The sequence below is a fragment of the Schistocerca serialis genome, chromosome 2 (genome assembly GCF_023864345.2).
Source record: "Schistocerca serialis cubense isolate TAMUIC-IGC-003099 chromosome 2, iqSchSeri2.2, whole genome shotgun sequence".
Lineage (NCBI taxonomy): Eukaryota > Metazoa > Arthropoda > Insecta > Orthoptera > Acrididae > Schistocerca > Schistocerca serialis.
The window spans coordinates 760,502,420-760,790,777 of NC_064639.1; the positions used below are offsets into that span (position 1 = coordinate 760,502,420).

Sequence of the window (288,358 nt, forward strand, 5' to 3'; positions counted from 1 at the left end):
CACCAAACTTAGCTCTAAGTGACTTCTTCCTGTTCTCTAGTTTGAAATTTGGCTCGCCGGGAAGAAATTTTCATCAAATGAGGAAGTAAAGCTGCAGTCAATGAGTGTTTTACAGAGTTCTACACAACTTATTTTTCTGGTGGGATGAAAGAGCTGGAGGACTGCTGGATCAAACGTACACCCCTCAAAGGAGACTATGTCGAGAAGTAAGGTGAGTTTGTTTACGAAACAAACACTTTTTTCGTGCTTTTTCACCAGACTTACCAAACCAGGCTCGTATCGCACTCCATATAACATCGTAAATATGTTACTAGTATTCTGCTTGATTTCTGCTCACATCCATATTATTGGGCAGATTAAATGATTCCATATAGCTTTTGTTTCATGTGAAAAAGAAGCTGGTTTTGTCTCATGTTGTTGTGTGAATCTAGGTGTATTTGTTACAGCTTATGTGTCCATGTCTGAACTGCTCAATTTAAATGCATTGCAAATACAAAGCTTTTATTCTACTCTTTTACATTATTTTTCCACACTTCCTCTCGTTTAAAGGAGAACTCAATGTTAGCAGCTTTTTATGGGACTCCTATTTAGCTTTATTACATGTTGTCACAATGTGCGTATGTAGTTCTGCTTTGAATGGTGTTACTTTTTTTCCAGTGAGTGCAATGCAGCTCACTTGATTTGCAGAGTATGGATGTGAATGTAGATGAGTATGCTTTGTAGTCTTGTTGACTAGAGCATTCTTCCTTGCAAATGTTAAGAATGTAACAGTACGATACTAGTAATAGTGGCAGACTGTTACACAAATGTGTTAACATGTTATTAATAGGTATAACAAACAATATGTTCCAGTGGAAATGACTGTACTAGAATTATCCTGTCCCTCCGTTATATGCTAGAAAGTACGAAAAATGGATGCAAACAAAAGTAACGCAGAATATGAACATTAGGCAGTACTTACAATGCATTTAAACTGAGCACTTCACACATGGTCTTCAGTCCTGAGACTGGTGTGATGCAGCTCTCCATGCTACTCTATCCTGTCCAAGCTTCTTCATCTCCCAGTACCTACTGCAACCTACATCCTTCTGAATATGCTTAGTGTATTCTTCTATTGGTCCACCCCCCCCCCCTTGCGATTTTTACCCTCCACGCTGCCCACCAATACTAAATTGTTGATCCCTTGATGCCTCAGAACATGTACTACAAACTGATCCCTTCTTCTAGTCACGTTGTGCCACAAACTCCTGTTCTCCCCAATTCTATTCGATACTTCCTCATTAGTTATGTGGTCTATCCATCTAATCTTCAGCATTCTTCTGTAGCACCACATTTCGAAAACTTCTATTCTCTTTTTGTCCAAACTATTTATCGTCCATGTTTCACTTCCAGACATGGCTACACTCCATACAAATACTTTCAGAAACGACTTCCTTACACTTAAATCTATACTCGATGTTAACAAATTTCTCTTCTTCTTTCCTTGCCATTGCCAGTCTACATTTTATATCCTCTCTACTTCGACCATCATCACTTATTTTGCTCCCCAAATAGCAAAACTCCTTTGCTACTTTAAGTGTCTCATTTCCTAATCTAAGTCCCTCAGCATCACCTGACTTAATTCAACTACATTCCATTATCCTTGTTTTGCTTTTGTTGATATTCATCTTATATCCTTCTTTCGAGACACTGTCCATTCCGTTCAACTGCTCTTCCAAGTCCTTTGCTGTCTCTGACAGAATTACAATGTCATCGGCGAACCTCAAAGTTTTTATTTCTTCTCCATGGATTTTAATACCTACTCCGAATTTTTCTTTTGTGTGCTTGCTCAATATACAGATTGAATAACATTGGGGATAAGCTACAACCCTGTCTCACTCCCTTCACAACTGCTTCCCTTTCATGTCCCTCGACTCTTATATCTGTCATCTGGTTTCTGTACAAATTGTAAATAGCCTTTCGCTCCCTTTATTTTACCCCTGCCACCTTCAGAATTTGAGAGAGTATTCCAGTCAACACTGTCAAAAGCTTCCTCTAAGTCTACAAATGCTAGAAACGTAGGTTTGCCTTTCCTTAATCTATTTTCTTAAGGTAAGTCCTAGGGTCAGTATTGCCTCACGTGTTCCAATATTTCTACAGAACCCAAACTGATCGTCCCCAGGTCGGCTTCTACCAGTTTTTCCATTCGTTTGTAAAGAATTCGCATTAGTATTTTGCAGGCGTGACTTATTAAACTGATAGTTCGGTAATTTTCTCATCTGTCAACCCCTGCTTTCTTTGGGATTGGAATTATTATATTCTTCTTGAAGTCTGAGGGTATTTCGCCTGTCTCGTGCATCTTGCTCACCAGGTGGTAGAGTTTTGTCAGGAATGGCTCTCCCAAGGTTGTCAGTAGTTCCAATGGTATGTTGTCTACTCCTGGGGCCTTGTTTCGACGCAGGTCTTTCAGTGCTCTGTCAAACTCTTCACACAGTATCGTATCTCCCATTTCATCTCCATCTACATCCTCTTCCATTTCCATAATATTGTGCTCAAGTACATCGCCCTTGTATACACCCTCTATACACTCGTTCCAGCCGCGCGGGATTAGCCGAGCGGTCTAGGGCGCTGCAGTCGTGGACTGTGCAGCTGATCCCGGCGGAGGTTCGAGTCCTCCCTCGGGTATGGGTGTGTCCTTAGGATAATTTAGGTTAAGTAGTGTGTAAGCTTAGGGACTGATGACCTTAGCAGTTAAGTCCCATAAGATTTCACACACACACACACACACACACACACACACACACACACACACACACACTCCTTCCACCTTTCTGCTTTGCCTTCTTTGCTTAGACCTGGGTTTCCATCTGAGCTCTTGATATTCATACAAGTGGTTCTCTTTTCTCCAAATGTCTCTTTAATTTCCTTGTAGGCAGTATCTATCTTACCCCTAGTGATATACGCCTCTACATCCTTACATTTGTCCTCTAGCAATCCCTGTTTAGCCATTTTGCACTTCCTGTCTATCTCATTTGTGAGACGTTTGTATTCCTTTTTGCCTGCTTCATTTACTGCATTTTTTATATTTTTTCCTTTCATCAATTTAAGTCAATATTTCTTTTGTTACCCAAGGATTGCTACTAGCCCTCGTCTTTTTACATACTTGATCCTCTGCTGCCTTCACTACTTCATCCCTCAAAGACACCCATTCTTTTTCTACTGTATCTCTTTCCCCCATTCCTGTCAATAGTTCCCTTATGCTCTCCCTGAAACTCTCGACAACCTCTGGTTCTGTCAGTTTATCCAGGTCCCATCACCTTAAATTCCCACCTTTTTGCAGTTTCTTCAGTTTTAATTTACAGTTCATAACCAATAGATTGTGGTCAGAGTCCACATCTGCCCCTGGAAATGTCTCACAATTTAAAACCTGGTTCCTAAATCTATGTCTTATTATGTAACCTATCTGATACCTTCTAGTATCTCCAGGCTTCTTCCATGTATACAACCTTCTTTCACAGTTCTTGAACCAAGTGTTAGCTATGATTAAGTTATGCTCTTTGCAAGATTCTACCACGCGGCTTCCTCTTTCATTTCTTATCCACAATCCATATATGGATTCGATAGCGATAACAACTACTATGTGACAAACCAGCTTTTGTTTTGTATAAAATTAAAACAAATACGGAGTTATTTACCCCTCCCATTACTTTATTACAGATGCAAACACAAGTTAAGCAGAATATGAAAAACATATGAACACTGCAAATCAATATGTACAAGAAATTCTTAATCAGGAGCAGAATATGATGAAACAGTTTCTGTGTCATGTCATGTCAGATGGTTTTTAGGTTTCGCCAAGCGTTACAGTACAGTTAACAATGGGGTGACAAAAATCGAATAGCGACATGCACTTACACACTTATGAGCAAAACATAATGACCACCTGCTTAGCAGCTTAATTGTCCGTCCTTGGAACTAAATACATCAAAATTTCGTGTATCAGGGATCCGACAGTTTGTTGATCGGTTTGTGGAGGTATGTGATATTAGATGTCAATGCACATGTCATGTAATTCTTGTAAATAACGGGCCGCTGATTTCCATAGCGGTGATGGTGCTCCATAGCAATTCAGAGGGGTTCCACAGAATTAACATCAGGCGAATTTGGTCGCCAAGACATAAACGCGAGTTCACTATAAAGCTGCTTTCACACTGGCGATTTCGTAGCGGCGATTCAGTCGTGCGATTCAGTCGCTGCAGTGCGCGACTATCGAATGATGAACCTTGCGACTGAACCGCCAACCGCGCGGCAGCAGCTCTGTGACAGTAGCAGTCTGTGTGCTTGTGCCAGCCAGTTCCGAAATGGATTCTGACGAGGAAGTGTTGCTTTTGCTCTGTTATTGAAACGGAAATACAGACACCCCCGACATCAAAGAAAGTACTGGATTCATCCTCTATTGAATACTCGAGAGAAACACGGACTTCTTTCACAATTTATTACGAATTAAGAGAAAACCCTGCAAAATTCATGAACTGTTTCGGAATGTCTGTGACATCTTTTGATGAATTATGTGCTACACTGAGGCCAAATCTCACAAAGCAAAATATGCAAATGAGGAACAGTATTTCACCAGGGGAAAGACTAATGAATACTTTAAGGTAAATAAAATGCTTATTTTACATATAACTTTATTTTTAAAGTAGGTTTAACAGTAATTTGCTCCAACGTGTAATATTAAAATACAGTGAGCCAAAACGGTGATATTTCGCTACCCAGAGAATAAATCAGTGACCACTGATAAATCAGATGATGCAGGTGGAAGTGTGGCATCACGATTTGATGTACATGGGCTTGGATTAGATGCAGGTACAGTTATGGGTGAATTTGAGCATACAAGCATTGGTATTTGTGAACTGAAAATGATAGTTGTCTAGTGAACTGTAAGACCTGTTGTACTTCCTCAAAACTGACGTTATTTCAAATTATCGTCCATTTTCAAATGTTGTTCCACAGATTTCAGATCATCTAATAATGATAGTAGAAAATGTTTGCAGGGTCATCTGCTTCAGCCATTGATGCGTTTTTTTTTTTTCTTGATGTTTGCTGCAAGAACCTGAAATAATTTCTCCTCGTCTGTCATCTTTTGTCTCTTACAGGAATTGTAGGCAACTCTATCCTGAACATCAGAATTATTTGCCTCATCAGTATGTGCATCAGCTTCTTCCAACTCTGGTGGTTTAGTGGCAGTTACAGGTGATAGGAAATTAAGCATATCGAAATACACATATTTTTTGTGGATTTCTGCAGGAGAACCACTTTTGAGACTTTTCTCTTGTTGAATTCTCTTGTGTAACAGTGACGAATGCTCTTCCACTTCTTCTGTAACTGTGTTGCTGCAAAAAAACAAAACTCTCTTATTTCAGGTACCTTGCTACAGGCTGTACATTTACAGAGCTACATTATTCCTTCAATTGTGCCATTTCAACTATATCAAAAATCGTGCGAGACACTTGTCAGGAGATGTGGGATAATCTACAAGGCATATGCATTCAACCTGCATCAGATGAAGGTTGGATTAATCTACCAGAAAAATTTTAAGTGTATGCTGATTTTCCGAACTCTCTTGGTGCAATTGATGGAAGGCATGTAAGAATTGTTAAACCTGAACATAGTGGCTCTTTATACAATAACTACAAACACTTTCTCTCAATAGTGTTACTAGCAGTTTGTGACGCTGATTATTACTTTAAATTCATAGACGTAGTTTCATATGGCAAAAGTGGAGACTCACAAATTAACAAAACAGTGAGCTTACAAAAGAATGAAAGACAGTAATTTAAATTTGCCAGAGCCTCGACTTTTGACTGATTTGGGTGAGCCTCTTCCATTCTGCTTTGTTGGAGATAAGGCATTTGCACTTGAAGAAAAATACAACGTCCCTACCGTGGAAAAAATTTGACAGAAAAAAGAAAGGTTTACAATTACGGGTTATCGAGAGCGCGGCGTTACATGAGTGCACTTTTGGAATCCTATCCAACAAATGGCGAATTTTTCATCGCTCTTTAAATGTGAGTGAGGACTTCTGTGCAGTAATAATTAAGGCATGTTGCGTTCTGCACAACTTCGTTCACAAAAGAGATGGGTTCAAACTGAATGAAACTTTAGAAATAATTGGGACGGACGATGTACAGAGCACCACGCCTGTAAGAAGCCGCGAGTGTACGAGACAAATTTGCTGATTATGTTGTTAGCAGTGAAGGTGCTCGTACTTGGCAAATGAGCAAGATATAAAATGTATTCTGATTTTCATAAAAAACAGTCTAGAGCGCAAACTTTTGAATTTATTAGGAACTAGTTTCAATCCATAGGTGGATCATATTCATACAATACCACAATTGGCTTGGAGCAGAGCAGGTGCTATGGATGCCTCCAGGTGCTGTTACTGCTTATGAAAATTGAAACAAAGTTTGCACTCTAGACTGTTTCTTATAAAAATTGTAAGAGAAAAAGAGCACTGTTTACCCAAAATGTTCCCAAAAATATAAGATGTATTCTAATGAGAAATAAACAGAATAATACATACCACTTTCGTTTTTCTCCGGTACTGTTTTATTTTCGAAGTCAGGAACAAATTTCTTACACATCTCCTCCCAAGCATCACTTTTTTCGATGTTATTACTGTAATCCTTGTTTCTTGAATCCCAAATTACAGGGCGAGTTTCTACTTGTGTAGTAAAAATAGCACAATAGCACGCTAGTCAACAATCACACTGGCGAGGCGAGGCGTCAGCTGTTTACCCCCTACGCAGCGGCGCTGCCAGACCGCCGCGTGAGAAAGGGCCAAACGCGGCTGAATAGCCGCGACCAGTAGCGGGGACCGGCGGGTGCACAGAGGGTGCGCGGCCAAATCACCAGTGTGAAAGGCCTTATGGGAACTGCGTGTGAAATGACGGACGCGACTCCTCCTAGCGGGTAAGTCGCGCGACCAAATCGCCAGTGTGGAAGGGGCCTAATGCTCCCCAAACTACTGTATCATGGTCCTGGCTCCAAGACATGAACAATTATATTGCTGAAAGATGAGATAATCATTTGGGAAGACATTAAGTATGAAAGGACACAGGTGTTTCGCAGCTGCCAGCGTGTCTTCAGTTATTACCACAGGTCCCATAGAAGCCCAGGAGAATGTCTCCCATAGCATAATACTGCTCCCATCAGCGTATATAGCGCACTGAACGTTTCGACCCGCCATTCGCCTCGATGATGGCATTTGTGGAGACGACCATCAATATAGTGTAGCAAAAACGTGATTTACCCAAAAATCCGACATGTTTCCATTGACTGACGGTCGGATCCCAATAGTCCCATGCCCACTGAAATTGTAGTTGACGATGTCGTTGGATCAACATGTGAACATGTAAGGATGGTCCGCTGTGGAGCTCCACGTTTAACAATGTACAATGAACACTGTGCTCTGAAACACTTGTGTACATACCAGCATTGTGCTCTTTCAGTAGAGACATCTGTCCTACTTTACAGAGCAGACAATCCTTCGAATTCCTTGTTCTGTGGAGAGATGTGAATGCCCAGTCATTTAGCATGTAGTGGTAGTTTCACTGTCCTTCTACCCCTTCCCATAAATGCTCACAACAGTAGCATGTGAACATTCACATTCGATGCTTTCGAGATACCAGGCTCTACATAATAATAATAACCTGCTTTTTTCAAAGTCGCTTATCCCAATGGAATCCCCATTTGCAGCACGTGTCTTCGCTAGGATGATCCCCCTTCCGTGTCTGCTCTGCTTACACATTTTTGTGACCACATCACGTGCCCACATTGACACCAGGTGGCACCCAACATTGCGGTGGGCAGTGGTTATAATGTTTGGACCTATCAGTGTACAGATGCCGCTAGTATCGATACACAGTGTACAAAAGGGCATCACATCGGTGCAGCTATCATTTATACTCATTCATGTGATTTGTACTGATTCATGTGAAAAGGTTTTTCAACGAGATTATGGCCGCACGTCAGGAATTAACAGACTTTGATCACAGAATGGTAGTTGGAGCTAGATGAATGGGACATTCCATTTCGGAAATCGCTCAGTAATTCAATATTCCAAGAATCACAGTGTCAAGAGTGTGCTGAGAATAGCAAATTTCAGGCACTACCTCCCACCATGGACAATGCAGTGGCCGATGGACTTCACTTAATGATGGAGAGCAATGGAGTTTGCATAGAGTTGTCAGTGCCACCCCAGAAGCAAGCAATACCGCGTGAAATAACCGCAAAAATCAATGTGGGATGTACAATGAAATTATCTGTTAAGACAGTGTTGTAAAATTTGGGGTTAGTGGGCTATGGAAGCAGATGACCAAAGCGAATGCTCTGCTAACAGCACGACATCGTGTGCAGAACCTCTCCTGGGCTCGAAACTATATCAGTTGGACCCAAGACGACTGGAAAACTGTGGTCTGGACAGATGAGTCTCGATTTTAATTCGTAACATCTGATGCTAGGTTTCGAGTGTGGTGTCAGAACCCAGGTTGTCAACAAGGCACTGTTAGGCTGGTGGTGGCTACATAGTGGTGTGGGCTATTATTACATGGAATGGGTTGGGTCCGCTGGTCCAGCTGAACCTATCATCGACTGGAAAAAGTGATATTCACCTGCTGGGAGACTATTTGCAGCCATTCATGGACCTCATGTCCTGAAACAACGATGGAATTTTTATGGATGACAACACGCCATGTCAGAACATTCTGGGCAAGTTGAGCGCATTATTTGGCTACCCAGATCGTCTGACATCAATTCCATTGAACATTTATGGGATATAATAGAAAGGTCAGTTTATGCACAAAATCCTACACCAGCAATATTTTCACAATTATAGACAGTTATAGAGGCAGCGTGGCTTAATATTTCTGGAGTGGACTTCCAACGACTTGTTGAGTCCACGCCACATCGAGCTGCTGCACTGCTCTGGGCTAAAGGAGGTTCAACACGATATTAGGAGATATTTCATGACTGGTGTCACCTCAGTGTATTTCCACTTGATAATAGCCACACAGACGAAATTGCAGTATTTTGTTTTACAAATAAATAATTTTACAGTTAAAAGACGACCACGACATTAATTACAAAACTTTACATGATTGTGAACCTGAGCTAGTAGAAGTTGGCCTGTTCTTGATTGGGATTTCTGGAATATATAGATTTGTAAGATCACAAAAACGTTCCCAAGTGCACTCTTTACAACCAGACTACGAGGCCTCCCATAAAGTATAAATTATGAATATTAGCATATTATACTCGTATTTTACAGGGTAAGAGTACAAATTTTCGCCTCTTTTTTTCCCCCTGTATTGGAAGTTCACTGCCAGGCTACTACGAACGCTACTGTCATTATATTTCCATAATGTAACAATGGTCTTGCACTTATAATTTGCTATTCTGTGACTTGACTGGCAATACTGTAAGCAGTATCATTCGTGTCACTGAAGCCAGCACTTTGCTTTAGCCGCTATATTGCGTTATTAAGGGACGTATAAACAACCGTTTGTGTAAAACGCTATAAGAAATAGGAGTGTGTTCCGATTGCCAGATTTTCTCATTTAAAGCATACTTCTTAAAAGCTGTGCCCTTGAAGCAACGATATGACAACATTCCATTAAAAATTTTCGTCTGTATTTACATATTTGCACCCACTGTCTTTAAGTATTCTTCGCATTGAAGTAGCACTGCGTTTAAAATTTGTATTTTCACGCATTTTCAACGTAATTTTTTTAACAGTAGGAAATTCGCCTGTCTTTTACATATTTAGAACAACTCACCTTCGAACATCTTTGTTAAAATCGCCTAAATTCGTGACATGTTTCTCAAGGCTATGATGTTTCCCTGGCGATCTGATAACTGGGCTTCCCTGGTCTGGACAGGTAAATTACGTCCCCTGGCAATACGCTGAACAGTTCTCAAGCTGACGCCACTCGTTTCTGCTGTGCCTTCCTGATACACCATGTGATCAAAAATATCCGGACACCCCCAAAAAGGTGCATTGTGCTACCACCGACTCCCAGGTACTCCATATCAGCGACCTCAGTAGTTATTAGACATCGTGAGAGAGCAGAATGGGGCGCTCCGAGGAACTCATGGACTTCGAATGTGGTCAGGTGACTGGGTGTCACTTCTGTCATACGCCTGTACACGAGTTTTCCACACTCATAAACGTCCCTAAGGCCACTGTTTCCGATGTGATAGTGAATCGGAAACGTGAAGGGACGCGTACAGCACAAAAGCGTACAGGCCGACCTCGTCTGTTGACTTGACAGAGACAGCTGACAATTGAAGAGGGTCATAATGTACAATAGGCAGACATCTATGCAGACCATCACACAGGAATTCCAAATTGCATCAGGAATCACTGCAAGTACTACGACAGTTAGGCGGGAGGTGAGAAAACTTGGATTTTATGGTTGAATGGCTGCTCATAAGACACACATCACTCCGGTAAATGCCAAATGAAGTCTCGCTTGGTGTAAGGAGCGTAAACATTGGACAATTGAACAACGGGAAAACGTTGTGCGGAGTGACGAATCGCGGTACACAATGTGGCGATCCGATGGCAGGGTGTGGGTATGGCGAATGCTCGATGAACATCATCTGCCTGCATGTGTACTGCCAACAGTAAAATTCGGAGGCGGCGGTGTTATGGTGTGGTCGTGTTTTTCATGGAGGGGGCTTGCACCCTTTGTTGTTTTGCGTGGCACTATCACAGCACAGGCCTACATTGATGTTTCAAGCACCTTCTTGCTTCCCACTGTTGAAGAGCGATTCGGGGATGACGATTGCATCTTTCAACACGATCGAGCACCTGTTCATAATGCACAGCCTGTGGCGGAGTTGTTACATGACAAAAACATCCCTGTAATGGACTGGCCTGCACAGAGTCTTGACCTAAATCCCATAGAACACCCTTGGGATATTTTGGAATGCCGACTACATGCCAGACCTCACCGACCAACACCGATACCTCTACTCAGTGCAGCACTCCGTGAAGAATGGGCTGCCATTGTCAAGAAACCTTCCAGCACCTGATTGAACGTATGCCTGCGAGAGTGGAACATGTCATCAAGGCTAAGGGTGCGCCAACACCATACTGAATAGCATTACCGATGGAGGGTGCCACTAACTTGTAAGTCATCTTGAGCAAGGTGTCCGGATACCTCTGATCACACAGTGTAGGTCCACCATTTTCTACTTCGTGCTTGAAGAAGGCGTGTATGCTGTAAATTATGTGTCTCACTTGTTTATGGAGAATTTGTCGCTTACTATCACCATCAGCCATGACAAACCGCAACAAGCTGAATAAAAATTCATCGAATAACTGCCACAACCACATTTCAACACTCGCACTGGCCAACACGTTCGCAGCTGAGCGCTGAGAAAACTACTGAACATTCTTTGGCCGTCGGAGGATGATGTCATGTCAGATGCGCAGAACGAGCCTAAACTCGACTGCATCGTCCATGGTTCCAACTAGTACCACGGAAATTAATTCGTGATGTCTTAATATATGTCCTACCATTCTGCCCCTTCTTCTTGTCAGTGTTTTCCAAACATTTCTTTCCTTGCCAATTCTCTGGAGAACCTTCTCATTCCTTATCTTATCAGTCCACGAAATTTTCATGAATGTTCTGTAGCTTCTGTTCTGTTGTGCTCCAGTTTTCCACATTCCACGTTTCACTACGATACAGTGGTGTGTTTCAAACATTGATTCTCAGAAATTTCTTTTTGAAATTAAGGCGTATTTTTTATATTAGTAGACTTCTCTTCGCCAGAAATGCCCATTCTGCCAGTGCTAGTCTGCTTTTTAAGTGCTCCTAGCTCTGTCCCTCATGATTATTTTCTTTTCCATTCTTCTGTATATTTTTCTTGTCACCAACTTGGCAGCTTGAGATGTTAAGCTAATTGTGCGATAATTCTCAAACTTGATGGCTCTTTCAATCTTCGAAATTACATAGGTGATGTTTTTCTAGAAATCTAATGCTATATCACCAGTCTCATACATTCTACACACCAAAATGGACAGTCGTCTTGTTGCCACTTCCTACAATGATTTTAGAAATTCAGATGGAATGTTATCTGTCCCATCTGCTTTATTTGATCTTGAGTCATCCAAAGCTCTTTTAAATTCTGATTTTAATACTGGATCCCCTATCGCTTCCCTCTCATCTCTCGTTTCTTCTTCTGCACATCATCTGCAAGACCACCTCCTCATAGAGGCCTTTTCTGTTCTGTTATTATTGTGTATTACCTTGTAATTATTACAATATTTCAGATTTTCAGAAAGGGAAGATCTAAGGGATGCTGGGTAAAAGCGCTTTGCACAGAGAACTGGTCACCTACAGATCCTCCCGATGTTTTTTTGCAGGACTTTCATGAAGAAGACATGGACCTAACCAGTCAGTCGAGGAGGCTCTTGGAAGTAGCTGTTCCTTCTGTGTTCCCATGTTCCCATTGTATCCATCCTATTTTCTGAAAACGGTCACCTCAAGGAAGTCTCATGTTTGTGAAGGTGTGTTAGAACGGTTCATTGTCAAGTTGTGTTGAGTCTGATATAGTGGATCCATCACTACACAAAATGGAAGTGGTGGAAGTTGAGAGGAAAAAACAGAGTTAATGAGTGCAAGGAAAAAATAAAAGTGCTACAATAGAAGGTCAGGTGAAATGAAAAGAGAATACATATGGACAATGAAATTATTGATGTACTTCTCGAAAATAATGTCTTTAACAAAAACAGCACTGATAGTGATAGACTGCTTATTCACTATGAATTAATATACAGTAATGAGTTACTGTACATTTATGACTTTATTTATTAATCTGTTATTAGTTTTCATGAGCTTTGGTACACTAACTACAGCAGAATTTGTGGAAGTGGGATGTGACATTTGATGTTAATAATTCTGTTTACATGGGTACTTTAATGGAAATTTAAGTGTGATGTAAATGTGCTTACACATTAATTGGTGTTCTCATAATGTAATTTTACATGTGTATTAAATACAATTTTAACTAAACCACAGAAATTATTCTGACCATCTGATATAGCTCACAAGGTCAACAATTAAAATGTCATTTACGTTTGGTTTGTAGTAGTAGTAGTTCATTTTTATATTAATGACTATGAAAGCTTAAAAATGCAAGTATAAGAAACTTGTGTTATATTTTATTATTCATTATGTTCTAATACATACAGTAATGAGTCACATTAATAACGCAATAATGGTGTTGTCGACCCACTTTCGCCAAAATATGAAATTTAACTAAATATTCTAACCGAATTTCATGAAAGCAAATGGCTGAAAAAAACACCAAAATCATAAATTTGAACTGGATACAGTTGTTGTACAATAAAAACTTTTGTGCACATCACTTCAGATCATATTGAAAAAATCAATAAAAACAACAAAAATACAGTGAAATAGACATGAACAAAACAAATTGTCATTATCTTTGAGTGATGTGGAACTACTCGGATGAACTGAAACACCTTGACCAAATAATTTTTGCTATGGAATGAAAATTTGTTGTTACTAACTGTAGATATACATTACTAGTTTTGCACACCTTTTGCTGAAGTTCAACACTACCATCTTACCTCACCAAACATCAAGAAGTTGGTACTCCTACGATTTTCTGAAGTGAAATGATATTGCAAGCGTAATGAGGTTCTGAACAAGGTCAGCAGTTGAGCTAATATTTGATTACTAGCTGAGCTTAACATATAATTTGTAGAATTTTGTAACAAGAATAACATTACGTCACCCACATTTAAAGCAGACTGTAGTTTTCGTAACAACACTCAAATGAATACACTTATCAATGACAAATAGCATACATTACTTTCAAGAGGACTTTTATAATGAGCATACTCTTTGAAGAAAAGTCGAAGTTGATCGAAATTGGGAAAGTATTAATACATACAGTAAAACCACTAAAGTTGTGTGCTTATGATGATAAAGAGGTGACACCAACACTTTTAGCATAATCAACAAAATCATTAATTTAACTAAATATTTAAAGTATAATATCTGTTTTCAGAAAAATTATAATTTTAACCATACATCATGAAAGAAAATGATTGAAAAATTAGTAAATTCATAAATTTGACTAAATAGTTTTTTTATAGAATAAAAAATTTCATACACATCACTTTATATTATGGTGAAAAATCGCTAAAAATAACAACCAATTTCAAAAATTTCTGTTCACCATCTGGCCTTATAGCCTTTGTCAAAAACTCCTTTCACTTTACTGATTCGAACTTCATCTCCTATTATATATTTTGATTTGTTATTGTATGCAGTGAAAACTGCTTCATAGTTTTCTTCATTAACTTCTGTTGGTTTAATTTTCATTGTTGAATGTCTTGTATTATTCTAATTTTCAACCAGTCTTACAACTAATGTGACCCATTTACAAATTTTTTCACATTATTTCTTTTGGTCTTCTCTACAATCTTTCAATGACTAAAGTCTTTAATTCTATAAAAGTTGAGTAATGATTAATGTGACTTTTTCATAAGTTCTTGAAAATCTTTATTATAGAATTATTTTCTTGGAGTCTTCTGCATTAAATTTTTTTCAAAAACTTCTCAACTATTTTTACCAGTTTCCTCTTTAGCTGGAGTAGCCCAACCAAGTTTTGAAAAAAAATATATTAATAAATATTTACATCGTTTGTTAATTTTGAAATTATTTTTTATTTTCCTGAATTCATTTTTAGGGGACCCAGAAAGTTGTGTATGTCCAGTGTTAAGTGTAAGGAACGTTTTCTTATGATCTACTAACACCAGAATGATGAAACTTTTACAGTAGAATGTTACATATACTTAACATCATGTAACAAAGGGATTTTAGTTTGGTGATATTTTGTGGGAAAACACTGTTTATTTTGTTTCTGAAAATAATTGACACATCTTTTGGCATAGTATCTTTGAAATAACATCAGCTATCAATTATGAATGCCAAAAAGCTATGACAGAAGGAGTATATTGGCACTGTTTACATCTCCTGTCAATTTTAAGTCTTGTCTCTAATAGTTTAGGAGAAAATGTTCGTTATATACTAAAAAGTGAATTTGTGGGAAAGGAGTTCAAAGTTTTATTAACATTTTAGTGGATTCCAACACCATAAGAAGGGTTCTCACTGTTACTAGAAATTTCCCCTTCTAGCCTTATTTTTCACATCTTTTGTTCTTTGTTTCGCTTGCCTCTCACACTGCTTATCTTTCCTTTCAGCATCCCATTTCTTCTCATTGTCTATCAATGTCATTGAAATCATCATTTACTTTCTGGGAATCACTTCCAACTTCTGAAACTCACTGCACTATAATGTTACATTTGTTGTACATACAAAATGCATCATATGCTCTAAAATGAAGAGTACGAATTTCCACATACACATTTCTTGGGATTCTGCTCCTAATTACATTATTCACACTCATTTTGATTTTATGTTTGTCCATCGATACATTTCTTCAGACGTTCAGCTGCAGAATTAGTTTCATAGCCTTCATGACAGCTTTTGGTAGCCTGTGATGATGCTTGTATACATGTTAAGGTCCCTGATATTTGTTGTGCTTGCACCAGGAATTGGGTTCCAGTAGGTACAGTCCATGTAGTGGTTCCTCGTCAGCCTTTTCCATTGCATCAACACTATGAGTATTTTGTCTTGTCATCAGTCAAAAATCTATTTGAAATCAGTTGATTACCTCATCTATCAATCTCAGCTCCACTCAAAAGTTTTCTATCACTGAGTACTTGGCTCACCATTGTGGTCATCAGTCAACACTATCTTGCTTCCATACGTTTCTGTATGTGACCTCTGCACTCCTGTTTAGTAATGGTGACATTATTTTCGTAAGGTTTCAGCTCAGATACAGCAGCAAAAAACTTGGAATAACCATCACACACGAACTATAGGTATCTTACATTGTACCATTGAAGAGAGTGATTGAAAATGACTTTCACATTGGCAACTTCCATGGCCTTGCTGGACAAGCTGTAATTTCTTTGACAGTTTTCTGCATGCTTATCCTTCAGTCTTTTATGACACATACTGTGCTTAAACTTAATTACAACATCTATAACCTTTGTAATATCACCTCTTGTTGCCATTATTACCCCATTATGTGAAGTGTACATGTGCTTCTGCCACTTACCATTTAGTGTGACAGTCAGGTGTGCAGGATTCTGAACATCTGAAATTTAGTCATTTACCGCCATAGCCTCCTCCACTGTATCTTTCATGGATTCTTGTCCAATAGCAGCTTCAACACAAGATCCAGCAATCAAGTTATATTTTGAGAATTTCGTTGTTGGTTCATTATACCAGAAAACACCTGGCCAGCAGATATGTCCTTACTGATTGGGCTTAGAGCATACACACATTTCATATTTACACCATAGTACCTGTTTTTCCCATTATCAGTTTCACCTTGGCCTATTTCGACATATTCTGAACACAATGAAGCATTGTGATGACAGTTAGTACAATGGAGTCAGATTTCTGCTGCAAGCTCTATGTGTCACTTGACGTTTATTGACATACTCAATTTGCAACATTTCTTATACAATACTGAACCCTCTGGCACCACTGAGAGCAATGAAATGTTATTTATTTCATTCACATTATCCTCCACAAAAAACTGCATTTTTTTGTTGATCCATGCAACTTCTTACTTGTGCTAGAACAGGAGCCGATTTCACTTCACGAACAACCTCACTATTTTCAGAATCATTTCCCAAGGTAGGAGAAATTGTCACAGTTCCACTAGTGTACCTCCCATGAGGCTTCTTTTTCTTGTAAACTTTGTTGTTAAATCGAGACACGTTTGGTAAGTTCCAGTTGCACAACAGAAATGAAATACAAAGTATGAACTAACCACCAACTGCTCAAGGGTAATCAACAGTATCCAAGGAATACAATACACAGATAAACAATTGCCTATCAGATAGTGTTGACAACTCAAGAAATAAGACCAGGAATTTTGAATAATAATATTTTCAATGAACACTTACTGGTAAATTACAAATATATTTAAATATACCAACCATTCTTAATCCAAAAATTTTATCTTTGTTAATCATTATTGAACATGATATTTTTATACTTGGAGTTGAGCTACAGGAAAGATTAGTACGTTATTTTAAAGACAAAATGGTGTAGTTTTTTCACATTGATCTGAAAATCCAAAATTTCATCATTTTTAGGTTCCAGGTACCCTTTACTAGATCTGCTTGCCATGAATCATCTATACCAAAAGAAATAAGACTTCTTCATTTAAACTTCTTTTCGTTGGTTTGTGTAATTCATCAATACGTTCTTCACAAATATTTACAAACTTTTTAGAAATTTACTTTTTTCAGTTTTACGCACTGTAAAAATTCCTTTAATCCTCTGTCTTCCAATTTTTGCTTTTCTTGTGTGAAGATGATGAATTTCAGTAAATTTTTTAAACTTCAGATATCAAATGTGATTATCCATTTATATAGACACAATTCCCTTTCATCCACTTATTGTTGTTGTTCTTCGAGGATGACGAGTATCAGTAAATTGTTTACGTTTCATTTCTCTAGCATTGTTTTTTTGTTAACAGTTTCATTAATCTACCTGTTTCTCCATATTCTCTTAATCCAAAAATTAATTTATCTGCATCACAATTTACTGGTAAATTGTCTTGTTTTTGTGGTCTTCAGTCCTGAGACTGGTTTGATGCAGCTCTCCATGCTACTTTATCCTGTCCTTCTGAACCTGTTTGGTGTATTCATCTCTTGAACTCCCTCTACGATTTTTACCCTCCACACTGCCCTCCAATACTAAATTGGTGATCCCTTGATGCCTCAGAACATGTCCTACCAATCGATCCCTTCTTCTAGTCAAGTTGTGCCACAAACTCCTGTTCTCCCCAATCCTATTCAATACCTCCTCATTAGTTATGTGATCTATCCATCTAATCTTCAGCATTCTTCTGTAGCACCACATTTCAAAAGCTTCTATTCTCTTCTTGTCTAAACTATTTATCGTCCATGTTTCACTTCCAAACACTCCATACAAATACTTTCAGAAACGAATTCCTGACACTTAAATCTATACTCGATGTTAACAAATTTCTCTTCTTCAGAAACGATTTCCTTGCCATTGCCAGTCTAAATTTTATATTCTCTCTACTTCGACCATCATCACTTATTTTGCTCCCCAAATAGCAAAACTCCTTTACTACTTTAACTCCCTCATTTCCTAATCTAATACCCTCTGCATCACCCGACTTAATTCGACTACATTCCATTATCCTTGTTTTGCATTTGTTATATCCTCCTTTCAAGACACTGTCCATTCCGTTCAACTGCTCTTCCAAGTCCTTTGCTGTCTCTGACAGAATTACAATGTCATTGGCGAACCTCAAAGTTTTTATTTCCTCTCCATGGATCTTAATACCTACTCCGAATTTTTCTTTTGTTTCCTTCATTGCTTGCTCAATATATAGATTGAATAACATTGGGGATAGGCTACAACCCTGTCTCACTCCCCTCCCAACCACTGCTTCCCTTTCATGGCCCTCAACTCTTATAACTGCCATTTGGTTTCTATACAAATTGTAAATAGCCTTTCGCTCCCTGTATTTTACCCCTGCCACCTTCAGAATTTGAAAGAGAGTATTCCAGTCAACATAGTCAAAAGCTTTCTCTATGTCTACAAATGCTAGGAACGTAGGTTTGCCTCTCCTTAATCTATCTTCTAAGATAATCCATAGGGTCAGTATTGCCTAACGTGTCCCAATATTTCTACAGAATCCAAACTGATCTCTGACGATTACCGTATTTAAACATACCAACCATTCTTAATCCAAAAAACATTTACTTCATTATTCTAAATATTTTTCAAAATTCTTTCTCTTGAATTTTTGTAATATCTCTTATTTTTTATATTCTTTTTCTTCATATTTATCTAAAATATCCCCTATTCCTAATTCCCTACTATCAGTTGATGGAATATCTTTAAATTCTTCTAAATATCTATGATAGTTACAAGGAACTATTTGTTTTTCAAATTCTGTATTTTCTTCAAAAGCTTTCAGTACGTCATCGCCTAAACCTCCAATTCCTTGTTTTACTTTTTATGTTGCTTCAATTACAGGCTGATCTTTTTTTATATTTTTCACGTTCTGTTCTTGGTCATTTCTTCCAATTTTTAAAGTCTTCTTTTAATTCTTCCCTTATCTTTCTGTTTCGTTTAGCTTTTTCATCAGCTTCTAGGATATGTTTTGCAAACATTTAATAAGGATAAAAAGATTAATATTTTGCTTTTTAACATTTATGTTTTATGTTTTTATATTTTTGATTTAAATTTTTGTATTGTTAAAAATCTTTAATCTTATTTCTGTATTCTTCTTCAGCAATTTTTTCTCATATCTATTGTAAAAAATACAAATTTGTCACCACAGCAGTATTTACTAGACATTTTTAAAGAGTCGTCAAATATTAAATTTCCCTCAACAAAATCGTTATAAATGCTTTTTAAATTTGTATCATCTTGTCTAAAAACATATTACAAAATAAGATTATCTCTAAATAATTGTGTTGATATTTTTGAACACGTCTGGGTCAAATAAATGGAATCTATTTCTTTGTGTCTCCTTCTAGAAAATCTTCCTTAACAGTGTCTTGATATTCAAGGATAAAAGTGTGAAATAAACAACTGAGTTTTCTTTACATTCGTCTAATGATATAATTTATTCATTAATTTCAGTAAAAGGAATGATACTTTCAAGAACAAAATCAATAAATGAAAAACTATATTTTCTACACATTCATCTAAAAGTTTAATTTTTCAACAATGTAGTAAAAGACAGATTGTTACTTCCTATAAAGAAGACATGTCAAGTTGTAGGCAGACACAATTAAAACACACTTGCATAAAGCTTTTGGCCACAGCCTTCATCAGTAGAAGTGAGACACATACCATTCATACAAACAAGCAACCACACCTCATGTATAAATGACCGCCAATCCCAGCATCTTGGGCCAGAACACCAGCTGAGATACTTGAGTTGGCGATCAAGTGCAGTTGGCGATCAAGTGCAGTTGGCGATCAAGTGCAGTTGGCGATCAAGTGTGCATAAGGTGTGCTTTCTTGTGTGTAGAGTGGTTTGTGTTTCTCTTCTGCTGATGAAGGTTGTGGGCAAAAGCTTTATGTAAGTGTCTTTTAATTGTGCCTGTCTGCAACTTGATGTGTCTTCCTTCATAGTAAGCAGAAATACTTTACATTGTTGATATCCCTACCTGGAGTTCTCATTGCTTTGTATAATTTGTTCATTATTTTCAGTAAAAGTAACAACATTTTTTAACATTTGTATATGTGGTCTTAATTTAACCATCCTGGGACTAAAATATAACTATTTATCATTAATGATGCTTTTCGATAACTACTTGGTGCAATTATACGTAATAGAATAGGACATGGTAAAAGTTTACAACATATACTTTTTGATTTCTCTTACAGAATTTTTAATTTTGGAGCTCAACCTTTCATTTAATTAATAAAAATTGTTATCATTTTCTACAGAAAAGACTAACTTATGATGCTCAACACAGAATATCATCGGAGAATTTTTAATTTTTTACATTTTTTTAAATCATCATATTTTCTGGAATCATTCAACTTCATGAACACAAAACGAGTCTTTCACAAACGGTAGATTTTATATATTATATCTCCTATCTCTTCAAGTGTATAAATTTGCTTAGATTTTTTGTTGATGTCTCTCCTAAATATATTAGCATAAAATGGAAATATTTCTTCTGATTGTTTAATTGTGTCATTTTTAAAAGCTTGATCATTATTTTCTATATTTTCTATTTTTGAATAAGTTTATTGTTTACAAAACTTTCTTTGGACTCTTCTGTGATTGATGATGTGTTGAACTATAAAATTAATTAAGTCATATTTTCTTAATTATAAGACTCTCTCAAATTCTGAAGTTCAACCACAGTGAAGTTGTTCATTTACTCTTTCATTTATATGATAAAAATATTATTAGGTTTTTGTAAAAATGAAAACTAAGTTTTGGTTTGTATCTTATTAAAAACGTCTGTATAAATTCGCCCATTTCTTAAAAAGCTCAACAATGTCAACACTTCTAATTCTTTAAAAAAATTAATGAGTTAGAATTAATTTTTTTATACAAGCTTTCAGGCTGTGAATATTTGAATACTAGGTTTGAAGAGAAAATTTCTATCGAGCTCAATGACGAGTTTATAACTACATTACCAAACGGATATAATAAATCAATTCATGGGTATAATATTAATGATTTGGAGGAAGGAAATACTAAACTAAAATATAAAGGAATGGAAAAATAATGATAATGAGTCTCAATTTGATGATCTGGAATTTACTCAATAAATTCCTTCAAAACTTGACACTAAGTTTTTTCTTAAAAAATTTATGCTCAAAAATTAGTAAAATTGCTCCAGATAACAATTTTTTGCATCTTTTTCCCTTTATGTCTATTATTTTTACGGATTTTCCCCCCATTTTGATACTCAGTTAAAATTTATGATTATTCTGATTACATACATTTTTTGTCCTCAGAGTCTTTTGCAATGGCATACATGAATAAAACGTTCACGGTTTTCCACTCACGTCAATTCGAATAAAATCCTCGAGTTTTCAATGCCCATCTTCGCCATCGTTGTCAGGAGTTCACTGACTGCTGGGTCTGCTACGGTTCCTCGCTTATATAGACATGATGACGTCTTCAGTAGCCAAATGTGGAGCGAACGCTTAAGTCGACCAGGACAGCTAGTGGGGCTATTTGCTTTGGCAGCACCGGTGACGTCAGACGGAACCAGGGGCAGGCGCCATGTTTGGAACTGCCTCTCCAATGTCATGCATCAGGATTTTATTCGAATTGACACAGCTGGAAAACCGAGAAAGTTTTTTATTTCTTAGGTCAAATCTAGTTTCCTTTATTATTGTTATTTTTCCGATTTTTCACCATAATATGGACTGAGTTTACTGATTTTTCAGACACTTTCTTTTATGTTATTTGGTTAAAATTAATGATTTTTCTGTAGACAAATATTTTATTTTATGCATTTAGTTAAGTTTCATGATTTTGTTGATTTTGGTAAAAGAGGGATAGCAACACCTTTATCATCATAAGCACTTCGACTTTTATTCAGACAGAATGCTCATTACAAAAGTGCTCCTGTGAGTAGTACATCATATTCGTCATTGATAAGCGTATTCATTGGCATGTTATGAAATCTGCAGTCTGCTGTAAATGTGGGTGATAATGTATGTGTTAAACTCAACCAGTACTGAAATATTAGCTCAAGCGCAGAAGTCGTTTAGAACATCATTATGTTTACAGCATTCTTTCGTTTCAGAAGAACGCAGGAGTAGCATACACAAAATTCTTTGTTTGATGCAGTGTTAGGCTTCAGTAACAGGTGTGCCATTGCTAATATAGCAATGTATGTTTATGATTAATAACAAAAAAATTTCATTCCTCAGTAAAAATGATTTGATGGAATGTTCAAGGTGTTCCAGTTCACACCAACTTACTGTACCACACCTAATATACACCGCTGCAACTCTCTCTATTACAAGAGTTGAGTAAACGTTGAATCCTGCACTGGTCCCCCGCTCCTCCACTCTTCTCGCAGCTGCTGTGGGAAATGAAGTGAAACCGATGTGACAGTCGGTAAAACATTCGCCATATTGGTTTATTTTATTTTACATCGTAACTTGCAATACGCATTTGCAAGGTAATGGTGTATTGAAGATTAATCACAAACACGTCACCCTTAGTACTAATTTATGTTATCAAATGTCAGTTAAAGACGCATTGACAATAAAAGCTTTCAGGACGTACTACCATCAGTAATAATGCTGATTAGCCAAGTGCTCCCTGTGGACTTATGGATAAAGACGTCATGTTACAGTGCCAAAGAACCAGGTTCATGTTCAGCTGTATGCTAACATATTTTTCATCTTTGCATTTCGTAACAAATTCTTGGAAGCTAAAATAGTGATTTCCGTATTTACACTGGCGTATTAAGAAAATGTACAGTTTTAGTGATACATCACTGTAAAGATTTCTCCAAAATGCGTCGTTTTTAGTATGGTTTGTTCTGATAAAGTATTGGGAAATCTGTGTAAATGTTAAATGTGTGGATATAGTACACTGAACACTGAATTGTAGTTAGAGCTTAGCATTGACACTTCTTGCTGGGTTCTCGTTACAACTGAGGAAGAAATTTAAAAACAAAACACTACTTAATGGAAATCAACATAACCTGAAGACAGAATAGCATTAACGCTCTGGTTATTATCAGCCAGAGATATTTACAATAGTGATTGTCCTGCATTTCAGTAGCTGCTATACATGAAGTAGTTCCTGAGGTCTGCAGTGACATAATCGAAGCAGTTCAAGGATTTTATTAAAGTAAATTATTTGACAATAAGATAATGTCAGCAAAATATAATCGATGAAATGTGAAATAGACATATGACTGTCACATAGGTTACTTGAAGAAATCTGCTGTATAGTTTGTTAAAGGCCAGATAGCATGATCCTGGATAAACCATTTCTAATTATCATCAAAAATCTCTAACATAACAGTGATCATCAGTCTTGAAATTACAGATAGCATGAACATAAAAAAACAAGAATGATCATGTCTTTTGTAGATTTTTAATGTTAGTCAGTGTAATAGATACAAATTCGCGGTTGTTTACTTTCACAGGAATTTACTATGTTTTTCCTTTTTAATAAAAGCTTGTGCTTATTTACTCCATTTCTGCCTGGTGCAAGTATCTGTAATGAAATTTATCATCTTACTTACATCCCCAATTGGACCAAATTGCTATGAGTGAAATATTAAACTATTGTGTCTACAATTTCTGAGAGACAACTCACCTATGGGCCAATGTGGCGTGAGTGTCATGCTCAGCTTACTTTAAATGCAGTGCTGGGCGCGTAAACGTCATTTTGACGCCACTTCTGGGTCTTCAGAGCTGCACAGGTCATAAGCTCATGTCGAAAATTGTTACAATTTGACAGCTGGAGCAGCTCTAGCACTCCAAGCAATGAGAAAGCAGGCAGTAACATGTGTCATAAGGTTGATGTTTGCTTCTCATCCCTTTTCTACGTGATTTAATATTTTTTTTTCTTTTTGCCTCTAAGTGTTTATCTAATATCAGAAGATATGGACGATTCTGAAAGAAGCGAAAACAGGGCTAAAGTTCCTGAGTCCAGTGACCAGCTACGACGTATTCTTGAAGAAATGCATGTGACTTTGGACAGAATTGCTGCTTACATCTTTGATACCAAAGGAATATAAACACAGATTCACACATAAGAAGAACAGAGATTTACATCCAGGTTCAAAAAGGATCAAGGCCTCATTTGTCTTTTAGTACTGTGTTTTAGTCATTGGTATCTTTTGTCCCAAGTATGATGTTCATCTTAATATCATTCTATGTGATACAAACGACTGCCAAATAAGGTTAGAAATATGTTGAAAACATTATATGTTGATTACACTTCAGTTCATTTCAAAGCAAAACCTCATGGTAAAGTTCAATAGTCTGATATTATATACCCCTCAGGGCCCTTAGGAAACCTAGAAAACAGATATGCTATCTTCTTCTTGTTGCTGCAATTTACTGCACAGTAGACGCTCCTGTTTGTAAAAACAAGTCTACAAACCAATATAAACAATTAACATTTGCTTTCGCTTTCACAATATCCTGTCGAATGCGACACTTGACGTACTGGTATTGCAGTGGGTAACAAAACTGTGACGACTGTTATGTTAAAGTGTGTCCACCTTGATTGGAGTTAATGATTCCATATTTGTTTTGTTTCATGGAAGATACAAGCCGGTTTCATAGCAGGGTGTTCTGTGTGGACTCATATGTATTTGCTACTGCTCAGAAATCTGTTTGTGAGCTGCTCGACTTAAAGCAGTTATAATATATTGTTCATATTGTACTTTTTTGCTTCTGGTTATCGTACTTTCTCCCATTTCATGTAGAACTCCATGTAAACAGTTTTTGGCAGAATTGTTATTCAACTTTATTTCATCTTGTCACATTTTATTACATCTTGTCATGGAACGAGTATGTAGTTCTGCTTTGAATGGTGTTGTTCCTTACCACAAGATTCAAAGAATTTTTATCTCTTTCTGTGGCAATATTTAATAATGTAGAATACCAATTCTGTCAAAAATTGCTAACATGGAGTTCTCCATTAAATGCGAGAATGTAAGCAAAACAGAAATGAACAAAAATAACTAATGAACTAACGATATACATACAACACATTTAAATTAAGCAATCACGCACGAATTCGTGAGCAGGATCAGATACATGAGAGTCCACAGAACACCATTCTAGAAAGCCAATTTGTGCTTTATATGGAAGAAACTCAAATATGGACTCCCTTACTCCTCCTAAAATTTCAGGTGCGAGCATAAATCAAGCAGAAAATGAGCATCATATGTACAATGCAATTCAAAGAGTGCAATACACGCAAGAGATCGGAATCACGAATACAATGCGATATAACCAGCTTCTCCTTGCTACAAAACGAAAGCAAATATGCAAGACTTTAAATCACTTATTAAGGAAACGAGGTAAGGTCCTGATAAACCTCTAGCGCTCCATATGGCTAGGCAGTGACGTAAGGTCGTGGTACTGGAAGACCCTGTATGAGTTTCAGCCCTGCGCTGTGCTACTACTGCCTGCAACACGAAGCACAGGCCAAAGCCCATCCATTGTGTGGCCTGAGATACAGTTTTACTTGTTCTCAGAACTCGCTGGTGCTATTGCGTACTAGGCTCATGTGCACATATCAGTGTTCTGAAGTGTCATGTGAACAATAACCATACATGGTCCATTTGTAACTGTCACAGGTGGAGTAGTAAACAAAAGTATTACTAACCTCTGATATACAGTTCACAGTGGTCTGGAGAATATCTATGTAAATGTATTGTGAGAGCAGTGTACACAACAGGTGTACTGCTTTCACGGTTAGAATCCAAATGTTGGCGATTATAGTACTCTCCGCAATGGGGAAAGGCTTGTGTCATACTCGGTTTGCTGTGAAGTGTCATCAAAATGGCATGTCACTTGATGCGACCACAGAACTCGACAGCAGTCAACCTGGTAAGGCGGGAGTGACATTACATTCTCCCGTGTGTGAGTGGACCTCGGAAATTTCGAAATCTTCAGAAACAAATAGTTAAATATTTGTGACAAGCAAGAATATGAATGGAGGATGCTGAACAATAACGTTGAAAGTGCCATCACTAGTTGAAATTGAGTAAATAGTGAAAGTGCGTTGTATGTGCCGCTCTCCACTTCCTATCATGTTCAGAACTCTCAGTTTGTCCAATGCTAGCGCTCCAGGGGTAAAAAATTAAACATGCCATAACGTTGGATGTGGCAAGCTTAGCTGCATAGACCTCTGGTTCTCATTATGATAATACAATGGTAACAATGGCAGCTCATGCGCAGCAGCATGCAGCAAACACTAGTAGAAAAGACATAGAAATGAATCTTCGTGGAAGAAAAGTGTCCAGAAAAGGAAGACAAACACTGGATAGTCATATTTACGTAAGGAAACTGTACAAATTAACCAGAAATCTTAACCAGTAGAGGTACATTATGTTCTTAATCTACTATGACCGGCATGTTATCTTGTTGGCATTACTGTGCAGTGTTTCTTCCGTTCTTTTGTATGCAATGATTAACTATTGCTACAGATAGTGTTTTAGTATTTTCAGCTTTTAAAACATATAATTTATTTATTCTGTGGTTGATAATATTATTGTTGGTATGGTCCAATGATAATACAGAACTTGTGTTTGCATGTTTTAGATGACTTACAAGTGTCAGATTTCAATCAAAACTCTTTGACTGGAACACAGAATTATATCGTTTCGAAAGTTGTATGACCTGCAGACCTACAATGATCAGCAGGCATACATAAGAGGTCTCATTAATGCTACTTTAATAAGAAGGAGATGACATAGTAATATATAGCAGACAGCTGAAGACAGAGAATATTTCGGAATATGTTACCAACATCTGTTACTTATGAAGTACAAGTATGTCTTAACACTTTTTGTCAACCCTACAGTGTCATCAAGAGAAGAGTACGAACCCTACAGCAAAAAATCATCTCAGGGACTACGGATGTGTATGACAAACGAGGTGGCAGCTGACCAAAAAGAACTGCACAATGAAAGGAAGAAATTAAGGAGTATAACTCTTCCATCCCATCTCAAGAAGTCCATTATTTGGGACACAACAATCCCAATAAAATGTACCTTTCACCTCACCTAAATGTCAAATAATTGAATCATTCATTCAAAGGGAAGTATGAAACTAAATGCAATGAGACTACCCCCCCCCCTTTCATGAGGTTGTCAACTGGAAATCCAATTTTTCTTTTACCCAACCATTGTCAGGTAAATGCTTTGTTTGTGACGCCAAACACATTTACTTACAAGCCAGCAACGATCCAGTGTTTAGAAATGTCATAGAAAAATCATTAGTACTTTGTCAGCGCCAGGCAGAAGCTGCTCAACACTGCATTTCGAGTGATAATACTAATACAAAATGTCCTACTTCAGACAGCAGCACACTTTCATTTGATTTGTAGCAACAGATATTTATACCCACTCCAACACAGTCATAAATGTATTATAGCAAACAGATAGCATGTATGAACTTGGGAATTCATTTATAAGATAAAAACAGCGGTTATATTAACCTATGGAATGAAACTGAAAAAAGTCGTGGTTCTAATGAACCTTAACACTAACAAAAATAACCTTGTATTACGGTGTGACAACTGTAGTGATCAAAATAACATCCAGATTCGTTTTGGCAATGCTTCTAACTGTAGTTGCAAAAGGAAGATTAAATAAAATTTCTGATTTATTGTGAAGCCTGTATGTCATACAAAAGAGATTTTGGTTTGACTGAGAAAATTGAAATACTATCTAATCCTCTGCCACCAAGATACCTAATGGAAATTATAGGCAGAGGACATATCAAAAAACCATTTGGTAGCATCTATAAAACGAGTTATTTGATTAGAAAAGTATTTCTAAGCTCTTCCTCATCACCAAACGTATACATGTAAGTGATGTTATAATGATAAATATATCCAAACAGATATTTGGTACAGTAGATGTGAAAAGAGGGTACTCTGAAGTGAAGTCCTTGGACATCGATCAGCATGTCGCAGACAGACAAAACCATGAACAACTTTAAAAATCTTAGTTTTGAATTTAAGAAAACACCAATTCCATTGTCACAGGAGAAGAGGAAGGACATCAGAGCCATGCTTCCATGCTTAGAAGGGACTGCTAAATCTTTTTTTTTTTTTTTTTAAGAACTGTTTTCTAACCATTAACCTACAATCACTCTGAATTGGTGCTTTGCTTGCATCATATGCTTATACCTTTACAGTAATGTCGTGAACAAATCAGTGTAATTACCTCTAAAATACAGTATTTCTTTTCAGTAATCAAGTTAATCACGATTTAATGTGTTATGTTATATTTACTGACCTCAGTCTCATTTGCAATTTGATTTGGACTTAACAATGTTCGGACATGAATAATAAAAGAAACTTACAACATTTTGGTAAAAATGGAAATTACTATTGCTTTTAATTTTGGCGTTATATTAGAAAACAGTCGTTTCGAGCTTTTAATCTAACAATGATGTTCAGATTAAACATGAAAATACTTTAATACATTTCTTTGTCTTCCAGTTTTTCAATCTAAAGTTTTTTTTCTTTCTCCTGAAAAAATTACATCATGCCACTTTCAACATGCATCCTTTATTAAGTCGCTACTGTTAGTTTCACTCACAGCAATTTAAGCTGTGCTCTTGTGTTTCTGCATACCCTCAGAAATAGTGACATGTTCATAAATAAAAAGCCAAATAGCTGTGATGAACAAGAATACAATTGTCATTGATGCTCGTTTCACTTTCAACAGTTTAATCTTTCGTTTTTTATTCAGGCTGAAGTCACAAAATCGAATGAACTCACTCCAGAGAGACAGACAGACAGATATATATATATATATATATATATATATATATATATATATATATATATAATCTTGTATGTAACTGAAATCAAATATTTCAGAACATATAGATGTATAAAAAAGTATTAGCAGGACTCAAACCGACTTCTTCCAATTCTGTAACTCTAACCACTACACCGAGGAAACACAAACATCTTTGAACAAGAGTGTTGTTCATATAACTGTCTCCTGCAGGCTTTTACTGCTGATGTGTTATTAACTGAAATTGTATTATTACAAATATTCCAAGAATGACATGTTTGTAATACTGTGTGTTCACAGTAAGCTGAGTGTGACACTGGCTTCTGCCTCTGCCATGACTTCACATATATCTGCAGAGTATAGATGTGGATGATAAGAATCAATGTTCTGGCATGTTTATTGATGGTTTATAGAAATATATTGGAGCCACACATATTTGTGGAATATAAGGAGCAAGGAAAACAGTGATCGGAAGAAGAAGGAATCTGGCTATATTTCTTTACCAGAGAAGCAGGGAGAAATTATTTTCAAAACAAATAGTGACACATTAACTTTAAAACAGTTTCTTGTGGGGCTGTTCATTGCAAAGTAACGAAATTTATTCAATCTGAGGTACTTTACTTCCTGTTTAAATCAGACCAATGTGTTTGGTATATAATTTCTCTTGGTGAAACTTCAGATCTGTACAACTTGTTGCTAGTAATTGTAATGTCGCACTCAACCTCTCATGAGATGGGCTTTCTGTCATTGTAGAGGTATCAGTTGTATTATTAAATGTCCATTTACAGATAATTTCGCCATGTAATTCATAACATAAATTAATGTGGGGAAACTGTTGTCACTTAAGGATCTTTGAACAGTTAGACTGTTCTTTGCACTTTGGTTTGATTGTTTCTTGTTGTTTAGCTAGATTAGTTGCCACAGAAGAACTGCTTCCATTACAAATTTGGATTTCTAAATTGAATATAAAATATCCATTGTGAGAGCATAGCTGAAAATGAAGAGTTGGAATCCCTGATCTCTCTGTTTTCAGTGTGCTAGAAACTTTACTTTTCGATTCGAATATCTCTTTGTTAAAATTGCTCTTTCATGATGTTGAAGTTGCTTCATCACCACAACAACAACCGATAGCTATAATCACCATATAAACGTTGGCAGGTCTATTTCTCCCCCCATTGACAGACACCACTTCCATAGATGGACCACTCTACAACCAGCAAACAATGAGAAAGAGGAAATTGCTCAGAACCACTGCTGTGACAACAAAAGGTGCTCTCTGCATGATACTACCGCCTAGCTGGTCTAAAACACGGGTAACGACTAGCCACTGGATGTTCACTGGACCTTCCTTGCCAAAATTCTTCTGTTCTAACCATGATACCAGCAACTGCTATGCCAACTGCGTCATCAATCAGCCAGAGCCATTACTAGCAGCAATCACATCATTTCGAGCAGCAGCAAGCAACAACACCAGCTACAGCACCCACAACGTTACATGCAGGTAAACTTTACCTTCCCCAGTAATCCCACGACCTCTCCTCCACATTCCACCTAAACCTATTACAAAAACTAATCTAAGGTCCAGTATAAATTAGCATAAGGATGAAAGTAATCACAGTAAGCTTACCATTTCAGACTCTGATGACATGCAGTCTGAAATCTCATGTGACCCTCAAAATTCCATGCCATCCTTTTCCTTCTTATTAAGCAGTTGCGAACCCTGATACCTAAATTCCTGGTCACCAGGCAGTCACATCCAACATTGCCAATCCAGCAACTCATCCCCTGGAGAGAAATTCTACTGTTGTTGTGGTCTTCAGTCCTGAGACTGGTTTGATGCAGCTCTCCATGCTACTCTATCCTGTGCAAGCTTCTTCATCTCCCAGTACCTACTGCAACCTGCATCCTGAATCTGCTTAGTGTATTCATCTCTTGGTCTCCCTCTACGATTTGTACCCTCCACGCTTCCTTCCAGTACTAAATTGGTGATCCCTTGATGGCTCAGAATGTGTCCCACGAACCGATCCCTTCTTCTAGTCAAATTGTGCCAAAAATTCCTCTTCTCTCCAGTTCTGTTCATTACTTCCTCGTTAATTACATGGTCTACCCGTCTAATCTTCAGCATTCTTCTGCAGCACCACATTTCGAAAGCTTCTAGTATCTTCTTGCCTAAACTGTTTATTATCCATGTTTCACATTCCATACAATCATCCCATACAAATACTTTCAGAAAAGGGTTCCTGACATTTAAATCTATACTTGATGTTAACAAATTTCTCTTCGTTAGAAACGTTTTCCTTGCCATAGCCAGTCTACATTTTATATCTTCTCTACTTCAAAGATCATCAGTGATTTTGCTCCCCAAAAAGCAAATCTCATTTACTACTTTACGTGTCTCATTTCCTGATCTAATACCCTCATAATCACCTAATATGCACTCCATTACCTTTGTTTTGCTTTTGTTGATGTTCATTTTATATCCTCCTTTCAAGACACTGTCCATTCTGGTCAGCTGCTCTTCTAAGTCCTTTGCTGTCTCTGACAAAATTACAAAGTCATCAGCAAACCTCAAAGTCTTTATTTTTTCTCCATGGATTTTAATTCCTACTCCAAATTTTTGTTTTGTTTCCATCATAAAAAACTACCACCCCACTGTCCCTCTCATCTCTACTCAGACCTAACGCCACTTTCTGGGCAAATGCAGCTATAACACCACTCATAAACCTTCCAAAACAACCACAGCCTCCATGCCAAACTCTGACATTCACAGCACTGATTGAAGGGGTTGATGTAAACTACACTGACGAAGAAACTGTAAGTATATTGAAATCGCTACGAGAAGTCAATACATGCATTCGAAATGTTAGTGGACGTGTTTCCAGAGTCTTTCGATATCATAGAAAAGCTTATTACAAATAGTGCTTTGATTTACAACAGGAAGCAGTGCGTAGTAAGGCTCATTTAGATTCTAGAACACTGTCAGAAGCACACCAATGTTACAATACATATCACTACAGTAATGTGAGTGGGTGGTTCGATCTTCACATGTTTGAATCATGATTCACGAAAATTTGGTTACCCTTAGCCAAGAAACTGCAAGGACCCAAGATTATAATCGAGGATAACTTATCCACTCAGCTCTTGGTAAGTGTCCTCAAGCTATGTGAGGAATATGACATTAGATTTATCTTCCTGCCTCCAAATGTGAACCATTTTTGTCAGTCTCTTGGAGTGGCAGTCTTTCTCCCCTTAACGCCATCTTGGCAATGCATGTTAGATGAGTGGAAGAATTCCAGCAGAGGAGTGAGGCAGAAGTCAGTATTTCCTAAACTGTTGAAAAAACGTTGATGAAAACAGGTATGAATTCTGCGCCAAAATAGTACCAGTACTTAAAAAAAGACTGGTATTGCACCTTTCTGTCCTAAAGAAGTGATGCGTTATACTGCACAAAATTAAAATGAAGTTAGCAGTGACAAATGCTCCTGGACTGCATACTTTGGAGAACATCTCCAGCAAGCCTGAGTTGGTGATCCAAATACAAACACACCTGTCACTGTGCAAAATGCCTGACTGTATCTCCCAGGAAAGGCATTGTGGCTACAGATATGGTCACTGGTGTCACGAGGATAGTGAGGAAAGTGCAGAGCCACGAAAAGATGAGAATATGCTTGAAACAATAACTTGGGCTCCGAACTGCTACAATCATGTCACTTCTCCCTCAAAGATACCACATCAGTCAAAACAAGAAAGTAACAGCAGTTATTGAATGGAGCTATTGTTCTTGTCGCATTACCAGAAAAGAAAAGAATTCGACATTTCATTGGACAGATAATAAGGAAGACAAGTTCAGAACTCTATGAAGTTAATTTATGGGAAAAAGGAACACTGGAGCCACAACAATTTTATATTCCCTGATGTTGCAGACACATTCGACATAGGAGAGGAGCAAATCGTTACAGAGATGGAGCCAATATCTTGCAAACGAGGGAATTTTATTTTCTCTGACATTGATGTTAGCACTACGAAGTGTGCTGATTGTAATGAAACAAGTGTTTATATCTGACTATCGAGTTGTGTGTTGTAATTTTTTATTTTTTTCTTATTGATTTACTTAAATGAGTAGGCCTGTTTTTATTATTTTGTAACTACAGTAGTTATTAAAGTAAAACAAATCACAACTGTGTTTCCTCTCCTCCCCTATGGTGGTGCCTGGTTCTGTGTTGAGAATTTCTTTGCTCCAAAGAGTTTCCTTTAATTTCCATGCTTTTACTCTAGGAAGTTTTTGTTGTTGCTATCAGTCATCTTTTAGATGTTAAAGGAAGAAGATCACTATTCCTAAAAGTGTTATGTTCTTGCTATAAAATTATAGCTCATAACAACAGGTTATGGGCTCATGTTCGAACGCTTCAGGTTCTGTGAATTATGGTATTCGTTCGCAAGAATGTTTTTCATTTCCTAGGATATTCGTGAGACTGCAAAATTTTTGGAATGGAGGACACAGCGCTTCAGTTGAGTGATGATATTAGTCGTACAAACATTCGCAAACTGTCAAGAGAAAATCAGTGAGAAAAATGGAAATAACAGATACAACTTTGTTTAATGGAACTTTCTCTTTATTCGATTCTAGATGGTACACGTTAGTGTCCATCATTGCCGGCCGAAGTGGCCGTGCGGTTAAAGGCGCTGCAGTCTGGAACCGCACGACCGCTACGGTCGCAGGTTCGAATCATGCCTCGGGCATGGATGTTTGTGATGTACTTAGGTTAGTTCTAGGGGACTAATGACCTCAGAAGTTGAGTCCCATAGTGCTCAGAACCATTTGAACCAATTTTGTCCATCATTATCGGAAGGAGAAGAACCATACGACGCATATCAGCGCTGCCAACGGGACAATGCTCGGGCAGCTCTTATCATTGGAACGGCTTTTGATGAGGAATCCGCTATTCATGTAAGAAAGAAGTCTGACGCAAAAGAAATTTGGGATACCCTTACGTCAGAATATGAACAATCTTCGCTGCAGCGACTATATACGTTTTTCGGTTCTGTCTAGGAATCGTCAAAAGATGACGTCACGTCTATAAAAAAAACACACGACGCTACTTGCGAACATTTTACATGACTTGTGCAGTGTTAATCCAAATGCAACTTTGCCGCTTTCGCTGCTCCACCATCATATTTTCAAAACATTAGGACCCGAATATCAGTTGGAGTGGTCGACGTAGTATCGTATTCCTGAACCTGAGCAGGCGACACAGCTTCTTATTGAGAATTTGCATTCGATTGACAATGCGCTAGCTACACAGGCAATCAAAATCGAATCGAATTGAAATCAAAATCGAATGACCAACATCAAAAAGAGAAGAACTTTGCAACAGAGGTGAGTAAGTCAAAGAAGAAAGAAAGTCGTACGTGTCTGTATTGCAAGAGAGCTGGACATATTATCGCAAACTGCCGAAAGCGCATGGCCGCAAAAGAAACAAAAGCGACAGCTAACAACAATAATAATTCGATTTTCAGTTTAAAAGTGAGCAACAAACCAAATACATTCTAGCCACTAGCTTGTTGTCTCATGGTAATTTTGATAGTGAGGATTTTTGGATTTCGGACTCTGGCATAAAACATCATATTTCACCAAGTAAGCGGCATTTCACTACATTTGAAAAGTTTTCGATTCCGCAATGTGTACAGACAGCTGGAAAAGAAGTTATTTTTGCACATGGGACTGGGAGTATTCATATTGAAATATTCATTAACAAAAGGTGGACACCTGCTTTGCTTGAAAATGTCTGGTATGTACCTGATAGCAGATACCAGCTTTACTCTGTCCATCAAGCTACACAACGTGGATACCTACATCTACATCTACATTTATACTCCGCAAGCCACCAAACGGTGTGTGGCGGAGGGCACTTTACGTGCCACTGTCATTACCTCCCTTTCCTGTTCCAGTCGCGTATGGTTCGCGGGAAGAACGACTGCCGGAAAGCCTCCGTGCGCGCTCGAATCTCTCTAATTTTACATTCGTGATCTCCTCGAGAGGTGTAAGTAGGAGGAAGCAACATATTCGATTCCTCGTCCAGAAACGCACCCTCTCGAAACCTGGACAGCAAGCTACACCGCGATGCAAAGCGCTTCTCTTGCAGAGTCTGCCACTTGAGTTTGCTAAACATCTCTGTAACGCTATCACGCTTACCAAATGACCCTGTGACGAAATGCGCCGCTCTTCTTTGGATCTTCTCTGTCTCCTCTGTCAACCCGACCTAGTATGGATCCCACCCTGATGAGGAATACTCAAGTATAGGTCGAACGAGTGTTTTGTAAGCCATCTCCTTTGTTGATGGACTACGTTTTCTAAGGACTCTCCCAATCAATCTCAACCTGGCACCCACCTTACCAACAATTAATTTCATATGATCATTCCATTTCAAATCGTTCCTTACGTATCCTTACGTATACTCCCAGATATTTTACAGAAGTAACTGCTACCAGTGTTTGTTCTGCTATCATATAATCATACAATAAAGGATCCTTCTTTCTATGTATTCGCAATACATTACATTTGTCTATGTTAAGGGTCAGTTGCCGCTCCCTGCACCAAGTGCCTATCCACTGCAGATTTTCCTGCATTCCGATGCAATTTCCTAATGCTGCAACTTCTCTGTATACTACCTCATCATCCGCGAAACGCCGCATGGAACTTCCGACACCATCTACTAGGTTATTTATATATATTGTGAAATGCAATGGTCCCATAACACTCCCATGTGGCATGCCAGAGGTTACTTTAACGTCTGTAGATGTATCTCCATTGAGAACATCATGCTATGTTCTGTTTGCTAAAAACTCTTCAATCCAGCCACACAGCAGGTCTGATATTCCGTAGACTCTTACTTTGTTTATCAGGTGACAGTACGGAACTGTATCGAACGCCTTCCGGAAGTCAAGGAAAATGAAATCTACCTGGGAGCCTGTATCTAATATTTTCTGGGTCTCATGAACAAATAAAGCAAGTTTGGTCTCACACGATCACTGTTTCCGCAATCCATGTTGATTCCTACAGAGTAGGTTCTGGGTTTCCAGAAATGACATGATACGTGAGCAAAAAACGTGTTCTAAAATTCTAGAACAGATCGATGTCAGAGGTATAGGCCTATAGTTTTGCGCATCTACTCGACGACCCTTCCTGAAAACTGGAACTACCTGTGCTCTTTTCCAATCATTTGGAACCTTCTGTTCCTCTAGAGACTTGCAGTACACGGCTGTTAGAAGGGGGGCAAGTTCTTTCGCGTACTCTATGTAGAATCGAATTGGCATCCCGTCAGGTCCAGTGGACTTTCCTCTGTTGAGTGATTCCAGCTGCTTTTCTATTCCTTGGACACTTATTTCGATGTCAGCCAGTTTTTCGTTCGTGCGAGGATTTCGAGAAGGAACTGCAGTGCGGTCTTCCTCTGTGAAACAGCTTTGGAAAAAGGTGTTTAGTATTTCAGCTTTACGCGTGTCATCCTCTGTTTCAATGCCATTATCACGCCAGAGTGTCTGTATATGCTGTTTCGATCCACTTACTGATTTAACGTAAAACCAGAACTTCCTTATAATGACAAAGGTGTCATCATTCGGCGACATAGTGAAACAGTCGCAACAGGAGGACTAGATGGTTCAGTATGCATTATGGACATGCGAGTTTGTCCTCCGGATTTACAAGTAATGATTAACTTAGCAACTTCAGAAGAACAACTACAATATTGGCATGAGCGACTCGGTCATCAAGATAAACGTCATGTACGAGATATGCTCTCTCGTTTCGGTATATCAGTTAAGTGCCCTGATACTACATCGTTTTGTGATGGATGTGTTCTTGGCAAATTCCAATGTCAACCATTTAGGCATCGCAGAGGTCATCCACAAATTGGTGAGTTGCTCAACGCAGACGTTAATGGACCCATGTCTGTTGACTCTACAAATCGTTTTCATTACTGCGTGATTTTCAAAGATGATTATTCTCATTTCGTACAGATAGATCTCATGCGAAATAAATCTGAAGTGGCTAACAATTTGAAAACATTTTTGAAGCAATGTGATGCTGTTGGTCATAAGGTAAAAGTATTTCGGTCTGACGATGGACGAGAGTTTAATTGTAACATCGTAGCTGCTGTGCTACGAGACCATGGTATTGAGTTTCGCCTTACGTGTCCAGACACTCCTGAGCAAAATGGTGTTGCTGAACAAGCTAATCAACATATAGCTAAATTAGCTAGCTCAGTGTTAACGCCTAGCAAGCTACCTAAATCATTTTGGGCTCATTCATGTGGCACAGCAGTTTTTCTACTCAAGTGTACTGGGGAGTCATGTGTTGAAGGTACAACGCCTTTCGAATTGTGGACTGGCAAAGTGTTTAACAGTTTTAACTATCTACGAATTTTGTATCAAAATGCTATGTTGATTCGCCAAAGAAATTTCGTTCGGTTTCATTTAAAGGAAATGATACCTGGGACTTGGTCGAACTGCCTAAAGTAAACTTTTTATCGATAATCGATGGATGTTGTTGTTGTGTTCTTCAGTCCTGATACTGGTTTGATGCAGCTCTCCATGCTACTCTATCATGTGCAAGCTTCTTCATCTCCCAGTACCTACTGCAACCTACATCCTTCTGAATATGCTTAGTGTATTCTTCTATTGGTCCCCCCCCCCCCCCCTACGATTTTTACCCTCCACACTGCCCTCCAATACTAAATTGGTGATCCCTTGATGCCTCAGAACATGTACTACAAACCGATCCCTTCTTCTAGTCAAGTTGTGCCACAAACTCCTGTTCTCCCCCATTCTATTCGATACTTCCTCATTAGTTATGTGATCTACTCATCTAATCTTCAGCATTCTTCTGTAGCACCACATTTCAAAAGCTTCTATTCTCTTCTTGTCCAAACTATTTGTCGTCCATGTTTCACTTCCAGACATGGCTACACTCCATACAAATACTTTCAGAAACGACTTCCTTACACTTATATCTACACTCGATGTTAACAAATTTCTCTTCTTCTTTCCTTGCCATTGCCAGTCTACATTTTATATCCTCTCTACTTCGACCATCATCACTTATTTTGCTCCCCAAATAGCAAAACTCCTTTACTACTTTAAGTGTCTCATTTCCTAATCTAATTCCCTCAGCATCACCCGACTTAATTCAACTGCATTCCATTATCCTTGTTTTGCTTTTGTTGATATTCATCTTATACCCTTCTTGCAAGACACTGTCCATTCCGTTCAACTGCTCTTCCAAGTCCTTTGCTGTCTCTGACAGAATTACAATGTCATCGGCGAACCTCAAAGTTTTTATTTCTTCTGGATTTTAATACCTACTCCGAATTTTTCTTTTGTGTCCTTTACTGCTTGCTCAATATACAGATTGAATAACATTGGGGATAAGCTACAACCCTGTCTCATTCCCTTCACAACCACTGCTTCCCTTTCATGTCCCTCGACTTTTATAACTGCCCTCTGGCTTCTGTACAAATTGTAAATAGCCTTTCGCTCCCTGTATTTTACCCCTCCCACCTTCAGAATTTGAAAGAGAGTATCCCACTCAACATTGTCAAAAGCTTTCTCTAAGTCTACAAATGCTATAATGGTAGGTTTGCCTTTCCTTAATCTTTCTTCTAAGATAAGTCGTAGGGTCAGTATTGCCTCACGTTTTCAAATATTTCTACGGAATACAAACTCATCTTCCCCAAGGTCGGCTTCTACCAGTTTTTTCATTCGTCTGCAAAGAATTCCTGTTAGTTTTTTGCAGCTGTGACTTATTAAACTGATAGTTTGGTAATTTTCACACCTGTCAACACCCGCTTTCTTTGGGATTGGAATTATTATATTCTTCTTGAAGTCTGAGGGAATTTCGCCTGTTTCATACATCTTGCTCACCAGACGGTAGAGTTTTGTCAGGACTGGCTCTCCCAAGGCTGTCAGTAGTTCTAATGGAATGTTGCCTACTCCCGGGGCCTTGTTTCGACTTAGGTCTTCTAGTGCTCTGTCAAACTCTTCATACAGTATCATATCTCCCATTTCATTTGCATCTACACCCTCTTCCATTTCCATAATATTGTCCTCAAGAACATCGCCCCTGTATAGACCCTCTATATACTCCTTCCACCTTTCTGCTTTCCCTTCTTTGCTTAGAAATGGGTTTCCATCTGAGCTCTTGATATTCATGCAAGTGGTTCTCTTTCCTCCAAAGGTCTCTTTAATTTTCCTGTAGGCAGTATCTTTCTTACCCCATGTGAGATAAGCCTCTACATCCTTACATTTGTCCTCTAGCCATCCCTGCTTAGCCATTTGGCGCTTCCTCTCGATCTCATTTTTGAGACGTTTTTATTCCTTTTTGCCTGCTTCACTTACTGCATTTTTGTATTTTCTCCTTTCATCAATTACATTGAGTATCCCTTCTGTTACCCAAGGATTTCTAATAGTCTTCGTCTTTTTACCTACTTGATCATCTGCTGCCTTCACTATTTCATTCCTCAAAGCTACTCATTCTTCTTCTACTGTATTTCTTCCCCGCATTCCTGTCAATTGTTCCCTTGTGCTCTCCCTGAAACTCTGTACAACAATCGCTGAGTACTTCCTATTAAATATAAACCTGATGAATCGATTGATCGATACCGTGCTCTCTTGGTTGTGTGCGATATGTTTCAACGTGCCAGACTTGATTATGATGAAACGTTTAGTCCACTTGCTCGTTGTGACGCTATTCGTGCCATTATAGCGATTGCAGCACAGGAAAATTTGAAACTTGATCAATTCGACGTTAGAACTGCATTTTTATATGGTGACTTGGATACAGGAATATACATGGTTCAACCACAAGTTTTCGATGATGAGTAGGGGCGTGTTGTGCGCCTCGAGAGATCATTGTATGGACTTAAGCAATCACCTCATTGCTGGAATAATAAGTTTCATTCATTCATGACAAAAAATGGCTTTATTAGTTTGACAGCAGATCCTCGAATTTACATTCGACAAAGCAAAACAGAAAAACTGCTGATTGCTATTTATGTCGATAATGGCCTTATCGCAGGAACAACTGAAAGTGCTGTGAATTCGTTTTCAATATGTTCAAGTATGAATTCAAAATAACAGTGGGATCATTAGACTCATTTTCAGGTATGCCAATAGAGCAACGCGAGTCTGGCTTGTTTATTTCACAGCGAGCATAGGCAGAGAAGATTTTACATCGTTTTAACATAGTTAATTCAAAACCATTAAAAACTCCAAGTGATTATGAACAATTAGACATTGAATATGGCAATACCCTTGACAACAACATTCCTTGTTGTTCGGCTGTGGGATTATTAATGTACCTGGCATGATTGTTCGGCTGTGCGATCATTAATGTACCTGGCATACTCTACTCGTCCAGATTTTGCTTATGCTGTTTCAAAAGTTGCTCGATCTATGATTAAACCCACTTCTACTGATTGGAACGCCGTAAAACTTATTTTCAGATATCTTCATGGTACTTCAGACTTAGGTCTCTTCTGTATTTCATCTGGCGGTAAACTTTGCGCCTGTGCTGATGCTGACTTTGCTCGAACACTAAAACAAGACGATCAACAAATGGTTTTGTTTCAATTATTGGTGATACGGATGTATAGTGGACATCTCAACTGCAGAAATCAATTGCACTATCCACCACTGAAGCGGAGTTCGTTGCTACAAGTGAAGGAGCCAAGGAGTTAGTATGGCTCATGCTGTTGGAGATCAGTGGAAAAAGAAACACGCCCATATTGTTCATTGACAATGCAAGTGCCATTAAATTATTGAAAAACGCAGAGTTCCACCAACGCTCTAAGCACATCAAAGTACAGTATTATTTTGTGCAGGAACTCTGTCAAAATGGGGATAACGATGTAGATACGTATTTTCTGAAAATCAACTTGGTAACATGTCTATAAAGCCTTTAAAATCAAACAAATTTAAAGCAATGTGTACCAAGATAGGACTTCGTAACTAATGGGTTTGTACTTCGAATTTTTTATTTAAGAGCTGTTCAGTGCACCACAGTTTGATTTGGGGGGGGGGGGAGTGTTAAAGTAAATAAATCAGAACTGTGTTTCCTAGGTTCTGTGTTGTGAATTTCTTTGCTCCTAAGAGTTTCTTTTATTTTCCACCCTTTTACTCTAGGAAGTTTTTGTTGTTGCTATGAGTCATCTTTTATATATTAAAGGAAGAAGATCACTATTCCTAAAAGTGTTGTGCTCTTGCGATAAAATTAAATGCTAAGTTCACCCACAACAGTAGTGTTTGTCCTTTTTTTTAAATGTAAATTTTGATCGTTGTAATCCATGAAAAAGGTGTAAAGCCGATAATCAAGCAAAATAAACTCTTGATAGTAATTACCACACACCATGGGGTAACACCAATCAGCTATATATATTCGCTTGTTTCGATTTTCTATTATTACGAATCAGACTAGAAAGGGTCACACATCTGAAATATATAATTACATAAATATGATTTTAACAGCATAGGAAATATCATTAAAAAACAACCAATAATGATCGGTATTACCCTGTTTTGCGGTAATATTAGGAACAGAAAGCTGGCTGAAACCTAAAAATGAGAGCAGTGAGATTTTTCGGGAAAATTTAAGTATATGTGGAAAGCATAAGCTAATAGGAAATGGAGGTGGTCACAGAGGGCAAGAAACTTAAATACACTTAGATAGAAATGGAAGCTGTATGTGAGATTGTATGGGCAAATCCACCTAGAAAGAAACTGAAGCTGTATGTGAGATTGTATGAGCAAGACTCAGTCTCAGGGGTGGGCATAAAATGCTAACTGGCTCCTTCTATTGACTACTAGCCTCACCTCCAGATGGAACTGAAAACTTTAGAGAAAACCTCAGTCCGCTGAAATGTAAGTTCCGTAGTCATATTGCAATCATCAGTGATGACTTTAATCATCCAAAAATTAATTGAAAAAAATTACACTTTTTTTAGGGGAGGGTGTGTCAAGACATCTTGTGAAACATTAATAATGCCTTCTCTGAAAGCTACCCAGATGAGGTAGATCCAACGGCAACAAAACGACCTGATCTCTTTGAAGATGTCGCACTGGAATTGGTATCAGTGAGCATGATGCAATAGTAGCAACAATGATTAGCGAAGTACAGAGGACAACTGAAATATGTAGGAAGATGTATATGTTCAGTAAACTAGATAAAAAAAGCAGTAGTGTCATATCTCAGTGAGAAACTTGAAACTTTTAGCACAGGGCAAGAGCATGTAGAGGACCTATGGCTCAAGAGTTAATGAATAGTCCATCATTCACTGACTAGATATGTATCCAGTAGAACAGTTCATAATGGAAGGGACCCTCCATGGTATACAGTCGGTGTAAATAAAGTTCTAAAGAAACAAAGGCTTCTGCATAGTAAGTAGAAGACAAAACATAGGACTATTGACAGAAAGACGATGAATGAAACGCTTTTGGCTGTCAAGAAAGCGATGCATGAAGTCTTTGATGACAACTATAGTGGAACATTTTCTAAAGACCTTTCACAAAACCAAAGAAATTCTGGTCATATGTAAAGGCTGTTAGTGGCACCAAACTTATGTGTCCAGTCATTCAAAATGAGACAAGAACTGGAAATGAGGGTAGCAAAGCAAAAGCTGAAACGCTAAACTCTGTTTTCAAATGTTTCTTTACAAAGGAAAACACAGGAGAATAGCCCCCGTTTAATGTTTGCACCACTGAAAAGATGAGCGCGATAAATGTTAGTGTCAGTGGTGTTGAGAAGCAAGTGACATTGGTAAGATCGAACAAATATCCAGAAATCGATGGAATCCATGTCAGATTGTACAATGAATTTGCAGCCACCATAGTCCCTCTTCTGACTATAATCTATCGTAGACACTTAAAAAAAAGAAAAAAAGTGCCCAGTATTTGGAAAAAAGTGCAGGTCACTTGTCTTTACAAGAAGGGTAGTAGAAGCGACATACAAACCTGCCGTCCAATGTTCTTGATATCGATATGTTATATAATCTTAGAACATATTTTGATTTTTGAGCTCAAACGTAATGAGGTATCTCGAACAGCGTGGATTCCGAAAACATCGATCATGCGAAACCCAAATCCCACTTTTCTCACTTGACGTATTGAAAGCTTTGGATCAAGGCAGTCAGATAGGCAAAGCATTTTTGATTTCCTAAAAGTGTATGACACCCATGCTTATTGTTAAAATACGACCATGTGGGGTATGAAGCGAAATTTTTGACTGGTTTCAGGATTGTTTGGCAGGGAGGACGCAGCATGTTTATCTCGGATGGACAGTCATCATGAGATGCAGAAGTAACTTCGGTTGTGGGCCAGGGAAGTATATTGGGACCTATACGGGCAATATTAATAGTAATCTCAGACTTTTTGCGGATGGTACAGTTGTCTGTGACGAAGTACTGCCTGAAAGAAGCTGCATAAATATTTGGTGAGATCTTAAGATTTCGAAATGGTCGTTTGTAAACTTGCTTAAAATGTTCGCTAATGTAAAATTGTACACTTCACAAAACGAAAAGACGTAGATTCTTTGACTGCAATGTCAGTAAGTCATAGCTGGGATCGCGAACTCATACAAGTACCTGGATGTAACACTTTGTACAGATACGAAATGGAATGATCACGTAGGATCAGTCCTGGGTAAAACATGTTCAGCTGCAGACCCCTGGTAGAATACTGGTGAAATGCAGTCAGTCTACAAAGGAGATTGCTTACAAATCACTCATGCGGCCCATTTTAGGCTATTGCTCAAGTGTGTAGGACCCATACTCTCTGCTACGCACTTCACTGTGGTTCGCAGAGTACGTATGGTGTAGATGCGGACTACATACATCTCCGAAGGCAACGAATTTTTCCTTGGAACTGCTTTCAGCCATCCACAGTACTTGTCAGTATGTTTTGGGAACAGAAACGCCGTGATGAAGGTTTTATGACCGCTGGAACGATAACGGGTTGAACATTGGGAAACAAAACACCTGTCTTCCATTTGAAAAACATCACGCAGTTAATAGTATTACACGATTCCTGTATATAACACACTCCTCTTTACTAACATGTTACATTTTACTGGTACAGTTTGCTAGAACTGCATCAGTTTACTAACCCGTCTTCTCACACTGTGTTCTCGTTATTAAAGAATGTATATTAGGTAATGAGCACATTGGCACAATCGATGGTGGAACATGTGTTCAATAAAACGTAGATATCGATGTGTGGACATTTGTGTCAAAGATGTTAAGTAAATCGATACAGTTGCAATTAGAAAGTAGATGTACCAGCACTGTCAACAAAATTATGTTGTGTATTTGTGTGAATTATGTTGTGTGTGTTTAGTGTTTTGCCGTGTGGTAACAACCTGTAAGAGCAGAAATTAGGAGGAGACGCCTCCGTGATGTCGCTTGGATGTAACAAGATTCTCTCGTGAGTATATTTGTTGTCATATTGAACACTTGTTTTTGAAGATTGTATAAAGAGAAGCCGAGAGTCTTCAAAACATCTCTGCGACACAAGACTAGTGTTAGCGAGAAATTGCGTCACTAACATTTGATCAGCTTCCTTTGTTGGAAGGTTTCTAGCATGAATAATTTAATGTGAGAATATTACTGTCCTTTAATTAAGTACCTTAGAAGACAACAGATGTCAGATACTTGTCCGGGTATTATTGGTCTCGCCATATTGCATAGAAGAAAGTTACTAAACAAGATATGAAAATGCCTAAGAGACTGCCGTCGTCCTAGAGAAACCGTGTCGAAACTTTAAAGCACTGTCCGTGATTTCCTTGATTGTCGGGAAGGCCACATTTCTCGGTTTTTTCTCGTCATTGCGCGTCTCAGCTAATGAACCATTTGTGATTACCTTACTATTTGCGAATGTATTCTACAAAAAAACAAATTGATTCTAACCTTTTGCGAAAATGCTATGTTGGTTACTGAAAACATCAGGCTTTTCATTATTTTATACGCTAATAACTATTTTTACCGTAGGATAGTCGTGTCATACAGCGAAGTAAAAACGATATAATTTGAAGTTCAACTAAGGTGAAGTAAGATTGTAGGAATAGTAGTGCTTTTGTGCTTAGGGCAGTATTTATTTATATGAACTAAAGACCATGTGAACTATATGAAGGCTTCTGTTTGTAATGGTCATTTTGCATACGTTTCCTGTTCTCCATAGATAAAAAAATTATTATTCCAAATGAACTTTCTTAGTGAAATGACTGTCATTATCAAAATGACTTCTGAAATTCTTTATTATCTGTTGACCAATATGTGCGTAACATATAAGTTGTAGACGAGTTTTGCTGTATGGATGGAAAAATAACTGACACTTGTTAAAGTAGAGATTATGTGAAATGCATACTGGCAGTAGCCAGAAAACCATTTCTGAAGAAAAAAAAATGTTAATATCTTAATAAATTGACGTGTAACAAGGAAGCCTATTTTGAAAGAATTTTATGGAGTATAGCTTATATTACATTAGTTGCATTCCATGGAGAGAGTTTTTTGGTATGTGGAAAGGTGTCACAGATGTACATTTAATTTGAGTACAAAACAGTGACATTACAAGTTCTAACGTCTCAGTCCACAGAACTTCATATCCAACAGAAACCACACACCCTCACACTTTTACCTTCTGCCTAAGATCCACAAACCCAGTCACCTTGGCTGTCCCATAGTTTCTGGCTTCGAAATACCCATCAAGCCTATCTCTGCCTTACTTGATCAACACCTGCAACCTATAATCCAAAGACTTCCTTCTATATTAAAGACATCAACCATTTCCTAGAGTCTGAAATCTTTGACCATCCCAGCCCCATCGCACAGCTTTCTTGTCACCATTGATGTCATCTCCTCCTATAGCATCATCTCCAATGTACGTGGTCTATCTGCTGCTGAACATTACCTCGACCTATGATGTCCTTCCTGCTTACCTTAATCAGCTCTATACTTACCAACATCTACCGGTACTTTACCTCTGAGAGGCAGACATACAAATAGATTAGGGGCATGGCTATGAAAATTAAGATGACTCTTTCCTGTATCAACCTTTTCATGGTTCACTTGGAAGAGGTTTTCCTGGGCTCCATAATCTCTTGGTCTGTGGTTTTGTTTAGTTACATTCCTGACTTCTTTGTCGTGTAGTCTCATGGCTGACCTGTTAAAATTTTTAGAATATCTAAATACATTCTTCCAATTAAATGTCACATGATTCTATTTGAAATCCCATGCCACTTTTGTCTGATGTTAACCTCATCCTCACTGAGAGTCAGCTGAAAACTTCTGTTCACATTGAACCTGCTAACAAACAACAGTACTTAAATTCTGACAGTTGTCATTCTTTCCATGTCAAATATTCCCTTCCATACAGTCCTGGCATTTGAGGCAAACATATATGTTCAGCTGCAGACCCTTTACAGCAACACACACCATTCTCACCTCGGCCTTCACTGGGTGTAATTAGGCGCATCCTATCAGCCTAGTTCAGAAGCAGAATTCCTGGCTATCACATCCGATCCTAGTACTGCTGATGCCTCCAAAGAAACATCTTAGGAGTACCCTCTTATCAGTCAATATTATCTTAGTCTTGAATGTATTAAACAGTACTTCAACAAGACCATTCCTTCTTAAAATCGTGCCCAGAAATGTGGCCCATTCCATCTGACATTTAGCCCACCACCGCACTTGGAACAGCTTTTCAGTGTTGCCCTACCCCATCTACCTCCACAAATTCTTCAACTAAGGTGAAGTAAGATTGTAGGAATAGTAGTGCTTTTGTGCTTAGGGCAGTATTTATTTATATGAACTAAAGACCATGTGAACTATGTGAAGGCTTCTGTTGGTAATGGTCATTTTGCATACGTTTCCTGTTCTCCATAGATAAAAAAAATTATTATTCCAAAGGAACTTTCTTAGTGAAATGACTGTCATTATCAAAATGACTTCTGAAATTCTTTATTATCTGTTGACCAATATGTGCGTAACGTATAAGTTGTAGATGAGTTTTGCTGTATGGATGGAAAAATAACTGACACTTGCTAAAGTAGAGATTATGTAAAATGCAGACTGGCACTTATATATATACCACCTCCTGAGTAGATTTTTTTTATCTATCCCGTTATATTTAGGAATAAACAAGATGACCCACTAAGAGGCAGAACCGCTGTATTGTTGGTTGGTACACAAGCGAAAGGTACAGAGCGTGCTTTTCCTACAAGCTTCAAGAAGGAAGTGCATTCTGAAAGCAAGCTAGCCTCTGTACCTTTTGTTTGTTTACCGATAGAAGATGTAGCACTTATACCTTTTGGTGAGTTGTCTCCTTCATTCCTAAATAATTCATAATTATCAACCTGTACTTTCCATGCAACTGTATTGTTGTTGTTGTGGTCTTCAGTCCTGAGACTGGTTTGATGCAGCTCTCCATGCTACTCTATCCTGTGCAAGTTTCTTCATCTCCCAGTACCTACTGCAAACTACTTCCTTCTGAATCTGTTTAGTGTATTTATCTCTTGATCTCCCTGTACGATTTTTACCCTCCATGCTGCCCTCCAATACTAAATTGGTGATCCCTTGATGCCTTAGAACATGTCCTACCAACCGATCTCTTCTTCTAGTCAGCATCACCTGACTTAATTCGACTACATTCCATTATCCTCATTGGGCTTTTGTTGATGTTCATCTTATATCCTCCTTTCAAGACACTGTCTATTCCATTCGACTGCTCTTCCAAGCCCTTTGCTGTCTCTGACAGAATTACAATGTCATCGGCGGACCTCAAAGTTTTTATTTCTTCTCCATGGATTTTAATTCCTACTCCGAATTTTTCTTTCATTTCCTTTACTGCTTGCTCAATATACAGATTGAATAACATTGAGGATAGGCTACAACCCTGTCTCACTCCCTTTCCAACCACTGTTTCCCTTCCATGTCCCTTGACTCTTATAACTGCCATCTGGTTCCTGTACAAATTGTAAATAGCCTTTCACTCCCTGTATCTTATCCCTGCCACCTTCAGAATTTGAAAGAGAGTATTCCAGTCAACATTGTCAAAAGCTTTCTCTAAGTCTACAAATGCTAGAAACATATTTTTGCCTTTCCTTAATCTGTCTTCTAAGATAAGTCGTAGGGTCAGTATTACCTCACGTGTTCCAATATTTCTACGGAATCCAAACTTATCTTCGCTGAGGTCAGCTTCTACCAATTTTTTTCATTCGTCTGTAAAGAATTCGCATTAGTATTTTGAAGCCTTGACTTATTAAACTGATAGTTCGTTGATTTTCACATCTGTCAACACCTACTTTATTTGGGATTGGAATTATTATTATTATTATATTCTTCTTGAAGTCTGAGGGCATTTCGTCTGTCTCATACATCTTGCTCACCAGATGGTAGAGTTTTGTCAGGACTGACTCTCCCAAGACTGTCAGTAGTTCTAATGGAATGTTATCTACTACCGGGGCCTTGTTTCGACTCAGGTCTTCCAGTGCTCTGTCAACTATATTATTTAATCAAAATATAATTATTTTCATTGAAATATCCCCTTAACTTGAATTTTCCCAAAAAAGGATTACACAACTCATCTGCGAATGGAAATATGCAGAATAAAAAAGCTCTTATTGTAGTAATAATGAATTCTGCACAGATAGCCAAGCCAAAGTGCTTCATTAATTCTACTCAGTGAGTTTTCCAGTTGAGATTGTGATCTGCCTATAACCTGACAAACTCAACACATTCTACTTCTTGTATTTCTTTGTCTGAGAAATTTGTTTTGACAGCTTCTGGAGTTCCATGAAAAATACTGAACTGCATGTACTGAATCTTGTCAAAATTTAATGATAATCCAATTGTCTTGTACCTTTTAAGAATTTTGTTAGGAACGAATTCTGCTTATTGTATACTTGACAGAAGATTGTTTATGTGTATTAGGAACAATAGAGGACCTGAGATTAAGCCTTGGGGAACCCTATACGTGATCTCTCCCCATTCGAATTATGTCCTTGAACTAGGCCTATGTTGGTTGAATTATTAGATACAAATTTCTGCATTCTTTTGGTTAGATATGACTTTATCTACTGGTTGTCTATATCAACAATCCCATAAAACTTCAATTTTTCTAGGAGATTACTATGATTCACAAAGTCAAATTCCTTAGATAGGTGATAGAAAGTACCAACTGACACAGTTTTATTATTTGATGCGTGTAAAATCTAGTGAGTGATGTAAAAAACCAGATTTGTTGTTTGTTGAAGATAATGTTTTTCGTAGGGTAAGATACTATTCTAGAATACACCACCTTCTCAAAAATTTTGGAAATTTGTATCAGCACCAAAACAGGTTGGAAGTTATTGACATCTCTCTTATCACCTTCCTGAAAGAGGAGTTTAATAACAGCATATTTCTGTCTCTCTGGAGAAATGCCTTGAGTTAGTAATGCATTACGTATTTTGGATAAGACTGGGTGTATTATATGGGAACAAATCTTTGGTATTTTATTGAAAACTCCATCAAAACCAGCTGAGGTTGTATTTTTGAGAGAATGTATATTTTTTTTTAATTTCAGAAAGAGAAGTTGGTGATACTGTGATTTACACAGTTAAGATAGATGACAGAAAGTACAAACTGACTCTGTTTTATTATTTGATGCTTGTCAAATCCAGTGAGTGACCTTATAAATGCATGACACATTCATATGATTGAATTTAATGAGAATCACGTTTTCAACATACTGTTGTGATTTTTCTCTAATTTGCTACCTGTGACTCATCATTTGTAGCTCTTCCATTCAGTTCAGTAGTGATGTTATGTTGTTCTGTGGCTGATTTTCCTGTTGGTCATTTCATTACATTCCATATAGCTTGAAGTCTGTTGTCAAAACTACTGATTTCCAACATTATGTGCGTTTTCCTTAAATTTTTGATAACCTTTCATAGTAATTTTGAGTAGATTTTGTAGTGTGCAACTACTGCAGGATCTCTACTTGTTCTTGCCAAAAGATACATTTCCCATTTCCTTTCACTAGATACTTTAATCGCTCTGGTTATCCATAGTTTTTTTATATGGGTGTTTAGTGTCCTTTGTGATTAGCTTATTGAGAAAGCTATTTTCAAATAATGGTATGAATTTATCATGGAATGGATTACGTTAGTGTTTGGTTCATTATAAATTTCATCCCAGGTCATCTACTGTAAACCGTTCTTAAAAGACATTTGTCTTGCAGTGATTAATTTCTCTTACTGATTTCCACTGAGGAATATCCACACTTTTCTTAACTAATTGTGCATCATGATCAGAGAGAGCATTTGTTACTGGGTAAACCGTTATTTCCTTGACAAGTTTGTTTGCATGGCCATCCTCTGCAGCAAGTGCAGGAATATTTGTTTTGTAAATAAAAACTTCCTTTTCTTGCTGCACCATATTTTATTTCTCCCAGATGTGTTTCGCATTTTTTTTTACTTTAAGGTGTCTTCAATGGGATGTGGAATAATGCAGTTTCATTTTGATATGTGTTATTTGTAGATTATGAAACAGTTCACATCCTGTTTTTTTTTATGTAAATGAGTGATTACTTACAGTTCTTTGCGGTTTTGGTTGGCATAAGTGTTTCCTCTCATCTGGTCACATGTTGGAGGTTGCATACAAGTTTATTTATGAAACATGAGCATATTTTTCTGTTTCAAACTTTTTTCTCCACAGTTTTAATATTGTTTGCCCTTGTTGTAGTGGCACACTATTACTCTACTTTCTTGCTTTGATTTTAGCTGAAGAAAACATTATCAGTTAGAATTCTGCAGCCTTTATCTACCCATATTGGAAAGTTAATTACTGAAATCAAACTGTAGGATCCAAATCAGATCATTTTTCCTATCAGAAACACGTAGAAAATCTACAGCTGAGGTCACCACAGACTATTAACTGTTTGCTGCTGTCTGACAGATAGCACAATAAGGAATCCATATTCCTCATAAACAGTTCACCATTTGATAATTCAATTGGGAGCACACCACGGAACTACTGGAGTCCCGAAAGTAATCTCTATTTGCAGTATGAATGTTGTCAGACATAGAGGATATAAAAATAAAGAAAATTGGTGTACTATGCTTACTTTCATTCTGTAATGTCATATGGGGTTACTTTTGGGGTAATTCATCAAGCCAAGCAGAAATTTTTCAGGTGCAAAAATGTGCAATAATAATTATCTGTGGTGTGAACACTAGAACATCATGCAGAGGCCTGTGTAGGGAATTAGGGATATTATGAAATTTGTTATTAACAACCAAACCCAATTCAAAAGTAATAGCAGTGTGCATAACTACAATACTAGGAGAAAGGACGATCTTCACTATTCAAGATTAAATCTAACTTTGGCACAGAAAGGGGTGAATTATACTGGCACTAAAGTCTTTGGTCACTTACCAAATAGTATCAAAAGTCTGACAGATAACCAACAAGTATTTAAGAAGAAATTAAAAGAATTTCTGAATGACAACTCCTCCTACTCCATAGAGGAATTTTTAGATATAAATTAAGAAAAAAATAATAATTAAAAAATAAAAAAATAATAATAAAAAAATAAAAATAAAAAAACACAAAAAAATAAAGTTGTTATATTAACTTAAGTATGTTGTTAAATTAACCTAATTATGTTATGTATTGGAAAATTCGACTCGTTCCACATCATTACGAAATATCGTATTCATGATCCATGGAACTAGTATTAATCTAATCTAATCTAATCTAACTAATGCGTCCCAGTATATTTATTCCTTAATTAAATTTATCAAATGTTCAAATGTGTGCGAATTCCTAAGGAACCAAACTGCTGAGGTCATTGGTCCATAGAGTTACACACTACTTAAACTAGCTTAGTCTAACTTATGCTAAAAACAACACACACACCCATGCCCGAGGGAGGACTCGAACCTCTGGTGGGAGGGGCCACACAATTAGTGACATGGTGCCTCTAACTGCGTGGTCACTCCGCACAGCTTAAATTTATCATTAAGATATATATCGCTTTTTCAAACCAGTACTCAGTTTGTGAAATCAATAGGCCCTATTGGAAATAGTCCAAAAAGATGCCCATTTTTCAGGAACACACATTTTCAGTAACTTGCTAGGAGCTGTAAAATGTTTGTTGATGTTGTGGTCTTCAGTCCAGAGACTGGTTTGATGCAGCTCTACATGCTACTCTATCCTGCACAAGCCCCTTCATCTCCGAGTAACTGCTGCAACCAACATCCTTCTGAATCTGCTTAATGTATTCATCTCTTAATCTCCCTCTATGATTTTTACCCCCCCACACTTCCCTCCAGCACTAAACTGGTGATCCCTTGAGGTCTCAGGAGATGTCCTAACAACCAATCCCTTCTTCTAGTCAGGTTGTGCACACAAATTCCTCTTCTCTCCAATTCTGTTCAGTACCTCCTCATAAGTTACATGATCTACCCATCTAATCTTCACCACTCTTCTGTAGCATCACATTTCAAAAGCTTTTATTCTCTTCTTGTCTAAATTGTTTATCGTCCATGTTTTTCTTCCAATCATGGTTACACTTCATACACTTTCATAAAAGACTTCCTGACACTTAAATCTATATTTGATGTTAACAAATTTCTCTTCTTCAGAAATGCTTTTGTTGCCATTGCCAGTCTACATTTTGTATCCTCTCTACTTCGACCATCGTCAGTTATTTTGCTGCCCAAATAGCATAACTTGTCTACTACTTTAAGTAGTTAATCTGATTCCCTCAGCAATTTGGATTAATTTGACTACATCCCATTATCCTCATTTTGCTTTTGTTACTGTACACATATATTCTTTTTTCAAGACACTGTCTATTCCATTCAATGTGTCAATGGAAGCATCCGATTCCACCCGTCTGCTTTGACCCACGACGTAAGTGTGTTGTGTGTGATGTCATTATGGCACGGAGTTTATAAGTTGCTTGTGTTTGTAGATGTTGTCTTGTTGTGTTTGTTGGTGGTGAGTAATTGTTTTATTGGGTCTATTTTTCTCGAGTTGTAATGTTCTGTGTATTTATTGTGTATTGAATGTGTTTTAATTTACATAGGGATGTTTGGCTTATGAGTTTTTGAGGTGTTGTGGTTTTGTTTTTCGTAGTTGTAAGTGTTGTTTTATTTCGTAGCAATAGTTGTGGTTGACCTATAAAAGTCAAGGGAATTGACCAATTCCAATTTTTTTAGTTTTATATGTAGATATTGGTGATTTGGTATCGTCAGATGTGGTCAGTTGAAATGTCTGATTCCAAATTCCGTAGTTTTTGCTGTAGCGTTGGTGTTTTGGTATTGTTAGCTGTGGTTGACCTATATAGGTCAAGGGAAGTGTCCGATTCCTATAGATTTTGCAATTATTTTTTTGTTCACCATTTTATGTGTTTTGGGATCATGGTGTGTTTTTTAATTGTTATATTTGGCTTGTCCCCTCCCAAAAACCCCCTATTTCACGTGGTCGTACCACTAGTTTGATTGTATTTTAGGAGGAACGTGTTATTGTCTTATTTATACGTATTTTCATGTTTGTTGCTGTGTGTATGTAGTGACATCATAGGCGCCATATTGGAGACACTTAGAATAGCCATTTCTGCCATATTGATGACATCATGGGTCAAAGCAGATGGGTGGAATTGGACACTTCTGTGATCCCCGTTCAACTGTTCTTCCAAGTCCTTTACTGTCTCTGACAGAATTACAAAGTCGTTGGCAAATCTCAAAGTCTTTTATTTTTTCTCCCTGGACTTTAATTCCTAATCCAAATTTTTCATTTGCTTCCTTCACTGCTTGCTCAATATACAGATTGAATAACATTGGAGATAGGCTACAAATCTGTCTCACTCCCTTCACAACCACTGCTTCCCTTTCGTACCCCTTTACTCTTATAACTACCATCTGGTTTCTGTTCAGATAGTATTTTACCTCTGCCACCTTCAGAATTTGAAAGAGATTATTCCAGTCAACATTGTCACAAGCTTTCTCTAAGTGTACAAATGGTATAAATGAAGGTGTGCCTTTCCTTAACCTAACTTCTATCAGAAGTTATAAAGGCAGTATTGCCTCAAGTGTTCCTACATATCTCCAGAATCCAAACTGATCTTCCCCATGGTTGGCTTCTTCCAGTTTTTCCATTTTTCTGCAAAGAATTCGCTTTAGCATTTTGCAACTGTGACTTATTAAAGTGATGGTTTGGCAATAGTCACACCTGGCGTCACCTGCTTTCTTTGGGATTGGAATTATTATATTCTTCTTGAGGGTATTTAGCCTGTCTCATACATCTTGCTGACCAGGTGGAAGAGTTTTGCCATGGCTGGTTCTCCCCAAGGCTGTCAGTAGTTCTCACAGACTGTTGTCTATTCTTGGGGCCTTGTTTAGACTTAGGTCTTTCAGTCCTGTATCAAATTCTTCATGCAGTACCATATCTCCCATCTCATCTTCATCTATGTCTTCTTCCATTTCCACAGTATTGCCCTCAAGTACATCTCCCTTCATAGACCCTCTATATACTCCCTCCACGTTTCTGCTTTCCCTTCTTTGCTTAGGATTGGCTCTCCATCTGAGCTCTTGATATTCAGACAGGTGGTTATCTTTTCTCCAAACGTCTCTTTAATTTTCCTGTGAGCGGAACCTATCTTACCCCTAGTGTTGTATGCTTCTACATCCTTATGTTTGTCCTCTAGCTTCTCCGGCTTAGCCATTTTGTACTTCCTATTGATCTCATTTTTTAGATGTTTGTATTCCCTTTCACCTGCATCATTTACTGCTTTTTTGTGTTTTCATCTTTCATCAATTAAATTCAGTATCTCTTGTGTTACCCAAGGATTTCTGCTACCCTTCATCTTTTTACCTACTAGATCTTTTGCTGCCTGCACTGTTTCATCTCTCAAAGCTACCCATTCTTCTTCTACTGTATTCATTTCCTCTGTTCTTGTCAATCACTCCCTAATGCTCCCTGTGAAACTCTCGACGACTTCTGGTTCTTTCAGTTTATCTAGGTCCCATCTCCGTAAATTCTTGCCTTTTTGCATTTCTTCACTTTTAATCTACAATTCATAACCAAGAAATTGTGGCCAGAGTCCACATCTGCCCCTGGAAATGTCTTACGGTTTAAAAACTGATTCTGAAATCTCTGTCTTACCATGATAAAATCAGTGTGAAACGTTTCAGTATCTCCAAGCCCCTTTCACGTATACAGCCTTTGCTCATGATACTTGAACTAAGTGGTAGCTATATTTAAATTATGCACCTATGTGCAGAATTCTACCAGGTGGCATCCTTTTTCATTCCTTTCCACCAGTCCGTATTCACCCACTACTTTTCCTTCTCTTCCTCTTCCTAGTATTAGTTTCCAGTCCCCCATCACTATATAAAATTTTCATCTCCTTTAACTATCTGAATAATTTCTTGTATCTCATCATATATTTCTTCAGTCTCTTCATCATCTGCAGAGCTAGTTGGCATATAAAACTATGGTGGGCGTGGGTTTCGTGACTATCTTGGCTGTGATAATGCATTCACTATGCTGTTCATAATAGCGTATCCACATTCCTATTTTTTTAATTCATTATAAAAACCTTCTCCTGCATTACACAGTCTATTTGATTTTGTTTTTATACACCTGTATTCACCTGACCAGAAGTTCTGGTCCCCCTGCGACTGTACTTCACTAATTCCCACAGTATATAACTTTAATCCATCCAATCCCCGTTTTAAATTTTCTAACCTTCCTGCCCAATTAGAGGATCTGACATTCCATGCTCCAATCTGTAGAATGCGTTTTGCTTCACCTGATAACGATGTCCTCCTAATTAGTCCCCACCCAGAGATCCGAATGGGGGGACTACTTTACCTCTGGAATATTTTACTAAAGAGGATGCCCTCCTCATTTAACCATACGGTGGGCATGCCCTCAGGAAAAATTACAACTATGGTTTCCCCTTGCTTTTAGCTGTTCGCAATACCAGCACGGCTGGACCATTTTGGTTGGTGTTACAAGGCCATTTCAGCCAAACATCCAGACTGTTGCCCCTGCAACTACTGAAATGCCTGCTGCCCCTTTTTGGGAGTCACATGTTTGTGTGGCCTCTCAACAGATACCTCTCTGTTGAGGCTGCAACTACGATACGGCTACCTGTATCGCTGGGACACGCAAGCCTCTTCATCAATGGCAAGGTCATGGTTCATGGGGTGGAATAAAAAGTTTAACCAATAAGCTCCATTTAAGAGGAGCATAAAGGATTTATTAGTGGCGACTCTTCCATTGATGAATTTCTTAGTAGAGCCAAGTGAATTTGTGTGCGTGTGTGTTTTTTACTAATAATATCAAATGATACTATTGTTACTACAATCTGACTTCTGTACAAATTCAGTCCAAACTAACTTATGGTTGTCAGCTTTATGGCTCCGCGCCATCTACTACTCTGAAACTACTTTACCTTATTCATCATTATTGGACATGTCTGGCTATCGATGCATTTCGCACTAGTCCTGTCGACAGTCTCCTTGCAGAAGCAGGGATTCACTCCCCTACAAATACAGTCAAACCATCTCCTGGCTTCTTACACGATTTCCATGCGCACCTCCATGACCATCCTGTTTACCCCATCCTCTTTGCAAATGAGGGACGTCTCCCTCCTGATACCCGACCTTGTGTGGGATTTCTGTTTGGAATGCTTCTCACTTCCCTCTGTTGGGATCTCCATCTCCACTAATTGGAATGTGCATCGTATATATCTCCCCCCCCTTTCCAACCCCCTTGGATGGTGCCTCGGCTATGGATTAAGACTGACCTATTCCAGGGTCGTATGGTCTCTGTCACTCCTATGATATTCTGGCATCTTGTACGTTCTTTCCTTGAAGAGTTTCCAGGTGCTGTGATCTTCTGCACTCATGGTTCTAAAAGAATAGATAAGGCAGGATACATTTTAACCCCTCCTACTGGCATGGAACACCATTTACTGCCAGGATCATGTAGTGTGTTCACAGCAGAGGTGCTAGCCGTTAACAGGGTCCTCCATTTTGTTTTTCAGGACTCCCTCCACAGTGTTTTAATATTAACTGACTCAATGAGTAGCTTAGAGGCCATAGAACAATGCTATTCTCATCATCCTTTGATCTCTGCTATCGATGACCTTCTCTCTGCCCTTCACTGTGCCGCCTGCCCTATTGTCTTCCTCTGGGTCCCACATCATGTGGGCATCCCAGGGAATGAACTGGCAGACCGTTTGGCTAGAGAGGCATATACTTATCCCCCAGATGCGGATACACATCAAATCTCCCTTTGCCCAAAATTGGGATGACATCTGGCGCAGCACTGCTGTCAGTAATAAACTTGGCACAATCAAGGAGGCTACTGCAGTGTGGCTCTCTTCTGTCCATTCTTCTTGGAAGGAGTCCACTGTCTTATGCCATCTATGTATTGGTCATACTAGGCGCACCCATTGTTTTCTCTTGTGTAATGAGCCCCCCCCCCCACAACGTTGTGGAGCCAGAATAATGGTATCCAATGTATTGGTGAAATGTCCCCTTCTTTTGGCCCTTCGTACTAAGTATGGCCTTCCAAATTCCTTATCTTCAATATTAGTGGATGATTTATGGATGGTTTAACTGGTCTTCAGTTTCCTTTTTGAAAGTAGTTTTTATTTTCAGTTATAAGGTTTTGCTTTCCTCCTGGAGCAGGAGCAGGGTGTTTGTGGTTGGGGCCTCTCTTCCATGTTTTCTGGGTTCAGGGCCCATGACCACACCCCTGTGCCAAAGACCTCTCTCTTATCCTTGTGTTCCTCCAGTTTTTAGATTTGACCTACCCTTTTATGCCTTCTACTGTGTATGTTTTTAGCTTCCTCACTTTATAATTTGATCCCTCTGACTGGGTCCGCCCTCTTTTCGTGGATGTGTCTATCTTCCGCACATAATTGTTGAATTGCGGGACTGATGACCTCTCTGTTTAGTTCCATACACCCCCCCCCCTCCCCCAGTAAATCAATCAGTTGATGCAAAATGAGTCACTTGACTATATATGAAGCTGAAAACATGTTTAAAATTAATGTTAGAGTTAGCTGAAATGTACATCTCTGTGTCCAAATGTTATGATAAATTTTTGAGAGGCTAGTAATATTTGTGAATATCTTGGGATTTGCCGTTTCCTGCGCAATGTCTACTGACACTATAGGCTTCTGACCCCATATAGTGATACATAATCTATATGGAGTTTATTTTGACTTCATTGTGAACAGTCTTGCATCTGAACTGAATACTCCTACAGGCTTGTGAACAGTTGCGTCACCAGTGCCACAGATCCATAAATATTCACATGTTCAATCATGAATATCAGCTAATGTCGCATTTCATGCACGCATAAAAAAAGCAGGTACACTGCTTGAATCACTTATGGGGGACTGTTGATATTTAAAAACATGCGCCAAAACATGCTCACAACTAAAAACGACATGCAAGTGATGTACAGCTTATTTCATGTTTGCAACCTGTGGAGCAAAAGTTGTGTGCATGTGTAAAAAATAGCAGGCACACCACATTGTTGTCAGGATTCCTTAAGAAGAAAAGGAGAAGAATAATGCAAATATTGAGCTAACATTATTAATTCATCATTATTCACATTTTAATTTTTTGTCTTCTTTCTCATTCATCTTACATATTTTTATAGTTCTGTATATAGTGTATGATTTGCATTGATGAATTGTTCCACTGTGGCATTCCTTAGTACCAATTCCGTGCTGCCACATGAAATTTTCATTAGCTCATTGATACTTTATTCGTGGTATTCATAAAACTGTGCACTCATTTTGTTCTTAAATTTAGTCATGGTTAGATAACATAGCACACCTTTTGGTTTGTCGTGTTCAGCTCTTTGTTGCTTTCATAAAAACATTATTGTAATTTCAGTTCTAAACTGGGCTATCTTTGTATGAAAACCTTGTGATATTCTCAATAATCCAGCCAGTTTCTCTGTTACTACTGACAGAGTTTTGTACTACATTTATCCTCAGAAAGCGTTCCAGAATCTTGGCGCTTTCATAATACTGTCCCAACTATTTGGTCTGGAATTGCATTGCTTTATGAACTTTATGAATTGCTAACTTTATGAACTCTTTGCATTTTTGAAGTGTTATTTCCTTCTGCAACAATTCTTGTTGAGGGTCCGGTAATGCGATATACATAATCGTGATCATTTACAGTCCAGACTCACAATGTTGTTTGTTGGTACAGCTTATGGAATAACCTGTGTGTTGTCATTTCTTAGTGTTTCTTGGTATAGTTAATTAATCATGCTTTTTTGATGATTTTCGTTATTCAGTTTTGCACACAATATTGTGTTGACTGGGGTATCATTTCTTTTTTGTATTCTGACCCATTGTCTTTTGTGTTCCCAGATCCCAGTAACTGATATGTCCACGGTTATGCCCCCCCCCCCCCCCCCTTTCTCCCGGAAACTTGGAATCTACATACAAGGTGCGACAATAATGAGACCAATGTGAAAAAAATTGTTGCTTACTGTTTTAGTCAAGTTTAGTGTTGTCTCCTTCAAAGTAGTTCCCTTCTGATTGTACACACGTTTTCCAGTGTTTCTGCCATTGATGGTAACATGTCTAGAACTCATCTTCTGTAATATCCTCCAAGATCCTTGTCAAAGCTTTTTGGACATCTTGTGTTGTTTGAAAATGGTGTCCCTTGACCGCCATTTTGACTCTTGGAAATAGAAAAAAGACGCACGGAGCGATATCTGGTAAATAAGATGGTCGTGGTAGTACTGAAATTTGTTTTGAGGTTAAAAATTACTGTACTGACAGGGCAGTATGGGATGGTGCATTATCGTGATGCAGAATCCAATTATCAGGAATGTTGGCACGAACACAAAGAACTCTTTTACGAAGTCTTTATAAAATTTATTTGTAGTAATATTGGTTAACTGTTTGTCCAGGAGGCATCCACTCTTTATGAATAATTTCCTTCGAATCAAAGAAGTTAAAAATTACTGTACTGACAGAGCAGTATGGAATGGTGCATTATCGTGATGCAGAATCCAATTATCAGGAATGTTGGCATGGACACAAAGAACTCTTTTACGAAGTCTTTCTAAAATTTATTTGTAGTAATATTGGTTAACTGTTTGTCCAGGAGGCACCCACTCTTTATGAACAATTCCCTTGGAATCAAAGAAGCACACAAGCATGCATGGTCGTCCACTGCGGTCTTCATTTTCAACATTTATTCTGCCCTCACTAAACATTTTATGCCAACGAAAAACTTGAGCTCTTTACATAACCTCCTCTCCAAAAGCCTTCTGAAGCTTACTGTAAGTTGATGTTGCATTTCCACCCAATTTAACGCAAAAAGAAATGGCACACCATTGCGCAATATTATGCGGTTCCATTTCCAGGACGAGAGACACAAACACATGTTAACTTATTACAGCACAACTCACGACTGAGCAGTTGCGTCAATGTGCCACTTGGACTAGAAGCAGCTTATAGACCAAGGTCGAAGATATTGTGCCTACGCAAGCCTGCAGGGTTGCCACATCTTGCAAAGAAAATCAGTATCATTACTTTATTGTCGCACCTCGTATCATGACAATGGTCTTGCCATTTCTCATTTCACGATTATTTATAGGCACTGTTCAACAACAGGTGATTAACTGATTTGCATTACTTTCATTTGTGTGTGTGTGTGTGTGTTGTTGATGTTGCTTGTCCTTGGCTGTTCCAGTAATCTATCCCATGTAAATAAGTACTCTGCAACCCACTTTACAATATGTGAAAGAGAATACTTTGTAATCCACTGTAACTTCCTGCCTTTCTTGTTCCAGTTGCAAATTGTATGCTTGAAGAATAATTATTGATAAGCTGCCATATCAGTTTGAATCTTTCATGGATCTTTTCATGAGATATAGCTGGAGGAGAGAGTAGTATGTTACTTGACTCCTTCAGGAATGTGCATACTTTAGTGTCTGCCACAGGAATTGGATGGGCATCTACATAACACTTTCCCATTTACCAAACAAGATTGTGATGAAGTGCTCTGCTCTTCATTGTATCTTCTCCATTTCCACATCAGTTGTACCTATTAACGGTCGCAGGCTGAGCAGCAATACTCAGGTATCAGTTGAAGTAGGACTTTGTAGCTATCTCCTTTGTGGGTGAACTGGTATCTGTTGTTCCTATGATTATACTTCAAATAAAATAACTTAATGATTGGCATGTTGCAGAGGCAGAGGAAAGTGTTGCCAGTGTGCAGCCAGTCACACTTGACAAGGCTCTGCCATTGCCTACAAAACAGCCAGTATGGTGAATGTGTGGTGTCAGAGGAAGAATTGCGATTGGCTGGCGGCTGGCAGCTGGCACTTACCACTCGATGCACTCAGACATCAATCACAAATTTATTTTAATCAAAGTATAGGGTTATGTGGTCATCCTACTTATGAAATGCCACATCAGAATAGCACTCAGTTTTTTAGAAACCTAGGGCCTAGATTATTACATCTTTGTTGGAAAGGACTTGACTGCCTTGATTTTAGGGGAATCTACTGTTTTTATTTATTTATTTATTTCCCTGTCAAGAGATTGTTTGTCCTTCCCTAGTTATCACTGATTTTTGACCTCAACAGGCTCATGATTTCTTACTCTACATACCCATTCCTTTAGGACAACATTTCTGTTAACACTGTGAACACACATCCATCCATTCAACCATGCTCCTTTGAATTAATACAGAGGGGGAAATATAGCTTTTCTGTGCCCGTCATGAACTTTATAACAAACTGAATAGAGTTAAGTAGTCGTAAAGGTATTAGGAATATTTTTTTAAAAATTCCATCTGGCCATATAAGAGTACTACGTATTCACAGAAACACATTAGCTCTAACCTAGCATTTATTGGGTGTTGTGAATCTTCTTTTGTATTGTGTTATTCCCTCAAAGACAGTGATAGAAGCAGCAGGTGATAAAATAATTTGGACTCCCGAAAGCATCTAACAAGGACACGGCAGAGGGTTAATGCTGAGAATTGGAAAATGGACTGAATAGTGATATAATCCTTTATTCAGCAGATGTTGTCTTCAGAAAGTACATGAGATGAATTTGCTGTAATTAAAATGGTATTTGTTTTCATAGTAGTGACATAACTGAGCAGATACATTCTTAGACTGGCACACTTGTTGTCTTGGATTAAAAAAAAAAATCCTCCTCCCCCCCCCCCCCCCTTCCCTTCCCTTCCTCTCTGTCAGTCCAAACACATAGATACGAGAAGGATATAGAACAGTTTCTAGGGGAACAGATTCTCTGTAGGCTTTACACATGTTCACTTGATCAATGTTTGTGCTCTGTTTGCCAAAGGCAGCAAGGGCTGTTATCACTGCCTTGTGTCCACACAGTTCTGGCATTCGGAGTAAGTGCCCACAGTGGGGATAAGTAATAATGATATAGCACTGCTAGTGGATAAGTTGATTACTGTTATTTGCTAAACAAATGTAGGCTAATAAATTATTGTAATTTTTAGCAAATGAGCAAAATATTTCTTTTTTGTGCAAACATGTTACTGTTTGTCTGCATCAAAACGTGTCTGACCAAGCTCATCTATCTACCAGAAAAGATAACAATGAAGAAGAGGTGGCATTTGATGATCCATTCAGGAGCATCTTCATGCTTTCTTTACATTATGCATTATCAGCGTATATCAGGAGTGAACTTGCTTGTAAACTTCCTTATAACAATCCCCAGAGATTATTTAACTTTGATGTTGCTGTGACAGTTAAACAAATAGCCAAGGAATGATCCAACTCGTGGCTATGACCACCTCTTATGCCACGGCTACGAGAACAGTTGTCGCCTCATCAGTTCCTTGCATTCCTGTCGCCTCTCAGAACCAGAACACTACACCTGTGCCCTTGATGGTGGGGGCACTTCCCTCCCTGTTGCTCCTGCACCACCTTCTTCAGGAGAACATCCACCTCCACCCCCCCCCCCCCAACCATTAGGGATATCAGTCCCCACTTCTGAGCTGGAGAAGTGTAAGTCTTCTTCAGCTCCTCTCACTAGGAAGGGGTCCCTTGGGTCACTTCCTTCCCAGGTTTCTGCTACTGGGAAAGATGACACTCGCCAGTGGCTGAAGAGCCCAAAAGCAGCTGGTCACAGGGCTTCACGCTCATCCTCAGTCCTGGAGACTGAATCAGTGAAGATCTCCCAGCCAGGGAAACCCAAGGAGCAGTGAGAGAAATCTAAAACAGAAGATCCTCAAAACCAAGGGAATTGTGCTGGCACCTACACCACCACTACCTACAAGCTCTGCGTCTGCGGAGGTGGTCGAGATTCTGGCGGCCGCTGAGGACCTAGATCTCACCAGACCCTCAGACACAATGGATGTGGACTACTCAGGCAAAAAGTCGGTGGCAGCAGGTGACCCTGAGGCGTAAACTGCCTCACTGAATGTTGCATGCCTTCCCAGTCTCATGATGATGACGTCCTCCAGTGGAATTGGGGCGGTTTTTTCCACCGCCTTGTTGAGCTATGACAACTGTTAAGCTTTACACCTGCTTTCTTCAGTGCCCTCCAGGAAACTTGGTTCCCGGCAATGCAGACCCCTCCCCTCCGTGGCTATAAGGGATACTACAGGAATCGTAGCGACTATAATCGAGTGTCTGGTGGGGTTTGTGTTTATGTCCTAAACTCAGTCTGTAGTGAAACTGTGCCCCTTCAAACCCCTCTTGAAGCAGTGGCTGGCAGAATAAGGACGACGCAGGAAATAACTGTCTGCAAAGTATATCTTCCTGCAGATGGTGCAGTATCCCTGAATGTATTAACTGCTCTGATTGATCAACTCCCTAAACCTTCCCACTTTTGGGAGATTTTAACAGCCATAACCCCTTGTGGGGTGGCACTGTGCTTACTGGCCGAGGCAGAGATGTTGAAACTTTACTGTCCCAGTTCAACCTCTGCCTCTTAAATACCGGGGCCGCGACACATTTCAGTATGGCTCATAGTAGTTACTCGGCCATTGATTTATCAATTTGCAGCTCAGGACTTCTCTCATCTAAACACTGGAGAGCACATGACGACCTGTGTGGTAGTGACCGCTTCCCCATCTTCCTGTCACTGCCCGTGTGTCAGGCCCATGGACACCTACCCAGATGGGCTTTAAACAAGGCAGACTGGGAAACTTTCACATCTGCTGTCACCGTTGAATCTCCCCCACACGGTAACATCGATGTGATGATTGAGCAGGTGACTAAAACAATTGTTTCTATGGCAGAAAACACTATCCCTCACTCTTCAGGGTGCCCTCAGCGAAAGGCAGTCCCTTGGTGGTTGCCGGAAGTCGTTGAAGCAATTAAGGAGTCTCAGCGAGCTCTACAGCGGCATAAGTAGCACCCTTCCCTGGAGCACCTCATAGCCTTTAAACAGCTCTGTGCCCGTGTTCACCAGCTTGTCAAATGGCAGAAGCAGGAGTGTTGGGAGAGATACGTCTCGACCATTGGGTGTTATATGTCACCTGCCCAAGTTTGGGCAAAGATCAAATGTGTTTTTGGGTACCAGACCCCCAACAGGTGTTCCCGGTGTTAACATAAATGGCGTGTTATCTACCGCCGTAAACGCGATTGCCGAACACTTTGCTGAGCACTGTGCTCAAGCCTCTGCATCAGAGAATTACCCCCCACCCTTTCGCACTCTCAGACAGTGGCTGGAAGGGAAAGTCCTCTCGTTCACTACACGCCACAGTGAATCCTATAATGTCCCATTTACAGAGTGGGAGCTCCTCATTGCCCTTGCACATTGTCCCAACGCAGCTCCTGGGCCAGATCGGATCCACAGTCAGATGATTAAGCATCTCTCATCTGACTACAAGTTACATCTCCTCCTCATCTTCAACCGGATCTGGTGCAATGGCGTCTTTCTATTGCAATGGTGGGAGGGCACCATCATTCCGGTGCTCAAACCCGGTAAAAACCCACTTGATGTGGATAGCTATTGGCCCATCAGCCTCACCAACGTTCTTTGTAAGCTGCTGGAACGTGTGGCGTGTCGGTGATTGGGTTGGGTTGGGTCCTGGAGTCACGTGGCCTACTGGCTCAATGTCATGGTGGTGGCTTCCGCCAGGGTTGCTCTACCACTGATAATCTCATGTCCATAGAGTCTGCCATCCGAACAGCCTTTTCCAGACAGAAACACCTGGTTGCCCTCTTTTTTTGGTTTATGAAAAGCGTATGACACTACCTGGTGTCATCATATCCTCGCTACGTTATACGAGTGGGGTCTCTGAGGCCCGCACCCAATTTTTATTCAAAATTTCCTGTCGCTTCATGCCTTCCGTGTCCAAGTTGGCGCCTCCCATAGTTCCCCCCATATCCATGAGAATGGGTTCCCGCAAGGCTCTGTATTGAGTGCCTCTCTATTTTTAGTAGCCATTAATAGTCTAGCAACTGCTGTAGGACCGTCCGTCTCACCTTCTTTGTATGCAGACGACTTCTGCATTTTGTACTGCACCACCAGTACTGGTGTTGCTGAGCGGCGCCTACAGGGAGCCATCCACAAGGCGCAGTCATGGGCTCTAGCCCGCAGTTTCCATTTTTCGGCAGCAAAGTCGTGTGTTATGGACTTCTGTCGGCGTCGTACCGTTAATCCAGAACCAGAACTTTGCCTTCATGATGATCCACTCACTGTAGTGGAGACATATCGATTCTTAGGACTGGTTTTCAATGCCCGATTGACTTGGCTTCCTTTCCTTCATCAGCTTAAGCAGAAGTGTTGGCAGCACCTCTGCTGCGTGAGCAACACCAACAGGGGTGCAGATCGCTTTACGCTGCTGCATCTCTACAGAGCCCTTGTTCAATCCCGCCTTGAGGTTGGGAGCCCGGTTTATGGTTTGGTGGCACCCTCAGCATTGCGTTTACTCAACCCAGTGCACCACTGCGTCGTTTTCCTAGTGACAGGAGCTTTTAGGACGAGTCCGGTGACCAGTGTCCTTGTGGAGGCCGGAGTCCCTCCATTGCAGATTAGGCATGCATAACTGCTGGCCAGTTATGCTGCACACGTTCGTAGTTCTCCTGCGCATCTGACTCACCGTCTCCTTTTCTCACCCACAGCGGTTCATCTTTCGCATCGGCAGCCCAGGTCAGAGCCTCCAATTGAAATTTTTGTCCAATCCCTTCTTTCGGAACTGGAGTCCTTGCGTTTACCACCTATACTTGAGGTCCATTCGCGGCTTTCCGTTGCCACTTCCTCTTGATTTTTGACATTTACTAAGGCCATGAAGTGGTTTACACTGACGGCTCGATGGATGATGCTCCTGTCGGCTTCGCATATGTCCATGGAGGACATATTGAACAGCTTTCCTTGCCCGATGGCTGCAGTGTTTTCACTGCCCCAAGCTGGTGACTATATCTAGTGCTCTTGAGCACATCCATTCATGCCCTGGGGAGTCATTTCTTCTGTGTACTGACTCCTTGATCAGCCGAAAAGGTATCGACCAGTGCTACCCTCATCATCCTTTGGTAGTGACCATCCAGGAGTCTATATATGCCCTGGAATGGTCCAGTCGTTCAGTGGTGTTTGTCAGGACCCCAGGTCGCGTTGGAATCCCAGGCAACTAACTTGCTGACAGGCTGGCCAAACAGGCTACGCGGAAACCACTGCAACTGACATGCATTCAGTACTATGCAACAAGGTTTTGCGGCTTTGCAAGAGGAAATGGCATAATGTCAGCATACACAACAAAGTGCATGGCATTAAGGAGACTATGAATGTGTGGCAGTCTTCTGTGCAGGCCTCTTGCAGGGACTCTGTGTTTCTCTGCTATCTTCACATTGGCCATGCTTGGGTGACACATGGCTACCTATTGTGCCGTGATGACCCACCTCAGTGTTGGTGCAGCGCCCAGCTGACAGTGGCCCACATCTTGGTGAGCTGTCCTCCTTTGGCTGCCCTGCAGCAGACTCTTCAGTTATCAGACTCGTTGCCATTAATTTTAGCTGACAACGCCCCATCAGCTAATTTAGTTTTACTTTTTATACATGACGGTGGGTATTATCATTCTATATAAGTTTTAGCACATGGCTTTGTCCCTTTGTGCTCTCCACTCTAATGCTTTTAGACTGGATGTTTTAATGTGTCGCAGAGCGTCTGGCTTTCCCTTTTTATTCTCATGGTTGGCCAGCCATGGTCATCTGCTCTCTTGTTTTTATCCCTTCTACCTGTTTCTTTCTTCTCTCTGTGGTTTTCTTTTCCTGTTTTTGTCCAAGGTAATGTTGGTTGTCCTGTCATTCTTCTGGTTCTTCCTTTCTCCTGTTATTGTGCTGTATGCTGTATGTCTCCTCTCTTTTCTTCTTTCCCTTGTGTAATTATTTTACCAGGAACAAGGGACCGATGACCTCGCAGTTTGGTCCTTCCCCCCCCCCCCTCCCCCCCTTTAAACCAACCAACAACATGCACTTCACAGCAGTGGGCAGTGGTGTCCATTTTCCCATATTTATCAGAAAATTTATTCCTCTATGAAAAATTTCTGAAGGAAATACTGAATCTGCCAAAGAAAAGAGCAGCAGAGAGATTTCACAGCCAAATGTTATTGATAACTGGTAATTGCAAAACAAAGTTCGTTATCAGTACTGTCCAAAGATACACTTACGATTCTATGTAGAACTGATCTATATTTTCAGGGATTGCTGCTATATGTATTTGTTTGTCTACAAGAAGTGCCATATGGGAGGTGACAATCAGACTGGTATCCCACTGCCGTCCAAGGATATCTCCAGACTCATCTTTGTACAGGAATCTCATTGACTGGAATAAAATTGTCTCCTGTGATGAGTCCCGTGGACAAGCACATTATTGTCTTGTTCAGTTTGTGAAGCTTCTTCTCATGAATAAATCATCCAATTTTTTTTGGAAATATAATAATTTGTTTGTCTGTACATTGTCCTGAAGAGGGGCAGCAGCCTTTTCAGTAGTTGCAGGGGCAACAGTCTTGATGATTGACTGATCTGGCCTTGTAACATTAACCAAAACGGCCTTGCTGTGCTGGTACTGCGAACGGCTGAAAGCAAGGGGAAACTACAGCCGTAATTTTTCCCAAGGACATGCAGCTTTACTGTATGATTAAATGATGATGGCGTCCTCTTGGGTAAAATATTCCGGAGGTAAAATAGTCCCCCATTCGGATCTCCGGGCGGGGACTACTCAAGAGGGCGTCGTTATCAGGAGAAAGAAAACTGGTATTCTACGGATCGGAGCGTGGAATGTCAGATCCCTTGATCGGGCAGGTAGGTTAGAAAATTTAAAAAGGGAAATGGATAGGTTACAGTTAGATATAGTGGGAATTAGTGAAGTTCGGTGGCAGGAGGAACAAGACTTTTGGTCAGGTGATAACAGGGTTATAAATACAAAATCAAATAGGGGTAATGCAGGAGTAGGTTTAATAATGAATAAAAAAATAGGAGTGCTACTACAAACAGCATAGTGAACGCATTATTGTGGCCAAGATAGACACAAAGCCCATGCCTACTACAGTAGTACAAGTTTATATGCCAACTAGCTCTGCAGATGATGAAGAAATTGATGAAATGTATGACGAGATAAAAGAAATTATTCAGGTAGTGAAGGGAGACGAAAATTTAATAGTCATGGGTGACTGGAATTCGTCAGTAGGAAAAGGGAGAGAAGGAAACATAGTAGGTGAATATGGATTGGGGGGAAGAAATGAAAGAGGAAGGTAGAATTTTGCACAGAGCATAACTTAATCATAGCTAACACTTGGTTCAAGAATCATGAAAGAAGGTTGTATACCTGGAAGAATCCTGGAGATACTAAAAGGTATCAGATAGATTACATAATGGTAAGACAGAGATTTAGGAACGAGGTTTTAAATTGTAAGACATTTCCAGGGGCAGATGTGGATTCTGACCACAATATATTGGTTATGAACTGCAGATTGAAACTGAAGAAACTGCAAAAAGGTGGGAATTTAAGGAGATGGGACCTGGATAAACTGAAAGAACCAGAGGTTGTACAGAGTTTCAGGGAAAGCATAAGGGAACAATTGACAGGAATGGGAGAAAGAAATACAGTAGAAGAAGAATGGGTAGCTCTGAGGGATGAAGTAGTGAAGGCAGCAGAGGATCAAGTAGGTAAAAAGACGAGGGCTAATAGAAATCCTTGGGTAACAGAAGAAATATTGAATTTAATTGATGAAAGGAGAAAATATAAAAATGCAGTAAATGAAGCAGGCAAAAAGGAATACAAACGTCTCAAAAATGAGATCGACAGGAAGTGCAAAATGGCTAAGCAGGGATGGCTAGGGGACAAATGTAAGGATGTAGAGGCTTGTCTCACTAGGGGTAAGATAGATACTGCCTACAGGAAAATTAGAGAGACCTTTGGAGAGAAGAGAACCACTTGTATGAATATCAAGAGCTCAGATGGCAACCCAGTTCTAAGCAAAGAAGGGAAGGCAGAAAGGTGGAAGGAGTATATAGAGGGTTTATACAAGGGCGATGTACTTGAGGACAATATTATGTAAATGGAAGAGGATGTAGATGAAGATGAAATGGGAGATAAGATACTGCGTGAAGAGTTTGACAGAGCACTGAAAGACCTGAGTGGAAACAAGGCCCCGGGAGTAGACAACATTCCATTAGAACTACTGATGGCCTTGGGAGAGCCAGTCATGACAAAACTCTACCATCTGGTGAGCAAGATGTATGAGACAGGCGAAATACCCTCAGACTTCAAGAAGAATATAATAATTCCAATCCCAAAGAAAGCAGGTGTTGACAGATGTGAAAATTACCGAACTATCAGTTTAATAAGTCACAGCTGCAAAATACTAACGCGAATTCTTTACAGACGAATGGAAAAACTGGTAGAAGCGGACCTCGGGGAAGATCAGTTTGGATTCCGTAGAAATGTTGGAACACGTGAGGCAATACTAACCTTACGACTTATCTTAGAAGAAAGATTAAGAAAAGGCAAACCTACGTTTCTAGCATTTGTAGACGTAGAGAAAGCTTTTGACAATGTTAATTGAAATACTCTCTTTCAAATTCTGAAGGTGGCAGGGGTAAAATACAGGGAGCGAAAGGCTATTTACAATTTGTACAGAAACCAGGTGGCAGTTATAAGAGTCGAGGGGCATGAAAGGGAAGCAGTGGTTGGGAAAGGAGTGAGACAGGGTTGTAGCCTCTCCCCGATGTTATTCAATCTGTATATTGAGCAAGCAGTAAAGGAAACAAAAGAAAAATTCGGAGTAGGTATTAAAATCCATGGAGAAGAAATAAAAACTTTGAGGTTCGCCGATGACATTGTAATTCTGTCAGAGACAGCAAAGGACTTGGAAGAGCAGTTGAACGGAATGGACAGTGTCTTGAAAGGGGGATATAAGATGAACATCAACAAAAGCAAAACGAGGATAATGGAATGTAGTCAAATTAAATCGGGTGATGCTGAGGGGATTAGATTAGGAAATGAGACACTTAAAGTAGTAAAAGAGTTTTGCTATTTAGGGAGTAAAATAACTGATGATGGTCGAAGTAGAGAGGATATAAAATGTAGACTGGCAATGGCAAGGAAATCGTTTCTGAAGAAGAGAAATTTGTTAATATCGAGTATAGATTTAAGTGTCAGGAAGTCGTTTCTGAAAGTATTTGTATGGAGTGTAGCCATGTATGGAAGTGAAACATGGACAATAACCAGTTTGGACAGGAAGAGAATAGAAGCTTTTGAAATGTGGTGCTACAGAAGAATGCTGAAGATAAGGTGGGTAGATCACGTAACTAATGAGGAGGTATTGAATAGGATTGGGGAGAAGAGAAGTTTGTGGCACAACTTGACTAGAAGAAGGGATCGGTTGGTAGGACATGTTTTGAGGCATCAAGGGATCACAAATTTAGCATTGGAGGGCAGCGTGGAGGGTAAAAATCGTAGAGGGAGACCAAGAGATCAATACACTAAGCAGATTCAGAAGGATGTAGGTTGCAGTAGGTACTGGGAGATGAAGAAGCTTGCACAGTATAGAGTAGCATGGAGAGCTGCATCAAACCAGTCTCAGGACTGAAGACCACAACAACAACAACATGTGCATCATATCTGCTGATTTGTGTCCCATAATATTTGTTTAATTATTTTTATAGTGTGCTTATGGACCTACACTCTTTAATCTTTTCAATGTTGCTGATGGCTGGTTAGAGAGAGTTATCACTTTTGGAAAAAAAGAAGAAGAAGAAGAAGAAGAAGCAGTAACATCCTTAGATTGAGCAGTTGTGGATATTCTTCATTAAAAGAAACATTATGAGGAAGAAATTAAGTATAGAAATATTGCAAAAGCAATCAATTGCTCGAGGGCAATTCAGTGTACAAGCTTGCTCAATGTCAGTTGTTTAATCATCATCTTCACCTCCTCGCCCCCCCCCCCCCCCCCTCTATCTCTCAAGCGTGCCCACACACACACGCAATGTAATGTGTGTAGAATACCATCTGAAAGGGTACTGCCAGTCTCTTCGAAGATAAATTAGCTTTTGGTCCTCTTCTTTTTGGAGAAAAATCCCTTCTGTGTTTCACACGGTGTAAGCCTGTTGCTTGTCTTTTGCAGCTAACATTCATGACCCTGTACGTCTTTCCACTTTCCTTTGAAACATTGCTTGTCATCTCCTCTACCATTCTGTGCTCTAGTGAAATGAAGAACAATGCAAAAATGATCTTAAATTTTGACATTTTCAGGGCAACTGAATTGGAACGATACCGTGTACGTCTGGAGAGAACTCTTCCAGTAAAGGGGAAAAAGGAGTTTGCACCCAGTGGTTCATGGGTGGAACGGAAGCTGTTGGAGGCTGCACGGGATGAAAGACATGCATTATTGAAAGAAGAGAGAGTGGAACGCGTGTAAGTAACAACAGATAAAAGATTTTTTATCCTATAATTGATTTATACTGGTTGTGATTTTTGTAGTCTCTCTACAATTAAGATTAAGCTTTCTTGTTTCATTACAATGAATTTGACGTACACTCAATACACTGACACAAAAATTTTGGTGCACAGTCTTGCTCATTAATGACACTATTCCATGCAGTATAAGGAGTGATTAAATAAAGTAAGATGAATGTTTCTGGACATTTCCTAAGGATCTATTTTGTGAGATGTAATTTTGTATACTTTCATAACCAAACAGTTTTTGAAGTAGTACATAAAACTTAGATTGGTTGATTTGTTTGGGGGAGAGGACCAAACCGTAAGGTCATTGGTCCCATCGGATTAGGTAAGGTTGGGGAAGGAAGCCGCCTGTGCCCTTTGAAAGGAACCATACCAGAATTTGCGTGAAGCAATTTCGGGAAATCATTAAAACCTAAATCAGGATGGCTGGATGTGGGTTTGAAACATCGTCCTCCCTAATGTGGGTCCAGCATGCTAACCACTGTGCCACCTCGCTTGGTAAAACTTTGAAAACACTTGAACATTACTATGGATTGTGCCTTGTATACCATTCTCACCAGACTTCATATAAATAACAGAAACCATAAAAAAATACTTTTAAATGTATAACCTCTAAAGTATTTGATCGCATCATGCAGCACTTGACCAATTTTGAGGTTAGAATAAATAGTAACACTCTAGGAACTACTTTAATGCTTAACACCCATTGCATGTAAGTAGTGAGCTTGTGACCATGTGTGTGTATGTGTGTGTGTGTGTGTGTGTGTGTTTATATATAAAGTTAAACTTTCAAAACACAGTGGAAATAACACCACTTGTCAGAATGACATCAAATTGCAACGGAATATTATCAAAGAAGGGGGACGGGGGGTAATGTAGGGCAGAAGAAGTAAAATAGTACACAGCTTTTCCTCCTTTTGTGTTTGTGATGTTCACCAGACTGTCTCAACGCAGAATCGCGTTTTGCTTGTAAAGCTGTAGTACAAGAATGATGAATGTACACACATCACTCTTCAGAAGTTCCAGACACTGAAGGGTTTGAAAAAAGGTGTTGGTCCGATGACTGCCGTGCATTTGGAGAAAATGATTCGGAAATTCGAAAACATGGGTTCTTTTGGTGTGCAACCTGGTAGAGGGAGGAAACGAATTGATTTGATGTCAGTAGAATCAGTGGTCACAGCAATGCAAGAGGAGACAAGTGATGGTGTGCAAATGTGTAGTGCACGGAGAATTGCCCAAACATTGGACATACCTGTCAGCACGGTGCGTAAAATCCTACAAAACATCCTTTTTTGCTATCCATTCAAAATTACCCATGCGCACGAGCAAGCAAAAGAGACCTTTGCTTTAGAATTCCTTGCTCGCATGGAAGTGGACAATGATTGGCCGTGGAAGATTTTGTGGACAGACGAAGCCCACTTCCATCTGACAGGATATGTCAGTACACAGATTTGTCGAATATGGGCAACGGAAAATCCACACGCAAATCAACCAATACCACTTCATCCTGAAAACGGCACTGTGTGGTGCAGGTTTAAGGCATCATTTATCAAGCGGCCATATTTTCTCGAAGAGACAGGTGCTTCTGGTCCTGTTACCTGTACCATCACTGGTAAGCGCTATGAGTGTCTGTTGTGCAACAACATCATTCCAGCTCTCCAACAGCGTGGCTGTGTGGATGGGATCATTTTTATGCAAGATGGCGCACCTCCGCACATTGCAAATCCACTTAAGCAGCTACTGAAGCATCATTTCTGAAATGCTAGAATTATCAACCACCATTTCCCTACAGCCTGGCTGTCCTGATCACTAGATCTTAATCCATGTGACTTCTGGCTATGGGGCTATCTGGAAGATGATGTGTTCAGTATTCTGATTGCAGACTTGGCTGCATTGAAGGCACACATTGTGCAACACATTCTGAACATGACTGCAGCAACACTTTGATCAGTTGTGGAACATACTGTTTCTCGATTTCAACTTGTTGCAGAAAACGGTGGACAGCATATTGAACATGTTTTGTGATAGTCACACAGAAATTAATAATCCAATTTGATTTTGGTGGATGCTTTTTATGCTGTTTTTGGCCTGAGGACAATCAAAAACCAATGTGATTGATGCTTTTCATGTGCTTTTTGGTCTCAGGACAATCAAAAACTGATGTGAGTGATGCTTTTTATGTGATTTTTGGCCTCAGGACAATTAAAAACCAATTTTTCCCATCCGATGTGATATGACGTTTCCTTGGTGGATGGGCTTACATAACTGACAGTGTCACACCTGTACACCCATGCACACTGAGTAGTACAGTTTGTTTTTAACATCTTCATACACTTTAGGCATTGTTGTTTGATTCATTTGTCATTTGTAGTCGACCATTATTAAATGAATATGCTTACAGTGCCATCTATTGTTACATTTTGTAACTATTTTTTTTTTTTTTTCTCCCATACTTTTTCCCCCTTCACTGATAATATTCCATTGCAGTTTGACATCATTCTGACCAGTGGTGTTATTTCTATAGTGGTTTGAAAGTTTAGCTTTAATCACACACACACACACACACACACACACACACACACACACACACACACACACACACACACACACTCCTGCATCCTTCTCTGTCCACCCACTCCTCTATGGATCTTAATTTTCCACCAGCTATGTGCTTCCTCGCCTGTAGCCTGTGCAAATCAGGTCAAAAAGCAAGCTGACGCTATTGCAACAGCACAGTTGTTATGTAGGGAAGCCTAATCATCTGAGGATGGAAAATTGTTTCTTGCCTCTGATTGTCTGCAGAGCAGGTCAGGTAATAGTATCAACCCGCCTTATTCAAATGTGTTGCAGGACAGCCTACTCGTCAGGCGCAAGAGACAGTTTGCCAGCCCTCAATGTGTAGGCTGCCCAGCGCAAAATGCATGTTGCATTGGCCTGCTTTAGGAGCCTGCTTTGCATGGGAGCCTAAATACCACTGGAAAAAAAGGGTTTCCAAGCCCTTGGCATACATGCGGTGCTGCACGAGAGACATGTTGTGGAAGTAGTATCAGCTTTCTTTATCGACCTCTTTTGCAGGGGCTAAGCGTGTGGATGGACATGCATGGGTGAAAGTTGAGATGGGTAGATGAGGACATGGAGAGAGGAGGGGCAGGGGCAGATGGATTGGGAGAGAGGGGGACAGGAGGGAATGGACAGATGGACAGTGAGAGAGGAGACAGGAGGAGATGCACAGAGAGGAAGGGGGAGGAGCAGATGGACAGAAAGAGAGTGGGGAAGAGGAGATAGGCTGAGATGTAGGAGGAGGAGATGGACAGACAAGGTGGTGAGAAGGTAATGAGCTGAGAGAGGGCAGAGGAGGAGATGGCACAAGAGATGTGCGCTTTATGTGGCAGGTGAAAGCATGGGGAAATGCTAAGGTGTGTGTGTGTGTGTGTGTGTGTGTGTGTGTGTGTGTGTGTGTGTGTGTGTGGCATCTCCTTCTAAACCCCTTGATTGATTTCAACCAAATTCGTTAGCTTAGAAAACAGGTATCATCACTCTGGAAGTTATAACCTCACAGCTCTCATAGGAGCAGAGATATGGGAAAAAACCTGTTTTTCAGCAGTTGACTCTCTGGAGGCTGTCCTCCACAACAGGCATGTTGTGTGGGAGTAATATTGGGTTTGCTTTGCAGGGTAGCCTACACGTCAAGCAAGAAACGGTTTTCAATCCCCTGATGTGTAGGTTGACCTGCATGACAGGCATGTTCTGGGAGTAGTATTGGCCTGCTTCATCAACCTGTTTTGCAGGGGCTACAACTGTGGATGGGCACATCTGGCCGAAGGTTGAGACAGATAGAGGAGGGTATGAACAGAGGGAAGGAGGGGGGGGGGGGGCAGTAAGGAAAGGCAAGGAGGAGATGGAGAGGAAGAGGTGGATAGAGAGGGGGGACGGGGTAAGAGTAGATGCACAGAGAGTTGGGGGTAGGAGAAGCTGTCTGTTTCGTAGTGTAAGTAGCCTACAAAGTGGAAGGAAATTCTCTAGTTTGGCTGCAGCTAGTCTTTGACCAATGGTACAGGATGATACAGAATGTTGAGGTAGTCCGTAACTTGTTCTTGGATGGCAGGCACAGATGGGAAGGGGTTGTGATGTGCTTGCTACACAGTACTGAACTCCCTTGTGGTCATCAGATGTAGTTGAATGGAACCTTGATGATTAGTATGCATGCCTACATGTTCCCATGCAGTCTAATATTGGACCACTTTCACATCCGATTGCTCCATAAATCTGTATATTATATGATTTAACCAGCTGGTCAAGTGGAGACCCACGGTGAGATCCCTTTCAAACTATCAGATGCTGATAATTTGCCATTGTGCACTTCATAAGTTGGTTGTTTGCTATGTTAAAAGTTGATTCTCAAGTTGCAATGCAAAACACTTTTTTAGCTGCACAAGTTCACAATGACAATTTGTCCCAAAAAACAACAACGGAAAGATCTTTAGGGATCACTTGAGGTAGCGAATATAAAGTTTACTGGCATGATATCAGCTCTGCAGGAAGTGTCATTCCACACGGCTGTAGGGTTACATCTGAGAGGACTGTGCCACATGGAGAGGTGTAGGCATGACAATGATACAAAGCATAGCAGAGCATCCTGGTGTGTTTCGGCGAGTTTTGTTAGGTGGACAATGAGTGTAGCTGGCTCCTGGCCCAGTACTGTTAGAGCAACTGAAATCCATTGTACTGAAATGGAAACTGAAACTGGAACCAGAATAGCAGTTGCCTGCAGGAGGCTGTGCCTGGCCTTATGTACCCAGCAGGTGGCACTATGTTTGCATCCACATGATGGGCAGATGTTGTTTGTTCTTCGACTGCAGTGCCACCGTGTTTGTTCTTCGGCAGCAGTGCTACCTATGTCCTGTTGCACAACCTGCTCTGAAGCATAGCTGGTTGAGCCTGGAACAAATGGCATATAAACATACTGTTTGTGTACAGCGCAGTGTCATGACATGTGATGCTGTCTTGTATGAATAACCAATCACCAGAGGAGGGAGACTTGCGGCAATGGATAGGCAACTTTGGACTGGAAGCAGACGTATGTGGCCTACGGCCTTTATACAACACCACTTCCCCTTTATGAAGGAGATGGTGAAGCCATCTGCAAGGAGGCCAGCCAAGGTTGCTGCCTTGTGGCAAAGGGGCAAAGCAGTTTCGGGCACAGTGAAAAAGGGCTTGAATGGCTGAGCGGGATGACACTGTTGAAGGCCCTTTGAGATGCAGTGTGTGTACATGAACAGTGAAGGCACAGGGGCCGGATGAGGTGCTGGAGCCTGATGAGGTGGTGCTGGACCAGCCCAGTCAATCAAGTGAGTGATAGCAGGTATCAGTGGCGAACTGTCTCCCTTGTCATTGTTTTCCCAAGCAGTCAGGTACCAGTGATGAACCGTCCGCCTTGACATTGTTTCACCACTGGTAGTGACCTCCAGAAACACTACAGAATAACGAATAAACAGTTGATATTCAAGTACATAGAACTGAACAGAAGAAAAGGCAATATACATAACAAGAATCGTTGGATTGAGATAAAGTACAAGACACAATGAACAAGACTGCTGAGCACGGGGTGTAGGACCTGTGACATCCGATACACATGAATAGAAAAAGTACACAAACATTGCAAAACAACTTCAAAAAGCTCAGCACCATTTGTATGAAAATACCACTAAGTAACACAAGAAAATGAGCCCAACAGAACAAGCGTGCCATGTCCATGTAGGGGAACAGTGACTGAACATCACGGGCATCGGTGAGGCTTGCAGTAAAACTTCCAAGAAAATGCAGCACACAGCCCAGGGAAACACACGGTGGGATTGGTGACACCAGCTTGGGTGGTGAGACCGGTGGCAGGGCTGGCAGCAGCAACAGAAGCGCATGTGGCAGGTCCATTGATGAACATGCTGATGAGTCAGCTGGTATTGGCACCACCGGGGCAGGAACAGCAGGCAGGCTGGCTGGAATAGGGCAAGCACCAACAGGCTTAACGCTGAGAAGTGGGTCGGCCGTAACAGGGCCTGCGCCGTCTAGGCTGACGCCGAGTAGGAGAGAATCGGTGTCCACTGGCAAGGGCAGTGAGTTACAGGACTGCTGCAATGGAACTCTGTGCACGCTGAACCACATGCCGTACAGTACAGTAACATTGCAAACAACCTGACAGAAGATGGCCCAGTGAACCACACAATAAAATTCTGTTTGGCCTGTCCTGTTTGTGAAAATGCACACTGGATCACTATGGGAAGACTGGTGGCCAAGAGCACAAAACAAAGTGCACATATGCCGCAACTGGAGGCGACTGTTACTACAACCAAAATGCACGTTTAACTGTTCCCCCATTAAGAGGGGAAAAACTGACAATACAAACGAAATACTTCTGCACCTGCACTTGGAAAAAAGTGACCACTGTGCTGTGAATTGGATATGCTGTAGGCTGTAAGGTGTATCTCCGATGACAGTACAATGGCCCAGTCCTCCTCCTGGCCGTCAAACACCCGACATCGATGCAGAAATTGGAGAAGCATGTCTAGACATTGCTGTTGCAGATAAAATCTGAGTGAGCTGCATTATGCCTTGCAGCAGTTTCTAAATTTGCTGCTCCTGTGACTGATTGATGTGAGACGAAGACAGCTTCACTAATGGGACAGACATGATAATGTGAGAGGACATTCAAACTGTAGGCAAAAATACACTGCCAGTGCTGGGACTTGAACTGTCACAGAAATACTAAAAAGATGAATTAACAACTAAAAACATACAGACCAAAAGCGTCAGCTAGGAGAATTCCTTTGGCAACAACACTTGAACCGAAGCTAAAATTGTGACACACAGATACTGTCAGAAAAATTTGATAATATGGGTAGCTGGAGGCTGTGCCTGCCCAGCAGGCAGAAGTATGTGTGCATCAACATGATGTGTGGATGGTGCTTGTTCTTTGATAGCAGTGTCACCAGTTTCTTGGTGCATGTGCTGCTTGGAGACATAGCTGCTGCTCCTTGGTGGAGCCTGGAACGATTGGTGTATGAATATACTGTTTGTATACAGCGCAGTGTCGTGACATATGATGCCCATCTTGTATGAATAGACAGTCGCTGGAGGAGAGACATTTTCAGGCAACAGGTAGATGACTCTACACGGCAGAGACATCAGACTGGCACCAGACATATGCAGCTCACTGCTGATATACAACTGATAACACTGTCTTACATGAATATGCAGCATTTCTGTGTCTGTCAGAGTGATCACTCAACATCTGATGCCCTCTATGTACACTACCAGGCCTGGTAACAACGCTAAACACAAACAACATTAATGCACTCTGGTGGGCAATCTGCCTATTACAGAGAATTGCAACTTTCATCATTTACATGCCTACTGAAGGTATGTATGTGTACAAAGTTACATCAAAATCCACCATATATTCTGGGTACTTCACTTTTTTTGTTCGCCAGTGTAAGTCTATCAGTGATCACTACTTCAATACTATAACTGATGTAAAGAATGATAGAGTGAAGGCAGTCGAAAGAGGAAATGTACCATTGAAATATTAGTGAACAGGAGAAATGTAAATCAGACAAAATTAGGCTAGTTTTTAGTACTTTTTTCTGGTGTTATTCGCCATCATGGGTCCACAGAGACAAAAAACAAATTGAAAGAATGCATGTTAGCACTCTGTGCACTGTTACTTCGACCAGCAGCCTAGGCAAGAAAGATGACTTTTTTTAATAAAATTGACTGCTTTTATTTGGGAACAATAAATTGCTGACTTTAGAAGCTGAAGGTAGGCTAGTGGAGTTGGAAAAGGACTGAACAACATCGTTCAGGATTATCAGAGGATGATGACAATAAAGAGCAAATATAATTAAAAATTGGATATAGTTTTATTGTAGTGGAACATAGTAAGGTGGAAATCCAGGTTAGAGTTTATTGTAAATGAGAAACTTGTTTTTGTAACACAGCTGTTGAATGAATTTCAGAGTAGCTACACTTTTTTCTAAAATAAACAAAAGATATTACAAGGAAATAAATCAAGTTTATGCACACATTTTGATGAGGATGTGAGATCTCCATGAAAATGTATGAAAACTGATAAATGCCAGCAGATCTTATTTAACAAAAATAATGGAAATTTTGAATGCAAATATGGGACAAAATGTAAAGTTGATTCTTCTGTGGGGAACTTTGGGTTTGCTATCAGAATTGATAGGGGTAAGAATTTACAAAGCAAGCATTATGTTTGTCTTGAACACATCTTTCCAGAAGAAAGTAATTAGACAATGGAATTATTGTCCACAGAATGGGGGTGGAGCTGGTGAAGGCTCTGGGAGTCTGGGCTCAACCAATGCGATGCCAGGAGCGCAGTGATGCTGATGACAGACACCTTGTTGGTGAGTGCTAACAAATCTGTGAACAACAGCTGCCATGTGGGAGTGCATAGGGAAGAAGCAGTGCAGACTCATGAAGGGGCACGTAAGGAGTAGGCTGGAGATTGGAGAGCTGCCACAAAAAGAAACCAAAGGGCACCTGGGAAACGCGAACTGAAGGGAGGCCACAGATGGCAGGAAGGCCAATGCCATGAGTAATGTTGGAGTAGAGGAACATCTAGATGGAGAGATATCAGTGGGTGATGGGAAGGGCATCTCCGCAGTATGCGCAGGAACGTGGAAAAAGTCTACACGACAGAGAAGGATGTGTGTTACACAGAATCAGAGGCACATAATGGTGTACTGTCCTTGAAAGAAAGAGTTTGACCATGGCTGTGTTGGCTCAAAGCAGCAGTGTATATTGGTGTGAGAGATATCAGTGGGTAGTGGGAAGGGCATCTCCGCAGTATGCACAGGAACATGGAAAAAATCTACACCACAGAGAAAGATGTGTGTTGGACAGAATCAGAGGCATGTGATGGTGTGCTGTCCTTGAAAGAAAGAGTTTGACCATAGCTGCGTTGGCTCAGAGCAGCGGTGTGTATTGGTTGGTAGTGTTGGGCTCAACTACGGAAGGGCAGTATTGACTCAGCAGTAGTGGAGCCAGGGGACGGCACTAGAACTGCAGACCGTAAGCTCAGCAGCAGCGAAAGTGAAGTGCCTGGATAAGGAGGCTTACCACGGCTGCACCAAGGCAGAAACACAGGAAACAAGCAGCATCAGGCATTTCTGGGAAAGGGCAGTGGCTGGGTGACAGTTGGGTCGTGGTGCTGGGTGCAGAGAGACAGCCACTGCTTCAGCATCGTAGATTCAGCATGTGGCATGGCGACAAGGAAGGTAACCAATGACTTCGGCTGGAAGACATGGTGCGCCACTCTCATGAGGGAGTCTGCCTTGGCTACTCCTGTGGTGAAGGTGCAATATCGAGCTTGTGGTCAGAGGGGATAGTGAGTGGTTGGCGGGTGAGGACACTTGCAGCAAGAAGGCAGGGGCATCAGAGGAGCTGGATGATGCATCCTAGAGTGACGATGATGTGAAGTTGCAGTGTAGCTTCGGGTGCAGCTGAAGGGAGGGGTATGATGGCTGGGCAGGACAACAACAGCTGATGACTCCAGGAGCTGCAGCGTGTGGACTTGAATCTCATCATCAACAGGTGTCCACGCAACGCCAACGTCAGGAGGAGGCCTACCATGGCTGCTATGTGTGGAGTAGTGTTGGACGTAAGTGGAGGTGGGCAGTGGATGGGTGATGAGCAAGACGAGGATATGTTGTAAGAGCCAGCAAAGGTACTGGATCTTGAGCAGGTACTGATATTAAGTTCAACAGTATATCACCCATGACATGTGGGTAAGCAATACCTGACAAACCATCCCTTTGACTTTGTTTCAACATGGACAGATACACCAGTGATGAACTGTCCCCTGTGACATTGTTGCATCACCAACAGTGACCCTCAGAAAAATAATGAGAATAATAAACAAACACATGGTATTCAAATCCCTACAGTCAAAAAAAAAATAAAAATTTTTTAAAAAAATATCCTTGTCACTGTTAAGACCTTTGTTGGGTGATGCGTGTAGTCATAATTGGTGTGTCCCAGGTCAGACTGAAGAACACTTTATTCACAGCGTAAGTTCACAATAAAGTTTAGTTGTAATACAAAAGAAAAATTATTTGCAATCACTTGAGAATTACAGAAGCAAAGTTCACTGGCACAATACCAATTCCAAGTGAAGTCTCATGCTGAGTGGTTGCGGAGCAGTGTCCATGGGGTCTGTGTTGTGTGGCACGCCATGACGGCTGCACAGTGTTGAGTACTGTGAAGCAGTGCCGAGGCAGTGCATTATAGACTGGAGGGTCCACACTGGTCTCTGCGAGTTACGACTGATGAGCTATGAATGTAGCCAGCTTCTGACCTGGAACTGAGTGAGCAGTGGAATGCTGTTGCTGGAGATAGCATTCAGCAGGAGGATATATGTTCATGATCATGTGATGTCGGCCAGTACTTGTTTCCTCGATAGCAGTGCCACAGGTTTCCTCGTGTGCACGCTTCTCGAAAACATGGCTGGTTCTCCCTGGTGGCACCTGTAACAATCGGAGCATCAGCAGACCTTTTGTATACAGTATTGTGTCCATAACAAGTGATGCCCTTGTAGTACTTAGAATAGTCTGGACGAGAGACGCCAGTGAACCAAGAGTAGGCAACTCGCAGGGTGAAGATGTTCGGCTGGAAGTGTATCATAGTCCGTCTGTTGCCAATATACAACTAACATCACCAACTGCATAGCAGAATTCCTTGATTATAATCAGGCAAAGGAACAAGCTAGCATTATAAATGGATAAAGTACAGTGGATCATTTGGGAATAGTTGATGAAATTTTAGGATGGTGCAATGATTGTGAATTACCACTTGGAATTAATAGGTTTTGAGAAACCTGTTGACTTGCTTTTAACAAAATCTGTATCAACAGCACTTGTGAAAGGAGTCAGTATTTCAGTCTATGTTAGTATACTCAAGGATACATTTGGGAATACTAGCTTTCATCAAAATAGTGGGAAATTTAGAACTGAAAGATGACTTAGGCAAGGAGTTTTTGTATTGTCAGAACTGTCCTAAACTGCCCAATAGCAGGTTTTCAGATAGCTAAAATACATGTTAATGGAACAGAGCTGTATCACCGGAGTTTTTCTGGTGACATTGCAGTAATGGTGTCTGGTGCAGATAAACTTCAAGAACTAATGGACAATCTTAATGAGCAAGTTTCAAAGTAAGCTAGAAATTGAAATAAAATGTATTGTCAACACACTGAAAAGAAAGTAGTGCCACTTAATGAAGAAGTCAAATATCCATGTGATGAGTTTCTTATGTTTGGGAAACTTGTAGGAAAATGAATGGACCCAAAAAAAAAAAAAAAAAAAAAAAGAGTAAAAATGGCTGGAATTGCTTTTGTCAAACTGATTAGATTTAGATTTTCAAAACTAAGCTTCTAATTAATGCACTACTACTTCTGTTTTTGTGGTGAAAGTTTACCCTCCATCTGCCCTATTCTTTCCCTCAGAGGACTGGCCAGTAATGGCTCTCAGGTTTTCAAATCTTGTCTGGTACAGACTCTAAGAACCAATCTTTGCTTCTCATCCCATCCAGTTAGTCTCGCCGACCTGAGGTTCTGGGTGACTTTTCCGAACATTACCCCTTTTCTTAAACCTTTCCAGCCATTTTCCTTCACCCCTCTTCCTCCTCCTTCAACCCTTTTTCTGGAAGAAGGAGCTGCTGGTTCTGAAAGTTAGCATATGTAAAACCGTTTTTATATATGTGTTCTCCTGTGCCGCTTGGTGAGTAGATTTCTTATGTTTCCAATTACAAAATGTTTGACAAAATATGTTAATACTTTTGTTGGGTAAATTATAGTTTACAATACATGCAACAGGTGTATATAAGATTTGTTTCACTCAACAGGTTCATGTTTTGTACTTAATCAAGCAAGATTGTGTTATCTTTGGTAGACTGTATACTTGCGGTGAGGCTATTGACATACATACATAACATACTGAAAGCTTCTGGTCAAGACAGTCAGGTAGATGCAGTATTTCTTGATTTCCAAAAAGCTTTTGACTCAGTACCACATTTACACTCATTGTCAAAAGCACGATCATATGGAGCATCGAGCAAAATTTGTGACTGGATTGAGGACTTTTTGGTAGGGAGGATGCAGTATGGTATCTTGGATGAAGAGTCATTGTCAGATGTAGAAGTAACTTTGAGTGTGCCCCAAGGAAGGGTGTTGGGACACTAGCTGATAATGTTGTATATTAACGACCTCGTTGACAATATTATTTATAACCACAGACTTTTTGCAGGTGACACAGCTATCTATCGTGACATACTGCCTGAAAGAAGCCGCATAAATATTCAGGCAGATATTGATAAGATTTCAAAGTGGTGCTAAGATAGGCAGCTTGCTTTAGATGTTCAGAAATGTAAAATTCCGCACTTCACAAAATGAAAAAAACATAGTATACAGTTGCAATCGGCCATCTCCTACATACAAACACCTGGGTGTGACAGTTGGGATATGAAATGGATAGGCTCAGTCATGGGTAACGCAAGTGGTAGACTTTGGTTTATTCATAGAATACTGGAAAAATGCAATCAGTCTACAAAGGAGATTGCTTACAAACCATATGTGCAGTCCATTCTGGAATATTTCTCAGTGTGCGAGACCCATACCAAATAGGACTAACAGTGGATATTTGAAGGTGGAGAGGACAGCACAAATGGTCACAAGTTTGTTTGACTCTTGAGAGAGTGTCACAGAGATTCTGAAGAAACTGAACCAGCAGACTCTTGAAGGTAGACATAAACTGTCCTGAAGAAGTCTACTTATAAAATTTCAAGAAAGGCTTTAAATGATGATTCTAGGAATATACTACAACTCTGTACTTATTGATCACATAGCAATCGTGAGGGCAAGATTAGATCAATTACAGAGGTAATCAAACAATCATTCTTCTCACATTCAATACATGAATGGGACAGGAAGAAATCCTAATAACTGGTAAAAATGTGGAATGCTGCCTTTGACAAAGTTGTGTATTAGCATGTTACACATGCAGGTTTGAGTTTATTCTATTGTAATGTTCGTGAATTTCACTGTTTTCTTTTAGTCTGCAGTGCATAAATTGAATGTTAGTACAGTTTTCCTTTAATCACATGCATGTAAATGTTGTGTTTTTCATGGTACGTAAAGTACCATACTCACAAATTCTGGGACAACGTTACACATTTCTAATCAAATAACATCACTATCTTTTATGTGTTTGCTTAATCTATATAAATCAAAGCATTTTCACTAGTGCCATGTTCCAAGTGACTAGATGCAGTTAGTACAAAATATAAAGTGTTTGTAAATACCAATCACCTGATAATTAGCCTGCAGTGACTCAAAAACTGACTTTTGGACAAATAAACAATTTTATAAAGTGACTAGTCACAGTTTTCAGAATGTAATCTGCTATTTAATTCTAGTCACAACGTTCAAGCACCCATAATGGATAAGGTAAATTTACAGGCTTTTTTGACTGGCAAGAAAGTGTAAAAGAAATGAAAAACCTTAACTGGCATACAGTCACTGCCTGTCTTATGAGAGAACCTACTCATTAAAAAAGTTCAAGAACCATCTGTCATGGTAGAATCTTCAATTACTTGTCAGGCCACTACATGTCTATCATCTAGAGATAGTGCTGATAAAAATAGTCGCAGAGGCTTACAAACATTCATTCTTCCTTTACTCCATCTCTGAATTGAATTAGAAGAAACCCTAATACATAGTACAATAAACAGTACCCTCTGCCATTCAGTTCACATTGACAGGCATAATGGAAATGTCGTGTGCTATAGATGTAGAACTTCAGAACAAAAAATTGTGCACAAGCATATAGACCTTTTGACATAAAAGTTTTCTGAGTATCATACCACATCATAATGTAAAAACTATACTGGAGAAACCAAAATTTTGGACACGGTTTCAGTAGCCTTATGCAAGGTCTAGGGATGTGTTTTAGCTGTGTGGTGTTGCCTCTATTTTGTCATTGCTGCTTATTGATCATGAAATTATGCCATAATTTTAAAAGGTTGTTGTTGTGATTGGTCACTTGAGGCAGAAGAGCCGGAATTTTATTATATTAGATTGCTGCGGTGGAGAGAGTGGTGATTTTCTGTTGTCTATCCTTGCGTTGTTTTCTGTGATTGGTGCTCGTCAGTGAATGAGGTGTAGGTTCCTGTTTTCCTCCTCTTAGATGCAGACTGTGCAGCGGCAGTTACTCACTTTAGCACTCGCATCACATATTGTTGGTGAAGACTGTTGGATTCTGACGGCTGGCAGCCAGGATGGCTCAAATGGCTCTGAGCACTATGGGACTTAACATCTGCGGTCATCAGTCCCCTAGAACTTAGAACTAATTAAACCTAACTAACCTAAGGACATCACAAACATCCATGCCCAAGGCAGGATTCGAACCTGTGACCGTAGCGGTCGCGCGGTTCCAGACTGAAGCGCCTAGAACCGCTCGGCCACTGCGACCGGCCTGCCAGGATGGGGAAAGCTTTTATCCATCCTCTCTGATCATGTTGTTAGGATATTTTCTTATTTTTGCGGCTTGTCTGCTCTTGCATTTTGTCAAACCTGCTTGCCTGCCCAATTCAGGGGTTTCGTTAAATTTGATTTCCTTGCCACAGACTTGCTAGTGTTCAGCTACTGCAGACTTGGTGTGCTGTCCAATACAAATGTGGCGCTCATGTTCTCATATGCATTTTGATATCTGCTTGCCAGTCTCACTGATGTATTCTTCTTCACACTGACATTCATCTTTAACACACATGCAATGTGTAAATCATTTATCTTGTCCTTCATGGAGTCGAGCACACCCTAGATCTTGCAGCTACTGTGGTAGACAGCCTGGGTGCCTACTCGGTGAAAGAGTTTACTAGTCTGGTCAGTCACATATTTCACGAAAGCTAAGTGCACTGCTGGCTGCAGTTTGTTGATTTCTTGCCTATCTTGCTTCCTTTTATTTGTTGCTATGGCTGTTTGGATTGATTTACGGTTATAGCCATTGCCCATGGATGTTGTATGCAGTCTTTTCAGCTCGTGTGTCATGATTTGAGCATTTCTCAGGCACTGTGTGTGGATGGCCAAAGAACACGGATAAAGGACTAAACTTTCCTGTGATGCTTGAATCGATCCCTAAAGAAGAAATCATCAAGTCTGTGGAAGCAGCACTCAGGAAACATCTGTGATAGAAGCAGAGAAAATTAGTGAGAAAACCTTTCAAATTTTACTTCATGCCAAGCCACCTGCAACACAACTTTAGCTGTGAGGTAAGAGCAGCTATCACAGAATTGAAGAAGAACAGTGGCACAGGTACAGTGATATTACAGGCAAACGAAAGCAGTGCCACTGTCATCTTGGACACACACTGTCATCTTGGACACTATGCTTATGAAGGCAAGCTAAAAGAATCATTAGAAGATCCAATCTACAATGAACTAAGGGCAGACCCCCCTTGGCAGTGATAATTTGAAAGGCACAGGCCTCAGTCAAGAAAACCAGAATTGACACTGACACAGCCAAGGGCCTCATTCCCGGAGTACAATTTGCTCCTAGAGCTTGTGCAGTGCCAAAGGCACAGAAGGAAAATTGTCATTTAAGGCCAATAGTGAATTATATCAACTTGTTTATGTACAATTTGGCAAAGTATGTAGCCTGCAAACTAAGACATATAGTTGGCAAAACAGACTCTTATGTGAAGAACTCAATGCACTTCATAGAATGCATAAAGGGAGAAACAATTTTACCCATGGACATCATGATCATCTTCGACATAATGTCATTATTCACAAACATGCCAGTAGACAAAACTTGAATCCTACAAGAGTATGTCCTGCTGGTCATATGCAATATCGTTGGGCTATGTTTGTTTTCAGCGTACTTCAAATGGCAACAAAAATACTACAAGCAGACAGATGGTGTAGCAATGGGATCTCTATTATCACCATTAGCAGCAGATATATTCATGGTGAACTTCGAAGTAACAGCACTTTGTTCCACTCCTTTACACCCACGATACTGGTTCAAGTATGTGGACAGTACGTTTGCTATATGACCTCATGGTGAAATGGAGCTACGCAGGTTTCAAGAATATTTGAGTAAATTGCACAGGAAGACACAGCTCATGCTTGAGGTAGAGAAGAATGGCACAATTCCATTCCTGGAAGTGGAAGTACACAGAACAGTGAAGAACACACAAGGGCACCAAAAATATCGGAATCCCACACATATGGTCAGATATTTGTACACCCAATCCAATGACAACACAGAGCAGAAGAACTCTGCCATACTTTCTTTGGCCATCCACGCTTAGCGCCTAAGTGATGCACGAAACATAACACATGCACTCAAAAGGGTGTGCACAATGTTTGTAGCATGTCACTGACTGGGTGGTAAACTCCTCCGCGAGATTGGTGTCCAGCCTGTCTCCCATAGCAGCTGTAAGATTCCAAGATGTGTTAATATCCACAAGGACAGGTGTGTACAAGATGAAATGGCAGTATGGAGAAGAATACGTTAATGAGACAGGCAAATCAATAGCAATGCACATACAAGAACATGAGCACTAAATTTGTCTGAGACAACACAGCAAGTCTGCAGTGGTTGAATACTGGCAAGACTGTGGCAAGGAATTCAAATTTAATGAAACCTGCTTACAGGCCAAATAGGTGGGTTTGATGAAATGCAAGATCAGAGAAGCCGTAGAAATAATAAAACATCATAACAACATAATCAAGGAGGACAGATAAAAGCTTGTCCCATCCCGGCTGCCAGCCCTCAGAGTCCAACAGTCCACACCAACAACATGTGATGCGAGTGCCACCAGTGAGGAACTGCTGCTGTACAGCCTACATCTAGTAGGAGGAAAACTAGAGCCTAGGCCTCATTCACTGATGAGCAACAATCATAGCAAACAATGCAAGAAGCAATAGACAACAGCAGATCCCCACTCCTTCCACCATAGCAACTTAATATAATAAAATTCCTGCTTCTTCTGCCTCAAGTGACCAATCATAACAACTACGTTTCAAAAGTATGAAGCAATTTCGTGCGCAGTAAATAGCAGTGACAAAATATAAGCAACTCCACACAGCTAAAGCACATCATTAGACCCAGAGGAAGGCCACTGTAACCGTGGCTGAAACATTGGTTCCTCTAGTATAGTTTTTTACATTATGACACGGTATGATTCTCAGAAAACTGACTCTGTCTGCAGAAGTGTAGGCAATTAGATATAGATCTTGTTAAGACCTTTGGATGTCACATTTATTGATAAAGCAACAGGCTGGTGTAGCCCACTTTGGTGCCAATTCATGCTTCAAAACTTGCACCGATGACATATGGTCAGCATGTTTCCATATTTTTCATTGAGAATATTTGCTGTAATTGTAAAACTGACTCATTCAGCATTATAGTGAGAAGTCACACTTATTATCCACGGAACAGGCAAACAGCTAACTCTTAAGAAAAAATACGAGACGTTGTCTAGTGATGATTTGTGGTTGTGCATTTATGAATGTAAAGCAATATAACAATTTGTTGTTCATAGAGATTTAGATTTCCTTAAAATGATTAAGGTGAACCCTGTCACGGTTTCTTTGAAAAGAATAAGGCTGAATTTCTCCGCTATCTCTGTTCTGTCCAAAATTGTTTGCCATCACTTATACATTTATTGTCTGTGTGACTTTTAATCATACTGCCTTCCTTACCAAGTTGAAAAGAGTTGTAGCTCTGCTAAGAAATGATCACTTTATTCCTCCTGAAAACCCAATAACTGACTGTTGTTCCTATGAATATCCATTTTACAGTGACTGATGAATGAGGCTTTACACACTGCTTGCATCAAACCATCTTGCCGTGGGCTTTGAAGAATTTGAACATAGAAATATCATCTTGTTAACATCATGACAATGCAGCTCATGCAGCAGACAAAATTCTCAACTGTTTGCAAGCAAACCAGATCTGAGTGCCACCACAGTGACCTATTCATCTGCTTGGTCAGTCTGTGAATATTAGTCATATAAAAAAAAGTTTTGCATCACCCTGATTCCCAGAACTCCTGAACATAGACATTGACTGTGGATGTTGTATCACAGACTCAGTCCCTTTTACTCTTCAGAGATGTCACTAAACCCACCCAAAGATGTAAACAGCCTTGCATGAACAGCACCTATTAGATGGAGGGGGTCCGACAGCCGATCAGTTCCAGTCATTCCACCAGGAAAGAGGTACACAACTCGTGTTGTCTGTAGTTCAACCATGCCTAGACGGTCAATACCACGGTTTGATCATGTCTGCATTGTTACTTTGTGCCAGGAAGGGCTCTCAACAAGGAAAATGTCCAGGTGTCTCAGAGTGAACCAAAGCGGTGTTGTTCGGACATGGACGCAATAAGGAGAGACAGGAACCGTCGATGACATGCCTCACTCAGGCCGCCCAAGGGCTACTACTGCAGTGGATGACCGCTACCTATTGATTATGGCTCAGAGGACCCCTGACAGCAACGCCACTGTGTTGAATAATGCTTATCGTGCAGCCACAGGACGTCATGTTACAACTCAAACTGTGCAGAATAGGCTGCATGATGTGCAACTTCACTCCCAACGTCCATGGCGGGGTCCATCTTCGCAACCAAGACACCATGCAGCACGGTACAAATGGGCCCAACAACATCCCGAATGGACCGCTCAGGATTGGCTTACGTTGTCTTCGCCGATGAGTGTCGCATATGCCTTCAACCAGACATTTGTCAGAGACATGTTTGGTAGCAACCCGATCAGGCTGAAATGCCTTAGACACACTGCCCAGTGAGTGTAGCAAGGTGGAGGATCCCTGCTGTTTTGGGGTGGTATTACGTGGGGTCGACGTATGCCGCAGGTGGTCATGGAAGGCGCTGTAACGGCTGTATGATACGTGAATGCCATCCTCCAACCAATGGTGCAACCATATCAGCAGCATATTGACGAGGCATTCATCTTCATGAACGACAATTCGTGCCCCATCATGCACATTTTGTGAATGACTTCCTTCAGGATAACGACATCACTCAACTAGAGTGGCCAGCACATTCTCCAGACATGAACTCTATCAAACATGCTGGAGATAGATTGAAAAGGGCTGTTTATGGACGACGTGACCAACCAACCACTCTGAGGGATCTACATCGAATCACCGTTGAGGAGTGGGACAATCTGGACGAACGGTGCCTTGACGAACTTGAGTATAGTATGCCACGACGAATACAGGCATGCATCAGTGCAAGAGGATATGCTACTGGGTATTAGAGTTACCGGTATGTACAGCAATCTGGACCACCACCTCTAAAGGTTTCGCTGTATGGTGGTGCAACATGGAGTGTATGGTTTTCATGAGCAATAAAAAGGGCGGAAATGATGTTTATGTTGATCTCTAATCCAATTTTCTGTACAGGTTCCAGAACTCTTGGAACCGAGGTGCGAAACTTTTTCTGATGTGTGCATTTGCTATGTAAGAGTAAAGAAAATATTTGAAGAAAGCACTTTTATTTAAATGAAGAGGCTGTAGCTTCCTTTATTATGATGTTCTTCAAGGAGATGGAACATAACATTGTGTAGATTATTTGGCTGAATGTAAAGTTTATCAATGAAGTGGGGAACAAAATGCAGTGTTGGTGGCCCTGCAGCTCTTCGTAGCATTTCATATTAATGTTCACACCTGTGTCAAACTATTTTGTATGTGAAAAACTTCTATCAAATTGTGGTTTAGATACCAGATTTTAATTCAGAGCTCCTTGTGAGTGAAGGGTGTTTAAGTTGAAATAGTATTTGTAGAGCCTATGCGTAAATTAGGTGCCAACATACTAATTGAAATCCACAATATCATTCCAATGCCTTATGGGAAAAATTTTGCAATATTGTTGTTTTTAGTCTGCCACCACCAGTGTCTTGTGCAATTCTTTAATATCCCTACTACTCGAATTACTAAAATGTAGAAATTACATACATCATTCAAAAAATCAAAAACACGTAGAAGTGAGAGTCATGATATGAACCATCTATGAAAGTCAGAAGCATTTAATAATACTATGAACAGTTTATGATTGTTTTTTTTTGGTATCTCATATTTTCTGTGAGTTTTCTTGGATCATTTTTCTTCCTTGTACCACAATAGGCCATTTTTATCACTGAGTTTCATTCTCCCTAGTATTTCCATTTCTTTCTAGAGCCAAAATGTTCAAGGTACAATGATTTTGATGTCCAGACTGACATGAACCACGGACCTTGCCGTTAGTGGGGAGGCTTGCGTGCCTCAGCGATACAGATAGCCGTACCGTAGGTGCAACCACAATGGAGGGGTATCTGTTGAGAGGCCAGACGAACGTGTGGTTCCTGAAGAGGGACAGCAGCCTTTTCAGTAGTTGCAGGGGCAACAGTCTGGATGATTGACTGATCTGGCCTTTTAACACTAACCAAAACGGCCTTGCTGTGCTGGTACTGCGAATGGCTGAAAGCAAGGGGAAACTACAGCCGTACTTTTTCCCGAGGGCCTGCAGCTTTACTGTATGGTTAAATGATGATGGCGTCCTCTTGGGTAAAATATTCCAGAGGTAAAATAGTCCCCCATTCGGATCTCCAGGCGGGGACTACTCAGGAGCACGTCGTTATCAGAAGAAAGAAAACTGGCGCTCCACGGATCGGAGCGTGGAATGTCAGATCCCTTAATCAGGCAGGTAGGTTAGAAAATTTAAAAAGGGAAATGGATAGGTTAAAGTTAGATATAGTGGTAATTACTGAAGTTCGGTGGCAGGAGGAACAAGACTTTTGATCAGATGAATACAGGGTTATAAATACAAAATCAAATAGGGGTAATGCAGGAGTAGGTTTAATGATGAATAAAAAAAAATAGGAGTGTGGGTAAGCTACTACAAACAGCATAGTGAACGCCTTACTGTGGCCAAGATAGACACGAAGCCCACGCCTACTACAGTAGTGCAAGTTTATATGCCAACTAGCTCAGCAGATGACGAAGAAATTGAAGAAATGTATGATGAGATAAAAGAAATTATTCAGATAGTGAAGGGAGACGAAAATTTAATAGTCATGGGTGACTGGAACTCGATAGTAGGAAAAGGAAGAGAAGGAAACGTAGTAGGTGAATATGGTCTGGGGGTAAGAAATGAAAGAGGAAGCCGCCTAGTAGAATTTTGCACAGAGCATAACTTAATCATAGCTAACACTTGGCTCAAGAATCAAAGAAGAAGGTTGTATACATGGAAGAAGCTTGGAGATACTGACAGGTTTCAGATAGATTATATAATGGTAAGACAGAGATTTAGGAACCAGGTTTTAAATTGTAAGACGTTTCCAGGGGCAGATGTGGACTCTGACCACAATCTATTGGTTATAAACTGTAGATTAAAACCGAAGAAACTGCAAAAAGGTGGGAATTTAAGGAGATGGGACCTGGATAAACTGACTAAACCAGAGGTTGTACAGAGTTTCAGGGAGAGCATAAGGGAACAATTGACAGGAATGGGGGAAAGAAATACAGTAGAAGAAGAATGGGTAGCTTTGAGGGATGAAGTAGTGAAGGCAGCAGAGGATCAAGTCGGTAAAAAGATGAGGGCTAGTAGAAATCCTTGGGTAACAGAAGAAATATTGACTTTAATTGATGAAAGGAGAAAATATAATAATGCAGTAAATGAAGCAGGCAAAAAGGAATACAAACGTCTCAAAAATGAGATTGACAGGAAGTGCAAAATGGCTAAGCAGGAATGGCTAGAGGACAAATGTAAGGATGTAAAGGCTTATCTCACCTCGGGGAAGATCAATTTGGATTCCGTAGAAATATTGGAACACATGAGGCAATACTGACCCTACGACTTATCTTAGAAGTTAGATTAAGGAAAGGCAAACCTACATTTCTAGCATTTGTACACTTACAGAAAGCTTTTGACAATGTTGACTGAAATACGCTCTTTCAAATTCTGAAGGTGGCAGAGATAAAATACAGGGAGCAAAAGGCTATTTACAATTTGTACAGAAACCAGATGGCAGTTATATGAGTCGAGGGACATGAAAGGGAAGCAGTGGTTGGGAAGGGAGTGAGACAGCGTTGTAGCCTCTCCCCGATGCTATTCAATCTGTATATTGAGCTAGCAGTGAAGGAAACAAAAGAAAAATTCGGAGTAGGTATTAAAATCCATGGAGAAGAAATAAAAACTTTGAGGTTCGCCGATGACATTGTAATTCTGTCAGAGACAGCAAAGGACTTGGAAGAGCAGTTGAACGGAATGGATAGTGTCTTGAAAGGAGGATATAAGATGAACATCAACAAAAGCCAAATGAAGATAATGGAATGTAGTCTTATTAAGTCGGGTGATGCTGAGGGAATTAGATTAGGAAATGAGACACTTAAAGTAGTTTTGCTATTAGGGGAGCACAATAACTGATGATGGTCGAAGTAGAGAGGATATAAAATGTAGACTGGCAATGGCAAGGAAAGCGTTTCTGAAGAAGAGAAATTTGTTAACATCGAGTATAGATTTAAGTGTCAGGAAGTTGTTTCTGAAAGTATTTGTTTGGAGTGTAGCCCATGTATGGAAGTGAAACATGAACGATTAATAGTTTGGACAAGAAGAGAATAGAAGTTTTCGAAATGTGGTGCTACAGAAGAATGCTGAAGATTAGATGGGTAGATCACATAACTAATGAGGAGGTACTGAATAGAATTGGGGAGAAGAGGAGTTTGTGGCACAACGTGACTAGAAGAAGGGATCAGTTGGTAGGACACATTCTGAGGCATCAAGGGATTACCAGTTTAGTATTGGAGGGCAGCGTGGAGGGTAAAAATCGTAGAGGGAGACCAAGAGATGAATACACTAATCATATTCAAAAGGATGTAGGTTGCAGTAGGTGCTGGGAGATGAAGAAGCTTGCACAGGATAGAGTAGCATGGAGAGCTGCATCAAACCAGTCTCAGGACTGAAGACCACAACAATAACAACATATGTGTTACTGAAATACACTTTCTACTTAATCTCCACAAGAAGCAATTAAATTTTGTTTCTTTGGCAGTAAATTTACTAAGTGCACTCATTGTATGGAAAACAAAATATAAAATATTTTATGTTTATGTTAAAAAATATATCGGCTCAACCACTTGTTTATAGTGTAAAACTCTTAAGATTGACGCGTTTCGGAAGTCGAGCTTCCATCCTCAGAATAATAAAAATTAAAAGAACCTTTTAAAACTCGCTAAAGTGGAACATGCACCAGGCACAATAAAATTGATAATAAATTTAAAACATAATTATTATCAATTTTATTGTGCCTGGTGCATGTTCAATTTTAGCGAGTTTTGACAGGTTCCTTTACTTTTTATTATTCTGATGATGGAAGCTTGACTTCCGAAACACGTCAATCTTAGTGTTTTACACTATAGACAAGTGGTTGAGCCGATATATTTTTTAACATTGACATTCACAACCACAACCCCTGATCCAGTATGGATAAAATCAATGTTTTATGTTTATTTAATGGTTTTTCTTTAATGTAGCTTACCTCACACTATTTGTATAAGTATCTGAACCAGCCATTAGCCTTAATTGATATTACTGTTGTTTATAGCACATCAGAGTGTCATATAGACAGTTGTTTGAGTATCTACTGGATATGAGATTGCTATTGCATTTCTTGTTGTTGTTGGTAAATACATGCTATGTCACCTAAAAATTAATTTTCAGTGGCATCCTCTCAGTAGCAGAATGGGACGAGAAAATGAATGTAGCTGTTGTGACGTACTCAGTTGGGAAACACTGGGAAAACTTTGGTCACCAGCAAGGCCAAATAAAGTGCCTCAATCCGGAGGAAGCACTTTTCCTATTAGAAACAGTGAGTTGTATTTACATACTGTGATAACAAATCAGTTTAGACTCTTGACTGTATGTGACTTCTCCTTATAGTTTATGTGCTATAATTGTTATTTCTATTTAAAGGTTGGGTCATATATCTATTCCTGCCAATCCGTAGCCATCACCAATGTAGGGATGCAAAACCATATCAACCAAGTCCAAACCACCTTGCAGTACCTTCTCTCCATCCGCAAAATTCTCCCGGTGTGCAATCCCAAATTCCTGGAACCCATAACACACATTGAAACTCTTGCTCTGCAGAAACTTGAGCAACATGCACAACGCCACTTCAAAAAGCTCTCCATCCTGCTCACTTCCCCCTCCCACCTTGGAGTTCCACTGTCCACCAGTTCAACAACAACCTTCAAACCTCCCCCACGTCCCCTCATAGCTGACAAACTCTGTCTTGCAGACCTACTACACTTACCCCACCCTCCAAAACTCCCTCCCACCACCACACAGAATCCAGAACCTAAATAGACCCACAACACAGTCATGAACCTTTCCTGCAGAAGCCACAGCCCCACAGAAATATCAGTCTTTTCCAAAGGCCTCACCTTTTGCCCCCCCTCCCAAATTCAGCCATGCAGGACTTGTTAAAGACCTTCTCTCCTTCTCCCGGTCCCTACAGTGGAAACACTTTTTCACCACCAACCCTACCAATCAGGCTCAAGCAAAGACCAATATTGAATCTTACCTAACTCAGTTCACTCCTCCATCCCACTGTGATCCACCCCCACTGCCCCCAAACCATCCCCTGTTACCTTTCCTGAATTTCTTTAGTTCAAATCTTGTGTCATCTAAAAATTGATCCCATCCTTATAATCCTATCCGTGGACAAAGGCTCCACCACTGTTGTTTTGAACCACAAGGATTACCTAGCGGAAGGACTCCACCAGCTGTCAGATACTTCCACCTACAAACCTTGCCACAGTGACCCCATTCCAGTAATCCAGCAGGATCTCCAGTCACTGCTCAAATCCTTAGGCTCATCCCAGAACCTCTCCCCGGAGTCCATCACTCTACTCACCCCTACCAATCCCTGCACTCATACCTTCTACATGCTTCCTAAAGTCCATAAATGTAACCACCCAGGATGCCCCATTGTGGCCATTTGCTATGACCCCACTGAGAGAAATTGTGCTCTCATAGACCAACACCTTCAACCTATTACTACAAACCTAACCTCCTTTATAAAAGATACCAACCATTTCCTCCACTGACTCTCCACAGTTCCTGTCCCTTTACCACATGGTGCACTGCTCATCACTATTGATGCCACCTCCTTGTACACTAAGATCCCTAATGCCCATGGCCTTTTCCAATGTACGACGGATTCCAAACCAATGACCTCCTTCCTAGCCGCCATGACCAACTATAGCCTTAACCACAATTACTTCTCCTTTGAAGGCATTACCTACAAACAAATCCAGGGTACAGCTATGGGCACTTGCATGGCACCATCCTGTGCCAATCTATTCGTGGGCCATCTAGAGGAATCCTTCCAAAAAATCCAGAATCCTAAACCCCTCACCTGCTTCAGATTCGTTGATGACATCTTTGCTATCTGGATCAAAGGTGAGGACATCCTATCCACATTCCTCCTGAACCTGAACAACTTCTCCCCCATTTGCTTCATCTGGTCCTACTCAGACCAACAAGCCCCCTTCCTACATGTTGACCTCCACCTCAAAGATGGCTACATCAGTACCTCCATCCACATCAAACCTACTAACCACCAGCAATACCTCCACTTCTACAGCTGCCACCCGTTCCATACCAAGAAGTCCCGAAGTCCCCAAGCCACCCATGGTCATCGCTTCTGCAGTGACAAGCAGTCCCTCTCAAAATATACCAAGGACCTCACTGAAGTCTTCACTGACCATAATTATCCTCCCATCCTCTTACAAAAACAAATAACCTGTGCCTTATCTTTCCAGTTTCCCACCACCTCCCAAAGTCCCACTGTCTGGCCACAGAGGAGCATTCCCCTCATAATTCAGTACCACCTAGGACTGGAGCAACTGACTTACATTCTCCGCCAGGGTTTTGACTACCTGTCATCATGCCCTGAAATAAGAAATGTCCTGCCCACTAGCCTCCCCATTCCTCCCACAGTGGTATTCTGCCATCCACCGAACTTAAACTGTATACTAATCCATCCTTACACAACCCCTGCTCCCAGTCCCTTACCTCATGGCTCATACCCCTGTAATAGACCGAGGTGCACGATCTGTCCCATACATCCTCCCACCACCACCTTCTCCTGTCCGGTCACTAACATCACCTATCCCATCAAAGGCATGGCTGCCTGTGAAACCAGTCATGTGGTCTACAAACTAAGCTGCAACCACTGTGCTGTGTTCTATGTAGGCATGACAACCAACAAGCTGTCTGTCCACATGAATGGTCACCGACAAACTGTGACCGAGAAACAAGTGTACCACCCTGTTGCTGAACAAGCTGCCAAACATGATATCCTTCATTTCAGTGATTGCTTCACATTCTGTGCCGTATGGATCCTTCCCACAAACACCAGCTTTTCTGAATCGCATAGGTGGTAACTTTCCCTGCAATACATCCTATGTTCCCATAACTCTCCTGGCCACAACCCTGTTCCCTTTCCAGCACTACACAGCCGTCATTCCATCACCACACCCAGTCTAATTTATTTATCTCCTTTTTTGCACTTCCCTCCCCCCTCCCCACCTCTCCCCTGCCCTACATCTAAACAGGAGCACTTCGCTGTTTGCCACCCCCACCATACTATTCCTCCCCCTCCCCACCCCAGCCTCCTCCTTACCGCCACCCAGTCGCCATTCCTATCATGCACTGGTACTGCTGCTCTCAGTGTGGTTTCAGTTGCCTCTGACTGCAGTCATGTGTGAGTTGCGTTTGTGTGTGTGTGTGTGTGTGTGTGTGTGTGTGTGTGTGTTCATGTGTGTATGTATTGTTGATTAAGGCATTAATCGCTGAAAGCTTTAATTGTGATAGTCTTTTTGTCGTGCCTATCTATCTCTGCTTTATGGTGAGTAGCAACTTTCCTTCTCATAATATTGTTACATTTCTTCCTGGATTTTCCATTATTTGACATTCAGGTATTGGACAATTAATTCTGTCCTCAAATTGAAATGGGTAATTATGTTTCCTTTGATATCACAGAAGTTGATCCTTGATATTTGCTTGTAATAGTGTTTTTAATCTAATATTATGTAGCACTTTTAGATATTAACATGCTCTGTGAACTAATTTTAGTGAGTATCAGCTGTTGTTGTTTCAGAGGCTGTAACTGTTTGATATTGCAAATTTTGCCTCCAGAGGTCCAAAGCACCTTAACACCCCTCCCTCTCCCTCTCCCTGTACTCTCTCCCTCCCTCTCTCTCTCATCCCCCTTTCCAGACGGTGGAATTTAAGCTGGTAATTTGTAAAATGAAAGTTATTTCGGTATACAAGTGTTGTATTAAATTTGCTCTGTCACAACTTCACTGTGGATTTTAAATTTTTCTTTAGCTTCCTGTAGAACCTAAATACTTAGCACTGAGGAAGAGAACATTTTAGTTATCAAGAAATCTTTCTAGTACTGAATGAAATTTCATACTAGAGAGAGATAAAAAGAAAAGTAGCATGTTAATGATGTGATTTTCCAAAGAAAAATCAGTAAGCAGTATGCATAATGCTTACCTTTCTTCCATAGCTTGAAAAGTGCTTCTGAAAATAATATCTGTCTACATTGGTTCAGTACCTACCTGGGAGATAGCGGTAGTTGGTCAGCTGGAGATTGTACTATTTCGTCAGACATTCCTAGAAGACACCATGTAGCCCGTTTGTCAAAGTTGGAACTCATGAGCTTAGTGCATTGAATGTTTGTCTCCAAAATATTATGAAAGTTTCTGTGGATATGAGTATACTAGTTGGTGTTTAGCAAAGCAAATAACAAATACCCTCTGGTATGAAGTAATATATTCTGCACTATGTTTGCATGGACATTAGCTCAAGACCTGTCCTCGTAGTTTCAATTCTGTCCATACTGCTCTCCAACTACCCAAACTTCATTGAAGCTGTCCTGTATATCATGCGAGACTAGCAATCCTAAAAGAAATTATACCCTCTTTCGACCGCTAGAATGGCAATCAATGCAGGAGAGCTTTTCTGAAACGTGGAAAGTATGACAGAGACATGGCAGAGTTGAAGCTGTGCAGTGAGCCGTGTGTAGCGCCTGGTTAGCTCAGTTGGCAGAAGTATTGCCCATCAGAGGGAAGGTCTTGAATTTAGTGTCCAGGCTTACAGTTTTGATCTGTAAGATTCAACAAGAAGCAACATGCTCAGCAGAATGATTGAAAGCAAATGAGATTGGTAGAGGTGATTTTGAGTAGCAGACAGGCACAATGAAAAAGAACACTAAAAATATTTACAGCTTTCAGACAAAGTCTTCTGAAGTAAAACACTCACACATTCACAGAACAACTCGCACATATGGCCACTGTCACCAGGCCCTCATACCCAACTGCAGTTGTGTCTTATGTGTGCAGCTTATTGTAGCTGGGTTGGATAGTGGGGGTGAGGAGGTGGCATGGGGCAGAAGGGGGAGGGATAGCACGGTAGGGGTGAGGGAAGATGCTAGTGCTGCCTGTGGGATCATGCAGGCATGTTTATGGGGCAGGATAGAGTTACTAGGTCCAGCAGCAAGAGGGGGTGCTGTGTGCACAGTGTGGGGGGAGGGGGATGGGGGGGGGGGTGGAATATAAGACATTGGTGGGATAAAACGTGTGTGTGTGTGTGTGTGTGTGTGTGTGTGTGTGTGTACTGGACTAAGAGTAGGGAAAGGGGGTAGGCTGTAGGAGGACAGAGACTAGTGAAGGTTGAGGGCAAGGGTTTCAGGATATGTTGTAGGGAGAGTACACACCTGTGCAGTTCAGAAAAGCTGGTGTTGGTGTGAAGAATGCAGATGGCACAGGCTGTGAAGCAGTCATTAAAGTTAGGCATATTGCATTTGGCAGCACGTTTAGCGGCTGGGTGGTCCAGCTGTCCCTTGGTCTCAGTTTGGCAGTGGCCATTCATACAGTCAGGCAGCTTGTTAGTCATCGTGCCCACTTAGAGTGTGGCACAGTGGTTGGAACTAAGTCCATAGATGGCATGGCTGCTTTCACAGATGGCCCTGCCTTTGATGGTGTAGGAGATGCCAGTGAAAGGACTGGAGTAGGTGGCAGTGGGAGGATGTATGGAATATGTGTTGAATCTGGGCCTATTGCAGGGATATGAGCCATGAGGCAAGGGGCTGGGAGCAGGTGTTGTGTAGGATGGGCAAGGCTATTGTGTAGGTTTGGTGAGCAAAGGAATGCTACTGTGGGAGGTGTGGAGGGGATAGTGGGTAGGATATTCCTCATTTCAGAGCAGGCTGCGAATGAGTCTAAACCCGGCAGAGAATATGATTCAGCTCCTCCAGTCACGGGTAATACCGAGTCACAAGAGGAGTGCTGCTTTGTGTTTTGTTTTCATTCTCACTTTCTGTCTGTCTGTCTGCTTTTCTTGAGTCAACAGTTTTCTGACTGGCTTGATGGGGCGTGCCATGAATTCCTCTCCTGTGCCAAGCTCTTCATCTCAGAGTAGCTCTTGCAACCTACGCCCTCAGTTATTTGCTGGATGTGTTCCAATCTCTGTTTCCCTCTACAGTTTTTACACACTACAGTTCCGTCTAGTACTATGGAAGTTATTCCCCAATATCTTAACAGATGCCCTAAAATCCTGTCCCTTCTTATCAGTGTTTCCCATATATTCCTTTCACCTCCAATTCTTCGTAGAACTGCCTCTGTCCTTATTGTCTGTAGCACCACGTATCAAAAGCTTTGATTCTCTTCTGTTCCGGTTTTCCCACAGTCCATGTTTTGCTGCCATGCTCCAGACATACATTCTCAGTAATTTCTTTCTCAAGTTAAGGCCTTTGTTTGATACTAGGAGACTTTTCTTGGCCAGGAATGCCTATTTTGACAGTGCTATTCTGCTTTTGATGTCCTTGCTCTGTCTGTCAAGGGTTATTTTACTGCCTAGATGGCAGAATTCCTCAACTTCATTTACTTTGTGACTGTCAGTCCTGATGTTAAGTCTCTTGCTGTCCTCATTTCTGCTACTTTTCGTTACTTTTGTCTTTCTTCAATTTACACTCAATCCATATTCTGTACTCAATAGAACATTCATTCCGTCAACAGATCCCGTAACTCATCTTCACTTTCACAGGGGTAGCAATGTTATCAGCGAATCTTATCATTGATGTCCTTTCACCTTGAATTTTAATCCCACTCTTGGACTTTTTTTTTCATTTCCATCATTACTTCTTCAATATATTGATTGAATAGTAGGGGCAATTCGTTTTTTGTCTTCCACTCTTATTATTCCCTCTTGACTCTTATACATGTTGTATATTACTCATCTCTCCCTATACCTTACCCCTATTTTCCTCGGAATTTCAAACATCTTGCACCATTTGACATTGTGGCTTTACTGTGGGTATATGGGGGTGGCTGACCTGCTCCTTCCATCTGTGCCAATACAGAAAAGTTTCCATACCCCTAGCCAGAACCCAGCCTCACATACTGTTCCTGCATTGTTGCCTACCTCATGCCCTGACCAATACATTACCCATATCCAGCTGCAACACCTACATCCACAATTACCTCTATCTGTTCAAATTCCATCAGTGAATAGCCACAACAACCTAGTCTTGCAAACCATATCAGTCAAGCCCAAACCACCTTGCACTACCTCCTCTCCATCTGTAAGATTCTCCTGCTCTTCAATCCCAAATTTCTGCATCTCATCTCCCAACATTGAAATCTTTTCCCTCCAGGAACTAGAGCAACATGCACAATGTCTTCTCAAAAAATTGTCCGATCTGTTCATCTCATACTCCCGATTTGGACCAATTTCCACCACCACTACTAGAGCTTTCATCAAGCCTCCCCCACATTCCCGCATAGCTGTCAAATACTGCCTTGCAGACCTACTACATTTACCACCCGCCACACTACAGAACCCAGAGCCCAAACAGATCTGCAACACAGTCACAAACCTGTCCTCCAAAAGCTGCAGTCCCACAGAAGTATCAGTCCTTTTCAAAAGCCTTAACTTCTGCACTACTCCCAAATTAAATCATGCTGGGGTGATTCGAGCAAGACCTCTCTCCTTCTCCTGGTCCCTCCATTGTAAACAGGTTTTCATCATTAATGCTACGAATCGCACTCAGTTCAAAACCAATACTGAACCCTGCCTCAGTTTACTCCTCTGTCCAACTGCCATCCACTGCCCACAAATCACCAGTTGTTAACTTTCCCGAATTTCCTAACCTTTAACCTTTCCTCATTATCATTATATAAATCTCTCTTCAAGGAAAGCAATATCACATCCACAGAAAATAACACATTACACCACTTTAAGACTGACCTCAACCTATAATCCTACCTATCGACAAAGAATCCACCACAGTGATTATGAACTGCAGTGTTTACCTGGCAAAAGGACTCTATCAGCTGTCAGATACATCCACCAACAAGCCCTGCCCTAGTGACTGCATTCCAGAAATCCAGTAGTATCTCCATTCCTTCCTCGAATTCTTTGGTCCATCCCAGAATCTCTACCCTGAGACCGCCTCTCTAATCATCCCCACTACTCCCCCCCCCCCCCCCACTCCCCCACTCTTCTATCTTCTGCATGCTTCCTAAAGTTCACAAACACAATGACTCAGGACAGCCCATTGTGGCTGGTTACTGTGCCCTCACAGAGAGAATCTCTCGGGGTGTATATGCCCCAAGACAACTGGGAAATCTGGGAAAAATGCTGGAATTTATTCATCCAGGAGAAATCTGGGGAAAACCTGGGAATTTTTTAGAATTCCAGAAATATATATTTGTTTTAGTTTTCAATTAAATTTTTATATAGCCCACTACTGCAGAATAATACTGCAGCAATAGAACGTAAACGAGAGAATAACACCAAAATAAAGCTTTAGTTGCAAAGAAAATGCACAATTTATTGCAACAAAATACAGTGCACACACAGACGTCTGCCGACAGCAAAATGTGTCAAAGACCATGCATTACTTAATAGCAACATTTTTTTCATGGGCCTCATTTTGATGAACGCAGCTATTTACATTTCTAACAGTCACGGGAAAATATTGTGAATTGTGGATTGAGAAGTGTTACTTTCAGAGTAAATTTCCTTTTACACAAGATGAATTATGTTATGTGTGAGAATATGCAACAAATTTCTTAAATCACAGAGCATTAGACTCCCATTCAAAACTTAACACTGAGAACCAGCCACATTGAAAAACTTTGGGCCCAGAAGACCATTATTTAAAATTTTACAGGTACATTTGTATTTGATGTATCTTAAAGAATCATGCTAAAAAGGACCAAGTTTCAAGGTTAGTTTTTCATTTTTATTTTAGTTCTTTCTTAGATTACAAGTTACACAACAACAATCACAAAAAGTATAATTATCTTTAAAAAAAAAGTGTGAAGTAAGTTCTTCAGTAATTTCACGTATAATTGGCTTTTCTAATGAAAAGACTTAGTGCTCGAAGGAACACTTACTCCACCAGGTAGCCCGTAAAATTTTCGGTGCACAGCAGTGAAATTTATAATCGTACTTGAAAATATTCAGCTGCTGCACTTTGAGCTGTGCTCCTAGGACTCTGCCTAACCATACCCTTAGGGAAAGATAAAAAACAGCAAAAAACTTTTGATGACCAATATTATATGTGAAACCTTAGCTTTTCTTGTAGCTATGCTGTATGTATATCAATTTAAACCATTAGCTTTTCCTATTTGTGTATTCACACTACTTAAAAGTGGTATTGCTGTTGGCTGGCTAAATCACGTGTCCTATGCTCTAAATATCTGCTATCATTGGCTGCCGATATCACATGCCACAAGCTAGGATTGGCTGACAAAAGTGCATTGCAATCTCGATTTCAATGCTTTGGAAGCTACCTTGCTGTATTTGGTAAACTTTCAATTGCTGTAGTTGGTGGAATTCCTGTTTATACTTTCATAAAACAAAAATATTCAATGTAAATGTCACTGTGCATCAAAGATCTTTCAAAAACACATTGTTTTTTTTGCTGTGTTTCAATTCCTAAAGTGCCGGGAATTCTATACTGGCGTATAAAAACTAATAATAACTAATAGTATAAGAACTAATAAGTTTTACAGCTGGAGAGAGAAAATATATAGTCACTTAACACTGAAAAAATGTATTTTCACCAGGGATATAGTGTATTTACACCTGGAAAAAAGTGTATTTTTGACTGGGAAATCTGAGAGAAATCCAGGAATGTTTTTTTCCACATATACACTCTCAGAGGGCCACAGACACGGCTTCACAGGTAGATGCCGTGTTTCTTGACTTCCGCAAGGCGTTCGATACAGTTCCCCTCAGTCGTTCACTAAACAAAGTAAGAGCCTATGGACTATCAGACGAATTGTGTGATTGGATTGAAGAGTTCCTAGATAACAGAACACAGCATGTCATTCTCAATGGAGAGAAGTCTTCTGAAGTAAGAGTGATTTCAGGTGTGCCGCAGGGGAGTGTCATAAGACCGTTGCTATTCACAATATACATAAATAACCTTGTGGATGACATCGGAAGTTCACTGAGGCTTTTTGCAGATGATGCTGTGGTGTATCGAGGGGTTGTGACAATGTAAAATTGTACTGAAATGCAGGAGGATCTGCAGCGAATTGACGCATGGTGCAGGGAATGGCAATTGAATCTCAATGTAGACAAGTGTAATGTGCTGCGAATACATCCCTTATCATTTAGGTACAAAATAGCAGGTCAGCAACTGGAAGCAGTTAATTCCATAAATTATCTGGGAGTACGCATTAGGAGTGTTTTAAAATGGAATGATCATATAAAGTTGATCGAGGGTAAAGTAGATTCCAGACTGAGATTCATTGGAAGAATCCTAAGGAAATGCAATCCAAAAACAAAGGAAGTAGGTTACAGTACGCTTGTTCGCCCACTGCTTGAATACTGCTCAGCTGTGTGGGATCCGTACCAGATAGAGTTGATAGAAGAGAGAGAGAAGATCCAACGGAGAACAGCGCGCTTCGTTACAGGATCATTTAGTAATCGCGAAAGCATTACGGAGATGATAGATAAACTCCAGTGGAAGACTCTGCAGGAGAGACGCTCAGTAGCTCGGTACGGGCTTTTGTTAAACTTTCGAGAACATACCTTCACCAAAGAGGCAAGCAGTATATTGCTCCTTCCTACGTATATCTCGCGAAGAGACCATGAGGATAAAATCAGAGAGATTAGAGTCCACACAGAAGCACACTGACAATCCTTCTTTCCATGTACAATACGAGACTGGAATAGAAGGGAGAACCGATAGAGGTACTCAGGGTACCCTCCGCCACACGCCGTCAGGTGGCTTGCGGAGTATGGATGTAGATGTAGATCTCTGCTCTTGTGGACCAACACCTTCAGCCTATTACACATAACCTTCCCTCCTATATAAAAGACACCAACCATTTCCTGCACTGGCTCACCACAGTTCCTATTCCTTTGCAACCACCTCCCCTCCTTATGAATGTCGGTGCTATCTCCCTCCTCACTAATATTCCCAATACCCATAGCCTTGCTGTTGTCAAACACTACCTATCCCATTGCGCATTATCCCAACACCCAACTGACTCCAAACCTACAACATCCTTCCTGGTCACCATGTTGCCATATTCTTCCCCATAGTTAGTTCTCCTTTGAAGGCTTCACCTACAGACAAATCTGTGATACAGCAATGGACACCTACATGGCACTATCCTATACTAGGTTAGCATATTTGTGGACATTTAGAGCAAGTCTTCCTAACCATCCTGAATCCCAAACCCCTTACTTGGTTCAGATTCATTGATGTACATTCACGATGTGGACCAAGGGTGAGAACACCCTATCTACATTCCTCCATAACCTCAACATTTTCTCCCCCATTTGCTTCACCTGGTCGTCCTCAGAGCAACAAGCTGCCTTCCTTGATGTCAACCTTCACCTCAAGGATGGCAACATCAGTAGCTCCATCCACATCTAACTTAGCAAGCACCAACACTACTTCGACTTCAACAGCTGTCTCACATTCCATCCAAGAGGTCATTTCCGTATAGCATGGCCACCTGTGGTGGTTGCATCTGTAACGATGAGCACTCCCTCTCCAAATGTGCCAAGGTTTTGACTGAGGCCTTCATAGATTGAAATTATCCTTTCAGCCTCGGCCAGCAACAGGTCTCCTGTGCCTTGTCTTCCTGAGTCATCTACATCCCCCACATAGCCACAGTCGGCCACAAAGGGGCACTCTACTTATGACTCAGTACCACCTAGGATTCTAGGATTAGAGCAGCTGAATCACATTCTACGCCAGGTTTTCAGCTATCTCTACCCTACTTTGAAATGAGAAATATCCTTCTCGCTAATCATCTCCACCACTCCCATACTAGTATTTCTCTGCCCACCCAACCAACACAGTATCCTTGTCTGTCCTTCACCCATTCTGCTCCTCATGGCACATATCTTTGCAAGAGACCCAGAATCAAGGCCTGTCCCATACGTCCTCCCTCCCCCTAAAACTACTCCTGTCCTGTCACGGTATCTCCTACCCCATCAAATTCAGGGCCACATGTGAAAGCAGCCATGTCATCTGCAAACTTAGCTGTAACCACTGCACCACACTGTAGGGGGGCATGACAACTAACAAGTTGTCTATCCACATGAATTGCCACTGTCAAACTGTGGCGAAGAGAAGGCTGGATCACCTAGTCACTAAACATGCCATCCAACAAAATGTGTTTCACTGCAATGACTGCTTCACAGCCTGTGCCATCTGGATTCTTCTCGCAAATACCAACTTTCCTGAACTGGACAGGTGGGAGAAACTCACCGTGTAACATAACCTTCATTCTCGTAAACCCCCTGGCCTCAACCTTGCTAGTCCATGCCCTCCTCCAGCCTATCCCCTTCCCTGCCCCTGGTCCAGCATGCACACACCTTCTGACCCACCAATGCACTTACTAGTCCTTCCTTACATACTACTCCTCTCCTCTCCTCTCCTCTCCTCTCCTCTCCTCTCCTCTCCTCTCCTCTCCCCTCCCCTCCCCTCCCCTCCCCGCAGCTATTGCATCAGTGGGAAAGTTATTGCTGATTTTCTTCTATGGCTGCTGCTTTAGGTAACTTCTAAACTATACATGGAAGTTTGCTTTCATGGTCATAAGATGGAGCCAACTTTCATTACCAGTAATGATAGGATTGAAGTAGATCTTGCCTGGCTCCAAAACTCCTGGCATTCTTTCTCACCTGGCTCTGTTCTGACATAGCATTTTTAATATCCTTCCTCAATGGCCAATTTAAACGAGTATGCGACCATGAAAATGATAACTGTGCTACAATGGGAAATGTTTCATCATGTTTGTGAAGTACACCAAGTGTTTTATACTAGGAATGTGATGTTTGATAAACTTTTCGAATCACAAAAATGAAGTTGTTGAGAATAAAATTCTCCTTTGGATACTTGTTCTGATATTTTCCAAGTTTCTGTCACAGATCTCTTCAACCAAAAGCAAAATTTTAAAGGTGCACCTTGATTTTGCAAACTGTCAGTGAGGAACTATTATTACAAAGTGCTGCTCATCAACACCATTTGATAGCAATGGCACATAATGTTAGTGTTTAAAACGTAGAACTAAAATCAAAGTAGTAAGAGTACTAGAACCTACTAACATGCAAAAGAATAATCGATAATAAGCAGACCAAAAGTGTCAAGTTGTTCAGTGCCTTGGATTATCTTTAATCATTCCAAGAAGTATTGGACATTGGTAACAAACTCTAAAGATACAGTTATGATGATGACACACTTGACAGAAATTTTAAAAAAGAAAGTTAGAAGGAGAAACATGGTGCAATTTTACCAAAATACACAGGATCAAACAGAATTACACTGAAGAGCCAGAGAAACTGGTACACCTGCCTAATATCATGTAGCACCCCTGCGAGCACACAGAAGTGCTGCAACGCGATGTGGCATTGACTCAACTAATGTCTGAAGTAGTGCTGGAGATAATTCACACCGTGAATCCTGCAGGGCTCTCCATAAATCCATAAGAGTACGAGGGCATGGAGATCTCTTCTGAACAGCACGTAGCAAGGCATCCCAGATGTGCTCAGTAATGTTCATGTCTGGGGAGTTTGGTGGCTAGTGGAAGTGTTTAAAATCGGAAGAGTGTTCCTGGAGACACTCTGTAGCAATTCTGGATGTGTGGGGCATCTCATTGCCCTGCTGGAATTGCCCAAGTCCATCAGAATGCACAATGTACATGAATTGTTGCAGGTGATCAGACAGGATGCTTACGTATGTGACACCTGTCAGAGTCATATCTAGACATACCAGGGTCCCCATATCACTCCAACTGCACATGCCCCATATCATCACAGAGAGCCTCCACCAACTTGAACAGTTCCATGCTGGCATGCAGGGTCCATGGATTTATGAGGTTGTCTCCATACCCATACACGTCCATCCGCTCAATCCAATTTGAAATGAGACTCACTCGACCAGGCAACATGTTTCCAGTCATCAACAGTGCGACGTCGGTATTCACGGGCCCAGGCAAGGCGTAAAGTTATGTGTCATGCAGCCATCAAGGGTACAGAGTGGGCCATTCAGCTCATATCGATGATGTTTTGTTGAATGGTTTGCACACTGACACTTGTTGATGGTCCAGCATTGAAGTCTGCAGCAATTTGCAGAAGAGTTGCACTTCTGTCACGTTGAATGATTCTCTTCAGTCATTGGTCCTGTTCTTGCAGGATCTTCTTCTGGCTGCAGCGATGTCGGAGATTTGATGTTTTACCAGATTCCTGATATTTGCGGTACACTCGTGAAATGGTCGTAGAGGAAAATCCCCCCTTCATCACTACTTCAGAGATGCTGTGTCCCATCACTTGTCTGCTGACTATAACACCATGTTCAAACTCACTTAAATCTTGATAAGCTGCCATTGTAGCAGCAGTAACCGATACAACAACTGCACCAGACGCTTGTTGTCTTATATGGGCATTGCCGACTGCAGCGCCCTATTGTGCCTGTTTACAAATCTCTGTATTTGAATATGCATGCCCATACCGGTTTCTTTGGCGCTTCGGTGTATATATGTAGAAATAAACATTGAATAAAAAGTATAACAAATTTGTACGTGTGTCTATGGGGCAAAATGGACAAATCAGTTGGATGCACTGGAATACATTTTTATGTGGAAAAGATGTGCAGGGTGTAACTAAATTCCATTTACAGACTTTGATGACAGGTTCATTACACCAAAACAAGAAAAAAATATCCAGTAAACATGGGCTCTAAAATGAGTGCCTTGAGAGCTATGAACATTTTGTTGTCTTTATACCAAAACGAGAAAAAAATTGTGCATGGGCCCTAAACTGTGTACTTTAAGAACTATGAGCACTTGTTCAGTAGAAAAGTATTTCACAGTATCAATGACGAACAAGTGTGCTTAGTTCTTACAGTATGCATTTTGGAGTCCATGTTTACGGGACTATTTTTTCTTGTTTTGGTCTATACTACCTCATCCCTAAGTATGGGAAGCAAAGAAGCTTGCAGTAGAAGAGATTTTTTCACAGTATTGAAGATAATCAAGTGCTCATAGTTTTTAAGGCATGCATTTAGGAGTTCATGTTTACTAGACATTGTTTTCATGTTATGGCATAAGGAACCTGCCCTCAAAGTCTGTAAAGGGAATTTAGATACACCCTGCGTATGTACTAATCAAGAGGATGAAAATAATTGGGACAACCAAGAAGAAGAAAAATGGTAGCAGTCAGCACAGTTGGAAGAAGAAGAAGAAGAAGAAGAAGAAGAAACCAGCTATGCAGCATTATACCTAATGAAAGAAGAAGATGCAAATTTTACTGCTATAAACAACTCTTTGCAAACTGCCATCTGTTTTCCATTGTTAACTGACATTATCATACACCATGAGCACATCCATTCTTTTTGTGTAAAATTGTCTTACTGTAGCATGCACACTTCTTCTTCTTCTTCTTCTCCTTCAGTAGCACTACAACCCTTAGTGAGCCTTGGCTTCTTCAACGATATTCCTCCACACTTCTCGGTTATTTGCTGCTCTTTTCCACCCCCGGACTCCCATACTGATGAGATCCACTATTATGTCATCAATCCATCTTCTTCTAAGTCTCCCTTTTCGCCTAGCTGAATGGATCACACCTTTCATCATTCTCTTTGGAATTCTATCCTCTGCCATTCTCTCCAAGTATCCTAGCCACTGTATTCGCTGTGATTTGACAAATTTTACTTTGTCCCTACCTTGTATTAACTCTTGTACTTCGGCATTGTAGCATATAGTCCAGCCTTCTTCCTCCCTTATTGGCCCATAGATTTTGCATAGTATTTTCCACTCAAAGGTTCTTATTACATTTTTATCATATTCTGTCAACATCCATACTTCTGACACGTATGTGATAGCTGGGTGGACTAGGGAAATATATTTAGCAGTTTGTTTGTCTTGTAACAAGGCTATTTCTGAAAAGTTGCGTATTTGCAAAGTAAGCTCTTTTTCCTGCTTGTATTCTTTCCTTTATAGCCTTTCCAATACTGTTATCATTTGTTATTGGGCTCCCAACCAGTTAAAAGAGGACACTTGATGTTTAGGTTTTTAGGGGTTCTTCTGGCCTCAGATTGTGACATTACCATATACTTTGTTTTGTTTTCATTCACTATGAGGCCAATTTATAAGGATTCTGTTTCTGTTGCCCTGTATGTTTCTTGGAGTGTACTGATATTTCTTCCTACTACAGCAATGTGATCAGCATATTCTCATGTCTGGCTAGTTTTCATAAATACGGTGCCTCTTTTGTTGATTTTATTTACTACACTATGCAGGCGTATATTGAATAGGACAGTGGAGAGATTATCACCTTGCTTCATGCCTTTATTAAAGTCAGAGCTTTCACTTGTTCTGCTAAGGACCTTTACTTTCACTCTTGGCTCTGTCATTGTCATTCTGATTAGTATTATTAGTTTAGCACATAAACCAACTTCTTCCAGTACTCTGTATAGTTCTTGCCAGTTTATGCTGTCAAAGGTTTGTTTGAAGTCAATGAATAGGAAATGCAGATCTATATCATATTCATAGAACTTTTCTATCATTTTTCTTTTCACAAACATTTGATCAGTTGTTCTTCTGTCTGGTCGAAAGTCACATTGATGTTGGATAGAATTGGAAGGAAAATCAGGATTGGCCATATTTTGTTGTTTTATTGACAGCAAAATCGATTTTCGGTCACTTAGTGACCATCCTCAGTGCTAGAAGTTAAAAACTTTCACATAACGATCAGAGATTATAAAACAGAAAATCACAACTACACTTGCGTATGAACATAATAGTTGGTAGGAACATACCTGTAATATACAATTAAAATTGGTAGTCACTGGTATCAAGCTATAAACACAAGCTTATACCGATCACATAAACTGAGGCCGCTGTTTACATGCACCTGTTCAGCAGACCTCGGTGTGACAGGGCTTGGAACGCCCTCTATGTGGTATGTGTCGCGTGAAGACTTAATATTACTGATTTTGTAAGATATTAACCAAAATACCTCTTGTGCATTTGTGAATCATGAAGTAATTCAAATTTAAAATGTACGTAAAAAACATAGCAGATGAAGGGGGAAGGAAACATCTAAAATACACTGGCGTATTGTTTTTAAAAAAACCAACTTACAAAACATAAAACAGATTGATTATAAGTTGTCAGAGTGCAGAACAAGTTAAAAAAAAAGATAAAGAATAATATATGACTAACATGAAATGAGATATAACACAGTTTTTTAAGAAACATTGTACCCACCATCTGGCATGGTAAGTTAGAAGTACAACGTTCGTGATTTACGTAAAATGGTACGTTAAGACTATGTAGTCGAATTTATAAAAGTAGTAACTGTATGAAAATGCCATTACGTAATAATAAAATGCCATTACGTAATAATAAAATGCCTTGAAACACAATATTCATTACAAAACAGTATTGAAGGTGTAGGCAAACAATTTTGTTATCATATTTAACCAACATGATGATGTATCTCTTGTTTGTCCCTTTGGACAAGCTATGGTTTTACGCTTCCGCATAAGCGCTGGGTCAGAACTCTTACATTCATGACATCAAACATATACGGTTGCTTAATGTAAAACATAGCACCCACAATTTGGCATGGGAAGTTAGAAGTATATCGTTCTTGATTTACGTAAAATATTACGTTAAAACTGAGGAGTCAAATATATAAAAAATAGTAATAGTACGAAAAATGGCACTAAGTAACAATTCAAATGCCATGAAACAATATTCATTACAACAACAAAGAAGGTCTGAGGGTGTAGACTAACAATTTTGTTATCATATTTAACGACACGATGATGTACATATCATTCATCCCATTTGGACAAGCTATCATTTTCTCTAACACTGGTTGTACGCTTCCACATAAGCACTGGGTCAGAACCCATACATACATTCACAGGTTGATAAAACAGTAATAAAATTGCCAAGCAACCGGTTTTGAATACTAACAAAAATAATTTGATTTTACATTATTACGTAATGGCATTTTCATACTATTACTGTTTTTATATATTTGACTCTTTAGTCTTAATGTAACATTTTACGTAAATCATGAACGTTGTATTTCTAACTTGCCATGCCAGATGGTGGGTACAATGTTTTTTAAAAAACTGTTTTATATCTCATTTCATGTTTTGCTCTGCACTCTGACGACTTATTATCAATCTGTTTTATGTTTTGTAAGTTGGTTTTTTAAAAACAATACGCCAGAGTATTTTAGATGTTTCCTTCCCCCTTTGTCTGCTATGTTATGTATGTACATTTTAAATTTGAATTACTTCATGATTCACAAATGCACAAGAGGTATTTTGTGTTAATATCTTGCAAAATCAGTAATATCAAGTCTTCACACGACACATGCCACATAGAGGGCGTTCCAAGCCCTGTTACACCGAGGTCTGCTGAACAGGTGCATGTAAACAGCAGCCTCAGTTTATGTGATCGGTATAAGCTTGTGTTTATAGCTTGATACCAGTGCCTACCAATTTTAATTGTATATTACAGGTATGTTCCTACCAACTGTTATGTTCATACGCAAGTGTAGTTGTGATTTTCTGTTTTATACTCTCTGATCGTTATGTGAAAATTTTTAACTTCTAGCACTGAGGATGGTCACTAAGTGACCGAAAATCGATTTTACTGACAATAAAGCAACAAAATACGGCCAATGCTGATTTTCCTTCCAATTCTATCCACTATTTGGTCGTGGTGTACAGAACACTTCACGGAGTCGCCAATCACATTGATGTTTCCCTTCTATGCCTTCTGCACACTTCTGTATCCTTTCCTTTATTATACTTGTGAAGGTCTGATAAAGTATACATAGGAGTGTTATACCTCTATAGTTTTCACGTGCTGTTCTGTCCCCTTTCTTATAAATGGGAATTATTACTCCAGTTTTCCAATTCTCTGGCATAGTTTCTGTTTCCCATATATCTGATAGTAATGTTTGCAATCCATTTATTACAGCCTCACTTGCAGTTTTTATTAATTCAGAGATTATGCTATCTTCCCCAGGAGCTCAATTGTTTTTTGCATTGTGCACAGCCTGGGATACCTCTTTGTAATGTTGGCTCTTTTGCCTCATTGGTATCATTGTCTACTTCCAGCTCCACTCTTTCTTCCTGTGCAGCTGTCTCCTCATCTTCTAGGCTGATGCTTAGTGTATCTTTGAAATACTCTACCCATCTGCCCACTGTCTCTTCTTCCTCTCTTATCATTTTCCCATCTTTACTGGAACAGGTCATTGTTTTTTGGCTGCAATCTATTCTTCATTTTGCCTACAGCATGATAGAATGTTCTTATTTCACTCTGTTCCTTTAACTTTTCTAGTTCTGGAAATTTCTTCTTAGTCCACTCTCTTTTGCTTCTCTTGCACAGCCTGTTAGCTCTTCTCCTTAATTTTCTGTGTTGTTGTACATTATTTCTGGTGTCTCTCTGTAGCACTTTTGTTCTTGCTCTATTATTTTCCTCTATTACTGACCTGCAATCTGCATCAAACCATACCTGGGTTCTTTTGTCCCATCTTATATCTATTTTTTTCCTCTGCACCATCTTTAATGGGTTTTTTTCAGTCCTGTTCCACCTTTCGTCTGCTCCTACTGCAGTCTCTTCATTGCTCAATTTTCTGCTTCATGTTACTTGGTATTATTTTTCTTAATCAGGGATTTTCAGTTTTTCTGTATTCCATTCCATCATATTTCTTATTCTGTTGCCATTTGTTCGTGACAGTTTCTCTCTCAAGACTGATTTTGTCACAAAGTGGTCTGAGCCACAGTTTAGTCCTCTGCAGCTCCATACATCCATAACTGACATGGAGTGTCATGCAATCACTAAAATATGGTCAATCTTATTGACTACCCCATTGACTGCAGACTTCCAAGTACCCAGATAGATCCTTTTGTGTGGAAAGCAGGTATTTTTAATAATCATATTATTCCTTCCTGTAAATTGGATATGGATGTTCATTCCTCCCTATTTTTGCATTAAAATCTCCGATTACTAGCATCATGTCATATTTAGGTACTGCACAGCGTTCTTTTTCCAAGTCTTTGTAGAGCAGTTCTTTAATTATATCCTCTTTTTCCTCTGTTGGTGCATGTGCATTCACTATTGGTATATTTCTAAATTCCCCTCTTAGTCTGAGTCTGCACATCCTTTCATTTATGGGTCGAAATTCTAGTAGGCTTTTCCTAACTTCCCTAATTATCATGAACCTTGTTCCAAGTTTGCCTGTTCTTTCTTCTGGTCCACTATATACCAATGAGTACTCAAGTTTATCCATCTGCCCATTCCCTTGCCACCTTATTTCCTGTAGCCCTTTGACATCTTATTTACATTTTAAAGTTTCATTGGCTATTTCTTTCATTTTTCCAGGCTGAAGCGTTCTCCTCACATTTCATGATCCTACTGTCAGAACCTTTATCCATTGCCTTTGCCTGGGTTGATATATATATTTTCCATCTGTTGAATTTTTGTAATATTCTTTTTTACAGTATGGGGCTATTAGCCCCATGCCCAACTCCCCAACTTGGAGGACCAGGATCTGTATTTGGTTTACTCCTCTAGCGAAGCTTGCTTCACTACTCCTCTAGAGTCCTCCCGGCCCTATGTTGTAGGACACAGTTCGTCTGGCTCCTCAGTAGAGACCAATCCGGCTTGGCTGACCCTCCCAGTAGCTATGCTACTGCCGTTATAACTCTCGACTTCAACAAAGTACGCAAATCCTTCCGCCCGGCACCGAAGGTGCCTACTATAAGGCGGTGTCTCCTGGAAGGACATGCACACTACATTTAAAAAAAAAAAAAAAAAAAAAAAAAAAAAAAAAAAAAAAAAAAAAACAGGCAATCTAACATACTCACTCATTCATTGTGTTCTATAGATCCCATCAAAAAGGCAAACATTCAGGGATGTGGAAAGCGCTATGATATACATTAACGAACAACAAACATGTCATAGAAATTTAGTCTGTACACTATTTATAAACGATAAATTACCACTGTATCATTTAGTATTGGGAAAAGGTCTGGTAGAATGTAAATATTCACCGAGAAGCAAAAGTGTGGAGTCATCGATGGGCATACATAAGAAAAGGAAACTTGCTAGCTTTTGGAGTTATCCTTTTTTGAGCTAAAGCACACACACACACACACACACACACACACACACACAAGTGCATGTATACACATTACACATGCCCCATATGCACACATCTGTGTGCCCCTACATGATGCTGGCTCGACAGACAGTTGCATCAGTGTCTTTTGGCAGGCAGGTTGTGGTGGGAGTAGTGTTGGGTGAAGTGGGTAAAGGAGGAGAGGTGGGAGGCATAGGGGTTGAGGATGGATGGCTAGCACTTTGGAGGGAGGCAGTCAGTTTGCTGGCTGGGAATACAGGAGTGAGGGTTGGCAGGTACTTGGGCTAGGCAAGCGGTGCATGATTGTCAGAGCCGTTGGAGAGCGGCACGCACAAATAAGCTGTGCTTATTGATGATTCAATGCTTCTACATTTTGATGATTGGTCTCCTGTAATCCAAAACAATACTGCTTAATGGCCAAATTTAACCAAGAAAATAAGGCCAAATTTAACCGAGAAAATGAGAAAGATATCACATTTGTTGAAAAATCTGCTGCTTCCTCATTGATATTAAGCAGCTGATGTTCATCTTCTATAGATGTGGTAGCTTAATGCTTTCGTGATTACATTAGTATCTATTAAATGAAAATATTACCTGCACCTGTAGCAACAAATTTCTGTTTACAATACAGTACACTACTAATTGTCATAATTTTGAAATGAATGATGCTGTTATCCATGTGGGAATTTTCAGTCTTTGAATCCATATGATCAGACAATCCCTGTGAGTAATTTATAAGACATATTTTTAATTTTCTTTTCAATTGGTAGGGTATTCCAGAATCATGCTTCACGTCAGGTGGGAGCTCGTTAAATGCTTTTACAAGGAGAGTACAGGACTCCACTCCAAACCCTAGACAATGAGGCAAAGTCTACATGAAAATTATTTTTTCCTCTTGTCTTGTGATGGAGTAGAATAGATTCCAGCTTAAAATCAAAATCCTGAGATACACTTCTAGGGCCAAAACATGCTGTATGCTATACTGTGTTTCTTGATTAATTTATGTGTGTGTTCACTCCCTTTTAACCTTTATCAAACTGGGTATCAAGAAATTTTACTTGCAGCGTTTCATTTATTATATGACCTTTAATGTCAGTTTCTGGTACTAACAGGACATTTATGCTTGTTTGGAATTGCATAGTATAAGTATTTGTGAGATTAAGACATAAACTATTTGCAGTTGTAGGTCCTCTTTGTGGACTGTAACAGCCAAATTCTGTAGCTAGACTAAGCCAAAACGAAGTGTTACCTTCCCTCTTATGCTATCCATCATAACCTTTACCTTAATTATATCTTTCTTTTTATGGTCACTTTTCTTAGAGTTTCTTGATGTAGTGGACTTGCTATGCAGTGCCACAAAATCTTGCCGTGTGACTTCTTCACTTTCTGCAGAGTGTTGAAGGCTGCAAGAGAGCTCCAAACTATTCAGGTTACTAAATGATGCACACATCTTTCAATAACATGTCTGTATTTTATATCATGTATAAGAATACTTACAACCATGGAAGGGAAGATCTCTTTTCAGTTCATAACTCACACAAATCATTTCATATAATCATTTCCATACAGAATCTCAGAACAGAATGACAATTTTGTTAAACCTTCTCCAACTTTTCCCAGTGGTTGTCATTACCAGCAGTGCCTCTTGCTCTATACCTTCCAAGACACCACCTTCCACGACACCAAAGTATAAGTGAGCCCACTGCCACAGGTGGAGGCATTTGATCGCTGTCTTACTTTACAATGTTTTGTGCTCATGCTTCTCTCACCACATCTGCACATACACCAAACAAAAACACACACAATTTTTACACATACATCTTTCGTCAACTGAAAGGAAGAAGTGAAACACATTATTCTGAATGAGCAACATGTCACATAACAGATTGTCCGTCTAAGATGAAAGATGTGCAAAACAACTTCCTTAACTAATTACAATCATTTTATAACTTTATCCTTTGTTAAATTAATATCATTATTAAACTAAAGGTCTGTTAAGAACAAATTCCTTGCCCTACACACAATAAAAACATATCTGAGCATATTTTGCTTCTCTGTTCTCCCAATTAATGATTATTTCATTTACCAATAGTAAATATGATAGTATGCACTTCCGTTTTAGATAAGCATTGTCCCCTAATTCAGCTTCTGTGAGAAAAAGGTTTCATGTCTCTTTAATATCCTTGTTTCTTTCTTAATTTACGGGTTTAAATTGCTGGTGAATACTGATTTAACTATGAGGTTGTTTCTTGTATTCTTATCTAATAAATGACTTTCTCATTTCACATTTTATTTCATTATTATTACCTTCAGACTACCTTGCCCATATAGTGTTTCATTGTCTTAAAAACCTGTGAGAGGTATTTGCCCTGTTTGATTAGGCTCTGTCGTGATTACAATAGTCTTAGTTAAAGGTAATCCCATTCTCAGATTTATTGAGATATAAAAGGTTTAAGTGTTTATTTCCCACAAGGAACTATGTGCTGACATTTTAATCTAGTCTTCCGTCCACGATGTGAAATCTCAGCCCTGTATTTAATCACACGTATACAGCAATGAAAATTCAAAGAATCATCATTGCCCAGATAAGAATATTTTCTTTTAAATATTTTGGAGAATACTTCATTAGTGTGTCTCATAGTCGCTTTCCATCTCCCTATTAATGTAAGTATCCTCCAGACAGGTACTGCGTAAATATATTGTTGCCTTTTTGATGTAAGTGCCCTTTGCTTATTGTTCCATACTACACAGTTCAAGTCATTCGTCCTATAGATCCAGCTGACCAAGGATTACATTAAATTTATTCACAATTGTGAATATGCACAGCCATCAATTGTAGAATGGAATGATGACAATGAAAATTTGTGCCAGATCGGGACTCAAGCCCGGATTTCCTGCTTATCACTAGCAGTTGCCTTACCATTTGGCTATCTGTGCATGACTCATGACCAAACCCAAACTTCCATATGTCGTCAACCATGCGTCTACAACTTGTACTCGTACATCCGTTATGTATACTCCTGTGCAGGTGAGGCATTTTACTTGCAAATTACATTCCAGGTGTCAGTGAGTAAATACGATATTACAGTACCTAGTGTTGTCCTGAATATGATGCTAAGTTCCTTTGGACATGCCTGCATAAGTAAAATGTCTCACCTGCACGGGAATATACTCAATGGATGCATGAGTACAGATTGTAGACACATAGTAGATGACATATGGAAATTTGGGTCGGACTGAGAGTCATGCACAGATAGCCAAATGGTAAAGCAATCGCTTGCAATAAGCAGGAATTCCGGGTTTGAATCCCAGCCCAGCACAAATTTTCATTGTTGTCATTCAATTCTACAGCTGATGGTTGTGCATATTCGCAGTTGTGAATACATTTAATGTATTTCACAATGGCTGTAGTCACTCCAGTGCCTGTTTCTTTGCAGATGCTCATGTCAGAAGGAACGTGGCATCTTATTCAGAATAACACAGACATGGCAGTGTTGTGTATGTGACCAAGGATTAGTCCATCCCTCCCTCGTGTTCACCTATGCATCCTCTCTCCCATATCCATATGAAGTTGGTTTTACCCAGTCTTAAAAATTTCAACCGTGTACCCAACCTCTGATCCTTATCTTTATCAATTTTTTCTTGGCTATTTTAAATGTATGTTCCCTGTTTCCTTCTTGTGTACCTCTTTTCCTATAGTTCTGTTTGCATGTTCTGTGAAACTAAAAATGTACTCCATAGATTTACTACTTTCAAAGAAACAAAGTGAAAGCAGACTGCCAAAAGAACATTTCTAAAAACTCTGTGAAGTCTTTTTACATATCAGGAATATGTTCTCCCATATAATAGTTTCAGATGTAAACATTTAAAGGAAATTGTCATGATCAGCTTTTGCACTGGGGTCCATCGGTACGACGGTCTAATGCTCTACGTATATATGTAATAAAGAGCCTTCTTTAATGTTATCCTTTCTACATTTGTTTTCCTTTTGGTTATGAGTAACATTCATGGACATGGACATGTTGTCAGAGGTTATTCAATAATGATCCATTTACTGTTACTAGATTATAATGTCTATATTCATTTACTATCAAAGTGGTCATATTCTGTCCAACTCAAAAACCATGAAAAAAATGCAGTTCTATCATAATTTTTCTTCATTTCTTTAGACCAATATTCATTGTTTATATTATAATGTAGCTCTGCATGTTTTGTTGATCATACTTCTATGTTTGTTGTTAACCTCTGTTTCATCCTTTTTAATAATTACAGGAATGAAACCTTTACTTGATAGCTCTTTAATCCTTCCATTTTATGTTAAAAGACATAATACATTTAACAACTATTTCATTTTTCTTACGCTTACTCAAATCCTTGGCACGAGTGCGCTCTTATTGGACATAATATGAGTTTTTTAAGATTAATTTTGCTCATATGTTAAACAAGTCATCAGCATTCTCTTACCAGCTACAACACTAATTCCACCTACTGCAGCCCATCAATTTGTGTGCTGCACTATTTCACTGGCATGTTAGTATGTCACAATCTCCTTTAAGGACTAGTATTAGCTCCCTTCCGTTACCTCCTCCCCCCATTCATTTGACATCACTAACACATTCTTCAGAGCACAGTACACATAATCCTCTAGTGTGCCATGCATTAAAGAAAAAGTCTGAAATATCTCTTGAAAAATCCAGGATGGAATGTAACAATACAAGAGAAGGAAAGTAGCTACTCACCTGCAGTCAGTGCTTGCGTGTGTGTGTGTGTGTGTGTGTGTGTGTGTGTGTGTGTGTGTGTGTACTGCTGACAAAGGCCTTGATGGCTGAAAGCTATGATTGTGTGAATCTTTTTATTGTGCCTATCTCAGCTCAGCATCTCCGCTATACGAATTGTAGTTACCACAATGTGCCACGGATAAAAGAAGAGTTTCAGTAATACAAACTAGGAATCTGGAAAAGGGGAAAGTAGAACCAGTAGATGCCAAAGGATGATGTGCGTTAGTCACACCCTACAGAATGGACTTTTCTTGGCTTCAGCCATACAGGCCCTGGAAATTGATCCTAATGATCCTTATGAATAGCCAGTAGAGATTGGGTGACAATATGTTAGTAGTAATTAACTTTTAGTTATCAGTCTGTAAGCCAGTGGTCACTCACAGTATTTCACTACTGTTAATGTAAGTCTGTACATGGTGACGTAAAATATTCCAATTTTTGCGATTCCAGCTTGAAGTCGCACATGAGATATGTGACCCTTATGGTTAAGCCAATAAATATATACAAACTGATGGTCACTAATAACATATCTTGGGTGTTCCATAGAAATGTTGTATCAAATCCAAACTCTTTATTATGCATTTTGGACATTGCCAATCATCAGACAGTTGTAAAAAATATATATAGACCATGAGCACAAAACACTTCGCAATACACACAGTAAGGCAAAATAAGTGACTGACAGACTTGCAGGATACATATCAATGTACATACTTAAAAAGTTGTGTAAGCACTGACATACAGTGCATGAGATTTCACAGAGAAAACAGTTAAGTCCAGTGGTTGAATACGAAAACTAAAGTGAACAAATCATGCTAACCAGAATGAAGTAAACTAAGAGTCCACCAGATTTCATGCCAAACTTGGCGCTCCAAACAACGTCAAATACAAGAATCTTGGTCGTAAGTACCTTCGTACTTAATGACAAGCAGTAAATTTTTCACATCTTTCTGTACCTGACCTCCCCTATCAAAGTACATAAAGCTCAACCATTATTTATAACAGGGAAGGAAAGCTAGAAAAGTGTAAATACAAATACACTTTTTGTATACTCAAATAAAGTGTGTATAAAAAAATAAAAAAGGAGGTCTTATGTTTCTCACTTTTGTGTACCCACTCACCCATGTGGTTTATAATCATTCTTCAGTAACACATGTCCTTTATGCTCAAATAACATACCTTTCTTACTACTTTATGCTGTTTTTATGCCCAATCCTCCAGATGTCAGACACTCAGATCTATACCAAACGTTGAATGTCGATAGAGTATCAACCAAAACTCTGATTTAGTTCGAACTATGAGCTGTTGTCCAGTAGAACGGGTGTAAACGTTAATTAAAAGTAACACCAAAGCTACCAGAGGACAAGAAAAGTGTGTCTGTGACTACTTAATGTTAATGGCTGCCGTGGGTGAATTCGTAGAGCGTTAGATCGTCATACCGATGGAGCCCAGCGTGAAAGCTGATCATGACAGTTACCGTTAATTGTTTACATCTGAAACTATTATATGGGAGAACATTTTCCTGATATGTAGAAAGACTTTTCAGAGTTTGTAACAATGTTCGTTTGGCAGTCGGCTTTCGCTTTGTTTCTTTGAAAGTAGTAAATCTATGGAGTACATTTTTAGTTCCACAGAACATTCAAACAAAACAGAAAAATAAAGAAACAACTGCATCACACATGTAGAAGTAATAATAATAATAATAATAATAACAACAATAATACACACAATAAAACTAATGGTACCGGTAGTAATAATAAGCAAAATAATATGATTAATAATAAGTTTATAAAGTTCAAAAATCAATGCAAACATTACCCCCCCCCCCCCCCCCCCACACACACACACACACAAAGTGTGATTCATTCAGGAACAAAGGCTTCACAATAGTGGTTGCATACAAAGAAGTGTGTGAAGCAAATTACTGTCTTACAACAAGCACATTTGATGAATCCCACATTTGCATAGCCACCATGTAGATTGCAGAATGGAAGCTTGTGCCTGAAACAGAACTTTGTCAAAGTTTCAAAGGGTCTGGGTTCATCAGTGAGTTTAGCCATTATCCACCACTGATGGTGAGAATTATAGAAATGTGGAGAACACAGCTGATTGTATGTGAGAGACTGCAGCTTAAGATGATAATTCTGTTGTTACAGAATTGAAGAATCTTGAGCAGCATTGGTCATTTTATGAATCGTGTGCTTGTATAAACTGAAGAAATGAAGATCAATTTTGTGAAACTACAAATGCACTAGCTGCTTCATCATGAGTCACACATGTTTGACAGAGCATCACATCTACCTATATAAATGTACTCTATGGATTTACTGCTTTCAAAGAAGCAAAAGAAAAGCAGACTGCCAAAAGAATATTTTTACAAACTCTGAAAAGATTTTTTACACTGTCATGAAAATGTTCTGCCATATACCAGTTTCACACATAAAGAGTTAAAAAAATTGTCATCATTGGGATTTGAACCCAGGATTTTTGGTACAAGTATGACAATTTAACCCTCAACAAACTCACCCACGAAAACCATAGATTTTACTTGTTCACGGATTTACTTTTCTTATTGTTGTGAATTGGCAGGAGCCAATTCACGGGGTTTGGAGGAAGCCGAAAGGCACGCGTTTAAGCTCACGCAGGCTGGCGTGAGGTCTGGAACAGGTCAGAGAAATAAGACTAGCAAAACAGGAGGTAACTGGTAGAATACTTAACTTTAATCCACAATTGGTGTACATCGCTTTTGACGGTACATGTTATAACCTCAATATAAACTGGTAATGCTGCCTTGCTAGGTCGTAGCAAATGACGTAGCTGAAGGCTATGCTAACTATCGTCTCGGCAAATGAGAGCATATTTGTCAGTGAACCTTTCCTAGCAAAGTCGGCTGTACAACTGGGGCAAGTGCTAGGAAGTCTCTCTAGACCTGCCGTGTGGCGATGCTCAGTCTACAATCACTGACAGTGGCGACACGCGGGTCCGACGTATACTAACGGACCGCGGCCGATTTAAAGGCTACCACCTAGCAAGTGTGGTGTCTGGCGGTGACACCACACTTATCCTCTGGTAATTCTGCTGTTACTTTTAATCAACGTTTATGCCCATTCTGCTGGACAACAGCATGTAGTACGAACTAAATTGGAGTTTTGAGTGATACTCTATCGAATACAACGTTTGTTACCGATCTGAGTGTCTGACATTTGGAAGTTTGTGTGTTAGAATAGGACAGTTAAGAGGTGAATGTAGATTAATGATAATAGGATAGTTTAGGAGGAAGAAACTGTTTCACGGAAAACAAAATTTGAAGTAACAAAGCAGTTTAGTGGGACTGCTGATTAACGTCACTCCATCACATTTGCAAAGAGAGCAAACTCCTGGAGCTTTAAATTTCATTACCGTATCAGTATTGTGTAATTCTTTTTCTTGCCACATTTTGAGGTCCACCAAAAACACAGCTTTTTGGTGTGGATTACTCACTGTTTTAAATGGTACACAGTCTCTTTCTTTATATTTGAACTTGGATGGTACATTAATAAGTATTAATTCATCTTTATTAAACACAGTTCATTGTATTTCTTCCCATTGATTTCTACTTGGTTATGTAGACTGTTATCTACCATCTTATGTAATTGCTCTGCTTCTGCCTTTTTCTATAGGTTGCCATTTAAATAATTTTAGTAGTGGTTCACCAATAAAATTTTTATCGACAACTTTGACAGGGGATAGTCATGTAGATGTATGCAGTAGTTTGCTGGTGATTACTTGAAACACTGGAAAAACCTAAGCCCAAGAAGTGGTATGTTACACACAATTGTCCCATCTCTTTCATAGCGTGCTCGTAAGTAGGGGAAATTTTGAAATAGTCACCTGTTTGACACTTTCCCACGCTAGAAATTCCTCAAAAAAAAAAAAAAAAAAAAAAAACACTTGTATTCTGTGATCGAGTATCTTTTGGTTTCTCTATATCTGCAGAGTATTTTTTTCAAAGAGTTTATTGCAGTAGTTGTATTTGCTTGATTAATTGGGTATAGTTTTACATATTTTGACCAACATTCAACAATGACAAAAATATTAGTGACCTCTGCCCTATCTCTAGGCAGTTGGCCAAACAAAATCTGCTGCTGTTTGTTCATGTAAAGCTGTTGGTACAATTTATATGGTACACTCATTTTATCATCTTTACCCATTTGACACACTTCACATGTTCTCAATTCTTTTCTCACTTTTCTACATAGTTTTTTTTAAAATAATAAAAATTATTCATATGTTGGATACACTTATGTATTCAAAAATGTCCATATCCTTTATGAATAAGCCATATTAAATCATTTTCTAAGCTTGTGGAAGACATAACTTCCACTGAATTTTATTTTCTTTTAACCTCCTGTTGTTCACAGAGATTTTCCTTAAGGTTAACCTTCTTACTTCATCATTAGTGTAACTTAAAGCTAGAAAATTTATTGAGAAAATATCCCCTGGTCCTCCAGTTCTTGTCTTTTTTTCATGCCTAATCCCAGTTGTGAGAATGCACCTGGCACTTTATTTTGTGGATCTTTTATGTAGTTAATCTCTGATTCCCTGAAGCAACAATACCTGTAGCATTAATTGGCAGTGCAGCAACCTATTTTCCACAACGATGACCCTTATATGTGATTATTTTTGATCTCAAAATTAACTTTTGAAATTGTTTGTATGTTCCATACAATAAGTAACAATTCTTTCTCAGTTGCTGTGTAGTTGAGTTCATATTTATTTAAACTTCTACTCTTCTACTTCTTGTATGTTCTCCTGTCTTGGGGTCCCATTCTGAACTGTCAGCTACCTGATAACTAAATGTAAAATCTATTTTCTTAGAATCTTCCCACTTCTTTGGTAAAGATCGAGAGAACACTCTTAAAAAATGAGTTAGATGTACCACACCATCTGGTTTAAATTTAGTAAACTGCTTTTATTTTATTTCTTTAATTTATCCAATTACTCATTTGAAATTCCTCTGTTAAATCATTTGATACCCCCAGAACTAATGATAGTCATTTTATTTTGTAGTCTTTGCTGATTGCATTCTAAGGCTTGCCATAACCTGAGAAACTTATTAGGGTGTTTGACAGTATTTGTACCTTGAAGTATTAATAGTTCAGGTATTTATAGTTGAAGATTCTTCTGTTTCTTTCATCTTAGTATTTAAGTCTCTAAACCTGTTCAACTTCTTTCCGGACTAAGTCACATTACTTAATCATTTCTCTGTTTCTAGCTCCTTAGGTAAATTTGCTAAGGTTTCTTCTATTTTAGGAATTTTATCTACTTTTGTAGATACCTTATCTCCTTGCCTGTTTACATCTGAAACACGATTTTTTAAATTTTTCCCCTTGGGTTTTTCGTGTTGTAGAACTATTACACATTTTGTCTAGTTTATATAATGTCTCTGCTTGAGCTGTACTATTGTTTGACAATTCTTCTAATTTCTTCAATACTTCTGACATACTTCCATCTGTTTACCAAGTAGTAACCAGCGTACAATATAGACAAAATTATATATCCTTAATAACACATCAGTAATATGACTATTTGAACACCACTGTTCTCAACCAGTGAAATATGTTTCAGTAACTTTTTAAGCACTGTACTTCTAAAAAAGATTAAGTTCTGGGCTGTTTTCAGTTCACCTAATAGATCATACTGCTAACTACCCCATACTACTGATGCATCATGCATGTGGGCAAAGCGATGTCGCGATGAGACGCTGTGCAATTCGTTCATAGTCAGCTGACTGACTGCTGCACTGTAGATCGAAGCTGCATTGTTGTTGCATTGGTTGCCCACTGCCGAGATGCTGTCGAATGTTGTTGCTGCACTTGTAGCCTGAAAATCAGCACTTGGAATTCTTCTATAGTATCGGTGTGATGCTTCTTGACTCACATGCCTGAACTATTTACTCAAACATATGAATATATCTTGCTGCTGGCCTCGTTGCTACAGTCAACAGTTTTCTTTTATCCAATTTCTTGTAACAATTTAAAACTTTTAGCATTTTACTAAATGAAAATTACTTCTTAAACATTTTAATTACTTTGGGCGACACTACATCATGTGCTTGCCTATATCTTCTTCACTGTTTACTTAGGTTTCTGTGGGCAACATCATATTTTCTTCCCTTACGTCTTGAAAATTATCATTATTTTCAATAAAGCTCTCTTCTTTTCACACCTTCTTATTCATGTCCTGCACTTACGGTGAAAAAATGGAATGTAACAGACAAGTTCTGTAGCTAGAGTAAGCCAAATAAAGTGCTGCCTTCCAAATGATCTGTCACCCTGATGCTATTTCTCAAAGTTTCTTGATATAGTGGATCTGCTATGCATTGCCACAAAATTGTGCTGTGTGACTTCTTCACCTTCTGCAGAGGGTCAAGAGCTGTAAGAGAACTCCAAATTATCCAAGTTACTAAATGTATAAATATATTTCAATAACTCTTGTGTATTTCGTATCCATAGTATAAGAATATTTACAACTGTAGTTGGACAGATCTCTTCAATTTGTAACTCTCATAAATCCTTACATATAATCATTTCTGTTCAAAATCTCAGAATAGAACAACATTTTTGTTGAACAGTGGAAACTCCATGTTGGAATATCAACAACATAGACATCTGCTATTCACAATAAAGTGCCTGGCATAGGGTTCATGTAGCAACTTCTAGCTGTCTCTCTACTGTTCCACTCTCGAACAGCGCACAGGAAAAACGAGCACTTAAATTTTCCTATGTGAGCCCTGAATTCTCTTATTTTATTGTGATGATCATTTCTCCCTATGTGGGCGGGTGCCAGCAGAATGTTTTCGCAATCAGAGGAGAAAACTGGTGATTCAAATTTCATGAGGAGATCCTATTGCAACAAAAAACACCTCTGCAATTTACGTATCATGTCTGTGGCACTATCTCCCCTATTTCATGATAATACAAAACAAAACAAAACAAGTCACCCTTCTTTGAACTTTTTCAATGTCATCTGTCAGTCCCACCTGATGCGGATCCCACACTGCACAGCAGTATTCCAGAATAGGGCAGACAAGTGTGGTGTAAGCAGTCTCTTTAGTAGACCTGTTGCACCTTCTGAGTGTTCTGCTAATGAATTGCAGTCTTTGGGTCTTTGGTTTGCTCTACCCACAACATTATCTATGTGATCATTCCAATTTAGGTTATTTATAATTGTAATCCCTATCTAAATCATTCTGCAATTTGTTTTGGTCATCTGATGACTTTACAAGACGGTAAATGACAGCATCATCTGCAAACAATCTAATACGGCTACTCAGATTGTCTCCTATGTCATTAATATCGAGCAGGAACAATAGAGGTCCTATAACAATTCGCTGGGCAATGCCAGATATTACTGCTTTTTTACTCAATGACTTTCTGTCTATTACTCCAAACAAGATAAAGAAAAGATAGATTGCTATTCATTGTAAAGATGACACATTGAATTCTGGACAGGCATGCACACCTGACCACCATCACCAGCAGCTTGTACTGGACACTGGTCCGAGCTGCCTGTGAATGAATGTTTGTGTGTGTTTTCTTTTCTGAAGAAGGTTTTGGCCAAAAGTTAATGTGTAAGTGTCTTTTCATTGTGCCTGTCTTCAACTCAACCTATCACCTTTACAGTGAGTAGCAATCTATCTTTTCCTTATTATTTTTGTTAAGCTTTCTTCAGCTATTCCTGGGCATTGTTGTTATTGGCAGCACCACTTGCTCTGTGCCTTCAAAGATATCACCAGACTGTGATGCCAAAGTGACCCCGCCACTGCAGGTGGAGATGCCCTATTGGCGTCGCATACATTAGACCACTACATGCAGAGCAGGAAGTTCTCTACTTATAAATTGTTGATGGTGTACAGCAGGCAGCCACAAATTGGTTGCATGACACAATCAATGATTTATTTTATATAACAGCCACAGTCTTCAACTAGGTCTACATATGACAAAATTACATTGAGCTCACTACTTAAATACTACATAAAAAACATTTATAAGTGCTCATTTTTTGTCGGCTTGAAAGGAAGAGATGTAACATTTTGTTCCAAATCAACACTGTGTCACACTACATTTGCTATCATGTGTCTGATAAGTTTGAATTTGGTATCCTTGGTTGTATGCTTGTGTCATCAGAAAACCTTGATTTGGTCTCATACCACAAACATTTTTTTTAACCCACTTGTATCTTAAAATCATTCAGTAAGGAAAAGTGTGGATATGTGTAATTTGCAGCTAGTATACATGAAACAATCCCAGTACTTTATACCGGTGTATTCTAGGACTTTGTGTTTTGAAGTGGAGCTGAAAATTTGTTACTTACTTGATTTTCATTTGCAGATGTAATTTTGCTAAAAAGAAGCCATTGTTATAAAGACAGATTCTTAGTCATTAGTTCCAAGTACTATGAACATAAGGTAGCCGCCATATTCAAGTATAAAACATTTCTAAATGGACCAAATTTGTAGATAAGCCTTTCTCTAATTTGTGACTCAGTTGTTCCAAACAGGTATGATGTGTGATCAAATGTCTCTGGACACCCGTTGCTGTTCATTTCAAAGATTTCAGGCATACAGTTTATTGCATGTAACTCTTTTGCTACTGTTTGAGTGTCCTATTTTTGAGAAACTCTCTTCAGTATGTTTTGATTTGATAAAGGTATTTGTTTACATCCTTTATGAAGGATGATAAGTAATTACTACTAGATTGTTCAATGAGTTGGTCTAACACACCACCAACTCTCTAGTTCATGCGAAAGATACTTGCTCGATATCAGGTTGGGTTTTGAATTGTCAGTCCAGTAGATGCATCCGATTTTATTTGAACGATGATACAATGATGACTGCTTTTTAAATAGGTGCATCATCATACTAAATAGGAAAGATATATTTCTGATGTGTTGTTACAGTGTAAGATTCATGATATTGTTTAAAATGTTTTTATATATGTCTACATTCATTTAGCATTTGACCAAAACTATTATGAGCCTCAGCCAGGAAAAATAGCCACCCCCTCCCCCGTCCCCCCTACCACACCACAACCACCACCGAGTTTTGCAGTTGTCACAACATACTCAGGTAAATATCATTCACAATACATCCCTTAAGTCTCAATATGTTCTTCTGATCTGCCTGTCATATACTGTGGCTCACCACTATACACCACCGTCTCAGGAGGAATGGTCAGTGTTAAGGAATATGACAGGAATAATCATTCTAAGAAAAAATGTGTACATTAAGAGCTAAGAGTAATTATCTTCAATACCGTGGAACAAATATCTTTTACAGGAAGCACTTTGCTTTCAATATTGTGAGAGAATGGACCAAAACAAGATAAAATGCCTATTGAACATGGGCTCTGAAGTGGGTGCCTTAAAAGCTATGAGCACATGTTCTTCATTACTGTGAAAAACATCTCTTGTACTGAACAAGTGCTGATAGCTGTTAAGGCACTCATTTTAGAGCCCATGTTCAGTAGATTTTTTTTCTTATTTTGGTTCATACTGTCTCATCCTAGAATATGGAAAGCAAAGACCTTGCAGTAGAAGAGATCTGTTTCACAATGTAAAAGATGGAGAAGTGCTCATAGCTCTTAAGGTATATGTTTTAGAGCCTATGTGTACTAGACTTCTATACTTCGAACGATTGTTCCTGTCATTTGCCTGGGTATTGACTATTCTTCCAGGGACACACAGTACACAGTCTTCCTCTTGTGCACAACAGAAAGAATTAGCAATCCTGACGTTATCAGAAAATGGAGAAAGCGATGTTGAGCATATTCAGGAAAAATTTTTAAAAATGTTATGCAAAATCTTTTAATTGTCTCAATCGCAAACAACGTACTACATTATATTTTATAACTATTTTCAGTAGGTCACCTGAACATCCTCAAATCTGAAAGAACAACCAGAAACTAACTTAATAGTCTTCAGGAATGTACACATTTCAAGGTAAAATAACATACAAAAAGTAATGACATACCAGTCATGGTAAAAACAATGAGTCAACATAAATACAGTGAGGTTAGGCTGCATCATCTGCATATCTTAGTACTAAATAAGGAAGAAAAAGCAGCTATTAGATGAATGTGAACTATAACCGAGGAGTCAAGCAGTATATTGCTCCCTCCTATGTATATCTCGCAAAGAGACCATGAGGATAAAATCAGAGAGATTAGAGCCCACACAGAGGCATACCGACAATCCTTCTTTCCACAAACAATACGAGACTGGAATAGAAGGGAGAACCGATAGAGGTACTCAAGGTACCCTCCGCCACACACCGTCAGGTGGCTTGCGGAGTATGGATGTAGATGTAGATTTAGATCAGTTTTACAGCATTACAAAAATAGTGATGTAATAAACATGAAGGGTATACCATTGTCATACAAGAAACAGTTCAATAAAATGCTGGCAATACCAATGAGATAAAAAGAGAATTGATTATAAACCTGTAGGGATAAAAGAAACTAACAATTTCGTTACAAATAATGAAATAAATCATCATAAAAGTTTCACTAAGCAGAGCACATGAATAGTAGTCATAAAGAAAGATACATACCATGCTCTAAGGAGATTACTCGTGTGCTTGCTTCATGGCAGTTGGAGAACCATGGAAATTGAATCCTGTAACCTCTTTATAGATTCTGTAGTCAGTGGAAACTTTTTGTGGTGTTTGTCTGATATTAAATCTGATTTGTGGTATTTTGACTGTGACCTGAAGTGTATTTTTCTGCCTGATGGTTCATCATAAATAGAGAGAGATGTTTACTTTCTCCAACAATTACAACTTCAAAAAGATAATCATATGACGCTATAACACATCAATGAGATGTCCAAATGATTTACTTCTGGTGCTGTAAAGATCAGAGAATCAAACCACCTACGTACATAGCCTCAGATGAAGTTTTTGGAAGAAGGGGGGGGGGGGGGGGGGGGGGGAATAGTGGCAGTAAAATAAGCTTAGGCCGTGGCCTAAATTCCAAAAACCACATCGCACCAAAGAAGTAAAAATCTACAATAAATCATCCATTGTGTTAGTTAATGTGAACTCAGTGCCATGCTGCCAAGTTGTTGTTTCTGCTTTATGCACATTTTTATAACTGACTCAGTCATCATCTTTAGCTGGTGCAAGTTTTGCTGTTAAGTGTACTTTTTTTTCTCCCCGTTTTGTCGTAAGGCAATGGAAAATCCAGGATAGAATGTAACAATATTATGGATAGGAAAGTTGTCACTCACTACATAACGGAGATTCTGAGTCACAGATAGGCACTACAAAGAAACTGTCACAAATAGAGCTTTTGGCTAGTAAGGCCTTTGTCAAATACACACACACACACACACACACACACACACACACACACACACACACACACACACACAAATGCAATTCACACACATGACTGCAGTCTCAGGCAACTGAAGCCACACTGTGAGCAGCAGCACCAGTGCATGATGGGAGTGGCAACTGGGTGGGGTCAAGAGGAGACTGGGGCAGGGAGGAGGAGGGCTAATGGGGTAGGGATGGTGGACAGTGAAGTGCTGCTGGGGAGAGCACAGGGATGAGGTGGAGAGAAAGTAGGGCAGCTATGTGCAGTCGGGAGATTATATGGAGGGCAGAGGAAAGGTGGGGAGGGGGTAACAGAAAAGGAGAGAAGTAAAAAGACTGAGTGTGATGATGGAATGAGGGCTGTGTAGTGCTAGATTGGGAACAGGGAAGGGGCTAGATGGGTGAGGATAGTTACCAATGAAGGTTGAGGCCAGGAGGGTTACAGGAACATAGGATATATTGCAGGGAAAGTTCCCACCTGCACAACTCAGAAATGCTGGTGGTTGTGGGAAGGAACCATATGGCACAGACTGTGAAGCAGTGATCGAAATGAAGGATATAATGTTTGGCAGCTTGTTCAGCAACAGGATGGTACACTTGTTTCTCGGTCATAGTTTGTCGGTGGCCATTCATGCGGACAGACAGCTTGTTGGTTGTCATGCTCACATAGAATGCAGCACAGTGGTTGCAGCTTAGCTTGTGGATCACCTGACTGGTTTCACAGGTAGCCTTGCCTTTGATGGATTAGATGATGTTTGTGACGGGACTGGAGTAGGTGGTGGTGGGGGATGTATGGGAAGGTGTTGCATCTATGTCTGTTACAGGGATATGAGCCATGAGGCAAGGAGTTGGGAGCAGGGGTTACGTAGAGATGGACAAGTGTATTGTATAGGTTCAGTGGATGACAGAATACCACTGTCAGAGGGGTGGGAAGGATAGTGGGCAGGACATTTCTCATTTCAGGGCATGAAGACAGGTAGTCAAAACACTGACGGAGAATGTAAGTCAGTTGCTCCCGTCCTGGGCGGTACTGAGTTACAAGGACAATTCTCCTCTGTAGCCAGACGGCGGGACTTTAGGAGGTGGTGGGAGATGGGAAAGATAAGGCACGGGAGATCTGTTTTTGTACATGGTTGAGAGGATAATTATGGTCTGTGAAGACTTCAGTGAAACCCACAGAATATTTTGAGAGGGCTGCTCGTCACTGCAGATGCAACGACCACGAGTGGCTAGGCTGTATGGAAAGCTTGGTATGGAGTGGGTGGCAGCTGTCGAAGTAGAAGTATTGCTGTTGGTTAGTGGGTTTGATATGGACAGAGGTACTGATGTAGCCATCTTTGAAGTGGAGGACAACATCTAGGAAAGTGGCATTTTGGGTTGAGTATGACCAGATGAAGCAAATGGGGGAAAAGTTGTTGAGCTTATGGAAGAATGTGGATATGGTGTCCTCACCCTCAATCCAGATCACCAAGATTTCATCAGTGTATTTGAACCAGGTGAAGGGTTTAGTATTCTGGGTTGAACAGATTGGCATAGGATGGTGCTATGTGGACGCCCATAGCTGTACCCCGGATTTGTTTGTAGGTAATGCCTTCAAAGGAGAACTAATTGTGGGTGAGGATATAGTTGGTCATGGTGACTAGGAAGGAAGTTGTTGGTTTGGAATCCATCGAGTGTCAGGAAAGGTAGTGTTCAGTAGTGGTAATGCCATGGATATTAGGGATGTTAATGTAAAGGGGTGTGGCATCAGTAGTGATGAGCAAGGTACCGGGGCTTCTGAGTTGTGCAGGTGGGAACTTTCCCTGCAATGTATCATATGTTCCTGTAACCCTCCTGGCCTCAACCTTCATTAGTAACTGTCCTCACCCATCCAGCCCCTTCCCTGTTCCCATTCCAGCAGTACACAGCCCTCATTCCACCATCACACCCAGTCTTTTTACTTATCTCATTTTCTACAATCCCCCCCCCCCCCCCCCCCCCACACACACACACCTCTCCACTGCCCTCCATCTAACATCCCAACTGCACATAGCTGCCCTACTCTCTCTCCACCTCGTCCCTGCACTCTCCTCAGCAGCACTTCAGTGTCTGCCACCCCTAACCTATTATCCTTTCCCCTCCCTGCCCCAGTCTCCTCTTTACCCCCACCCATTCGCCACTCCCATCATGCACTGGTCCTGTTGCCGCACCATGGCTTCAGTTGCCTGAGACTGCAGTTGTGTGCGTGAACTGCATTTGTGTGTGTGTGTGTGTGTGTGTGTGTGTGTGTGTGTGTGTGTGTGTGTGTGTGTGTGTGTGTGTGGTGTGTTTCTGTGTCTGTCTGTATGTTTTTGACGAATGCCTTACTGGCCGATATTTCTGACGATCGTTTTGTTGTGCCTATGTGCAACTCAGCATCTCCGCTATATGGTGAGTAGCAACTTTCCTTTCCATAATACATATTGTAAACTGATATTAGACAGTTCAAAATGAGGATAGTGTTGTATTTAATAATTAAGCAAACTAAGTGAAATTAAGTAGATAAATTTATTGAAGGTATTTTTATTCTGTCCTTGCAACTACAAGAAAATGCCTGTTTTTGTCTCCAAATGCTTTTAGTTTTATTGAAATAAAACATCATCAGTAGTCTGCAATGAATGATATTTATATAATTGGTTTTCTTTCGATATACTAAAACAGTTAGTCACAGAAGACGTTGATTTTATATACGGTATTTCATGCTCACATCAGGAAACGCCGTCTGCTTGCATGCTTTTTTTTTATACCTTTTTTTAGCACTGTTGATCCAGATCTAATCCCATGTTGCTTCAAGCAAGAACCAAGCATGAAATACCTTACGTAAAATTGTCATCATTTGTAACAAAGTCTTTCCATCTAGAAAGAAATCCAATTTCACAATATATATAAATGACTTAGTAGATAGTGTCGGAAGTTCCATGCGGCTTTTCGCGGATGATGCTGTAGTATACAGAGAAGTTGCTGCATTAGAAAATTGTAGCGAAATACAGGAAGATCTGCAGCGGATAGGCACTTGGTGCAGTGAGTGGCAACTGACCCTTAACATAGACAAATGTAATGTATTGCGAATACATAGAAAGAAGGATCCTTTATTGTATGATTATATGATAGCGGAACAAACACTGGTAGCAGTTACTTCTGTAAAATATCTGGGAGTATGCGTACGGAACGATTTGAAGTGGAATGATCATATAAAATTAATTGTTGGTAAGGCGGGTACCAGGTTGAGATTCATTGGGAGAGTGCTTAGAAAATGTAGTCCATCAACAAAGGAGGTGGCTTACAAAACACTCGTTCGACCTATACTTGAGTATTGCTCATCAGTGTGGGATCCGTACCAGGTCGGGTTGACGGAGGAGATAGAGAAGATCCAAAGAAGAGCGGCGCGTTTCGTCACTGGGTTATTTGGTAACCGTGATAGCGTTACGGAGATGTTTAATAAACTCAAGTGGCAGACTCTGCAAGAGAGGCGCTCTGCATCGCGGTGTAGCTTGCTCGCCAGGTTTCGAGAGGGTGCGTTTCTGGATGAGGTATCGAATATATTGCTTCCCTCTACTTATACTTCCCGAGGAGATCACGAATGTAAAATTAGAGAGATTAGAGCGCGCACGGAGGCTTTCAGACAGTCGTTCTTCCCGCGAACCATACGCGACTGGAACAGGAAAGGGAGGTAATGACAGTGGCACGTAAAGTGCCCTCCGCCACACACCGTTGGGTGGCTTGCGGAGTATCAATGTAGATGTAGATGAATTTGTAAATGTCTCTCATTGCAAATCGTAATGTTTTATTTCAATAAAACAAAACATGTTTGATGACAAAAACATGCATTTTCATGTAGTTGCAAAGACAGAATTAAAATACCATCAATAAGTATTATGAATCCACTATGGGCAATATTGCCACACAAATTGAGAAAGTAGGTAGTTATTCTCATAATCGTAAGTTTATCAGTTACAGTTACAGTAATACATAGTATCAGAAAAATAGATGCAAGCAGAGTTCACAATCTGCAGCATTGTTACCAGAGCTGATTTGGATACTCTGATTGTGAACTGAGTGAAGGGTGTCAACTAATGGCCTCATTGACTCTGTGATGGTCTTGACTGCAATTTTTTGGACCTGCATTATTGGGTGGAGAATTACGGGACTCCCCTTACAGGTCAGGGGCATGCTACACAAAGGAAGCAGTTAATCAGGTAGCAGAGTACTTGTGGGGTGTGCATGGTGGACTCACCAGTCTACACACAGATAGCAAAATCGGACTGCTTTCAGAATAAAGACACTTCGAATGTCAAAATTTTATCGGTAAGGTGTTGAAGTATTTGCATCATAGTTCCTAAATTTACTACACTTTAGGAAGTTTATAACACTGAAATTATTCTCAGGACCGAGATATAGCTGAAACCTGAAGTAGAATACCCTGAAATATTTAGGAAGTCATGGAACATAGATAGGAAAGACACACAAACTCCATAGAAAGGGGGGGGATTGCCTATCACAGACTGGGATGTCTATGGATTAATTTCAGGGGAGTATGGACAGGCAGTCTTGTGGAGGCCTTTTAAACATGTTTTCTGAAAACTGACTTGAGCTTCTAGTTCAACAGCCCAGATGAAATAGAAATATTTTAGACCTTGTATCTACAAACAGATGTGATCTTATAGACGTTCTCAGTATAGAGACAGGGAGCAGTGATCATGATGTCATCATAGCGACGGTGTTTACTGAAGTTAATAAATCAACCAAGAAGGCTAGGACATTACTTTTGCTAGCAAGAACAGACAAGCAGTCGTTAGCATCCCACTTAGACAGTGAATGTACATCATTTAGTCCGATGGATGTAGAGGAATTATTGACAGAGTTTAAATGGATTGTAAATTGTAAGCTGGAGAAGTATGTGTTGAGTAAGGGGATTAAGGATGGAGAAGACTGACAGTGGTTTAATAACAAAATTCAGAAAATTCTGAGAAACCAAAGACTTCAGCACTCTTGGTTCAAAAGAGAACATCCAGGTGATGACAGGGAAATGTTAGTAGAAATTTGTGTGTCTGTTAAAAGATCAATGTGAGAAGCATACAACAACTACCATTATTATACTATAGTGAAAGATCTTACCAAGAACTCAACATAAACCTGCTCCTATGTAAAATCGCTAAGTGGGTCAAAGGATTCCATCCACTTACTCATTGACTAGTCTGATGAGGCAGTAGGAGATAGCAAAAGGAAAGCTGAACTTTTAAATTTCACATCTAAGAAATCATTCATACAGGATTATTGTACAGATATACTGTCATTTGACCATTGCACAGGCTGCAGTGTGGAGGACAAAGTAATGGGCATCCCTGATGTAGAGAAGCAACTGAAAGATCTGAAAATAAATACTCACCAGGTCAAGATGGTATCAGAGTTTGGTTTTACAAAGATACTCTGCAGGATTGGCCCCTTACTTAACTTGCAGATATCGTGAATCTGTTACCCAGCTCAAATACTCAAGTGACTGAAAAAAAGTGCAGGTGACTCCTTTATATAAGAAGGGTAAAAGAACAGACCCGCAAAATTACAGACAAATATCCTTAACATTGGTTAGCTGCAGAATTCTTGAACATATTCTTACAAGGAAAACTCACCATCGCTCCACCATCAGATTTAGTGGTAAGATGGCTCAGTGGATACCCGGTCAAAAACTGAACACAAATTGAGCATGAAAACATGGAAGAAGGTGTACTGAACTGTGCAAAAAAGCAAAATAAAAGCATTGAATGGTCAAAGGATAAGAAGTGCAATATAGAGCAGCCTGAAATAGCAACAGTGTCGTGGTTAAGTGGTCACGGCGTTGGACTGCCATGCTGTTGAGTCATGTTTATTTATTTTTATTTTTTCGCAAAATTGTGAGTTGTCCGTCTGGTCATTGAAATGTCTGTTCTTTTTCTGTAGTACTGACAGTTGTCATATTATTCACTGGTTATAGAACATAAGTCAAGTGGTAAGAATACATTACCATCGCAAGTAAATGTGATGGATAGTGACGGCAGGCAAGATACCACATATATGAATAAGATGTCCAAAAGAACAGACACCATTGGTGATCTTGCAGCTCTCGAAGAATGAAATTACAGTGAAATCCAGACGATAGTAGCAGCTTACAGGCGTTGATAAATCTCAATGGGGACAGTTGAAAATGTGTGCCCTGGCCGGGACCATATTCATACAGATGAGGCTTACTGGCGTGAGGAGTTTTGAGCATGGCTCACCCACAGGGCAGTCTAGCACCGTGACCACTTCACCGCTGCACCGTTGCTCTTTTAGGCTACTCTTTATTGCACTTCTTGTCCTTTGATACTCACTATTTCTTTCTTTTTTTTTCCACAGTTCAGTATTCCTTCTTCCTATCTTCATGCTTAATCTGTGTTCAGGTTTTGACAGGCTGTCTACTAGGCCCTCTTACCACTAAATCTGATGGGATGATGATGATAATTAGTGTTTTAGGGCACACAACAACGAGGTTATCGGCGCCCGCTAAATCTGATGGGGGTGCGATGGGGAGTTTCCTTTGTCAGTTCGAATATAATAAATTACCGCGAAACGAAAAAGCTTCTGTCCACAAATCAGCATGGTTTTATAAAGCATCACTCATGAGAAACTCATCTTGCCCTTTTCTCACGTGATAACCTGCAAACTATAGATGAAGGGTGGCAGCCAATTCCAAATGTGTAGATTCCTAAAAAGTATTTGACGTGGTGCCCCAAAGTAGACTGTTAACAAAAGTACGAGCATATGGATTAGATTGCCAGATATGTGAGTTGCTGAAAGCCTTCTTAAGTAATAGAACGTAGTAAATTGTCTTCGGTGGTAAGTATTCATCAGAGAGAGTGTCATTGGGAGTGCCTCAGGGAAGTGTGACAGGACTGCTCCTTTTCTTTACATACATATACAATCTGGCAGACAGGATGAGTAGCAGTCTGCAGCTGTTTGATGATGATGCTGTGGTATATGGGAAGTTGTCATTGTTGAGTGACTGTAGTAGGATACAGGATAAGTCGGATGAATGGCAGCTTGCTCTAAATGTAGAAAAATGTAAGTTAATGCAGATAGGTATAAAAAAAAAAAAAAAAAAATCCCATAATGTTGAAATACAGCATTGGTTCTATGCTTCCTGATACAGCCACGTTAATTAAGTATCTAATGTAATTTGATAGATAAAAAATATCTGCTCACCAAGTGGTGGCGGGAGGAGAAAAAACACACACACACACACACGCAATGCCCATTCATCTTAACTTACATATATGTAAGTTAAGATGAATGGTCATAGGTCATAGGCAGAGGATGTATGCCAGCAACACACAATATCCTGTTGCAGAGCATGCTCTACAACATGACAGTCATGACGTCGGTGTGTATGTTACCACACGTTCCATCTAGATTCTTCCCCGAGACAGCAGTTTCACAGAACTCTGCTGGTGGGAACTAGTGCTCCAACATATCCTTGGTTCTCGCCACCCACCTGGCCTCAATTAACTTTAATTTCTTCCATCTCAGCATTCCTTCACAGTAACTACATCGTTTTTGCTTTCTACGTCTTTCATTTTCTGTCATGTCTGTTTTGCACTTAGCTTTTCATTCTTATTAACTCATGCATGATGCTTTAGCAATAATCTCTGTCTTGCATATTACCATTTCTTCCACCTTTAAGGTTTTCAAATCTTGTCTGGTGCAGTCCCCAACAATCAGTCCTTTCTTCTCATCTTGTCTGGTAAGTCTCCACTGTCCCAGAGTTCTGGCTGACTTTTCTGAAATCTATCCCTTTTCCCTTAATCTCTCTTTTCCTTCACCCCTCTGCCGTTCCATTCACCTCTTCTCCCGGAAGAGGGAGCCACTGGTTCCAAAAGCTTGCATACACAAAACCTATTTTTATATGTGTTTTCCTCTGCCACTGCTTGGTGAGTAGATTTTTTTTATCCATCCAATTACTGATTGTCAAAAACTGATTATTTTGAGTAAATATCTAGGCATAACTTTGCAAAGTGATAGAAAATGGAACAAACATGTACAGATTGTAGTAGAGAAGGCAGATGGTCGATTTTTGTTTATTGGGAGAATTTTGGGAAAGTGTAGCTAATCTATAAAGGAGACAGCATATAGAACACTTATATGACCCGTTCTCGAGTATTCCTGGTGAGTGGGACACCCACCAGATCAGATTAATTTAAGACATCGAAGCAGTTCAGAGACAAACTGCTAGATTAGTTACCGGTAGGTTTGATCAACGAGCAAGTATTATGGAGAATTAGGACTTGTATGGAGGCCTGTAGGCAGTCCTTTTTCTGTTGCTGTACGTGCGAGTGGAACAGCAAAGGAAATGACTAGTAGTGATACAAGATACCACCTGCCACGCACTGTATGATGTTTTGTGCAGTGTTTATGTATATGTAGAAATTAAAATTGGGTGTCTATTCTTAGAATCAATTTAAATTAACATTTATTTCACACATTTGAAAATTATTTTTCAGAATAGAAATAGCACTTTATTAGAAATCCCTTTAGTTTTATTTTAAATATTGGATATGTTCCAATTTTTGTTTCCTCTGGTAATTTATTGTGTAGTATGACACTAATTATGCTCTTCTGATAAGATGTTGTTCTGGAATATGTTTAGTGTATATTTTATTTCCCTCTGGTACAATAGTTTCGTACGTTTTCAGAATAGTTTGCCCATTTTCAAGAGGTAGTCTCTGGTGAACAAGATAGTTTCATAAATTAGTAAGCATGGAACACTCAGAACATCCAGCTCAATAAAGCAAAATTTACAGGACTCCACCTCTTTATTCTAAAGACAATTATATGATGAGCTGCATGTCCCCAGAAAATGATCCAATATTTGAGCAGTGAGTGAAACTATGCTAGTATGTCTGCAGTACTAATGTTTTGCTTGTTGTAGACTTTCCTGTTCTTAGCCCGTACCAAATGGATGAGACTTTCTTAGACAAGTTCTTTATATGTGTGTACCATTTTAAGTCTTACTGAACTCACAGACCAAAAAAATTTCTCACACTTGTATTTTATGTTGGATCATTATGGAATCTTGCTTGAATAGACATTTGACTAGATAGTGGAAATAAAGTTGACATACACAGCTTTTTTAGTATTTACAATGAATGTGTTTTTGGTGAATCACTCTGAAAGTTGTGCCATAGAACTATCTGGTGTTGATCGCAAGGTTTCTGGGCTGGACCCATTGAGCAGTATGATGGTGTTATTGGCAAATAGGATAGTTCTTTGAAGAGTTATGTAGTCAACAAAATTTTTCACATAGATGAAGAAGAATGGCAGTCCTATGCTTAAGCCCTGAGGTACACCATATTTTATTGTTTATTCGCTGGAAAGGGAAAGTGTTGTTTCTAATTTATTTCAAAGTGTTGAACTCATGCTGAAGTGTTACCTACTGCCTGCAATTTGTTGGGTATGAATTCAACCAGCTATGTGCTACACCTGTTACTCCATTTCTTTCTAATTTTTCAAGCAGAGTTTTATGGCTGAGGACATTGATGGCTTGTGAAAGGTCTAGAATCTAAGAATTCAAATATTTCTGTCTGTGTAGATTTAAGACTTTCTAGAAGTCACTGCATTAACTCCAACCAGACTGTGAACTATTGTTGGTCTCATGCCACTATTTATAGCCAATTGTGAGTTCAACTTTTGATGCGCACTACGCTCTTAGATGAGTGTAGTGGGCATTCGAATCAAACTCACAGTCTAGTTGGAATCCAGGCAGAAAATACACATAACAGCGCAACTCACAGTACCTGAAGATGATGAGTGATTCAGTTATCAGTATATTTTGCATAAAATGGAAACAACATCTCGGCTAAACACTAAGAAATACATCACTGAAATAGTTCTCATTTTTGTCAAACAGTGTTGTCTTTTATTGTATACGCCTTAAATACTTATCCGGAACATATTTCTGAATTTGTTTATGATGATTGAACTTATAGCTGCAAAGGCTTGAACTTATAGCTGTTAACTTGATATCTGTAAGTCACAATTTACAGTTTTTTATCATTCTTGTATATCAGACATTTTGTGGTATTCCTCAGCATATTAAGATATATTCCTTTCTTTTTCATTTCAGAGTAATCTGCTGCTACTGCATAACAATGTTGGTCTGAGTGTGCAGCAAGGCTATAACACACTCTTAGGACAAAGGACAGGTTGTACACTGAATTGTTATAGAGTGTTCTCTCACTTAGCACGCCAAGGATTTCGGCTTAAACGTCATGACGGACCGCTTTTCGTTCTCACAGACTACGAACGACGTATAGGTCTACAGAGTTATCTTTATCCCAGTAAGCGTAGCACTGTGAGCACGCAAGAGCAGCATAATGATCAAAATGGAGATTCCACAAATGCTGAGTTCCATGAAAACACTATTAGACAAATCACTATGTCATCTGAAGGAAATGATGTTGAGATAGATACAAACCACATTAAAAAACAACATGCAGATATTTTATCAGAGAGCCATGTAAAAACTGAAACCATAATCCCACAGGTTTCTGAAGAAAAATCTACAGGTGATGATGTAATATGTAATATTGTTAAAAATGAAGATAGTGAGCTTCAAACAGCTCGTGGATTTGGATTTTACACAAATAACACAGTATCAGACAGTACAGGAGTTTCACCTGGTGTATCTGAGACTAATTTTAAAACTGAGAAGCAACAGCTAAGCAGTCCAAATTCTAAAGGTGACTTCTCAGAGTCACACCAGAGAATTAAAAATAGTTCTGAAGTGTTTATTAGCAAAAAATCTGGTAATGGTAGATTGGTTGAAGACAATATTCATAACATCAAACATGAACAAAGTACTGTTGATTTTTCACATGTAGCAGTAAATAATGAAGAAAATCATCATGAAAATAATGTTGTCATATGTGACATCGAAATGAAGGTAGAAAATGATTTGCAGGAGGATGTTGTAAAGCCCAGAGAGAGAATTAGTTCAGGATCTACATCAACAGAGAGGCCATCAAAAGACATAATAAAAAAAGAGACTATTCATACAGAGCGAAACTGTGATATTTCAGAAGACAGAATGGACTCACCCAGCATTATTGAATCAGTAGAGGAAGTACATGAAGTAGACAAACATTTAAACACTAGAGAGCCACAAATCACACAGGAATCACATGAGTTAATAAAAAAGGAAGATGTAAAAATATCACATGAGGTATGTCTAATTAGTGACAGTAGTGTATCGGGGTTCAGTGATATCATTGTTGACCTTGAGGAACAAGAACAGAACAAAAATTATGGCAAAACATGCCAACCCCCTCTTGTGAATTTAGTGAATTATCATGAAAACAAATTGTCTAGTTTTCAAAGAAAAATGAGAACTCCTCAAGAAGTAGTTATCGTGGATGAATTGCCAGTGTCACCAAGACCGAAAAAGAATTTAAGACAACCGTGTACTTCTAATAATTCTTTGAAGTGTGAGGTAGACATTACTGACATTAATTCAAAAAAAGATAGTATAGCCTTAAGGACATTGAATCGGAAGACTGCTGAGGGCCAGAAGTCTTTCGTTAAGAATTCTCTGAAATGTGAAATAGACATAACCGATGTTAGTTCAGCAGAAGAAAGCATAGCCGTCTGTCCGGACATCACTAGTAATAAAGAAGGGAATGATGATATTTTATGTGTGGATCACAAACACAAATCAAAAAGGAAACGTCGTATTTCTCAAAGGAAATCATCTGTAAAGAGTGAAAAATCGTATGTAGTTGATGTTGAAACTGATACTCTTATGCATTCAGATGATAAATTGGTTCCAAGAAAGGTAGCTAAGCGTGAAAAGCAAAAAGAAATGGGTGAAATAATAGTTGTCGATGATATCGACACCCAGTGTGAGAATGATGAAGCAGTTGTGTTGAAAGATGATGACCTGGAATTAGAATTGACCAGATTTTATGAAGAAATAACTCTCATTGATCTAACAGGTGAAGATTCCAGGACAAAAACTAGAACTGAAATTTTGGATATGTTTCCTAATTTTGCTGGTGTGAAGATTGCTACTGTTAGAGTTCCTCCATCTGATCTTTTACCAGAGAATGTGACACCGTCACAGGAGGAATATCAAATTGACCTGCAAAACCTACTCTCTGACCGGCCAGATTGGATTGTGCGCAGACGCCCACATAGAGGTAGAGATGCTCACCAACGATTTAGGCCCAGGAGGGGGTATTTCCGACGCCAGCAATATCGAGGATCACCTCACCATCATATGGCTGATGAGAGGCATTACACTGATCCACAGGTAATATCAGAAGAATTTTCTCATAATGTTCGGATGGACTATGATGGGCAGTCGGTTTCTCGGAACTACTCTAATCCATACAACCATCCGGCACAAGAAAATATGCCTTTTGCTGTAATTGATACTTCTGGAGATTTCTCACATGTAAGAAGGTTTGAACACCAACAAAGATTTTTTCAAGCACGATCAAACAAACCATGGTATGAAAACACTTGGAACACAGGTCCACAAAGTGATGCCTTTATGCAGCATAGTGATTCACCTTCAGCTTCTCCTCAACATTATGAGCTTATGAATGTTGATAACAGATTTTCAGGACACCGGCACAATCAACAAAGGTTTGTATGTTTGATGTGTTTCAGCAGGTTTTTTTCCAATTTTTTGATAATACTCTTACTAGGTTATGTTATTTGCGTAATTTCTTGACTGTAAAATGATTCATTGTCAGAACTGGATGCTAATTTGCAACTATGTCATTTCACCTTAATGATTATGATTTAGATATTGTACTAAAACAGAATGTGTGGAAGCTGTTTCAGTCTGGCAGGAAGTTTCAAATAAGCACATGTTCCACTGCAGAATGAAAATTAATTCTGGTAACAATCTTATGGGCTGCATCGGAGCCATTTCTATGCAATATCCTTTCTTCCAGGAGTCCTAGACCGGCATCATATGTAGGAGAACTTCAGTGAAGTTTGGAAGGTTGGAGAAGAGGTACTGGTGTAAACGAAGCTGTGAGTGCAGGTCATGACTCATGCTTGTATAGCTCATTTGGTAGAGTACTGGCCGGTGAAAGGTCCCAGGTTTTAACACTGATCTGATAAACAATTTTAACCCCCCTGTAAGTTCCAAAGGAATGCGGATACTGCTGGAGATTATAGAAACTGTTATCACTAAATAACAAAGAAAAGTCCGTCAAAAAATTCTGAGTGTGACAACTGATGAAAACTGGAAATAAATACTAAGGAGCAACATAGAGCTCTATGAAAAGCCAAAAACTTTCTCAGACAGTTAGGAAAAAATATACCACTTTCTTTGGACATATATCAGTAGATGTGATGTACATGTACAGCCAAACAAAGTACTGCAATTTCAGAAAAAAAAATGATGATTTATTCAATGAAAGTAGTTCACAAATTGAGCAGGTCAGTTAAGCATTGGTCCCCCCTGGCCCTTTTGCAAGCAGTTATTCAGCTTGTTGTTTATTGACAGAGTTCTCGTAAGGGATATCATTCCAAATTCTGTCCATTTGCTGCATTAGATTGTCAAAATTCCAAGCTGGTTGTAGGGCCGTGCACATAATGCCCCACATGTTCTCATTTGGGGAGGGTTCCGTTGACCGCGGTGGCAAGGTAGGATTTGTCAAGTACGAAGACAAGCAGTAGAAACTCTTACCATGTGCAGGCAGGCACTAGCTTGCCAAAATGTACGTCCAGGGTGGTTTTGCCGTGAAGGGCAAGAAAACAGGACATTGAGCATCATTGACATGCCACTGTATTGTAAGGGTGCCACTAATGACAACCAAAGGGGTCCTGCTATGAATAGGTCCCTCAGACCAGCACTCCTGCTTGTCAGGCTGTAAGGCGGGCGACAGTCAGGTTTGTATCCCACAGCTGTCTGCAGCATCTCCAGGCACTTCTTTACTGGTCATTGGGGCTCATTTGGAAGTGAGACTCATCACTAAGACAATTCTACTCCAGGCCAAAGACATGTCTGGAGATGCCCTGGATAGTGGTAGGATACCATCCTGACTGTCACCCGATTTGCAACCCGACAACCAGAAGTGGTGGTCTGAGGTGCCATTCCTTTTCGTAGCAGGAGCCCTTTAGTTGTTACCCTGGCACCCTTATAGCACAACAGTATGTCGACGATACTCTACGCCCCATTTTGTTGCTCTTCATGGTAAGCCATCTTGGGCTTACATTTCAGCAAGATAATGCCCGCTCGCATTTGGTGAGAGTTTCTACTGCTTTTCTTCATGTTTGCCAAACCCTATCTTGCTGGCAAGGTCGCCAGATCTCTCAACAATTAAGAATGTTTGAAGCATTATGTGCAGGACCCTCCAACCGGCTCGGGATTTTGAGAATCTTAACATGCAAATTGGACAGAATCTGGCATTATATCTCTCAGGAGGACAGCCAACAACTGTATCAATCATTGCCAAGCCAAATAACTGCTTGCATGCGATCCAGTGGTGGACCAACACATTATTGACTTGCTCCATTTATGAACCTCTTTCTCTTCAATAAAACATCCAGTTGTTCTCAAATTGTAGTAATTTGTTTGTCTGTACATGTACATCACACCTACTGATTCCTGTCCCATTCAGATAATTTCTTCATGGTGTGTCACTGAATCTCAAAAACACGTAGAAGAAATGAATGATTGTGAATATGTCCAATACAGAGAAAACTCCTGAACCATAATTAACAACTTCAAGGGTTTTAAGAGAGAGAGAGAGAGAGAGAGAGAACAGAGAGCACAGTAGAAAGTCCTCTGAGAAACAGAGGACACAGCTGGGTGAAAGAATGAAAAAGTTCTGGGAAGAAAGATAAAACATAAGTAACTGTTGTAGATTGTCCATAGTTGGTTGGACTGAAAAAGAAATGAAAAACTGCTTCCTGAACTTTCATTATAATGTTGTGGGTTGAGAAGCTAATGATGGATAAAGGATGGGGAAAGAGGAAGAGGAAGAAGAAGAAGAAGAAGAAGAAGCTGTAGAAATATCCCAGAACTTGTACTGAAAAGCAGCCATAATGTCTTAAAGAATAGAAGCTGCAGTTGATGAATTTGAATGGATAAGAGTAAAATTTTGGTAAAGTGAGCAGTAACTTCCAATTAAATAGTTATGAACAGGAGACTGCAAATGTAGAGAAATAATGTTAGAGACGGTAAAAATAGATAAAATGCCATTACCTGTACTAAATCACTTGGGGCCACATATCTATGATTGATGTGGTGATACAATTTGTGTGCAACCATTTCCGATCTTTAAGGCTTTGGAGTGTTGGTTCAAAATGAGGAACTCTGATTGTGCTGCCACCTACTGCCAGGTAGTCCATATCAGTGACCTCAGTAGTAATTAGACATCGTGAGAGAGCAGAATGGGGCGCTCTGCAGAACTCACGGACTTCAAATGTGGCCAGGTGATTGGGTGTCACTTGCGTCGTACATCTGTACGCAAGATTTCCAAACTCCTAAACATCCCTAGGTTCTCTGTTTCCAATGTGATTGTGAAGTGGAAACATGAAGGGACACATACAGCACAAAAGCATACAGGCCGACCTTGTCTGTTGACTGACCACCAACAGTTGAAAAGGGTTGTAATGTGTAATAGGGAGACATCTATCCAGACCATCACACAGGAGTTCCAAACTTCATCAGGATCCAGTGCAAGTACTATGACAGTTAGGCGGGAGATGAGAAAACTTGGATTTCATAGTTGAGTGGCTACTCATAAGCCACACATCATACCGGTTAATTCCAAATGACGCCTTGCTTGGTGTAAGGAGCGTAAACATTGGACGATTGAATGGTGGAAAAACGTTATTAGGAGTGACGAATCGCGGTATATAACGTGGCAATCCAATGCAGGGTGTGGATACGGCAAATGCCTAGTGAACGTCATCTGCCAGCGTGTGTAGTGCAACAGTAAAATTTGGAGGCAGTGGTGTTATGATGTGGTCGTGTTTTTCGTGGAGAGGGCTTGCACCCCTTGTTGTTTTGCGTGGCTCTATAACAGCAGAGGCCTACATTAATGTTTTAAGCACCTTCTTGCTTCCCACTGTTGAAGAGCAATTCGGGGATGGTGATTGCGTCTTTCAACATGATCGAGCACCTGTTCATATTGCACGGCCTGTGGCGGAGTGGTTATATGGCAATAACATCACTGTAATGGACTGGCCTGTACAGAGTCCTGACCTAAATCCTACAGAACACCTTTGGAATGTTTAGGAACACTGACTTTGTGCCAGGCCTCACCAACCGACATTGATAACTCTTCTCAGTGCAGCATTCTGTGAAGAATGGGCTTCCCTTCCCCAAGAAACCTTCTAGCACCTGATTGAACGTATGTCTGTGAGAGTGGAAGCTGTCATCAAGGCTAATGATGGGCCAACACCATATTGAATTCCAGCATTACCGATGGAGAGCGCCATGAACTTGTAAGCCTTTTACAGCCAGGTGTCTGGATACTTTTGATCACATAGTGTACGTACAGAAGTATCCACTCAGCTACAACGCTGGAACAATGTATCTCTCTCTCTCTCTCTCTCTCTCTCTCTCTCTGGGGGGGGGGGGGGGGGGTTCAAACATGAAAGAAGTATTATCTTCATAGCCTCAAAGTTAAGTTACAAATTCCAAATTTTACTTTTGAGCATGTCAACTGCTCGACATCTCCACTACATAGACTACTGTTATTGACTCCTTCCACTGTTGTAGTCCACCCAAGATTTCTGCTGTTTTGTTCATTATTGTACCACTGAAAAGGTGAGTGAGATAAGTATTTGTATCAGTAGTGTTGAGAAACAGCTTAAATAATTGAAACTGAACAAAGCCCCAGATTGCGATGGAAACCCTATCATATTCTATACTGAATTTGCAGCAGAGTTAGCCCTCTTCTAACTACAATCCATTGTAGATCCCACAAACAAAAAAACTGTGCCCATTTGTTGGGAGAAAGCATTGGCCATTCCCATCTACAAGAAGGGTAGTTGAAGTGATCCACAAAACTATTGTCCAGTGTTCTTGACATTGAGTTTTTGTAGAATTTTAGAACATATTCTGAGCTCAAACATAATGAAGTACCCCAAACAGAATGACCACCTCTGTGCCAACCAGTATGGACTCTAAAATCATCGAACATGTGATTCAGCTCTCACTTTTCTCACATTATACTGAAAGCTTTGGATCAAGGCAACCAGGTAGATGCAGTATTTCCTAATTCCCGAAAAGCATTTGACCCCATACTGCATCTACACTTATCGTCAAAAGTATGATCATATGGGGTATCAAGTGAAATATGTTACTGGATTGAAGATTTTCTGGTAGGGAGGACACAGCATGTTCTCTTGGATGGAAAGTCATCATCAAATGTGGTTGTGCCCCAGGAAAGTGTGTTGGGACCCTTGCCATTCATGTTGTGTATTAATGACCTTTTTGGGCAATATTAATATTAGTCTCAGACTTTTTGCAGATGATGCAGTTTTCTGTAATGAAGTACTGCCTGAAAGGAGCTGCGTAAATATTCAGTCAGATCTTCATAAGATTTCAAAATGGTGCAAAGATTGGCAACTTGCTTTAAATGTTCAGAAATGTAAAATTGTCCACTTCACAAAACGAAAAAACATCGTATCCTATTACTATAATATCGATGAGTGACAGTTGGAATCAGCCAACTCATAAGAGTGCCTGGGTGTAACACTTTGTAGGGATATGATACGAAATGATCACTTAAGCTCAATCGAGTGTTGGGCTTTGGTTTATTGGTAGAATACTGAGGAATTGTGATTAGTCTGCAAAGGAGATTGCTTGCAAATCATTCCTGCAGCCCATTCTGGAATGTTGTTCTAGTATGTGGGTCCTGTACCAAATAGGAATAACAGGGGATATTGAACGTATGTGGAGAAGGGCAGCACAAATGGTGACAGGTTTGCTTGACCCATGGGAGAGTGTCACAAAGATGAAGAAACTGAACTGGCTAACTCTTGAAGATAGATGTAAACTATCCTGAGAAAGTCTACTAACAAAGTTTCAAAAACTGGCATTAAATGATGACTCTAGGAATATACTCAACCCCCTGCATATCACTTACATAGGGATCATGAGGACAAGATAGAATAATTACAGCACACACAGAGGCATTTAAACAATCATTCTTCCTGCACTCAATACATGAATGAAATGGGAAGAAACCCTAATAACTGGTAAAATGGGATGTATTTTCTTCCATGCATTTCATGGTGATTTACAGGGTGTAGGTGTAGGTGTATGTAGGTGTGGTGTAGCTCAGTGTGTTCCAGAGTATAATGTTACCCTGTGAGATTGGCCTTTTCTTTTTGGTCTGGTGGTCTTGTTAGCATTTTTCAACCTATTTACATGAACAAATGTTCATTCTGGCTATGAAATTTCATTTTAGTGTCTCTCTGTTCAAAGAAGAAATTGTCAACAAATCTTATGTGTTGTTTGGTTAGTAATAGTTCCATAATTCTCCCTACTCTGAGAGACCATGCAGAAATTTTCATAGTTGGTCATATTCCGATATTAAAGACTCATTGAAACCACAGGTATGGAAAGATTATAAATGACACTCATTAAGTAAATATACAAGTAAATCTACATAACAGATTGACATTACCAGTATGTGATTTATTTGTAAATGGGAACAAGGAAATGGAATGTGGCGGACATCTGCAGAAACTAAGTACAAAAAGTTGATAGAAGAAAGAGGGAAATTGTCCCAAACAGTTGTACATGCTGAATATGGTACTTATAAAAATGTTGTTGTTAGATATGACCCATGTATGCTGTTATTGTTTGGTTCAAGTGAGAGCAGTTTATTCAGATTTCTCAGAATACACCTCTGAGATCAAATTTTCAGACATCTGGCTGACTGCCGCAATCTGTCAATTCTTTCCTGAGATGGTTCACTCTCCAGGCTTTCTTCCCAAAATGTTCTAATATTTTGTTGCAGTTTTGTGTAGCTTTTAAGGGCCACACGTGGAATGGTTCATAATATAGGATAGTGTTTTTGTTTCACAACAGTAATTAGCTGACACAGATGATGCAGATATAATCCCAAGGTAGTTTGGATATACATTTTTGAACTATTGAATGAAACACTGACTTGATTAAATATCAAACATTGTGTCAAACTGGGGCTCATACTTGGAACCTTGCCTTTTATGAGTGACAATCATACGAACTGAGCTGTCCAGACACAACTAATTAGGCATTCTCGGTCCTTCAATTCAGCCAGTAGCCTTTTCCAGCTTTACAAAACTTTACAACAGCTCTCTTGTGTATGTTGTTGGACTAAGGGGTTATTGATTTGTTTCCAGAAGGAATATTTCTCTCTGCAGAGTAGTATGCTCTATTTTGAAACATTCTGACAGATTAAAACTGCGTGTGAGCGCAGGAATTGAACTTGGTACATTGCCTTTCACAGGCAAAGCTCTCACTAACTGAGCCATCTGGGCATGACTCTTGACCTGTCCTCACAGTTTCAGTTGTACCAATCTCTCTCTCTCTCTCTCTCTCTCTCTCTCTCTCTCTCTCTCTCTCTCTCTCTCTCTCTCTCTCTAATTTGCAAACTTAAGTGCCTTGCCTGTGGAAGGCAAAGTTCTAGCTTCACATGTCAAACGCACACTTTTACTCTGTCATGATGTTTCAAAATGGTAGGTACTTCACTGCAGATAGAAAGATTCATTCTTGTACTAGATGTCATGTTTGTTGATTGAAATGTGAGTCTTGGTTCAACTGACGACACTATACACACAGAAAATATTTCTCTAAAGGTTTTTGTAACATCAAACAATGGGAACTCCAGGTTTCAATATCAGCAATGTAAGGAAAAGATAGATTGCTATTTACCATAAAGACGACATGTTAAGTTGTAGACGGGCACAATTAAAACACAGTTACATATTAGCTTACAGCCACAACTTTCTTCACAAAAAGAAAGAGAAACACTCATACATTCATTGACATGAGCAAACACACCTCTGTCACACGTAATCACCATCTCTCACAATTCGGATCACAGTGCAGCTGTCATGTGGAATGGAAGCAGCAACCTGGAGGGGATGGGGATGAGGAAGGGGAAGGGATTGAAATGTACTGGTGGGGGGTGGGAGGGGGGGAGGGGGGTGGAAGAGCACTGTCTGGCAGAGTATGCAGGGACTAGCCTGCCCTTGCCAACAGGTGCAGTGTCAGGAGGCTGTGCATTACTGCAGATCGAAGCTGGGATAATTTTGGGAGCAGAGAATGTGATGTAAGGATAACTCCTATCTGCACAGTTCAGAAAAGCTGTTGGTGGAGGTGAGGATCCAGATGGCGTGGGTAGTGAAGCAGCCATTGCAATCAAGTGTGTTATGTTCAGCTGCATGTTGTGCCACAGGGTGATCTACTTTTCTCTTGGCCACAGTTTGGCGATGGCCGTTCATCCTGGTGGAGAGCTGGTTGGCTGTCATACCAATATGAAAAGCTGTGCAATAACTGCAGCAGAGCTGGTACTGATATGGCTGCTTTCACAGGTGGCCTGGTCACTGATATGGTAGGATAATTCTGTGATAGGCCTGGTATAGGAAGTGCTGGATGGATGGATTGGGCAGGTCTTGCACCTGAGTCTTCCACAAAGTTATGATCCTTGTGGCAAGGTAATGGGATTGGCAGTGGCATATGAAGTTATGGAGGGTGGGAAGATGAGTAACACCACTTTAGGGTGGAAGGTAAGAATCCCGGATAGAATATCCCTCATTTCAGGGCATAGGTAATCAAAGCCCTATTGAAGGATGTAGTTCAGTTATTCCAGTCCGGTGTGGTATTGGGAGACAAGGGGGCCACTCTCTGTGGCTGGTTCTTGGAGGTGGTGGGAGGTTTGAGGATGTGAGGGGAAATTACACAGGAGAGACCTCTTGTCACTTAAGGTACGCCATCCTCAGGTGCCAGTATGTGTGGGAGGGACTTTTTGGTGTGGAAGGGATGACAGCTGTTAAAGTACGGGTGCTGTTTGTTGTTGGTGGGTTTAATAGGGATAGAAGCGTGGTTAGAACAATCGGAGAGGAGGAGGTCAATGTCCAGGAAAGTGGCACACTGGATTGAAGAGGACCAGGTGAAGCAGATGGGAGAGAAGGTGTTGAGGTTGTGAAGGAAAGAAGATAGGGTGTCTTGGTCCTGAGTACAGATGATGAAGATATCATCAATGAACCTGAACCAGACTAGGGGTTTGGTGTTTTAGGAGGCTAGGAAGGTCTCCTCTAGATGGCTATAAACAGTTTGACATAAGAGGGTGCCATGCGATTACCCATGGCTGTGCTGCAGATTTGTTTGTATACCTTGCCTTTAAAAGAGAAGTATTTGTGATTTAGGATAAGCTTAATAAGATATATGAGGAATGAGGTTGTGGGTCTGGAGTCTGACGGATGTTGGGAAAGGCAGTGTGCAATAGTAGTAAGTCCATGGGCATGAGGGATGTTAGTATATAGGGAGGTGGCACCAACAGTGATGAGTAGGGATCCAGGGGGTAAAGGGGTGGAGGTAGTGGAGATTCAGTGAAGGAAGTGGTTGATATAATTTTTGTATCCCGCCTGGAAAGTGGCGCGTGGGTAGGAGCAGGCTAAGGTGAAAATCTCCTTAGGTCTGCACAGCACTGACTAGTGGGCACTGTCATCGGTGCCTGTCATAGTGCCAACCTAATAACTTTAATACGCTGTGGCTTCGTTGCTATCGATACCACGTCCCTCCCCCTTGAAACGACGCACCATCGTTAAGTAGGGCTTCCGACGGCGGGTGGGGGGAGCCAGGGGCGGCGCAGCTGAGGGGGCGGACAGCGGAACTGCTGGCGTGTGCTGTCTACCTATAACCCTGAATTGCTCGCAAGTGGGCGAGGAAACGCCCCATGGAAAACCTGCCCAGGCCGTCCACCGCTACTGGGTATGCTCGGATGAGGTAGAGCAACGACCTTAATGGGCGAAGGTGGCGGCGGCGTGATGGCAGCCTCAGCCTCCATCAGTTCCGGCACTGCAAAGGAACACGGCGGTGGCTGGAGCTGGGGCCGTGCTGGTGGCGACAGGTGCCCATCCAATGCAGGTGACTGGACCGGCAGCGGTGACGATGGCTGGCACACCTGTGGAGGCATGAGCAGCGGAGGTGCCATCGGTGTGGGCCGAGGCGGCGGAAGCTGTGAAGCCTCCAGTTCTGCCGGAAAACAACCAGCAGCAGAAAACCGAGGACAGCACAAACGGATCTGGTTCCGGTGCCACTGGACAGTACCGGAGGGACCAGAAATGACAAATAAGGTGCGGCCAAGCTGACGAAGAATGCACCCCTGCTCCCAGCGCTGCCTACCAGAGAAAATGCGATAGAACACCAAATCATGCCAAGCCATAATGAGGCGAAGCAGCAGGAGCACACAGCAGCAGGAGCGACTGATGGGCATCACCATGAAACAATTCCGCTGGGGAACGGGTGCCGTGTGGCTGAGAGCGATAGGAAGCAAGGAAAGTCCAGAGCGTGCGCTCGCGAGAGTGCGTGGCGTGCAACTTGCTCAGCTGCGACTTAAATGTACGCACAAAGTGTTCAGCCTCGCTGTTTGACTGGGGGTGGAACGGGGCTGAGGTCAGATGGCGAATGCTATTAGCAGCACAGAATGCTTCAAACTCTGAGGACACGAATTGGGGGCCATTGTCGGAGACAATAACTTGAGGAAGGCCCTCAATGCAAAAAATAGACGTCAAAGCCCGAATAGTACTGGCAGATGTAGTAGAACACATAGGTACAACAAAAGGAAAGTTGCTGTACGCATCAATAACTATCAACCAGCGGGTGTCCCAGAAAGGAACTGCAAAATCAATATGAGCATGCTGCCAAGGCGCAGAAGGAGTTGGCAACGCAAAGAAGTGCTGGCAGGGAGCAGATTGATGCTCCGCGGAAGAGCGACAGTTAGCAAACAAATCCTCAATTTGTTTATCAATGCCAACCCAAGTGCAGTGACGACGTGCTAATTGCTTCATCCGCACTATACCCCAATGACCAGCATGCAGAAATATGAGGATTTCCAACTGCAACGAACAAGGTACATTCACACGAGACTGATCATTGTCAGTTTGTAACAAGATAACACCATGGTGTATAGACAAATTGTGATGTTGTGCTAAGTAACGTCGAACAAGTGGATCACGAATTTGCGTAGCAGATGGAGGCCATTGAGTAGGAAGATACTGCAAAAGAATCTGCAAAGAAGCATTGGTGGCTGTCGCGGCAGCAGTGTGATGAAAATCTACCGGAAAACCATCAGCTAATTCCTTATCTTGCGAATCAATAAATACGCATGACAATTCGGAAGAATCAAACACTGCGTCACGACTGATAGGTAGACGAGACAAAGCGTCAGCATTGCCATGCTGGGCCATAGTCCGAAACAAAATTTCGTAATTGTAGTTAGACAAAAACAAAGACCAACATTGAAACTTTTGTGTAATATGGGCCGGAACTGGCTTTGACGGGTGGAACAACGATGTCAAAGGCATATGGTCGGTGACCAAATAGAACTTCCGATCGACAGAATTAATGCGGTGTGAGAGAACTGCTCTGATGCCGTGAGAAGATGCATTGACAGCCAAAAAAAGCGGTTTGAAGGGATTGAAAGGAATCAAACAGCGATCTTTCAACAAAGCAGATTTGTGCTTGTGGAAAGCAGCTTCACATTTCGAAGACCAAACAAAAAGAACATTCTTACACCGAATACAATGCAAAGGCACAGCAATCTGTGCTGCATTTGGTATAAACCAAATATAATAAGTGATTTTGCCCAACACAGACTGAAGTTCTTTCAAGTTCCTGGGTGCTGGCAAGTCTCTAATCGCACTGAGATGTGACAGTGAGGGGTGGACACCCTGTCCTTTAATCATATGTCCTAAATATTGAATCTCAGTTTGAAAAAATTTGCACTTGTCTCTGTTACACTTTAGTCCTGCCTGCAAAAGTACTGTAAATAAGGCACGCAAATTCTGCAAATGTTCGTCAGGGGTGCGACATGAATCAACTATATCGTCCAGATAATTTGAGCAACCAGGGACAGTGGCACACAACTGCTGCAAGTAAGACTGAAAAATAGCAGGAGCCGAAGCACAACTGAACGGAAGGCGGCAAAACTGGAACAAGCCAAGGTGGGTGTTGATCACAGAATAGTGCTGCGACTGTTCGTCGATTGGAATCTGAAAGTATGCGTCCCACAAGTCAATCGTGGAAAAGAATTTTCCTGCACCAAGCTTATCAAAAATGTCATCAGGACACAGTAAGGGAAATGTAGCTACTACTGTCTGGGGATTTACTGTAGACTTAAAATCACCACAAATACATAGACGACCGTTTGGTTTCGTCACACACACTATAGGCGAAGCCCATGGTGAAGCAGAAACAGGTTCAGTGACACCACAGTCTTGCAAATGTGTAAGTTCAGCAGCTACGGCATCACACAGTGCGTATGGAACTGGGCGTGCGCGCCGAAAACAGGCATGGCATTGTCTTTAACTACAACATGCGCTGCAAAGTCCGTGGCACAACCAAAGCCATCAGAAAAGAGTTCAGCAAAATCATCGTATAGTGCGGCAACACTGTCTGGATGGTCACTAGTGTTGATACAAAGTACATTGTCCTGAATTGCGAGGTCAAAAAGTTCAAGTGCGTCCATGCCAAAAATGTTCGTAGCATCAATAGAGTGGAGCACATGGAAAGACACTGTACGGGTTGTTGCTCCATATGTGGCTTGCAAACTACACACTCTGAGCACTGAGATTTCCTGTCCAGTAAATGCAGTCAGTGTGGAATGCGAACGACGAAGTGGGGGCGAACCGAGCAAGTCATACGTTGATTTGCTCAGTAAAGAAACTGATGCACCAGTGTCCGGTTGCAGGCGAACAGAATGTCCACAAATGTTCAAAGTAACAAAAAGTTTCCGCACATCATGCTGAATGCGAGAGGAAGTGTCTGGCAAAACTTGATTCACATGACGAGCTGTCGAAGCACGTGAAGCAGAAGGCTGTGAATAAATGGCATAAACATTCATAGGCTGATGTGAATCATGACCATGGCAGTTTCCGTTGCGGTGACACCCACATGAATGGGAGACAAATTGTGAATTAGAGTTTCTCTTATTACACACAGCTTGCATATGTCTTTTCTTATTACAGAAATAACAACTGTGATTGACAGGATGGGCAACTGTCCCGTGGGTGGGCACGAAAGCAGTTCGGATATGATTTTAGTTTCTTACAGGGTGCCTGGTCTGAAACGTGTTCACGAGCGCGCGAGTGGTGCGGCGTGGCTTGGCTGGCTGGCTGGGGCCGGGCGAAAGGGCATGTGTTGTGCCGCACTAACAGTACACACACCTGGGGTCACGTCAAACGCGGAAGGAGCCATGTCTAATGTATCTTGTCTATCTAGCAAGTCCACTACATCGTGCAAAGACGGGTTTTTAAATCTGAGGATTTGTTCGCGGATGCGGTGATCCGCCAGATTCTGCGCAATAGCGTCTCTAATGATTATATCCGCATATGAGCGTCCACACGAGCAATTAAAGTCATAGTCAGAAGTTAGTCCCAGAAGGTCTGCTAACCAAGATTTATTCGACTAAGTAGGGCCACACCAGAGACGAAAGAATTTGTAGCGTGTAGCTACCACATTTACACTGTCACGGAAGTGGGAATTCAAAGCGTTGATCACTTCATCGTAAGTTTTAGTGTCTAGGCGCGTGGTGGGAAACAACTTGATGAGCACACGGTATAACACAACACCTGCATTGGCAATGAAAAAGGCAAGGTGCTCTGTACCTGGTATGTTGTATGCTGTGAAGTGTGCCTCGAGCTGGATGATGTATTCTGGCCAGCGTTCAACGTCAGTATTGAAGGCACGAAATGGTGGTGCCGTCAGCGACGGCATCGGTACAGGCGGTGGCATTGGAGGTGCCGAAGTAGCTGCAGTTTGTAGTGTGACCAGTCCATTTATGGCAGCAAGCAGCTGCGTCATTTGCTGAGCCTGAAAACGTGCAAGAATCGACAGCGAAGCCTGTTCCTGTAGCGCTGCCATGGTTTACACAAATGAAAGTCTTATACTGAGGCTAGCACGAAAAGAAAGCAGTACCGAGCAAAAAGGAGCTGTTAGGAGGGTAAAGGGAGTCCTCGTTCCCAACTTTTGTATCCCACCTGGAAGGCGGCACGTGTTTTTTTTAGCAACTAGAGTAATACATATCCTTGCCCTGAGGTGCGAAGCTGAAGCGAAGTGTCCCGGCCATCTGCTCTTGATCAAATGGGGAGAATCTGGAGCGGAGCTCTTAGGTCTGCACAGTACCGACTAGAGGGCACTGTCGTCGGTGTCTGTTGTAGTGCCAACCTAATAACTTTACTATGCCATGGCATCGTTGCTATCGACACCACAACAATCATGTTCATTGATGATGTACTCATGATCTGGACTCAAGGCCATGACACTCTGTCTTCACTCCTTCACAACCAGAACGTCTTCTCTCTCATCTTCTTCACCTGGTCCTTTTCAATCTGCCATGTCACCTTCCTGGACATTTACCTCCTCCTCTCTGACTTCTCCACCACCCCTCTGTCCTCTGTCCATATTAAACCCACCAACCACAAACAGCACGTGTATTTTGACAGCTGTTATCCCTTTCACAGCAAAAAATTCCTGGCAACCCGGGGGATGGCATATCTGCAGTGACAAGAACTCCCTTGCCCAATATGCTGAGGGTCTCCAAGGGTTTCACAGACAAGCATTGTCCCCCAGACCTAGTCAGCAAACATATTTCTTGTACCATTTCTCCTCGCACCACCCCAAAGAACCAGCCACAAAGGAGTACCCTGTTTGCCACTCAGCGTCACCCCGGACTGGAACAACAGAACCACATCCTTCACCAGGGTGTTGATTACCATCACCATGCTCTGAAATAAGAGACATTCTATCCAACATCCTTCCCAACCCTGCTAAAGTGGTGTTCCATCACCCACTCAACCTCCAAATCATCCTAGTCCATTTCTATGTCACTCTCATCCAATCTCTTGCCAAAAGGATCATCTCCCTGCAGAAGACTCAAGTGCAAGACCTGCCCAATCCACCCACCCGCCCAATCCACCCACACGACTGAAATAGGTTTCAGTCGTGTCACAGGCTTATCCTGCCACATCAGTGGCCAGGCCACCTGTGAAAGCAGCCATGTCATTTACCAGCTCTGCTGCAATCATTGCACAGTTTTTTATATTGGCATGACTAGCAACCAGCTGTCCACCAGGATGAACGACCACGTCAAACTGTGCCCTAGAGCAAAGTAGATCATCCTGTGGCACAACATGCAGCTGAACATAACAGACTTAATTTCAATGGCTGCTTCATTACTCGAGCCATCTGGACTCTTCCCTCCACCACTAGCTTTTCTGAACTGTGCAGATGGGAGTTATTCTTACAACACATTCTCTGCTTCTGTAATTATCCTGGCCTCAACCTCTGGTAACATACTGTCCCCACATCCTCCACCCAACAGTTTCCACCCTCTTTGTCCTATCACCACCTCCCAATTCTCGTTTCCCACCCCCATTATGTGCTGCCTTTTGCCAATACACCAACCCCTCTTCCCCTGCTCCTCTCCATTTTCTCTCTGTTCTCGCCCTCTCACCCCCCCCCCCCCCCCCCCTACCGCCCACAGCCTCTCGAGGCATCGCCTCTTGGCAGACAAGACACTCTGCCAGATAGCGCTTTTCTCTCCCCTGTCCATACACTGCTATTCCTTCCTCTTTCCTGCCCCCTCCAGATTGTTGCTTCCATTCCACTTGACAGTTGCCTTCAGGTCCAAATTGCCAGAGACGGCGATCATGTGTGCGTGAGATGTGCTTGCTTGTGTGTTTCTTTTTCCTTTCACGATGAAGGCTGTAGCTGAAACCTAATTTGTAAGTGTCTTTTAATTGTGCCTGTGTACAACATGATGGTTTTTTAAATATGACATACTTGGAATGAGATAGTATTGCAATCAGCACAGTAATATTGACTGTCTGTGGATTTTCTTCCCATTAGCATCACACACGTGTCTGTTCATTGCATAGTGCCTTGTGCAATATTGTTTCCTTTTTGTAGGACGTATAGATGTGGGAAAATATTTTCTTGGCCGAAGAACTGTCAGCGCTTTTCTTGCCCCCTCAGCTTATAGATCTATACTATGACAATTTGTGGTATTTGCATCTATTAGTTACAGTCTACAGCAAGGACTTCTTTTTACAGATACATTTCGAAAATAGAAGTTTCGAATTCCAAAGAATCAAGTAAGGTTTTTGTTAAATCATTGTTTCCTGACAGACGTTGGCCTAACTGTGGATTCATCACTCCCTTTTGACAATTCTCTGCTTGTACCATCCATTGTTATGGACAGATCTCAGCAGTGGCATGTCCATTGTTGGTGATTTTACTTGTTTGAGCAATAGGCCATCATCTACGGGATGTCTCTGCACCAAGCATTTTGTCTGTTATGCTGGAATGATCCTCAGAGAGTGTAAAGACTTCATTAGTTGTCATTCAAACACAAACAAGCTCAGCAGGCCTAAGTTACAAATATGTTCCTTTACTTGTTATTGCTCACCACTATTCTGAACCATAACTGAATTGATCTGAATATCTATTAGCATTTTCAACTTAAGTTACTCACTAATTCTTCATCCAGGGAGAGCTTGCAGGACTGCACAACATGTGATCATCTAGCATTTCAGAGTGCAATTTTGGAGACTTGGTAAACAAAAAGTTGAATCGTTCTCATACCAGCTACGGATCTGTGAATATTCTTTTATATTTTGAGTCTGGAGCTAAAACTTTGAAACTGTTACCTTGTTAATCCTTTGCAGTGTGTACAAATTCAAGCATCAAGTCCTAATTTGCATTTCCTATTTGATTAATTCAACTATTTATGTCTGGCACACTGAGCAGTACCAGCTGCTCTTATCAAGAGAACATATAATTGTCTAAGAATGGAAAGAAATAAGGTCATCCTTTTGACAATGAAATCATTAGAGACAGAGCAAAATCTTTGATTGGATGAGAGTGGGGAAGAGTATCGAGTGTGCCCTTTTCAAGGAAACAATACTGGTATTTACCTTGATTGGTTTAAGGAAACTACATAAAACCTACCTATGGGTAGTCTTTGTTGTACAACTGGAGTTAGTTATAGGATGTTCAGTAACATTTCTTGTTATTCTCTTAGAAACTCATTCTTCCTTTTTTTTTCACAGCAGTATTGTGTTTTTTATTTTTGGTTTTTGTGGCAATTCCTGGCATAATTATATATTTACATGTCTGTTTCAGGTGGAACAGGAGATATCACAGAAACCCAACTAACAGGAGAAATCCAAGTGGTAGGTCAAAGTTCAGATCATTCCATCATCCTGCACAACACAGACACACATCCAGAACAGCCAACTTCCAGGAAGAAACCACAGAATATAATTGGCAAAATCTTCGTAATGTGTCTGAAAATGCTGAAAGTTGGTCAGATTTTAAGAAGCTGCTTGGTGGCAAAAATTGCGAAGAGCCTTCAGTGGAATCAAAATTAGAAACATCAGTGAAAGCAGAAGATGGTGATGATGAGGTGGAAGAAGAGGAGCAGGAGGAGGAACAAGTGGAGTCTTTGGATGAGGAAGCTGAAGAGGAAGAAGTTGAATGGAAACCATTACTTCAGCCTTCAGACTGTACAGACATAGGTAAAATAAAAAGTCAGTTTTTTCCCAACGCAAAGAAAATTAAAGCTCAATACCGTGCCAGAGACAAGAAGGGAAATTTATATATGATATTGAGGTTGATAGTAATATTAAAAATGTCAGACACTTGGCATAAGTATTAGTCTATCAAATTCCACCTAGTCAGTAAATGTATAAGTGTCATTTATATTTTCTTAGTTGATGTGAGGTTTGGTATTACCCGCTAAACAGTTTTTGGCTATATTGCTGAACACACACTCTGCTAGCTTTCATGTGTTAATAAATAAATTACGTTCCTGTCATGACTCCGTAGTGAATATTTATACACCTGACACTATGTGAGTGCACTGAGCCTTGGCTATTGCATTGGTATTGCTTGATAATTATTTTGGTAAATATTGGCATATGAACCTAAAATCTGCATGAACTGGCAAATATATGCGAGTGAGTGAATAAATGTTTTATTTTGTATACTTCATCCATACTCCAAAAGCCTCTTCAGAATGTTTGCTAGAGAGTATGTCTAATGCCACTACCATTTTGTTATTCCTCTTTCTATTCAAGAATGGTGTGGAGAACAACAACTGTCCATAAGTCTCAATGTGAATTCTGATATAATGTCATTGCTATTTTACGAGATATATGTGGGAGAAAATATGTTGCTTGGCTCTTCTTGAAACATACTCTTCCTTGTGATCCACAACATATTTCCTATAGCATCATGAGTCTTTAATGTTTTTCCCCTCCCTAACCAATCTTCTGACTGGTTTGATGTGGCCCGCCATGAATTCCTCACATGTGGCGACCTCTTGATCTCATAGCAGCTCTTGCAACAAACCACCTCAGTTATATCTGGGGTGTACTCCAAACTCTTGTTTTCAGCCTAGTTTTTTAGCCTCCTCAGCTCCCTCTAGTACTACGGAAGTTAATCCATGATGTCTTAACATGTCCTATCATCCTGTCCCTTCCTTTTGTCAGTGTTTTCCATATATTCCTTTCCTTGCCGATTCTGATGAGAACCTCCTTATTTCTTATCAGTTCACTTAATTTTCCATCACCACATCTCAAGCACTTCAATTCTCTTCTTTTCCAGTTTTCTCACAGTCCATGATTGACTCTCATATAGTGCTGTGTTCCACACACACATCCTCAAAAGTTTATCCCTCAAAGTAAAGCAGATGTTCGATACTAATAGGCACATTTTGATCAGAAATGCCTTCTGAACTCATGCTAGTCTGCGTATTACGTCCTCCTTGCTTTGTCTTTCATAGGTTACTTTCCTTCCGAGGTAGCAGAATTCGTCTACTTCATGGTCCTCAATGTTGGTAGTAAGTTTCTCTCTAATCTCATTTCCGCCACTCCTCAGTACTTTTATCTTTCTTTGGTATACTCTCAATCAGTTTTCTGTGCTCAGTAAGCTGCTCATTCCTTTCAGTTTGTCCTGTAATAATTCCTAGATTGACTTCTATATAGAGATGAAACAGTATTTTTATTTATTGTATTATGAAAACAAATACAGATATACATCTCCAGATACAGTTCCATGATCAATTTGATCGCTTCATCCAATGCGTAGTGAACATCCATTATTGTTGCTTCGTATGCTCGAAGAGGACAGTCAGCAACAGTATGGTGGATTGACTGTAAGGGGACACCACAGTCCCATCTTGCAGAACTATCTCATCTCCACTTGTGCAGTAGATAACTACATCTGCCTTATTTCGTTCAAATCCAGTTGTTATCCTCCATTGGTGTCTAGGAAGATCGAATCCTTGTATCCATATGAAAGCTTCTGAACTAGATGTTTGTTGACACCTGATGGCTGCTCCCACTGGCTTTTCCACGAATGGTTGGCACTGAAAAAGGACCCAACAAGGTTATTTGCTGTGCAGCATTTTAAGAGAATAAAAAAGTTTAGAAACTAATATAAAAAATTGAACGGTTATGTGATGACTGTCATATTTGAAAAATCATAAAAAGTGTATGACTCTTTTTATACCTAATTTAACATTCAAAACAAATTTTCTAGTAATGTGTTGCACTAAAGTAAGTGCTCATATTAAACTACATACATGTAAAAACAAAGATGATGAGACTTACCAAACAAAAGCGCTGGCAGGTCGATAGACACGCAAATGAACACAAACATACACACAAAATTCAAGCTTTCGCAACAAACGGTTGCTTCATCAGGAAAGAGGGAAGGAGAGGGAAAGACGAAAGGATGTGGGTTTTAAGGGAGAGGGTAAGGAGTCATTCCAATCTTGGAAGCGGAAAGACTTACCTTAAGGGGAAAAAAGGACAGGTATACACTTGCACACACACACACATCCATCCGCACATACACAGACACAAGCAGACATTTCGTGTGTATGTGCGGATGGATATCCCTAAGGTAAGTCTTTCCGCTCCCGGGATTGGAATGACTCCTTACCCTCTCCCTTATAACCCACATCCTTTCATCTTTCCCTCTCCTTCCCTCTTTCATGATGAGGCAACAGTTTGTTGCGAAAGCTTGAATTTCGTGTGTATGTTTGTGTTTGTTTGTGTGTCTATCGACCTGCCAGCACTTTTGTTCGGTAAGTCACATCATTATATTAGCATATTGTTAAGTAGATCTGTAAGTTTACAACGTGGGATAACACTAGTGAATTTCAAAAGAAATCCTTACTGCCAAACCAGTATCGTAAGCAGCTGATAGATCCGAGCTACTGATTTCTTTTCATACCTATTTTCGATATTAGTGGTGATCATTACAACTTCTCTGTAGTCTGAATGTTGCTTCTGTAGGGATGTGTTTGTTGATTACTTCAAAAATTCTATTGTTTTAAGGTGGTGCATAAGATCATTGACTTTTTTTCGTAAGTTTAATGAACACAACACATACACATAACAGAGGCTTGAGTCATCAGTGGTATATTCTCCTTCACTATTTACAACAGTCTGCCAACACTGGGGTGAATATTTGATTCTCTGAATGTAGAAACTGTGTGGTTTTGTGGTGAAGAACTCGTTGAGGTCAGGTGAATAAGATGGGGTGTGAGATGACTTCTCATCACAACCTCTGTATGGTGTTTTTTGTCAGTCTGGCAAAATTGTGATGGGTGTTATCGTGGAGTAGCATCACTTCATGCAATCTTCCTGAACATTGTTCTGGGATTGCATCTGCAAGACATCTCAGTTGTTGTCAGTAAATGTCAGCAATGATGGTTACACCACGGGGAAGCACAACACCATCGCAGTTCCACAAGATGCATTACATTATCTTCTGTGGATGCGTGCAGATCTTTGTATGGGGAGTTGCTGCTTTGTTTGGGCTCAACTATTCCTTTATTTTCCTTATGTTAGCATAGACACAACATTCTTTGTCACCAGGAACGATACAGGTGATGAGGAGCTAGCAGAGATGCACATATGACCTCCCGCTGATTTTTGTGAGTTTGGCTTAGAGCTTGTGGTACCCATACACCCAATTTTTGAACCTTCCCCATTGCTCACAAATGTCTCACAATGGTGGAATGACCACAGTTCATTACATTTGCCAGTTCTCGAGTATACTGACATGAATCATTCTGGATTAATGCATTTAAGGATCTGCATCAAACACCAAAGGTCTTCTTAACATAGAGAATCACTACTGTCAAAACAATCCTCCTTAAAATGAAAAAGTCACTTTCTTGCCATACTTTGCCTAGTGGCATTATCCCCATACGTGGCACAAAGTGTCTATTTGCCTCTGCTACTGCTGTCTCCCCTAAATTGAACTCAAGAAGAAGAATATGTTGGAAATGTTTCAATTTCTCAACTTTTCACCCCGTTTTCTAGTGTCCATAGCTCCATTCACTATCTCCTAATGATACTATGTAAACTGAAATAACAACAGTGAATTGTGAATAAAAAATGACATTCGATAAATAAACCAAGAGCAACTGTATCAACACGCAATATAAAAATGCTACAAACTTATGCATCACCGTAATAGATCAGATGCTCAAGGAGTTTGTTTGTAACACTTAGAAGTGCTTTTGGACAGTAGTTCTCAATTTTTGTGTGTCTTTATTTGGTTTCAGTGTGGCTGATACTTTTGTTTTTGTTATCAGAAGCGTAAGGTTTCCTGTTTGTAGGGTGTTTGAGGAGGAGTCTGTAAGCCATTCTACTGTAGCTGGTTTATTGTGAATTACAAATCCAGGGTGTATTCTATCAAATCCATCTGCTTTTCTAAGTTTCAGACTTTTCATTGCAGCTTTGGTTTAATTATCTTAGAATGCATTGGAGAATTTAGAAGTATGTATAGCAGATCTTCTCTTGGTCTTCAATTAAAATTTGATAACCCTTTTGAATTACTTGTCTTTTGTATGCTTGGAAACTGATACTAGATGTACAGCAAAATCATTCAAACTGATGGCAGTTTCTGATCTTTCGATTGCAGGATTTGATGAAAGTAGTTTCCTAATAATAGACCAGGCTTTTTTTGCTAGAGTGGGTGTAGTCTAAGGATTCTGTTGTTCTCTGGCAGGTCTTTCTTTGACCCTGATCCAAGAATTGGAGGAGACCTATTGCTTTGTCAGAGTTTGGATGTTACTCATATTCTCTTAGATGTTTCTCATCCTCTGCACTCCAACCAGAGATATAATCTTTGTGCTATGTGGTATCCTGTAGGAATGCATCACTAACTGCACTTTTAATAATCCCAACAAATTTACTGTACAGGGCTATTACAAATGACTGAAGCGATTTCATAAATTCACTGTAGCTCCATTCATTGACATATGGTCACGACAGACTACAGATACGTAGAAAAACTCATAAAATTTTGTTCGGCTGAAGCCGCACTTCAGGTTTCTGCCGCCAGAGCGCTCGAGAGCGTAGTGAGACAAAATGGCGACAGGAGCCGAGAAAGCGTATGTCGTGCTTGAAATGCACTCACATCAGTCAGTCATAACAGTGCAACGACACTTCAGGACGAAGTTCAACAAAGATCCACCAATTGCTATCTCCATTCGGCGATGGTATGTGCAGTTTAAAGCTTCTGGATGCCTCTGTAAGGGGAAATCAACGGGTCGGCCTGCAGTGAGCGAAGAAACGGTTGAACGTGTGCGGGCATGTTTCATGCGTAGCCCGTGGAATTCGACGAATAAAGCAAGCAGGGAGCTAAACGTACCACAACCGACGGTTTGGAAAATCTTACGGAAAAGGCTAAAGCAGAAGCCTTACCGTTTACAATTGCTACAAGCCCTGACACCTGATGACAAAGTCAAACGCTTTGAATTTTCGGCGCGGTTGCAACAGCTCATGGAAGAGGATGCGTTCAGTGCGAAACTTGTTTTCAGTGATGAAGCAACATTTTTTCTTAACGGTGAAGTGAACAGACACAATGTGCGAATCTGGGCGGTAGAGAATCCTCACTCATTCGTACAGCAAATTCGCAATTCACCAAAAGTTAACGTGTGTTGTGCAGTCTCACGGTTTAAAGTTTACAGCCCCTTTTTCTTCTGCAAAAAAAACGATACAGGACACGTGTATCTGGACATGCTGGAAAATTGGCTCATGCCACAACTGGAGACCGACAGCGCCGACTTCATCTTTCAACAGGATGGTGCTCCACCGCACTTCCATCATGATGTTCGGCATTTCTTAAACAGGAGATTGGAAAACCGATGGATCGGTCGTGGTGGAGATCATGATCAGCAATTCATGTCACGGCCTCCACACACTCCCGACTTAACCCCATGTGATTTCTTTCTGTGGGGTTATGTGAAAGATTCAGTGTTTAAACCTCCTCTACCAAGAAACGTGCCAGAACTGCGAGCTCGCATCAACGATGCTTTTGAACTCAGTGATGGGGACATGCTGCACCGAGTGTGGGAGGAAGTTGATTATCGGCTTGATGTCTGCCGAAACACTAAAGGGGCACATATCGAACATTTGTGAATGCCTAAAAAAACTTTTTTGAGTTTTTGTATGTGTGTGCAAAGCATTGTGAAAATATCTCAAATAATATATTGTAGAGCTGTGAAATTGCTTCAATCATTTGTAATGACCCTGTACTTGTTATAGGTGGGTTTGGTCCATCTAACATTGGAATCTCAGCAATATTGGGAAAGGTGACACATTGGGCCACAGACAGGCATAACATTTAGCTTCCAGCCAAAGCCGTCATCAGAAAAGAGTACACACACACACACACACACACACACACACACACACACACACGCACAAAAGCAAGCACATACATGACCACTATCTCTGACAGCTCGGACCAGAATGCAACTGTTACATAGAATGAAGGGGTGGGGGGGGGGGGGGGGGACGAGAGAAATGAGCACTGCCTGTCAGAGTGTAGAGGAGCAGAGAAGTGGAAAAGACTGGTGGGTGCGTTGGCACAGAGTGGGGCTCAATGATGATGAGGGGTCGCAAACTGAGAGTAGGTGATAGGTCCAGCCAAAGCCGTCATCAGAAAAGAGTACACACACACACACACACACACACACACACACAAAAGCAAGCACATACATGACCACTATCTCTGACAGCTCGGACCAGAATGCAACTGTTACATAGAATGAAGGGGTGGGGGGGGGGGGGGGGACGAGAGAAATGAGCACTGCCTGTCAGAGTGTAGAGGAGCAGAGAAGTGGAAAAGACTGGTGGGTGCGTTGGCACAGAGTGGGGCTCAATGATGATGAGGGGTCGCAAACTGAGAGTAGGTGATAGGTCAGAGGGATCAGAACTTTTTGGAGGGTGGGTGTGGGCACAGTAGGTTACAGTTCTCTGCACCCAAAATCATTCCGGCATCAACCTACTGTCCCCACACCCTCCACCCAATAGTATCCGCCACCTTAGTCCTACCAACTCCTCCCAGTTCACATCCCCTCACCCTCATTGTGCACCACTGTCTGCCAACACAACCACTAGTCTTTTCTCCTTTTCTGCTCCCCATCCCTCCTTCATACCCTCCCAATGCCGTACCTGGGAACCTTGTCTTGCTAGCATCTAGTCCCTGCACGCTCTGCCAGGCATTGCTCACTTCTCCCCCCACCCCCCCCACCCTCCCTCCCCCCACCCCCCACCCTTCTATTTCTGCCCCCTCCCCTTCCCATTCCGGATTGCTCCTGCCGTTAGAACGGAGTTGCGTTCTGGCCGAACATTGCCTTCTGGCTAGAGATAGCGGTCATGTATGTGTGTGGTTTTCTTACTTTGTGTGTGTGTGGTGAGTAGCAGTTTATGTTTTCATAATATTGTATATAAAGAGTAGTTATTTTGGCTTAATTATTTGTATCATCAGCTCATGTGTAGCAAAATATAAGAGAAATGAAAAGGATTTGGTAAAACACACACACACACACACACACACACACACACACACACACACACACACACCACTAGTATGCAATGCGTTGGGTGTCTGCCTCATCTTATTTGTTACATCTTACTTGTATTAGACTTAACTTTACCTGTAGGGATCTGGTTGAGAGGACTGTTATTCCCCTTGGTTCTCATTAGAACAGTGGTTCCCAACTTTTTCAAGACCATTACCCCTGTGTGCAGTCAGATTCAGCTAGTAATCCCCTCCCCACTGCCACAACTACCATCAGCATTTAACTAAACTTTAGAATGAGAAAAGAATTTTGCTTGAACACTTTCATTTTTAAAATGATGAAAGATAATCTATATTTATTTTTTGTAGTTCTTTTATTAAACCATGAACTGATGAGTCAGTTGTACTGCTTATTTCCAACAACCTTTTTTTGTAAAATAAGGAAGCCTTTCTCAGTGCAGTGTGAGTGCTAACTACAACTCCTCCTGAGGAAATAAGTTAACTCTTCACGTTGAAGGTAGATACTTATTACAGAATGTTTTCCTTGCGCCACTCCCCTCCCTGCTGGCACATGCTTCACCCACATGTTGCACCCCAATTAAACCAGAACAAATTAAAATGTGTGCACTACACTTAGGCCTAATATTTGTAAATCACTTGTTTGCCGGTCTCCTTACTTCTGAGCTGACAGAAATTGGAAGCGTATAGGCTGCCAATGCTTTGTACCTAACCACTTGCCAGTAGTAATAATAATACAGTGTAGTAAAAACTATCCCACTCGTAGGCACAGGATTAATTGCCTGCAGGAAGTTTTTGTGCTTGATCACGGACTTCACCTTCCCTAACAGCCAAGACTCAATTCTTTCTATTTGTTGTTTCCAAATAGACTTCACGCACTGCTGAACACACATGCACCAATCAATCAGGGAGGACACAGAAGGAACAGACACATTCTGGGAGGAGCTAGAAGATATCCTCTCAAAGGTACCCAGCAAACACACGTGGGGAATTTCAATACCCAGCTGGTAAGCAAAGAAAATATTAATTATTATTGTGTACTACACTGCTCAAAGGAGAACCAACTGCAGTGGAGAGGGACTAGTGGAGTTATGCAATCAGCCAAGTGCTATCAAGCACTTTCCCAAAAAGCAGGAGAGCCGGACATCTCCAGATTCAAACCTCGGTGTTTTCCAAATTGGCCATGTCGCCTTTGCACAGAAGGTGGAACAGGAGATCCAGAATGTAAAAGTTCTGATAAATGCCAATTTATATCACTACCTTCTAAATATTGAAGTTCGACTAATTCCAAGAAATGCCAAGAAGGTTACTCCCAGAAAAAAATTATAAGTTTGACGGAGACAAGGTAAGGAGCAACCAAGAATTTACCAACAAGTTGGAAACTTCAAATCCAGAGAAATGGGAACAACTACAAGAGACCATAGTCAGAGCAGGTAAGGAGACTGTCCCAACAGCTAAGACAAGATGTTAGGCAGAAATTGAGTTGCCATAAAAATGAAGCAATCTAGGTCAACTTCTAAACATGAGAAAATAACATTCCTAACTTGTATAAAATCTTCAAGCACAATCTGAACAAATATCCCCCTGCCTCCACCCCCCGAGCCATCCTACAGCTCAATGATTCCAAAGGGAAACTAGCCGTCAGCGATGAAGATGATTGCTAGTTTCTAGTTATTTACTTTGAATGTCTCCTCGACTGTGAGGTCTCAAAGACCACATTCATTTATAAAAACAGTCCATACATCCACTCTGATTCACTCCTCCTACAAGGGAGGATGTCAGGAAGATCATCCAAGCACTGAAGGACCACACGTATTACAATGGTCAGTTGGGCCAGACTTTCCTGTTTAGGGCCAGAATGCAGAGCTTAACCTTACCTTACCTTACCTTGCCTTACTTTATGCTACTAGTACATGAATCTTACAGTTCACTGTCTAGGCTTTGCAGATGATCTAGTGATCTTTTCAGACTCCCTGAATACAGCAACAAAACATCTTAACCAACTGAAGGCATAGGCAATGAAGGCTGGGCTTCAGATCTTCTTTTACAAGGCACTTTGTGACAACAGGGTGTATACGGCACGGGAGATCCAGGAAAAACCCGGGAATTTTTTCATACGGGAGAAAACTGGGAATTTTTTAGAATTCTGGGAATTTTTCATTGTTTTAGTTTTCAGTTAAATTTTTGTAATTTTGGCTGATAAGAATCGATACTCCAACAAAGGATATCAAAGGATATTACTGTGTCCCTCTACTGCAGAATAAAACATGAACGATGTTCATGGGTGGGGGACCCGGGCTGTCAGCCACGGGTGGCAACTTCACAGGAGGGGGGGCTACAAATTCGTATTCTTGAGGAAAGAAAAAAAAAAAAAAAAAAAAAAACCACGAAAATAAAACTTCAGTTGAAAAGGAAATGCGCTACATACAGCAACAAAACACAGTGCTCATACAAGCGTCTGCCAGCAGCAAAATGTGTCAAGAGGCTTTAGGAACACTATGCAATGGTTCATAACAAATTGCCGACGATGAGTGCAACGTCACAACTGTTTACATTAAATTCATTCAAGCAGTTGCGACCGGGCTCATACACATGCGCAGTTGAGTTGCGTATGAGTAGTACCTTCTCCCCCGCAGAAGTTTGGCTGTTAGCTGTATAAGCAGTAGCAGCAAGCAGCCAGATGCGACACAGAAAAATTTTACTGGCGCGCCCAAGCTGCCAGATTCATGCATGCACAACAGGCCCGGATGTAGAGGTAGGAGGAGGAGGAGGAGGAGGAGGAGGAGGAGGGGGGGGGGGGCGGGCTGTTAGCCACGGGTGGCAATTTAATGAGGGAGGGGGGACTACAAATTCGTATTCTTGAGGGAAAAAACCTTGTTTCACAAAGCGCCTAGCATCCAGCACACATTGGTCTAGCGATTATTCATACGATTTTGAAACGCATCCCTGTTGACTTTTTTAACATTTTTGAACACATTCCTTGTTGATTAGCGAATGAATCATAATTTGATTTTTGAATGGGTGCATAGTGTACATGATGTCTCTGCCAAAGGAACCCCGGTTGCATCTAGAAATAAACTTTCCTGCAGACCAAAGGGGACAGGACTGTACAAGCTGAATGGAATTTTGCCAAACGGACGAATGCCAATCGCTGTTTTTGTGTGGTTGACTGGATTTGCACATGATCAGCTTTGTTATAATTAGTAGCAAAATCCATAGATTCAGACTACCAGAGTGGAAATAAATGCAAACAGGAATAACAGATAAGAGAGATCACATATTATCTTCTCGGTGTCTCCAAGAAAAAGAAATTTTGACAGAAAAGTTTTGGCCAGATCGCTACCCTAGTAAGGGCCAGTTGTACAGTCTCGGCTAGCAGCCGCTTACGTTCTTTGTGGGAGTAACGCGGAAAATGCATTGTACGAACACGTAATAACAAATGCCTGACCGGAGAATAAACGCGTGATAACTAAACTGATGATTGTGGCGGGGTTGGTGAAATTAACCGGAGAATGAGTCTTGACACTGGCAGAAATAGTTACAGAATTAGTGATGACTAGATTGTTTGTTAGAACGAGGAAGAAGAAGAAATGGGGGCATCACACAAATTATGGAAGAATGTGACAATTCCAAATTTAGACAAAATACAATAAAGAGTGTAAATTTTATGAAAAGTTCTTGTTCTCCCGGTTACAAAAATCTCATCTAGTATTAATTGCGAGTTTTTTTTAAAGAGGGGCAGGATGTCAAACCAGCCGACTGGGAGCAGGGGAGTCACCACAGGACATTTCAATTTCCACTGTCGTGAATATAATTGTACACGTTTGAAATCCAAGAGCGTGATGTGCGATAGAAGAATGCTGTGTGCAGATGCGTGGCACTGCACTTTGGCACACGTAAGACCAAATAACATGTCTTACATTTTCTTGAACATGTTTGCTTTATTATGTATCAAACTGTTCAGAAAGGTGTGCACTACAATATGAACGTTTTTTGAAAAGACAGTTTTTTTTTAATTTTTTGCGTCCTGTCTCAAACGCTTGAGGGGCGGTTTCATAAATATCGTAGATCTGGGCCAGATGCGCAGAGCAGTCTGATTGTAGTGGGGACGTGGGTAGTCTCCACATGACCCTTGTTTACGTTTAGAGATTTTGCTGTTGCTCCTGCTCATGTCAAATTAAAACAATACAGATTTCTATGGCCGGGAGCTATCAAGTGAATTAAAATACATTCAATAATTATGAAGGGCTGAAATGTTATTAGTTTCAGATCTTATTTTATTTCCACCTTTCTGTCAGTCGAGCATTAATCGCCTTGCAGAATAATGAAGTTATTTTTGTCGGTTTACTAAAGAAATTGGGCTTTTATTAATCTTTTCTGCTGAGACAGTCAATTTATTTAAAACGAAGTGTTTAATTCCGAACTTTTGGATAGTTTCAACTGTTCACTGAATTTCAAGTGCTCGTTTTCACCTTCTAGCACGTATGTCATTATGCCATAATAAAGAACCAAATGCTGAGGCCTACTTCATTGGGAATCTGGACACACGAATGTGCACTGCAAGCCAAATTATGCATTTTAGTATGCTTCATGAAATTCCGATGCTCTTGGAGTATCCTCTGATGTCTTTTAGGACATAATGTAAGATCTTTTAATGTACGAACGTACGGGTTTCCTACATCATCGTAGCTGCGCAAGTGCGGTGACACTTGTTATCTTGCGCTCCCTGCTAACTGCTGAAACGAACCTATTTTTAACAGGTCGCGGGAAATTATTGCAAATGGTGGTTTGAAAAGTGTTATACTTTCAAAGTAAATTTCCTTTTACACAAGATGAGCTATGTGCGAGAATGTACAATGAATTTCTTAAATCAAAGAGCGTTTGACTCTCATTTAAAAATAAATTCTTTGAGGACGAGCCATTTAGAAGAATTTCGAGCCCAGAAGATCAAACATTTGTGTTGTTATTAAACATTTTACTGGCTCATTTGTGTGATGTATCTTAAAGGGTAACATGAGCAAAAAAATCAACATTATATGTGAAAGCTTAGCTTCTCTTGCAGCTTATTAATCTATAAGTAGTGGAGAGCGGGTGTGGTAATTACAATGATAAATAATCACTTGCACTTCCGTCAGTTGCTATTGAACACTTTTACTCTCACATTGTATACACAATGTATGTAGCATGGAGCACGTACTACAGAGAACTGATCTGGCAAAGATCAGTTGTTTTCGCTGCAGTAGGGTAGTGTTATTATTGGGGGGTGAACCAGTGGTTCTACGTCCCCACAAATCTTCGAGACCAATATTATATATGAAAGCGTTGCTTTTCTTGTAGCAACACTATGTATTTTAATTTAAACCATTAACTTTTCCTATTTGTGTGTTCACACTACTTAATCGTGATGTTGCTAATTGACTGACTACATCATGTATTGTTCTCGGCTGGCGAGATCACATGACATGAGCTGTGACTGGCTTATAAAAGAGCACTGCAGTCTCAATTCCCATGCTTTGGAAAGTAACATGCAGTATTTGGTGGAATTCCCAATTATACTTTCGTAATACAAAAATATGCAGTGTACATGTTGCTGCACATCAAAGATCTTTTCAAAACGTGTTGTACTTCATAGATGGTGCAAGGAAGGTATCGGTACATTCATTTCACAAGCTGTAACCTCCACCACATTGTGTCATGCATTAATGCCAGTATTACAGTCCTATGAATTAGTGACAATGATGATGATGATAATAATAATAATAATAATAATAATCTTTTAAAAATAATATATTCTCATGAGTGAAACAATTTAAACCCTTTTGCCCCTCAGAATTTTTTTTTTTTTTTTCCGTCAACTGCATGAGAGTATCCTTAATAATCTAAACAATGAAACCCCTTTCAGTCAGTCAGTCAGTGAAAGTTTGAACACCCAGCTGATAAGGCCATATGGAATGCTAATACTGCTGACTGTATTCTCTGCTAGGCTTCAACACCCAGCTGATGTGGCTATATGGAAGGCTAATACTGCTAACTGTATTTTCAGCTAAAAAATGATGCCATTACCTTTACTTTTGAAAAAAACCACTGGGCGAACATTTGAGAACACCTGCCCCATCCTAGGTATGAACAGTAAGGGTCAGAAGTGACAGGAACTCTGAAGTTTGTGTCTGCTTACCACAGTGCTGTGCAAAACTTGAGGACGAAAGTAAATTTAACATGATGTGTACTGCCATGCAGCATAGATCTATGAGACTTGAGTCATACGTAGAAAGAACTGATACAGTATAGTACAGAAGGTAAGGCTAACAGAAATGACACTTTCATTCAAAGAAAATAATTACACTGAAGTCAGTGTGAATCATTATGGTCCCATGGGCATTAAAAAAGGCAAGGCATAGTTCTTAATAGGGTGTGTGATTCGTTATGGATGGCACGCTTCTTAACATGCTTCCATGCTGGCCAAAAGATTGCTAAGTGGGGCATCAATGCATCCCACACTTGCTTGATGGGATTTAAGTTGGGGGGATGAGAAGGGCAGTCCATTCACCAAATATCCTCTTTTTCCAAGAGCTCCTCCAACTACACTGTTCGATGCAGTTGCGCATTGTCATCCATAAAAATGAAGTCAGGGTCAAAGGCATCCCAAAAAAGATGCACGTCGGAAAGGAATACAGTATTGCAATACTGTTGACTAATGGGTGAACTATATTCAAAGATTTGCAGATCAACCCATGCATCATTATGCCTATCCACACCTGGATTACCAAAATGACCATCTTTCATAATGTTCCTGGGCACACTGCCTACCCTCTTATGATGAGAGGTGGGAACATGTAATGTCAGTGTATAATCCCCCTTGTGCAGGAACTCACAAACATCTCAGTCATTGACTTAGAGAAAGAATCAAAGAATATGGGAACCTGCATAATGATGAACTTAATAAATGACTCAGTTTCAGACTACTAAAAAGGAGTCTTTTTTTTTTAAACATAGCACTTTTGACCCAATACATAGTTTCAATGTTCAGTCACTTTAAAGTTGCCTTGGCCTTAATGAGGCATTACAATAAATGTAATCTTGACACAGGTTCTTCTCAAGTGATCTGTAGCATGGCCACATATGAGCATACGGAGATTCATGCGCACCTCAGAGTATGTGTTAATTCTTTTCTACATCTACATCCATACTTTGCAAACAACTGTGAAGTGCATGGCACAGAGGAGCTCCCATTATTAGCGTTTCTTCCCTATCTATTTGTGCATGGGAGTGGATGCTTAAATGCCCCTGTGTACACAGTGATTGTCTAATGTTATCTTTGCTGTCCTTGTGAGAGTTGTTGTATATCCTTAGATTCCTCAATTAATGCTGATTCTGAAAGCTTCAAAAATAGGCTTTCATAGAGTACTTGTCCGCCCCCGGTAGCTGAGTGGTCAGCGCGACAGACGGTCAATCCAAAGGGCCCGGGTTCGATTCCCGGCTGGGTCGGAGATTTTCTCCGCTCAGGGACTGGGTGTTGTGTTGTCCTAATCATCATCATTTCATCCCCATCAACGCACAAGTCGCCGAAGTGGCGTCAAATCGAAAGACTTGCACCAGGCGAACGGTCTACCCGACGGGAGGCCTTCGTTGCACGACATTTCCATTTGTAGAGTACTTGGTGTTTATCCTATAGGTCAAACAAACTTGTCACTATTAATGCTGTCCTCCTTCTTATATGTTCAATATCCGTGTTAGACTTCTTCACTATGGGTCCCACATAGTTGAGCAATATTCTAGGATGGGCCTTATTAGTCTGCTTTGTAGATTAACTACATTTTCCTGGTATACTACCAATGAACCAAACTCTATCACCTGCTTACCATGACTGAATCTTTATTATGGTTCCATTTCATACCCCCACAAATGGTTACTCCCAGATATTTTTGTAAATTGACAGTTTCCCAATTTGAAATGTTATCAAGAAATGATGAATATTTGTGCAGTTTTTTTTTCAGATAGTAATTCATTGCAGATAAATGCTTTAACTGCTGTCCATGATTTATCAGCTGGAGAATTTCTCTGTATTGTAAAGAGCATTTTAAAACTGTACCTTACCATGCATGAAATCCTGCTTCAATGTTTTTCTTTATGCGACCCTTTTTGAAATTTACCAGTCATGATTTGTTCTCATGTTTCATGAATTAAAGTTAACGATGACTTCTTTACATGCCTTTTCTTTGTTGGCCAAAGTAACCTTAACAGTTTTTCCAGTTTCAGTTATGTCCTGAAACTCACGCCATACGATTTCTAGCTGTAAATCTTTTTCTGCTATGGAGACATATGAAGAGTGCACTTTCTTCTGATTACATACCTTTATTTTTACAATATGAAACCATTAATGATAAGTATTATGTATCTACAACATACAATTGATATTTTTGGCCAGAGTGTGCTATAGTCTTATCAATAGCTGATTTAGTGGTATTGCCCAATATGTTTCATGCTAATTTCAATCAACTCAGAATCTCATTCATTGTTCCAATTTCAATATTGCCTAATAAAACAAATTTATGAATCAGGTTCATTTTCTGAACTATGGTCAAAATTGATCTGCATTCTTATTTTCCTACACCCATAAAATCTCCAAGAGGACAAGCTATAACAAAAATTAAATTATAAAATGAATATGTAGAGCAGAACCTATTAGTGCTGAGGCAGCTGGAAAGGGATGTGCACTCCTTCAGTAGTAAATATATCTTACATTATGCAATTAGGGAACTAAACTTTCAGACACAGACAAGCTCCCCTTGCCTCTGTATAAAAGATACTGATCTTAAACCACTGCATACCCAATGTTAAGATGTTGTAGCCTGTGAGGAAGGATGATCTGTTATACAGTTATGTACACGTAAAATAATAGTGCGTTCTCTTCATATAATGTTTCATGATCTTTTAAGCTGATGATTTATGGACTTCATCCAACAACTCCTTTGTTCTCCATCTCCTGCTTTGAAACTGTAATGCAATCATGTGTATCTATTCTCTAAATGCCACTGTCCAATGGAAGCATCCCATGCGAGGGAAGCACTGACACTAAACTCAAATCAAGCGAAGTAGAGCTCAAATACAAGCCTGGTTATGCAGGTTTAGATCTCCCGTGGTGTTCTTAAATTACTTTGGTCAAATTCTGGATAGGATTAATGGAAAAAGAAACACGGGACACAAACAGCCATACAAGGCAGCATGCTGATAACTTTTTTTTTAATCATGCATTCAAGAATGATACCCCCTTTTCTTTTTACAACAGTTGGTCCTAGGCTATGCTGGTATATGTATTGAAGCTATTACTTTATGAAGTATGCCTTTTGTAGAGAAAAATTTGGTAAAATCTACAAATCGGGCACTAGTAAGCATATTTGTGTATTCTCCCTGTGGAGTTCTCTAAGTAATACTGTCTTATCACTTCCACTAGCTCCTGAACACTTATGGCACAGCCTACAGTCAATAACTCCTTATGTATATCAACAAATCTGTTTGCAACTTTCTGTGAATAAACTATGCCATTCAAATAAAGGCCACTTTCTCCATTTACACCTTGATTAAAATAAGAAAAGACACTTTCGAGCATGGGAGAGGGTGATGTTTTTGGTACATGTTTGTTTGGGACTTTCCATTCTGGGTATATTCACATGCTTCCTATTAATGTGCAGTACTGCAGGGTGGTAATAGTCTTATCACTTTCCTGCACACTTTCGTAAGTTTAGGACATTCCGTTGCATAAAATAAATGTAACACACAGAGAAACAACACAAACTAATTGCAATTGCTATGTTACGGTTGCGGGCATAGTTTGCAACTGAGGTAGCAGAGTTTGACAGCTGTTAACAGAATAAATGATGTGGCCATAGTCATTCTCTGATTGTTGCTATGGTACCTGTACTGTTGTCAACTAACTGTCAGTCATTTAACTGCTAGTTTTTGTAGCCTTTTCAAGGACAGTGTATACATGGATCTGGAGCATGAAATTGAAGCTAATACTTTAATCCAGGATTCACATTCATATTTGCTCTCAAAGAGCTTGCTGTTTTTGTAATTTATTTATGCACTCGAGATGCTTTTGATTTGGAATTTATCATCCAGTCTTCTAGATGGAGAGATCTTATAAGTAATATGTGCTAAATGTGCTTGAGAGGAAACTCTGAATTTGAGCTTAATGACGAAAGTCTTCCTTTATTATTTAAGGAGCAAAATGTTAAAGTACTGAGAAATCGCCCTTGAAAATATTGATTTTGAATGAATTTTGATAAATTACATTTTTCTCTTTACAGGATCCATATTACAAAAACTAAACATATTTAAGGAAATTCCATGTGACACGGTTCCAAGTGCACATTCTGATACTAAACTGAAAATAAACTATGACATTTATCTTCCAACAACAAAATTTAAGAAATCTTCACCATGCTTACCGGATTATAGGCTGTGCATAATTGGGTAAGTTAAGTTTTTTATGCTAGTCGTAATTATTTGAGTATACTTTCATACAGCTCAATTTTTTAAACCTAAGCTCACATGATACCTATTTGTTTGTTAAGATATTACCTTAATTTTCTGTATTGAAAATGAATGAAAATGTGTACTTCAATAATGTTGATGTACTGAGTACTAGCAATCCACAGAGGTTCCTCACTAAGTATATATAGCTGGATGCCTTGTTTGTAATATGTAGTATGTACACAAACCGTCCTCGAAAAAACTTTATCAAAATCCTGAGGAAAAAACATGGTGGGAGAATGTAATTTGTAATAAGCGCAGATGAATAAAGTAACTTTCTTTTGTGTAATTCTCACAATGCCCACAGAACATATTGTACTGTTCTACTTGGCCTCCTGTAAACAGCATTCTTCCAAAAAGCTGATTCTAATGTTACGGTGGCCATATTGAGCATTAATTGACTATGATTGCTTCAGAAATATGAAAAGGTTTTTCAGAGACCACTACCAGCCACAAAATGTGTTGACACTTACATCAGTTATTGAAGCAATATGGTTTGAGGTATAAACCTTATATTCAGGCTACACTGGCAGTACAAAAAAAATTAACAAAAGTACATATAGATATTAAAGTGTTTTGTAAAATCTTGGTGTCTGTTGTGGTCATCCTGAGGAGAAAGTGAAGGATAACATAACAAGAGGGAGTATGTACTTCATAAGTTGATTTGCAATTCACATAAAAAATTTAAATAATCTCTTGTTTGGTTCATATGAAATGGCAGTCTTTTTGTGGTTTGTTCAGTTACCTCCATAGCTATTTGCAAATTTGTGAACAATGAGTGGTTCCATGAAACCATAGTAATGGAGGAAACTGAACACACCACAAGAAGATACCCATTTCATATGAACAAAGTGAGTGATTACATAAAAAAAAAATTATGTGAACAGCAGACTATCATGCAACACACACACAAACGCAACTCTCACACTCATGATCACAGTCTCTGGCAGCTGGAGCCAGACTACAAGTAGCAGTGCATTATGGGAGAGGCAACTGGGTGGGGGGTAAGGAAGAGGGATAGCAGGGTAACGGGGGGGGGGGGGGGGGGGGGGGGGAGGTAAAGTGCTGCTGGGGGCATGCAGGGAGATGAGGTGAAGAGTAGGGCAGCTAGATGCAGTCAGGAGGTTAGATGGGGAGCGGTGGAGAAGGGGGGGGGGGGGGGTCAGGAAAAGGAGAGAAGTAAAAAAACTGAGTTTGTTGGTGGAATAGAGAGCTGTGTAGTGCTGGAATGGGAGCAGAGAAGGGGCTAGATGGGTTAAGACAATGACTAATGAAGGTTGAGGCCAAGAGGGTTCGGGAATGTGGATATATTGCAGGGAGAGTTCCCTCCTGCGTAATTCAGAAAAGCTGGTGTTGGTGGGAAGGATGCAGGTGGCACAGGCTGTGAAGCAGTCATTGAAGTGATTGACATCTTGTTGGGCTACATACTTAGCAGCAGGGTGGTCCAGTTGTATTTTAGCCGCAGTTTGTCTGTAGCCATTCATGCAGACAGACAGCTTGTTGGTTGCCATGCCCACATAGAATGCAGCACAGTAGTTGCAGCTTAGCTTGTAGATCACATGACTGGTTTCACAGGTATCCCTGCCTTTGACGGAATAGGTGATGTTTGTGATTGGACTGGGGTAGGAAGTTGCAGGAGGGTGTATGGGACAGGTCTGACATCTAGGTCTGTAACAGGGATATGAGTCATGAGGCAAGGGTTTGGGAGCGGGAATTGTGTAGGGATGAATGAGTATAATGTGTAGGTTCAGTGGCCAGCAGAATACCACTGTGGGAGGGGTGGGCAGGATAGTGGAATGAAGAGAGGTAGTCGAAACCCTGGCAGGCATTGTAATTCAGTTGCTCCAGTCCTGGGTGGTACTGAGTCATGAGTGGAATGCCCCTCTGTGGCCGGATGATGGGGTTTTGGAAGGTGTTGTGCGACTGCAAAGATAAGGTATGTGGGATCTGTTTGTGTACAAGATGGGAGGGTAACTACAACCTGTAAAGTCCTTAGCAAGACCCTCGTCACTACAGGTGTAACGGCCACAGGTGGCTAGGCTGTATGGAGGGGACTTGGTATGGAATGGGTGCCAGCTGTCAAAACGGAGGTATTTGTGGTGGGTGGTTGGATGGTTGGTAGGTTTGATATGGACAGAGGTACTCATATAGCGATCTTTGAGGTGGAGGTCAACATCGAGGAAGGTGGCTTGATGGTTTGAGTTGAACCAGGTGAAGTGAATGGGGGAGAAGGTGTTGAGGTTCGGGAGGAATGTGGATAGTGTCGCGTATCCCCATGCACTTTGATTTTATATACAGTTTATGTTGCATAGCACTTTAAGTAAACTATATGTTGATTATTGTTGCGGCCACAAAAGATAAAATGTAGTTCTCGCTACTGGTTTCTGTAGTTGAAAATTTTAACTTTGTGCCCACTGATCTATTATGTGGGGATACACACAACACTAAAAGATTTCCTGCTGTGAATGTTTGATCTTTAATTTGCAAGACTATGTTCTCATAATTCTGATCTGGCTTGTTAGAAATGGAACACTGTATCATTACTGTAATTGATTACGAAATTAAACATGTCTTCCTCTACTTTCGTCTCTGAAATGCACTGAAAATTACTCTTATTATACACACAGAAGTTACAGTATACAGTGTTTGCCAAACATAAAAGGTGCAGTGGATTTTTTTAATATTTGAACACTATTAATTACCACAAGAGCATGAAGCTAAAAATGAAAATTGATTTTAATGTTATTAGCCGGACCAGATTTCAACACAACAGTTTTCGATATCACACAAGTGAAGTTTTAGCACTCTGATTTACGTAAATTATTCACGTCACTGATATTGTACATGCAGTTGCTCACGTCCATCTGAAAATAACATAATGAAATCTACAATTCTCCTCTAGGATCTCCAGGAAGGTGAAAGAAATAATTTTAATTTACCATTATCTGCCTCCTTAGTTGTGAGAAAACTGCTTTCATTCAATTCTAGTTTGAATTAGCCACAGCAATGGCTTCCGCAATCGTGGCACAGCACTGCATCACAGAAAATTCTAAATTTGCTTTTTTATACATCAGCATCCAATGGCGTCTTTCTCGATAAAAGAACAAAAGAAAGCTAACTAAGCGTTCGAGGGAGTGTCACAGGCTCTTACAACATTCACGGCTACAATATGACAGAGAGAGTAATGTCTAAACCTCCACTACATGCAAGCAATTTAATATGCTAATATATATCTTTGTTATATTTTTAATTATCATTGTCTGCTTCGGTTTCCACACTCGCCGATCACAGATATTATTTGCAAAATGCTCATACATAATATTACACAAACATAAAAATGAAAAATAATTATTTCCTTTTCTACAGTATCCAAATAATCAATAACTGTTCATACAAAAATGAAATATAGTAACGCAGATTCCCTCCCCCCCCCCCCCCCCTACACACACACACACACACACACACACACACACACACACACACACATATATTACACTGATATTACAAATGTCTTGCCAGGAGACGTCTCAGTAGGGTGTCCTCACCCTCGATCCAGATCATGAAGGTGTCATCAGTGAATCTGAACCAGGTGAAGGGTTTGGGATTCCGGGTGTTTTGGAAGGATTTCTCTAGATGGCCCAGGTTGGCATAGGGTGGTGCCATGCAGGTGCCATAGCCATACCCTTGATTTGTTTGTAGGTAAAGCCTTCAAAGGAGAAGTAATTGTGGCTGAGGATATGGTTGGTCATAGTGACTAGGAAGGAGATGGTTGGTTTGGAATCCATCGGGCATTGGGAAAGGTAGTGTTCAATAGCACTAAGGCCATGGGCATTAGGGATGTTAGTGCAAAGGGAGGTGGTGGCGTCCTGGGTGGGTTTGTGGACTTTAGGAAGCATGTAGAAGGTAGGAGTGCGGGGAGAGGTTCTGGGATGGGCCTGAAGATTTGAGGAGAGACTGGAGATCCTGTTGGATTTCTGGAATGAGGTCACTGTGGCAGGGTTTGTAGGTGGATGAATCTGACAGCTGGCAGAGTCCTTCTGTGACGTAGTACCTCCAGTTCAAAACAACAGTGGTGGAGCCTTTGTCAGCAGGCAGGCCTTGTTGATTTGTTACTGCAGCATCAAAGGTACAATTTTTAATAAATGAAAAGCACCAGTTTGCTTTTGTTCTACAATATTACTTTTATTGTTAGCCGGTTTTCAGCTTACAAGACCATCTTCAGACATTTATATAATGTCTTAAGATGGCCTTGTAAGCTGAAAACCGGTTAACAGTAAAAGTAGTATTGTAGAACAAAAGCAAACTTGTGCTTTTCATTTATTATAATGTTGTTCTACCAAGAACCAACAGAAGCTTACAGGGCTGGAAAGAAATCCAACGTGCACTCGGTTTGTCTGCCGGGGGGGGCCTCATCCAAGATGTGGAGGCGGCCTTGCCTGCAGCTATTGAGTGTACGGGGTGCAGTCGTCTGCAAATAGTTGCTCACATCGGCACCAATGATGCCTGTTGCTTGGGTTCTGAGGCGATCCTCAGTTCGTACAGGCGGCTGCCGGATTTGGTGAAGACCGTTGGCCTCGTACGCGGGGTGCAAGCAGAGCTCTCTATTTGCAGCATCGTTCCCAGAGTGGATCGGGCTCCTTTGGTTTGGAGCCGAGTGGGGCGTCTCTACCAGAGGCTTCGTCGACTCTGTGACGGTCTTGGCTGCAGATTTCTAGACGTGCACTATTGGGTGGGGAATTGTAGGACGCCCCTAGATAGGTCAGGGGTTGCACTACACAAAGGAAGCTGCTACTCGGATAGCAGAGTACTTGTGGCGTGTACATGAGGGTTTTTTAGGCTAGGCAGTAGTGCTAGGTGTCCTGATGAACACTCACTAGTCGACATGCAGGCAGGGAAATCAGGACGTGCTCAGTGTAAAGACACTTCAGCTATCAAGGTCCTAGCAGTAAATTTTCAGGGTGTTCGGAATAAAGTTCCTGAATTTACTGCCCTCCAGGAAGCATGTGGCGTGCAAAGTATTCTCGGGACTGAGACCTGGCTGAACCCTGAGATAGGAAGTTCTGAAATATTTAGTGAGGGTTGGTACGTGTATCGGAAAGACAGATTAGACACCGTAGGAGGTGGTGTCTTCATTGCAGTTGATAGAAATATTGTGTCTACTGAGGTCGAAGTAGAGCGTGATTGTGAAGTTATCTGGACACATTTAACAGGGCTAGGGGAAATAAAGTTAATTGTGGGGTGTTATTACCGGCCACCAGGTTCCACCGTGACAGTTCTAGAATGATTCAAAGGGAGTCTACATTCTGTATCGCAGAAGTACCCAGATTATGCTACATTAGTCGGAGGCGACTTCAAACTACCTAGTATAGACTGGAATGTCTATGGATTCATTACAGGTGGTACAGACAAGCTGTCGTGTGAATTACTTTTGAACACATTATCTGAAAACTGTCTTGAGCAGCTAAATCGACAGCCAACGCGTAATGGAAATATTTTAGATCTGGTAGCCACGAGCAGACCAGACCTCATCGACGGTGTCAGTGTTGAGATAGGGATTAGTGATCATCATGTTGTCATTACGACTATGGTTACGAAAGTTAAAAAGACAGTCAAGAAGGCTAGGAGAGTATTCTTACTAGAAAGAGCAGATAAGCAGTTGTTAGCATCCCACTTAGTAAATGAATCGACTTCATTTACTTCCGGTATGATGGACGTGGAAGAATTATGGGCGAATTTTAAACACATTGTAAATCACGCATTGGACAAGTATGTGCCGAAAAAGTGGGTTACGGATGGAAAAGACCCACCGTGGTTTAACAGCGCAATTCAGAGACTGCTCAGGAAGCAAAGGCAGTTGCACTCGCAGTACAAGAAAGATCGGGAGAATGAGGACAGGCAAAAGTTAGTAGAGATTCGTGCTGCTGTAAAAAGAGCGATGTGCGAAGCATTCAACCACTACCACCGTCATACCTTAGGAAAAGATCTTGCTGAAAACCCAAGGAAGTTCTGGTCTTATGTAAAATTGGTAAGTGGGTCGAAGGCTTCCATCCAGTCACTCACTGATCAGTCTGGCCTGGCAACGGAAGACAGCAAAACAAAAGCTGAAATTTTAAATTTAGCATTTGAGAAATCTTTCACGCAGGAGGATTGTACAAACATACCGCAGTTTGAGTCTCGTACAGATTCCCTTATGACTATATCTCTCTGACCCCTTCATAAGTCATACTATCTATGATCCCATTGCTCACAGCTTTACTTTGATTCCTGCCACAGGGTATCAAAGAGACAAACTGTCATAGAGAATGCAGCGTATGGAAACATGGGATATGCTGGAAGTATGCTCAGATAACTGAAGTAGTTAAGGCGACTGTTCCTGACAAGCAGGAAATCTAGGTTTAAGCCCTGGTACAGCACAGATTCTAATGTGTCACTAATAAGCAACATCTTCATGCTTAATGCAGCTGATGCCAGAGAGTCCACAATTGCAAATAAATTTCTTAAATCTAGTACAGCTGCAAGATTGATCTGTTTCTTCAGACAATGTTCAATATAAGTTGTTTGTAATTGTAATCTTTAGGTATTTAGTTGAATTAACAACCTTTAAATATATGTGATTAATAGTGACTTCAGAATTTTTGCCAGTGATGCAGTTACCTATAATGAAATACTGTCTGAAAGAAGGAGCATATACATTTTGTCAGATACTGATGATTTCAAAGTGGTGCAAAGATTGGCATCTTGCTTTAAATTTTCAGAAATGTAAAACTGTGCACTTCACAAAATGGAAAAATGTAGTATCCTACGACTGTAATATCAATGAGTTACAGACTCAACCAGTTTGTACAATATATGTGTGTAACACTTTGTAGGGATATGAAATGGAATGATCACTTCAATTGTGGGTAAAGCAGATGGTAGACTTTGATTTATTGGTAAAATACTGGGGAAATGCAAACAGTCAACAAAGGAGATTGCTTACAGATCATCATTCTAGAATATTTCTCAAGTGCATGGGACCTGTACCAAACAGAACTAACTGGGGATATTAAATTTATACGGAGAAGAGCAACATGAATGGTCACAGGTTTGTTTGAGCATGGGAGAGTGTCACAGAGAGGCTTTTGAAGATAGATGTAAACTCTCCCGAGAAAGCCTACTTACAGAGTTTCAATAAACAGTTTTAAATGATTACTATAGGAATATACTACAACCCCCTTCATATCGGTCATATAGCAATCATTAATACAAGATTGGGTTAATTATGGCACATACAGAAGTATTTAAACAATCGTCTTCCATGCTCAGTATTTGAGTGGAATAGGAAGAAACCATAATAACCAGCACAATGGAATGTATCGTCTGTCATGTGCTTCACAGTGATTTGCAGAGTGTAGATGTAGATTTATTGCGTAACCAAAATTTAAAAGATTTATTTTAGTACTCATACGGAGGATCTCACACTTTTTATTGTTTAGAGTCAGTTGACACTTTTCGCGCCATACATATATCTGATCTAAATCATTTTGCAATAAATGGTAAACGACAGCACCATCTGCAAACAATCTAAGAGAGCTGCTGAAATTGTCTCCTAAATCATTTATGTAGACTAGAAACAGCAGTAAAAGAAGGAATATCAGAGTTTAAGCCACTTGCCTACAATAACAATTACACCCATCTAGCAGTTGCTTGTATTGCGGTACAGTGATGGGTATACCAGTCACAGCACTACAGACGCATCATGCAACTGTTCTACAACTCGCTGCTTTCTGTAATAGGTCTGCAGCCATACATTAGATGGCACCAGTTATACATTTATGAAATTGACGCATTAATTCGAGCTTAAATTTATTTTGTGTGTGTTTTTTGAACTCAGTGAGTGGCTCATCCTATGAAGCAGAAGAAAGTGATTTTAGTGATTAGAGTAATGGTACAGACTATGTTACTGCAATGCATCATTGAGAGATGGAAACATTAGTGGTTTGGTTAATGGGATAACTTGAATTACTTGTTAAAATGTGGTGGTGCAAGAAATGTGTACCAATGTGGCAACAAAGTGCACTGTGGACTTATGAGAACTTATGTCAAGGAATATTCACTAGCTCCTGGACATAGTAATGCTAAATGTAAGCATAATTTACCACATACTAAAACCAGGACCCGCGAGGGTGATGTCAACAATGTTCCAGTTCAATGTGGCAGAGCAGCTCTTGAGAATGTAACTCTCCCTCTCTACAGTTGTAAGGGATGATCAAGCAAGACAGAAAAGCCACAAAGCTCCAAGCCAGAAGCGAGAGACATTTTCTGTGAAAAGAAAGCCAGCTCAAATGAAAACTGCTCCTGTTAGAAGGTGATCAAGGGTATTATAGGAAAACCTGTTTCGAGTGTAACACATGTAAAGTTGTTCTCCATGTGGACAAATTTATCACAATATACCATGCTCAACTAAACAATGTGTGTACATTTATGAGAAATGAAAAATGATTCACTGTGTACCATAAACTGTGTTTGTATCATTATAGCTTAAGTCCTTAGAACAGATATATTATTTCATGTTTTGTAAATCTTCATGTATATGTGAAAAACAAAAATATATGGTAAAAATAATCATATTACTATCACAGGTCTGTTCTCAGAAAATCGTACCATCCCTTCAACAACAAGGTCATTAGAGACAGAGCGCAAGCTTGAATTGAGAAAGGAAATCAACTGTGCTCCTTTCAAAGGAGCCATCCCAGCAGTTGCCTTACGCAATTTAGGGAAATCACGGAGAACCTGTATCTGTTTACCTGGATGGGATTTGAACTGTGGTCCTTCAGTCAAGTCCACCTCGCTTTGTGGGAACAGTAGAGGGCATGGAATAGGCCCTTGGAGAATCCATCAGTTACTACAAACTGTGACACCTTTCTGGCAGTAAATCACAAATCCTGTTACACAAATGTGACAATATTCCATACAATTTGATTAGGAGCTGCTTGGGAAGAAAGGCGTCCAAAGCCTGCTGGAGATTTAGAAATATGGAATCAGTTTGAGATCTCCTGTCAGTAGCACTCATTACTTTGTGTGAATAAAGAGAAATTTGTGCTTCACTAGAACAATATTTCCTGAATCCATGGTGACTAAGTGTCAATAGATCATTTTCTTTGAAGTAGTGATAGAACACTGTACATGTTCCAAAATCATAGTGCAAATTGACGTCAGTGATAATTTTTATAATTCAGTGGATTACTTCTATTTGCTTTCTTATGTATTGGATGCTGGGGCTATTGTGAAATATGCAACTGTGTGTTGCTTATGCAGTTGAGCCTGGGCAGAGCCACTGTGATTACCCAGAGGTACCTCACATAGAGACTGTCCCACAGTAGCCCAGAATGACTATAACACCAAGAAGAAATAGCTTCTCAGCTTTTGGCTCAGTGTGTAGTCTTCTTTTCTTTAATTTAATGAGTCCAATGTACAGTACAGTCGCCAGTTACAATAACGCTTTCAGCAGTCCCATATCCTTCAAACCATAACTGTAGTAACCGCTCAATATAAATCTTACATTTATTATGTCAATAAAGGGTAGGTGTCATATCGGAAACATAATACAAAGAACCAAAATCTTTATTAGCATCTTCACTATTATGATAGGTTTGATAAGCAATAACATTACGGGGTTCAAAACTCTCCAAACCAGAACAGAAGTAGTACCATTATTCCTTACAACTGCTACTATCAGCCAACCATTACCAGTGCTCAATGTATCATTGTTAGCAATACTAAAATTAAGGTTACTTAAAGAAAAACAGGTTCTATCAATTAGACAATGGGGAGCAAGTCCTTTCAGCTTTTTCATGGCAGCATCCAGAGGTGTACCAGTCTTCAGCTCGATATTATCAATATCATTACAAATGGGAAATGACAGGCGTCGTCTTAAAGTCTCCTATAATGGCATGGTGTGGTTGTGGCTCATTCAGTGCAGTTGCCTGCGCTAAGTGCACACAGAGTGACTTGGTTCCCACATTTTATTCGCGCTTATAAGTTCGAGGCCAAAGTGGTTGCATAACAACATGCCTGCTAGTGGGCAGCATTGTGGTAAATCTAGGGATGCTGGGACCATTATAGAAAATGTTTGTCATTTCCTGTTTATAAGGATACTAACAACATCGAGTTGAAGACTAGTACATCTCTGGATGCTGCCAAGAAAAAGCTGAAAGGACTAAGGAATAGTGGTACTTCTACTGTTCGTGGTTTGGAGAGCTTTGAACCCCATAATATTATTGCTTATCGTATGTACCACGTTGGTGAAGTTGCTAATAAAGACTTTGGTCCCTCATATAATGTTTTCAATATGCCACTTACCCTTTATGAACTTAGTAAATGTAAGATTTGTGAAGGGGAGTCTGCACAGTTATGGTTTAACGGACACGAGACTGGAAATTGTTGCTCTAACTGGTGATTGTACTGTGTCTTGGCATCATTAAATTAAAGAAAACAAAACTACGCAAACTGTGAAAAGCTGAAAAAAGATTTCTTCTAGGTGTTTCAGGCTCTCTGGGCTACTGTGGGACAGCCTCTACATGAGGCACCACTGGGTTTTCACAGTGGCCCCACACAAGCTTGACTGCGTAAGCAATACAGAGCTGCATTTCGTGCAATGGTCCCACCATCACTAAATTTACCAGGACACTGACCACTAGCAAGCATTACGCTATGTATAGTGGCCATGTTGTTATGTAACCACTTTGGCCTGGAATATATAAAAGAGCATGTAATGTGCACACCATATCAGTCTGTGCAAGCTGCAGCACAAGCAACTGCATTGAACGGAGCCACAACTATGCCACGCCATTATGGGAGGCATTACAGAAGACAGTCATCATTTCCTGTGTATTGAGAATATTGATAATAGTGAGTTGAAGACTGGTACATCTCCAGATGCTGCCAAGAAAAAGTTTAAAGGACTTGGTTCCCGTTCTCTGATTGATTTACCCTGTGTTTTTGTTGGATGTAATCATAATTGTAGAATTGCTAACAATGATACATTTAGTACTGGTAATAATTTCATAGAGTGAGCAGTCGTGTATGATTGTTAAATATGGAGCTGTTATATGAGCATCCTCTGAAAGGAACACCATTGTATACAAACTGGACCTGGAGATTTACCTTTGTTAAGTGACTTAAATTGCTTTCCTCCTCAAAGGGTATCTACTTCTAAGTTACTCATGTTGACGGCTGTTCTTGATTCAAATTCTGGGATATTTACTGCAACTTCTCTGATGAAGGAATTTCGGAAAACCATGTTTAGTGACTCTACTTTACTGACACTCAGTGCATTGGTAATATTGCCATGAGATGTGGTGTATGCAGTGTTGCATAGTGATTTGTGTCATTGGCATATTCACTGTTTGTACAAATAGCTGCACTCATCATTCAGATCAGTTCTGTTCTGGCTGTATGTTGATGTTTGTAATAAACATACTTTCAGTGTTAAGTGTTGTATTTCATTGGCCATTCTGCTTTCTGATTTTGCACTAGAGTGTAGTTACAATGTGACATTGTTTGGTGAAGATGTTGGGTTCTTCAAGATATCTGTATCACCTTGATTCCAATTAGACAACATAAAAGTGTGTTGCCTACACTGAAAGGAACCAGGATACAAGCATTCAGAAGACCAATGGATTCAAATCCAGCAGTAAGTCAACTGCACATCGGGCACCCATCAGTGTTCTCTGAAGATTCTGATCAAGACCTGACAAAATGGCTGAATGGGCTCAACCAAGTTACCAATACAACAAGTGGAATGACATGACGTGTTTCACAAATGTTACTTTCACTTGGATATCACAGCCCAGCAGTGGTTCAATAACAATAAATTGAAGCTCAATAAATGGGATAAATTCAAGGTTGAACGGAAAAAAACATGTTGCAACAGTCAGCAACAAGTCAGATTAGAGAAAGAACAATCCAAGAGCAGGGTCCAACGCCATGGTAAAATGACACAGTCCTATAAACAGAATGTTTTGATCCTATGCCATTCTGTGAATCCAAATATGACAGAGGCTGCTAAAATCTCAGATTTGATGGCAGGCTTTGCAGAAGATATGTAAAGGAATTCATCAAGTTACACCAGCACATGGAGGAAATGCAACAGAAAAGAATCAGACAAAAGAAGTATGACCAACTTCCAAATATGGCCCCGTTGGCAGCTGCAGAAGGCCACAACGATCTCACCTCACTCCTACATCACGTAACGAGAGAAAAGATACAGCATTTTATGACAACCAAAGCTGTCACATCAAGTAAGCAAGAGATAGCAGCCATGACTGTTGACCCAGTATGTCAGGAAATAATAGGGAATGTTGAAGAAAAGGTGTGCCAGTCTTTTGGCATCAATCTCTGCCACGCTCCAGAAAGTTTGGGCTTGAACTTACACCATATCCATCAAATGACAACCCAGTACTCAACCTAGCAAGTTCAACACACTTCTACACCAAGTATAACCCACCATAGAAGGACAGACACCAGGAGGACAGAGAACAAGAGGCCAGTGTGGATATGTGTGCTACTGCAGAAAAAGAAGGCATGTTTTCAACAACTGCTATACCACCAGACAATCAAGCCACTCAACTAAAAACAATTGTAATTGACCTGTGGGACCCTAGATGATTCACTCCCCAACATGCTGTAGCCTTTCCCTTTTGCTTTACAGAGATACCAGCCATTTGCCTAGCCACCAACATCATAAAAACTAAGTGAAGCAACCACTTATGGAGGTGTGACTGCCTCAGATACAAATCCTCCATGGGTGACAATCAAGAAGCTATCAGCAATTCTCATTGAGATCATCATCAATGGCCAACCTGTCTGAGTACTAGTCCACTCAGCGTCTTCCTTTTATGTAATGTCAGATTCATATAATCACCAGCTAAAAAAGTCACAAATGGGAAATACATTCTGCTGTTACGAACATGTATTGCCAGAATAAGCACTAGCAACAGAATGCAACCGTTCAAATGGATTGTTTTAGCATAAATGTAGTCATAATATCATTTTTACTGATGTGAAAACTGATGCATTGACAGATAAATGAGGTGATCCAGCAAAAAATATACTCCCTCAGTATTATTGCGTTTCAGAATTACAAGACATTTTCCATCACAGATTCAACATTATCTTTGCTCTTCTGCTTCTGTAAGTAAATTTTTATATTTGTTAGTGCTGTTCATGATGGGAAATTTTCATCATCAGTGCAAGATTGTAAGTGTCTGTGTCTCTTGTCTAGCTGCTCCTAGCACAAAAAGTAGTAGTTTTATCACCTGATGGTGACAGTGTGAACTAATACAAAGAGGGGTAGTAAGTAGGTGACTGTTACAGAGAACTGTTTTATTTTAAGTCACAACTTTCACATGACAGTCAGGTGTCGACTAAACAGTTAATAGTCACATCATCTGTGTCTCATAATGTGACATGAATGAAAGACCTATTTTGTATTTTTCTTCTGTATTTATACTCAGTATGATTTCTTACAAAGGATACCACGTAACAGTATCCCTCCTTCCCCCTTTCCCTTCCAGGGCAGTGTCTCTTTTTTATTTAAAAAAAAAAATTACGGTGATTTTACTCCTGCAGTCAGAGAAAAGAGTAGTCACATATAATTTTTGTCCTTGCAGGTCACAAAGAAAAAATGTAAATGTATTAGATACCTGCAAGAGTGCTCACACTAAGGTCGTACAATCTGTCTCACGAGTTAAACAGAATAATGTCCACATCGTATCATGAACTTAAGCTGGTTTAAACCAGAACTGAATAACAACAAAATCCTAATTTTCAGTTGCAATATCTATTACAAGGATAGGCTAGATGGTGATGGTGGTGGCAGCATATTTGTTGTCATAAATATCCAATGATATTATTAAAGATGCTGAAAGTGAGAAAGTGTGGCTGAAGGTAAGCGCCAGCACTAATTCAAACATGGCAGTTGAATGCTTTTGTATACTACCCATCTCAAAAACTGTAATAGCAGAGAAAACTTAGAGAATACCACATATAAATTTCCTATCCAGAACCCACCCAGATTGCCACAACCCTTAGCACATACTTCCAGGATTTGAGAATCAAATCTGCCCAGTGAATTAACAACAACACCCAGTGTGCTGGCCAGCATGAATGTGGTTGTTAGGCAGTTTGCCACATCTAATTACATGACTACTCGGCTGGCACGTACATTACGCCTCAGTTACATGGTTCACAGACACTTTAAAAAGTTCTCACACTATCACATTGATAATACTAGGTGCAGGTAGATGGGGCACACAAATTGTGTCCCGGGTGGGAAGCGGTGACAACAGAAGGAGCACCTGGCCACCCCTACCACTAACATTGCCAAATCCTGGTTAACATGCCAACTCGTGAAGGTATGGGATAAGGCCAGCACAAAAAAGAAGAAAGAAATTTCCTGATCATGATAATATAATAGTGGCAAATTTCGTCTTAGCATCTATAGATCAGGAGATTCACATATTAAAAAAGGTGCCAGGGATAGGGACGGGTTTCAGTTAAGTAATCACAGAGGAGGGAATCAGTGATCCTACAGCTGTCATAATATCTTTGGCAAAAAATGTTAAGATAAATTTTAAAAAAGGTAGGAAAATATTTCTGAGCAGCAAGTTAAAAAGGAATAAAATTGCAGTTTATCTCAACAATCAACATCAAACTTTGATCTCTGGGGATGGAGGTGTGGAATATAAATCAGTAAATTTAGAATTATTGCACAACATGCTCTAGACATCTATGAGCTGAGCAAGGTAAAAAGGAATATAGTTCAGAAGCAGTCTCAGAAAATTGCTACAAAAGCTACTTTAACTAAGAGATTTTAATTACGTTAAAGGCAAACCAAAGCTGAATGAAGCTAAAAAGAATTTAAGGAGAGTAGTGCAAGTAAAATTTTGCCAACTAATTTGCTGAAAAGTCCAAAAACATTTTGGTCTTACTTAAAGTTAGTAAATTTATCAAAATCATTGGTACAGGTGACCATTGAAATAAAATACAGGTACCAAAACACAAGATGACAGAGAGCAGGCCAAAATACTGAATACAGTTTTTAAAATTATCACACTGTGGAAGTTTGTAATATGTTTCCTACTTTTGATCATCACACAAACAGTGAAAGAATGCATACTGAGATTGCAGTTGCGGAATGTGGTGACCACCGACTATGTGTGACCACACACTGCTGAAAACATGCAAGTAAACATAATGATGGTGCTCGCACCAGCAATGCAACACTACCGAATGGCCCCGTAAAGGGCACTGCTACCCTAACATCATTTTACTTTGTTGTAATTTCATTTTAACAGTCTGTAACAATAGTTGTTTGCACTCAAATAGAGATAACATTTGAAATTCTTTTAGTAATGACTGTTCTGTGCTTATTTTCTTCATTAATTACATTTGTTTATAAAATGTACTTCATCATGGTTCTGTCAGTCATTTATTTATACACATGTATGTACTTTATAATAGAGGGAAACATTCCATGTGGGAAAAATATATCTAAAAACAAAGATGATGAGACTTACCAAACAAAAGCACTGGCAGGTCGATAGACACACAAATAAACACAAACATACACACAAAATTCAAGCTTTCGCAACAAACGGTTGCTTCATCAGGAAAGAGGGAAGGGGAGGGAAAGACGAAAGGATGTGGGTTTTAAGGGAGAGGTTAAGGAGTCATTCCAATCCCGGGAGCGGAAAGACTTACCTTAGGGGGAAAAAAGGACAGGTATACACTCGCACACACACACATATCCATCCGCACATACACAGACACAAGCAGACATTTCGTGTGTATGTGTGGATGGATATGTGTGTGTGTGCAAGTGTATACCTGTCCTTTTTTCCCCCTAAGGTAAGTCTTTCCGCTTCCAGGATTGGAATGACTCCTTACCCTCTCCCTTAAAACCCACATCCTTTCGTCTTTCCCTCTCCTTCCCTCTTTCCTGATGAAGCAACCGTTTGTTGCGAAAGCTTGAATTTTGTGTGTATGTTTGTGTTCATTTGTGTGTCTATCGACCTGCCAGCACTTTTGTTTGGTAAGTCTCATCATCTTTGTTTTTACATGTATGTAGTTTAATATGAGCACTTACTTTAGTGCAACACATTACTAGAAAATTTGTTTTGAATGTTAAATTAGGTATAAAAAGAGTCATATACTTTTTATGATTTTTCAAATATGATAGTCATCACATAACCGTTCAATTTTTTATATTAGTTTCAAAACTTTTTTATTCTCTTAAAATTTTGAAAGTTTTCTAACTTTAATTACACGCATCAAAAAAAGTTTTGCATCACCCTGGTTCCCAGAACTCCTGAGGATAGACATTACCTGTGGATATTGAATCACAGACACAGTCCCTTTGACTGTTCAGAGATGTCACTAAACCCATCCAAACCAAGCATGAGCAGCACCTATGAGACAGAGGGGTCCGACAGCTGCTTGTGTTGTCAGTAGTTCAACGATGCGTAGACGGTCAATACCGCAGTTTGATTGCGTCCGCATTGTTACTTTGTGCCTGGAAGGGCTCTCGACAAGGGAAGTGTCCAGACATCTCAGAGTGAACCAAAGCTGTGTTGTTCGGACATGGAGAGGAGATACAGAGAGACAGGAACTGTCGATGACATGCCTCGCTCAGGCTGCCCAAAGGCTACTACTGCAGTGGATGACCGTTACCTATGGATTATGGTTCAGAGGAACCGTGACATCAACACCACCGTGTTGAATAACGCCTTTCGTGCAGCTAGAGGACGTTGTGTTATGACTCAAACTGTGCGCAGTAGGCTGCATGATGCTTAACTTCACTCCCAACGCCCGTTGTGAGGTCCATCTTTGCAACCACGACAGCATGCAGTGCGGTACAGATGGGCTCGGCAACATGCCGAATGGACTGCTCAGGATTGGCATCACGTTCTTTTCACTGATGAGTGTCGCATATGCCTTCAACCAGACAATCGCCAGAGACATGTTTGGAGGCAACCTGGTCAGGCTGGTCACCTTAGCCACACTGTCCAGCGAGTACAGCAAGATGGAGGTTCCCTGCTGTTTTGGGGTGGCATTATGTGGGGTTGACTTACGCCGCTGGTGGTCATGGAAGGTGCCGTAACGGCTGTACGGTATGTGAATGCCATCCTCGGACCAATAGTGCAACCATATCAGCAGCATATTGGCAAGGCATGTGTCTTCATGGATGATAATTCGCACCCCCATCGTACACATCTTGTGAATGACTTCCTTCAGGATAATGACATCGCTCGACTGGAGTGACCAACATGTTCTCCAGACATGAACCCTATCGAATATGCCTGGAATAGATTGAAAAGGGCTGTTTATGGATGTCGTGACCCACCAGCCACTCTGAGGGATCTATGCTGAATCGCCGTTGAGGAGTGGGACAATCTGGACCAACATTGCTTTGATGAACTTGTGGATAGTATGCCACGATGAATGCAGACGTGCATCAATGCAAGAGGACGTGCTACTGGGTATTAGAAGAACCGGTGTGTACAGCAGTCTGGACCACCACTCTGAAAGTCTCGCTGTATGGTGGTACAACATGCAATTTGTGTTTTTCATGAGCAATAAAAAAGGCAGAAATGATGTTTCTGTTGATCTCTTTTTCAGTTTTCTGTACAGGTCCAGAACTCTCAGAACCTAGGTGATGCAAAACTTTTTTTATGTGTGTATTTGCATTCTTGCCTACCAATTTTACATAATTGACCACAGAAAACAGAAGTAGATGCAGAGTTTGCTGTTACCCTTCTGTTTCACCTATGTCCCCCCCCCCCCCCCCCCTCTTTCCTTCTTACACCCTTCTCCCACTTTCGTGTATCCCCTCTCCTATACCCATATATGGAGGTCCTCCACGCCCTCACCAGCATGATGGCCAACACAATAGGTCCACTGCCATCGCTGCAAAGTGATTAGTTTTCACTAAGTGAAGTCATCATTAGATGTGGGTACTGCGATGTTTGCATACACCTGGCTATGATCAACCATTAATATGTGCTCATCTAAAGATTGACTGGGTTGAAAGTTGAATGAAGGATAGCGGTTTAAAAGGCAGAGGAAAAAAAGCGCCAAGGCAAGAGCCTAGGGGAAAAAAAATCTTCTGTGATAGTCATGTCAGGTAGTAAGAGCAGTAGCAGATTGCTTGATATCTGTGGCAGATCGTGCAAGGGTTAAGTAAGTTAGTGGCGAGTATCAGGCAGGCAGATATATTTGACATTGTGAGGCATTGTTACTCAGCTGCTGCAGCTGTGTACTGAGTGCTGGTTGATATTCTACTTTGAGTCTTTTCATCAAGTGTCAGTATGCACATTCACTCAAATATGTTAAATGACTTCATGATATTCAAAATGCCTAACTATATTTATGGTGATACTGTTGTATAAAAGAAGGTTGTAACAGCAGAGAACTATACACAAGAAGATTCGCAGTTCTGACCATGTTTGGTGTAAGGATTGGCAGTTGAGGCTAACTGTAATTCAATCTAAAATATTTTGCATAAATAAGTAGAAAGACCAATTACTGTTAAGTTAAACTTTTTGTGATAAAGTAATAGAAATCATAAAAACATAACACAGGGAAGCTATAATTAAACTTTCACTACTTGATCCAGTGTAGGCAGAAAACTATTTACCGTATCGGAATGATGTTTAGACTGTACGCTGTAGGATTTTCATTAATGTCGTGACTTACTGTTAGGCACCAATATTGGTATGATGGTGTAGGGTTGAAATGCAAGCATGAGAGTGCATTACGGTTGCAGACAATAAGCATGGGTCTGGACAGAATGAGCAGGGCTTTGCTTGTAAAACTGTTTAATCTAAACAACAGCAATAGTTCTGCTGCACTTCACGAGTGTCAGTGCATTAAAGGAATATGGAGAAGTCCTTGTGCCTCATCGGGTTTGGGGAACATGATTCGTAAGTTTGAATTGAATGGTGATTTGAGGATTACTACTGGGAGATGCTGACAGCCTGTTGTGCCGCAGATTGTTGAAGAAGTTACTGTTGCCTTGGCTGAGAATGCTGTTTGTGCTGTGCTCAGTCTTCAACCAGTGCACAAGCAGTGTCACAACAGTTAAACATTCCATAGTCCACTGTTGTTTCGGGTAGCAGTGAAGCAACCTCTTATGTGGTTTCAGAATGTCATGAGTGCAGATGGTCGTCATGTTGAACAGTTTTCGTAACCTGGAATGTAAACATGGTACACAATTAACAAATTTTACTCCCACATGTGGAAATTAAATGTTTCTTTCAGTGCTTTATTCGTTATTTCTTTTTTTGAATGTCCTTACAAATGTTTCCACTAAGTTTCACTGTCCTGTGATCACTCATTTGTCATGAGGTCCCTACAAAAGTAGTGAAAGTTTAATTATAACCACCCGGTTTGTGTAAGAGCACCCATCTGGAGTTACCTAAAGCAGAATGACCACATAAATCTAGTGAATGTCAGACTGAGATTCATTGGAAGAATCCAAATAAAATATAATTCACCCATGAAAGAATTAACTTACAAACCATAAGCTCAGTCATTTCTTGAATATAACTTATCAGTCTTAAATCAAACAATGGAAAGTCCAGCATGGAATGTAACAATATGAGAATGAAAGTTGCTACGCACCATATAGCGGAGATTCTGAGTCGCAGATAGGTACAACAAAAAGACCCTCACAATTAAAGCTTTCGGTTATTAAGACCTTTGTTAACAACAGACACACACACACACACACACACACACACACACACACACACACACACACACACAAACGTAACTCACGCACACGACTACAGTCTAATGTGGTTTCAGTTGCCTGAGACTGCAGTTTTGTGTGTGTGTGTGTGTGTGTGTGTGTGTGTGTGTGTGTGTGTGTGTGTATTGTTGACATAGGCCTTAATGTCCGAAAGCTTTAATTGTGAGAGCCTTTTTGTGGTGCCTATCTGCGACTCAGCATCTCTGCTATATGGCGAGTAGCAACTTTCCTTCTCATATTGTTACACTTAACTTATCAATCTTAGACTCTTTCCGGGTAGGATTTGCAGAGGAGACAAAGAAGACCCACTGAAGAGTGTCACATTTCATCACAAATTTATTCAGTTAGTGAGAGATGCTCAACAGACTCCTGTGATTGACACTATAAGAGAATGTTGTACAAACAGTAAAGCAATATATTGTATCTGGTGCCCACAAAAATCTTACTAAGTGACCATGACTGGACAAATCAGAGGAATTATAGTTCAGATGGAGGCTTACAGATAGTTGTACTTCCCATTAGTTTCATGAATAGAAAGAGAATGGCGGGAAAATGGTAGTGATACCGAAAGCACCCTCTGCCACACACTGTAAGGTAGCTTTTGGAGCATAGGTGTAGATGTTGATATCCAATAGGAGATAAGTTAGAATGTCACATTCTTTTACTAGTCAAATAAACGTATCACAAAGTATGCAGTTTATCTTTGAACTTTTCCCTTTTTATTAGTCAGTGTAACCAAATGTAAAACAACTCTTAAGAAAACAGATAACACTCAAGGAAAGGTCCCACAAGTGTCATAAAAGCTACTTTTTTCATAGGAAATTTTTCTGTGCTTAAAGTAATCTGAAAAAAACTGCATTCAGATGTTAACTTTTCCTGTAACAGCCAACGGCTCATTCCATACCAATACAACTGCCAAAATTGATGGTCTATAACTCTAAAGATATGTGGCTGTTGTTGAATTTCAACAATACAATTATCAGTGTTATATTTCTATAAGTGTAGGGAGAGGTCCTAATCTTTCACAACTCATCTCAAGTGTCATAACAGTACTCAAGACAAATCATCTCCATATATGAGAAGTTGGTTCTTTTTTTGGTGAACTGATAGTATAAAAGAGTCAATAGCATTCTGGCATTAATAAAATTTTTTCATCTATAACCTTCTGGTTCTTCCAAATAAATGGCTCTTCATTTTTACAAATTTAATCTTATTTGTTTTTAAATATATTTGGCGGCCCAAAATGCCTTTCCTTTCTTGTAAAAAGAGGAATATTGTTTCCTTATACTATATAAAACAGTTATGAAGAATTAGTTCTGACAAGGTAGAGGAGGCACTGAGTTGTGGACAGGCACATATAAATGCTGAAATATTGCTTACCTTTTAGACAATGTCCTTCTTCAGAACACACCCGCACTCACACTCTCCCCCTCCCTCCCACCCCCACTCCCACCCCCACTCCCACCCTCCTCTCCAACTCTGTCCCATACCAACTTGTCACCTCTATGTGCTCCACTTACCCTTGATAAATAACCCTAAACTTAGTGGCCTTCTTATTGAACCACTTTGCTCCCCCCCCCCCCCCCCCCCCAAAGTCACTTTTGACTCTTATTTGTGACATTGTCATCTCCATGTTTGTTTTATTTGTTAGTATCTTTTTCACTTATTGCTCCCTTTCTGGTAGTCGCCATTTATTTTATTTTAATGATTATTTTCCTCTCATTGACGAAAATGTGGTTCTATATATTGTTCCTCCATTACTGCTTATCCCATGTGAACCACCATCCCCAAACTGCCTTGCCATCAGAATTCCTCTTCCTGGCTACAGCCTTTCCTTTCACAATGACCTATTGGTCATTATGAATTCTAATGTGTATTTTCTGTTTTTGCAGATGTGAAGAGGAAGTTCCAAGTGCTGGACAAATATCATTCTTACTAAAGGATTTAAAAGATGATGTACCATTACTTTTTGCTGTTGTTGTGCCGGATTCTGTTGCATTTTATCATTTTGTGAACATTTCATTACCTGTGGATGACTCCTGTCCAATTTAGTCAATTTCTGCAGTGTTGCGATTGTTATTGTTTGACTGTGGCTGTTTCAGATGAACTCTAAATATACAAATATATTTAATTACATTATTTATACTTCTTCTGTGGGCCTGACATGTGATGAGAAGAAGTTCTGTTATTTTGATGTCTCAAAGTACAAAGCTACAAATCTCCACTTGGCGCTTTTTCTTAACATCTGATTGACAGGTTCCTGCGAAATTATTCATACAAAAGATACATACATTCAAAGGGTGTTGTTCATGTCACATCAAGAATTTAATTAATAGTACATTGTTGTTGTTGCTGCCGTCTTCAGTGAGAAAACTGGTTTGATGCAACAGGTGGGTTACCTATGTTATTTATCTTACATTTCAAGACTAGTTTGTAGTGCAGATGGAGACTTTTACATCTCTTTTTTTATGTTTTTCCACTTTCAGCAGCTCCCTTTTTAATCTGTTGCAGTTAATTGATGTATAAGAGCTAACTCTGCTAACCTGTGCAAGAAGTATAATAGTACAGAATAGGAAAATAAAACATAGTACAAAGTGTGACATTTGTAAATGGTAATACTGTGGCTGCTCCGACAAATGCAATACGCCGAAAAATTTCAGCTGCAGCTCTTGGATCTTCCCAGTTTTACCATAAACAACATTTATACACAATTAATCCCCACTCTTCCAAAAAAATACACAAGTTGGTATTCTATTGTAATTGGATGGATAAAAAAATCTACTCACCAAGTGGCAGCAGAACACTCACATAAAAGGTTATAACTGGGCAAGCTTCTCAAGCCACTGGCTCCTCCTTCAAGGAGAAGGGTGGAAGGGGAAGGAAGAGGGATGCAGGAAAAGTACTGCAGACATGTAGCAAAAGGGGTAGATTTCGGAAAAGTCACCCAGAACTGCAGGTCAGGGGAGACTTACCGGACGTCATGAGAAAGAAAGACTGATTGTTGGTGACTGCAACGAACGAGATTTGAAAACCTGAGAGCTTAAATGTGAAAGACAGGGTAATACGCAAGACAGACATTCTGATAAAACATTTTGCATGAGTTAATAAGAGTGACAAGCTAAATGCATTATATGTAACAGAGATGGAAGGACGGCAGCTAAAACTAGACAGGTCAGAAAATGAAAGATGTAGAGAACTAAAATGGAGTGAAAAAGGTGTAGTTACTGTGAAGAAATGCTGAGATGGAAGAAATTAACATATATTAAGGCCAGGTGGCGAGAACCAAAGACATGTTATAGCGCTAGTTCCCACCTGCGGAGTTCTGAGAAGCTGATGTCTAGGGGAAGAATCCAGATGGCACATTTGGTGAAATAAGCACCGAAGTCGTGATTGTCGTGCTGTAGAGCCTGCTCTGCAACAGGATATTGTATGTTGCCAATATACACCCTTTGCCTATGCCCATTCATCCTAACTGATAATTTGGTGATAGTCATGCTGATGTAAAAGGCTGAACAGTGTTTACATAACAGCTGGTATGCGACATGTCGTTTCTCAGGTGGCTCTCCCTTTGATAGTATATGTTTTACCAGTTGCCGGGCTGGTACAGGTGGTGGTGGGAGGATGCATAGGACAAGTCTTGCAGCAGGGACAGTCACATTGGTAGGAACCATAGGTAAGAAGATGGGTGCAGAAGGTGCATAGGGACTGACAAGAATATTTCGGAAACTGGGAGGGCGACTAAAAGCTATTCTAGCTGTGATGGGCAAAATCTCAGACAGAATGGATCTTATATCAGGGCATGATTTTAGGAAGTCATGGCCTTGTCGAAGTAGCTGACTAATACTTTCCAGACCACGATAATACTGATTGACCAGTGGTGTGCTATGAAGTTGTTTTTTGTAGGGATCAGCAGTACCAGAATTGGATGTGATGGCCTGGGAAATCTGCTTTTGAACTAAACTGGTGGGGTAATTACATCCAGTGAAAGCTGTGGTGAGAATGGTGGTGTATTGCTGTAGAAAATGTGCATCCAAACAAATATGTTTGCTTTGAATGCAAGGCTGTATGGGAGGGAACATTTGACGTGGAAAGAATGGCAACTGTCAAAATGTAAGTACTGTTGTTTGTTAGTAGATTTAATGGGGACAGAAATGTGTAGCTAGAACTGTGCTGGAGAAGAAACCACTGGCTCCGGAAGCTTGCTTAATTATAATCTTCTGTTATGCATTTGTTCTGCTGCCATTTGGTGAGTAGCTTTTTAATCTACTCCATTACCTCTTGTCAAAAATTGATTGTTTTCATTGTTATACTATGGCATTCGGTAGAGACTGTAGCACATCAGCTGCACAGCATGTGATGGCTTGTGGACTGCAGATGTAGATCACACACACTCTCTCTCTCTCTCTCTCTCTCTCTCTCTCTCTCTCTCTCTCACGCACACACACACACACACACACACACACACACACACAGAGTAAAACAGGTAAGGCAAGCTACTTTAAGGCATATAGCATAGAAACAATTCAAGTAAGTTTAATTAACTGTAAGGAACAGTGCTCGTATTAATAATTGCAGGTTTTTGTGTTGTTTGCTAACACAGTGGCTTATTTTTTTAACAACCCAGCACCGAGGAACGGAAATGTGATTTTGAACAACCAAATATGCCTATACACACAATTTAACTGAGATTGTACCGTACACTTCAACTTAACTTTTAACTAGTGGTTCAGATTTATACACTCCAACATAGCAGTAGCAACGGTTCTAATAATGCTTGTGTGTTGTGAGAGTGGATGTAATGCAGATGTTGTTATCAGATTCTTCCATCCTCACATTATTAGCTAAATCCATTAGTAATTCTTGGCATAATTGTACGACATGGGCATCATATGCAATGAGTCCAGATGATAGACTCGTCGCAACTTATTGTCTAGCTTGCTTACACACATTCATTCAGTTTTAAAATTCACAGAGCCCTCACTTGTGTCAAGCAAGTATCTATGCTAACAGCAATGTCTAGTTCCAACTAATAATAGCTGTCCATTACACACTTCAAACACACATGTTTATCAGGATTTGTTATATTTGGTGTCAATTTTAGTTTCAAAGTTTCATTGTTGATATTGTTACTATTAAATTAGGACTTAAAAATATATATATATACACTGCATTATTACACCAAATTGCTTGCATGTTTCTGAACAGAAATGTGACGGTATCATTGATATTACATCATATCGCATAACACAACAGATATGTAGTAACTAAATTACGAAATCAGTTATGAAAGATAAAGTATTCTTTAAGTATATAGATGTTTCATTACAGTAATACAAAGTAAAATGAAATAAAACCATATGAATATATTTATTTACAAATGTGTGGCTATTAAAAAAAGGAATGTATTAAATTAACAGGCATAACTCATAAAGTGCAAGTTGTATGCTTCAGTGTTAATGTTGTTGGTGTCCTCCAATAATTCAACACAAATATAAAAACTGTCAGCCACTTCACTCCTCATTATATAGTGTATTTACTGAATTCTCTTCCCTTAATTATCTTCTTCTTCAACATCTATCTTTCGATTGGTTGGCAGCCTTCCACCTGGATTTATTACAAGCTGATTTCATTTCTGCATAATTAGACTTCTGCATTATCTTAAAAATGCCAGTCACAGTCTTCCTTGGACTTCCCTTGTAAAGTATCTTCTAGGATATTTATAATGGATTGGTTATGTCTCATGTCTTCTTCGTTTTGTTGATCTTTCTTCACCAATTCTTTGTAGGACTTCCTGAGTGGCGGTGTTTTCTGTCCACTTTAACATGTGTCTCCAGTGGCATACCTCAAATGGTTCAAGGGAATTAGTTTCATTTCTACTATTGTTCATGTTTCACAGTCATACAGTGCTACACTGCAAATACAGCTTGTTCTCACTCCAGTATATATGTTGTTTGAACAAAGCACTTTTCTTTTGTTAACAAAAATTCCTTTTGCTTCTGTGATTCTTTTTTTGTCTTCTTTGCTTCTTCCATGTACAGTTCAGAGTAATGCAGAGTGGCCCGCCACACAGTAGTCTGAGCCCATGGGCTTTGAAGCTGGCCTGGTACATCTCATTCAGTGTGGCCACATGCCAACCCATGGCTTTGGATTGCCCCATCCCATTGCACTAAAACCCACTTGATGGGTGCATCTCAGGCGACAGCAAGTAGGCATCCCACACCCTGTCAAGAGGACACAAACAGCATGCGCCATACTGTTCGCATGCTATGCAGCATGTGCGTTCTGTCTTTAGCTACTCTAAAGTTACTATTTTCCTAAATGCAAACTCCATAGCACATGATCCGAGTTTGAAATAAAGCTGCCAGTGTTGCCCCTGCTGCTCAATACTAATTTTGAAATAAATGTAGTCTTGTTTCACTTCAGTAAATCAAAAGTAATTTGAAAAACAATTTAGGTAAATCAAGCATATACAACAAGCTTATGCAGCAAGGAAAATCTTTTTCATAAGTACAGACTAAAGAAAACAAAACATAATGTGCAAAAATAGTTTTAGTATACTTTTTTACTCATTGGTCTCAGACAGTAGAGTTGATATAAATAAAAAGATCATCAATATTGTCCAGATTTCAAAGTGACCATTTTGTGTTGAGAATTACACTGGCAGAATTAAAATTTCTTTTAGAAGCCGAGAGGAATGCAAGTATCCAGAATATTTTTCTAGCGGTCTTCTGAAGAAAGTAGGAAAATTTTGCCTGTTTCGTTTCTAGTGAGAAGCTACTTTTTTCTTTAATTTTACAGGTTTCAGTGAAATACCTCATCAACTTGTCTGTTGGAGTAGGTCTGTCATCGACATCTACCCACAAAGCAAATTTCTTTACAATCACTGGCACTGAAATTTGATGAAAGAATTGTCTTTTCGTGACTCATACATGGCTATTTTACCATAATGGTTTTTACCTTAGTGTTTCACAAATTAGTGTCAGTAGAATGCTACTGTGAATATGATAGTGCCATTGAAAACAAAAACAAATGTTCTGTTCTTGACAGAATCAGATCTACTACTTCTGAAACATTTCTGCTGTATGCAGCTCATTCACAGAGCCTCATCGAATCTCCTGTTTCCCCACTAAGTCTGTCATTCAGCATTTTCTTCCATCATAGTCCTGTTCGGTTCTCATCGTTTTCACCTGGTCTCTCCATCTTGTTCATGGTCATCCGATTGATCTTCTTTCGCATTCTGAAAATTTCAGTTCATATTGGAAGTCTTTCTTGTCCCATTCTTTTAATGAACTCAGACAATTTAATTCTATTTCTCTCCATAGTTTTATTTAGGGAAACGATCTGAAGCATGCTTTATATTTTGTCTTCAGTATTCTCATCAGTGCACATATGTATGGACACAGACAAGCTGGCGTGGTTCTTTCAGCAGCGTAATGCGAAAAGGTATCACAGATGGGCAACTCAGAGCATAGAATGGGCAGACTCACTGACCCAGGTGTTTACTTGTCAGTGGCCAGAGGCTGGGCCAGATTGTTCAGATCAATCAGCACAGACCTGGTTTCCGCATCATGCGTTGCTCTTGCTTTCATGTGCTAGCTATTTTGATAATCCGTGTTAGTCACATTTTTGCTTTCTCCGTGCCCTAATATGTAAGCGATGTTTGGACTCTCTGCTCTCTGTAGACTGACTTGCACATGAAGTTTTCCCACTTCTGTGGTTCAGTTCCCTACCCACCATTGACTAGAATAGTGACTTTAGTGCTGCCAGGATGATGCAACGGTGTTGTCACAAATGTGCATATACAGAGTGTCCATGCAGAAAGAGTGTCATTCATTCAGAATGTCCTTCATTATGAAGGACATTCTTACATGTAGTGTGAAGCTTTTATTTTTTTCTCATAGTTCTAATTTGTGGCGACCATGGACATGGCATTGATGCAATGCTGGCAGGAACAGTTACACCTCCTGAAGCAATAATTGCAGTTGCAGCAGGAGCTGCTTTGATCTTCTCACATGCTGCCTTTTCCCCCACCGTCCCTGACACCATTCGCTGGTTTGAACAAGTCTATGAAAAGGTGGAAGAATTACCTGTGCTGGTTCCTGCGGCACTGCCAGATAAGGGGTATTGTTGATCCAACTGATACGGCCGCCTTGTCATTGCCCAGTAGTGCAGGGTTGTACAAAATTGTGGAAAATTTGATGCTCTCTACTGAGTCCAAGAAACTTAACTTAGGGGAAATTTGTCAGTTGCTTACACAGTATTTTGCACATCAAATCACTGTGGTGACAACATGATTGCAGTTTAACCAGCAGTACAAGTGTCCTGAGCAGTTATATGTGACCTGGGTCACCGACTTGCAAGGTCTCTCACATAAGTGTTGGTTAAAGTGTACACAGTGTGCTACCTCACTTGTGGAGCCCTCATGGGCACAGCATTTGTTTTCTGGGTATGGACTTGGTGACGCCAGGAGCTGTGAACTGGTAAGCACCGCCAGTACTTTGTCATCAGATCTGGGCATGCCTGAAGTGATAGGCATGTGGTGTGATGGTGGAACTTGTGTGACACAGGGAATGGGGATCTTGGCTTGACTGCCCTGATAGGTATTGTGGTAAAAACCCTCAAGGTGTGCTGCAAGCTAATGAGATGTGTGGCTGTTGGAGGTGGGACAGTCATTGGCAGCCATCCTCTGGGGAACCTGCCACTCCTCAGTCATATAAGGCTTACCTAGGCACACAGGGTCTTCTGATGGACCCTTCTTTCCTTAGCTGCTTGTGGGACCAAGATGGAACCCTAAAAATTTTCTCCTCCTCCTCCTCCTCCTCCTATCAGAATGACTGGGCCACTTGTAGGTGCTAAGACCTAATCCAACAAGAGGGATCCTGTGGCCAATCATCCTGACCCAGGAATTTATTTGAAAACTATTGTTTCTAGAAATAGAAAGCATGCTGCTAATCAGAATGCGTTTTTGATAGTTAAAAGAAAAGAGGGCAACTTTGAGAAAGTTTTGCATTTCTACATTCAAAAACGTGTAGAGGGCTTTGCCAGCACTTTAAAAGCAGCCAAGCAATTGCTTAAGGGAACACTTTTGATTGAAACTTTTAGTTCCCAACAAGCGATGAGCCTCCGGAAAGCTATAAGCATTGGGGAATATGCCATTGAAATGGAGTTAGACAACACCTTGGACTACAGCAAAGAAGTTGTGCCCTGTAGAGATCTTATCAATATTCACAAGGAGAAACTGAAAGATGAGTGGACCCAGGAAGATATTGTAGATGTACAAAATGTCATGAAATGGGTGGATGGGTATCTGGTAAAATCTAACTCCTTTATCCTTACCTTCAATAGCACCAAACATCCGGAGCATAGCAAGGCAGGTTTCCTTCACTTAAGCATGTGGTCCTGTGTCCCAAACCCAATGAGCTTTTCAACTTTGGGCACATCACTCTAGGAAGCAAAGGAGAAGCCACTTGTGTTAAATATGGTAAGGCTGCCCACAAAGGAGACAGTTGTTCATGTTCTCCAAAGTGCGTCAGTTGCTCTGGGGACCATCCTGTCTGGTGTAGGTACTGCAGTGTCTTACTCGAAGAAAAGAAACTCCAGCAGCTTAAATCAAATCCAAAAAAGTCCATAAGGCCATGCAACCTTCACTACATTGTTCACTTCTGCTCGTAAAAAGCCTATTCCAGCAGCTGTTGCTGCTACGCAAACTGAGGTTGCTAGTATCAGCACTACTCCCTTTGTTTGTCAGTGCACATGTAAAGCTGCTGCTATGTCAGGGTTGTGGTTGCCACACCAGAGAGTCCTGAAAACAGAACCCAGAAGGCACTTAAAATCTTAAAGTGCCTTAGCCATAGGTCTTGGGGAGCGGACATGGCACATCTGCTCCAGCTTTACAAGGATTTATGCAATCATGGCTAGACTATGGGTGCACAATGTTTGGATCAGTGTGGCTTTCTTATCTCAAGATCATTGACTGTATCCACAATGATGGAATTAGGCATACCACAGGTGCTTATCAGATCAGCACCTACCCAGTTGTGGAACCACCACTCACCATCCAGCAGCAGCTCCTCATTGTGCTTCATGGTGTTCTCATAAAATAATGGGACTGTTGCTGTAAAACACTTTATTTCAAAAACATACTTATTTAGTTATTGTCACCTTCTCTATACTCTCCTCCTCTATCCCCACAACTCTCCATGTGAATTTTCCATTAATGGAAACAGTGCTGGAAGTCTTCATCTGTGAGCTCCTTGATGACGTATGCCACTGCTTCATTGGACTGAAATCTTGTTTCTTTTAATGCAGATTTGACCTTGGGCAATAGATAAAAGTCACATGGTGCTGGATCAGATAATAAGGTGGGTGGTCTAACTCTGGGATGCTGTACTTCACTAGAAACCTCATACCAGACGGTGTGGTATCAACTGGTGCGTTGCCTTGATGCAGAGCCCAACTTTTTGTTCTACAATTCAGGTTGTTTTTTCTCACTCTCCAAGGACTTGAGCAGGGACATCAAGACAGTAATGTTAATTAATAGTTTGACCTTCAGGCACCCAGTGAAGAGGCACAATTCCATGAATGATGGGAAAAAACAATCCTCATTGCTTTGAATCTTGATTTGCTCATTTGCTCTCAGTGAAGTTGGGCCCTTCCAAAACATGGTTTGGCTCTTAGTTTCTGAATCATAAGTGAAAAACAAAGTTTCATCACATGTTACAAGCCTTTTCAAGAAATTAGGATCAATTTCAATAGTATTCGAAGTGTAAGTCTGCAGGCTTTCGTGGCCGTTGTCACTGAAGTTAAAATCTTCTGGGTTATTAGGCCATGTCATGTTTCTTCTAAAATGATCAATGACTCGACCGCTCTGCTGGGATCTTCCTTAGGATCTTCTGGTGTCCACTACTGCTAGAACACTGTCAGAGATGAGCGTTGCCTCGGCAGACAATAATATTTTGGATAAACATTCCCCCTCTCTTGCTCTGCCCGTTTCGAATCTAGCCACTGATGGCAACCAACCAATAGCGGTAGCAGGCATTTCAACTGGCATAAGTGTGGAATAGTGTGTTTCTATCCAATGACAATGGGCCGCCAATTGTATCCGCAGGAGATGAGCTACCATCTTCTACCAGCTTCTGCATGAGAGTGGGAATATTAGCCTATGACTATTGGCCCATGAATGGTAACCACATGAATTTTAACCAATACTATTACTTCTCCAGCACGAACGCGTAAAAACTCCCCCTTTGTAAGAGAACGCGACATTCGTCTCTGACTGTGTTCTAGCAGTAGTGGACACCAGAAGATCCTGAGGAAGATCCCAGAAGAGGGGTCGAAACGTCGATCATTTTAGAAGAAACATGATGCGGCCTAATAACCCAGAAGATTTTAACTTCAGTATTCAAAGTTTCAGCACAGACATTTTTGTGATCTTCTTTTTGTTCAGTCATGAGAATTTTCTGCACCAGTTTTGCACACATTTTTCTCATGTTAAATTAGTTATGTAAAATTTGCCTAATTACACATTCTTTTTCAATTCCTACATTTACACATTTTTTGTCAATTCCTGCAGTTTCAGTGATTGATCAGATACTCAACTGACACTCAAATCGAATCAGATTACCTACTTTGTCGATATTTTCATCAATTTTTGTTGTTGGAAGGCGTCCCAGGTATGAGTCATCTCGGGCGTCTTGGAAATGCTTAAACCCCTCAAAAACTCACATACCTGATAAACAGCCTTTGCCATACGTTTTTTTAGTAAAAGATAGGTTTCAGTAGCAGTTTTTCCAAGTTTCATGTGAAACTTCATGACAATTTGTTATTTGTTGGTCTATTATTATACTTATCATTTTTTTAGCAAAACGAAATAACAGGTCTTACATAAATGAAAGCCATGCCGAACAGTTATTCCAAGTTTCATGTGAAAATTCATGACAGTTCGTTGGTCTATTATTATACTTATCATTTTTTTAGCGAAACAAAATAACAGCTCTTACATAAACGAAAGCCACTCCCCACTTATTTGTCTGCAGATACCAGAGATGCCGCATTAGACTGAGAACACTTCACAGCAATTGGTCATTCACCTTTGGCGCATGCATACTTACTCTGTGACTCATCAATCCCATTATTTTACAGCCACACCTTGTTAAGTTTGTCGTGCGGTCTAGGGTGTCTTGTCACAGTTCATGCGGCTCCCTCCGTCGGAGGTTCAAGTCCTGCTATGGGCATGGGTGTGTGTGTTATCTTTAGCATATGTTAGTTTAAGTTAGATTAAGTAGTGTGTAAGCTTAGGGGCTGATGACTTCAACAATTTGGCCTCATGAGATCTTACCACAAATTTCCAAAATTTCCTTGTTAAGTTCTATGGTGCACCAACTTTACCCACTTGCCATACTGTTTGCTCGTCCATCTCTGGAAAGCCTTTTGTCCCATTGTTCACAAGCAACAAGTCCATTTGGGATCTGCATGCGACATGTCCTGGAGTCACTTGGTGGAGCAAGTTCAACCTCCAATCCAGGGTTTGAACTGTCTGCCAACCTAATTAGTGCAGAGGCTCAGAGTAATTTTCGATTTAGTACAGTACAGGAGACATTGTACTCCTACATAAATGTTTAATATATTATTTTATGACATTTTAACTGAGCATGTAACTGTATTTACAGAAGGGTCTAAACAGGGGGATTCTGTTGGTTCCTCTATTGTTTCCCCTGATCCCATCCTCAAGATCCAACTGCCCCAATACTTTACTGTCCTTGACATGGAATTGAACACAATCTTGCAAACACTGGAACAGATGAGACATGTTTTGAGTGCTAATTTCCTTGTCGGTTCTGATTCCGTGAGTGCCCTTCACTATCTACCACACTTGCAGTCAGCAGATAAAGTAGTCCAGAATATCCAGGACACCCTCCTCCAACTAAAAAGTAAGTGGAAGAAGGTGTTTTTCTGCTGGATGCCAGGGCGCATGGGTATTGCAGGGAATGTAGCAGCTAAGGAGGTGTGTCATGATTCTCATTTAGTTCCGTGAGCCATCCCTCTTTGTGCTATCACTTCACTGTTGAACTAAGAGTCATGCGTCGATTGGAAGATGAGTGGCTGGAAGTGACGGACAATAAGTTGCATCTAGTATTGTCCTACATGGGGCCATGGTGTACTGCCTTCTAGCCATGCAGATGGGGTGAGGTCTGCTTGCTCATCTTGACATGGGCAACAGCCTTAAGATGTATGTCTTCTTGCTCTAGCGAGAGGAGCCTCCAATATGTGGTGCTTGTGGTGTACTGATCCCTATGTGCCGCATTTTACTAGACAATGTTTTATTTTTAGACCAGACGACAGCAGCAGAACTGCTGACATCAGATCTCTGTATTTTAAGCGAACGTCAAACAAATGTGATCAGAGTCTAGATTTTGTAATGTGTCTAATTCATTTCCTAAAATTTTAGGAAGATGTTCTAAATGTTAGTTTATAGGGTGACTGCCTCATCCATGTTTTTTGTATGTAGTCCGCCACTCACATTTCCCTATGCTGCTATTGGAGCTCTTCATTTGTATTTCTTCTTTTACTTTCTGTTTTACCACTTTATCGCATTTTACAGACTGGCTCATCAATGTTTATTGTAAGAAATCAGCCAGTACAATTTCTCTGTGTTGTTATTTTAGTTCCTTTGCATTTTCTTTATGTTTTAAACATAGGTATGGCACTTTTCACCCTTTCTCTGTTGTCTTATGGCATGCGAGAAGGAGTGATTGGGGGCCCTGTAGGTGAGTGTCCGCCTCTGTAGCGTAGCGGTAGCGTTACGGCCTACCATGCAGGGGGCCCAGGTTCGATTCCCGGCAGGGGACTGGGTGTTGTGTGTCCTTCATTATCATCATCATCATTGATTCACAAGTCTCGCAACATTTTTCAGGCTCTCGACTTCGGTCCTATCCCGATTGTTATATGGTTCACAGTAGACAGAGTGGCGTGTATGTTCCGACATAACATTCGTAGCCTAATATTTGGGGGAAAGAATGTTTGTCTTACTGTTCTATTCTTCATGCTGTTTACTTAATAGAGAAGTAATGGTTGAGTTATTCATTGTTGCTTAAAGTTCAATTCGTGAGCCCCTACTTGCGACATCACGAATAAAAAATTTAATAAAATAAGAGAAACGTTGTTCCTAACGTGTGATAGGATTTCAGAACGGTGGCTTAGCCACTGCTCACGCGCCAACCAACGCATTCGTCGCATTTAACCCTAAATAAAGCAGTCAAGGTTTATTAAAATTGCGGGCAGAAATTTGCGGTGAAATAGGGTTCACTTTTCGCATATTGCATTTATTCCAGAAAAAACTAGCAAAATATCGATAACCTCGCAAGGGACCAGCAGACTACTACTTTTTGTAAATGTGACGTCACTAGTAGGCTTTCGACTATCGACTTTTGCGGGCACGTCTGAGCGACCTCTGTGTGCATTTCGATTATTCCCTTAGTATCTGCCACGGGCGGCAAATACAAGGGCACTGAATTCGTATTCTTGAAGGAAAAAACCTTGTTTAACAAGGTGCCTAGCATCCAGCGCATGCTGCTCCATCGATTATTCATATGATTTCGAAACGCATCCCAGTTGCGTTTTTAATGAATTCTAAGTTGATTTCTGAACGAATCATAAGTTGATTTTTTAATGCGTCCATGGTGTACGTGATGTCTCTGCCAGAGGAATACCCCTTGCATCTAAAAAAAAAAAAAAAGAAGTTGTGGGGCTACACGAGATCAGCCGAATAAACCGGAACGGATGAATGCCAATCGCTGTTTGCTTATGTTGTTGATTGGGTGTGCGAATGATCAGCGTCGTTATAATTACTAGCGACATCCAGATTAGATTAGATTTACTTTCATGCCAATTGATCCATAGTGAGGAGGTCCTCCAGGATGTAGAACATGTCAGAAAAACAATAATACATGACAAATATTTACAACTGAAACAAATAAGCAAATGTACAGTCATGCTCAAATGTATCCGAACGACCTGAATTGCATTTCGCCTGATTCGCTTGCAACCAGCCTACCGAGGCTGTCTAGCAGGTCCTCTAATCGCTCCTTGGTACAGTCATTCGACCATTGAAAATGGTTCCAGCGAGTCACCACTAGAAAACACTGCTCTGTATCGCAATAACTCAGCATGTAAAATAATACCACGATGCTACAAATATCAGGGAACACCTTATCACAGATAACACTGTCCTTAAGGCTTATAAACTCACATTTATTGCAATAAATGACATACCTGAAATGTTACCACTCCCATTATTACGTCAGATACGTAATGCACGTAGTAAGTTCGTCGTATTCATGATTTCTTCTTCAAAGTAACATACCGTACTTGTTATTTCACACAAAATGACATTAAAAATTTAAGATATTCGCGAACAGCTAGTTGAGAATGTGTATGAACTTCAAATGACACGACAAACCGTCTCGTTCTGCATATGTATTCAAACCCAGATCATGCACACTAAGATTTCCTGACTAACGAAAACTAACAGTCATTCCTGACTAGGCATACAGAGGGTGATATACCACGATTTTAGACAGTATCGGTTAGCAAATATCAACTTTAAATTACATAAAGTAAACATTTTTAACGGACACGAATTCCTACCCAACATCTATTGTCCCTGTTAACAAACTACGGGAGATGTTAAATATTGCTTCTTCACAAGTAACTAACTTGAAATGGCGTGAGGTAAAGCTTTGTGTTGGACAGGGATTCGAACCCAGAACCTAATCGGATTGTTATCGAAGCACAATCAACTGTGACATATCGGATTTTCTCAGCAGTAGCTAGATGTTTTAACTGAAATGACGAGACGAAACATTAATTTTTTCCTTCCCAGGACTTCAAACCGGCACCTTTCGCTGTTATATTCCAGACAAAACTAACGTTAAATGTGGGTTTGTTACACCAGCAGCGACACGTGAGCATGTTTGAACTAGAAACAATATGACGAAGAGTTCAGTGTTGACTGGGAATCGAACCCCACACATATCGTTTCTACACACAAACAGACGTCAGCTACCGAATTTTTCTCCACCAGCAGCTCGGAATAACATCCTAGAACTTACAGTGATCTCGCAAATAGTTGTATGTCTCACTGGGAGTAAAAACGTCAGATGTCGTTAGTGTTGACAACGAATGAAAATGCATTAAAAATAAAAATTATTATCCACCAGCAGATTGGTGTTCTCATGCTAGAGCTTGATAATTCATAATGGAAACCTTAGTGCCGGGCCAGGGTTCGAACCAATTCACGCGCAATATGTGGAGATGTTGAGGGATCTGCAGTTTTGAACAAACAACAAATTGTAGTCGAGCTGTATTGTCACGAAGGGATCAAATTCCGCGTTAAGGGCGGTCTGAGTTGAATTCCCAGTTCAGAACCTATTTTATCGGCATACAGAAGCTCAAATAAAAGATGGAATAAGTGTCCTGTGACCCTGTATAGCGTTTGTTTCGTCACTAGAAATAAATAACTAGTATAAGAAAGGATACTGGTGATAAGAGATTCTACATGTCGCCACTCCTGACTTTATTGTGGTTCATCCTAACGTCTACTTGAGAATAGAGAAGGAATATCATGTTTAATTTTGTAATCACCGAATTAAAATCACGTAACTGCCACCTACACAGAACTGCCAACAGTGTAGGATGCAGAAATTTAAATAGGAAGTGTTCCTTTCCATTTGAGCTACTCTATCGCGCTATTTGTTTGTTGAGAAATCCTCCAGTGCAAAAGAAAAGCTTAACTGTCTGTCTCTCAGAAGTCTAGATCCGGCCATATGTATTATCTCACAGCACTGTGGAATGCCGAAGTTCTGGAGGAACTATAGACTTCCGGAGCAGCTGTAGATACGTGGCAGCTAGTGGCGTAATAGTAAGCGTTGTGCACTGTAGATAAGATGTCGTGAGTTCGTCTGCTGAAGTTATCAATTTAATGGAACTTTGAACACAATTCCCTTCAATTCTCAACCCAAAATAGTCGCATGTGGAAAAAGGGCTAACTTCTGCAACATTTTGTTATTTTCAGGTTTAATAGACGGCCAGGCAGCAGATGCATCTCGAAGCTTTTGTATTATGTATGGGGAGAGCGCATCAAAAATGGCTCTGAGCACTATGGGACTTAATTGCTGTGGTCATCAGTTCCCGAGAACTTAGAACTACTTAAACCTAACTAACCTAAGGACATCACACACATCCATGCCCAAGGCAGGATTCGAACCTGCGACCGTAGCGGTCACGCGGCTCCAGACTGTAGCGCCTAGAAGCGCACGGCCACTCCGGCCGGCGAGAGCGCATCGTGCCAAAATAGCCAGAAAAGTATTTTCTACATTAGCTGTCGTGTGGTAGTTGCATTTTATTCTCCTTCAAACCTTGTTTGACAACTTTAACTCAGAACAAGTTTTCTACATGCATGTAATCAATAAACTGCATGTGTTCGTTCCGACTGTTATAGATAACATCAGATAATTCGCATATATCATTGATGATTAATTTCTCTCTCATGTTTAGTATTACGAAAATTGTGCACTGTATTATAAGAAATGAAATTACCCATGATAACCTTACGACGAAAGTCTGTTTTAATAAACCTGAATATCTGTACATAAGCGTGCCTCTATCGGCACGAATTTGTAAAATGCTACTCATTTAGATTTCGATTGGGTCTGTGTTTAATTGGTATGCTGTGTTATGCTCAACAGGTATGCAAATGTGGAATTTCATAAATAAAGTTGTGTGTTCCTAGAAACCCAAAATTTGCTTGTCAGCAGCGGAAAGAGGCGTTACCTGTTGCGCAGCATTGCAAGTTTTTCGCCATTGCACTATGAGCTGAAAGTATTTTCTTGCGATGTGCTTATCGATGTTTTGATCTGACTGCTTGTAGCTGTTTCAGAGAAGGGATAAAAACGTCGCAGTCAGCGAGACAGGAAACGCGAACCATAACATACGTTTTTTCACAGGTCAGCACGTCACCACAGAGCTAGCGAAGAGGTATGTTTTGTGCATTCCTCTTACATGGTCAATAATGCTAGAGCTCGTAAACCGCTGTTTAAAGGACGAGATTAGTTGCGATTTCCACGTGCAGCTACTTTCCTGGGCTGTGAAAACCGTACATTTACAATCTTCTGTTACACCTCAAGCGATAATAACTCAGATTATTCAATGGAAATGACAGGAAAAATCAAGTGAACTTTGAGGCTTAATTTCGTGCACACCAGGAAGTAACTCGTCGATCACAGTGTTGCCAGACATACCTTGTTTTGTTGCCAAATCTCAGTTACAGTACCAGCAGGAAGAAGACGAACCGATGTGATCCTACAACGGGCTGGTAAGTGACCATAGCTGGCGTCTCAAAGACGCGGCTGCTACGGCCTGGAATACGTAATACGTCTGATTCGCATTTCTGTAACTAGGTTTAGGGACTGGAGCGTAGTTACTAATAATACTCAGAACTGACTGCTAACTAAGCATCATAAATCAGTAACTCTCATAGTTGTTTTTATATTTCTTTCGTAACTACACCAAAACTAAGAAACTCGTTCACGGACGTTTTTGTGCTTCGCCGATAATCGAGCACAACAAACAAATAAAAATAAAAAGAGAATGTGTGTGTGTGTGTGTGTGTGTGTGTGTGTGTGAGAGAGAGAGAGAGAGAGAGAGAGAGACAGAGAGATAAAAATAAAAAACAGTGAGAGAGAGGATAAAAATTATTGTAAAGTAATTCAATACTGCTATGTAAAGAAATCTTTCATTAAAATGACATGTTCCACATCATTACGAAATGTCGTATTCATGATCTATGGCACAAGTATTAATCTAATCTAATCATATCATATTGCTGACTAGTCATGAAGAGTAATTCAATACTGCTATGTAAAGAAATCTTTCATTAAAATGACATGTTCCACATCATTACGAAATGTCGTATTCATGATCTATGGAACAAGTATTAATCTAATCTAATCATATTGCTGACTAGTCATGAAGAGTCATGAATGACCGGAATTTTCGCCAATATCAGTAACCAAATCTAAACTTGAAAATAAAAGACGACAGTTTTTGTAATAAACCGGGACTCCTATGAAGACCCTTTCATCCCTATTAACAAACCACGAAAGATGTCTGATATACCTCAATTCAGAAGTAACAAAGTGTGTATCCATTTAAAGATGAAGCGCATGATGTGAAGTTCTGTGACGGAGATACTAACCCAACACGTAATCGGATTGTTAACTAAGTAAAATAAAATGTTACGTATCGGTTTTTCTTACCAGCTGCTAGGTGTTTGAATCTAAAATAAGGATACAAATTTTTGTGCCTGCGCGACATTCGAATCGCACTCCTATCGTTCTTCTATATTGTCCCCGAATATGGCTTAAGTATCAATTGCTTACACACCAACAGTAAGATGTGTGCGTGTTTGACCAGAAATTGTTGGTAACACATGAACAGACATTAAAAATGCACGTTAATTTTCACCAGCCGGCCGGTGTGCACGTGATAGGGCTAGAAATGAAATTATGAATATTTTTGCTCTGGATCAGGATTCAGACCCGTATACTTACCTTTGGAGAAGACCTAAAGAAGATTGCAGTCTTGGGAAAAGGAACGAAATGATTGAACTATACTGTTCCGAGAAATTCAGATCCTCGAAAGAGGAGATACGAATTCGAATCACAGTCCAGCACCAAATTTTTCAACGTCTCTAGTTCAATCAAGTACAAGTAAAATAAGAGCCCTTTTCCTTTAATTGGCTGTCGGTTAATCAAATAAAATAAAATTTTCTAGTGTAAGTAAGTTTACTGGCGACAGTATTTCTGTTTACCATTACATCTACATCTACATCTATACTCCGCGAGCCACCTTACGGTGTGTGGCGGAGGGTACTTATTGTACCACTATCTGATCCCCCCTTCCCTGTTCCATTCACGAATTGTGCGTGGGAAGAACGACTGCTTGTAAGTCTCCGTATTTGCTCTAATTTCTCGGATCTTTTCGTTGTGATCATTACGCGAGATATATGTGGGCGGTAGTAATATGTTGCCCATCTCTTCCCGGAATGTGCTCTCTCGTAATTTCGATAATAAACCTCTCCGTATTGCGTAACGCCTTTCTTGAAGTGTCCGCCACTGGAGCTTGTTCAGCATCTCCGTAACGCTCTCGCGCTGACTAAATGTCCCCATGACGAATCGCGCTGCTTTTCGCTGGATCATGTCTATCTCTTCTATTAATCCAACCTGGTAAGGGTCCCATACTGATGAGCAATACTCAAGAATCGGACGAACAAGCGTTTTGTAAGCTACTTCTTTCGTCGATGAGTCACATTTTCTTAGAATTCTTCCTATGAATCTCAACCTGGCGCCTGCTTTTCCCACTATTTGTTTTATGTGATCATTCCACTTCAGATCGCTCCGGATAGTAACTCCTAAGTATTTTACGGTCGTTACCGCTTCCAATGATTTACCACCTATGGCATAATCGTACTGGAATGGATTTCTGCCCCTATGTATGCGCATTATATTACATTTATCTACGTTTAGGGAAAGCTGCCAGCTGTCGCACCATGCATTAATCCTCTGCAGGTCCTCCTGGAGTACGTACGAGTCTTCTGATGTTGCTACTTTCTTGTAGACAACCGTGTCATCTGCAAATAGCCTCACGGAGCTACCGATGTTGTCAACTAAGTCATTTATGTATATTGTAAACAATAAAGGTCCTATCACGCTTCCCTGCGGTACTCCCGAAATTACCTCTACATCTGCAGATTTTGAACCGTTAAGAATGACATGTTGTGTTCTTTCTTCTAGGAAATCCTGAATCCAATCACAAACCTGGTCTGATATTCCGTAAGCTCGTATTTTTTTCACTAAACGTAAGTGCGGAACCGTATCAAATGCCTTCCTGAAGTCCAGGAATACGGCATCAATCTGCTCGCCAGTGTCTACGGCACTGTGAATTTCTTGGGCAAATAGGGCGAGCTGAGTTTCACATGATCTCTGTTTGCGGAATCCATGTTGGTTATGATGAAGGAGATTTGTATTATCTAAGAACGTCATAATACGAGAACACAAAACATGTTCCATTATTCTACAACAGATTGACGTAAGCGAAATAGGCCTATAATTATTCGCATCTGATTTATGACCCTTCTTGAAAATGGGAACGACCTGCGCTTTCTTCCAGTCGCTAGGTACTTTACGTTCTTCCAGCGATCTACGATAAATTGCTGATAGAAAGGGGGCAAGTTCTTTAGCATAATCACTGTAGAATCTTAAGGGTATCTCGTCTGGTCCGGATGCTTTTCCGCTACTAAGTGATAGCAGTTGTTTTTCAATTCCGATATCGTTTATTTCAATATTTTCCATTTTGGCGTCCGTGCGACGGCTGAAGTCAGGGGCCGTGTTACGATTTTCCGCAGTGAAACAGTTTCGGAACACTGAATTCAGTATTTCTGCCTTTCTTCGGTCGTCCTCTGTTTCGGTGCCATCGTGGTCAACGAGTGACTGAATAGGGGATTTAGATCCGCTTACCGATTTTACATATGACCAAAACTTTTTAGGGTTCTTGTTTAGATTGTTTGCCAATGTTTTATGTTCGAATTCGTTGAATGCTTCTCTCATTGCTCTCTTTACGCTCTTTTTCGCTTCGTTCAGCTTTTCCTTATCAGCTATGATTCGACTACTCTTAAACCTATGATGAAGCTTTCTTTGTTTCCGTAGTACCTTTCGTACATGATTGTTATACCACGGTGGATCTTTCCCCTCGCTTTGGACCTTAGTCGGTACGAACTTATCTAAGGCGTACTGGACGATGTTTCTGAATTTTTTCCATTTTTGTTCCACATCCTCTTCCTCAGAAATGAACGTTTGATGGTGGTCACTCAGATATTCTGCGATTTGTGCCCTATCACTCTTGTTAAGCAAATATATTTTCCTTCCTTTCTTGGCATTTCTTATTACACTTGTAGTCATTGATGCAACCACTGACTTATGATCACTGATACCCTCTTCTACATTCACGGAGTCGAAAAGTTCCGGTCTATTTGTTGCTATGAGGTCTAAAACGTTAGCTTCACGAGTTGGTTCTCTAACTATCTGCTCGAAGTAATTCTCGGACAAGGCAGTCAGGATAATGTCACAAGAGTCTCTGTCCCTGGCTCCAGTTCTGATTGTGTGACTATCCCATTCTATACCTGGTAGATTGAAGTCTCCCCCTATTACAATAGTATGATCACGAAACTTCTTCACGACGTTCTGCAGGTTCTCTCTGAGGCGCTCAACTACTACGGTTGCTGATGCAGGTGGTCTATAGAAGCATCCGACTATCATATCTGACCCACCTTTGATACTTAACTTAACCCAGATTATTTCACATTCGCATTCGCTAATAATTTCACTGGATATTATTGAATTCTTTACTGCTATAAATACTCCTCCACCATTGGCGTTTATCCTATCCTTGCGGTATATATTCCATTCTGTGTCTAGGATTTCGTTACTGTTCACTTCCGGTTTTAACCAACTTTCCGTTCCTAATACTATATGCGCACTATTTCCTTCAATAAGAGATACTAATTCAGGAACCTTGCCCTGGATACTCCTGCAGTTTACCAATATTACGTTAACTTTTCCTGTTTTTGGTCTCTGAGGACGGACGTTCTTTATCAACGATGATAATGTCCTCTCTGGTAAGCCGTCAGGTATTTTATCGTTTCGCCCAAGGGGGGGTCCCTCTAACCTAAAAAACCCCCGTGTGCACGCCACACGTACTCTGCTACCCTAGTAGCTGCTTCCGGTGTGTAGTGCACGCCTGACCTGTCTAGGGGGGCCCTACAGTTCTCCACCCAATAACGGAGGTCGATGAATTTGCAACCATTATAGTCGCAGAGTCGTCTGAGCCTCTGGTTTAGACCCTCCACACGGCTCCAAACCAGAGGACCGCGATCGACTCTGGGCACTATGCTGCAGATATTAAGCTCAGCTTGCACTCCGCGTGCGATGCTGGTTGTCTTCACCAAATCAGCCAGCCGCCGGAAGGAACCAAGGATGGCCTCAGAACCCAAGCGGCAGGCGTCATTCGTGCCGACATGTGCTACTATCTGCAGCCGGTCACACCCAGTGCGTTCAATAGCTGCCGGAAGGGCCTCCTCCACATTACGGACGAGACCCCCCGGCAAGCACACCGAGTGCACACTGGCATTCTTCCCCGACCTACCCGCTATTTTCCTGAGGGGCTCCATAACCCGCCTAACGTTGGAGCTCCCTATAACTAATAGGCCCGCCCTCTGTGACTGTCGGGACCTTGCCGGAGAATCGGCCACTGGCCCAACAGGCGAGGCATCCTGTGGTGGCTCGGAAACGATGTCATCACCACTAGGAAGCGCCCCGTACCTGTTGGAAAGGGGTAAGGCAACTGCCACGCGGCCAGATCCCACCTTCGCCTTTCGGCCAGGCACGCGCGAGCCCACCACTGTCCGCCATTCACCCTGGAGTGATGGCTGACCGGTAAGATGCTCACTGCCGGAAGACGCAGCGACATCAGGGGTTCCATGTGATTCCAAGGCCACCGAAGTAGGCATAGGTCTCACCACAGTTGCCCCAACGCCACTACGAGCCGACGCCTGCGCCTCGAGCTCGATGAGCCTAACAGACAAAGCCTCCACCTGCCCCCGAAGAGTGGCCAATTCTCCTTGTGTCCGCTCACAACAACCACAGTCCCTACACATGACTATGTTTACCCTACTCTATACGGTGACAAATTCCCAAGATAATCTTCTGATGAGCTACTCTGATAATCAAGAAACAGTCACTGAAATACGAGACGCGAAAACTACGCTAGGTTTTCCCAGAAAAACTATTTAAAAGCTAAGCGCAGCAAATAAGTACAAAAACGCTTTATACAAACAGTACTCGCTGCTGCTGGTGCTCTCGCTCTGGCTGTCACAAGACAACTGCTGATTCAAGTGACTAGTGGCTAACGGCCGCGAAACAAACAAAAGACGGTTTTAGGGCGCTTTCTGTTCTAAACGATCAAGAAAACACTAAGAAATCTAACACGAAAACTACGTAAAGTTTTATCAAGAACTGTTAGTTACTATGCAGAGCAGATAAACACAAATAGAATCCCTTCCTTAGTGGAAGGTCGTAAACAAAATGCAAAATAAACGCTTTATACAAACAGTACTCGCTGCTGCTGGTGCTCTCGCTCTGGCTGTCACAAGACAACCTCCACCTCCACCTCCACCTATGCCATTTCCCAACGTAAACCAGCCTTGCCCAGTTGGGAATGAAGGAACGTGATGTTTAATGAGGATTCTGGATTATAAAGTCTTTCTCTTGAGGTTACCGGAGGTAAAGTAAATCTGTTTGTGCCTCTGAAAAGTAAATGCCTGAACCCACGCATTCCACTTGTGATAGTTCGTTCCACCAGACCATTGCGGCCAGGAGTGTTTTGTAACGGATGATGTGCTTAGCTTACAAAATTATTTACGGTGGAAAAATTGCGGGTCTATTAAATGGTTAAGTAGAAGAAGCTTCTGAAGTGGAGATTATGCTATTCTCATGTCAGCAGAATGTAAAGACTCTTCTGGGCATCATAGCCTCGATGTGAAGCTATTTTGAAATTTTCACTAATTCAGGAAATTTCTTAGTTCGAGAAAATCTACTGTGAAGTGTGAAGCTACCGTCATTATTACTATGATTTTCTTCATACTGCTGCTGGAACGCATGTGCTTGAAGGTCATTAAAGCCTTTTGCTCATTATAGAAGTAGTTGCCCAAGAACAGGTTCTTTCCCTGTCTACGGAATCCTTTTCATGTTAATATCAAACATCAGCAATTACTTGTAGATCACATTAAAACTAAAGCAATTGATGAAGACGTTACTTGATAACATAAACGCACTGCCTTTCTTCATTTACTTGCGCCTAGAAATGGCTGCCGAATACTGCCAAACCAAAAGCCAAGGGATCTTACTGCCTTCCGATATACGTCTCTGTCAGTTCTTCCATATGATTTGTTCGACGTGACCTGTTTCAAGTTGTGTATGACAGAGAATGTTTTGGAAAATCAATTGTTTTCCTTTGCGATAAATAGAAAGATTTTCATTCTAAGCTATCCAGGTCCATAATTTTCGCAATATTAGTTCAAATTTAATATTCGCTTCTATAATGTAGGAAAGTATTTCACAGTTGCAAAACCCGCATCCGACTCATTGTCCTTACACTAAGCCGCTGACCATGAATTCTAGCTCAGAGTGACACCAATTTAAGTAACCTAATGTAGCGAAGACTGTTTGCCAGTGCTCTTTCTCACCGGAAAATACGCAATTCACTCATTGGGCTCCATAAGTACCCTGTAACAGTAATATTTGTGTATGCAATGCATACGGATTGTAGAATTTAGTGGTGCTCTCTCTTCCACTTCTGTATACAATATGCCTGACCTAAACGGGGCCTTTATCATTACAGGCCCTGGGCAGTGCAACATCATATTGACAACAGTAATGTGCTTATACTGACAACCTCACTGTTCGTTTTAGCTGATTTCGTAATCATTTAAATAAAACAACATGACCTTCCAGTGGGAGACATTTCGTCCCCCTTTTCCTTCTGTGAAATTTGTCATTAAGCTTTTTGCCTCCCAACATGCGAAACGCGGCACAGCACGGCCGGTAAACGATTCACGAACCATGATTTAGTGCCCTTAAGACGATTTATTTAACCACTGGCGTAGCTGAAGGAATTTAGTTTCTTCTTAAATCGTCTTATGCAGCTACGTTCACAGATATCTCAAATAGGAAAAGCTCTATATCCAGGTACGAAGGTTGTAAAACGAGTTTAACACCAATGGGTACAGTACTGCTAAATATTCAAAATGATTATCAACCTAAGTCTGCGTTCATCCACAAACTGAGGCATATTTGTCTCCTAAGGGACACGCAAGTGCCAACGCGGGCACAAACGAGAGATCCTAATTTTAAAGCCAAGCAGAAACCACAGTGTTGGCTGCATGGTGGCAAGGTGATAAAGAACAAGTCTACGGATACGAAGGTCCGAGGTTCGATCCCTCAACAGTCTCACAATTTTTATGTGCCATTTTCCACTCATTTCCGCTCGTGGAGTGTTTTTTGATGTGAAAAATGCCGAGTTGCATTGTGATCCGAAAGTCACGTTAAACTGTAGGTTCCCCTATTAACTGGCTAGGTAAGTCAACTCAAAGGTCGGAGGAAAGCAACGGCATACCACCTCCAACAAGACCGTGCCTACTAAAGCACTGTGGTGTTCAAACCACGCTTCCGACTGATGACTGCTTTACTTTACTATGGGTTCCAAAGTTAATTATCTTCGGGTTATTAACTTTTTTGTTTTCATGCTGTAGCTTTGATACCAGTGTAACAGGCTGAGCACTGTCACCGATCGAGTTGTCAAGGTGGTAGACGACGATGCTGTCGACCCCAGTTACAATCTTGGTCAGGCTATGTTTCAGTTGAATACCTCTATGTCCCTTTCTGCGTATTTCAAGATATACTTGGTACGCATCCAAATTGATATCTGATAGAGCTGTATTTAGCAACATGAATCAGATATGAAACTTCCTGGCAGATTAAAACTGTGTGCCGGACCGAGACTCGAACTCGGGACCTTTGCCTTTCGCGGGCAAGTGCTCTACCAACTGAGCTACCCAAGCACGACTCACGCCCCGTCCTCACAGCTTTACTTCTGGCAGTATCCCGTCACCTACCTTCCAAACTTTACAGAAGCTCTCCTGCGAACCTTGCAGAACTAGCACTCCTGAAAGAAAGGATATTGCGGAGACATGGCTTAGCCACAGCCTGGGGGATGTTTCCAGGATGAGATTTTCACTCTGCAGCGGAGTGTGCGCTGATATGAGTCTCGGTCCGGCATACAGTTTTAATCTGCCAGGAAGTTTCATATCAGCGCATACTCCACTGCAGAGTGAAACCCTCATTCATGAATCAGATATGTTTTCCGTGCAATATATCGGACAAGTCAGTGCAGCGAGATTTCATTTGTGTGTTGCGCATGGTTCAAGAAATATTTGTGTTTTGCTTGCTTTTGCGATAGGTTTCACCCCACTGAATGCGAGCAAGCTCACGAATAGACTGTCAATAGGTGGAATTACGCAATAATACATCTGAAAGTTGTATTTTTGCATTACGTATCCCAATGAAAAGAAGTTTCATATCAGCGCACACTCCGCTGCAGAGTGAAAATCTCATTCATGAATCAGATATGTTTTCCGTGCAACATACCAGACAACAAGTAAGTGCAGCGAGATTTCGTTTGTGTGTTGCACATGGTTCAAGAAATATTTGTTTTGCTTGCTTTTGCGGTAGGTTTCACCCCACTGAATGCGAGCAAGCTCACGAATAGACTGTCAATAGGTGGAATTACGCAATAATACATCTGAAAGTTGTATTTTTGCATTACGTATCCCAATGAAAATAACTGTAAACAGGTTATATGCCTACTTGCTTATTATTCGCGCTTCTCGATGCTTTCCTTAAAAAAGAAAAAAAGAAAGAGAGGCAGAGAGAGAAAACAGAAATGTATTTCAAATATCAGCTCGGTGACGCCATGTTCGTCACGTCATGTAAAGCAAGAATAGTTGATAGGTAATATCTCGTTGTACTAGCGATATGTATGGCTACAGGGTTCTTTCTTTTCTCTCTACAAACAACCAGAACAGAATTCAGTAACAAAATGGTAAGAACATCGATGCAGTGCGCTAGTTAAACACTCAGCGTTTCTTGGTTATTTTGTTAATCGTCTGTAATGCAGTAAACATCCTTGATTATTGATTTGTTATTACTACCATTGTTATTGTTATTCGTCACCTCACAACAGCTTTCGTATCACTCATTGCCACCGATGCATGTAACGAATGGATCAGGATGAATGGAATGTGGGGTGTTTCGTCACGGAGAATATACACATTTATCTCGGATTCTTGTGTTCAGGGTAACTTGAAAATCTCAATAAGAGATGACGACAACGGGCTGCCGGTGATGCAGGCAATAACACCCAACTATTTCTGTCGACTTAACACCATGACGACAGACAAATTGGCGTCTCACTGTATTTTGGTTATAATTCGTTAGCCTTCTTGCGACCTCGTTTTAATACCTCGTGGGAGTAACCATAATATTCTGCTTTTTGAACACCGAACAATAACACACCAAGATAGTGGATGGAAGGATAAAAGGAACAATCAAAGTCATGGGTGTCGATGTAGTTCATCATTAGAAGACTAAACAAGAGGGAAACATTACAAAAGCAATGAACACGCTGGTTAGTACACATTATTTGTGTAGATCTGAAGATGAAAAAGCACAGATCCGCAGTGCCCACATCTGCACTTTAGTTTCTGTCTTAATGGGCATAATTTTTAGTTTATTCTCTTCTGAATTTTCAAATGAATTGATTATTACGTGGTGTAGAATAATTAGTTAACTGTGTTTCTTACAGCTTACATTCACACAAAAATTTTTCTACAATCTCGTGCAGTTCATGAAATTCAACTTCTATCATCACAAGACTGCACATAGTTGCAATCGATTTCGAGCTGCAAAGTGTTTGTTATCTTACTTTTCGCGACAGGTGGGCAAAGTTGATTTCCAAAGACTTTTTATTGTACTGAAATAATCTTTTGTCACAAAGTAAAAAGGTAAGTGTTTTATTCGTATATATTCTGTGGGAATCTGTAATCGTTATGGAAGATTACACACCTGAATGTTTGACACAACTGGTAGGAGAAAATGCTGCATATTAACCAAACCCCGCGCCTCCTCTCCGTGTCGTCCTATTACACGAGCACGGGATTCTCCTCCTATAACGCTACAGAGCTGTGCCTAGCACAGCTAAAAATTGGCAACATCGTCACAAACATTTGGCAACACTGTGGCAGTGCAATCACTTCCGCGTATGGTACTGAATTGACTCGCTAAATTCACTTGATATTCCCTTTCCATTTGAACGACTCTTGCTATATAATCCTCATGTAAACTAAGACACTGACACAGAAAATTCAATTTTTTGGCTACAGAAATGCTATTCTTCACAGAAGTGACAACTTTTATTATCTTTCGCGATGCGTTATGAGTCGGAGCGACAAATACCGTGATGAGAGTGGCGTACATCCAGCAATGTGTCAGTAGCCCCGGGGTACCGCCCGTGTCTCATGTTGCAACGGATCAAGGAGTCGTCAGTTTTAGCTATCGTAGGGACCAGCGTGTGCGAGTTTTTTTTTTTTCTTTTTTTGTCCTCTATTTTATGGAGCTGCGAATTTCCAGAAAAAATTCTGTAACGAAATCAGAAGAAAACATTCACACATCAAATCCTCTTGGCAGCTCGAGTCAGTAAGTAGTGTTAATGGTCATTGTTCTTCACTTAAGACTCACATACCAGGGTGATAAGTATGATGGAAATGAACTGATAAGCAAAATGCAAGAAAATACTTTCAGCTCATAGTGCAATGGTGAAAAACTTACAATGCTGCACAACAGGTAACGCCTCTTTCCGCTGCTGACAAGCAAATTTTGGATTTCTAGGAACACATAACTTTATTTATGAAATTCCACATTTGCATACCTGTTGAGCGTAACACAGCATACCAATTAAACACAGACCCAATCGAAATCTAAATGAGTAGCATTTTACAAATTCGTGCCGATAGAGGCACGCTTATGTACAGATATTCAGGTTTATTAAAACAGACTTTCGTCGTAAGATTATCATGGGTATTTTCATTTCTTATAATACAGTGCACAATTTTCGTAACGTTTCTTTTAGTGTTGTTAAAACAATACTAAACGTGAGAGAGAAATTAATCATCAATGATATACGCGAATTCTCTGATGTCATCTATAACAGTCCGATCGTGCACATGCAGTTTATTGATTACATGCATGTAGAAAACTTGTTCTGAGTTAAAGCTGTCAAACAAGGTTTGAAGGAGAATAAAATGCCACTACCACATGACAGCTAATGTAGAAAATACTTTTCTGACTATTTTGGCACGATGCTCTCTCCCCATACATAATACAAAAGCTTCGAGATGCATCTGCTGCCTGGCCGTCTATTAAACCTGAAAAGAACAAAATGTTGCAGAAGTTAGCCCTTTTTCCACATGCGACTACTTTGGGTTGAGAATTGAAGGGAATTGTGTTCAGAGTTCCATTAAATTGATAACTTCAGCAGAATTGCGTTTTAAAAAAATGTAGCAATGAATGTACACGAACTCACGACATCTTATCTACAGTGCACAACGCTTACTGTTACGCCACTAGCTGCCACGTATCTACAGCTGCTCCGGAAGTCTATAGTTCCTCCAGAACTTCGGCATTCCACAGTGCTGTGAGATAATACATATGGCCGGATCTATACTTCTGAGAGACAGACAGTTACAGCTTTTCTCTTGCACTGCAGGACGGTTTCAACAAACTAATAGCGCGATAGAGCAGCTCAAATGGAAAGGAACACTTCCTATTTAAATTTCTGCATCCTACACTGTTGGCAGTTCTGTGTAGGTGGCAGTTACGTGATTTTAATTCGGTGATTACAAAATTAAACATGATATTCCTTTTCTGTTCTCAAGTAGACGTTAGGATGAACCACAATAAAGTCAGGAGTGGCGACATGTAGAATCTCTATCACCAGTATCCTTTCTTATACTAGTTATTTATTTCTAGTGACGAAACAAACGCTATATAGGGTCACAGGACACTTATTCCATCTTTTATTTGAGTTTCTGTATGCCGATAAAATAGGTTCTGAACTGGGAATGCAACTCAGGCCACCCTTAACGCGGAATTTGATCCCTTCGTGACAATATAGCTCGACTACAATTTGTTGTTTGTTCAAAACTGCAGATCCCTCAACATCTCCACATATTGCGCGTGAATTGGCTCGAATCCTGGCCCGGCACTGAGGTTTCCATTATGAATTATCAAGCTCTAGCATGAGAACACCTATCTGCTGGTGGATAATAATTTTCGTTTAAATGCATTTTCATTCGTTGTCAACACTAACGACATTTGACGTTTTTATTCCCAGTGAGACATACAACTATTTGCGAGATCACTGTAAGTTCAAGGATGTTATTCCGAGCTGCTGGTGGAGAAAAATTCGGTAGCTGACGTCTGTTGGTGTGTAGAAACGATATGTGTGGGGTTCGATTCCCAGTCAACACTGAACTCTTCGTCATATTATTTCTAGTTCAAACATGCTCACGAGTCGCTGCTGGTGCAACAAACCCACATTTAACGTTAGTTTTGTCTGGAATATAACAGCGAAAGGTGCCGGTTTGAAGTCCTGGGAAGGAAAAAATTAATGTTTCGTCTCGTCATTTCAGTTAAAACATCTAGCTACTGCTGAGAAAATCCGATATGTCACAGTTGATTGTGCTTCGATAACAATCCGATTAGGTTCTGGGTTCGAATCCCTGTTCAACACAAAGCTTTACCTCACGCCATTTCAAGTAAGTTACTTGTGAAGAAGCAATATTTAACATCTCCCGTAGTTTGTTAACAGGGACAATAGATGTTGGGTAGGAATTCGTGTCCGTTAAAAATGTTTACTTTATGTAATTTAAAGTTGATATTTGCTAACCGATACTGTCTAAAATCGTGGTATATCACCCTCTGTATGCCTAGTCAGGAATGACTGTTAGTTTTCGTTAGTCAGGAAATCTTAGTGTGCATGACCTGGGTTTGAATACGTATGCAGAACGAGACGGTTTGTCGTGTCATTTGAAGTTCATACACATTCTCAACTAGCTGTTCGCGAATATCTTAATTTTTTAATGTCATTTTGTGTGAAATAACAAGTACGGTATGTTACTTTGAAGAGGGAATCATGAATACGACGAACTTACTGCGTGCATTACGTATCTGACGTAATAATGGGAGTGATAACATTTCAGGTATGTCATTTATTGCAATAAATGTGAGCTTACAAGCCTTAAGGACAGTGTTATCTGTGATAAGGTGTTCCCTGATATTTGTAGCATCGTGGTATTACTTTACATGCTGAGTTATTGCGATACAGAGCAGTGTTTTCTAGTGGTGACTCGTTGGAACCATTTTCAATGGTCAAACGACTGTACCAAGGAGCGATTAGACCTGCTAGACAGCTGCGGTAGGTTGGTTGCATGCAAATCAGGTGAAATGTAACTCAGGTCGTTCGGATACTTTTGAGAACGACTGTACCTTCCACAGGTCCCAAGTGGAGTGATTGTCATATTTTTTAATGAACACTGTTCAAGAGTAAGTGACTTTAAATTCATGGATTCAGATTACCAGAGTGGAAATAAACGACTAATAGGAATAACAGGTAAGAAAGATTACATATTATCTTTTCTGTAGATCCAAGAAAATAAATTTTGACAAACAAAAATTTTGCCAAGTCGATCACTACCAGTTGTGCAGCCACCAGTTAGTAGCCGCTGTAAGTTCTATTCTTGAAATAGCGCGGGAAACGCGTTGTACGAACTTGTAATAACACCTAACCAGAGAAGAAACGCGGGATAAGTGTACCTGTGACTCTGGAAGGGTTAGTGAGCTCAACCAGAGGATAAGTTTTGAGAATGGCAGGAATAGTTACAAAATGCGTATGACAATATTTTTTGCTAGTACAAGGAAGGAGAAGAAAATGAGACATCAAACAAATTATATGGAAGAATATGACGATTCCAAATTTATTTAAAATGTCTTAAGACTACTTTTCGACCTCATGCTTGAGAAACTCGGGTGTGTGAATAAATTGTGAAACTATTTCCTAACGTAAAACTTTTTGCTTGTAGAATGCGTAATAGGCTTTTGATATTGGTACTTCTTGAATTATATTATGTTGTGCTATTTAAGTAAATGCGGTACATAAATATAACCATTTGTGCCGCAATAGTCTCGCTTATTTGGAGTTTGCTATAACTGCTGCAATATTATAATGGCCTATTTCGTCTTATCTAGTAGGCAGTGACAAAATAGACGTAATCAAATCGAGAAACAACACCAATCTTGGGTACTATTCGTATTAGCAGCTTTTTTAGTTTTAGACAACGACATCTTGATTTTGCATGTAGCAAAACGTTTGACGAACTTTGATGAGATAATTCTTTCGCAGAAAGGGAAGCACACCTTGTAAAGCTGTAGCAAGAATACAGAGAAAAAATGCTGGGACCTAAGGATTGAAGAAATATGTGCTGTCTTGCTTGTCTCTTAACTTCACTTGTTTCATATTTTCTATATTTAATTTTATGTCCCACAAAAGAGTAAGTTATTAGCTAATAGACAAAAAAAAAAAGAGTACAAATTTTCTGAAGATTTCATTTCTTCTGGTAACAAATAATCAGACCCAGTGTTATTTGTAAGTTCTTTACAAAATGGGATGCCAAACCGATCTACTGGGAGCAGGAGAGGCACCACGGGGCATCTTAATTTCTGTAGTCTAATTCCACAGAGCGAAATACAGTCTCGTACGATAGAAGAATGCTGCTTGAAGATGGGTGCACTACACTCTGACACACTTAAGACCAAATAACATGTCTTACATTTCCTCGAACTTCTATGTTTTATATGTCACACACTTCAGAACGACGTGCGCTATAAAATGAAAAAAGTTTAAAAAACCAATTTTTTTAATGTTTGACATCCTGTCTCAATCGCTTGGTTTTTGTTCTGGTTCGGAAATTTCGGCGATCCAGGGCTGTCACAGTCTAAATTATACAGTCGCAGCGCTCGTGCTCATTTTTGTTATAATCTGCGACAGCAGCGCATGAAGTGGCCAGCAAACTACATCTCTGAATACGATGTCGAATAAGTGCGAATAGTATCGTTTATATTGATTTGTGACATAGTTTTTGGAATGGGTAGCGTTTGTGGTGCCATAAAAATCCACAACATCTAAAAGATGATACCATATTTGTCTTTCTTTAGTATTCTAACGACTGTGGGAGGTGTGAAATGGTACATTACAGAACAGTTAATTTACGATTCTCTTGTGATCTAGAGATATTTATCGAAGAACATTGTATTGTTTTAAGAACAAAAATATCTATTAAACAGCAGAAAACATCACATTTTTGCAGAATGACTTCGTATATCTACTCAACAGCGTGAAGTTTTGTGCACTACATTTACAGTCAATTTGTGACTGTAGAACGCAAGAAACCTGTATGGAATGTAATAGCTACATTACTTAATCTATCAAGTAAGCTAGCACAACTGTAGCTGAAGGGAAAACCACACAGACGCGGTAATAAATCGGCAAAAGTCATAAAACTTTTTTTTTAAAAAAAACCATTCCATCATTATTGCTACATCTGACCCACAAACAGGATGAATCTCCAACACTTAGGCTTTTGAGAGAAAAGTAGTTACATTTACAAAAATATCCGTGCATTGGAAAGTCGAGTGAAGTGCAATAATATGCGAATCATTACACTCCACAAAAAATTATTATGTATCAAGAGAAGTGCTTATCGTAGTTAGAACAGAGAACAAGAAAAACCCGGCCGAAGTGGCCGCGCGGTTCTGGCGCTGCAGTCTGGAACCGCGAGACCTCTACGGTCGCAGGTTCGAATCCTGCCTCGGGCATGGATGTTTGTGATGTCCTTAGGTTAGTTAGGTTTAACTAGTTCTAAGTTCTAGGGGACTAATGACCTCAGCAGTTGAGTCCCATAGTGCTCAGAGCCATTTGAACCATTTTTTTTAACAACAAAAAAGTGTGCTTCTCTTACATGAAATATATGTTTATAGTCTTTGATTTAAGTGGTATAAACTGCAACTATACACACATTCAAAAATATTTCTTTCATGAGTAAGTTGTAGCTTATTGTTGTTGTGGTCTTCAGTCTAGAGACTGGTTTGATGCAGCTCTCCATGCTGCTCTACCCTCTGCAAGCTTCTTCATCTCCCAGCACCTACTGCAACTTACACCTTTCTGAAGCTGCTTAGTGTATTCATCTCTCGGTCTCCCTCTATGGTTTTTACCGTCCACGCTTCCCTCCAGTGCTAAATTGGTGATCCCTTGATGCCTCAAAACATGTCCTACCAACCGATTCCTTCTTCTAGTCAAGTTGTGCCACAAATTCCTTTTCTCCCCAATTCTATTCAATGCCTCCTCATAAGTTATGTGATCTTATCTTCAGCAATCTTCTGTAGCACCACATTTCGAAAGCTTCTATTCTCTTCTTGTCTGAACTATTTATCGTCCACGTTTCACTTCCATACATGGCTACACTTCATATAAACACTTTCGGAAACGACTTCCTGACACTTAAATCTATACTCGATGTTAACAAATTTCTCTTCTTCAGAAACGCTTTCCTTGCCATTGCCAGTCTACATTTTATATCCTCTCTACTTCGACCATCATCAGTTATTTTGCTTCCAAAATAGCAAAACTCATTTACTACTTTAAGTGTCTCATTTCCTGACCTAGTTCCCTCACCATCACCTGATTTAATTCGACTACATTCCATTATCCTCGTTTTGCTTTTGTTGATGTTCATCTTATATCCTCCTCTCAAAACACTGTCCATTCCGTCCAACTGCTCTTCCAGGTCCTTTGCTTTCTCTGATAGAAGTACAATGTCATCAGCGAACCTCAGAGATTTCATTTCTTCTCCATGGATTTTAATTCCTACTCCGATTTTTCTTTTGTTTCCTTTACTGTTTGCTCAATGTACAGACTGAATAACATCGGGGAGAGGCTACAACCCTGTCTCACTCCCTTCTCAACCACTGCTTCCCTTTCGTGTCCCTCGACTCTTACAACTGCCATTTGGTTTCTGTACAAATTGTAAATAGCGTTTCGCTCCCTGTATTTTACCCCTGCCACCTTCAGAATTTGAAAGAGTATTCCAGTCAACATTGTAAAAAGCTTTCTCTAAAGGTGCGCCCACATTACTCGTGCTCATCAGACTGTGCTCGCCATACTCGTCTGTCAGGAGACTTGTCTGACTTGCACTTCCATCTTCGTCCACACAACTCCAGTTGCTTGCCAGACTTCGGCTCGTGAGGATCCGCACTGTACTCGCAGTCCTGGCCAGTGTCAGTTACCTAATTTAAAAAATGGACGAAGCGGTTGTAGTAAGTGATGCGCCTTTTAGCTGAGGAAGAAGATAAAAGAAGATGCTACAAAGATCCAAGAAAACGCAGGTGGTGGATGATATCTGCTGATGTCGGTTGCCAAGGTCGAACTATAGACGGTGGAGTTTTTCGAAGCACATCTTTTTATAAGAATGATGGTAATGTTATCGTTTTTCCTGACGATTGTACCCTCCCAGGTAGACAGGAAAAAGTACCCTATATTACTGTCGCAGACGACACGTTTCCCCTGAACAGTCATATCATGAAGCCATATATTGTGCAACAACCTCAAAGGGTAATGAAAAGAATTTTTAACTACAGACCTTCCAGAGCACGGCGGATTGTGAAAATGTGTTCGGAATACTTTCTTCTGTATTCCAGATACTAAGATAACCTGTATTACTACAGCCTGAGAAATCCCAAAGTGTTGTTATGACTTGTATATACCTCCATAATTTCTTGGGAAAAAGTTCTGCTTCCAGACAAATTTATACCCTTGTTGGAGCAGTGGATCATGAGGAGAACGGGCATTTAAAGCCAGGAACTTGGAGAAATGAGATCACTCCTGCTGCAACGTTTACACAGTTAGCGATCATTCCACGACGTTCAACGCAGACTGCCCAAGACATTGGAGATGAATTCGCTGCTTATTCCGTTTCGAAGAGGGAAGATTGTCATGGCAAGATGATTACCAATAACATATTACAGAATTTTTTTCAGCTACTAGCTACATACATACTAGTGACTGCCTTACTGCACACATTTCAGCTACCTATATATGTGATGTTTTACCTTCATTAATTCCTATTTCATTATTTTTATATCCTCAAATAACATAATACACAAAAAATATACATAAATGTACATGTTCTTAAATATATTGTGTTAGAAAAATAAATGTTATTCATTACTATTTATTTATTACTAGCTGAGTACCCAGCGTTGCCCCAGTATGTATTCCAATCCTATTAGCCCATTTCCTCCTATCTCCTCTGTGACATTCAGAGCCTATTTGGCCATAAACCCTACAATTTTATCACAATTAAAACTTTTTTAAATTTCAAAACTATAAGCAGTTACTAGATATATTCCTAATATAAATGGTAGTAAGCTAAAATAAATATGAAAAAATCATAAGATGATTAATAGTACATAAGGGAATAACACCCAAGAATATAAAAATAACAAATGAGCGGGGACCGAAATGTAAGCTGAGAAAGACAAAAAGTTAGGTAGCTTTGGAGACAGAACCCAAAAGGGACTGAACGAAGTCTGTTAATAGGTTTTTTATACATTCCCAAAAATCTGTGTTGATTGCCTTCTACAGCTGATATTTGCAGTGCAGAAATTCAAACGCTTTGAAAGCAAGCCAGTTTGGAGCCTTCACTTCCTCAACCCCAGTGCCAAACTGCCCAGGCTCATTTTTGTCCGGTGAACTTACCTGTAAGTGGCTCATAAGCTGTTGGTTTTTTTCTTTTTTTTTTTTTTTTAATTCGGCCACATCCACCCAAAATTCTGTGCCGATGGAATCCCACGCTTCAATTTTCTAAAATTTTATTTTATATTTGGAGTTTGTTGCATCTCACAGCACAGGATATTGTTCGTAAATATTTATGAATTTAATGGCAAAATCGTCGGTCCACTCAATTTTAAAAGAAAAACCGATGTCCACAACACAGAAAAAGAACAACGCCAAGAACAAGCTGTACAAGTGCAGCAAGCCAACTGGTCATTGCTTGTTGCCATCCACACTACTCGCGCATCTCCCCACACATCTCTTTGATGTACCAACAATAGCCGGAGCCATACAAGCCAATGTTCGGGCGGCTCACAAGCCTGTTTGTCGGCGAACCCTCAGATCCTACCTCCATCCACATTACTTGTAAGACTCGCAAGTCTCACAAGTACACGAGTAGTGTGGATGCACCTTAAGTCTACAACTGCTAGAAACGTAGGTTTGCCTTTTTTTTTCACGTGTTCCAACATTTCTATGGAATGCAAACTGATCTTCCCCGAGGTCTGCTTCTACCAGTTTTTCCATTCGTCTGCAAAGAATTCGTGTTAGTATTTTGCAGCCGTGACTTATTAAACTGATAGTTTGGTAAATTTCACATCTGTCAAAACCTGTCTCATGCATCTTGCTCACCAGATGGTAGAGTTTTGTCAGGGCTGGCTCTCCCAAGTCTAGCAGTAGCTCTAATTGAATATTGTCTACTCCAAGTGCCTTGTTTCTACTTAGGTCTTTCAGTGCTCTGTCAAAATCTTCATGCAGTATCATATCTCCCATTTCATCTCCATCTAGATCCTCTTCCATTTCCACAATATTGTCCTCAAGTACATCGCCATTTTATAGACCCTCTATATACTCCTTCCAGCTTTCTGCTTTTCCTTCTTTGCTTAGAACTGGGTTTCCATCTGAGCTCTTGATATTTATATAGTTGGTTCTCTTTTTTCCAAAGATCTCTCTAATTTTCGTGTAGGCAGTATCTATCTTACCCCTAGTGATAAATGCCTCTACATCCTTGCATTTGTCCTCTTTTCATCCCTGCTTAGCCATTTTGCGCTTCCTTTCAATCTCATTTTGAGACGTTTGTATTCCTTTCTGCCTCCTTCATTTACTGCATTTTTATAATTTCTCCTTTCATCAATTAAATTCAATATATCTTCTGTTTCCCAAGGTTTCCTAATAGCCCTTGTATTTTTACCTCGTCTTTTTACCTACTTGATCCTCTGCTGCCTTCACTATTTCATCTCTCAAAGCTACCCATTCTTCTTCTACTGTATTTCTTGTCCCCATTCTTGTCAATCGTTCCCTAACACTCTCCCTGAAACTCTCTACAATCTCTGGTTCTGTCTCTTTATCCAGGTCCCACCTCCTTAAATTTCCACCTTTTTGTTTCTTCAGTTTTAATCTACGGTTCATAACTAATAGATTGTGGTCAGAGTCCACATCTGCCCCTGGAAATGTCTTACAATTTAAATGTTCTTCCTAAATCTCTGTCTTACCATTATATAATCTTTCTGAAACCTGTCAGTATCTCCAGGGTTGTTCCATGTATACAACCTTCTTTCATGATTCTTGAACCAAGTCTTAGCCATGATTAAGTTATACTCTGTGCAAAATTCTACAAGGCAGCTTCGTCTTTCATTTCTTACTCTCATTCCATATTCACCTACAACGTTACCTTTTCTTCCTTTTCCTACTATCGAATTCCAGTCACCCATGACAATTAAATTTTTGTCTCCCTTCACAATCTGAATAATTTCTTGTATCTTATCACACATTTCATCAATCTCTTCATCATCTGCGGAGCTAGTTGGCATATAAACGTGTACTACTGTGGTACATGTGGGCTTCGTGTCCATCTTGGCCACAATAATGCATTCACTATGCTGTTTGTAGTAGCTTACCCACACTCCTATTGTCCGCAACTCGTGGTCGTGTGGTAGCGTTGTCGCTTCCCGCGCCGGGGTTCCCGGGTTCAATTCCCAGCGGGGTCAGTGATTTTCTCTGCCTCGTGATGACTGGGTGTTGTGTGATGTCCTTCGGTTAGTTAGGTTTAACTAGTTCTAAGTTCTAGGCGACTGATGACCATAGATGTTAAGTCCCATAGTGCTCAGAGCCATTTAACCCATGTGAACACTCCTATTTTTTTATTCGTTATTAAACCTACTCCTGCATACCCCTATTTGATTTTGTATTTATAACCCTGTATTCACCTGACCAGAAGTCTTGTTCCTCCTACCACCAAACTTCTCTAATTCCAACTATATCTAACTTTGACCTATCCATTTCCCTTTTTAAATTTTCTGGCCTACCCGCCCGATTAAGGGATCTGACATTTCGCGCTCCGATCTGTAGAATGCCAGCATACTGAATAACGTCATGGTTTACAAAAGTGTAAGGATATAGGCTGGCAACCCACAACATGCTATTTTTTTTTTTTTTCATTTTAACGTTCACATAGTCTGGGACATGGTTATGAATGTAATACAACTGTGTTCTGATTTGACTTTTCTGTCTGATTAGACGACGAAGGATGAAATAAATATTTTAGTACGTAATGGTATATAAGTGTGAGCTGAGGCAGGAACGTTAGAGGACAGCCTTATACACTGCTGCAAGTGAAACAAACAGCAATAAAATTCGTATTCTTCCTTGTCATAAAGACTTCTCTGTTTATTTCCAAAGATGTGGCGATATACGGGTGTGTGATCAGGCACGAACGTAAAGGACAACTTAAATTGCTGCAAGTGAAACAATGAGTAATAACATTAATATTCTTCCTTATCACAAATATTGCGCACTTGTGCAACCACAAACACATTCCCATTAAGAGTTCTCGCTACAGCTGTGAGATTCTCCTCTCACTAACAGGGCTATAGGTTGGTTGTACAATCGTGGGATAAATGCAGGGCTAGCTAACCAAGGAATAGGCTAACCACAGTTCAACTTGAGGTGCACATTGTATGTCACCATTTTATACCGCAGTTAGTTGAGGGGAGTTCGAGCGCCCTATCCCAACAATGTTAAATTTAGTGAGTTGTCTTCCCTGTATTTCAGGAAACACTGTAGCCATTGACATTTAACTTTTACAGGACGTTAAATTGTATGTTCTGAGTCTACTGAACTACAATAATTGCATTTCAGCTACGTTTTTCGAAAATACAATTCTTTAATTACATGGTTAAAATTTTGTGTACTTTTTATATGTTATCCTAAATAATTTTAATTATACATAACATTATGCTCTTCTTTTAGTTCAGTAAACTCAGGATATGTATGTTAATACTCCCTGGAAATTGAAATGCTCTACTCGAAGTGATTTCTGAGATTTAGGGAAAAATGCAGCAGAAACTGCAAATTTTCAGGAACGGCTTCTACAGTTTCAAAGACTAACTCAATATATGCTTAATTTTTTTTATTCACTCAGAAGCACCCTGCACCATACTGTATATCATCCTCTTCATCTTTTTCCAAGTTTTTTCTTCTTTTCGGACACCTTAGTGACCAACTGTGCTGCATCCTCTACTTTATCAATGCGAACCTTGTCCATCTGTTCAAGTTCTCTAATGCTGTTTGCTCCAGGGTTAATTCCCACAAGCTATAGCACTTTCACCCTACCAATGTTGCCATCAAATGGTTCAAATGGCTCTGAGCACTATGGGACTTAACATATGAGGTCATCAGTCCCCTAGAACTTAGAACTACTTAAACCTAACTAACCTATGGACATCGCACACATCCATGCCCGAGGCAGGATTCGAACCTATTACCGTACCTGTCGCATGGTTCCAGACTGAAGCGCCAAGAACCGCTCGGCCACATCAGCCAGCCAATGTTGCCATCATTAAAAGAAATAACATCACTGACACCTCAATTTAGTGTCATAATTCCAACAAAAAAATTTTTAGTAAGCGAGTCCATATAAGATTATTGAACGACTCATTGGGATTTTGAGTCTGACCATGCAGACTCTTCTTCAGTAATTCAGGATTTGCCAGGTCCCTGTAAATATGTTTTGTGATATCCATGACTGCTGCTGGGATGGAATGTTTATGGCTGTTTGAATACTGGACATTGAGTAATTGCACCAAGAATTAGGTCCATTAGGGCAAACATGGTATACTGGAGTTTTCATAATTGACAGCCTGTGGAAGAAGGTAGGCCATACTGCCTGCTTTATTTTCAACAAATCCTCAGTATTATTTCTAATGGCTATCGCATAATACTGCTGTAGTTCATCAATCATTATGTCTGTCAGCCTGCCTCATGTGGTTTTACCATGAGAAAGTTTCTTGTCTCTCAAACTTTGTTTCAACTTCCTCAACCTGGTGCCCATCCTCTTCTGGACACGACCAACACATTCCAGTTTTGTGATAATCTTCTCACCGTAAGTCTGAGTGGCAACTACACTTTTACATGCTTTTGAGGCTCCATCACCTAAAAACTTAGTGTAACACACTCTCTTTTCGTTCAAAGATAGACTAAACATTTCAGTAGTTGCAGAGTCCTCCATAACACCACTTGTTCCTTCATAATTTCTGTCACGGTATCCCTGTTTTACACTTATAACAGTATAAAGTTTGGAAATCTTATCTTTCCAGTATTCACACTGGTCACCATAGCAGCAGAATTCTTAGAACTATAGCCTCACTTCTGTTAAGTACCATCAAAAGCTGCTGGTATGCCAGTCACCCTTCATTGACTCGCATGCAACAGATTCCACAGCAGCTCCAATAAATCCTGATAGTTGTCGATTTTATAAGGTGGGCGTGGCATATTCATCATGGCACACATTGTTTCTGCTGCAGTGTGTCCTTTGCCAATATCTCTCAATCCATAAAACGACCTAACATTTGATTCTAAATAAATATATTTACACTTATTAGAATTCCAAAATGAATGAGTATATTTACAACTGGCACAAGTAATGAGAAGTCTTCATGTAAACTAACTGGCCATCCACATATTTTACAACACACACATTCATCTAACATCCTTGTGTTTTGAGAAAACTGTGTATCACAACGTTTTATTTTAATCTTCGAAGCACTAATGGGTGTTTCTCTCTACATACTGATGAATTGGGTCAATTCTATCATCTGATTCCACCCGTTGGCTTTGACCAATGACATAATGTGTGATGTTCTTTTGTTTATGCTGGATATTGTAGTTATGAATGTTAAATGATTTCTCTGGGTTTATTCATTACGTGTGTGTATGACAAATCTGGTATAGCGTGTTCATATCATAATTTGTTTTCGTTATCTTTTGTTGATGAAAGTATTCGTGATTTATAAGATTCTGATTTCTTACACAATTGCTTTCCATTATGGATAAGTCACTTGTCTGAATCGGTAACTGGAACTGACCTCCTATATAGGTCAATTCTGGTTACTGATTCCAACTATTCAATGGTTGATTAAGTAGATCGTTTTTGCAGGACATGTGTTAGGTATAATGCCATTTCTGCACTCATAGTCTGCAGTTCGTGGTCTAGTGGCTAGCATTGCTACCTCTTGATCACGGCGTCCGGGGTTCGATTCCCGTCTGGGTTGAGGATTTTCTCTGCCCGGGGACTGGGTGTTTGTGTTGTCCACATCATAACATAATCATCCTCATCATTCGTGACAGTGGCTAGACTGGACTGTGAAAAATATTGGACCGAAAAATTGGGGCTTTGTATGAGCGCTGATGACTGAGCAATTGAGCGCCCCACAAACCAAACATCATAATCATCTGCACTCGTAACTGCTCTCTGAAACTCTACGAAAAAGTTAGTAATAATTGAATCGGTAACTAGAATTGACCTTATGTATAGGTCAATTCTAGTTATCAATTCCAATATTTGTTCCTTTTTTTGGATTTTCGTTACTACTATTTCTTAGGATTTGTGGTGTTGGTTTCCCCATATATCTTTTTAGTTATTCGTATTTGTTACCATTCGCTTTATTTTACCATTGTTCTGCTGTAATTAAGTTTCTCCCAGCCAAAATCTCACCCTTCCTGCGCTTCTCCCCTTTAAATGAATAATTATTATTGAAATTAACGCAATTCTATAATAGTAAGATTTCAGAATTCTTCTTCTTATTTATATCAGTTATCTTCTAAGATGTAATTCATGCTTTAAGCATGAATTACATCTTAACAATTAGAAGATAATCACGTTAAATGCGACTGTAATTTTATCGCATGCTGCATTCATTTGTTTACGAGCAGAATCCGTTTCTTTCATGGAGGTAAGAATAGAGGGAGACGCCGTGACGTCACAGCTGTGAAGCTATGTGAAGCTGAGGGCAGCCATCTCAATCCGACCAAAACATTGCTGCTGTAAACTTGTGTGCATAGGCTTGTCGCTGGCTTTTGGAAGGATTTTGCGCTATTATGGTGACTTGTGTGGTGTTCGGATGTACGAATCGTTCTGATTGTGATGCGAAATCGAAGGGAATAACATTTCATGTGTAAGTTGTCTCGTTAATTGTGATTTTACAACTTCATTGTGAATGAACGTGTGCTACATCGGTACTTGTACTATAGCGTGTTTTTCTCCTGTATGATTTTAGATTTCCTAAGAATGAAAGTCGGAAAGCTCTGTGGGAGAATGCCGTGAGGAGGAAGAATTGGCGTGCGTCTAAATGGAGCACTATGTGTTCTCAGCATTGCCGAGAAGAGGACATAGACCGAACTTCCCTTTCAACAGTAAGGCTCCGAGAAAATGCTGCACCATCAGTTTTCCCTACACACCGAAAACATTTGCAAAAGGTATGTTAATTCAAAGAATTAAATTCTTAGTTTTCAAGTTCACGTTTCCGTATAATACGTACGTATCGTCAATAATCGAAGTGTTGAGTAACTCACTTTGTCTTCATCATGTACCAAATTAAAAGCTAACACTACATTAACTGGCGTAGAGTATAGGCCTAAACAGGACACTGTGTAGATTTGCCATTCTATGTACCGTATTTCAGTAAATATTGGTGGTAATGAACAGTGTTTCCCAGTAGTGTAACGTAACTGAAATGTCCCAGTACGTATTACAAACAAGATGTATTTATGGGGCTTTGGAGGGAGGGTATAAATAACTTAGTTTTCAGTTTCTATTATTTAGTTTGTGATACACGTTTATTACTGAATTAACAAAGTTGTATCATTTACATTGAAGGCTAGCTATTCGTAATATTACATTAAAAACTATTTTTAATCAGAAGAAACGCGGAATTTCGCCTTTACGAGATTTTATTTTAAACAAAAACTTTGAAACAACCAATCTGATGAAGTTACATGCGTATATGGTGCAATTAGCGACTGTAATACACGCAGCGCTATAACACACTGGCAATGTTTTGGTCAGAGTGTCATGGCAGCGAGCCACGCCCCCATGGCTTCAAAACGTAGTACGGCTGGGATACGTAGCGCCATCTCCCCTAATTCTTACCTCCATGGTTTCTTTCCTCGATTGCCTCTATGGAGCATCTTTGCCTTAGATATGACATCATTGGTCAAAGCCGACGTGTGGAATTGGACACTAGGATTTATCCGACGAGTTTTCCTGTATTTCATTGTTTGTAACTTCACACGTCACACGTTTTATTCGGAAAAGTGCAAATTTTATAATGAGATAAAAATCCGAAAATGTGAAAAAAATTCGGTTCTAACTCCCCTAAAGCCAGGTTCACACACGCAACAAAAGTGTTGCCAACAGCTAGTGGTATATTGCTACTGCATTGCAGCTGCGTGTGTGAACTCCCAGTTTTTAGTGGCGCAACTTAACAGGAACAACTTCTGTCACGCCACAAAAAGTTCAGCTTGGTCGTCCTTTGTTGCACCACTTTCGTGTCACCACTTCTCCCTTGCGGCAGTATAGCAAAGCACGAGCATTCCGTCGCAGTTATCCTGTAGTAATTGCTGCTGTACTCCATTCGATTTCGTTGTGATTTAATTTTATTTCTAAAAAAAGTGAAAGCAATGGTCGGCAGGTACCTTCTGCAGCTTCTAGAACCACAAGAACAGAAATCTACGTTTGATTTTACGCAGCAGTGTGTGTGTGTCCCACGCGCGCAATACCACTCGAAATTAGTTATTCGAAATGCCTGTATCAACGAACATAATAAGATTCTAAGATCTTGGAAGAGTATAGTATCTGTAGATGGTATTTACATGCCAGCTGTTGGTTAGTTTTCCATTGCAGTGTTCATGCGACGGTTGAACCAACAAATTCTCTCAGTATAGCAAAGGTGGAAGCGACGACGGAAGAATACGAAGCGACGGCGATTAATAAGCAGTGGCACGCTGTTACTGGTACACAACTTCTAAAACTCAAGGAGCAGCTAGATGGGCTGCAAAGGCAGGTGGAGGCGTTGAGAGCTACCGGTTTGGAGGGCCTGCCGACACGTAAGGACAGTTGAGATGCCGGGAAGGAGCAGTTGTGTTGGTATCATTGACGACTCGGGGAGCGAGCCTCAAAGTGCATTCTACCATGCAGTCACGCTCGCCGTGTAAATAATATGGAGACTGTACGTACAGATGTTTCTTTATTAACAGTATTTCGGCGACTTTATGTTCGGGATGTGACGGCTTCATGTTATTATTTGATAGACACGGGGTCTGATGTCAGTACGTGGCCAAAGGGGAAATGTACTTCCCTCAGTGACAACACATCGTTTTGCCTCAAGGCTGCAAATAAACAGCACATAATGACGTAAGGCAGTTGTGTCAAAGAAATCAATTTAGGACCTAGTACTATTTGTCATAGGACTTTTGTCATTGCAGACGTGACAGAGTGCATATTAGGAGCAGATTTTCTATATGCATTCAGTATTGTGGTGGACATTCGGCTATCGCAGCTTAGAAGGGGCAAAGAGGTGGTGCATGGTCATGTAGGATTAATCACAGAGAAGCTACACAGTTCTGTTGGAGTGACAGAAATATGCCGACTTAGAGAACCGTCAGCGCAGCCGATAGCCATGGTGGCCCATAATGCAGTTCACCACATAAACATCGTGCACGGGCCTCTGGTCTCCCGCAGACCGAGAAGGTTGGCCCCAGACAGATTTGCAGACACAAAAGCTGAGTTAGAAGAGATATTAGAAATGGGAGTGATACGAAGATCTGATAGTGCATGGGCCTCGTCTTTACATTTAGTGCGGAAGAAAGACGGAAGTTTGAGACCTTGTGGTGATTATAGGTTGTTGAATGCCCGTACGATACCTGATCGGTATCCGGTTCCCAACATTCGCGACTTTACAAATAAATTGGCTGGGTTTGAATGTTTCAGTGTAGTCTATTGTAAAGAAGCATACCACCAAATACCGGTGGCTGACAGTGACATACTGAAGATAGCAGTTACTACACCTTTCGATCTTTTCGAGTTTTTACGCATGCCATTTGGTTTAAAAAACGCTGCAGACATGGCAACATTTCATCGATGAGGTGCTGCAAGGGCTAGATTTCACTTTCGCCTATTTAGATGATATACTGGTGTTCTCAGCGACAGCAGCCCTCCACGAAGAGCACCTCTGGACAGTTTTCGAGAGGCTACGTACTTATGGTGTAGTAGTGAATGACACCAAATGCAGTTTGCGTAAAGATTGGGTGACTTACCTGGGTCACACAGTCTCAGCAGCTGGTATCCGTCCTTTGGAGGACAAGGTCAAGGCCCGTTAGATGTGCAACAGTTGCGAAGGTTCCTAGGTGTTTTAAATTTTTACCGCAGACATCTGCCAGGAGCCGCGGCTTTACAAGCGCCACTCACGGAGGCATTGGCGGGCACGAACACCGGAAAAAATCAGACATCACGCATGCAGCGCACGTTCGAGCGGATCAAGGAAAGCCTAAAGTAAGCGGTTTTACTAGCTCACCCAGAGAAGGATGCGAAGCTAGCTTTTGTTGTTGTCGCAAGTCAGGGGCGATTGGGACAGCATTGCATCAGTGGACTGCTGGTCACTGCCAGCCTTTAGGATTCTTCTCGAAGAAACTCCCAGACCCACAGCGGAATTGGAGTACGTATGACAGAGAGCTGCTGGCCACTTACGAAGCCATAAGGTATTTCCGGCCTTTTGTGGAAGCCAGACCATTTGCACCGTTTACAGATCACAAACCGCTCACTTACACATTCTCAAGCGAATGGATACTTTGTCACCTAAACAATTCAGGCAACTGGAATATATAAGCCAGTTCACTACCAATTTACAACATATTAACGGGGCAGAGAATATGGTGGCAGATTACTTCTCACGAGTTGCGGCAATAAAGTATTCAGTGAACTATGCTACAATGGCGAGAGAGCAGAAGGATGATACACAACTGCAAGTTTTTCGGCTGAGCATGCCCACCGGGTTGAAGTTAAGAAAACTGTGTCCGGAAGGTGAGACAATACAGTTATGGTGTGATATCTCTCAGGGACAGCGTAGACCTTTTGTGCCGGAGAGTTTGCGCTAGGAAGTATTCGAAGGGATACATGGTTTGGCTCATCCGGGACCCTCAGTGAGTGTAAAATTAATGATGGAGCGTTTCGTGTGGCCAGGAAGAGAGACTGTCGGAAGTGGGCGCAGACGTGTCTGGATTGTCAGCGATGTAAAGTGGGTCGCCAAGTGAAGAAGGCAATGGGTAAAGTTGATGGGCCAACTGCTCGTTTCGAACATGTGCATCTGGATATTGTTGGACTGTTGCCAATGTCCAAAGGCTATCTGTATCTATTGACGGCAATTGACAGATTTACGAGATGGGCAGAAGCAATCCCAATTTCAGACATATCAGCAGAGACAGTCAGTCGGGCGCTCTTGACGACGTGGATAACACGGTTCGGATGTCCGTTACATGTCAAAACGGACCAAGGACGTCAGTTCTAATTCTCCTTGTTCCTGACGCTGGCAAACATGTGCGGGTTCTGCCGTCACCATACCACAAGTTATCATCCGGAAATCAACGGCGTGGTAGAGCGGTGGCACCGAACACTTAAGGCCGCGTTAATGTGCCATGGCGAGAATTGGTCAGCAGCATTGCCAGTAGTGTTACTAGGCTTAAGCAGTGTTTTCAAACCTGACCTCGGATCATCTACAGCGGAATTAGTATACAAGGAAACCTTAAGCCTAACCGGAGAGTTTTTTCAGAAGAGTACAGGCGAGACAGACCTACTGTGCTTGTTAATGAGAGTAAGGGCTCAACTGGCCGCGCTTAGGTCACAACCAGTGACACGGTATGGCGTTAGGCCGTCGGACGTACACCGATAATTGAGCAAATGCTTGCATGTAACGTTGCGAACCGACGCAGTCAGAACTCCATTGCAGCCGCCATATACAGGACCTTATAAAGTACTATACCGTACGGACCAGGCCATGACTATCCTAGTTCGTTATAAGAGTGTTACTGTGTCAATAGACTGGGTGAAGCCGGCTCACTTACTGCTAGAAGATGTAAGACAAAAAGAGGGGGCGGGCCTGCAGCAACATGAGGGGCCCGTGCAGGGTGCAACGGATGGTAGGACAGCGAGCCGGATGAAGCTGCGAGAAGATACGATGATGGATGAAGTACAGCCGGAAATTCGCACAAGAGCCTGGCGAAGGGTCTGGTACAAGTTTCCGCACATTCCTGGAGCGCCGCTCTTCAGGGAGGGGGCTGTGTGGCAGCACAGAGACGAATAGTTGTTTGTGCACAGTACAGGGGCAGTGGCAAAGATTCTTGTGTGCACATAATCATTTACTCTTTGCTTTGAGTTTGTTTTTGTCTTAGATGTTCCATGTTGATGTCTGGCTCGTTGCTTCACAATAAAGTTGAACATTAAGAATACGAACGAGTCTATCATTAATAGAATGGAGCTACGTAGCGGCTACAGAAGTTTAATGGTTCTCTGTGACACTCTGATCACAAAAATTATAGTAATAATTCAATTCAGACAAGTTTTTTGTTCATTCTTGTTCTTATTTATATCGGTTATCTTCTAATTGTTAAGATATAATTCGTGCGTAAATAATAATCGCGTTAAATACGACTGTAATTTTATCGCATGCTGCAATCCTTTGTTTACGAGTACGATCCGTTTCTTTCAACGTGCGTCTCGCGGGCCCCGAGGAATCGCTTCATGACGTCATCAGTAAGGCTGAAAGCGTTACAGCGCTGCCTGGTGACTAGACCTGTAAACAACTCTGTTGACGTAAGTGACGTCACACATTGGCCACAGCGTTTATACAAACTTGCCATCAGCTAATGTTTTGGAACGTCAAATCAATCCAGATTGTTTGAATGAAGCTTCCATTAACAGAATTAAATGTAGAAAGATTTGAATGCGAATAATCTGGATTATGGTGACATAATAATCCGCAGCGTAGTCAAAGTTACACATTAGAGTCTTACGTGATTGATTGAAGCCAACTGATAACAAATTATTGGTCGAAAGGCAGAGTGATTTATAGCATAACACATGTTACGCATTGAGGACAATGTGTATAAATGTTTTTAACGCATTAACTGCAGCTTACCAATGTAGGCTAACTACCACTGAGACGTTTGCAGCACGAATTTGTCTTTGAACCCATACCAGCAGTAGCAAATGCGGAAAAACTAATCAAATATGGTAAAGGATACGTAGTGGAACGCCCATTGCATTTTTCCAGTTTGTGTACGATATCTGTAAGTAATATGCATCAAAACACGTCGGATGATTGTTCATTTTCTAATATATGTTTTTTGGGGATGACCCAGTAGTATTATTTTTTTATTATGAGAAATGCATTAAATGTGGGAAAGTGCATTTAAATACGCCGCAAACAAATATTAGGCAAAGCCACACGTCTGTCTGTTATCACAACCGTTATTTCTCATTCGCTGTGTTCCACAACTGTCGACGAAATTATCGCTTTTCAACCTAATGTAGACCTCAGACTATGCTACAAATAGTTATTACTCCAGCCAAGGTTTCTAGGGAAAGTGGGGGAAGGGGGCGAAATCCAGTATAGTGCTCTAGCCCAGATATGTGTTCTTGCCCAGTGTGTGTTACCGATATGCTTAAATTTTGATCGCTGTTTTTCTGTAAACAAACCGCTATATGCCAAACACATCTCCCTGTATGTAGTTTCTCAAAAATCCAGTTTATGTTATCTTAAGATAAAAAGAGCTCAATGAGGGAATATTAATAGATCTAAGCAGTAAGCCTACTGACATCTCCAAATTGTAAGACTGCTACAGATGCAAGTCACTGATTGTCAGAGTGAATCAGTGGGACAAAACATTTGAAGTAAATCACAAGGCTTAGGTTAGTTCAACTATTACTTCTTAATGTAGTAGGCAGTCACAGTTTTCTTCCGTATTTTGATGTACATACATACTACACAAGCAACCAAATGGTACCTGGTGGAGGGTACCTTGTACCACTACAAATCATTTTCTTTCCTGTTCCAATCGCAAACAGAGAGAGGGAAGAAAGGCTATCTACCATCCGAGCCCAGATTTCTCATGCCTTCTAAATTTTCTCAATAGTGTTGTACAAAAAGAACATTATTTTCCCTCCAGCGATTCTCACATGAGTTTGCCAAGTATCTTCCTTATACTCGCACATAGTTTGAAACTACTGGTAACCTATATAGCATCCAGACTCTGAGTTGCTTCAATGTGTTGCTTAAATCTGACCAGGATCTCAAACATTGGAGCAGTAGTCATGAATGTGTCACATAATTGTTCTATATGGGTGGTGTAAGTGATCTTCCCCTCATTTCCAGTCACAAACTATATTCATCTTCCCAGAGGAAGGAAGTAACAACCCTGAAAGCTAGAAAGGTTGTTTTTTTTTAAATTCAAGTGCTGTTTTTCTCTCATACTTTGTACAAGTCATTTCATAATTTTACAATGAGTACTGTCAGCTGTACATATAATGGTAACATTAAAATCCTGTTAATTTGAACCTTAGTGTTAACATTAACTAGCAATTGCATTTGTGAGTCGAAACATTATGTTTAATTATAATTATAGAAGGAGAAGCTAATAAAATATTTTTTTTTACTTTGTATTTTTTTAATACCTTAGGATTTTCAGTTTTCTGCCTGATGTCTAGCAGCAACCTGTTAAAGACTTTTGATCAGAATGTGATATTCCATTCTGAATCGTAGGCAGGGATGTATAGTCTACATGGACATTGTTTTTACTTCCAGTATTTTGCAAGTTCATTTCACTGAACAGAGTAAAATTACCCCTATTATGAACAACAAATACTATTAGGGAGTAAATATGTTGACATGTAAGTGAAAGACTCTGAAGGGCCCTGAAAAGACTTCTGTAAGAAGCTGCGCTATCAAATTTACACAATAATTTTACTCACATGGATAAAAAGTTTTGTTAACTTGCCACATCAGATTTGAATAAAATCGCAAGCTTTTCATAGCAGCCTTCATCACCGTCACCAGTAATGGTACTGGTGTGGTGTACTGTAGCAGCACATTAAAAGTGAAACTTCCTGGCAGATTAAAACTGTGTGCCCGACCGAGACTCGAACTCGGGACCTTTGCCTTTCGCAAGCAAGTGCTCTACCATCTGAGTTACCAAAGCACGACTCACGCTCGGTACTCACAGCTTTACTTCTGCCAGTATCTCGTCTCCTACCTTCCAAACTTTACAGAAGCTCTCCTGCGAACCTTGCAGAACTAGCACTCCTGAAAGAAAGGATATAGCAGAGACATGGCTTGGCCACAGCCTGGGGATGTTTCTCATTCTGGAAACATTAAAAGTGTTTCAATTGAATTGATTCTGCATTATTTCTCTTCCTCATGTCCTTGACATTAACGCTACCAAGTTATGTTCTTGTACAGTAATTAGTTTCCATGTTATAACATGTTAAATATAGAAAGTTTAACTGTAACCAAGCAGTAGTGTTCTTTGATGACAATATCAGTTCCAGTGCACAACTGAATTTCAAAATCTGTCTTGTGGGGTGAAAATCCATTACTGCTGCTATCTTGTGCTGAGAATGAGATGACTTTCATAGAAATACTGAATTATTTCATTTGTAATACAGTTTCATAGTTTTTGTAGTTGCTCATGACCTTTACACTTGCATGCAATGGATGTAGCATCAGAATACAGAACTATCCTTGAATTTGGGGAGCAGTATTTTGTCATTTACATACATCGACAAAAGAAAGTATCACAGTACTAAGTCCTCGGTACCCTGTATTACATATCAGTAATGTTAGATCAGTGTGTGCCACTCGCCATTCTTAAGAGTGAAAACTGATTTGTGTTAGATAAGGTTTTATTAAACTGTGAACAATTATCAGCATTATTACCCAGCCGTTTTACCAGAGTATTTACTATCTCTCTCTACAAGGAATTGATAGAGATTAGCTTTCCCATCCATAGCTTATCTCAGAAAGTTCAGTAACACCTTCAACACGTAAGAAATTGAGCACCAACTATTGGCACTTTTTGCAACATCACCATAAGGTTTGATATCCCTACTGAAAGACGAGCAGAAATTTTTTGTAAATTGGTGCATAATAAGGTTCTTTTTTGGTATACCAGTGCTCAGTAATAACTGAAATATCTGGTTTATTGAAACATGCTATTATGTCCAAATCATTGTGCTTACTTCCTAGGCTCGTAAAGTTTTGGAGGATGATCTTTGTTCGCAGGTTGCATTGTCACCACGTTTTTTTCTTTTTCTTTTTTTTGCTTGTAACCATAAATATCCTCATTAAGTAAACCAGATGTACTTGTCAAACTGGGATGAGGACACAAAAAGGTCACACATGTACAAAATAATAATAAAAGGAAAGATTTCAAACGAGTTTCTTACAGCAAAATGTAAAACTTAATTGTTTTTGGATATATTACTTACTTATATCCTTCATTCAAAAACTTAAGAAGGCTGTTACTTTAGTGTCTCCAAGGCATAATGCTGTTTCATTGAGCATCGCAACAATCAAGCCTGAGATAGTAGTGTACTATGATACTACTTATGAAGAAATTGATGCACTGGATGTGAAGTGCACTGTTTAGTCTACCCAGCAGGTGTTCCAGAAAATGGCCCTGCACTATTCTATAGCATCATGAATATTTGTGTGGTATATACATTAGTGATATATTCATCACTGACAGAAAATTTAATAATCACATTTTTGCTTCAAGTTTCTGAAATGGCAGTTGATGAGATCATATCTGAAGAGACAGCTATCAACCCACACTTTCAGCATGAAGTAGGACTACAATTACCAGAATTCTGAAATGTGGATCTAGTAAACCTAGAGTTGCTCTAGGAAAATAAGTAAGATGTGACATGTGTCCCAGATCAAAGATGAGAAAATGAAAGGTTGCTGTATTAGTTATAGCACACAAATATGCAATGACTAAGAAGTGTGAAATGACTGTGTTCAAAGCTATGTAGACTTGTTTAATTCCTGGTTTAAGTCATTCACATTATTTCATTGCTGTGTTTCCTGCTGCCATCCATTAATACCAGAATGTCAACAACTACTTTGTTACTTTAAAATCTTCAACATGTTCACTGTGTCTGACACAAAGGTCAATAAGAGCTACTAGCCACGAACTTTTAAGTGTCAGCTGCAGTGAATGTGCAAAACAAGAAAATTTTTGCAATTTAATTTAAAGTCCTATTCAGCTTCCTTTTTCAGGTGTGTTTATTTTTAAATATTAAAACTGATGGGAGTTTCATTACAAGACACCTAATTTTGAAATCTGGATGACATCATCCCTGCACTGCAACAAAATATGCACCATACACAAAAGGTTCAATGTAATCTCTCCTCTCCACAAATTTGCACCTCAGATGTGTTATATGTCATATATATGTTATACATCATATAATACTACAGTTAATTTTTCATATATCTGAGCAAAACGAGTTATTGTGTGTCCATGTTTATCTCATCTAGGCATTGCATCTTTCCCTTAACTTCAGTGTGCTTGACAATAAAATCTGTATGAAAAGTTTTCTGTGTAAATTACCTATTCTACACCTACAACTAATGCTTGTGTAACCCAGTGTGCCATTCAGGTGGGTTTACTGGTGTGTCAATATAATTGTCAGGTTTGGTTTGAAAGGGTTTCTTGAAATATATTCCCACATAAATTTTTAAGTATCTATTCTCGGTTGCAAAATATATTACACACTGTCAGTGCTATTTCAATGCAAAGATTTTAAATCACGCTGGGGAATATACCAATAACACAGTTCCAGCATACCTCAGAAATTTAATTTTAGTTGCTTCAACCAATGACAATTATGGACCAAGTCTTGCACTGCCCTGTTTTGTGTATTAACCCGTTGGCTGGCATGAAGGTGCCGGTGGTCATAGCAGATTGCTCTGCTGGGGCCAGCACTGATCTCATGGTAACAACTAGGAATCAGCAATTTTACACTTTAATCTTACCGAGGTAAAATATTTACTTATATTTGATATCCCTTACCATTTCAAGACGATTTTTTGGTTTGCGGTATTTTTATTTAAATGACTTCAATTTTAGATACATACACTCCTGGAAATTGAAATAAGAACATCGTGAATTCATTGTCCCAGGAAGGGGAAACTTTATTGACACATTCCTGGGGTCAGATACATCACATGATCACACTGACAGAACCACAGGCACATAGACACAGGCAACAGAGCATGCACAATGTCGGCACTAGTACAGTGTATATCCACCTTTCGCAGCAATGCAGGCTGCTATTCTCCCATGGAGACGATCGTAGAGATGCTGGATGTAGTCCTGTGGAACGGCTTGCCATGCCATTTCCACCTGGCGCCTCAGTTGGACCAGCGTTCGTGCTGGACGTGCAGACTGCGTGAGACGACGCTTCATCCAGTCCCAAACATGCTCAATGGGAGACAGATCCGGAGATCTTGCTGGCCAGGGTAGTTGACTTACACCTTCTAGAGCACGTTGGGTGGCACAGGATACATGCGGACGTGCATTGTCCTGTTGGAACAGCAAGTTCCCTTGCCGGTCTAGGAATGGTAGAACGATGGGTTCGATGACGGTTTGGATGTACCGTGCACTATTCAGTGTCCCCTCGACGATCACCAGTGGTGTACGGCCAGTGTAGGAGATCGCTCCCCACACCATGATGCCGGGTGTTGGCCCTGTGTGCCTCGGTCGTATGCAGTCCTGATTGTGGCGCTCACCTGCACGGCGCCAAACACGCATACGACCATCATTGGCACCAAGGCAGAAGCGACTCTCATCGCTGAAGACGACACGTCTCCATTCGTCCCTCCATTCACGCCTGTCGCGACACCACTGGAGGCGGGCTGCACGATGTTGGGGCGTGAGCGGAAGACGGCCTAACGGTGTGCGGGACCGTAGCCCAGCTTTATGGAGACGGTTGCGAATGGTCCTCGCCGATACCCCAGGAGCAACAGTGTCCCTAATTTGCTGGGAAGTGGCGGTGCGGTCCCCTACGGCACTGCGTAGGATCCTACGGTCTTGGCGTGCATCCGTGCGTCGCTGCGGTCCGGTCCCAGGTCGACGGGCACGTGCACCTTCCTCCGTCCACTGGCGACAACATCGATGTACTGTGGAGACCTCACGCCCCACGTGTTGAGCAATTCGGCGGTACGTCCACCCGGCCTCCCGCATGCCCACTATACGAGCTCGCTCAAAGTCCGTCAACTGCACATACGGTTCATGTCCACGCTGTCGCGGCATGCTACTAGTGGTGAATATTTATACTTTGCCTATGAGAAGCAGCTATGCACATAGTCCTATTTATGTTGAAATTATCACTTGGGTATTTTAATTAAATTTGGTCTACTATAAGCAACATGATAAAGGAATCAAAAGAAAGACACACACAGAATCCACATCACCATAGAGGTATTAAGCTGGATGCGTTACTCGTTTTTTTACATGGCGAGTTTCCCCAGTAGGCCTATAAACCATGAAACAGACAAAAAAAGCTACTTCACGTTGTCTTCTCTTCCTTGGACTTTCACTTCAGAAACTCTGAAACATCCATTACAAAAACACATTACACCACTCACAAATCGGGTCTAGTGAAGCAGGGGATACAGCCCGTCGGCTTTGAACAATGACGTCATTCCTTAGTCATAGATAGTAATGTCTTCACTTCGAGGCATAGATAATAAAGCAGTTCTGTGTTCTAATAAGCGCTATCATTAAAATAATTGAATGTGAATCTAAAAGCGATCGTTTATCTGTATTTCACTATTTTACCATATTTCACTTTCTTATTCCACCAATATACTTCAGTAGCTGATAAGTGTTTTTTGGCTTATTAAAAAAAAATCTCACGAGATAGAATAAACTGATCCTAAGATACAGATGCTTCAGTAGCTGATAAGTGTTTTTTGGCTTTTTTTAAAAAAATCTCACGAGATAGAATAAACTGATCCTACTTCATTAAGCAATCAGCTTTTGCTGTTATGTTTTAGTTTAGTTTTTTTATTGATTGCTTAATAAAGTAGGATCAGTTTATTCTATCTCGTGAGATTTTTTTTTAACAAAGCCAAAAAACCCTTATCAGCATGCCATGTTCAAAGAATATCCGCGTTTCGAAAACTACCAGCGATATTGGCTTGCATGAGAGACGACGTCATGCCATGATATGACGTCATGATTCCTCGGGGCCCGCGAGACGCTTCTTGCTGTAGTGATCGGCTAAACTGCGATTTTCCTATATCAGTGATTTTTGTGAGTGCTACTTTTCAGTATCTGTTATTCTTAACTGTGATTTGTCGCAGTTAAGAGTCGCAGTTAAGGAACGTAAGTCGCGTATCCCTCCGCCACTGCTATTTCTGCGATTTCTGCTACTTCCGCGATTTCTGCGACTTCTGCTACTTCTGTGACTTCTGCGATTTCTGTGACTTCTGCTACTTCTGCGATTCCTGTGACTTCTGCGATTTCTGTGACTCCTGCGATTTCTGCGACTTACCACCGTATGAAAAAGCTACATCTGTCCACACAGAAAATTGCATCTCAACAAACCTGTCATTGGTAAGTATGTTTTACGTTTGTTCTTCCGTTGGCTTTAATCTTGTATTAAAGAAACAACTGTGAAAATATTAATAGTGTAATTAATATGTAAGTAGCCATACAGTACCGTAATAGTTCATGTTTAGAAAAAGAAGTCTAACATATTTTTATGTTCTCATGTAACCCGAACTACATTTCAGTCACTCAGTAAAGTGATAACTCAAAATATCATTGTCAGCAGATCTGGAGAAATTGCCACTGCGTCTTTAGACCGTTTTCGTCAGACGAGAAGTTAGTTTCTAACTTTTTCGATGGACTTAATTACTTAAGTGAGATCGTTCTTGCAAATGTGAAATATACCCCATTGAATGGCTTTCATTACAGCAAATATTAGCAATCTACTCTGTCAATTATATTGCTTGTAATTAGTGACAGCAAAAATTGTTTAATAATCCTTGTGATTTTGCAGACACAGTTTTGGTTGCTGTACGTATCTATCCACATCAAGGCTGTTGGGAGAGACTTGTGAAGATTCAAGAGAGCTCTTAGAGGATTTGCAGTTTAAAAGTGACATTATTGCGAAATAAGTGTGCAGATGAGTGATTAAACTGTGTTTTATTGAAGTTGTTGTGCGATTTTAAAGGAATAATAAATGATAAATACAGTGAGCGAATAATGAAAATCTCATTTTCCACATGTTAAGCCGTCCTATACCCGTAATTTTCCGCCACATATTTATTGGTAAACACTTGATGGAGAGTGACATGCCGCCCCCCCCCCCTTTCTCCACAATCTTGGTGTGACACTGACCTGTAACATATCCCAAAGTCTACAATATGCATTTTGAGGCTGTTGATACGAAAGTGGGAAGTACAGATCTTACAGTTAAATCAGAAATGGCTTAAGTGAATTACTTGAAAGTAACACATGAAAAGCTTACTTATGTCGGTGGTAGTAGTGTCGGCAAAAAGTTCTTGTGTGTGAAGTTGCCATGTAGAACACCAGGTGTAAAACTTTTCTCCCGAGTCTTGAACTGTGTCGGAACAAAAGTGAGGCATTCATATGACACAATAATACTGTTTTTATTTCACTACACTTATACAGCTGTCTGAGTTCTGCTGTGTTAACATGCTTCTGAAATTAATCCAAACAAACATAAATAAAGGTTCATCTCTAGCAAGAAGTCATATGCTTGAATATTTCTGGTATCTCAACTGCAGATTTTTCAGCACTCAATTAACTTCACGACTCTGTATCTCAAAATGAACAAAAGTGGACCTGTACCACTATTGAAATAAGCCCTTCATATTCATAATTACTATTAAAAACAGTCTTGACCACAATTTATTTAACAAGGTGACCGGTTTCGACCACTACTGTGGTCATCTTCAGACCACTGAGTAGGAACCTCTTTCTGTTGGAGAATCACTAGTGATCACTAGCGATTCTCCAACAGAAAGAGGTTCCTACTCAGTGGTCTGAAGATGACCACAGTAGTGGTCGAAACCGGTCACCTTGTTAAATAAATTGTGGTCAAGACTGTTTTTAATAGTAATTATTTATAAGACATTGATCACTGCTGTTCCCATAATGCATTCAAAAGTCCTTCATATTCAGCATAAGCACACAGTCACACACAGTAAGTCGATCTCGTGAGGCACAAGGCTCTAGTAACGAAGTACGTACGTCGGTCAACAGATGGCACTAGGAAAAGAATGTTAACTGCGCTCTTTAGTTGCTACTTGCGACTCTTAGTTGCGATTTGCCACAGAAATCGCAGTTTGACTCGGTAGCGAATAGCATAGTATGAACTTTGCTCAACAGATGGCACTGCTAACTGCGCTTTTTAGTTGCTACTTGCGACTCTTAGTTGCGAGTTGTCACGGAAATCGCAGTTAGACTCGATAGCGTGTCGCAGAGATGAGCATAGTATGAACTTTGCTTAACAGATGGCACTGCTAACTGCGCTTTTAGTTGCGACTTGTCACGGGAATCGCAGTTAGACTCGATAGCGTGTTGCAGAGATGAGCGTAGTACGAACTTTGGCCAACAGATGGCACTGTTAACTGCACTTTTTAGTTGCTACTTGCGACTTGTAGCCGCGATTTGTCACTGAAATAGCAGAAAGCAGTACGGAATTCGGCCAACAGATGGCTAACGGCGTTGAATGTGAAATGCTACTTGTGACTGCTAACTGTGACTGAAATCGCAGTTAGATTTTGTAAAGTTGTTATGGTGATATCTGTGACTTCTCAATCACTGTGATTTCTAACATACGCGATTTCCTGCCCACTACTAGCATGCTGATGCCTTGTGGATTTGTGTATGATGGCGGGATTTGTGTGCGTTAAAGCTTTTCAATCACGGAAAATAATTGGTAATACTTGCTGCAAAAGCACATGTTTGCAGAGGAGAAAGGATAGTTTATATTCCAGACAATGGACAGTAAGTAACTTCTGTTAGTAATCTTATCATGAACAAGAAAAGTAAAATGTATGGTAAATCTACAGAAATTTCATTCTTTGTGCCTATAGTATTCTGATGCATTATGTTACTCAGTAAAGTTTCTTTCAGTGCATCTATGTGGATTATTTGTGGTAACGGCGTATTCTCATAACAAATAGCTTCGGTATTTAAGTTGCAATCATCGTAACTTTTTCCTGATCAAAAATTGTATAGTAACTGTATTCTAACAGTAACCTGCACATTTGAAAACTTTTGAATGTTCACAATTAATCATTGATCATAGTCAGTATTTTTGACAGTGAAATAGATATGAATTGCAGTGACTGAATCCAGATTTGTGGGGTCTAGTGTAGCACGGGATACAACCCGTCGGCTTTGAACAATGACGTCACAAGTCGCTAGAGAGCATGTATTACAAAGATGAAAGAGCTGAGGAGAATGTTGAGAAACAAAGGAATGCGAGAGAGATAAACATTGATCTTGTCAAAAACCGAGAAGCGATTCTTCTTAGTGTTGTAGCTCCCTTCAGTAGCTGATAAGGGTTTTTTGGATTTGTTAAAAAAAAATCTCACGAGATAGAATAAACTGATCCTACTTTATTAAGCAATCAATAAAAAAACTAAACTAAAACATAACAGCAAAAGCTGATTGCTTAATGAAGTAGGATCAGTTTATTCTATCTCGTGAGATTTTTTTTAAAAAAAGCCAAAAAACACTTATCAGCTACTGAAGCATCTGTATCTTAGGATCAGTTTATTCTATCTCGTGAGATTTTTTTTTAATAAGCCAAAAAACACTTATCAGCTACTGAAGTATATTGGTGGAATAAGAAAGTGAAATATGGTAAAATAGTGAAATACAGATAAACGATCGCTTTTAGATTCACATTCAATTATTTTAATGATAGCGCTTATTAGAACACAGAACTGCTTTATTATCTATGCCTCGAAGTGAAGACATTACTATCTATGACTAAGGAATGACGTCATTGTTCAAAGCCGACGGGCTGTATCCCCTGCTTCACTAGACCCGATTTGTGAGTGGTGTAATGTGTTTTTGTAATGGATGTTTCAGAGTTTCTGAAGTGAAAGTCCAAGGAAGAGAAGACAACGTGAAGTAGCTTTTTTTGTCTGTTTCATGGTTTATAGGCCTACTGGGGAAACTCGCCATGTAAAAAAACGAGTAACGCATCCAGCTTAATACCTCTATGGTGATGTGGATTCTGTGTGTGTCTTTCTTTTGATTCCTTTATCATGTTGCTTATAGTAGACCAAATTTAATTAAAATACCCAAGTGATAATTTCAACATAAATAGGACTATGTGCATAGCTGCTTCTCATAGGCAAAGTATAAATATTCACCACTAGTAGCATGCCGCGACAGCGTGGACATGAACCGTATGTGCAGTTGACGGACTTTGAGCGAGCTCGTATAGTGGGCATGCGGGAGGCCGGGTGGACGTACCGCCGAATTGCTCAACACGTGGGGCGTGAGGTCTCCACAGTACATCGATGTTGTCGCCAGTGGACGGAGGAAGGTGCACGTGCCCGTCGACCTGGGACCGGACCGCAGCGACGCACGGATGCACGCCAAGACCGTAGGATCCTACGCAGTGCCGTAGGGGACCGCACCGCCACTTCCCAGCAAATTAGGGACACTGTTGCTCCTGGGGTATCGGCGAGGACCATTCGCAACCGTCTCCATAAAGCTGGGCTACGGTCCCGCACACCGTTAGGCCGTCTTCCGCTCACGCCCCAACATCGTGCAGCCCGCCTCCAGTGGTGTCGCGACAGGCGTGAATGGAGGGACGAATGGAGACGTGTCGTCTTCAGCGATGAGAGTCGCTTCTGCCTTGGTGCCAATGATGGTCGTATGCGTGTTTGGCGCCGTGCAGGTGAGCGCCACAATCAGGACTGCATACGACCGAGGCACACAGGGCCAACACCCGGCATCATGGTGTGGGGAGCGATCTCCTACACTGGCCGTACACCACTGGTGATCGTCGAGGGGACACTGAATAGTGCACGGTACATCCAAACCGTCATCGAACCCATCGTTCTACCATTCCTAGACCGGCAAGGGAACTTGCTGTTCCAACAGGACAATGCACGTCCGCATGTATCCTGTGCCACCCAACGTGCTCTAGAAGGTGTAAGTCAACTACCCTGGCCAGCAAGATCTCCGGATCTGTCTCCCATTGAGCATGTTTGGGACTGGATGAAGCGTCGTCTCACGCAGTCTGCACGTCCAGCACGAACGCTGGTCCAACTGAGGCGCCAGGTGGAAATGGCATGGCAAGCCGTTCCACAGGACTACATCCAGCATCTCTACGATCGTCTCAATGGGAGAATAGCAGCCTGCATTGCTGCGAAAGGTGGATATACACTGTACTAGTGCCGACATTGTGCATGCTCTGTTGCCTGTGTCTATGTGCCTGTGGTTCTGTCAGTGTGATCATGTGATGTATCTGACCCCAGGAATGTGTCAATAAAGTTTCCCCTTCCTGGGACAATGAATTCACGGTGTTCTTATTTCAATTTCCAGGAGTGTATGTATCTAAAATTGAAGTCATTTAAATAAAAATACCGCAAACCGAAAAATCGTCTTGAAATGGTAAGGGATATCAAATATAAGTAAATATTTTACCTCGGTAAGATTAAAGTGTAAAATTGCTGATTCCTAGTTGTTACCATGAGATCAGTGCTGGCCCCAGCAGAGCAATCTGCTATGACCACCGGCACCTTCATGCCAGCCAACGGGTTAATACACAAAACAGAGCAGTGCAAGACTTGGTCCATAATTGTCATTGGTTGAAGCAACTAAAATTAAATTTCCGAGGTATGCTGGAACTGTGTTATTGGTATATTCCCCAGCGTGATTTAAAATCTTTGCATTGAAATAGCACTGACAGTGTGTAATATATTTTGCAACCGAGAATAGATACTTAAAAATTTATGTGGGAATATATTTCAAGAAACCCTTTCAAACCAAACCTGACAATTATATTGACACACCAGTAAACCCACCTGAATGGCACACTGGGTTACACAAGCATTAGTTGTAGGTGTAGAATAGGTAATTTACACAGAAAACTTTTCATACAGATTTTATTGTCAAGCACACTGAAGTTAAGGGAAAGATGCAATGCCTAGATGAGATAAACATGGACACACAATAACTCGTTTTGCTCAGATATATGAAAAATTAACTGTAGTATTATATGATGTATAACATATATATGACATATAACACATCTGAGGTGCAAATTTGTGGAGAGGAGAGATTACATTGAACCTTTTGTGTATGGTGCATATTTTGTTGCAGTGCAGGGATGATGTCATCCAGATTTCAAAATTAGGTGTCTTGTAATGAAACTCCCATCAGTTTTAATATTTAAAAATAAACACACCTGAAAAAGGAAGCTGAATAGGACTTTAAATTAAATTGCAAAAATTTTCTTGTTTTGCACATTCACTGCAGCTGACACTTAAAAGTTCGTGGCTAGTAGCTCTTATTGACCTTTGTGTCAGACACAGTGAACATGTTGAAGATTTTAAAGTAACAAAGTAGTTGTTGACATTCTGGTATTAATGGATGGCAGCAGGAAACACAGCAATGAAATAATGTGAATGACTTAAACCAGGAATTAAACAAGTCTACATAGCTTTGAACACAGTCATTTCACACTTCTTAGTCATTGCATATTTGTGTGCTATAACTAATACAGCAACCTTTCATTTTCTCATCTTTGATCTGGGACACATGTCACATCTTACTTATTTTCCTAGAGCAACTCTAGGTTTACTAGATCCACATTTCAGAATTCTGGTAATTGTAGTCCTACTTCATGCTGAAAGTGTGGGTTGATAGCTGTCTCTTCAGATATGATCTCATCAACTGCCATTTCAGAAACTTGAAGCAAAAATGTGATTATTAAATTTTCTGTCAGTGATGAATATATCACTAATGTATATACCACACAAATATTCATGATGCTATAGAATAGTGCAGGGCCATTTTCTGGAACACCTGCTGGGTAGACTAAACAGTGCACTTCACATCCAGTGCATCAATTTCTTCATAGGTAGTATCATAGTACACTACTATCTCAGGCTTGATTGTTGCGATGCTCAATGAAACAGCATTATGCCTTGGAGACACTAAAGTAACAGCCTTCTTAAGTTTTTGAATGAAGGATATAAGTAAGTAATATATCCAAAAACAATTAAGTTTTACATTTTGCTGTAAGAAACTCGTTTGAAATCTTTCCTTTTATTATTATTTTGTACATGTGTGACCTTTTTGTGTCCTCATCCCAGTTTGACAAGTACATCTGGTTTACTTAATGAGGATATTTATGGTTACAAGCAAAAAAAAGAAAAAGAAAAAAACGTGGTGACAATGCAACCTGCGAACAAAGATCATCCTCCAAAACTTTACGAGCCTAGGAAGTAAGCACAATGATTTGGACATAATAGCATGTTTCAATAAACCAGATGTTTCAGTTATTACTGAGCACTGGTATACCAAAAAAGAACCTTATTATGCACCAATTTACAAAAAATTTCTGCTCGTCTTTCAGTAGGGATATCAAACCTTATGGTGATGTTGCAAAAAGTGCCAATAGTTGGTGCTCAATTTCTTACGTGTTGAAGGTGTTACTGAACTTTCTGAGATAAGCTATGGATGGGAAAGCTAATCTCTATCAATTGCTTGTAGAGAGAGATAGTAAATACTCTGGGAAAACGGCTGGGTAATAATGCTGATAATTGTTCACAGTTTAATAAAACCTTATCTAACACAAATCAGTTTTCACTCTTAAGAATGGCGAGTGGCACACACTGATCTAACATTACTGATATGTAATACAGGGTACCGAGGACTTAGTACTGTGATACTTTCTTTTGTCGATGTATGTAAATGACAAAATACTGCTCCCCAAATTCAAGGATAGTTCTGTATTCTGATGCTACATCCATTGCATGCAAGTGTAAAGGTCATGAGCAACTACAAAAACTATGAAACTGTATTACAAATGAAATAATTCAGTATTTCTATGAAAGTCATCTCATTCTCAGCACAAGATAGCAGCAGTAATGGATTTTCACCCCACAAGACAGATTTTGAAATTCAGTTGTGCACTGGAACTGATATTGTCATCAAAGAACACTACTGCTTGGTTACAGTTAAACTTTCTATATTTAACATGTTATAACATGGAAACTAATTACTGTACAAGAACATAACTTGGTAGCGTTAATGTCAAGGACATGAGGAAGAGAAATAATGCAGAATCAATTCAATTGAAACACTTTTAATGTTTCCAGAATGAGAAACATCCCCAGGCTGTGGCCAAGCCATGTCTCTGCTATATCCTTTCTTTCAGGAGTGCTAGTTCTGCAAGGTTCGCAGGAGAGCTTCTGTAAAGTTTGGAAGGTAGGAGACGAGATACTGGCAGAAGTAAAGCTGTGAGTACCGAGCGTGAGTCGTGCTTTGGTAACTCAGATGGTAGAGCACTTGCTTGCGAAAGGCAAAGGTCCCGAGTTCGAGTCTCGGTCGGGCACACAGTTTTAATCTGCCAGGAAGTTTCACTTTTAATGTGCTGCTACAGTACACCACACCAGTACCATTACTGGTGACGGTGATGAAGGCTGCTATGAAAAGCTTGCGATTTTATTCAAATCTGATGTGGCAAGTTAACAAAACTTTTTATCCATGTGAGTAAAATTATTGTGTAAATTTGATAGCGCAGCTTCTTACAGAAGTCTTTTCAGGGCCCTTCAGAGTCTTTCACTTACATGTCAACATATTTACTCCCTAATAGTATTTGTTGTTCATAATAGGGGTAATTTTACTCTGTTCAGTGAAATGAACTTGCAAAATACTGGAAGTAAAAACAATGTCCATGTAGACTATACATCCCTGCCTACGATTCAGAATGGAATATCACATTCTGATCAAAAGTCTTTAACAGGTTGCTGCTAGACATCAGGCAGAAAACTGAAAATCCTAAGGTATTAAAAAAATACAAAGTAAAAAAAAATATTTTATTAGCTTCTCCTTCTATAATTATAATTAAACATAATGTTTCGACTCACAAATGCAATTGCTAGTTAATGTTAACACTAAGGTTCAAATTAACAGGATTTTAATGTTACCATTATATGTACAGCTGACAGTACTCATTGTAAAATTATGAAATGACTTGTACAAAGTATGAGAGAAAAACAGCACTTGAATTTAAAAAAAAACAACCTTTCTAGCTTTCAGGGTTGTTACTTCCTTCCTCTGGGAAGATGAATATAGTTTGTGACTGGAAATGAGGGGAAGATCACTTACACCACCCATATAGAACAATTATGTGACACATTCATGACTACTGCTCCAATGTTTGAGATCCTGGTCAGATTTAAGCAACACATTGAAGCAACTCAGAGTCTGGATGCTATATAGGTTACCAGTAGTTTCAAACTATGTGCGAGTATAAGGAAGATACTTGGCAAACTCATGTGAGAATCGCTGGAGGGAAAATAATGTTCTTTTTGTACAACACTATTGAGAAAATTTAGAAGGCATGAGAAATCTGGGCTCGGATGGTAGATAGCCTTTCTTCCCTCTCTCTGTTTGCGATTGGAACAGGAAAGAAAATGATTTGTAGTGGTACAAGGTACCCTCCACCAGGTACCATTTGGTTGCTTGTGTAGTATGTATGTACATCAAAATACGGAAGAAAACTGTGACTGCCTACTACATTAAGAAGTAATAGTTGAACTAACCTAAGCCTTGTGATTTACTTCAAATGTTTTGTCCCACTGATTCACTCTGACAATCAGTGACTTGCATCTGTAGCAGTCTTACAATTTGGAGATGTCAGTAGGCTTACTGCTTAGATCTATTAATATTCCCTCATTGAGCTCTTTTTATCTTAAGATAACATAAACTGGATTTTTGAGAAACTACATACAGGGAGATGTGTTTGGCATATAGCGGTTTGTTTACAGAAAAACAGCGATCAAAATTTAAGCATATCGGTAACACACACTGGGCAAGAACACATATCTGGGCTAGAGCACTATACTGGATTTCGCCCCCTTCCCCCACTTTCCCTAGAAACCTTGGCTGGAGTAATAACTATTTGTAGCATAGTCTGAGGTCTACATTAGGTTGAAAAGCGATAATTTCGTCGACAGTTGTGGAACACAGCGAATGAGAAATAACGGTTGTGATAACAGACAGACGTGTGGCTTTGCCTAATATTTGTTTGCGGCGTATTTAAATGCACTTTCCCACATTTAATGCATTTCTCATAATAAAAAAATAATACTACTGGGTCATCCCCAAAAAACATATATTAGAAAATGAACAATCATCCGACGTGTTTTGATGCATATTACTTACAGATATCGTACACAAACTGGAAAAATGCAATGGGCGTTCCACTACGTATCCTTTACCATATTTGATTAGTTTTTCCGCATTTGCTACTGCTGGTATGGGTTCAAAGACAAATTCGTGCTGCAAACGTCTCAGTGGTAGTTAGCCTACATTGGTAAGCTGCAGTTAATGCGTTAAAAACATTTATACACATTGTCCTCAATGCGTAACATGTGTTATGCTATAAATCACTCTGCCTTTCGACCAATAATTTGTTATCAGTTGGCTTCAATCAATCACGTAAGACTCTAATGTGTAACTTTGACTACGCTGCGGATTATTATGTCACCATAATCCAGATTGTTCGCATTCAAATCTTTCTACATTTAATTCTGTTAATGGAAGCTTCATTCAAACAATCTGGATTGATTTGACGTTCCAAAACATTAGCTGATGGCAAGTTTGTATAAACGCTGTGGCCAATGTGTGACGTCACTTACGTCAACAGAGTTGTTTACAGGTCTAGTCACCAGGCAGCGCTGTAACGCTTTCAGCCTTACTGATGACGTCATGAAGCGATTCCTCGGGGCTCGCGAGACGCACATCACTACAGCATGCCATGTTCAAAGAATATCCGCGTTTCGAAAACTACCAGCGATATTGGCTTGCATGAGAGACGACGTCATGCCATGATATGACGTCATGATTCCTCGGGGCCCGCGAGACGCTTCTTTTCTTTCATCGATTGCCTCTACGCAACATCTTTGCCTTAGATATGACATCATTGGTCAAAGCCGACGAGTGGAATTGGACACTAGGATTTATCCGACGAATTTTCCTGTATTTCAATTTCACACGCCACACATTGAAGACAATGGTCCCTTTATCCGCAAATCCATTACCATGAAACCCACGTTTCTTTTGAGAGATTTACCAATCTATTCGTCACTTTTCCTCGGAAAAACGTTGGCACTTTGACATGCAATGCGTGTTTATACTATGAAACGATACGATACTGTTTTTGACATTGCTACCAATACAAACAAGTAATTTCACCTTTAGAACACAGCAGTCCACAGGGTTCTATATAAAAAAAACACCGATTTTATTAGATCTTGAAGTAATGCACGTAAAAATTTTAACATCTTCAACCAGTGTAGAGTATATTTCAAAAAAATAAAATAAAATGCTTCCCATGTGAATTTGTAAGTGATATATATATATATATATATATATATATATATATATATATATATATATATATATCGTTTTGTTCAGAAAAGTGCAAATTTTGTAATGAGATAAAAATCCGAAAATGTGAAAAAAAATTCCGTTCTAACTCCCCTTAACCCAGGTTCACACACGCAACAAAAGTGTTGCCAACAGCTAGTGATATACTGCTACTGCATTACAGCTGCGTGCGTGAACTCCCAGTTTTTAGTGGCGCAAATTAACAGGCACAACTTCTGTCACGCCACAAAAAGTTCAGCTTGGTCGTCCTTTGTTGCACCACTTTCGTGTCACCACTGCTCCCTTGCGGCAGTATAGCGAAGCACGAGCATTTCGTCGCAGTTATCCTGTATTAATTGCTGCTGTAGTCCATTCGATTTCGGTATGTTTTTATTTTATTTCTAAAAAAAGTGAAAACAATGGTCGGCAGGTACCTTCTGCAGCTTCTAGAACCACAAGAACAGAAATCTACGTTTGATTTTACGCAGCAGTGTGTGTGTGTGTGTGTGTGTGTGTGTGTCGCGCGCGCGAAATACCACTAGAAATTAGTTATTCGAAATGCCTGTATCAACGAATAGAATAAGATTCTAAGATCTTGGAAGATTAGCGTATCTGTAAATGATATTTACCTGCCAGATGTTGGTTAGTTTTCCATTGTAGACAGAATTGTCGTACTGTTCTTTTATAAATGTGTTTGTTTCCCTTGATTTATCCCAGTGCGAAATCTATTTTGAGATCCAGCATTTGGGTTTCGTCTTCCTTTTGTTTAACTCTTCTCACAGCTCTAAGCCCATAACTTGCACCCATATGTTTCAATTGACGCTATATTGAAAGCTGTGCAACAGAATTTGTGATGCCCTGCTATGCTACTACAGAAAGCCCAAACTGTGGCGCCACTTTAGATGCGTATGTGAACCCGGCTTTAGGCGTCTGGTGCACAAGCGAGAATGAAGGGTATTACGAATTGATTCCCTGAGGTATAACCATCACTACTGAAACTAATGTCATCAACTGAGACGTCTTGCAGACTCATTCCAAGAACAGCGACCAGGAAGGCTGTGGAAAGTGATGATACTCCCCGATAAAGCCCCTCCGCACTCTGCTAGACTAACAAAACACACAATACAGGAGTTTGGTTGGGAAGAAATTCTGTGTCCACCTTATTCACCTCATCGTGCGCTCTCAGCTTTTCACCTTTTCCGCTGTCTGTCGAACAACCTTCAAGCTACTTCCTTTCTTGATAAAAATGCGCTCCGAACATGGCTCGACGAGTTCTTCGCCTCAAAACCACGAGATTTCTACAGCCACAGAAACGAGAAGTTACTCCAGCTCTGGTAAACTTTTGTAAACAGCGAAGGAGAGTACATTATTGATGACTATAGTCTCTGTTGAGTGTATCTGTTGTGTTTATTAAACTTACGGAAAAACACCTCGAACTTATGCAACAATTTCTCAGTTCCTGGAGTAAACACAGAAATACTTTATTTTGAAATGCGAAATAATTAATTCAAACTGGTAAATAAGTCGTCGGTTGCAAGCTAGCTAAATGTTGTTGCCACACATTATGACTGCAGTTTTGTAACCAAAAAATCTAAATCTCCCCTGTCATATTACGGAATTTGCAAACAAAACGTCACCGCCATTTTGTATTTCTTGTACCTCTGTTGTTTTAGACACTTTTTTACCCACAGTCGCCTTGTGTTTTCTTTTTCTGTTGCCTTTTCATCACAATAAACTCAACATAAACTCCTGCGCTTTCCAGTAATTTTTGTACATACGCCTCTATACTTGCCCGCCAGCGATTGTTGATTAGGAAAGAGGGGTCCTGTCGACGTTCTTCCGTTTAATGAGTTAGGGAACTTTGCAATCGGCATCGATAGTCTTCAGTCGATATTACATATGGCTGTCGGGTGTTAGTTTGTTTTCGTTGAAAGTGCCGGTGCACAGAAAAGAATAACTTTATACTAATTTTACTGTTATTTTGAAGGGATGCAGAGTGGAAAAATATTTTTTCGAGGCACAATCAGGCACTGGCGATGCTTTTCAAGACGGTAGGTACTGAGAAACAAGATTTCGCATGTCTCACTTAATGCATCATACCGCAGTTCAAGTAATTGGATATAGAATGACATCTGTTACTGCACTCACGACAGGCAGCGTAATCATGCTAAACAATAATTAATAAGATGTGCAGATGTTTTTACTGTACTGCATTATCACTAAGCTCTGACCATAACGCAAAGTAAACGATTTACACATCACAGCACTTTCTGCGTCAGCCGCTTTTCTTTTCCATCAGGGCCATTATGTTGCAACTACGGATATTTGTGCGTGACAATTCGCTGTTCGTGACTTTTTCGTTGGATCAGAATGTATGACAGGAGATAAATGTAAGTCTGTACAGCATCAAACAACATTATTAATGTCACAATATTACAGTCTGACAGTCTTAAGACCTTTGATTATCTGTGAATATATTCTTCATGGTATTCAAACTTACAAATCCATTTCGTTGTGAACAAATTTTGTTCTAGTTCTACGAGATATAGTGGCAAAGAACAGGCAGAGTGGGGTAAGAAGGTTCCTAGTCTGAAATGTAAACATTTTAGTTAGGGTTCTGGTTCCTATTGGTCTCTCCCCTTAAATGAAATTCCCCCTTTGCAGAGTGATATACAATGCCCACTCATCTCCACTCGTTAAGTTACACAGTGTCAGAAAAAAAATGTTTTGGGAAGAGAGCACTAAACAGAGACGAATGTGAAAACTGTGGAGACATCATACCGTAAGTTTGGTTTCATGAGCATTGTGTATATTATTCACAAAGTACAGATTTATACAATGGTAAGAGATACTAAAAATGACCAGACATTATGTGGCTGATAAAACAAGTATTCAGTGCAGCAGTCATCAGCAGGAGGTCTGCAATAGTGGTGCAGTGTCAACAGGCAGTAGGGGGCATATATGAAAATATAATTCACTTTACATACCTTGAATTTGCACACATCACTGTAGGAGATTATTCCAAAATTTTTCTTAGAAGTGGATGAGAGAAAAAGTAGTGCCATCTTCATCACTGGCAATGAATATCTGTGCCCTGCAAACATAGTGGTGTTGGTTGGTTGGTTGTTTTGGGGAAGGAGACCAGACAGTGTGGTCATCGGTCTCATTGGATTAGGGAAGGAAGTCGGCCGTGCCCTTTCAGAGGAACCATCCCGGCATTTGCCTGGAATGATTTAGGGAAATCACGGAAAACCTAAATCAGGATGGCCGGACGCGGGATTGAACCGTCGTCCTCCCGAATGCGAGTCCATTGTCTAACCACTGTGCCACCTCGCTCGGTCATAGTGGTGTCATGACTTTCTGAATGTCACTGCATATTAAGAAACCTGGGATTTCTTGAAAAGTCAGAACAGTTAATGACATGAAATTAGGTTGTGTATCACATCTCCAAATTATCATCTCTAATTATTATGGTCTCTTGTATTCCCTTTAAGTTTGTTGCAAGATACTGATATCTGATTGTGCACAAATTAGTCTTGATAAACACAGTTGCATATAACTTAAATGTACAACTGCTTAATCTAGTAGTCAGATTTTGGGTACACACAAACTACAATAAAAAAGAGAAACTTGTATAGCAGAGAGCTCCCTTTGTCTGGAGGTTTTTGACTCTCATTGGTAAAGGCAAAATAGAAATTTATTGATGTATTTATCTCCAACAAAAAAAATTGAAACCATGAAATCATTGCTAATTTCTGTGAAACAGCTTCTCCATTCCTAGTATGTACTCAATTTTTTCTGACACTCATCTATGCTAGAATGGAAATGGTTGATACTTACAACCATTTAATGTTATGTATTTTACATGTTTTTGCCTTCAGCCCCTTCGTGTTTCTAATGGTAGCTTTGCACGACACATTGTTACCAACATTACTTAGAGTGGTATGCACTCCTTTCTGTTATGAAGTTTCTGTTGAGTGTGGTAGTTGAGTCACCTATTCTGACAAGACAACTGGAGATGGCAGTGTGCTGCAGGGATATGTTGTGTCAAACAATTATTGGAAATAAAAACTTACTGGAGGCAACAACGTGTAAAGTAAATGTCATAAGACTGTCATGGATCCCAACAATTTCTGTTGTATGGTTCACATATGAAGTATTTGGACATCAAGTTGCAAATTTCGAGTCTGCTGCTTGTTGCAATGTATTCACCTGAGGTATGCAGAAATATTTCACCAAAAATGAAACTGTTGCAATAAGCAGACATCTGCATACAATTAGCACAAATTAGACTATTTAAAGCCATTTAAATTGTAGTGACTTATCTGTCTTACAGATATCACCAAAGAAATCTAGCCATTATCCCATTCACAAGCCAGCGATTTTCACAAAACTTCAATGAAATGTATATTCTTTGGTATTTGGGAGTTTTATTGATTCTCATCTAAGTTGGAGTCACCACATGTGTAATGGCTTTGTCATATGAACAAGCTTTAAATATTATTAGGTTAGTTTCCAGAGTTTGATGGGGCACTTACAATAGCATATAGGCCCTAACTCTGATTGTACCAAGTGATACTTTAATGTTGCATAGATTATGGATACCTGGAACACACCAGTGCCATTTAGCAGTAGCCTAATTGTTTTTAGTAGATAAACTTTAGTACAAAAATGTTTGTCTATGACTGGGTGTAACGTCTTCAGCTCCAGCTAACACTTTCACAGAAGCTGGAAAAATGCCTGTATCAATATAATCGAAAATCTTTGTGAAAAATACCTTGTGCAAAGAATGACGCTGTAGTCGTCAACTTTTTGATTGCCGGGCACTCCTCAGTATTGAATTATTGAAATGAATCAACTTTCATTTACACCATTACAGGGATCTGTGTAAGAAGACACATAGGCATACAGTGTGTTACATATCATTTTCCTCATGGGCTATGTACTTGGAGAACACAAGGGCAGACTTTTGTCTGTGTGTGTACTACTGGTTGCATAAGAACCATGGAAAATGCTAAAGTTCGTCCCTTCTAGTTCCTTCTAGACATCAGTTCATACAAGATCTAAATGACCTGGAACTTTAGTATACTTGTCTGAGACTAGTTATCATATAAGTTACTTAATGTGTTAGGACTGCTCAAGGCCTCAATGCCTTAATAATTAGTCAGTCAGAGAATTTCAAAAGCTGCAGTTCACATGAACAATAACATACGAACTACTTAAATGTTCAGTGCGAGTAGTGTCATAAATGCCGTCTGCTTCACATCTCCTGTGCAGCAAGCTACGTAAATTTAAGTATTAACTGTGTTTTTCTTACTTGTCACTTCTTTTTCCGTGTGTTTTTGCTTTTAGGAAGCTTTAATTTTCAAGTACTAGTAATAGTGTTCCATAGATTTCGTGTTTGTTTTGAATACAGTCCAGAGACAGGTAGTACTTATTTTCATTGTTTCCAACAAGAAGTGTCTGGTAACCACAGTTTAGTCAGCTATCATCCGTCAGGCTGCTGCCTCGGAGTGTATTGGCAGTGGGGAGTCTGGTGCGTCGTGTGGTACACCCCAGGTGTTACATGCTTCACCCATGGTCCCAGCTGTCGAGACATCTTCGCGGGTACCGAGCGCAGTTGAGGCACCCTCTCCCCGAGGGGAGTAGTGGGTTCAGCGGCGTTCGCGTCGCATGAGGCGGAGGGTCAATGTGGAGGCTGGCCATGTGGCATCACCCACTCTGCCTGTAAGAAGACGTGTGGCTGCTCCTTCAGCAAGGTCCAAGCAGGTACACGGGGGAAGGGGTTTATTAGTGATTGGGAGCTCCAATGTTAGGCGGGTGATGGAGCCCTTTAGGGAAATAGCAGAAAGGTCGGGGAAGAAGGCCAGCATTCGCTCTGTCTGCTTGCCGTGGGGGTCTCATCCGAAATGTGGAGGAGGCCCTGCTGGTGGCGTTAGAGATCACTGGGTGCACCCGACTGCAAATTGTTGCTCATGTCGGCACCAATGACTCCTGCATCTGGGTTCAGAAGTCATCCTCAGTTCATACAGGCGGTTGGCGGAGTTGGTGACGGTGGAAAGCCTCGCTCGCAGGGTGGAATCTGAGCTAACTATTTGTAGTATCATTCCCAGAACCAATCGCGGTCCTCTGGTTTGGAGCTGGGTGGAAGGCTTAAGCCATAGGCTCAGACGATTCTGCGGAGATCGGGGTGCAAATTTCTTGACCTCCACTATCAGGTGGAGAAATGTAGGGTCCCCCTGAATAGGCCAGGTGTGCACTACACTCAGGAAGCGGCTACAAGGGTAGTGGAGTACGTGTGGAGTGCACATGTGGGTTTTTTTAGGTTAGAGGATTCCCGCCCTAGGCCCGACAAGAAGCCTCCTGAGACACGACAAGGTAGCAGTAGGCAAAACGCAACAGGGAATAACAATATTAATGTGGTAATAGTAAACTGCAGGAGCGTCTATAGAAAGGTCCCAGAACTGCTCTCATTAATAAATGGTCACAATGCCCACATAGTTCTAGGGACGGAAAGTTGGCTGAAACCAGATGTCAACAGTAATGAAATTCTAAATTCAGATTGGAATGTATACCACAGAGACAGGCTGGACAGTGAAGGGCGAGGCGTGTTTATAGCGATAAAAAGTGCAATAGTATCGAAGGAAATAGACGGAGATCCGAAATGTGAAATAATGTGGGTGAAGGTCATGGTTAAAGAAGGCTCAAACATGGTAATTGGGCGTCTCTATAGGCCCCCTGAATCAGCAGGAAAATATTTCGAGTAGATTTCCCGACCATGTTGTAGTTCCGGTGGTGATTTTAATTTACCAGATGTAGACTGGGAGAGTCAAACGTTTATAACGGGTGGCAGGGACAAAGAATCCAGTGAAATTTTTTAAGTACATTATCTGAAAACTACCTTGAGCAGTTAAACAGAGAACCGACTCATGGTGATAACATATTAGACCTTCTGGTGACAAACAGACCTGAACCATTTGAAACAGTTAACGTAGAACAGGGAATCAGCAATCATGAAGCGGTTACTGCATCGATTATTTCAGCTGTAAATAGAAATATTAAAAAAGGTAGGAAGATTTTTGTGTTTGGCAAAAGTGACAAAAAGCAGGGTTCAGAGTACTTGATGGTTCAACACAAAAGTTTTGTCTCAAGTACAGATAGTATTGAGGATCAGTGAACAAAGTTCAAAAGCATCATACAATATGCATTAGATGAGTATGTGCCAAGTAAGATTGTAAGAGATGGAAAAGAGCCACCGTGGTACAACAACCGAGTTAGAAAACTGGTACTGAAGCAAAGGGAACTTCACAGCAAACATAAACACAGCCAAAGCCTTGCAGGCAAACAAAAATTACACGAAGCGAAATGTAGTGTGAGGAGGGCTATGCGAGAGGCGTTCAATGAATTCGAAAGTAAAGTTATGTGTACTGACTTGGCACAAAATCATAAGAAATTTTGGTCTTATGTCAAAGTGGTAGGTGGATCAAAACAAAATGTCCAGACATCTGTGACCAAAATGGTACTGAAACAGAGGATGACAGACTAAAGGCCGAAATACGAAATGTCTTTTTCCAAAGCTGTTTCACAGAGGAAGACTGCACTGTAGTTCCTTCTCTAGATTGTCGCACAGATGCCAAAATGGTAGATATCGAAATAGATGACAGAGGGGTGGAAAAACAATTAAAAACGCTCAAAAGAGGAAAGGCCGCTGGACCTGATGGGATACCAGTTCGATTTTACACAGAGTACGCAAAGGGACTTGCCCCCCTTCTTGCAGCGGTATACCGTAGGTCTCTAGAAGAGCGTAGCATTCCAAAAGATTGGATAAGGGCACAGATCATCCCAGTTTTCAAGAAGGTATGTCGAACAGATGTGCAGAACTATAGACCTATATCTCTAACGCCGATCAGTTGTAGAATTTTGGAACACATATTATGTTCGAGTTTAATGACTCTTCTTATTATGTTCGAGTTTAATGACTTTTCTGAAGATTAGAAATTACTCTGTAGCAATCAGCATGGGTTTCGAAAAAGACGATTGTGTGAAACCCAGCTCGCGCTATTCGTCCACGAGACTCAGAGGGACATAGACACGTGTTCACAGGTAGATGCCATGTTTCTTGACTTCCGCAAGGCATTTGATACAGTTCCCCACAGTTGTTTAATGAAGAAAGTAAGAGCATATGGACTACCAGACCAATTGTGTGATTGGATTGAAGAGTTCCTAGATAACAGAATGCAGCATGTCATTCTCAATGGAGAGAAGTCTTCTGAAGTAAGAGTGATTTCAGGTGTGCCGTAGGGGAGTGTCATAGGACCGTTGCTATTCATGACCTTGTGGATAACATCGGAAATTCACTGAGGCTTTTTGCGGATGATGCTGTAGTATATCAAGAGGTTGCAACAATGGAAAATTGTACTGAATGCAGGAGGATCTGCAACAAATTGACGCATGGTGCAGGGAATGGCAATTGAATCTCAATGTAGACAAGTGTAATGTGCTGCAAATGCATAGGAAGAAAGATCCTTTATCATTTAGCTACAGTATAGCAGGTCCGCAACTGGAAGTAGTTAATTCCATAAATTATCTGGGAGTAGGCATTAGGAGTGATTTAAAATGGAATGATCATATAAAGTTAATTGTCGATAAAGCAGATGCTAGACTGAGATTCATTGGAAGAATCCTAAGGAAATGCAATCCAAAAACAAAGGAAGTAGGTTACAGTACACTTGTTCGCCCACTGCTTGAATACTGCTCAGCAGTGTGGGATCCGTACCAGATAGTGTTGATAGAAGACATAGAGAAGATCCAATGGAGAGCAGCGCGCTTCGTTACAGGATCATTTAGTAATCACGAAAGCGTTACAGAGATGATAGATAAACTCCAGTGGAAGACTCTGCAAGAGAGACGCTCAGTAGCTCGGTACGGGCTTTTGTTGAGGTTTCAAGAACATACCTTCATGAGGAGTCAAGCAGTATATTGCTCCCCCCTACGTATATCTCACGAAGAGACCATGAGGATAAAATCAGAGAGATTAGAGCCCACACAGAGGCATACTGACAATCTTTCTTGCCACGAACAATACAAGATTGGAATAGAAGGGAGAACCGATAGAGGTACTCAAGATACCCTCCGCCACACACCGTCAGGTGGCTTGCGGAGTATGGATGTAGATGTAGATGCAAAAGAAATAGTAAAAGTTGTCAGTTTCTTATAAATGAATTCACTTGCAAGCATCATGCATAATGAAAAAGTAGACAAGTTAGAAAAGGGGCAACATGGGTTGGCAAATAAGCACTTCTGAAAATTACCTATATGGCCTTCAGTGAAGAATTTCATGATTCAACAGTTCGTCGAAGCCCAGAGCAGTGGTATTTTTGTTAAGTACAGAGGGATGTCCTCAAGCATGCTGTTGCTATGTGATTAGCTCTGAAAATCAGCATTGCGATATATTGTGTTACACTTGATTCCAAATTTGAGGTAACTTATTCTTATTTCCTGGGGGGGGATAAAATTGTCACAAACCTTGCTGGCCTCCATAACTGCAGGTAAACTGAAATTTGATGTTGATGTGTATTCCCTATAGTAACGTGATTCGTTGAAATATACATTCACCATGGTTATTAAGGGGATACGGAATCGGATTTTGGGTTAAAAAATCGAATTTTTTTTTATTGGCGTATTATTTTCTGCCATGTTTCCTCTTTAAAATGACGTATCATACATAGCTCTACTACAATTATAACTATTTTATTTTTATATATTTGTGAGATCGGGTATTGCGCTTTAGTTATACACGTCTCTCGTGGCTGACCATGAACTTTTTGGCAGTACCTTTAAAGTGACATGAATTCAAATATCCCGGTTTCCAGCGACTATTTATACACTAGTTGCCCGAAAATGTTTCTCTCTGGTTTCCTCAAGTTACTCTTTGACTTTGTGGCGGGACTGTTTTGTAAACAGTGTGAAATAAGAAAGTAGTTGTTGTTGAGTTATTTCGTATTTAGTGCTTCATTTTTCGCAGTGAAAATGCCTAGAGCTAAAGCAAAAGTATTTAAAAAGCGTGTGAACTGGCAAAAGAAAAGAAATAATGATTCATTAGCAAAGCAAAGCAGTTCATCATCATCACTGTTGGAAAATGTGAATCCACTTATTACTGATTTGCCGAACGAACTTACACCAAATGAAAACAGTGCTTCTCATAAAAAACTAAGAGATTTGGAAGAGAAATATAATTTACTTGATAGAGGGAATGAAGTTTTTGAACTCATTGATACGAATATATTGTGTGAAGCTCTTGAAAACAGTTTGTGCTGCAAAAAATGTCATGGAAACGTTTCTCTGAAAGTAGAATCCCATGTTGGCCTGGCTGCCCAGTTTAATTTAATATGCAGTGTTTGTAAATACAGCTGTAAGTTTCCAAGTTCGGTTTCAGTAACTGTAAATAATGGATACAAGAAAACTGAACTTTATAATGTAAATATTAGGTTAGTTTATGGATTGCGAGCAATTGGTAAGGGCAAAGCAGCTGGTGATATGCTATGTGGTGTTCTAAATCTTCCAAGTGCACCTTCAAAGTTTGAAGCTTACAATTATGTACTAGGATCTGCAGTTGAAGATGTAGCACAGAAGTCAATGCAGGTTGCTGTGGAAGAAGCAGTGGAAGAAAATGACGGCAGTCGTGACCTCACAGTGGCGTTTGATGGCACGTGGCAGAAAAGGGGCCACACCTCCAACAATGGTGTTGTAACAGCAACTAGTGTTGATACTGGCAAGGTTATTGATGTTGCAATAATGTCTAAATACTGTAGGTGCACAGGCAGGCTGAAAAATGAACACAGTGATGACTGTATTGCTAATTATTATGGTAGTAGTGGTGGCATGGAGGTTGCTGGGGTGAAGAAAATTTTTCATCGCTCTTCACAGTGGTATAATGTTCGCTATGTCAAATATCTGGGAGATGGTGACTCTAAAGCATTCAAAGAAGTTTTGGAAAGCAAACCATATGGGAACAGTGTAAATATAAGCAAACTTGAATGTATAGGACATGTGCAGAAGAGAATGGGTGCCAGGCTGAGAAGGTTAAAATCAGTTATGAAAGGGAAAAAACTAGATGATGGGAAAACCTTGGATGGCAGAGGAAGATTGACTGATTCCATAATAGACCACATTCAGAACTGCTATGGCCTTGCAATCAGGCAAAATACAGGCAATCTTGAAGAAATGAGGAGAGCTATATGGGCTTTATATTTCCACACCGCATCCACGGATGAGCATCCACAACATGGTTTGTGCCCCAAAGGTGAAAACAGCTGGTGTAAATACAATAGGGGACTAACAACAGGAGAGAAATACATTCACCACCACAGTCTACCATCAGCCATCATGGCAGAAATAAAGCCCATTTTCAGAGATCTGGCTGACAGAAGTCTTCTGATGAAATGTCTTCACGGAAAAACGCAGAACCCCAACGAGTGCTTGAATAGTGTGATATGGCATCGTCTCCCAAAAACAGTGTTTGTCGGAATTAATACACTACATTTTGGTGTGTATGATGCTGTAGCAACCTTCAATCTTGGAAATATAACTAAATGCCAGGTCCTTCAAAAGTTGGGTATGTGTGTTGGTTCCCGTACGGTACGTGCTATGTTCTTTTTAGATCAGCACAGACTAAGGCATGCTGATAATATAATCAAGACATTAGTGAAAAAAGCAAGACAGGTGCAGAGGGGTGCCAAAAGAAGACTTGAAGATGATTATGAAGACTGTGAAGGGGGTATTAGCTACGGATCAGGAATGTTTTAATCTTCTTTCTCCGTTTCCCGTAAGTTTACTTTTTACTTCATCTAGGAACATTATCTCAGGTACTGGTCAACCTAGAAGTCTGAAATTTTTATGACGTAGTGACATAGGTCCCTATTACATACTGAAACAACGATTTTTTAATTACTTGATTTACAAAAGACTTAGGGGTGATAGTCTAGTAAAAAGCGATGGAAAAAATTTACTTAAAAATAAATGTACAATATCTCTGTAAGAAAATACTTTGACAATAAACTGTTGTTTCATTATTGTTGTAACATATGAATGCACATACAGTAAAATTTTTACCTCTCTGTCTCCAGTACTTTGTGAGAAAATGTTCCCTATAGTAGGCATATATTAACATTGCGGGGATAGGTGATTCCGTATCCCCTTAAAAGAATCTTTGTATGACATTTCAAAAGTTCTCCTTTTTATGTGATATAGTTATGTGTGTTGTGTTTGTAGGAGTGTTATCTATCAGGCTTCACAACCTGAAGTACATGTTGAGGGGAAGATAGTTCCTCCACATTCAGAAGGTGCTGCAAAACCACTTTCACCAAAAATTGAGGAACTCGTTACATCAATATCAAGACTTAATTTACTAGAAGTTGCTGAATTGAGTGAAGCTCTAAAAAAGCGACTAAATTTACCTGATGCACCACTTATGCCTGTTGGGGCAGTTGGTGCATATCCTGGAGCTTCACAAGCAGAGGTATGGGTGCATGCATGCCTATAGTTTATTTCCATTACTGTAATAATGCTGTTTTGGAGACAAAAAAAAAAAAAAATCTGTTGATTTTAACTTTACAGGATGATGAATCTATGGCAGCAAAAACAGTAAAGACAAGTTTTACTGTCAAACTTTTACAGTTTGATGAAAAACAGAAAGTTGCTCTCATCAAAGAAGTTAAGAACTTACTTGAAGGAATGAACTTAGTTCAGGTAATAATTCAAAAGTTTTGTTTTATGTCATAAGCTCTTCATTAACTAGTATAAAGATTTGATTTAGGTACTTCTGTTGTGATTCATTGTGCTGATGAGGATATTCTCATAATGGAAATGAAAAGCATTAGAGCACAAGCTTGGATTGAACAAAATTGTTAACAGCAAGTCTTTAACTTCACAGTTGTACATAGTATTCAGTATATTAAAATCTTTGTCCTGGGTAACATGATGATCAGAGGTTCTGGGATGATCTGCCAGTCCACCTGCGAGGGAAGAAATCACTCACAGGTGACACTGGCAAAAAGCAGTGTTGCATCTTGTTGAAACTTGATTGTTTCCAAAATGTGTCATTCTACACCTGTTCAAGAAGTTCTAGTGTATTACAGTTATGTGTGTCTGTTGCTACACACATGAATTGTGTTGGTGGTTTTAACATTCTTGGGAGTAATGTTCACTGTGTGTGTGGCATTTGTTAAGACACATGCCTCCTTACATTGTGAAAAGGAGCTGGATTGTTCAGACAGCCCTCTACAATCAAAAACTCTGGATATACTTGTCAAATGGATTGTTCTGTTGTGAATTTTGCAGTTCCTTACCTGCTCTTTTTCAGTACAATCCCCATCCATAATGACCTGATATTGATAGCATGTCACAATTCTCCCTCCCCCCTTCCCCCCCCCCCCCTCTCATCTGCATTGATTGTTTTGGTAGCAGCTTTTGTTCTTGTTTAGTTTTCTATGATGCCAACATTAAGTGAACAATATTCAGCTGTGAAATTTTGTTATACACTCAGTAAAAATGCTGCTGAAACAGTTTTAATGCTGCAAACAGCTTACCAAGATGACACAATTGAAAAACTCAGGTGTATGAGTGGTTTGCTCAGTTTAGAAATAGTGTCAGTTAGCTCAGTTTAGAAATAGTGTCATATCATTTGATGACAAACCTCATTCTGGACATCCATCAACAGCCTAAATCGTTGAAAGTATTGAAAAAATTCGAGAGCTTGTGCTCACAGACTGTTTTAAGGAGGATGTGCAACAGTGTTCGTCCAAAAAGACGTGATTTGTGGCAGGTGGGATACTGGTTCTTCCACCACAACAATCCACCTGCACACACAGCCATAAATGTTAGACAGTTTTTGGCTAAAAATGCCGTGGTTCTGCTGCCTCGTGCTCCTTACTCACCTGACCTGGCTCCGTGTGACTTTTCCTTATTTCCAAGCATGAAAAGGGGCATGAAACAACACCAGTTTGACAAAATTGAAGAATTTAAGGAGCTGTCAGTCTTTCAAAAAGATGACTACAAAAAATATTTCGAACAGTCGAAGTACCGGTGGGACAAATGTATTAGTTGTATTTGAGAACATTTTGAAGGGGATAAGGTTGTTTTGTAAACACTTTGGAAATATATAGCTCTTAACAAATAATTCCGGTTTTTTTTTCTTTGGTTACCCCCCCTCATATGGTCTGCAGCATTAACTGTTAAAAACCTAGGCAAGTAATCTCTTAGGCATATAATTGTGATTACATAACATTTACCCTCCAGACTATCACTGTAAAGCACTTGCCATTATCTTTTATATTATTTATTAATTCGTAGGTGAAATTATGGCCATGTTGAAAAACATTTATGTAATATCTCTTGCCTGGGGAAATTATTTTTCCAGCCCTAAGTATTAGGTTGGCACATAAGTTTATTAAACACAACAGATGCACATAAGAGGCTTAATCAATAATACATTCTGCTTCACTATTTAAAACAGTCTGCAACGCTGGGATAACTTTTCGATTGTGTGACTGTAGAAATCACATTGTTTTAGGCAAAGAACTCGTTGAGCCATGTTTGGAGTGCATTTTCATCCAGGAAAGAAGTTACTTGACAGTTGCTCGATAAAGGTGGAAAAGGTGAAAATGTAAGGGTGCAAGGTCAGATGAATAAGATGGCTACAGAATGACTTCCCAATGCAACTCCTGCATATTGTCAGTCTAGCAGAACACAGGCTGGCATTATTGTTCATGGATTGCATCTGGAAGACATCTTAGTTTTTTACTGTCAATATCTGCAGTGATGGTTACACAGCAGGGAAGCAATTTGTCGTACACCACACCATCACTGTTCCACCAGCTGCATAACATTATCTTTTGTGAACGTGCACAGGTCTTTGTATGGGGAGTTGCTGCTTTGTTTGGGCTCAGTCGTTCCTTTCTATTTCTTATGTCAGCATAAAGATACCATTTCTCATCACCAGTAATGATACGGGGTAGGAATGGCCACACTGTTGTTCATGAGCCAATTGATATGACGAGCAAGCAGAGATGGACATACGGCCACCTGTGGTTTTTTGTGATTTTGGCTTAGATCGTACAGTACCTATACACCCTACATTTGAATCTTCCCTGTCGCACACAAATGTCACACCATGATGGAATAATCACAATTAATCGCATTTGCTAGTTCTCAGGTGCACTGATATGGATCATTGTGGATTAATGTGTTTAAATGATCTCCATCAAACCCCAAAGGTCTTCCTGAACGGAGAGTCACTACCATCAAAATGATCCTCCTTAAAATGAGAAAACCATTCTTGTCATGCCCTGCCCAGTGGCATTATCCCCGTACACAGTGCAAATGTTTTTGGCTGCCTCTGCTGCTGTCACTCCTCAGTTGAACTCTAACAGAAGAATATGTCAGTAATTTTCTGATTTCTCCACTTGGCACTCCATTTTCTGGCATCCTCAGCTCCACTCACTATTTCCTGATGACAGTATATATTTGCATGGTAGGCTTACATTCTAAGAGTGATGAGCATAAAAATACAAAATAATAACCTAAACATAATTTAAGAAGTTACTTTGTTCTTGAGGTTTGTATAATGAAATTGAGTTGAAGATTTTGCATATTGATTGCCAAAAAGATATTTGCATATTAAGGATTTATCTTGTAAGGTACTATATGAATTGCATGGTAAAGAAACACATTGATGAATGTAATAGTAATCAGAACAGTTTATACAGACTCATTACATTACCAGGTTTTTTATTTTAAGGAAGACTATATTGCAATAAATAATTAAAAATACAAACATGTTCTTTTACTTTTTGTTCCACAGGCTAAAAAGTTTGTTGAGAGTGCTCCAGTTGTTGTAAAAGCAGACATTGCGAAGGATGAAGCAGACAAATTGAAAGAAGCTTTATCAAAAGTAGGGGCTACATGTGAAATAAGTTAGGTGTGAAGAACTCTTCCGGAAATTATAACTCTCTGTGAAGAGTTTCCTTTTGTGAAATTTGTGTAGTTTGTGTAATTGTTAATAAAGTATTTTTCTTTTGTACTGTTGAAGCTATATTTCTTGTTTGGGGAGAAATGCTCCAGATATCCCACCAGAAGGAGAGTCTTCAGGAACATGAAGCAAGTAGTGTTATCTATATGCACAAACATTCTAATTTTTTTATGTAGTACGTCATGCAAAGCATTTATGTAACTCTACAGTGAACATTATCAACTGTGGGTGGGAATTTGTCTTGCTCAATAGACACTAGACATATTGAACTGTCCTGTTGTCACGGCAAGAGTAAGCAAATGAACAAAGTAGTAGTGCAAGAACTACTCTTAAGGACTGCAGCTACCACGCACAGAAATTGTGGCTTTGTGTATGCATTTTCGAACAGCAGCGTTTTTGGTTGATCTGCAAACAGCAGCGATTTTGGTTGATCTGCTGGAACATTTGTGTAGGTTAGTTGTCAGTACTGTTTATTTACAAAAATAATTGAGATGGAAGCAAACCCAGTTTGAATCATGTTAAGAAACAATTGCATTTTATTATTTTTCATTAAATAAAGTTTTATCTACTCAGAATCATGATGTGACTTGTCTTTAAAACTATAAATGAATAATCTAAAAGAAGAAAAACAGGTGCGTAAAGATGAAGTAAGTACAGTTGGATCAGCTCTGATAGATAAAAAGTACATTGTTTCCATAAAAAAAATAATTTATTGATTTCCCTTATATTTTTATCATGTACAGTAATTACATCCATAAGCTTATTTGGGGATGCATAATAAATTGGGCTGGAATCAGACATGTGCATTTAATTGGATGTACTGAGAGCTTTAATGTGGCCTTGTAGGGTATAGATGTCAATTAAAATGTTATTTTGTAACAGGGAATTTATTGACAAATCAAAAGAGTACTTACATTGGGAAAAAAGATATATATGGTTACAATGGCACTCAGTATAACACACTGCATGCTTTATTTCTCTGCCTATTTTTGTGACTTGATCACAATTTAGTATTATAAGGCTGCTGTGAGTGTCAGTTTGATACCACAGTTATTCATCCACACACAGTCTTCAATGTCAAATTGTTTACATGCGAGAACTTTTTTCAACTTCTTCAATGTTAATACAATAATTTGAGGATAGGAACTGTTAAGATACAAAGTGCTTGAATACTTGTTTGTTTCAGTTGGACTACTACTTAGTGTTATTTTAACTGTTGCAATGTTTCATGTTTAGTTTGTAAAATAACCATAATCTGTGGTGCAAGTTCTTGTTAATAAAGCAATTCGTCACGTAAAAAAGAGCGAAAATATCTACATGTATTCCACCTTCCAGAAAATGAGTAACATATTGCAGTTTTAATAATAACTGCACAAGTGAGCTACTCGGTGCCTGACAGCTTGGAGATATTTCACAGTTCTTCAAATTGCGAATTATGCCTATTGTCTTTAGGCTTTCAAAACTAATACATTGGGAACAAGTACAACAGTGCACATAATTCGCTGCAATACAAGTGCTGGATTTAGTGCAGTTCTTATGATGAAATCTTTGTACGGTGTTTGCCATTATAGGCCTACCAAATGGCACATACGCTGTGAGTAGAAAGCTATGGCTCAGCTGACAGCCCAATTCCAAGAGAGTCTGAGCCAGTTGTTGTCATCAGACCCTTGAACGTGATGAAATCAGAAGCATGTTTTCATTTCCAAGTCTCAAGAGACACAGTTTACAAGACATGAATAGAGAAGTTCAAGGCATGGGCTCTCCTTTCCGAGCCCTAGTATCAACTGTCTATGCACCAAAACGGACTTGCTGTGCTGGTGCTGCGAATGGCTGAAAGCAAGGGGAAAATACAGCCGTAATTTTTCTCGAGGGCATGCAGCTTTACTGTATGGTTAAATGATGATGGTGTCCTCTTGGGTAAAATATTCCAGAGGTAAAATAGTCCCCCATTCAGATCTCTGGGCGGGGACTACTCAGGAGGATCATTATCAGGAGAAAGAAAGCTGGCATTCTACAGATCAGAGTGTGGAATGTCGTATCCCATAATCGGGCGGTTAGGTTAGAAAATTTAAAAAGGGAAATGGATAGGTCAAAGTTAGATATAGTGGGAATTTGTGAACATTTGGTGGTAGGAGGAACAAGACTTTTGGTCAGGTGACTACAGGGTTATAAACATAAAATCAAATAGGGGTAACGCAGGAGTAGGTTTAATAATGAATAGGAAAATAGGAATGTGGGTAAGCTACTACAAACAGCATAATGAACGCATTATTGTGGCCAAGATAGATACGAAGCCCACGCCTACCACAGTAGTACAAGTTTATATGCCAACTAGCTCTGCAGATGTTGACGAAATTGATGAAATGTATGATGAGATAAAAGAAATTATTCAGATAGTGAAGGGAGATGGGGGACAGGAATTCGATAGTAGGGAAAGGTAGAAAAGATAATGTAGCAGGTGAAAATGGAATGGGGGTAAGAAATGAAAGAGGAAGCCGCCTGGTAGAATTTTGCACAGAGCATAACTTAATCATAGCTAACACTTGGTTCAAGAAACATAAAAGAAGGTTGTATACATGGAAGAAGCCTGGAGATACTGGAAGTTGTCAGATAGATTATATAATGGTAAGACAGAGATTTAGCAACATTTAAATTATAAGACATTTCCAGGGGCAGATGTGGACTGACCACAATCTATTGGTTATGAACTGTAGATTAAAACTGAAGAAACAGAAAAAAAGGTGGGAATTTAAGGAGATGGGATCTGGATAAACTGACAGAACCAGAGGTTGCAGAGTTCCAGGGAGAGCATTAGGGAATGATTGACAGGAATGGGGGAAACAAACACAGTAGAACAAGAATGGGTAGCTTTGAGGGATGAAATAGTGAAGGCAGCAGAGGATCAAGTAGGTAAAAAGACGAGGTCTGGTAGAAATCCTTTGGAAACAGAAGATGTATTGAATTTAATTGATGAAAAGAGAAAATATAAAACTACAGTAAATGAAGCAGGCAAAAAGGAATACAAATGTCTCAAAAACGAGAGTGAAGATAGATGCTGCCTGCAGGAAAATTAAAGAGACATTTGAAGAAAAGAACCATTTGTATGAATATCAAGAGCTCAGATGGAAACCCAGTTCTAAGCAAAGAAGGGAAAGCAGAAAGG

General features: G+C 40.2%; 2 protein-coding genes across 3 annotated transcripts; both read left to right on the forward strand.

The window, feature by feature from the left end:
- The first annotated feature begins 44,450 nt into the window (after positions 1-44,450).
- On the forward strand, positions 44,451-202,728 carry LOC126457968 (uncharacterized). Of its 2 annotated transcripts, none has more exons than XM_050094727.1 (7): positions 44,451-44,617; positions 71,918-72,079; positions 95,914-96,061; positions 143,201-145,722; positions 162,449-162,843; positions 180,484-180,649; positions 202,397-202,728. In XM_050094727.1, the coding sequence occupies exons 1-7, from the start codon at positions 44,589-44,591 to the stop codon at positions 202,554-202,556; spliced, it is 3,582 nt and encodes a 1,193-aa protein (XP_049950684.1). In that variant the 5' UTR covers positions 44,451-44,588; the 3' UTR covers positions 202,557-202,728. The 2 variants fall into 2 exon arrangements, with proteins under 2 accessions (XP_049950684.1, XP_049950685.1); XM_050094728.1 differs by lacking the exon at positions 44,451-44,617 and adding an exon at positions 80,456-80,547 and having other exon boundaries at positions 71,948-72,079.
- A 68,305-nt stretch (positions 202,729-271,033) lies between these two features.
- LOC126457970 (39S ribosomal protein L12, mitochondrial) lies at positions 271,034-285,254 on the forward strand. Its single transcript, XM_050094729.1, has 4 exons — positions 271,034-271,219; positions 281,439-281,685; positions 281,784-281,915; positions 285,028-285,254. The coding sequence occupies exons 1-4, from the start codon at positions 271,158-271,160 to the stop codon at positions 285,142-285,144; spliced, it is 558 nt and encodes a 185-aa protein (XP_049950686.1). The 5' UTR covers positions 271,034-271,157; the 3' UTR covers positions 285,145-285,254.
- Positions 285,255-288,358: the final 3,104 nt, after the last annotated feature.

What these genes read in the sequence shown, in the direction of transcription:
- LOC126457968 (XM_050094727.1), top strand. Translation starts at nt 44,589, where the DNA reads ATGTCGCTTGGATGTAACAAGATTCTCTC. An exon ending in CACTTTTCCTATTAGAAACA is followed by an intron (nt 96,062 to 143,200) that starts GTGAGTTGTATT and finishes TTTTCATTTCAG; the next exon opens with AGTAATCTGCTGCTACTGCA. An exon ending in CACCGGCACAATCAACAAAG is followed by an intron (nt 145,723 to 162,448) that starts GTTTGTATGTTT and finishes TGTCTGTTTCAG; the next exon opens with GTGGAACAGGAGATATCACA.
- LOC126457970 (XM_050094729.1), top strand. Translation starts at nt 271,158, where the DNA reads ATGCAGAGTGGAAAAATATTTTTTCGAGGCACAATCAGGCACTGGCGA. An exon ending in TGGCGATGCTTTTCAAGACG is followed by an intron (nt 271,220 to 281,438) that starts GTAGGTACTGAG and finishes TTGTGTTTGTAG; the next exon opens with GAGTGTTATCTATCAGGCTT. An exon ending in AAGGAATGAACTTAGTTCAG is followed by an intron (nt 281,916 to 285,027) that starts GTAATAATTCAA and finishes TTTGTTCCACAG; the next exon opens with GCTAAAAAGTTTGTTGAGAG.